Raw genomic sequence first — 288,358 nt, 5'->3', positions numbered from 1 at the left:
TCCTACCACGCTGCCAAGATTCAAACAAAGGGGCCATAGAAGCTACCTCTCCATGAAAGAATTGTCGAAGAATCTGCAGTCATGCTTTAAAACTGCCACCAGCTGACTGAAAACAAACTAACAAATACATAAAATACTACATGTAATATGTTTAGTGGTGATACACGTTATAAAGAAGAATAAAGTAATACTGGAAATAGAAAGGACTGTGACTTGGGGAACTAGGGTTGTGATTCTAAATAGGGTAGTCAGAGAAGGCTTTATTGACAAACTGGTGTTTGGGCAAAAGTTGAAGGAGGTGAATGGACTATGCTGATCCCTGGGCATGACCACACCAGTGAGAAGGAACAGCAGTGCAGTGGCTCTGGGGCAGCAGAGCCTGGCATGTTCACAAAATACCAAGAGGGCCAGTGGGGTAGGGGCAGAAGAAAGCAGCAGTTGAGGGATAGAAGGTGATAAAGCGGGAGACTCAGATCCTGTCGGGCCTTATAGGCCACTAAAAGGACTCTGGTCTTGACCTTGGGTGACATGGAAGCCACTGGAAGGTTCTGAGCAGAGGATTGAGTGTATGCCAGCTGTTAACAACATCACCAGATCAGATATAGCTGAAGGGTAAAGCGAGGAGACTTTAGAAGGCCAGTGTGATGTTCACAAGAGAGTTCATGGTGGCTAGGGGGATGTCGTAGAGGGAGTGAGGGAAAAAAGGCCAGATTCTGCATGTATTTTAAAAATAGAGCCTGTAGGATTATACTGCTGGAATGGATATAGGTTTAAGAGAAAAATACAACTCAAAGATAACTCCGAAGCTTTTGGTCCGAGCAACTGTTTGAAGTTATGTTAACTGAGCTGAGGAAAGTTTTAGGGAAAAGATTAGGAATGTAGTTTAGGATATACAGTCAGTTCTGCTATAATATGTGCTCCTAAATATTACCACAAAATTACACAATAAAAATCACCAGGCTGATGAAGCAAAAAAATGGTATTGAGGACATAATACTCAAAAATGTCCTCAGTGATGCATTTAAAAAAGAAAGAAACGTAATGCAAATAGAAATACAGTTTTACACATACTAAATGGTTAAGATATGCATAAATACTACAATCAGTGAGTGAGGTACATCACCTTATAAAGATCTGAAGTTTGTGTGTGGAAGTAGGCTGCAGGGATGTTATTGTGAAGTGGTGAAATAGGGTTATCTGAAAAATAATAGGAAGTTTTTTTCAGTAACACCACATGTGGATGGGTGTGGCCTCTTAGTCCTTTGTTCAAATTGGCATTGAACATCACAGTTAAGTGAGCTCTCTCAGGCTGGAATCCTGGTACAAGTTGTTCTTCCTTTGAGATGTAGGTCCTCAAATGTATGCATTTATAATAGTTACCTGTTTCATCAAAATTGCAAATTTGGTCCAACTTACAACTATCTACTTTAACTTCTGCATTGCTGGAAGTTTTTCTGCAAATTCCTCATATGCCTGATAGCTGGAGGCTTTGGAAACGGCAGCAATGTCTGAAATCTTGCAACCAGGCATCAATAGTGTGAAAAGACGTCACTTCTGCAGGATTTGAGGATTGGAGATTTCCTTTCGAGTCTTTTGTGTATAGACAGTGCCTTGTCATGAGAAAGATTTTTCCTGTACTTTTAACTATTTAGTCTTTATACATTCAATTATCTTTCCATTTATTTTGTATTTCTAGTCTTTGTTCTTACTGTCAAAGTTGTCCTAAGCATGGATTTTTTAAAATTTCATTTTTGTGGCATTGTCTGTCATTGTCTACATTGTGAATTCCCTTATGCCTATTGCTCAGGAGATATCACATAGAGCCAGTCCTGCATGACGCTGTTCTGCACGATGCTGTGTTAACAGAAACATGTATCAGAACTTTGTTCATACTGATTTGTCAGCTACAAAGGGAGCACATCATTCCTTCCAATCTGCATGGGTTTCAATGAACGTGGTGCTGTGCAAAACCAAGATTGCTTATATCCTCCCAATTTTTTTTTTAAACCCCACATTGCTATTTCAAGCATCTCCTTGATACTTAAGTATTTCTCCAGGCTGGGTGTGGTGGCTCACGCCTGTAATCTCAGCACTTTGGGAGGCTGAGGTGGGCGGATCACTCGAGGTCAGGAATTTGAGACCAGCCTGGCCAACATGGTGAAACCCTATGTCTACTAAAAATACAAAAATTCACCAGGCATGGTGGCGCATGCCTGTAATCCCGGCTACTCAGGAGGCTGAGGCAGGAGAATCACTTGAACCCGGGAGGTTGGGAGAAAGAGTCTGCAGTGAGCTGAGATCGTGCCATTGCATTCCAGCCTGGGTGACAGAGTAAGACACCACCTGAAAAAAAAAAAAAAAAAAAAAAAATTCTCCTTTTGTATGCACTGCTTGGTGTTTTTGAGCCAGGACACTTAGATCTATGTTTGGGATATAGAATGAGAGTTTTGTTTTTGTTTTTGTTTTTACATAGAAAAGTTCATGAAGACGAAAGAATAGCCAGACATAACTTAGTGGGATAACACAATTTGAGGTGAGGTGGCTGATGGGTGGTGCATGCTTGTGTGCATTTTGTGTATTCCTATGTGGCTCAGCTGGATGTAGTTTTCTGCATTCACCTAGCATTTCTGACAGACAAAATTGCACATAAGCAAAGGTGAAATTGGTGTTACGCTCAAATTATACCCTAGTGTATCAATCACGTTGGAAGAAATTAACAATTTTAAAATGTTAGAGCAGAACTAGCTGTGTTGAGCTTGAGATGCTTATTGTCATGCAAATGGAGATAATGAATAGACTTTTGTCTAGAATTCAAGGAAGGAATCAAAACTGGAGATATAAATGAAGGCACCATCAGTTTAAATATATATTTAAATCTATGAAATCATCCAGTGATTGAGTATGGATAGAGAAGTGATGCAGACTGAGGTCTTCTAACTTCTAAGGATTAGAGAGAGAAGGAGCAACTGGCAAAGGAACCTAAGAAAGAACAGATGGTGATGAAGGAGCAAAACTGAAGATGGTTCTAGACACAAAGAGATCAATGTGTTTTAAGGAGGAAGGAATGACTAGCATTGTTAAATGCCGCTGGTAAGTCAAACAAGACGAGGACAGAGAATTGACAGCTGGATTTAGTCATGCAAAGTTTATTGGCTACCTTGAAAATAAAGGTTATGGTGGAGTAATGGGAGAGAAAGCCCAGTTACAGAGGGTTTGAGAGAGAAAGGAAGGAAAGGAAAGAAACTGAAGGGTATGAATGACTCCATCAAGAAGAGCCAAGAATTGGGGAAAAAATTGGTATGGGATATGGGCTCCAAAAAATTTTTTTTTAGGGTTTTAAAAACATTTTGGTATAGTAAAATGTATAGCAGATGTGTATGCTGATGGAAATGGTAAGAAGAAAGGGGAAAAAATGATGATGCTCTGAGGAGAGGAAATAATTGTAGGAGGTCAGTCTTTCAGCATGTGGCAGGGAAGGATGGGATCCAGAACCCAAGTAGAGGAGCTGGCCACAGACAGGGGTGCAGGCAGTTGGTTCATGGAAGCAAGAGGGAACTCAGAGGACAGAGGTACAGGTACGGGTAGGTATGTACACCAGGTGACAGGAGCTCTTCTCATAGCTGTGTTTTCCTCAGTGAAACAGGAAGCAAGTTCATCAGCATAAGGACTTGGGGGGTAGGGAGATTGAGGAGAGGTATAAAGTTACGAAACAGTTTTCCAGGAAATAGGAATAAACTAGGAAAATGTAGTAAGGTGGCTGGGCGGCCGTAAGGGGCCCAGCGGAAACTAGTGTTCGTGAGAGGATAATGGAGGGGTAATCCTGTAAAGGACTTGGAACAGTGCCTGGCACATCATAATAGCTCGATCATTGATAGCCATATATTATTATCATTATACCACACTCTTCACTCTTAAGGAATTTTTTTTTTTTTTTTTTTTTAGACGGAGTCTAGCTGGAGTGCAGTGGTGCCATCTCGGCTCACTGCAAGCTCCGCCTCCCAGGTTCACACCATTCTCCTGCCTCAATCTCCCCAGTAGCTGGGACTGCAGGCGCTGGCCACCACGCCCGGCTAATTTTTTGTATTTTTTTAGTAGAGATGGGGTTTCACCGTGTTAGCCAGGATGGTCTTGATCTCTTGACCTTGTGATCCACCCGCCTTGGCCTCCCAAAGTGCTCGGATTACAGGCATAAGCCACCGCGCCTGGCCACTCTTAAGAAATTTTAAGCAATCTTGAAAGGGGGGAAGGAAATTTAATACTGAACGAATGTAGCATGTTACAAGAATTTTTCATTACCATTTCCCACTAAAAGCCCCTGCTTTTAACTAGATCAGAGCGTGTATACTGCTTGAAAGACATACTCTAGGGCTACTATGCAGACTGAACAAGCTGTGTTGTGTACAACTCTGGGGGTGCCATTCACAGTGTGGCCCACGTTGAGCTTCCATAGCACCCTGTGTCCCTGGTAAAAGGGGTCAATCTTATGATAGACATATGGGCCAATCAGATTATTTTGGTACATTGGTGTAAAGACCTGGGAGAGAGAGTTTTCTTTCTCTTTGGTTGCCGAAGCTGGGAGATGCTGTATACCATTGTCCCGCAGATGGTTTCAACTGAGTTTCGACACACGTCCAACTGATGCTCTCCATTCCTTCTTTAGAACATACTACATGATGCTAACAGTACCTGGAATATTTGCTCACTGCTTCTAGTTTACTCTCTTGTTTTGCTACGTCTGCTCTTAGTGGTTATGTCCTACGGAGAATTAGTTGCATTTATTCCCAAATCTGTTTATGATTCTGTTCTTTACTATAATTTTATAGTATAATGTATGCTGTATAAATCAATAAAAGTTACATGAATATGTAACTAACTTTTATTTTCCGGGTAGCCAATAACCTCTTCATGGCTAAATCCAATTATAATTGCTCTGTCCTCGTCTTGTTTGACTTATCCTCAGAGTTGTACCTGTGAAAATGAAGTCAAATGCTTTGGAAATACTTGATGAAGGCAAAGTATTGCACAAAATAAAGTTGTGATCAATTTAAGTGTGGACAAGAAAACTTTACAAGATTGAAAAAATCATAAAAATTTAGATTTAAAAGCATCTGTAAGTTCTCCCTCCACTGTAAAGAAACCAAAACTAAAAATTATAGACAATGCACTATGGAGTGGTTTATGCAAGAAAGATAACTCAGAACTATAATCAGAGAGAACTTGGTCTTTCATCAAACAATTGGTGAATAAATGTACATTAAAATGTTTTTAAGTAAAATAAAATGTTTAAGATATGTACATATTATTTTTATAATTTTGTGCTTTAATCAACTTTTTTTTTCTTCTTTGAGACAGAGTCTTGCTCTGTTGCCCAGGCTGGAGTGCAGTAGTGCAATCTTGGCTCACTGCAACCTCCACCTCCTGGATTCAAGCAATTCTCTTGCCTCACCCTTCTGCGTAGCTGGGATTACATGCATACACCACCATGCCCGGCTAACTCTTTGTATTTTTAGTAAAGGCAGAGTTTCACCATGTTGGTCAGGCTGGTCTTGAACTCCAGACCTCAGGTGATCTGCCCACCTTGTGGTGGGATTACAGTCATGAGCCACCATGCCCGACCTAACTTTATAATTTATCTACCAACTCCCAGTCCTGACCTCATAGGATAAGAATGATTTTACAGCAGCTCTTAATAGTTGTATGTTCCAAATTCACTAGGAGGCAAGATATGGACAGTAGAAGGTCCCATAAATGTCACACCAGGGCAGGCATTGAATGGGAAGGTGAGGCTTAAGTCAAGGTCTGACCAGGAGTGTAGTTTATATTGTTGATGGAGAGTGTTCCTTGATGCTTCTGTAGATCTAAAGTGGAAAGAAAAATATTGAGGACTTTTAACTAAAACAGGAGGGTTGGTGTTTCCAGGCACAGTATGTAGATATGGGAGGTAAGACAGGCAAATAATTCTAAAGTTAGAATTCACTAGTCACACAGACAAACAGCCACAGGTGACCACTGATCCTGGGGGAAAGACTTTCTGCTGTCTGCCTCATTTCATGCTGCTAATAAGGCCTGAGTAGCCTCAGGCTCTAAGCTGCTACCCAGAGGCAGAAGGATATAAAAAGGCCTCAAGGTGAATCTTGACCCAATTCCAGAAAGCACGAGAGATGCTGAGATTAGTTCACATTGTGAAAGATTATAACATTAATTTTTAGCGTGTAGCTTAGTCTTGTTGAACAAAATTATTTGCAAGTAGGAAAGCAAAATACTCTCTATTTTAGAAAAAATTATTTCAGGCCTGATTCATGACCTAGATTTTTCTGTATTCAAAACGAAGTCCATGTATACTCAACGCCAGCAGGCCTAGGAAAGGGTTTTCATTCCTATTCAAGCGCCACATGAAAAAAGCAAACCTTACACACCCGCCTTGCACTTAATCATTGTATGACCATAGTCTTTAAAGTCCTCATCAGTTTTACTAAATATCAGAGGCCTATTTTATGTATTTTGAGAATTACGCCATAAAGCTAGTTTGATCACTGATACAATAGAAGTCTAACTTGAATTCTTTGCTATATTCAGGATTAACTCTCCAGAGTTTTATGAGTTTTCTCAGGCAATTTGACTACTACTTAGGTATAATTATACTTGGCAATCAACTGTTACTTTTCTAAAGACATCCACTTGCTATGCAGCAGAATTAAATAGTAACCATGGAATCTGAATATCTTTTATTTCAACAAGAAATTTTGCAATCACATATGTTCCATTTGCTTGGACAGATACTAACCTGCTAGGCATCCCATGTTATTAACACCTATTTAGAGCAATGGCTAATATTTGTTTAAGGCTCTATGAAATCATTGCTCCATTTACAGAAGAAAGTGATTGTAATAAATATATAGAAGGAACTGGAGGTGTAACAGACTAAGTTCCTCCAAACATTTGGGGGATTTGCTCCTCAGTGGGAATCTGACTACACAGCTCCAAGGACAAGCAAGAAGTTCAATCAAGGAAGCTTCCTAATGATTTTAAAATTGCAAGTGAACATTTTCAGAACAGTTAAGTTACAACCTTTCATTTGTTTATTAGTTTTCTTTCTTCAACATCAAACATATTTGAAGGTTTTCTGAGGCAAGTGTAAAGATAAGATAGGACATGCTTATATGGAACTTAGAACAAGAGTTCAATTACACTTAAAAAGAAGCAGGCCGGCAGCCGGTGTGGTGGCTCACGCCTGTAATCCCAGCACTTTGGGAGGCTGAGGCGGGTGGATCACGAGGTCAAGAGATTGAGACCATCCTACCATCCTGGCCAACATGGTGAAACCCGGTCTCCAGTAAAAATACAAAAATTAGCTGGGTGTGGTGGCGCACACCTGTATTCCCAGCTACTCGGGAGGCTGAGACAGGAGAATCGCTTGAACCCAGGAGGTGGAGGTTGCAGTGAGCCAAGATCATGTCACTGCACTCCAGCCTGGTGACAGAGCAAGACTCTGTCTCAAAACAAAACAAAACAAAACAGCAGGCTGGGCCCAGTGGCTCATGCCTATAATCCCAGCACTTTGGGAGGCCGAGGCGAGAGGATCACAAGGTCAGGAGTTCAAGACCAGCCTGCCCAACATGGTGAAACCCCGTCTCTAGTAAAAATACAAAAATTAGCTGGGTGTGGTGGTACGCGCCTGTGTTCCCAGCTACTCGGGAGGATGAGACAGGAAAATCGCTCGAACCCATGAGGTGGAAGTTGTGGTGAACCAAGATTGTGCCACTGCACTGCAGCCTGGGTAACAGAGTGAGACTCTGTCTCGAAAAAAACTAACTAAATAAATAAATAAAATAAAAAAATTAAAAAGCAACAAGGCAGTCCAATTCTAATTGCTGGTTGAGAGGTGCCCGACAGTAAGTGTCATGAATTACAGGGAGCAATGAATCTTCCTAAGTTACTGTGCAGGACGGCATCCAGGAAAAGCTAGGACTTCAGGGGGGTCCTGAAGGGAACACTAGAATAACCTAGGTAAAATGCATAGGATGAATGAGGAAAAGGAGAGAACAAGACAAGGGGATGGAAATGACGATGCTTGTTTAGAGAGCATTGACTCATCCAGGCTGCCTGTGACAGAGGGCTTGAGAAAGGAAGTTAATGACTAAATTGGTTTGCATGTGGTTGGTACTTAATATGTTTTTGTTTAATTTAACTGAAGGCACACTGGAGGACAGTCTTGAATACTAGCCTACAGGTGATGGAAAGTCTTTGAAGTCTATTGAGCAGGGGCCTGGCAAAATGAAATGACATCAGGAATTCCTGCTGTAGTTCAGGAATAACATAACAAAGGCCTAGATTGGGCCAGTCAGTGCATTGGCCACAGAGATTGGTTCAGGAAAGTAGAAATATGTATCAAATGTACCTGTGCAGAGTGAATCCCTAGATTTTTGTGAGATGTTTAGGAGAAAAAAAATTGGCCTCCGTGTGACAAAATTCTGGGCAATGAGATATTAATTTGAAGTTTTAGAGTGGGACTTCCAGGAAAACTCCTTTAAAAAGTTAAGCTCCACAGGTATGCACCATTTTTGCTCTTTTTGCTTTTTCCCTCATTCCTGAAAAGTGGAAGTGCTGACTGGAGCCACGAAAGAAGGGCCAGGAGACTTACCAAGACCTTGGTCTTGATGCTGAGCCACCCAACCAATACTAGCAAATATCTTCCCACCTCTTACTTACTACATGAGAAAAACTAATGCCTATCTTATTAAAGCCACTGTTATTTGGATTTTCAGTTACAGATATAGCAAATCAGCTTCTGCTCACTTCTTGACCTTAATTTTCCAGTCTCTTCTCCCTCATTCCATTCCCTTATCCTTCATTTACACTTTCTGCTGTAGCAACAGCAAACTACTTTCAGTCCCACCAAGAGCCATGTCTTCTTGCTTACAGGCCTTTTATTAACTATATGCTATTCCCTGAGCTCCCCTCTCAATTCACACTCTTCTCCTGGCTAATTGCTATTCAACCTCTAGGTCTCACTCAAGATGGCACTTCTTCCTTAGAGATGTCACTTTCCTAACCCCTACCACCACCACCATCTCACCTATTTTCTGGATGTAAGGCCTTTCCTATGTATTCTAAAGCATGTGTTACTCTCCATGAGAAAAGTTATACATCAAAGGGTTCTTCTGAGAATGCCATGCCTTCAATATGCTCAACATATGGGAAAAGCACAGTGGGGTAGGAAGGTGTACACATCCAGGTTAGTGGTGTGGTTTCAGTCTTTCCCAGAGAGCCTTGCTGCCTGATGACCTGTCAGAGAACTGCTGGATTCCATTACTCCCAAGAGATGATCTTTTACCCAATAGAGTGGAGAACAAAAAATAGAGCAGCTTTGTTCTTATCCTTGACCATATTGTTCTGACAGTCCACTTAAACCATAGGCAGGCTCAGCCTATCCTTTCCCTCTGGAAATTTAATCTTTAGTTCACTTTAACATTCTGTGATGTAAAAGAGCCAACAGCATCTATTGTCAGTTTTATTCTTGTTTCAACCTTTATAGCAATATATTTTATATTTAAAAATGAGCATTGTGTGGTTGAATAATTTTCTCTACCTTGTATTCCTTCCTTTTGCTTCTCTCTTTTCAAAGTGTTGGTCAGTCCTACTCTCATGGTCTCCAAAAACATTTGTAGCAGGTCTGGAACAGTTGAGGAAGTTCTGGCTGTGCCCTGCAAAAGTCTGAGCCCTTAAGGAAATGCTTCTTTGCCCCTTTTTTTCTCTTTCTCTAGACCAGAAGAGGATTACCTGTCCCATTTGTGGGGAGAAAAAGCAGAATGTGAGACAGAGAGGTGGAAACAGAGTTGAGGTCTGAGAGGGTGAGAACCAGGAGCAGAGGGCACCAGTGCAGCCCTTTCCAGAAGGCCAAGGGAATATAGCTGCATAGTGCATCTGGGGAAGGGACTACATGCTTCTGAGCAAACATTTCACTGGCGCACATGAGGCATGGAAATAGCAGAGAGGCGGTCTTTACACAGACAAGCAAGATGGATGTCACCATGGTGATGTGTATGAACAAGCAGAAGTTGTTCTTCTGCTCTCCCACCACCCCGTCTTGAGGTCTGGGAACTTCTGGAACAGAGTTCAATGTCCAAGAACTCTGGCACCTACACTGGGAGGAAGCGGGAGAAGCCCAGGGAAGATCAGCATTGTCAGGGTGACTGACATCACCCTGTGTTGTGTTGGTTGTGTCCTACACAAAAGTGCCTGGCCAAGGGATGGGGGTAGAGGGTGGGTAAAATCCAGTGTACTCTGCAGCCCAAGCACTGCACCTCGAGGAAGAGGCTTTGTAATTTGCCCACCCAAGGTGTGTTTTGTGATTCTACTCTCTGGAAGAGGTGCTTTCTGGAAAGTATGTGCTTGTGGAGCCCTGAAAGTTAACTACTCCCACCCACCCAGAGTCAGAAATTAATGTAAGTTATAGAGAAGTTCCATTTTCCACTCCTGAATTGTGAGTTCCATATTTACCATATAATGTTTGCCAGGCCTACATGATGAATTGCTGAGAAAATCAAATGAGATAACATATGTGAAGAAATTGTTTTAAAACTGATGAAATGCACACAAATTTAAAGTATTATCATCAACAGCTTTGAGCTTTGGGGCCAGAACACTTCCTTTTGGTTCATGTTATCAATATAAAACATTAAATTTTTCTTTGTACTTTATTTGGAAGTGGGAAGGGCTCTGCCTACAAAATTGCACATGCACTTTATTTATGTCATTGCAATTTGCTATGGAATTGTCATTCTAGGCCCTTAGATCATTTATTTATTTAACAAGCACAACACATGTTCTATGTACTATTAAATGAACAATGATGACACCAAAATTAAAAAATATAAAGTGCCATGAAACTATTATATTTTTCTCAAAGGAATCAGAAAAGCAAACTGTCACAATGCCAAAATAATTTCCTCTGTTGGAACATCAGAACAAGTTTAAAAGGAAAATATTGTTTGTACATAAAACTAACTGGTTTTGCCCTACATTGCCACAATAAGTTGAATCATATCCATAGAGCTGTACACAGGAACTCTATTTTTGGAATGGAATCCAATAAAACTTCTATTTTGGCTTTATAAAGGTCTTTCTCTCTTTTCCATTCCTAGCTCATTTTATTTTTTAAGCTCTAACTAAAATTACTTAGTAAATTATTTTTCGAGATGTGAATTCATTTAAAAAGTTGGTCTGCTGTAAAATATCTTTTTGCCATCAAAGTCGAATGACCTTCCTCATATTCTTTTGTTTAAAGATGATGGAAACTGGTAGGAGAGAGAACTTGGTGGGGGGAATGTTCAGAGCCTTCAGTACAGCCTGTGACAGGAAGTCCCAATGGAGCAATCCAGAGTTACAGGAAGTGAGGAGCCTTTCTTCCCAGAGTCTTCTGCAGCTGTGTGGATCGAGGAGGCCACATTCTTGATTTGACCTCCACTTAATTACTCTGACTAACAAGGCCTCAAACTTTGTCCCAAAGTTGTAAGACTATTAAGTAATTAATTAATTGAATTTTTTTTTTTTTTTCCAGACAGTCTAGCTCTATCACCCAGGCTGGAGTGCAGTGGCACAATCTCAGTTCACTGCAACCTCCGCCTCATGGATTCAAGCAATTCCTCTGCTTTGGCCTCCCAAGATACTGGGATTACAGGCACATGCCACCACACCCAGCTAAGTTTTTTGTATTTTTGGTAGAGACAGGGTTTCACTGTGTTGGCCAGGCTGGTCTGGAACTTCTGACCTCAAGTGATCTGCCTGTGTGGGCCTTCCAAAGTGCTGGGATTCCAGGCCTATTTTTTGATTTAAAGAAAAGTTTTAACCTGGTCATGGTGGCTCATGCCTGTAATAAAATATCATATAATACATGTTAATATCATATATGTTATATATTATAATATCATATATGTTATATATTATATAACTTTTATTTATAATTTTATAAATGTAAAATTTTATGAATTTTATAAATAATTTAAATGTAATACATATTATAATTTAAAATTTTATAAAATCATATATATAGTTATATATTTTATATATATAATGACTTTTCTAATACCCAGGGTGGGATAAAATGTCCCAACAAGATACATTTACTTTTGACCTTCAGAGAAAAAAAAAAGGGATTTCAAGCCTTTTAAAATAGAGGTACCTTTAAACAAAAGGAAACATATTAAAGTTGAGAGAAAAATTTTCAGTGATAGAAATGAGATGTTCTGAAATGATTGCCTTTGTTTCCAACATCACAGTGCTCAACTGCCAAATAAATTAGGACCTTTGGGGAAACCATAAAAGCTCATCATTTAAATGTACATTAATTCTTTTAGATCCCTGGGTGTCATTAAGTAAATTACCATCCCAAGACACCTTAGGGTGTCTTTGGGGCCTGAAAATATATATGCTTATATGCTTTTCTCAAAGAAGGACCAGATCCCAGGATGGTTGGCCTGCCTGCCCTTCTCCCTGGGAATGTCAAAATCAATCTATTTTAAACTCACGTTTAATTCTAGGAGGCTGCTGTATATCAGTGCCAGGAACCAGCTTTTGCTGAATTGTAATTGTGTGCTTTATAAAGGTTTGATACGATTGACTCTTCACCTTGAAAGTTTCCTAACACTAGACCAGTGTTTCTCAACATTATAAAATTATTGTTCTGATAAGGAGTCCCTGTAGACATTTATTTTTCCAATTGCCACTGATAAGGACAGAAGGCAGGGAAATATGGGTAGAAGAGGGTGGTTCCCTGGGAAAGGTCCCACCCACAGCCCTAAATGAAAACTTCATATCCCTGTTTTCCTGCCTGAATGTTGCTTTTTTCAAAACCACCCTGGCCTGCCACACCCCCCATCCTATACTCATAAAAACCCTAAACTCCTCTGGCAGAGGAACAGAGTGGGATGGCAGAGAGAGACAGAAGAGAAGAAGTATCTGAATGTAGAAGAGGGAGCTGGATGGTCAGAGCAGAGTTTGACTGGGGACAGCCGAATTCCAGGGGAAGATTATCTTCCCATTCCATCCCCTTTTCAGCTCTGCATTCCACTGAGAGCCACCATCATCACTCAGTAAAACCTTCGCATTCACCATCCTTCAAGTCCGTGTGTCCTGATTCTTCCTGGATGCTGGACAAGGACCCAGGTACCAAAAGGGCAGGGTGTAAAATGCTGTCACCTTGACTCTCCACTGAGCTGTTAATACTTAGCTGTCCGTGGACAGCAATTGCTAAAATACCATTAATTGTAACACACCCCTAGACACTACCGTGGGGCTGGAGCCCCAAAGCACTCACCCTGGCCTCAGCACCCATTCACTTGTGTGCTCCCCCTCTCATAAGTTTGAGTGCTGCGGCCAAGTAGGTGAGCCACACACCTGTCACAAGTCCCATAAGGGGTCCAGGGAACTCTCCCATCTCACCACCCCATCTCCAGAAAATAAATACTGGAAAATAAGACTGTGTCAGGTAGGTGGAGCCATATTTAAGTTACTATCCCTGTTGAGAATATATGCATGAGAGCAGGATTTCTCAATCTTGTCACTTATCAACATCTGGGGCCAGACAATTCTTTGTTGTAGGGGCTGACCCACGTATAGTAAGATGTTCATAGTAGGATGCTTAGAGCATCCTTGGCCTTTGCCCACTAGATGCCAGTAGTACCCTCTCCCTACAAGTTGTGACAAACAAAAATATCTCCAGACATTGCCAAATGTCCCCTAAGAGACAAAACTACTCCCACACTGTATCAGATATGTAAAAAGAAGAAGGTACATAAAAGTGTAAGAAAAGTCAGAACTGCATTTTTTGGCAAAGTGCAGACAAAACTATTTTTTAAATGTGAACTAAGGAAAAGGCTAGGTAAGAGAAGGTGAAAGGCACAAGACAATACTATAGCAAGAAAAGTGAAGTGGGAAAGGCAAGGCTGTGTGGGGACAGGGGTGAGAGAATGGTTGGGAAACCAGATCGTTTATTATTTGTCCTGGAGGGCAGGCAGCTGACCTCACTCTGCTCACCTATCCTGCCCCCTCTGTCCTCAGGGCTCCCAACACATTAAGGGCCTGATGGCAGTTTGTTTGCTTATGTTTTATTTATAACTCTGTGGATTGGTTTCTTGACTTTTAATCATTAGCTCTGCCTTTTTTTACTGAAAGAGTCTTAGGGAAATACTGGCAGGGTTTGTCCTGACTGGGTTGAGTTGCCAGGCAACCAGGCCTCAGGTATAGCTGGAGTTATCCAAGTGAATGAGAACTTTGACTTCCTTGCCAATCCCTTTTCGTAATCAGTAGCACTCATCCCTTCCTAACTGATTCTCAACAAGTTAAGAGATGATCTAGACCAGTCTTTTGCAAAGAGCTCCACCTCCACAACACACAGAGTAAAATTTTGCTTTAATCTGTTTGGTGCATATCTGTAAGATTTTATTTGAAAAAAGAATTCCTCCATTTAAAATAAAAACATTGATCTTTTAGGGACTGTTAATGACATCCTAGGCCCTCACTTTGCATGCAGTGCTGATAAAAGGGCTAAAAGTATTACAGCAAACACACATAAAATAAGCTACACGTACCTTACTACATCTTATCGCAAGGAATCCTGTGAATCTGAGGGACCTCATTTGAAACCAGCAATCAAAATGGTTTCGTTAGGAAATCCCTATGCTGATGACAGGCCCACCCAAGAATGGACATCAGTAGCTTAGCATCATCAGTAACAGCCCTACTTAGATTGGTAGGAGCAGATTTAATCTCTACCTGTAAGAGTTGGATAATACTAAGGACATTTAGGAAAAGTATAGCAGAAATGTGTAAAAGGTAGGAACCAGAAGAAAAGGATTAAATAATGTTAGTTTGTTTTCTTAAAAGGGAAAGGCCAAGAGATAATTTAATACACAAAAGGGAGAAAGATGGTTATTAGTTTACATGTTTTTAGATGTCATGAATCTTACATTTAATCTTTACAGTAAACTAGAGTGGAAGGTTACCATTTGGCCCCTAATAGTCATTCTTCCCTTTCTTGCATGGTAATAAAATTTTCAGCTGCCCTGATGGCCATGCAAAACAAACACTAACTTTTCCAGCCACCATGTATGTGGTTGTTTATCTAAGTTCTGGTTGTTAGATGAATGTATTGTGATAGACGTTGAGACCCTTTATTCTCTGTTTCTTTCCTCCTGGCTGCTGGCTGGAGAGTAAGCATAGTAGCTCAACCAGAAGCAACCATATTGGACTTTGGGGGACTTTGGAATTGAGGGCCACTAAGGGCAGAATCACAAGATGAAAGGAGCCACAGTCCCTAAAGGCATGGAGTGCTATACTGACTCTGGACCAGCCTCCAGACATACAGATAAGTGTCTATCTTGTTTGAACCACTGTTATTTGGGATTTTTCTGTCACTCCTAACTTAACCTAATTTTTTTTTTTTTTTTTTTTTTTTTAAGACGGAGTCTGGCCCTGTTGCCCAGGCTGGAGTGCAGTGGCCGGATCTCAGCTCACTGCAAGCTCTGCCTCCCGGGTTTACGCCATTCTCCTGCCTCAGCCTCCCGAGTAGCTGGGACTACAGGCGCCTGCCACCTCGCCGGCTAGTTTTTTGTATTTTTTAGTAGAGACGGGGTTTCACCATGTTAGCCAGGATGGTCTCGATCTCCTGACCTAGTGATCCACCCGTGTCGGCCTCCCAAAGTGCTGGGATGACAGGCTTGAGCCACCGCACCCGGCCAACTTAACCTAATCTTAACTCATAAACCTGGATAATGGCCATTAACCTCCTCTCCAGATAAGGAAATAGAGGCTCAGAGTTGTTAAATAACTCAAAGCCATGCAGCTAATAAAGTTCAGAGTGCTCTGTACTACACTGTGTTTAAATTATTGTATAAATTTAGAGCTAGATGGTAGAATGAAGCTTATTATTGCTGTTCGCTATATCTGGGACAAACAGGACATAGGTTTATCTTACAGTAAGAATTTGGTAAACCTGTCTTATCACCCAGTCCCCAATTAGGAGAAATCAATCTCCATTAGTAAATTTGTGTCTATGGTTTAAATGTAGACCTGCCTAACAAAGAGGGGTGATCCAAATTTAGTAAATTTTCTTTGCACAAATGTTCAATGAGTATCTTCTAACTGCAAGGCACTGTTCTGGAACTGGAGATACAAAAATGAACAAAATAGAAATAACTCTTGCCCTTACACAGCTTTTTTTTTTCAGTAAAAGTAAACATATGATACATAAAATAATAGTCAACTGATAATATTTTAGGCAGTGATAAGTGTTGTGAAAAAAACTAAAGCATGGAAGGGAGATAAGGAATGTCACTTTTAGTAGTGATGGTAGTGGGGTGTGTTTGTGGAGGGATGGGGAAATGCATTTTGAAAAGAATATTCAGGGAAGGCCTCACTGAGGTGACATTTGAACCAAGACACAATTTTGGTAAAAGAGTGAACAAGGTGACTATCTGTAGAAAGAGCATTTTAGGCAGGTGAAACAGTCAGGACTAACACTCTGAGGTAGGAGCATGTGTTATGTGTTAGCATCGCAAGGAAGCAGAGTATGAAATATGAGATATGGTCAGAGAGATGATTGCAAAGAGCCTTGTGGGTCGTTGCAAATAATTTGACTTTTACTCTGAATGGGGTGAGAAATAAATAGAGGGATCTAATCAGAAGAGTTAATGATTGTGCTTAAATATTAAAAGGAGACTGCCATGTAGAAATTTGACTAAAGAGGCAAGAGAGGTAGCAGGAAGAACAACTGGAGGCTACAAGAGTACTCTAGGTGAGAAATGATGGCAGATTCTGGTTCCAGGAATGGCAGAATAACAAGTATCAGATTAAACCTCTCACAGATAACAAGTATAAACTCTGAAAAATTTTTTAATTTTAAGGCATATAAAGTGACTCGACCAGGCAAAAATGGCAGTGAAGTCAACCCTTAAAAGAAGGGAACCATGCTAAGTGAAATTGTGGATTTTCACTGGGCAGCAGGGTGTAATCTATATGACACCCAGCACTCACTCAGAAAGCATAGTCTTACTGACTTAGGGAGACAGAAGACAGAGTTTAGGGGTTGTAAAAGCAACTGAAACATGAGCAGATAAATGTCAGAAAAAAAAAGACAATACAGAGTAGAGGACCTAAAAATCTGCATATAAATTCCATGCAAGTCTTTGGATGATCTCTGAACTGCAGCAGGTGGACCCCATGGAAAACAATAGATTTAAAAACATAAAAACTGACTAGAGATTTTAACTAATTTGAAGTTTAAGTTCAGGTAAGTTAATTGCCTACTAGAATAACTGGATAACAGAATCCAAGAATCTCTGTAACATATCATCCACAATGTCTAGCACACAATCCAAATTACTAGACATGTAAAGAAACAGAAAAATGTGACTCACTTTAGAAAAAAGTAATCAATAGAAACTAATCCTAAGATGACCAGATATTAAAATTAACAGACAAGAACTTTAAAGCAGCTATTAGAAATATGCTCAGGGACTTAAAGGAAAATGTAGTCATAATTATTGTGAATCTCAGCAGTGAAATGGAAATGATAAAAAAGTGAAAGTTTTAGAATTGAAAAGTATCTCTCAAATGAAAAATTCACTAAGATGGGGTTAACAGTAAACTGGAGACAAAAGCAGAAAATTCAGTGACATTCAAGATAGATCAATAGAAATAATCTAATCCATGGAACAGATAGAAAAAAAAAACATGAAAAAAGTTTTGCTTTTTTTTAAATTACTAGAGTTTAAGTGACATATGGGAACAATATCAAACAGTGCAATATCTATGTAGTTAAAGCTACAGAAGAAGAGAGTACAGACCTGCACTACTGAAATAACAAGAGAAGACTTTCTTTCAAACTGAAGGGAAGTAACACCAGATAAAACCATAGACTTTCAGGAAAGAATGAAAAGCACTAAAATGGTAAACATGTGAGTAAAAGCATTTTTAAAATCTTTTTTATTTATTTTAAAATTTTCTCACTTTTTAAAGCAAATATTATTGTATTATTAAATTATGGAGTTTATAACATACATAAATAGAAAATACATGTGATGGATGACACAAAGATAGCAGAAGGTAAATGTTGGAAGGCTCTTACATTTTACCTAAAGTTGAATAATATATACATATTTCTAAATTAACCAATAAGTTAAGGATACATATTGTAATCACCAGAGTAACCTCTAAAAAACAATTGCAAAGACGTGTAACCAAAGAGCTAATAGGAGTATTAAATGGGAATACTAAAATATATCTGATTAACCACTCTCCTCCCTCCAAAAATGACAGGAATACTAGAAATGGGGGGTGGGGGTGAATAAGAGACATAGATTACAGAAAAAAACAACTAGCAAAAATGGTAGTCCTAAATTCAACTGTATCAATAAATACATTAAATGTAAAAAGGTATAAACACTCCAGTAAAAGGGCAGATATAATCAGACTGGAAAAAAAGTAAAGACTGCACTATATGTTGTCTACAAGAGATACATATTAACTATAAAGACACAGATAAGTTGAAAGTAGAAGGGTAGGCCGGGCACAGTGGCTCACGCTTGTAATCCCAGCACTTTGGGAGGCCGAGGCGGGTGAATCACGAGGTCAGGACATCGAGATCATCCTAGCTAACACAGTGAAACCCCGTCTCTACTAAAAATACAGAAAAATTAGCTGGGCGTGGTAGCAGGCGCCTGTAGTCCCAGCTGCTTGGGAGGCTGAGGCAGGAGAATGGCCTGAACCCGGGAGGTGGAGCTTGCAGTGAGCCGAGATGGCGCCACTGTACTCCAGCCTGAGAGACAGAGCAAGACTGCTTCTCAAAGAAAAAAGAAAAGAAAAGAAAAGAAAAGAAAAGAAAAGAAAAAAAAACCCCAGAAAGTAGAAGGGTAGAAAAAGGCATACTATGCAAGCTGCAAGGCTAAGAAAATCGGAGTGGCTGTATTAATATAACACATAGTGGTATTCTAGACAAGAACTATTACCAGAGATGAAGACTTTTCATAAAGACAAAACAGGCTGGGCGCGGTGGCTCATGCCTGTAATCCCAGCACTTTGGGAGGCCGAGACGGGCGGATCACGAGGTCAGGAGATCGAGACCATCCTGGCTAACACGGTGAAACCCCGTCTCTACTAAAAAATACAAAAAACTAGCCGGGCGAGGTGGCAGGCGCCTGTAGTCCCAGCTACTCGGGAGGCTGAGGCAGGAGAATGGCGTAAACCTGGGAGGCGGAGCTTGCAGTGAGCTGAGATCTGGCCACTGCACTCCAGCCTGGGGGACAGAGCGAGACTCCGTCTCAAAAAAAAAAAAAAAAAAAAAAAGACAAAACAAAGTCATCAGGACGACATAATCATAAATGAGGATGAGTATGCACTTAATAATGGAGCTCCAAAATGCATGAAGCAAAAACGTACAGAACTAAAGGAAGAAATAGAAAAATCTTCCGAGTTAGGAATTTTTAACACTCCCTTTCCAGTAATTGCAGAGCAGATAAACTAAAAGAAAATTAATAAGGGTACAGAAGACCTGAACAACCCTATCAACCACCTAAGCTCATTGATACTTATAGAACACTACATCTAACAATTCTAGAATACACATTTTTCTCAAATGTACATGGAACACTCACCAAGACAGACCTTATGCTGGGCCATAAGATAAATCTCAGTATACTTCACAGCACTTAGATCTTACAAAGTATATTTTCTGATCACATATAGCTAAATTAGAAATCAATAACAATAAGATACTTAGAAAAATTCCAAATATTTGGAATATTTAATATTACATATAATAATATTCAACATAAATTCCATATAATAAACATGAGTCTTACAAGATATTACAAGGGAAATTAGAACATTTCAAACTGAGTGATAAGAAAATACATCATATTTATGACATACAGCTAAGTCAGTTCTTAAAGGGAAATTTATCACTACAAATGCTTATATTTTAAAAAGATAAAAGATGGCCAGGGGCGGTGGCTGCCACCTGTAATTCCAGCACTTTGGGAGGCTGAGGCAGGTGGATAATGAGGTCAGGAGTTCGAGACCAGCCTGACCAACATGGTGAAACCCTATCTCTACTAAAAATACAAAAATTAGCCAGGTGTGGTGACGCGTGCCTATAATCCCAGCTACTCAGGAGGCTGAGGCAGGAGAATGGCTTAAACCTGAAGCGGAGGTTGCAGTGAGCTGAGATTGCGCCAGTGCACTCCAGCCTGGGTGACAGAGTGAGACTCCATCTCAAAAAAAAAAAAAAAAAAAGATAAAAGATTTAAAAATCAATGATCTAGGCCGGGCGCAGTGGCTCACGCCTGTAATCCCAGCACTTTGGGAGGCCGAGGCGGGCGGATCACTAGGTCAGGAGATCAAGACCACGGTGAAACCCCGTCTCTACTAAAAATACAAAAAATTAGCCGGGCGTGGTGGCAGGCGCCTGTAGCCCCAGCTACTCAGGAGGCTGAGGCAGGAGAATGGCGTGAACCCGGGAGGCGGAGCTTGCAGTGAGCCGAGATCACACCACTGCCTGGGCCACAGCGCAAGACTCCGTCTCAAAAAAAAAAAAAAAAAAAATCAATGATCTAAGTTCTACATTAAGAAGATGGGGGGGGTAGGGGGAGCAAATTAAACCCAAAGTAAGGTAAAGGAAATAATGAAGAGTAAAACTAACCTAATATAAGATAGATTAAGAATAAAGAAAATCCACAAAGCCAAAAGGTGATTCTTTGAAAGAATTGAGGAGGTTTTTGAAATGCTTTGCAAAAATTATTAAGAAAAGAAAGGGAGCAAACAGGAATTACCAGTATCCATACTGAAATATACCTTTCAGGCATTAAGGGATAAGGTCATGTTATGAACAACTCTATGCCAATAATCTCAACAATTTGAATGACGTGAAAGTGACACAAGTAAAATGGAACATAGCCTATATATGTTGAAGAAAATATGTTGATGCATTATCAAAAGAATTCCCACAACAGAGACTGCATGCCTAGGTGGTTTTACAAGCAAAGTCAACTAAACATTTAAGGAATAAATAATACCGGTCCAACACAAGCTCCTACAGAAACTAGAGGAAGAGAGAAGACTCATTTTATGAGGCCAGTATCACCCTGATAACAAAGCATCAAAAGAAGAGAAAATTGCTGGGCGCAGTGGCTCATTCCCGTAATCCCAGAACTCTGGGAGGCGAAGGCGGGTGGATCACAAGGTCAAGAGATTGAGACCATCCTGGCCAACATGGTGAAATCCCGTCTCTACTAAAAATACAAAAATTAGCTGGACGTGGTGGTGCATGCCTGTAATCCCAGCTACTTGGGAGGCTGAGGCAGGAGAATTGCTTGAACCTGGGAGGCAGAGGTTGCAGTGAGCTGAGATTACGCCCCTACACTCTGGCCTGGCAACAGAGCGAGACTTCGTCTTAAAAAAAAAAAAAAAAAAAAAAAAAAATTACAGAACAATATCCTTCATGAACACATTTTTACAAAATCGTAGAAAACCAAATCCAGTAACATGTAAAAAGAATAATATTTCATGACCAAGCAGGATCTATCTCAAGAATAAGAAGTTGGTTTAACATTCAAAAATCACGTGATACAATTACCAGGATTAATAATTAGAATTAAGGAGAAAAAATATATTATCTTAATCAATACAGAAAAAGCCTCAATAATTTCAAAACCAACTCATGATTTTAAACAAACTAGGAATATAAGGAATTTTCTCAATTTGATAAAGGGCATCTATGACAAACCTACAGGTATTAATACCATCATGCCTTAATGATGACATATTACACCTTTTGCCCTAAGGAGCAAGAACAAGGCAAAGATACTCACTCTTGCTTCTAGTTAACATTGACTAGAGGGGTTAGCCAGTGCAATCAGGGAAATAAATGACATAAATGTTGAAAATTCAGAAGTAAAACTCTATTCACAGACAATATGATTATTTATGTAGAAAATCCTAAGGAAACTGTGGCAGACACACCCTAAGGCAGGGGTCTCCAAGTCCCAGACCAGGAACCAGTACCAGTCAGCAGGAGGTGAATGGCTGGCGGGCAAACATGACTACTTGAACCTCCTATCAGATCATCAGCAGCATTAGATTCTCAGAGGAGCATGAACCCTATTGTGAATTGTGCATGTGAGAGGTCTAGGTGGCGTGCTTCTTACAGGTATCTAATGCCCGATGATCTGAGGTGGAACAGTTTCATCCTGAAATTATTCCCCACCTCCATCTGTGAAAAAATTGTCTTCCATGAAACCAGTCCCTGGTGCCAAAAACACTGGGGACAGTTGTGCTAAGGGACGCCAGTGAGTTATACCTTTATATAATCCCCTCTTCTTTAGTGTGCAGAACCTGTGACTTGCTTCTAGTCAATAGCATATGACTAAGGTGATGAATTGTTTCCATGATTATGTTACCTTAGGTAAGACTCTGTCTCAGCACACTGGAGGGACAGATTCTCCGGCTGGCCTTGAAATAAACCACTGTGTTGTGAGAGGTCTATAAGGTTCCACGGAAGTATTATTGGGCCAAGGTCATTCTGTCTGTGCACAGCAAGCCAATTGTTGTGATGACGGGTTTTGCACAAAAGTAAGAGTTTATTCACAAAGTAGCCAAGTGAGGAAGCAGGAGAACAAGTCACAAGTCAGCCTCCCTGAAGATGGAGTTTTAGGAATATTTATGGAATGGAGGAGCCAGGTGATCCAAGGTGTGGGAAAGGTGATTGGTGGACAGGAAATGTGAGATAATTGGGGTTTCTGCGCAAGTGTAATTAAGCTACATGACTCTTCATGTGATGCATGTTCATAAAATGGTGGTGTCAGCATGATCTGAGGGTGGGGTTTTGGCTCTCTGACGTCAAAAGGTCACTCTTCGGTCACCCATACAGACCTGGAGTGGAAGGGTGGGTGGTCTCAACCAGCTTGAGTCGGAAAGAGCTGCTGCCTAGTTTCTGAAAAACAGCTTTAAGCACCTGTTGCTATAGTGACCCGCCGTCAGAGATGTTATCAATGAGGAAGCTAGTGGGAGTTATGTATTGTTTGGCTTGCTAGTGGGAGTTTTAAGATCATCTAGAAGTAAGTGATTAAAAGCAAGCAAGGCCAGTATCCTTGACTGCATCCTGTAACCTTGCAAATTTTACATATTAATTATCATAGCTGCTGTGTGAATTTTCTACTGTTGCAAAACAACCACAAAATTAGTAGCTTATAATTGTAGTTTAGCTTACGGTTTCCATGGTTCAGCCTCTGGGCATGGCTTACCTGAGCCCTCGGCTCAGGGTCTCACAGGTTGCACTCCAGGTGTCAGTTGAGTTGCGTTTCTCTCTGGAGATCAGGGTCCTCTTCTGAACTTATGCTGGTGTTGAGAGAATTCAGTCCCTGTGGTTGTAGGGCTGGGGCCTCTTGTTTTCCTGCTCAGCTGACATTTTGAGTGCAACCTGAGAGACCATGCCCAGAGGGCTCAGGTAAGCCATGCCCAGAAGGCTGAACCGTGGAAACCATGAGCTAAAACACAGTTATAAGCTACTAATTTTGTGGTTATTTGTTTTACAACAGTAGAAAATTCATATAGTAACTATGATAATTAATATGTAAATTTTGCAAGGTTACAGGATACAGTAAATATACAAAAATTAATTGTATTTCTGTATACTAGTTGCAAATAACCGAAAAAAATAGAATTTTAAGAATTTCACTTAAAATATCTTCAAAAACTATACAATTATTAGGAAAAACATATATATATGTGTGTGTGTATATATATATATTTTTAGATGGAGTCTCACTCTGTCACCCAGGCTGCAGTGCAGTGGCATGATCTCAACCCACTGCAAACTCTGCCTCCCTGGCTCAAGCGATTCTCCTGCCTCAGCCTCCCGAGTAGCTGGAACTACAAGCACATGCCACCATGCCTGGCTAATTTTTGTATTTTTAGTAGAGACGAGGTTTCACCATGTTGGCCAGGCAGGTCTTGAACTCCTGACCTCCAGTGATTCGCCCACCTTGGCCTCCCAAAATGCTGGGATTACAGGCATGATCCACCATGCCCAGGCATAAGTAATTTTTTAAAAAAGAAACATGCAAGATTTCTACACCAAAAATTACAAAACATGGCAGGGAGAATCTGAAGACCTAAATAAATGGAGAAATATACCATGCTGACAGCTTGGAAAACTCAAAATTAAAATGGGATTTATCTTGCCCATCATTCTCTTGCAGTATAAAATGTGCTGCACATCCTGGATTCCCTCTTCAGAACTGAGGCATTTCCTCAGCTGCTTGGAGTGTTGGCCACTGATGGTCCTCAGCTGAATTCCTTTCTTAGAATTGCTCTTGGCTGAAGAGAGCCCTTTGGGACAGGCTTCTTTCAACGATTGGTTGAAAGAAAATAAAGTCATAGCCCCCTTCCTTTAAGGTGGAACAATTCTGAAGGGTCATCTCAGCTTCAGAGCTCTCTATAGAATGGATGGAGGCCCTTGTTGCAACTGTGTTGCAGTTCAACTTCCCCCTCTGCCTAATCCTTCTTTCCTCAGGCCTCACAGGTATTGTTCATAAAAGCACTAGGTAATAAACTGCCTGGTTGTAAATAACAGAGTCTTAGAGTCTGTTTCCTGGGAACCTCATATAATAAAATACCTAAATTGATCCATAGATTTAAATGCAATTCCAATCAAAATCCCTCTAGATTGTTTTCTAGAAATAGGTAAGTTGATTATTAAGTGTATAGGAAATGTGAAAGACCTAGAAAAGCCAAAATAATCTTTAAAAATAAAAGCAAAAATAGAGGACACACACAATCTAATTTCTAATCTAACTCTAAAACAAAAGAATCAAGCAAGTATGATATTGGCTTAAGATAAATATGGAATGGAACAGAATAGAGAATCCAGAAATAAACCCAATTTGGCAAATTGATTTTTAACATGGGACCAATATGCCAATTTAATGGAAAAAGGAAAGTCTTTTCAACACATAGTTCTGGTACAACTGAATAAATACATAGAAAAAAATTATTTTCAACTTCTACTTTATACCATACACAATAATTAATTTGGGATGAATTATGGACCTACATGTAAGGGTTAACACTGGAAAGTTTTTAGAGAAAAAAAATAGAATATCTTTGCAAACTTAGAGTAGGTAAAGATATCTTATAGAGGATATAAAATGCAATAAACATAAAAAGAAAAACTGATAAATTGAATTTCATTAAAGTTAAAAACTTCTCACCAAAAAAATAGCCTTAAGAAAAAAAAAAGGCAAGCCATCAAAGAGAAAATATTTGCAATACATACATCCAACGAAGGACTTGTATCCAGAATATACAGAAGCTTCTACAGATCAATAATAAAAACACACACAACTCAGTAAAAATAGTGGGCAAAATATCTGAACAGACCATTATAAAAATATACCAATGGCCAACAGGCACATGAAAAGATGATCAACAGCATTTGTCATCAGAGCCATACTCATTTAAACCACAACGAGACATGCATCCAACTAAAGTTAAAATACTCAAGTGGCTTAAGGGCCAGGCATGGTGACTTTGGGAGGCTGAGGTGGGCAGATTGCCTAAGGTCACGGGTTCAAGACCAGCCTGGCCAAAATGGCGAAACCCCCATCTCTACTATAAATACAAAAATATTAGCCAGGCAGGTGCCTATAATCCCAGCTACTCTGGAGGCTGAAGCAGGAGAATCGCTTGAACCTGGGAGGTGGAGGTTGCAGTGAGCCGAGATTGTGCCACTGTACACCAGCCTGGGCGAAAGAGTAAGACTCTGTCTCAAAAAAAAAAAAAAAAAAATGCTTAAGGTAAGTGCTGGTAAGGAAGAACAATTGGAATTCACATACATGACTACGGGAATGAAAAATGGTACAAAAACTTGGGGAAAACTGACGGCTTATTAAAAGTTAAACCTACCTCTACCCTATACTTTCCTAGTTATAGAGTAACTTTCTAAAATAAACTACTTATACATGCAACAACATGGATGCACCACAAAAACATGGTGCTGAACAACAACAAAACAGACACAGAAGAATACATACTTCATGATTCAATTTTTTTTATGTTCAAGAACAGGTAAACTAACTTATGATGATAGACATCAGCACAGTTGCTTATGGAAAAGGTGAGCATTGACTAAAAGTTATTAGTTATTAGTTCATTTTCATACTGCCATGAAGAAGTACCTGAGACTGGGTAATTAATAAAGAAAAGAGGTTTAATGGACTCACAGTTCCACATGGCTAGGGAGCCCTCACAATCATAATGGAAGGTGAAGGAGCAGCAAAGGCATATTTTACATGGCGGCAGGTAAGAGAGCATGTGTCGCGGAATTGCCCTTTATAAAACCATCAGATCTTGTGAGACTTATTCACTATCACGAGAACAGCACGGGAAAAAACCCACCCCCGTGATTCAATTACCTCCCACTGGGTCCCTCCCATGACATGTGGGGATTATGGGAGCTACAACTCAAGATGAGATTTGGGTGGGGACACAGCCAAATCATATCAGGGTCATTGGGAACCTTCTGGGGTGATAAAAATATGCTGTATCTTGAGTTGGTTGATAATATATACATTTATCAGAACTCATTAAATTATAGAATTAAGACCACTTAATCTCACTGTATATAAAGTGAGGTTACCTTTAAAAAATCCATAAAAAATGCAGAATCCAGGAAGCACATATGCTTTTTACAGCAAGTATGAGTTAGCAATTCTGAAATTATTTTATGTGTGAGCAAATGAACATTTTATGTGTAAGCAAATGAATGAAATGAGTGAGCAAATATGCGAGCAAATGAATTATTTTATGTGTGAGCAAATTAGCATATGAGTTAACAATTCTGAAATTATTTTATATGTGAGCAAATGAACATGAAAATATATATATATATATATTCACTTATGTATATAGAGGATGGTGGGAGCCAGGTTTCTCACTGCTGGAGAAGGCAGTTTCAAATCTGGACAATGGAAGGACTTGAATGGATCCTGCAGCATTGAATTAGAATTGGGAGTATCTGTATGAACTTACGTTTTTAAAGATAGGTAGATAAGTACATGATAAAGGTAGGTAGATAGATGATAGATTACATGATAGATAGATAGATAGATAGATAGATAGATAGATAGATACAAGATAGATGTTTTCTAATTTATGCCTACTGAGAAGGCCTAGAAGCAATAGCTCCTGTAGCAATGAGCATACAAAGAGTCCATAGCTTTGTTTCTAAATACTTTTCTCTACTTGAAGGAACCAGGGCTCTTTGCAGAAGTAGCTGATTCCAAGACTGGGGCAGGAAAAAGACAAAATGAGCCTGGAACATCATGCCAGAAAGTAAGGAAGAGCTTCAAGATAAATAGGAACATAGTAAAAGGACATAGGAGCCAGTTTAAAAAGGCTATCACTAGCCAAATCTGGCTCAAGAGAGAATCAAAATGTATTGGAAAATGTAAGGAATATAATGTGCTGAATAAGATGAGTCATTAAGTATACATGGATATAAATAAATATGTGATACATAAATAAATGGGAGAGAAAGGAAAGCTCTTCCGTACAGAATAATAGCAACGGATAAGTGTAGAAGAAATACTGGAATTTGAAAATCACCAATGGAAGCTAAAATTAGTGGTTGAGAATTTCATGAGGAACAGCATATTTATATAGTCTTTAAGAATCTTCTCACAAAGTATTTGTTAATTATAAAGGGATGGTGGCTCATGCCTATAATCCCAGCACTTTGGGAGGCTGAAGCGGGTGGATCACCTGAGGTCAGTAGTTTGAGACTAGCCTGGCTAACATGACGAAACCCCGTCTCTACTAAAAATACAAAAAAAATTAGCTGGGTGTGGTGGTGCACGCTTATAATCCCAGCTACTCAGGAGGCTGAGGGAGGAGAATCCCTTGAACCTGGGAGGCAGAGGTTGTAGTGAACCAAGATCATGCAACTGAACTCCAGCCTGAGCGACAGAACAAGACTATCTCCAAAAAAAACCAAAAAAACCAAAAAATTATAAGGGGAGAAAAAAATAACAACACTGAAGAACCAGGCAGATACCACTTTAATCAAGTAATCAAGGTTCAGAATTAAGTATATATATGTGTGTTTATGTGTATACCCATGTGTATGTGAAGGGATAAGTATATGAGAGAAGGAAGAAAAAAGAGGTGAGAGGGAATGATGAAGCAACTAAAGCAAAATATAAAACATTGGTACATCTAGGCAATGGGTATATGGAAATTCTTTGTACTATTTTGGCAACTTTTTAATACATTTACAATTATATTGAAATAAAAGAAAATGATGGCTGCTTGACCGCAGTGGTAGGGGTGCATGTCATAAGAAATAGTCAGATTTCTGAACATATTTCAAAAATAGAGCCCAAAGGATTTGCTGACAGCTTGGCTTTGTGGTGTGAAAAACAGAGGGCCATCAAAGAGGACTCCAAGGTTTGGAACTAAAGCAAATGGAAGGAAGAAGTAAACATTTATTTAGATGGGAAAACAGCGGGTGGAGAAAGTGTGCGGAGGTGGGAATCAGGATGATGTAGGACCTAGGATGTTTGAGCCCTCTATCAGCCATCCAAGTAGAGCTGTTCAGTAAGCCATTGAAATACGTATCTGGAGTTTGGGGGAGAAGTCTGAGCGCAAATATAAAGTTGGTAGTCATCAGTTTATTTAAGGCCATGAGATGATTTAGGAAATTAACATAGAATACTGGATTGAGACATTCTTGATAAAGACCTGCCTACTCTCAATCTATAAATAGTATGTAAACCCACAGTCTGTATTTAGCTATTTGCATCCTCATAGAGGAGTTCAATATCTTCCCCTAATTTATTCAGTTACATTTTCTAAAACAAGTATTTATTATTTTCAGTATGCAAGGCACCATCTCCATATGCTTATTATGCAAGCGCCAACATGTCTATAAGATTCCACCTAGGTGATATGAATTAGTAGGTAGCAAGAACAAACAATCTAGAGTCATATATCTTATTCTGCCTATGCTGCCTAACTGTCTCATAAAAATTTATTGCCCTGATAAACTCCAAATATGTTTTAGGTAATATTGTGCAATGCCTTTGCAAGAGAAAACACATAACTCTATTTTCTCACCACTTCTGGGAGAGCAAGGGACAAAGCTTATCACTATTTTGTTCACTTGTTTTTTAAAAATAAATCTACTGCTCATGAAAGGTTACAATAAATTGGAGAAAACTTAACCCAAAGTCCCCTAGAAGTGAGTTTTCTATGTCAAATCAACCCATGACCTCTGTGAGGCATTGCCTTCTCAAACTAAACAGTTATAGAAAAATTTATTCAACCCTTTGGTTGTTTTGGCTTCTTTTTTTTTTCCCTCACCTTTCCTTTTAAATTTTATTGTAAAATTAAACACTAATACAGAAAACCACACTTTTCAAATGTATAGCTAACTGAATTATTATGAGACAAACACCTCCAAGGTCATGAAACAGAACTTCACCACTTGGCTTGGAAACCCCTTCAGTGTGCCCAGCCCAATCACAGTCTCTCCCTTCCCCATAAATAACCACTATCCTGACTTGTTCCTCTGGTCTCTGTATTTCCTGCCAATAGGAAGCTGAATCCAGAGACAGGGTCCGACTCAGGTTCTATTCGCTTGACAAATTTATAGGCAGTGTTTTTGAAGACTATATTGTATCTGGTTGTCTCTGTGATTTTAGAAACTGTTGATACTTAAAGCCTATAGCCACTCATTAGAGGTTGCAAAATGGTGATATTCTAGTTCTATCATTTCTTTTTCATTTATTAGTTAGAATACTTTCATAAAGTGACACTTCCTTTTATCCACTATTTGTTTATAGAGTAAAACGTTTCATATAGGAAATGAAGGATGAATGTTTGGTTTTTTGGCTCTATTTACCAAGATAATGATTTCATTTCTTATCATCTTCCAAAACTAATAATTGCTTTTTTATATTATCATGAAATCATAGATTTAAACTTATCTGATGAATTTTAATCCATTGCAAATATCATTACTAACTCAAAATTTTCCATCTTTGGCAATGGTAGCCTCTTCAAGTTGACTCCTGAGTCCTTTAGACGTGACCCTTGTTGTCTTTGACAGCTCCCTCACCATCTGGTATGACAAGATGTTCCAGGGTCTTCTTGTTCATCTCCTGAATTACACCTGGAATCAGCAATGTCTCCAAAGAGACCTGGTCCCTTGCAGTGATGAATGGTATTGCAAAACCACAATATAGATGCTAGAGGTGTTCACTGCTGCTGTGTAGTTGTTGTCTCTAGGTCTTTTCCTTTTCTTTTTCTTTTTTTTTTTTTTTCTGAGACGGAGTTTCGGTCTTATTACCCAGGCTGGAGTGCAATGGTGCAATCTTGCCTCACAGCAACCTCCACCTCCCTAGTTCAAGCGATTCTCCTGCCTCAGCCTCCCGAGTAGCTGGGACTACAGGCATGCGACACTATGCCCGGCTAATTTTGCATTTTTAGTAGAGACGGGATTTTTCCATGTTGATCAGGTTGGTCTCGAACTCCCAACCTCAGGTGATCTGCCTGCCTCAGCCTCCCAAAGTGCTGGGATTACCTGCATGAGCCATCACGCCCAGCCTCTAGGTCTTTTCAGTGGACATATCTGGGAATAAAATAAGACAAAGAATCTCATAGGTTTATATTGATACCTTCACTGAGGTTTTATTTAATCTCTTCTCTACTTTAGTATCACTTTTCTTCCATATCAAGGAAGAATCTTGGTTCTCAAGACAAAGGAGATGATAGATTTAATATCTCAGAATTATTCATTTGTTTTATTCCATCTTATACACAGTCTCATAATGGCAATAGTAAGACTAATACCAATATAACCAATGAAATTATTTCCCCTCTCCATTTTGAACAGTTGATTAGCATTCTTTCTTAGCCCTCAGTTAGTCTTCATTCTAGGGACCCATGTCCTCAATGCTCACCAACAGTCCGTATAGTAGTCAATATTTGTCCAGTTATTTTATCTGAACCTCATTTTTGAAAAGATTTTTCAGGAAGGGCTCATGAGAATAATATTCCCAGAGTTCTGTTGGTGCCTATTATACTTAAAAGCCATGCTAGATATAGAATTCACACTTGTTTCCATGAGGATCTTAAATATCTTAATCCATATATTTTTGCATACAGCATTAGTGTTAAAAAGTATAATAATCTAATTTCTTTTCCTTATAAACCATGTGCTCATCTTTTCTTTTTTCTTTTTTTTTGAGACAGAGTCTCGCTCTGTCGCTCAGGCTGGAGTGCAGTGGTGCTATCTCAGCTCACTGCAACCTCCGCCTTCCGGGTTCAAGCGATTTTCCTGCCTCAGCCTCCCGAGCAGCTGGGACTACAGGCGGTTGCCACCACACCCGGCTAATTTTTTGTGTTTTTTGTGTTTAGACACGGGGTTTTACCGTGTTAGCCAGGACGGTCTCGATCTCCTGGCCTCGTGATCCACCTGTCTCGGCCTCCTAAAGTGCTGGGATTACAGGCGTGAGCCACCGCGCCTGGCCAGCAATGTGTTCATTTTTTCTAGATACTCAAAGGATATCTTCTTTTTTTTTTTTTTTTTTTTTTTTTCAGAATCTCACTCTGTAGCCCAGGCTGGAGTGCAGTGGTGCAATCTCGGCTCACTGCAACCTCCACCTGCCGGGTTCAAGAGATTCTCCTGCCTCAGCCTCCCGAGCAGCTGGGATTACAGGTTCACTTCACCACGCCCAGCTAATTTTTGTATTTTTAGTAGAGACAAGGTTTTGCCATGTTGGCCAGGCTGCTCTCGAACTCCTGACCTCAGGTGATCTGCATGCCTCGGCCTCCCAAAGTGCTAGGATTACAGGCATGAGCCACTGCACCCAGCTACTCGTTTTTTGCTTTTAATTTTTAAATATTTTGTATTTAAAATTTTTTTTTCTTTTGAAAGTAATTTCATATTGGCAGAGAAAGTTGTAAAATATAGGACAAAAATTTCTATCTACTGTTTACCTATTCCTCAAATGTTAATATCTTACATGCTTATAGTACAATTATCAAAATCAGGAAATTAACACTAATATAACTCTATTGTGTAATGTACAGACCTTACTCAAATTTTATCAATTGTTCCATGATGGTCCTTTTCTTCATCAGGATTCAGTCCAGCATCACACATGGCATTTAGTTACCTCTCACCTTATTTTCTTTTAACTTTGAACAGTTGCTCCATCTTTGCTTGTCTATATTTTTGAAAAGTGTGGGCCAGTCCTTTTGTAGACTGTCCCCAACTTTGGGTTTATCTGACATTTCCTCATGATTAAATATCAGTCGGGATTTTTCAGCTTTGGCGCTATTGATATTTTGGGCCAGATAATTCTCTGTTGTAGGAGGCTGTGCTCTGCATTGTGTTTATTGTATGTTTAACAGCATCCTTGGCCTTTACTCACTCAATACCAGTAGTATTTTTCCAGTCTTGACAATCAAAAAGTCTCCAAACATTTTCAGATGTCTCCTGAGTGTGAGAGGAAATGAATCCCAGCTGAGAACCACTAATTTAAGTTATGTATTTTTGGCAGTCAATATATTCGACTGATTGGATGAGGTCCACTCACATTATGGAGGGGAAAGTGCTTTATTCAAAGTTCACTGATGGAAATGTTAATCTCTTCCAAAAATGCCCCTACAGAAACATCCAGAATAATGTTTGACCAAATACCTGGGAACCATGGTCCAGCCACGTTGACATATAAACTTCACTATATTTCAGGTTTATGTGATTTACAGCCAAAATCATTCCTGATACATAGTGCTATTTGAAATTTATGAAATTACTTTGATATTCCAAACATTTCTTCTCCTAGTTCACCTTAGCCACAACCACACAAAGTACTTCCCTGATCTGTTTTTACTTATTCTTCATCACCTACATTCTCAACCAAGATCAATGATTCTGAAAATCTTACCTCTCTATTGTATATCAAAGGCACTAGGAAACACTTATAAATATTTACCTATCTCTAGACAGAGGATTTCTTTCCTCGCTTTTATTCAATAGTTTGCTGTGGTATAGACCTGTGATATCTGATATGATACCTACTAGCCACCAGTGGCAACTGAGCATTTTAAATGTGACTAGTTTGAATGGAGGTGTGCTGTAAATGTAAAATATACAATGAATTTTGAGCGATTAATGCAAGAAAAAATGTAAACCATCTCAATATGTTTTTACATTGATTTCATGTTGAAATGATAATATTTTGGATATATAGGATCAAATATTATAAAACATATTAAATATTAAAATTAATTTCACTTGATTCTTTTTACTTTTTTAATGTGGCTGTTAGAAAATTTAAAATTACAGGCTGGGTGCGGTGGTTCACGCCTGTAATCCCAGCACTTTTGGAGGCCAAGGCGGGCGGATCACGAGGTCAGGAGATCGAGACCATCCTGGCTAACATGGTGAAACCCCATCTCTACTAAAAATACAAAAAAAAAAAAAATTAGCCGGGCGTGGTGGCAGGCGCCACGCAGGAGGCTGAGGCAGGAGAATGGCGAGAACCCGGGAGGCGGAGCTTGCAGTGAGCCGAGATTGCGCCACTGCACTCCAGCCTGGGCGACAGAGCGAGACTCTGTCTCAAAAAAAAAAGAAAGAAAATTTGAAATTACATGTGTGGATTGTATTTGTGGCACACATATTTCTATTGGACAGTGTTAGTATATACATAGAAATAATTTTTTTGTAATTAATCTGTCAATATTTTATGTACATTTTATTGGCTTTTACGAATTCATTCAAACATTTAAGTTGATTTGTTTTATTTTTAGTCTTTTAAAAGGGCTATCTGGAGCATTGTTAGCAGTTCAGAAAAACAAAAATTACAATGAAAAATCAAATGGGTAAGGAAAGGGTTATACGAACAGGGACTCGACTCAGCACTACGTGTTCAAGAAGCTTAGCAATTTTCCCAGCTCACTGAATTGTGGGAACTCAGCTTTTCCAGGGAGTAAATACGCTATTTTTAACAATTTTATTATACAATTTGTCACAGGCTGTCTCATGAGAGTATCAACAATCAGTTTCAAATAGAATCCAACCACAAACACTTCTCCACATGGGACTCGGAACATCTGGCCTGCTGCAGTGCCCTCTGCCTCAGGCGGTGCCGGCGGCCTGACTTTGATTCTCACTCTCCTGGAAGGCTTTGTCATACTTCCCACACTGGAAATAAAAAGGGAGGAACCGGTCTTTCAGAGGCCAGTCTTCGGCAGGTCTGAGTGCTAGGCTTCTATTCCCCCCGACTTAGGACGGCAGGCCCTTCCAAAGGAGGCACGTGCTGCATTCCACAGATATCACTGACTGGACGATTTATGTGGCATTTTCCCTAATGGTCGAGATGACAGCTTTGGTCTAGGAAAAGACTCAGCCAGCTTCTCCAAGCTGAAGAGATTTTTATATCTGCCCTGAGCAGAACGCTTCATGTAGGAGGCTCAATTTGTAACAGGCATAGGGCTGCTGTGTTACCTACACCTTCACATGAGTCCGAAAAGGCTCATGACTGGAAAAACGAAGCAAGTAAATGTACTCATTCAGCCAGAGGCACCAAAGCAGTGAAAGACACTGAAAGAGGGAGATCTAGGGAAACATGGGAATTACGTGAAGAGACCCCAGGTGTCTTACCTCCCCTTCAGCAATATCACCCTGAAAAGTTAGAAACTGAACATTAAAAGCTCACTGATGATGTTGGCTACGTGGAAAAGCCCCACAGAACCAGGCTGGGTGTTTCAGGCCTCACGGAAGGGTGTGGTAATCTCAGTATTTTGGGAGGCTGAGGCAGGAGGAGGATTGCTTAGCCCGGAAAGTTGAGGCCGCAGTGAGCGAAGATGGCGCCACTGCACTTCAACCTGGGCAACAGAGACCCTGTCTCAAAAAAAAAAAAAAAAAAAAAAAAAGGGCCAGCATGGTGGCTCCTTGCCTGTAATCCCATGGCACAGGGGCCAAGGTGGGTGGATCACTTGAGGTCAGGAGTTCGAGACTAGCCTGGCCAACACAGTGAAACCCTGTCTCTACCAAAAAAAAAAAAAATTTTTCTGGGCATGATGGCACACACCTATAATCCCAGCTACTCCAGAGGCTGAGGCAGGAGAATCACCAGATTGGGAGGCCAAGGTTGCGGTGAGCTGAGATTGTGCTACTGCACTCCAGCCTGGGCAGAGCAAGACTGTCTCAAAGAAAAGAAAAAAAAAAAGAAAGAAAGAAAAAAAAAAAAAGTAAATGTGGCCATGATACGTTTCTTCCTAATGGGAAGAAATCTTTAAGGAACCAAAAACTGTCGGGAAATCATATTTTCCAAGTACAGGTCTCAATACAAGCGTGCCTTTAAATGAGACATGTAGAAGAGTCTGGCATGACGCTTTGGCTCACCTGTATTCAGTAGTTCGGCACGTTCTCACTATCCTGTGATTCACATGGGTATACACAGACTTAGGTGTTCTCAGCAACGATAACAAGACTCACAAGAAAGCATTTGCCTCAGCGGAAAACAGATTTCGTCTTTCATGGAAACAGTCATCATCAAAGTATTTGAAAATATTTAAGCAGAATTGATGTGAATAAAAATTTACTAGAAGATTACATATATTTGAATGAATATATGCCATTCCATCTTAAATATTAATGCACCTTTTGCTTTCTGCCACACTTATAATTATATAAAATAAGTGACAGAGAAGATAGTGAGAGTTTCAACTTGTTAGGTTCAATTTAGAGTCACTGCTACCATAACTAAAGTCTTTTAACTGCAATGACAATGTAACATGCAGCATATGTACATATTCCATACACAAGGCACAATTTTGCTTTCCAGGCTTTCAGGGGGGAGTATTATACACTTTTATGTTGTTATATAGTTTTCACAATATTCCATTCTATGAATATTTGATGGATAAATTAATGAATGAAAGGGAAGCAATAATACAGAAAGATAAAGAAAATAAATGCAATTTTGCAAAAGCAAAATAGCGGCCGGGCACAGTGGCTCACACCTGTAATCCCAGCACTCTGGGAAGCAGAGGCGGGTGGATCACCCGAGGTCAGGAGTTCGAGACCATCCAGCCTGATCAACATGGTGAAACCCCTTCTCTACTAAAAACACAAAAATTAGCTGGGCATATGGTGGTGCATGCCTGTAATTCCAGCTACTTGGGAGGCTGATGCAGGAGAATTGCTTGAACCTCGGAGGCAGAGGTTGCAGTGAGCTGAGATCAGAGATCATGCCATTGCACTCCAGCCTGGGCAACAAAAGCGAAACTCTGGCTTAAAAAAAAAAAAAAAAAAAAAAGCAAAATAGTATTTATATTGGAAGGAAGTTCTCACAATATGCCTTTTAACTTTAATACCTCACAAGAATTCATGTGATTTGCTGAAAAGTTTTGCCTACCTTTTCTAGTTGGCAAACAGTCTTCCCACATCAATAGAGGTGACAGCTATTTTGTTTGTTTGTTTTATTCCCTTTGAAATGGGAGAAGTGTGTGCGACAGGCCCTCAGCTGGGAAGGAGATAGCACTAACACATTGCAGGACCATGATTGAGTTCTCTCTCTTGATAATGATGTTGGGTGAAATGAGTAGATGAAGTATTTACATCTTTTATTTTTTAGAAGCCAAGTTATTAACACTCCGCAGTTCCTCTTTCAACAGTTCACGGTGTTTTGCCTGTGCTGAAATTCCCTCTCACCTTAGATAGACTATATTTCAAAAGTTAACTTAGTGCATTGTTAGAGACCATGAATATCTTTTGCGATAAAAGCTGTTCTAAAAGATGGTTGGGTTCCCTTGCTCATCTCAAATTTATCCATATACTATGGCTGAAACATCTTATGTTTGCAATGACATGTAGTTGAAAATAATAATATTAGTAATTGAAAGAGAAAAATAATGAAGTAAAATAAGAAATATTTCCAATTGAAAGCTTAGGGAGAGGCTTTTTTTTTTTTTTTTTTTGAGACGGAGTTTTGCTCTTGTTGCCCAGGCTAGAGTGTAATGGTGCAATCTCGGCTCACTGCAACCTCTGCCTCCCAGGTTCAAGTGATTCTCCTGCCTTGGCCTCTTGAGTTGCTGGGATTACAGGTGCGTGCCACCACGCCCAACTAATTCTGTATTTTTAGTAGAGATGGGGTTTCATCACATTGGTCAGGCTAGTCTTGAACTCCTGACCTCAGGTGACCTGTCCATCTTAGCCTCCCAAGGTGCTGGGATTACAGGTGTGAGCCACTGCGCCTGGCTGGGAGAAGCTTTAACTAGAAAAATTTGAGGAGATAGAATTTTATATGTATTTTCAAGTATTTTAGAGGTTGATCATACTGGTTTTATTATGTTTATTTTCAGTTAAAATGCTTTTTCTTTTATTTAGAGGAGGATAATTTGATCTATTCATCAATTAGAATGTAAGCTTCAGGAGCAGCCCAGGGACTTGTCAATTTTATTTGCCATATGTCCCCGGCATTCAGAACAGTATCTTACATAGAGAGGAGTTCAATAAATATTAGGTTGGTGCAAAAGTAATTGTGGTTTTTGCCATTACTTTTAATATTTATTGCATTCATTCATTAATTCAGCAAATACTTATTGAGCGTCTGCCATGTGCCTGCCACTATAAAGAAGCTGGGAAATAGCAAAAAAGAAGCTGAGCGAAACTGAAGATGTCTCCACCTTCATGGAGTTACCTTCTTGTAGGGGAGAGAGAAACTCATAGAAGAATCACATGAATGAATGTAAACTTGATTTAAAGTTAACTAAGTGCTCAAAAAGAGAGTTACTTCACCATGATTGGCGCATATTTTTGGTTCAAAGATTTTAATGAAATTGAGGAAGAAATATCATTCTTTCGAGGAAACCGACAGGCTAAGGAGCAAGAAGGAAAGAGATCATAAGAATGTGTGCATGCAGAAGAGAATGAACTCTCCAGACAGGCAGCGAGCCGAGCTAAAAGCAGAGATGGAGTGTGGAGCACAGCCACATACAACACCCCTAGGAGGGATGGGGAGAAAGGAAGTAGAGAGGACATGTCCTCCCCGGGCATGCAGCAATGCTGTCCAGAGGGGGTCAGTGGGAATGGAATGGGGGTGGGGTGTGGGGAGACAGCACACAACTTCATCCAAATATACAGGCTGTTTCATGATTTAGAAAGTTCCCATGCTGATTTTAAAAAAAAGCAAAACAAAACCTAAAATCATGTCCTTTGCAGCAACATGGACTGAGCTGGAGGCCACTATCCTAAGAGAACTAATGCAGAAACTGCAAACCAAATACCATATGTTCTCACTTTTAAGTAGGAGCTAAATATTGAGTACACATGGACCTAAAGATGGGAACAATAGACACTGGGGCGTATTTGAGGTGGGAAAGTGGGAGGAAGAGGAGGACTGAAAAACTACCTATCAGGTACTGAGGCAGGATAATAGGATTTGGAGACAAGGAACATAAGGTCTTCCTAGAACTAAATCAAATGGAAACACTTCAGCTATAACAGAAAGTATCCTCTCCATTTACATAGGGCGTACAACAGTAAATGACTTTGTAACTTTACTTCCTCCTCTTCATTTACATAGAGCATACACCGAGTAACCAGTGGAAACCTCTAGAGGGTATTTAAACCACAGAAAATTCTGTAACAGTGCGCTTGAGCCCCTGTGCTCCGGCCCACTCCTACCATGTGGAGCGTCCTCTCATTTTCAATAAATCTCTCTTTTTGTTGCTTCATTCTTTCCTTGGTTTGTGCGTTTTGTCCAATTCTTTGTTCAAGATACTAAGAACCTGGACACACTCCACTGGTAACAGTACTATGCTCATTACCTGGTTGACAAAAAAATCTGTACACCAAACCTCTGTGACACACAATACCCATGTAACAAACCTGCACATTTGCCATCAGAACCTAAAATAAAAGTTGGAAGGAAAAGAAAAGTTCCTATGTTGACTCTTTCCGAAAAGTTAATTGTATGATTTAGATAAGTAACTTTACATTTAATAATAAAATAATCATTTTTCATAATTGTTCTAGCAGACTAATGGGAAGGATAAATTTAAGGATGTAATCGAACACTTTATTAATTAGATAGTATGTTAAGGCATCCAATTTGAATAACACTTTTGTCATTGCAGAATATTTCCTCCCACTTATAATCTCCAGTCCTTTAAATCCCCATGTTGAAAAAGTGCCAGAATAGAAGGAGTAAGACTCTATATAGTAGGCAGCTGAACCCCAAGAGTTTAGTTCTGCCTTGCCTGCTGCTCTTTCACACAGCTTGGGCGTGTCCCTGTCTCCATGATATCATCATCAGTTCTGCTATCTCTCTCACCCTACTTCACCATGAATCTGTCATAATGGTCTACAGCCACAAGGCTAATGCTAGTCCATGCCGCAGAAGAGAAATGGAGAATTTTCCCCACGGCATGAAAGGAAGTTAAATTTTTCCAGTAGTGGGGAAGGAATTAACAATGACCTCTCGGGGCCTGACATCTGGGACTTTGGATGAGTAGGGTGGATACAGTCCAAATTGGCATCATGGAATTGTGTTTCGCTTTTTTCAAATTTTAACCCAAGTGTCATGGTATTTGAGGGACAGGACATATTTTTAAGGAAGGCAGAAAGACACAGCCTTATGTTGCAAAAGAGTTACAAAAATAACTTTAGTACTTCCTGATTAGACACATCACAGATGAGATCTGCCTGTTTGCAAGTGAAGTTAAAGTTCAAGGAAACCAGCACATAGCGAGATTTTCTGTTTTCCTTCTTTGTAAATATATACCCATGTGCATATGCACACAGGCATGCACACACACACACCATGTTTGGAGCTAAGGATTTTGGACACTTTTTGTTTTAAGTAACACGTTAGCCTCAAGAGACTATAATATAGTTTTACAGAATAAAATATATTTGATTGTTTTAAATATCCACCCGTCAGTCATAAGCACATGGAAATCTTAGAAACAGTACTGCTAAGTCAAGAAAGGTCCCCCCCACCCCCACCCGGATATAACATTTAAATGCAAATAAGGCTTCCCATGTTGAAAAAATGCCAGAATAGAAGGAGAAAGACTCTATATAGTAGGCAGCTGAACCCCAAGAGTTTAAAAGGGAACAGTAAATTGTTCTTACAAATCTTAAATGAAACACATGTAAAACTCTGCAGATGCAATTATTTCTCTTTATGGTCCAAAGCACCAGCTGTGTAGGTTCAAAGCCATCTGGGGCTCAGACAGCAGTTTGCCAGTCTACCTCACCTCTACCAGCTGTCATTTACCCCAAGTGCTGAAGGACAAGTTTAAGATGCTCACACCACTGCTCTCCTGGTTGAAACTCCAGTCGCTGAAAAAATATTTTCAACTTGTGGCCATTTTTGTTTGTAAAAAACATATCTGATCATATTATTCTAATTTTCCTCTGTAACATAATTTTATTAGAGAGTCTAGAAAATAAGAGGAAAGCAACAGAGAAAGTAATAGCCTGCTTAAAGAATGAACAAACCACGTGTTATACAGAATACATTTCTCAGCAACCAAATCTATCCCCAGTGGCATAATACAGACATGCCTTTCTTAGGCATGTTCTGAAAGTGTATCATTTTTGTAGATTTTATTGCTCATCATTTTACTTCCCTGCAATAGCTTGTGTTTTGGTTTTTCTTTAACTGGAAATGGCTTCAAACATGTCGGCTCTTTCAGAAGTGAGGAACTTCAGGATGTCACCCTGATGAGCATTGTTTTGTTCTGGAGGCTGCATTTTAGAAGGGACACCAGTTGCCTTGCATGCAGGCCAGCTGGGGCCGGGATTCATACCGTAAAAGAGCAGAGAATTGGAAGGTATGAAGCTGATGCTTCTTGTGGGAGGAAACGATGCTGCTGTCACGTGGAAGAAAGCAGAACTCCAGAGTTGCTTCGGAAGACAAGGTGGAAGGTATAGTTGTAGTTTTCATACAGTCATTTTTCAATCAAATTTTCATCTGTGATACATTTTGCTGTGTGTCATTTTAATTTTTATCAATTTAATTTTGAATTACTAATTTTTCATGAGAAAATTGTGAGCAACTCACCTCACATGTCTGACTGCTTCCGGGCCAAATACCAAGGCCAATCATTTGAGTTCCTGCTTTGCATCTGTCCTGAGAAGGTTTGGGGGTGGAGAGAGAAGAGAGATTGAAGAGGTTGAGACCACCGAGAAGAACGGGGCAAAGTGAGCATTAAGAATTGTTTTTTTTTTTTTTTTTTTTTTTTGAGACGGAGTCTCGCTCTGTCGCCCAGGCTGGAGTGCAGTGGCCGGATCTCAGCTCACTGCAAGCTCTGCCTCCCGGGTTTACGCCATTCTCCTGCCTCAGCCTCCCGAGTAGCTGGGATTACAGGCGCCTGCCACCTCGCCCGGCTAATTTTTTGTATTTTTTAGTAGAGACAGGGTTTCACCGTGTTAGCCAGGATGGTCTCGATCTCCTGACCTCGTGATCCGCCCGTCTCGGCCTCCCAAAGTGCTGGGATTACAGGCTTGAGCCACCGCGCCCGGCCCAAGAATTGTTATTGAAAAATAAGCTTCTACAGAAATGCATGCTACAAAAGCTCTGGGGTGTGTGTGTGTGTGTGTGTGTGTGTGTGTGTGTGTTTATAAACCAGGATTAAGATCTAATGAAGCCAACTCTAGACGGAACTACCAATCTACTCTAAAATGTTCTCCCCCCAAAATTAAAGATGTTAGGGCTCTCGAGTCTCAGCAGCATACATCTGTGCAAAATCCCACCATGATTTTGCCTATCAGAAGTAGCTAATATTGGCTCACTTTAGCCTCATGATCATCAATTTCGCTTAACCTTCCTATTAAGTAAATGATATGGGTTGCAAGCAGCCACAATTTTTCTATAAACAAATGTAAGGACCTCATTCTCATACAGACTTAAAATTTATTTCTTTATACATGAACACTATCAACTTAAAAATAACCATTAGGAAACTAAGAGCAGAAGTATCTAAATGCCCAGTGTCTCTTTAGGCAGCCAGAGGTCTCTGTTCTTTCCCCTTTCCTTTCGGAAAAATCAGGAGTATCACTTTGACTTGTCTGAAAGAGTGCTGACTCCAGGAAGGAGCCATCTGAAATGCAGTTTGCCTAACACACCTACTCTTCAGGTGTTTAAATAAGCGTAAGGCCATTAGCCTGAAGTTGTGTCCATACTTGGAGATCCTACCCAACAAACTGCAACCTCTCTTAGGAGTATAACAAACAGCTGTTTCAGCCAGTCACAGGCGGTCAGCTCATCAAACCATGCGCAGACAAGGCAGACGCCTAGCTGCAGTCAATCAGGTGATTCCTCTATTTTGCTTCTGTATCCAGCCTATAAAATCTCACTGCTCACACTCCTGGGTGTAGCTCTCCGAACCTCTTCTGGTTCTGAGTACTGCCCTATTCATCAATCATTCTTTGCTCAAATAAACTCTGTTAAATTTGTCTGAAGTTCTTCTTTTAACACATGCAACAGGTTTCATTTTTCCTTAGACATTTATGTTGGCTCTGCCACAAAAGTGAGTTCTGTGAGACTCAAGTAATAATTTCATGGAGGTGGGGAAGATGCAAATGTGTTTGTGAAATGGGTGTTCGTACTGCAGGTTAGTTTACACTTATGATATAGATAACAATTTTGTTTTGGAATACGTACCATCTTAATTAGCTTAGAGATAACTCCTATTATACAAGGGAAAAAAAAGACCAAGGAAAAATTTATGTAGTTGTTACTATCAATATTACTTTACTTAGGACAGACTGGTAAAGAGGACATCTACTTGTGCCCACTTCCTGCCAGACGGATGGTCCACAGGAACCGAAGATCAGCCCCTTAAACAGGTATTACAGAAAGCTATAGGGGTGGGGAGGGTAGAGGGGAGTGGGAATTGAACTACCATAAATAATTATCTTTGGGAAAAGCAGGCTTGAACATTCAATTGGACAACTTGAGTGAACAAGGACAACGAGAGCTTCATGTTTAAAAAAAACCAGAATGATTGGGATAGTAGAAGGTTAGATACGGGAAAGAAGTTATGCTTCTGTCTGCTCTATTTATTGAACAATATGTGCCAGGCACTGCCAGTTTTGGCTTCCACACTGTGGTCCCATTTTTCCTGTACTTAAAGAAAAGTCAGCATCTTCCATTGATATCCATCACCTATAATTTCCTAATTGAAACAAGTGTTTGGGCATCTTTTCCTAATCCTCCTTGGGGAGCCTGTAGGAGTGGAAACCTGGAAGACATGAATTGTAGTCTAGTTCTTCCAGTAACCACAAAACCTTGGACCAATCACTGCATCTCTCTGGACCCTGATTTTTATTTTGTTTATTTGTTTTATTTGAGACAGAGTTTTGCTCTTTCGCCCAGGCTAGAGTGCAGTGGCGTGATCTCCGCTCACTGCAAGCTCCGCCTTCCGGGTTCACGCCATTCTCCTGCCTCAGCCTCCCGAGAAGCTGGGACTATAGGCACCTGCCACCGTGCCCGGCTAATTTTTTGTATTTTTAGTAGAGACAGGGTTTCACCGTGTTAGCCAGGATGGTCTCGATCTCCTGACTTTGTGATCCACCACCTCCCAAAGTGCTGAGATTACAGGCGTGAGCCACTGCGCCTGGCCTGGACCCTGATTTTTCTTCTCTGCAAAGTGAAGGGATTGGTGGTTACAGTTCAGCAACTTCCAGCCTTTGGAGTTTTGGTAAAGGATCCATAAATTCACATGAACCAAGTATTGTTTGTTGACTATATTAAATAAGACCTGTAAACACATGTAATGACATTTTCCAAACATAATTAAGTGTGCTATAATTAAGAAAATGCAAATTTACTTGTCTCGAACTTACACAAATTATATATTTGGCCCAATCAAAAGATGCTAAAAGCATGACTACCATTATGCAGGTGTTTGTGAAGACATTAAAAAATGGTCTTCGTAGTAGAAAATGTTGGGAAACATCTAACTGGATGACATAATTTCTTAATATTTTGTTTTAAATATTTATTGACATTCTTGAAACCCAATGTATACAGGGAACATATTCTTTTTAGAACAAAGTGCTTTCCTTCACTATCACAATCCTCAGCATCCATATTCTAAATCAAGATGGCTACCTTCGAGACATTAATGTACTTTCATTTGAACAGCAGTGTAGGGTTTCTGCCAAGCCATCAACTGGCATTTCTGGCTAATGACACAGATTTGGCAAGACTGGTTGAGGTGAACTCTAAGAGCAAAACTGCTCATTTCAGAGATCTAATTTCAGTCTAAATGCATTTTATTAGATCCATGGAAAGAACAAATAGTGATGCAGTTATTGGAAAGTGACTGACTTGCTCAACCAAAGTTAAGACTTAATGGCATGATGTAAGAATGTAAATTTCTACACTCAATACAAAGCAGTTCCTATTACTAGAATGTACGTCTCAGCAGAAAATATAATAAAATCCCAGTGTTGCCCCAAAGATGGTACAAAGATGGGTTTGTTTTGGGAGGCAAGTGGCAACCATGTGACCAGTGCTGACTTACTGCAATCCAGGAGAGTAGAGAAGAACCATACCAATCTCCCTGATTAGCCACATGTGCTCTTCAGAGATGACAAGGATATGAATAGTGTGTCTGCATCTACACTATCAAATCACACTTCTGAAATAGACTTTTTCAAACAAAATTTGCCCATGTGCCTGGTGTGGTTTGAGGACAGTTCAAGACATAACACAGGGCATCTTCTTCTGTGGGGTTTTTTTTCTAGTGGAAAGAACAAATTGGTGGGTGAATTTCCTTCCCTTTTAGTAGTGTTTCCGTAACAGCTCCCAAGTACTTTCCATTTAATGCTACCAGTTCCCATTTGTTTTTGAGAGCCAAGTCTGATTTGTGCTAGGAAGTTAAGAGTTACCAAACAGTCTCCAAGATGAGCAGAGACTAGATTCCAACTACTGCCGTTTCCTGGATCTTCACACTCATTCATTCAGATTAATACTGAGACACAAACATTTCTGCCCCCTTTAAATTCAAAGCCACAGTAAAGTGAAGGTATTTTCCAACAAAAACACGTAGATATCTATAAATATCTTCCTATTTTTGTTTATAGTCATCTACATGCTACAAAATAATGCTGAAGGTGGGAGTAAGTTTTCTCCCCTTCTCTGTAAATGGTATGGCCATCTGAATAGAAACTTATTTGATTTCTCCCTATCAGAAAGTATTAGGTAGTTTATTTGACAGTGTTGAGTCCAATCTAGTAGGATACAATCCTAACCTCTAAGAGCAGCTGTCCCCAACCTTTTTGGCACTAAGGTCCAGTTTCGTGGAAGACAATTTTTCCATGGAAACTTGGAGGGGGGGCATTTCTTAGAGATGAAACTGTTTTACCTCAGATCATCAGGCAATAGATTCTCACAAGGAACGTGCAACCTACATCCCTAGCATGCACAGCTCACAATGGGATTCGCCCTTCTGTGAGACTCGAATGCTGCAGCTGATCTGAGAGGAGGCGGAGCTCAGGCAGTAATGCTTGTGCTCCTCACCTCTTGCTGTGTGGCTGGGTTCCTAACAGGTCATAGACCGGTACCGATTCAGGGCCTGGGGATTGAGGACCTTAAGAGCTTCTATTCTAAAAGCTGCTGTTTTCAAACTTCAGGAAATGCATTTCAGGTCATTTTGGAGATGATATCACGGATAATTAGTCTTGATGGCTGCTCTGCTTAAATACAGCATTATTCCATTCTAGAAGTTAGGATTTAAGAGACAACAGAATGGAAATATTACCATATCAGTCACATTGCTGAATAAAGAAAGAGGGTGAATTTGTAGTATACTGCAGCTAAAAGACTACTTTCAGGTTTCTGAAGGATGGAGGAAAATGTTTGTTTTCTGCTATGCAATGCCTCAACAACCTTCCACTTCCTTTCAGTATATGAATTTAGACAGATACAAAACTTATTCATTTCCTATTTGACTTTCTCAAGCAATTGATTCTTATTGGTACACATAAAACAACTAAGTTAAATATGTTTTCCTTTGACTATAATTTGCTTCTCATGAAAAAATAAATGATGCATATGTCTTTACTGCTACTAACAACAGTTACTCTGCCTTTTTGGTACTGCTTCTCTCTGTCAATTAAAATCCCAATTTCAGGAAAGCTGAGCTGGCAGAGATTATTTTTAAAAAGGCAATTCTGAATTTAACTAGCTCAGAATTGCACACAAGAGATGGATTACTGGGAAATGAGTTAGAAAAATCTCTTTAAAAAAAAGGGTGGGAGTATTAAAAAAGCCAAACAAAGATACGAACTCCACTTCTGGAACCATCTGGCCTCATCTATACACTATTATCATTGCACAAGATAACTGACTATAATATTTAAAGAATTAGAAAAACCCTCAGAGGTCTCTCGTTACCCAATACTGAAGGAAGAGGGAAACAGGCAGCCTCACCTAAAAACAAGAGAAAACATTCACAAGCATTTATATAAGACAGTAATTTTAGGAAGACTTTATGGAAAACTTTAAATGAAGATGACTAGTAATATGGCTAGAAACCACTGAGTCAATGGAAATCCAAAATATCGCATAAAATTAGAAACTGTTCATTTACTTCAAGGAAACATCTCATATTTTCCCCATACAATTCCATTAGGAACTCCCATGCTCAAATCCCTGTGGCAAAAGGAAAGGGCTTTATGTTCATATTTTTAAAACTCTGATGAACTATCATTACTTCCTATACCTGAAAAAGTAAATTTATTAGTTTTAATGCATTTTTCCCCTGCCTAGCACCCAGAGCTTAGGACCTGTCACTAAGAATTACGAATTTCACTTTTCAACGACTATGCCAACATATTTCAAAGCTGTAATAATGAACACAGTGTAATGTTGATACAAATAAACAATGTAATAGAAAAGAAAATTTAGAAACAATGCAGTGAAAAGGCAGGCCTTTTCAATAAAAGGTGTTGGGTCCACTAGATGTCTATATGGGGAAAAAATGAATCTTGACCCCCTACATCGTTAAAAAAAACTTTAAAAAAACCAATTAGGTTTAGGGCTAGAGTTGGCTCAAGGTGGTCAAGTTATAATTAAATCTTCCAGGTGTAAGCTGGATGCTTTCAGGTGGACTGAAAATCTAAATGCGATGGGTAAAACAATAGAGATTCTAGAAGAAAACATAGACAAATATCTTCATAATATTGGGTAAGCAAATATTTCATAAACAGAAAAGAAAAAGTACTCACTATAAAGGAAAGAATTGATAAACTTGACTACATACAATACAACAGAGTTTCTGTTAATCAAAAGACACTGGTAGAAGAAGAAAAAGGTAACCATACACCATGAGAAAATACATGTCACATACATAAAGAGCTCATATTCAAAATATATATACAATTGCAAATTAAAAAAAAAAAACTAGACAGAAAAATTGGCAAAATACTTGAACAGGCACTTTGCAAATGGTGATATCCAAATGGCCAATATTGAAAAGGTAATTGAGCTCATTAGTCATAAGGAAATGAAAATTAAGGCTAAGATCCATAAGAAGAATCTTTAAAAGACTGACAGTACCACCTACAGCAAGCATGTAGAGCAACTGCAACCCTCATGCACTGCTGGTGGGAGTGTAAACTGGTATAGCTCCTTTAGAAGTCAGTTTGACAATCTACTCAAGCTGTACATATGCTTACCCTATAATCCAGCAGTTCTACTCCTAGGTATATATTCAGCAGAAATGTGTACACATATTCACCAACAGACACGTACAAGAATGTCTGCAGCAGCACTATGTACAATAGCCAAATGGCCATCAACAGTAAAATGGACCACAAAATTGCAGTCTAACAACATGAATTATATAGCGAGGAACATGAACAAACTTAGCTACGTGCAAAAAATATGAATGAAATAAGCCAGGCAGAAGACTATATATTGTATGATTCAATTTATATAAAGCTTTAAAACGGGCACAATTAATGAATGTACTATAAAATGAGTTACTTTTGTGGAAGGATGATGACTAGAATGCAGAAGGGGGCCTCTGGGTGCTATCTTTGGGGTGCTTGTTTTGGGTGCTAGTCACATGGATGCGTTTCTGATGTATATATTATTAAAATGTATATTTTTAAAGGGAATATGACAATTCTGTTACTCGGTGAGCCCCCTCCCCCACCAGAAAAAGAAAAAACAAAGTTGGGGTGAATATAAAATAACTGAAATAAGATAGCTAGTGATCTTTCCCTTAGTACTGCCAGGCCTTTGGGTGAATATGGAATTAAATTCTTTTCCCTATTCCTCCTTGAAATACTGAGAAGCTGAGACTATTTTCCTTGGTTATAAAGTTAGAGATTTTTGTTGAATTTCATGGAACTGACCAGAGGTGATCTAGCAACCACGCCAGAAAAAAAGTTAATGAGGAAGAGATTGTGGCTTATGCTGTACTGTGATTAACTCCAGATTTTGAAAATGATCTTCAAACCAAAGAAAATGAGGCAAACATTCCATGATTTGGAGGAAACCAACTCAAAACAATTAATTTTCTCCTGTGTGGCAAATGAAATAAAAGCTGATGAGACCAGAAAGCATGTGCCACCTCATCAAGGTCACGGCTTCCTAGGGTTTAGCTAACAAAAACCTAAGAATCAAAGAGCACATAACAGAATTATTAAAGTAAGACTCAAAGAAAGTGCTCCTCCAATAATAACCCAACAGAAACTCTTCAAATGTATGATGAAAACTTACAGCTGTTTTTCTCAACAGGAGGAAAGAAAATCAAAACTACTGCCCTTCTTTCTCTTCCATTCTACTGTTTTAGTGAATTTGAGTACCACAATATTCATGGAAAAACAATGCCCAGCTTAAAAACAAAAGCTCTTAATATGATGCATTCTGGTTAAAAGTCATTGTGAGAACAGACACATTAACGAATTTACTAAATTCTTCCCCAGCAACTTACACCATTTTAGAGTACTTGCTATTTCAAGATTTCAATGAGTCTAAGAAATATCTTACCTATTATATATGAAAAATAACAGATAAGAAGTTTTGCCTTTTATATTTGGCCTAAGAGAATTTTGAAGCATGCTCTAATTATCATAATTATACTCAATTACATGAACTTGAGAGTTCTCAGCATATTGACATGGCATAATAATCAAACAGTTCATTCTCTTAGATTTCTGCCAAACCCATAATACTGAAGATATCCCTATGATTCTCAGAACTCTTGGCCTGCTTCTTTGCCATTACAGACATACCCCCATCACCCCGGGTATGAACAAAGGTTTTCAAACTTGAGCTGAAGGCCTTATATTTGAGTTCTGGGTCCAAGTTATAATTGCAAGAGTGTGCAATACAAAACCGTAATCAAGTTATTAGAGAATAACTATTCTCATACTCCCTTCTTGCCCTGTGGCAGATGGAAATCAAAGTCAAGAGTAGCTGCATCAACTACACTGCATACCTTGGCAACTACCATGGTCTATTTGGTACCCATTACTTATTTACTTTTTTGAAGCCCATCAGTTAGTCACCCCAGGGTCTGGGCACTCCTAGTCACAATTGGACTAGATCTAAGAGTCTAGGTCCTAGGTGACTTGGTCTAGTCACTCCACTCACTCCTAGAAGTCACCGCAGAGGCCAGGCAACCTTCTAAGTTATGGGCGGGCACAAGTTAGGGCTGTGAGGCCAGGCCAGAATACACAGGAATTCTGGAGTGTCACCAATGCTTTAACTTTCCATTGCAGGACAGTGACAGAAACCGAGATAAAGGAGTATCAGTTTCTTGCTCACTGTAATACAGCGATGCCACAGTTATTGGTAACCTCTAGTCAGGCACTAGGGTTGACAGATGTGGCAGGCACGGCTCACTGGGCCACATGCAGCCAGAGGGAAGCTTTAGACTAGTGGTTCTCATATTTGGGTGGCAATCAGGGTCACCAAAGGAGGACTTTTAAAGGCATAGACGGCTGTGTGTAGCTATAGAGAAGCTCTAGTATTTCCCTTGGTGGTTCTCAAACTTCAATGTGTGTGAGTCATCTGGAGATTTTTCTTTTTTGAGACAGGGTCTCACTCTGTCGCCTGGGCTGGAATGCATCCGGAGATTTTCTTTAAAATGTCTGTTTTCAAACTCTATTCCAGAGATCCTGATTCAGTTAGTATAGGGTATGGCCCAGGAACTGGCATGGGTTTTTGTTTTTTGTAATTTTTTTAAAAACAAGCTTTCTAGCCGGGTGCAGCGGCTCACGCCTGTAATCCCAGCACTTTGGGAGGCCGAGGCAGGTGGTTCACTTGAGGTCAGGAGTTTGAGACCAGCCTGGCCAACATAGTGAAACCCTGTCTTTTCTAAAAATACAAAAAGTAGCTGGGCATAGTGGTGTGTGCCTGTGGTCCCAGCTACTCAGGAGGCTGAGGTAGGGAAATCGCTTGAACCCAAGAAGTGGAAGTAGCAGTGAGTCAAGAACATGCCACTGCACTCCAGCCTGGGTGTCGCAGCGAGATTCTTGTCTCAAAAAAAAAAAAAAAACTCCTTGTGGTGTTGACCCAGATTGACGCGCAGTGCCATTTTGGGAAACACTGCTCTATGGTGGGTTACCTGGGCCGTAGTGGCACTCTCATTTGTAGTGTGGTCAAGTTATTATTGCTCTTCCCAATGGGGAATGTGAAGGGCTTTCGCCTTGGTACATAAGGAAGCTTTCTGGCTGCAGTTCAGCAAATCTTTCCCAACACGTCAAATCACAACCCATGCAGAATGGGTTCCATGACCAAAAATTATTGAATACTTCAGTGACAAGACTGATTGAATAATCTGCAAATAAGGTATTTGGAACAATCTAACAAGTAGACCCATGGGATATTTCTCCTTTCCATCCTAGTCTTCCATCCTCAAGTTCCATTTAGGAAGCAACCCCATGATAATGAGTAAGAAATCCACCACAGCACATCCATACAACAGAAGAATGAGCAGCTCTTCATGATATTTTGCTAGGTGAAAAAGGCAAGATAAAGAACAATGGCTACAATATAATATGCTAGCTTTTGTCTACTAACGCAGAAGAATGTAAGAATCTATTTTGATTTCCTCTTGCAAACATATGGACAAAGTAATACAAAAGCAACTAACAACAATGGTTAATGTTTCAGGGAGGGTGGGAACTAAGCAGATAGGTGGTTGACAGGATGGAGAATTTGTAATGTCTATCTTTTAACACTTACTTATATGCTGAGCAATGTGAACATATTGCATATTATTTAAAACAACACACCCTCTCATTTCCAAATTTCTACTCACCAGTATCAGGAACTACTAATCTACCACTTTAGGCACACAGCAAGAAGAATCTAAGTAATTACATCCTCTACCTGCACCAATAAACACAAAGACTTCTGAGAATTTCTTTATGTGAGCAATTTTTAAAAATACAAAAGTCGAGAGAAAATCCCCAGAAAATATTTTCAATTAATGTTTCTGGTTTATAAAAGATCAGTGAAATTCAGTTACACAGAGAACATATAATGTTTGGATTGTAAAGCCTTTCTGAGAGATGATACATTGACACACAACATATGAAAATAGCTTGAGATACAAAAATACAGTTGTGATTCAGCAAATGGCACCAAATTAGAACAATTTTATTATTTAACATAATACCAATGTATATACATTATCCTCCCAAATAAGAAACAATTTGATTCCAAAGTTTAAAATGTAGTTTCCAAAATGAACCTTTGTAAATTTGAAGGAATAGAAAGAAAGCCCTGCAAATTACATAAATTTAATTTTGATCCATGACTAAAATAGGCACCCTGTACCAATCACCTTTCTCATACAAAAATGTATATTATAAATAAAACTTTCAAAAAAGATCTTGGATGTTTTATTGCACATCATACAGAATGTTTACTGCTATCCGAATGGCTTTTAGCCCTTTACTTTGTTAGGTGTTTAAAATATCTACTCAAATTTGGGTGAAAACAATATTCTGGAGATATTATCATTTTGAGGATCATATATGACATTTACCAGAAACAGAAACATATAATCTTATGGGACTGCTTCTGTCACTTTTTCTAAAGTAAGAATGACTTCTATTTTCTACTGTTACAAGTAATTACCAGAGGTTTAAACAAATTAAAAGTCTGTTCAAATGTCAGTTTTCTTTTTTTCAAACAGAAACCACATGTAGAGGGATTTAACCCGGTTGTTCATCTCTGCCCTCTCTTAGGACCAGCCCTTCTTGAAGCCTAAATTGTTAAATATCATACTACAGGGTTCCTAATAATGCTGTCCATCATTAACAGTTATTGTTTTGGTCTCAACATTTCTAAACCTTCTTAGATGTCGTTAAACCAGCACAAACCAGCCAGAATGCAATGGTCTCAAAAACAAAAAGGTTCCTAATAAATTTTCATACCATCTAGCACAGGGCCTAGCATAGAGTAGGCATGGAATAAATATTTGATGAATGAATGCGGTATCTTTTAAGACCATTTCCTATACTTATATGAATTAATGATTTATGAGTAATATGCTGATTTAGGGTACACAGATTTAACATGATGACTAAACGAAGAACACATCAGACATGAAAATAGACACTGTTAGTTTCTACAATCCTGCTCCAGGACAGAACATGTATTTGAAAGGTTAAAACTATTCCGATAATAAAAATTGATTAGTCAAATATTTTTATTTTGCCAAAGAACTCTAAAAGCCTTTGGTGATTCCCAAACATACAATGAACCCCAAATAAAACAAAACCAAATTGCACTATTACAAAGAAACAAGTCCATGAAAGTAGAGAGGAGGCGCCAGTTAAGGGACAGCAACTTCAAGGAGACGATTGTTTTTTCGTTTACATGTTGGGACACTCCCATTTTTCTGGTTTCCCTGAATAAACTTCACACATACTTTGTCTTGTCTGAACTGTACCAGGAACCTAGGAGAAAAGAATAAAACAAATTAACGTATACACAAAATAGCTCATGATTATAGTAACACTTGCTTTTGTATTTTAATGGATACTGATCTTGGCGAGTACAGGCTGCGCATCCCTAACCTAATCCAAAAATCTGAAATGCTCCAAACTCTGAAATTTTTAAAACACTGACATGATGCTCAAAGGAAATGCTTGTTGGAACATTTCAGATTTTAGATTTTCAGATTAAGACTGAAACGTTAAGTATAATGCAAATACAGTCTATGTGCTACCTAACAATATTTCAGTGAACAATGAACCACATATATGATGGTGGTCCCGTAAGAGCAGAAAAATTCCTATGGCTTAGTGACGTCATAGCTCTCCTAATGTAGGGCAATACAATACTCACGTTTGTGGTGACTGATGTAAACATACCTAATTCACTGTCAGTCATATACGATGGGGGTCCCATAAGATTATGATGGAGCTGGCCTATACAGTCGTACCATTTTTTGTTTTTTATACTGTAGTTTTACTGTACTTTTTCTGTTTAGATAGACAACTATTTACCATTGTGTTATAATTGCCTACAGTATTCAGTACAGTAACATGCTATGAGCAGTTGGCTATACTATAATATATAGCCTAGGTGTATAGTAGGCTATACCATCTACGTTTGTGTAAGTACACACTCTGACGTTTGCACAAAATCACCTAGTGACGCACTTCTTAGTACATATCCCTATGTTAAACACATGACTGCATTCCAAAACCAGAAACTGGAAACACTTCTTGTCCCAAACATTTTGAATAAGGGAGAATCAACCTGTATCACTTCTTCCCATGAGCACTTCTTACACAGAATTGTATCAATGCAATTTACCTCCAGTACTCATTTAGCCCTAAGAAAACTAAAGTTCATTAACTTATCATATTCTCGTAAGGTAGAAAGGCTAAGAATTATTTCTGTGTTCAAATGGAAAGACTAACATGTTATATTTCCATTTTTCCACGGCAAAAATATGGGAGGGGGCTCCTATTATCAACAAATTGGCTGGGCGCGGTGGCTCACGCCTGTAATCCCAGCACTTTGGGAGGCCGAGGCGGGTGGATCATGAGGTCAGGAGACTGAAACCATCCTGGCTAACACGGTGAAACCCCATCTCTAATAAAAATACAAAAATTAGCTGGGCGTAGTGGCAGGTGCCCGTAGTCCCAGCTACTTGGGAGGCTGAGGCAGGAGAATGGCGTGAACCCGGGAGGCGGATCTTGTGTTGAGCCGAGATCGTGTCACTGCACTCCAGCCTGGGTGACAGAGCGAAACTCCATCTCAAAAAAAAAAAAAAAAAAAAAATCAACAAATTGAGAAAATGAGGTAAAGAATTTCACAAAAGGAAGAGGCCTGGCAACCCTCTAATCTATGGCTTCTAAACACTGGTTACTCACATATGTCCTACATAGTTTTTTTCATATCTTCATAGTATGCTAATAGCTATTGCTAGCTTAAATGCATTTCAAAATAATAGTGGCCTACAGAATATGGATAAAATCACGTGTTTGATCTACCACATATATCTTTAATACCCACTAAAATATTTATATACAAATTATAAACATTTAAAATATCTATTAGTGTTTAGAAATTAATTAATGGATTAAAAAATCCATGAGTGTATTTTTCCCTCAGTGTATCCTGTGGGCCACTGCTGGGATAAGAGACGACTTTAGTGTGTACAACTGAGCATCCACAGAGTGTTCTGCACACCGTCCCTGTGCTGGTGCTTTGAAGGACCCCCAACTGTATATGATGAGATCCTGAACTGGGGACAGCGTCACTGGGGGACATGAGAGCTGCATCACTGGGCCAGAAACCAGGTCTTCCAGTGGCAAAACCAGTCATCTCTTCTCTCCACCACCATCATTAGCATAGCATTATGACATTTTCCATATTCTCAGGGACGGTTTTCTCAGTCAATGGCACATTATTAAAGTGAGTCAACCTAACAACCACTGACCACTTACTGACATCGCCCAGCGATGTGAGGATCCACAGCTCTACTCTGTACACATTAGTTTCAGTGTCAAGGTCTAAAGAGGCCACATTTTGCAAACACTATCTACTAGAGTGAAACAAGGCAAATGTGCTTCTAATTCATCAGTTGTTTTATAAGAATAGTGCTTCTGATCTTTTAAATGGGTTCTTTCTTTTCAACTTGAAAGCAATGAGGGAAGGACAGCTATAGCTCCAGATTCAACTATCTGAGATATATCTCTGGCATATATACTTATATGTATGTGTCTCAAAAAAGAATCTTTCAGGTTTATTGAAAATTCATACATTTAAAAAAATCAAACACCTTTACATTTTTATTTTCAAAGACCACTTGTGGCCGAGCACAGTGGCTCATGCCTGTAATCCCAGCACTTTGGGAGGCCAAGGCAGGCAGGCAACTTGAGGCCAGGAGTTCGAGACCAGCCTGGCCAACTTGGCAAACCCACGTCTTTACTAAAAATACAAAAATTAGCCAGGCATGGTGGTGCATGCCTGTAATTCCAGCTACTTGGGAAGCTGAGGCAGGGGAATCGTTTGCAGCTGGGAGGCGGAGGAGGCTGCATTGAGCCGGAATCACACCACTGCACTCTGACCTGGGTGACAATGGGAGACTGTCTCAAAATAAATAAAAAAGACCACTTGTAAGTGTAATAAATGTATAGGAACTTATTTCCCCAATAATCTTGGCATACATTAACTGTTTCCATGTCTATAATTCATGATTAAGATTCACACTAGAGGCCAGGCACGGTGGCTCATGACAGTAATCCCAGCACTTTGGGAAGCTGAGGCGGTCGGATCACTTGAGGTCAGGAGTTTGAGACCAGCCTGGCCAATATGGTGAAACCCCATCTCTACTAAAAATACAAAAATTAGCAGGGCATGGTGGTGTACGCCTGTAACCTCAACTACTCGGGGGACTGAGGCAGGAGAATCCCTTGAACCCAGGAGGCAGAGGTTGCAATGAGTCGATATCTCACCACTGCACTCCAGCCTGGGTGACAGAGCGAGACTCTGTCTCAAAAAAAAAAAAAAAAAAAGATTCACACTAGAAATAACAATAGAAAAGAAAGATATACTGAGGATTTGCTACATACCACACTGTTCTTGGCCATTTACTATGTTATTAGATCAGGCTTTAGGACAATCCTAGGAGGTAAGCACCATTATTTATCTTCACCTCATAGAAAAGAGAAAATCATCCTCCAACAAACAATAGCATGGAATATATTATTTCATGGCATTCATACCAGTTAGAATTTCAAGGTAAAAGGAACACAGATTAGTTGTTTGGATTTCAAATATTCAGAAAACCAATTGTATAACTTAAATGATATATGTGTGTGTATCTATTGTATGCACGTGTATACATATATGTATATACACACACATATATTTAAAATGTTTAATGAAACAAATTCACTTTAGTTTTTACTCTATTTGGGAACTTAATTTTAGAAATATAGTCATGGATCATCTAATAAAAGGGATACGTTCTGAGAAATGCATCACGAGGTGATTTTGTCATTGTGCAAACATCATAGAGTGAGTGCACTTACCTAAACCTAGATGCTACAGTGTGTTATTGTACTGTAGGTAACTGTAGGTAACTGTAACACAATGGTATTTGTATATGTAAACTTAGTAAACATAGAAAAGGTACAGTAAGAATATAGTATAAAAGATAAAAAATAGTGTTCTTGTCTAGGGCCCTTACCATGAATGGGGCTTGCAGGCCTGGAAGTAGCTCTGGATGAGTCAGTGAGTGAGTTGTTAGTGAATGTGAAGGCCTAGGACATTACATTACTGTATACTTTATGAGTAATTTTTTCTTTCTTCAGTAATAAATTAACCTTTGCTTAATGTAACTTTCTGCCTTATAAACTTTACAATTTTAAAAACATTTTTGACTCTTTTGTTTTGTTTTTGAGACAGGGTCTTGATCTGACTCCCAGGCTGGAGTTCACTGGAGCAATCATGGCTCAGGGCAGCCTTGATCTTCCCAGGCTCAGATGATTCTCCCACCTCAGCCTCCTGAGAAGCTGGGACTACAGGTGCATGCCACCATGCACGACTGGCTGATTTTTAAATTTTCTGTTGAGAAGGGGTTTCGTCATGTCGCCCAGCCTGGTCTTGAACTCCTAAGCTCAAGCAATCCACTGCCCTTGGCCTCCCAAAGTGCCAAGATCACAGGCGTGAGCCACTGGGCCCGGCTGTTTTGGGCTCTTTTGTAGTAACACTTAGCTTAAAACACAACACTTTGGACAGCTGTACAAAAATATTTTCCTTCTTTATAACCTTATTCTATAAGCTTTTCTCTATTTTTAAAATTTTAATGTTTTTATTTTTACTTTTTAAACTTCTTGTTAAAAACTAAGATACAAACACATTAGCCTAGGCCTACACAGGGTCAGGAGCATCAATTTCACTGTCTTCTATCTCCCATATCTTGTCCCACTGGAAAGTCTTCAGGGGTAATAGTATGCATGCAGCTGTCATCTCCTAAGATAACAATGCCTTCTGAAATACCCTCTGAAGGACCTGCCCGAGGTTGTTTTACAATTAACTTTTTTTTTTTCTTTTTTTTGAGATGGAGTCTCACTCAGTAGCCCAGGCTGGAGTACAGTGGCGCCAGCTCGGCTCACCGCAAGCTCCGCCTCCCGGGTTCACACCATTCTCCTGCATCAGCCTCCTGAGTAGCTGGGACTACAGGTGCCCGCCACCTCGCCCGGCTAATTTTTTGTTTTTTCAGTAGAGATGGGGTTTCACCATGTTAGCCAGGATGGTCTTGATCTCCTGATCTCGTGATACACCCACCTCAGCCTCCCAAAGTGCTGGGATTACAGGTGTGAGTCACCGCGCCTGGCCTATAATTAACTTTTTAAATATGTAAGCATACACTCTAAAATAAAGATAAAAAGTATAGTATAGGCTGGGCACGGTGGCTCACACCTGTAATCCCAGCACTTTGGGAGGTCAAGGCAGGCGGATCATGAGGTCAGGAGATCGAGACCATCCTGGCTAACACGGTGAAACCCCATCTCTACTGAAAATATAAAAAAATTAGCAGGGCGTGGTGGCGGGCACCAGTAGTCCCAGCTACTCGGGAGGCTGAGGCAGGAGAGTGGTGTGAACCTGGGAGGTGGAGCGTGCAGTGAGCCAAGATCACACCACTGCACTCCAGCCTGAGCAACAGTGCAAGACTCCATCTCAAAAAAAAAAAAAGTATAGTATGGTAAATACATAAACCAGTAACAACATCATTTATTATCATTTTCAAGAGTTACATATTGTACATAATTATATGTGCTTTTACTCATATACAACTGGTGGTGAAGTAGGTTTGTTTACACCAGCAGCACCACAAAGATGTGAGTAGTACCTTGCACTATAACATTACAACAGCTGTGACATCAATAGAGAGAAGAATTTTTCAGCTCCATTACAATCTCGGGGACCACTGTCACCTGTGTGATCCACTGCTGACCAAAATGTCATTATGCGGTGCATGACTGTATTACACATCTTGCAGGTTATCCTAAAAATTCAATCTATTGACACAATGAACAGCTTGGAAGTTCAAGGACTAGAAATTATAAGGCAGTTGAATCTCTCAATGAATTAAATTCTCACTTCTATATGTGCACGTTTAAATTCCACTGGAGGCTGGGTGCGGTGGCTCATGCCTGTAATCCCAGCACTTTGGGAGGTCAAGGCGGGTGGATCACCTGAGGTCAGGAGTTCGAGACCAGCCCGACCAACAGGGAGAAACCCCGTCTCTACCAAAAATACAAAATTAGCCAGGCGTGGTGGTGCATGCCTGTAATCCCAGCTGCTCAAGAGGCTGAGGCAGGAGAATTGCTTGAACCGAGGAGGCGGAGGTTGCTGTGAGCGAAGATCACGCCATTGCACTCCAGCCTGGGCAACAAGCGTGAAACTCCGTCTCAAAAAAAAAAAAAAACAATAATAATAATCCACTAAAGAGTTAACAGGACTTTGATTCTCTTTCCATAAACTGACATCCACTTATCCATAACGATTACAGAATCTGGGTTTGTTAGAGTAACTACTTCTACTTTTGGGAAGGATAAAGGAAGGAAGGGCTTAGTCACTAAGCTGCATATGGTTTTCAACACTGGTTCTATAGAGCTGGTGAAGCCACTTAGGGCTATAAAGGAATAGGAGCCCCGCCTATGACTTTGAACATTTTTGTTTAAATTTAAAATGCTCCCTAAGGAGATTTACGATCCTTACCTACAAACTTCCTCTCCAGGCTTCCTGTGCCACCTGGGGAAGGGACCCATGGGTGCTACGTAGAGTCCTATGAACTGTTTTATTTATTTTTATGAGACCAATCAATAATGAGGCATTGGAGAAGGAAAGGCATTATAATGCTACCCAACGTTTGTTTTCTTCATGTGGCCACACTATAAATCTTGGCTCAGACAACTATGTTTACTGAAAGCTTATGGCATCCAGAACATCACACGCCCTCTGTGACAGGGCAGGACCCTTGCTGCCCAGAAGCGAACTGTCCCCCTTTCCCAGATGGCACACCTTCGCACACAAGCTGTGAGAGCTGCTGAAGGGGCTCTGTGGTTGGCTATGTTTAGGAATCACACCACACGCTATCCCCGCAAAGCTCCTCAGGAGAATTACAACAGGATTTCAGGGGCTCTGAGAAGTGATGTAGTGAAGAAAGATTTTAAATTTCCATCAGAGAACCATTTCTTCACAGTACATCATTATTAGTGTTCTGTATGAGCAATGTTCCTAGAATCCTGGTTTGGGAAATGCTTAAAAGTAGCAGTCCTTTGTGGTCTGGATGTTGGTGTGATTTCGCTTCTGTGTAAAGATGAGTTTATTCACGTCATGGGACAACTATGAGACTGCTTCGTCTGTACACTGAGGAGCTTCTGCTGTCTGGGATACATACGATCTTCCCATGATAAGTGGGAATTAGCAGCCCTACGAAGCCCATTCTCACAGATTATGAGAAACTTCAACTATTATAAAGGGATTTTAAAACTGTAATAGGCCCTAACATGTTAAATCCTTAACTGAAACACATCAACTATTATCTTTTTTCCTAATATTCTTTGTTTTATGAGAAAGGTCTCATTAACAAGAAAAGTTATTTAGTCCAAACAACAACTTCCAATATAGAGTATGAAGCCCAACCTCCCACCCAAATCTAAACACTTCAATGAGAACTTAAGAAAAGCCCACAGCATGCAAAATCCTAACATATCAAAGAGAGTCTGATGTAATACAAAGGGGCAGAAATGGGTGTAAATTTATTTTAGAAAGACTTTTAGGAAGAGTTGAAACAGAATAGACTAGAAATTCTTAATTATAAAAGAATAAAATTTCCTGAGCAATCTAGACATGCAAAGAAGTATATAAGCAGGTAAACAATCTATTGAAAGGTAATCAATTAAGTATAATCAACATAGTAACTCAGATTTGTCCAAAACACTTACAGATTACATAGACAGATTGAGTAAATGAGGGGGTGCCCCAACGTGTATGCAAATAACCAGCTTCTATAATCAGAACCGTAACGAGAAACTGAAGAAGTAAATTTCAAATTGATACCAGTCTCAGACGTCACCACATCAAAGAGACCTCCCTGACCTCCCTAACAAAAATACTCTCTGATGCTTTTTTTTTTTTGAGATGGAGTCTCACACTGTCACCTGTGCTAGAGTACAATGGCATGATCTTGGCTCATTGCAATCTCCGCCTCCCGGGTTCAAGAGATTCTCCTGCCTCAGCCTCCTGAGTAGCTGGGATTACAGGCACCCGCCACCATGCCCAGCTAATCCTTTGTATTTTAAGTACAGACAGGGTTTCACCATGTTGGCCAGGCTGGTCTCGAACTCCTGACCTCGTGATTCGCCTGCCTCGGCCTCCCAACGTGCTGGGATTACAGGTGTGAGCCACTGTGCCTGGCCTAGTCTCTGACTCTTACCCCCTTTTTTCCTCCATAAACATTTGTTGTTAGCTGAAATCTTATCAACTATTTCATCATTTTATTTGTACATAGTAGTCTCTTCCACTAGGATGTCAGGTACATGAGGTTGAAGAGACTTGGTCCAGTGTCATTTACTGCCCATTTATCATGTGGAACTACTACTAGACATATACCTGGTACTTAGTAAGTAGTTGTATTAATGAATGTGATCAGAGAGCAGAACTAAAACAAGAAAGCTGAAAGAGAAAAAGCGTTTTCAAACAATACATGAACGTACTCATCGGAAATCTCAATATTGAGCTTCTGTTTGGTTTGGCTGAGAGTCGTGCGATAGAGCTTGGTGGCCATTTCAATCAGGTGATCACTGCTGAAGAGAAAATCTCCTTTACTAGCTGCTTCTGAGCCCTGCAAGGACAAACCAAGAGTCGGTCATAATTAAAGATACCTTAGGAGGTCAATATTTACAGGCTTGACTAAAAACATATTTACAGTCTCTTTAAAACATCAGATCCTGGAATCCATTCTCCCAAGGTAAACAGTAATGACAAAAGCAGTGTTTCTTCCAACTTGCTCAGAGCACTTTAGTAAGGTTACCTAACCCCCTCCTACCCAAAGTTGGTGGATGCAGCAGAAGCACCATCTGCATCACTTGGAGCTTGCTAGAAAAGCAGAATCTCGGCCGGGCGCGATGGCTCAAGCCTGTAATCGCAGCACTTTGGGAGGCCGAGACGGGCGGATCACGAGGTCAGGAGATCGAGACCATCCTGGCTAACACAGTGAAACCCTGTCTCTACTAAAAAAATACAAAAAACTAGCCGGACGAGGTGGCGGGTGCCTGTAGTCCCAGCTACTCGGGAGGCTGAGGCAGGAGAATGGCGTAAACCCGGGAGGCGGAGCTTGCAGTGAGCTGAGATCCGGCCACTGCACTCCAGCCTGGGCCACTCAGTGAGACTCCGTCTCAAAAAAAAAAAAAAAAAAAGAAAAGCAGAATCTCAGGCCCTACCCAGCCCCAGTGAATATGAAACCACAACACAACCTCCAGGTATGGGTTTACACATTCAGGTTTGAGGAGCATGGACCTAACCTGCAACTCTTCTGAAGGACCTGATTAAAAAACTTTTCAGTGATTTGGTTAAAACCCTAACGACAACACTTCCAACAAATATCCCAGGGCAGTGGCTCTCAGCCTTAGCTGTGCAAGGGAATCATCTGGGTTTATTTAAAGAAAAAAAAAAAAAGAAAAAAGAAAAAAAGAAAAAAAAAAGATGCTTGTGCCCCCTTCTGAGAAATTCTAATTTGATTGTACGGGGGTATGGCCTGGGCATCAGCATTTTTAAAGTTCCCAAGCTGTTTAAATGTGTCACTGAGGTTGAGAATCACTGTCCTAGCATTTGATATGCTAGAAAGCTTTGGGGAGTTTTCTAAGCTTAAGGTCGGCCAGAGAGTAACATTATCAGCTACACACATGCTCCTACATATGATTAATATTTGGTAGCTTTTGTTTACTCAGTGACTATGTGTTATGTGACAGGCCCTGTTCCTCCAGGGTCTCAATTAATCCTTACAACAATGCTATATGAAGTAGGCACTCTTACTATCTCCATTTTAAAGATGACAAAAAGTAGGTAGGCACACACAAAGTTAAATGCCTTGGCCAAAATCATCATAAAGTGAGTGAGACCAACTCCAGAACCTACACGTAACCACTGCATCCAAGCCAGGAGTCCTGGTTAAGCTAAAGACACAGAACACTAAAAATTATTTAGGTTAAAATTAACTGGCAGCTATTTTATTTTAGTTGTATCCTTTAATATAAACCCCCAGATTAGAGATGAACATTAAGACATTTACTAAGTTCATACATAGAAGAAAAAACAGGAGAAAACAAAATTTAAAACATCTTGATATTCCTATGTATTAGTCTCAAAAAGTGAAGTAAACTGGTCAATAAAAGTGATTAACTTTATTCAGTTACTGAAAAACCGAGCCCGAGATTTTACATAGGGGCGAATATCCAAAATTTGCAAATTAGCAAGGCAGATATACAAACTGCCATAGGATTAGTAAGATATGGAAATTTTTAAAATCAATGGCTGAGAGATGAAGCGCAGAAATCTTTTGTTGAACCTTTACCTCTTTGAGGTGGACGGCGAAGAAGCCATCATTTTGTGAGCTCATTGATACCTTGGTCACATCCACCAAGGGAACCTCTGACTTGATTTGTCCAGACTTTTGGTCAGCAAGAAGGAGATTATTATTTGTTAAGAGGAAAATCCGAGATGTACTCTAAAACAAAATAGAAAATAGTATAAAACCAATGATCAAAAATACTCAAAAATGGTCTATGAGTTTAAGGCATTTGCAAAAATGCATGTTTTATTCCAATATTCTTCAACAAACATACTTATGTAAACCAAGAACACAGTAAGGAACATAAATAATATGTTTTATTTCATAAAAATGTCAGAGAACAAGCAAAATTCCATCTTAGCTTAAAGGTAAGGGGAAATAGCTCCCTTCACAGTTAACTCTACTGAGAACATGAAATGCAAATTTTTACATTCAGAAAACAGGGTGACTATCCCAAGTAATAGGTACTTCTTATCAGTCTTCAAGGTTAGCAATTTTACCTTCCCATTAGCACGGTTAATTTTGTTCACGACTTCAGCAATGATGATCTTTTCTTCAATGGCATCTTTGAGTTTCTTATACTTGGGGTTCTTGTTGATTTCCAGGTAAGCCCCTTGGAATGGTTGCCCAACACTAAAGGAAAAAAATTCGGGCACATTAGAAATAGTTTCAAATGAAAGTTCTACTAAAAAAAGGAAACAGATCACTTGATTCTAAGGAATAACTGATAACTTCATAAAAGTTGATTTCAATTTATTTTATATATTACACTTGCATCTGTCCTAAATATAAGTTGGAAATGAAACCTTAAACCTATTTCAAATATATTTTTGAGGTGATCATGGCATTTGGTAGGCAGGACTTTGATAATAATCTTATCACATGGAACAACCAAGATAGAAATCACTCATAAGAATAATAGCTAAGACTCAAGTACATGGTCTCATGTGAAGGAAAAGGCAATTTCTTCTAATCTGTTAATATAAAGTTAACAGCTGCTCACAAAGGATTTACTAACGCCTTCAAACAATATGTGGCAGTGAAAAAAGAGCTGAAATCATTACCGTCACCTGTTCTAGAAAAATTTCATTTCTTGCAGAGAATAAGAAAATCAATAGGCCTTCTGGGAAAGAATAGATCCAGGGCAATCACTTTAGAAGAAAACTATAGAACACTTAATATTAACATGTAACTGTGGTTCTAAGTAGGCAATACAGATGGTCCCTGACTTGGTTTGACTTAGGGTTTTTCAACTTTACAATGGTGCTCATACAACCATTCTGTTTTTCACTTTCAGTACAGTGGTCAATAAACCATATGAGATATGCAACACTTTATTATAAAACAGGCTTTGTGTTAGATGATTTTGTAGGCTGCAGATGATTTTGTAGCCAACTGTAGGCTAATGTAAGTGTGCTGAGCATGGTTAAGGTAGGTTAGGCTAAGTGATTGTGTTCAGTAGGTTAGGTGTATTAAATGTATTTTCAACTTATATTTTCAACTTCATATGACATATGACAACTTCATAAAAATTGGTTTCAATTTATTTTGTACATTACACTTGCATCTGTCCTAAATATAAGTTGGAAATGAAACCTTAAACCTATTTCAAATATATTTTTGAGGTGATCATGGCATTTGGTGGGCAGGAATTCGATGATAATCTTATCACATGGAACAATCAACATAGAAATCACTCATAACCCATATGAGGTGTGTAACTGCATCATAAGTTAAGCAGCATCTGTATATGAAAGGAGAATCAAGCCTCTTCTCCTAGAATATGCATTTAAATGGACAGACGTAACCAAAGCAAACATTCAGAATAAGGGCAATTTTTTTTTCCCAAATAAATTTTTGTAAGAGGTTAACAGTACACTTATCACTAAGATGTCAATTTCCCTAAAGACTTGCCGGGGGACTCTTTCAGGACAGCTTCATCAAAGGCACTAAGGAAAAACTGCTGCTTCAAGGGATCTACAAGCTTCACTTTGAGCTACAAAGTTCTGGCAATTTGCAAATACAACTTTAAATGCTTATGTTGTGGGTGGAGGATCAGGGAAGAAAAATCCACGTAGGTGGTCAGCGTTTCACAGCTCTCAGGATATAAAAGGCCAACTCCCATAAGAGCTGCCACTTTGCAGGGTGGTGGGAGGCTAAGTTATTTATTCCACCTCTCTCACTGCTGTGGGGTGAGTGTGCCACTATCCCTGAAAACTGATAAGACTACCCAAAAAGGACTTGGCTTGAAGTTAACTTTTTTTGGTTCCTATTCAAATGTGTTTTAAATTATAAAAATGCTAACAGGCTTTTAAACTGTTTCCTCAAAGATGTATTTTCCAGCCTGTAGTTTCTGAAGAGTCATCCACAGGAAATGCTCATTAAGAAGGTTACTCTCTAATTTAAAAATGTATAAATTAAAGCTGAATAAAATTAGTTGCTGAAGTAAGCATATAGACAAATTCTCCTGTTTGAAAATGCTTTATATAACAGGCACTTTGGACAACTTTGGATTCAGACACTATGTTTGACTTAAGGGAGTATATATCACCTCAAGTAGCCACATCAGCTAACCAAGGAAGTTGTACAATTTAAAATATTTAAACCCAGTGAGTCTGGCAATGTACGTTCATTTAATCCTTTAAAAGGAAGATATTTGAAATGTGTGTAACGTCACAGAGAATATAAACATAATTTATGTAATAAACGTGAATATACTCAGCATATAATACATTCTTTCGAGGCCATTCTTTGGGAGAAGCTTAACGTTGTTACAGATTTGGCTTGAAATCGTACAATCTACTTTTTTTATAAACACCAGATGAAAATGGGGTAAGAACGCTGGGAGGAAATGATGAATGCGGGAGATATAAGACTATTTGGATAAATAGTCTTTATCAAGGACTTCATTTGCTGAACTTGGGATTGGTGTTCCTTCTTTTTCTGAGTCCACAGTGTCTAAAATAAAGGAACTGAACGTGCTGTACAGGCCACAGAAGTCATATCCGTTGAGTTAGCAGACCAAAGGGCATTACGGACCAGTGCTCAAGCAACACTCAAAAAGTACTATCCTGGCTCGCTCTTTCATTTACCTTACAAATGAGTTTCTGACCTTGCTTGTTACGGCAGGAAGACTGGAATGGTGATTAAAGTATATTGCCAACAGAAATTTGGCTAGTCTTTGAAAACTATGGAAAAGGAGCAGGAATTTACAATGCAAACGTATCTTAACAGCCTATATAATTTTTATGTTAAATGACTTCTAATTATTTAGTAAAGTGTTTGAGCTAATGCTAATGGAGTGAAACCAACAATCGTAACCTCATTTCATTAAACTGCACTATAGAAGCCATGGCTCAAATAAATGTGTTTACATCAAGCTGATTATAAAATGATTCACAGAACTAAAAATTGCACATCTAAGACTGAAATCAAACACCACGCAAAATGGCGTACAAATATACTTGAGAAACTTTGAAAATCCTGAATTTTATGGGTAAAGCAAAGCCATAATACCTAGATGGGTATAAAGCCTTCTTGTCTTTGAAGAGTTCACTGGCTTCTAGTTTCTCTTCATAAATAAGTTTCTGCTGGTCTGTGAATTGGTCCCTGTATTTTTTACACTGTGAGATATGAGAAGAAACAAACAAAACATCATTTATATAAACAAATCATTATTCATTCTTAAATATGCTAAGACAATTTACCAGCAAGAAGAGTAAGGGAGAAAGTGTACAAAACATTCACTAAAAAGGCCAAAAACATTTTTCCCTTGTGGGTTTTAAAAAGTTTGTCTTGGAAAATGTCAGAGTATTATTTGTATTGCAGAACCTGGGATGCTTCTTCAAAACACACCAGGGTCTAGCGGGCATGGGCTTTGCAAGTACTATTTCCTCCCACTATGTCAGTCCTTGGAAATCCTCTTGTCCTGCGGCTGTCACTCTTCTAGAGAGACTCACAGTAAAAATATTGTGCATCACAATCCACTAAGCACATTTCCACACACATACACACACAAAATATTGACATAAAAGCATCACAAAACAATACTCAATCTTTTCTATATATTATACACTCTGGTATTTTCTATTCTATTGCATTTCATTGAAAAACGCTGGTAGTAATCTACTAAATTGATTTAATGACCCACAAATATGCTATGACCTACAGTTTGAAAACCACTGCTCCAAATCCCCCCACTACCATTTTACAACAGGGACGAGGGACCTGAGATATCCCCTTTCACTCTGTCCCTGAAGCTGCAATGAGAGGAGACAGTGGCCAGAGGAGCAGGGCCAGGTTTTTTAGATGAGCATTCCTAGAAATTCAGTTACAGGGGGGGTCAAGTGCTACTGAAATAACTGCATGAAGAAATGTTAGCACTGCTGCTGACCCTTTTCCATGGAAAGGCTCCCTTCAGGAATAAACAGCCCTCATCTCCCACCTCCAATCCAATGGAGGAATGGGTGAGATCGCGAAGCCAGGGGAGAGCAGAGGTGGTGCAGATCCCCAGCACTGGGAGCTCCCTGTCATTATTTCTGAAAACAGTTTCTAGGTTAGACTCAAAAAAGGAGACAAGCCATTAGGAGGTTCATGAATCTCACCAAATTGGCTGTTAGAGAACAGAAGTCAGAATCCAGTTCCTTATGTTGTACGGTACCACTTATCAAGCTAATCAGTGATAATGTCACTCTATACATATATGACTCTGATAAAAAAACAAGCCCACTCTGCTGGGCAGGAAAGTTTCCTGGAGGATGTATGCATTGAGCTTTCGTCTACTAAATACATGCCTTTCCATCTAATGATTTTATTACATCTGATAACTGCATATATTTAACATTTCACATATCAACTGACGAGGTTATCGAAATAAGGTCAACATCTATACAAGTGCCCCACGTGCTCCATGCTGGGAAACATCTAAATTACATGCCATATTCTCATATAAAATGAGAGCTAAAAAAAAAAAGGCAAAATAAAACAGATTTCCAGCTTCCCTGTAATTTAGATAGAGGATGTGTTACTATCTTTAGGGATAGGGAAAAGCCTTTTTTCCCACCCATCAAAGTGTGTGTGTTCACATGCATTATCTGATTATGTGTTCTGTACATCTGATAAACTCTTCAATCTGCAGGATTTAACTATGTTGCCTGAAGGTGTCCGAATTTTATGATTTCTCTGTCCTACCGTATTCCTTTAGACAAAGACAAAAACACATGAACAAAAAACTGAACTACTTGAGAGCAGCTGGAACCTGGAATGGAAAGATAAACGCAGCCCTGTGCTCTCCGTTCCAGCCAGGGCCGAGGCGCGACTGCACAGGGAACGCCTGGGCTGGTGCGGTGGCTCTCATAGAAACTCAATATGGTGCACGGGGGAAAATCACCAAAGTCCTCAAGTAAAATCCTCTTTGAGGCAAAGGAAGAATGTGTTACAGTTTTGATTTTACGTAAGTTTTCAAACACTCAAAATAAACAAGAAAGTCTCTGAAAAGATGTAACATGACATTTTTTACCCTCCACAAGTGGAAAATCCTTTTTAGCTCCTTGTGAGTAGAATCCAAGAATAAGTAAGGTCTTGAGGGCCAATTCTTGTCTATTGGAGATAAGGAAGGCATCTTATTTTTCATTTCCAAGAAGTATTTTTGCACCTGTGTTGGGTTTGACAGAGAATACTACGTGAGGAAAATATACCACAAAAGACATTGTTTTACATACATCATGATCAAATAAACCAGACGATCGTGGAATTTATTTAACTTTGGAATTTATAAAACGGTAACTCATCTGGGAAGTCTCTATTCCACTCTTTCATACTGGTTGGGGAAATATGAGTTCCACCAAATGGTTAAGAGAAAAGAGGAATACTAATGCTAACACTCATATTAACACTAATACTAATGCCAGCTGGCTCTATAGAGCTGTATTGTCTAACATGCAGCCACTAGTCACACAGGTTATTTATATTTACATTTTAAGTAATTAAAATTAAATTTAAAAATCCAGTTTCTCAGTCACACTAGTTACACTTCAAGTGCTTAATAACCACATGAGGCTAGTGGCCAGCTACTCTATTGTACCTCAAAGTTACAGGGCGTTTTCCTCACTGCAGAAAGCTCTACTGGACAGTGGTGTTCTAGAGTATATGATATGTGTCCAGCCCTGCACTCTATCATTACTTCATTTTAATCCTCACAACAACTCTACGAGGCTAGTGCCACTATTATCCCCATTTTACAGATGAGAAAATGAGGTTCACTGAAGTTAGAATTTGCTCAAGTCACAAATCTCTAAGCGGCAGTGGAGGCCGACTCCAGAGTTTGCAGTCTGTTCAGCACTACATATACCTCTCTGAAAGACGGAGAACTCCAGAGTCCCTGCGGGTGGGGCTGCACAGCCTGGCTCCCGGTCACCCTTCTCCCCACTAATTTGCTTGCCAGCCTTGCCCTGCCACAGCTCATGGCAGTTTCACAGGATAAGGCCCTGGCTTTCTTGGGTCTACTTTCCCCCAAAAGTTCTCTCTGTCAAATAAGACAAACATTGTATTAATAATATACGGGCCACTAACAACTCTTTCTGATACAATTCTACCTGAATTTGGGAGATGATTTCAAAAGATTACTCACTCTCAGTGTCACAGCTATGATTTAATTATTATTTAAAAAGTCACGTCTGTCATTTAAGAAAAGGCACATTTTATGGAGTTGGTGATATTAAGTGGGTAATTCCATAATGCTAATTAGCCACACACATAAAGTGTCAACTTACAATTCTCTGAAGCGTGAACTCATAGATTTTCTTTCCGGCATTGGCTCTGAAGAATTTCCTGTATTCTCTACGTACCTTTAAAAAGAAGACGCAGGTTGCAGTGGTTAATGTGTGGCTGGTACAGATGCATAATGATACACCTCTATTAAAAATGAAAAAGTGTCAAACAAGTCAACTTATAAGTGTCCTTTCTGGATTTAGTACAATAATGGAAGCACATTCACATAGTGGATCTTAAGTCAGAGAGAAAGAAATGGAGAGATGTAAAATGATGAAACCAGAATGAACTGATGTTTTAAATCCTCTCAGTAGTTTCTGAAGAATCTGATGATTTGACAAGAAACATTTTACAGGCACAGCTGCAAACTCATCCCAAATTAAAATACATTTAAAAACTATATAAAATAATGTTCTATTCAGATTGTTTTGTAAAAGGCAAAAAGAAAAAAAAAATGTCTGAAGAACTGTATCAGTTTCCAAAAGCCTTGCATAGAAGATAAGGCTTTAGTACTACACACTGAGAACTGAATATGGCTAAAAATAAGAATTTAAAAAGAAGCTTTGAAACTACCATTACCTTCCATTTCATTGCATTAATTTTTCTCTATCATCTCTATTCTCACCAAACTTTATACTTAATGCTATCAGAGCACTTAAAACATCATATTATAGTTTTAGTTCACACATTTTTTCCTTGCTACATTGTCATATTTACTTCATATACTGATGTCTAACAAATAAGAGTAACTAAGTGGAGTGTTTGCATAACAAAGGAATAAATTATATAGTTAAATTTTGAAACTGAGGGAAAAATATCTTTATTTATTACCATCCAGATATAAATGGGAGAGTTAGAATTTAACAAAATATTAGCCTATCTGAATAATTCAGACATTACATATCTTTTTTCTTTTCTCTCTAGTTTTCTAGGTTTAACTGCACATGTTCAAAATATTTCTACATTAGGGGATGTAAGCCAGTAATCTTCTAACCAAATTCAGTTTATAGATAAATGTTTTGTATGCATATTTATAAGTTAATAACAATATAATAATTCAGACTGCAGACTTCTCTTAAAGTTGTCTAAGATCTAGCAACACTGAGGCCTAGTCCTATAAAATAAGGGCCAGGGAGGCTAAAGTAGCTGCTGTTGCCTTTAGATGAGACATGCATGCTCCAAACTACACAAGTCCCCCTTGCTCCTGATCCACCTCCCATCTGCTGCTTTCTTCATCTGTGTGACCAACCCGGTCCCTCAGCATTTGCGCACCAGACCCATTCTCTACATCTAAAGATTTTTAAGGTTTAAAAACTGTAACATATACCATATGGGTAGTTTTTCCTTTTACAGGCATACCTCATTTTAATGCACTTTGCAGACATTGAGGTTTTACAAATTGAAGGTTTGTGGCAACCCTGCATCAAACAAGCCTACTGGCACCATTTTTCCAACAGCATGTGTTCATTCTGTGTCTCTGTGTCACAATTTGGTAATTCTCACAATATTTCAAACTTTTTCATTATTATTCTATCTGCAAGATGGTGAACTTAAGAGACAGTGTGTATATTCTGACTGCTCCACCCACTGGCCGTTCTCCTATCTCTCCCCCTCTCCTCAGGCCTCCCTTATTACCCAAGACACGGCAATATAGAAATTAATTAATATTGAATTAATAACCCTATAATGGCTTCTCAGTGTTCAAGTGAAAGGAAGGGTCACAAACTTCTCACTTTAAATTGAAAGCTAGAAACGGTTAAGCTTAGTGAGGAAGGCATGTCAACAGCTGAGGCAGTCCAAAAGCTAGGACCCTTGTGCCAAACAGCCAAGTTACAAATGCAAAGGAAACATTCTTGAAGGAAACTGAAAGTGTTATTCCAGTGAACACACAAATGATAAGAAGGTGAAACGGCCTCACTGCTGATAAGGCGAAAATTTTAGTGGTCTAGATATAAGATCAAACCAGCCACAACATTCCTCTAAGCCAAGACCTAATCCAGAGCAATATCCTAACTCTCTTTAATTCTAAGAAGGCTGAGAGAGGTGAGGAAGCTGCAGAAGAAAAGCTTATTAACTCTTCATGAGGGTTAAGGAAAGAAGCAGCAAGTGCTGATATAGAAGCTGCAGAAAGTTATCCAGGAGATCTAGCTAGATCACTGATGAAAGCGGCTACATTCAACAACAGATTTCCAATGTACACAAAACAGCCTTCTATTGGAAGAAGATGCCATCTAGACTTTGATAGCTAGAGAGGAGAAGCTAATGTCTGGCTTCAAAGGACAGGCTGATTATCTTGTTAGAGGATAATACAGCTACTAACTTTAAGCTGGAGCTAATGCTCATTTACCATTATAAAAATCCTACAGCTTAAGAATTATGCTAAATCTACTCTGCCTGTGTGCTCCATAAATGGAACAACAAAGCCTAGATGATAGCACATCTGCTTACAGCATGGTTTACTGACTATCTTAAGCCCCATATTGAGACCTACTGCTCAGAAAACAGATAACTTTCAAAATATTAATTCACACTGACAAGGCACCTGGTCACCCAAGAGCTCTGATGGATATATACAAGGAGATTAATGTTTTCATGCCTGCTAACACAACATCCATTCTGCAGCTCATGGATCAAGGAGTAATTCCCAGTCTTATGATTTAAGAAATACATTTGGTAAGTCTATACCTGCCACAGATAGTGATTCCTCTGGTGGATCTGGGCAAAGTATATTAAAAACTTTCCAGAAAAGAAGCATCATTCTGGGTGCCATTAAGAACATTCGAGATTCATGGGAGGAGGTAAAAACAGCCACATTAACAAAAGTTTGGAAGAAGTTGATTCCAACTCTCATGGATGACTTGGAGGGGGCTCAAAACTTCAGTGGAGGAAGTAACTGCAGATGTGGTGATATATCAAGAGAACTAGAATTGTGAAGCCTGAAAATGGGACTGAATTGCTGCAATCTCAAGATAAGATGTAAATGAACAAGGAGTTGCTTCTTACGGATGGCCAAAGAAAGTAGTTTCCCGAGATGGAATCTACTCCTGATGAAGATGCTGTGAACACTGTTGAAATGACAACAAAGGATCTGGAATATTCCATAAGCTTAGTTGACAAAGCCAGTGACAAGGTTTGAGAGGATTAATTCCAATTTTGAAAGAAGTTCTACACTGGGTAAAATGCTATTAAATGCCAACATATGCTATACAGAAATCTTTCAGGAAAGGAAATCAATCTATGTGGCAAACTTCATTGTTGTCTTGTTTTAAGAAACTGCCACAGCCACCACAACCTTCAGCAGCCACATCAGTCAGCAGCCATCGACATCAAGACAAGACAAGACTCTCCACCAGGAAAAATATTACAACTTGCTGAAGGCTCAGATGATGGTTAGCATTTTTTAGCAATAAAGTATTTGTAAAGTATGTACTTTGGCATTTTAGACATAATGCTATTAGACACTTAATAGACTATAGTAGAGACAGCGTAAACATAACTTTTATTTGCACTGGAAAACAAAACATTTGTGTGATTCACTTTATTGTGATATTTACTTTATTGCAGAGATCTAGAACTGAGCCTGCAATGTCTCTGAGGTATGCCTGTATTCATATTCTAGTTACTGATTGCCATTTGCTTTTTAGCCACGGAGTTGTCAGATCCACAAACATTTCTAATCTCAAACTAAGGTGAGAAGGGACAAGGAGAAGAAAAATGTTACCTAACAATTGGGTCATGAAATTATAATAGCATATGAAGGCAGACAAATGAAGTTACATAAGAATATATCCTTAAAAATATACCTGAAGTCCTACTATATTTAGTTGAGCTTCATTATAACTGAGCTCATTGCTACATGCATTTTGATATTCCACAGGGCAGGTTATTTCTCCCAAAATACAACTACAGACCTTTAAAGCCCAGTGACAACATGCTGGCATATATGATGGTGCCCCCTGGGGGAAATGGGAGTCTTAAAAAGGCTCACTGCACTTTGTAATTATTTCCACAAGAAAAGTCAATCATTTGAGAGGGCAAAACTATCATTCATATTACCATGATTCTCTTTTAGAAAAAAAAAAAATACAAAATTATTATATTCTTGGACTTCAAATAAGTTTGATCTTATTTCATACAACAATACTGGTAATATAGTAAAGTACTTCTGTTTTGTTGGAGACTGAGAGGAAAAAAGTTATGTCTAGAGTAAGCCCAGTTAGCTTCTGCTAAAATAATATTCCCCTACAAACTGAATGTGCTTTGTAAGTTGCTAGTGCACACCCCTAATGCAAAAATGTTCTGAAATCATATGCAGTTAAACCCAGAAAACTGAAGATAAATGTATTACTGATGGAAATCATTTTATAGAGTAAAAATCCTGATTCAATGTTAATTTTCCTTCCTGTTATGAAAATTAGAACACAAATTAGAAGATGTGAATTAAATGGGAAAATGTTTACTTTTGTTTGACTTTAAAGAAACCGGTTATAGAGCTTGTTTGGACTTCTTCGAACAGAACATCTGTTAAAATTCATATTTAAGTTACTTCTTCATTACTTCAAATATTACTTGGTGAATACTCAGTATAATCAAAAGGGATAATTTACTAAAATTTATAGGCTGAAGTTGCAGAAAAAAATGCAGATTATTCAAAGCAGGATTCAGGGATATTTCTAATGGTTGTTCAGATTTAGAGTCAATGATCTCTCAGATAATATTCAAATATTTAGAGTAAGATTAAATATCGTAGGATTAAAGTAAAAACAATGATAAGAAATACTGTCAAAAAGGGGCCTAATTATCCCAAAAAGGCAATATGGATGTCTTCCTATGGTGATTAATTATTGAATTTGGAAGACCAGATCCTTACATGGCATAAAGAATATTCTAAAGCCTTTTCAGAGCTTGGAGTTATTTACTTATGTGTAGTTCTGGACACATAAGTGTACCCTACTATAGTAAGCACACTTTGAAATAAACCCTGACATAATCACAAGGTATTTGAATTCGAGGTTCTCTTTAACATGAATGATCCACTGGTCTCTGAATCTCTGATCTCATTAATCAAAATCTGTAAGCTTAGTGATGCAAGACCCTTTGGTTCCTACACTGAACAATTAGAACAATGGTCGCTCTGAAGAAAGCTCTACTCCAGGCAGCCATTACTGGGGCAGAATTGGCATAAAAAGGGAAACAAAAGCCTGGCATCCCTAGGCTGCTCAATGTGGATGTAGGGCAGCTTTTAGCTCAACTCTTGCAACTGTGTCTCATAGATTTTTAAAAAACAACTTTACACTCATAAAGATAACAAACTAGAACTTTGATAACATAGTATCTTGAATAAAACATGCCATATTGCTATTACATTAAACCTATTATTTAAAGAAATAGAAATCACAAAATCAGAAAAAACATTAGTGTATAGGTTTCTTCTGAAAAAGGTAAAACATTAAGCAAGATGACATTCTACAAGACTGTGCAGACCATCAGCAAGCATAATCAATCGTTTTCTCAGGGTTAGTAGGTGCTAGGCTTTATGAAGTTCACCCTGGACAGAAACAAGTGGTTGAGGAAGTACCTTCAGTCCAAGCCAGTAAGCCCAAATGACAGCAACTGCATGCTTACGCCTAGCCTCCTCCTTCAAGCGTTTCAATTCCCTTCGAGCCTAGAATGTTTTAGATAGTAAATAAAAGAGACAGCCCAATGCAGACAGCATAAATGACCAGAAAAAGATACCCCACCAAACAGAAGAGTCAATTTATGAATAAGGATTTCAGAATGACAGAGAAACAGTGCATAATAATTTAAACCCAAAGAATTGGTGCCAGGCTGGTGCAGTGCTTGTATTTTCAGTGCACTGAGATTCTGTTCCAGAGGAGGGCAATCTGTGTGGTTCCCAAGGTAATCATTTCTCACCCCTTACTTCCATTCTTTTTCTTTTTTCTTCCTTGTTCTCTCTCCCTGTTTGCTGCCTTCTCTACACCCTTTCACTCCCATATGAAAGCCTTCAAACTCTGAGTAACAGCCCTAATGACGTCATTAGACTCCCCCTTGCTGACAGCATATTGGGCTGAAGAAGCTATGCACTCCTGTCTGAGTTCATCCCTTTGGATGGATAAAAAGATAACTCTTGTGAACAATCATTTAGAAAACTGGGAGGAAAAAAGGTTATTTCTCTGAAGTGCAAACAAAAACCAAAACTAACAAAACTCAAAAATTACTTCTAGTCAAAAAATGAAAAGTGGCATGTATAAAAATTCAATTTTAGCTAAGGTCCCCAAAGTGAAATATACTGAAGACTGAAGCAATTATAGGTTAAACTTATAGGTTTAAAAATTACTGTTAGGGAAAAAATAATCTTAGACAAGCTATTCTAAAGGATATAAATAGGCACTAATTGTTCAAGATATTATAGTACTGAGACTGGGAAATGAACTCACTGGATGGAGAAATCCTAGCAAGACCCATCTAAGAGTCCATTTGCTTCTGCTACAACATTTCCCTCAGTTGACTAGAGGAACAAGTTTGTTCTTCACAGATTTTTCACGAAAAGCACAAATGAACAACTCTGGTTAGTTTTTGGCAAATTAAGCTCTTTATGCAGGCAGATGTTGACTTTCCTCATTTTCTCACAAGATAGGCTTATAATGTTGACAAGGTGGACTTCAAAACACAGGACTCTGTTGATGTTTGTGTTTCTAACTGGAATACACATTTTTAGCAAAGATGACCTTTGATTTTCTAAGTAACAAAAACATCTAAAAATCTTGTCCCTTGGGGTATGTGAAATGTTCACAGAGCCCACGACTATGCCTGGGGATTAGTGAGAGTATTTCAGGAGGCCTTTGTTTCTGAAAACAAACAGCTGATGCTGAAATTCCTGGGATTCTTCAGTGGCAATTATAGCTAGCTGTGCATGAACATAGTTGTCTGTTAAATCACAGATGATAATTCTTTGCACATGTAATATTTTGCTTATAATAATCAATAGCTGCCACAGTGAGCCTAAAAAAAAATTTCATTCATAAATTAATTTTTTAAAGACATATGTTAGAGGCATTTCCATTGTCAACATGTTGCAGAGACCGATTGAAGCCCAAACTTGAACATTCCCAACATGCGCAACCCCTTCAGAAAACCTCTAAAAAACTGCTAGCATTCATCAGTGGGGAGGGGGGAACCTAAACATGCATGTTATTTAAGAGTTGTTTTGTTTTGTTTTAAAGAGCAATGGTACTAGTGCCTTTTTAGTAAGCAATTAGTTTTATTGGCCTACGCATGCCTAAGCTTCCTATGCATACTACTGAACTAATGTTTCCAGGTGTGTTAAATCTGGCGGCTAGGACATGCACCAGTGTGAGCCACTATTAATTGCAGTCATTCATCCCCTAATAGTCTAGAGATAAGGACTGATTATTGCAGAATTCCCGGATGGAGTGTTGGGATATGTGCATCAAGTACCTTAGATCCAAGCCAGTAAGCCCAAATAACTGCAATAGCATGTTTATTCCTAGCCTCCTCCTTCAGCCGTCTCAGTTCCCTTCGCGCCTGTGATGCATTTGAAAAGGAGTTACAGAAAAGTTTAAGGCAGGAAAGGTTACTGCTGGTTTTCAATGAAGAAAGAAAAAGAGAGACACTAGTCACCACCAAATGGTAAATGCAAAAGCATGTGCCACCACCCCACAACAAAATGTTGGAAAGAGCAAGAGGCAAACACGTGCTCAGTAGCTCAAGCCAGTGAAACATTTTCTGCCCCTGAAGCCGAGGGTTCATGGTTCCACATGACATTACTGCTGACCCACCACCTTCCTTGGGGTCTCTGGCCTACCTGGGTCCCATGCCAATATGCAGCAATGGTCGTGACTGCTTCCTTACAGCGCTTTTGATGCTTCAGTTCCCGCAGAATTTTTCGAGCCTAAAGGGCAGAATCACCCAAAAGAGAGAACGTTTAAAAAAATGGAATTGACAGTGACCTGAAAAAAAAAAACCTGAAGAGATGATTGTCCTAACACCCACGATATTGTGAAAAATCACAGGTTAAAGAAGGCGAAGGTGATTAGCCCCAAACTGACTACGAGAAGGCGGACAATGAAGACATCATCAAGCATGACAGTGTGGTTTCCACTTGATTGGAACAGCAGCCTCCCATACCCTGATACACAATAGGAGAAATCTGACTACAGCACCATAAGCTGGCACACATCTGTGGGATGAAATATTTCTCAGAAGGTGGCCGGAGGATTCCAATGATCCTCTGAAGGCCACTGTATCTCTTTCCTTATTATTGCCTGGAATGTAACTGTAGCTGTCCTTCTTATTCAAGAGATTTTTAAAACTGCAAAACCAAAATAATCTCATTGATCCCAAACCAGCGGTTTCTTTCCATTAGTTGCTGGAAACTGATTGTATGGGGGCCAGGAGGACACCTGGTTTGAAGGTGGACTTTGGGTCCTTCCTCTAAGGTCCCTAGCCTACAAACGGGGCCCCAGGATCCAGTCATGAGGGCAAGGAAGAAGCTGCAGGCAGCAATTTCACTTACTCTACATGTTCAGATTTGTGTTTTGCCATTTGCCGTGGGACAACTACTAAGCCCTTAAGTTGTCGAAGGCCTGGGCAAGGTCAGTCAGTGTTGCTGGACTCGGCACCAAGGGGCTACCCTCTGAACGGGCTCCAGGCCTGGGCACTACCCCTCTGGATTCAGACCATGCCACAAAATCTCCTCACAGGAAGAGGGTCAGAACATGCTCTGAAGTATCGTTGACCTAGATGAGGGATCCATAAACTTTTTCTGTAAAGTGCTTTTGGCTCTGAAGGTCACACAGTCTATTGCTATGACTTGACTCTACCACTGTAGTGCTAGAGCAGCCAGCCAATCTGTGAAATAAATGAATGTGGCTGTGTTCCAATAAAACTTTATTTATGTACACTGAAATCTGTATTCCATAGACTTTTCGTATGTCATGAAATCATTATCTTTTCCTTTTTTAAAAACAACAGTTTAAAAATATAAAAACCATTCTCAGCTTGCAGGTTGTATGACAGGCAGCAGGCTAGATTTGGCCTGTGGCCTGTAGGTCATTGACCCTTGGCCTGGGGCCCATAGTTCATTGACCCTTGAACCAAGCCTTGGCAGGAAGCACCTGGAACCAGGCTGTCCACTGTGACGGCTCCCCCATGTCCCCACCGCTAGTCCCAGCCAGATCTCAGGATCTTTCAGTCGTGATGGCAAGCCTGCAAGATGGTTACTGGACAGTTATGGAAGTCACTGGGGTAGGGGTTCTGAGTATGAAAGCAATGGCTGTGAGACAGCCTTCTGTACTACAGCTTTTCTCAAAAACATGGGGCAAAGGGATATTGAAATCATGTACGGGTATTACTTCAAGGACTTCCTGTTTAGAGAACAAAGCGCTTAAAAAGAAAGCTGGTTAGAAGGAAGTGGCCAAGACATGGTCACCAGGGTCCCTGTTTGGCCCATAATATTTATTCTTTCCATCTGACTGTTTATAGGCAAGGCAGGAGACAGAGGAGCCCTCCTCTGCAGGGTGAGCCTAAAGACATTATCCTTTGTGAAAAACCAGAAAACCCCAAATAAATAAAGCATACTTCTTTTAAACTCACCTTCCAACCCCGGATATAAGACTGAATTACTAAGGCGGAACTCTTTGTCTGCTGGTACCTCTTTTGTTGCTGTAGGATAAAAGGGGAAGATAGTGGCAGTTGTAGTTACATATCTGTAACGCACACAAGGACTGAGAAAGGGTATTTGCTCACTTCGTCTAACTGACTCTTAATTATCCATACTCCTTCTGGAAACCAATACATAAAGAAACCAAAATATTAAACAATCCAATATTATTACAGTTAATCCAAAGTATGCCTTAAGGATGCTGAATAAAATAATTCCTAAATGACTCAGGACACCGCATTATTATCATTACTTTCTTCGTCTCATGCTGTTATAATACAGGGTTCCACACATGGCAGATCCTCAGTAAATGCATATTGAATGAAAACTCACTGAGTTCTGCATCTGCTTTTGAGTGTTCTCTCTTCTTGGTATCATTTCTCACCATGCTACTTACTGGACTCACCTCTAAACCTCCCTAGTTTCTTTTAGGTTTGCTACTTTTACTTTGCCTCAAGCTGGAAAATCAGCTAAAAATTTAAGTAAACTGCTATCAATCAACTAAATATTTCTATATTGAGCCTCCACTATGCATAAAGCCTTTTAATAGAACCATGAGGATATAAATGTGCATCTGACTCCATCCCTGCCCTCAAGGACTTGAAGTGGACACAGGTCAACAGTATAAAGGATAAACAGTACCCTGGGAGAGACGCAGCACAGACAGCACAAGAGGCAGGCTCAGAGGCAGCAGAGCTTACTTCCAGGTGGGGAAGGTCAAAGAAGACCTAGTGAGGCTCCCAGATCTGGCTCAACAAGCTCAATGCCCAGAGGCCTTTCTTACTTCCAGGGCTGATGCCTTGGAGTGGAGGCTGCTGGAATACTTCCTAGAAAAGTGAGCTTTTACAGTATTCACTTTGGAATATACACTGAAACATGGGCATCCCTGATGAAAATTCACACCATTTCAAAGTACTAACGTCATATTATGAATCCTTCATGTTAGAAGTGCTAGATGGCTCAGCCCCCATTCTCTGAGGTGGGAGATGCCTTCCCAGGCTTCCACGCTTTGTCTTGGAAAATCAGAGGTAATGGGTGATGGTATCAATAGATGGGCAGAGGAACAAAAAAAGGATGCCAGGGAGAAAATCCAAGAGGATCCTGGGACCTCAGACAAGGCACTCACCTTCTCTGAGCCTCAGTTTCCCCAGCTGTTAAATGAGGAGATGGAAAATCTCTAGGATTCTTCCCAGAGTAATATTCCACAGATGTATGAACAACCTACAGCTATGGTATCTGACCATCACTCTGACATCCATTTGGTAACCTCTGTGGTTTTTTTTTTTTTTAATTCATAAATGTCGCGGCTGGGCGCGGTGGCTCAAGCCTGTAATCCCAGCACTTTGGGAGGCCGAGGCGGGTGGATCACGAGGTCAGGAGATTGAGACCATCCTGGCTAACATGGTGAAACCCCGTCTCTACTAAAAATACAAAAAAATAGCCGGGCGAGGTGGCGGACGCCTGTAGTCCCAGCTACTTGGAGGCTGAGGCGGGAGAATGGCGTGAACCCAGGAGGCGGAGCTTGCAGTGAGCCGAGATCGCGCCACTGTACTCCAGCCTGGGCGACACAGCGAGACTCCGTCTCAAAAAAAAAAAAAAAAAAAAAAAAAATTCATAAATGTCTTGAAAATAACTACATCTCACTTGAAAATTCATCTCTAGGAAACATGAAATATCACAAAATATGGAATAACTTAAAAGTAACCAGCAACTAAAAAGGAGCATTCAAGAAATCTTTTGAGTTATCTGGTTGACGGAAAATAATGAGTTTAATCACTGGCTTGAGTAACATGCAGTGAACTGGTTGAGGTATGTAGTTCAAATTTTGAAAGAGATGTAACACTAGAGCAAAGTTAATGCATTCTCTAAAACTGGGGCTATTCTTAGTTTTCATTCTACAAACTAAGATTGCTTATAACTCCTGACATCATGAACTAATGATACATACTGACATTTAAAAATCTGGTGATATTAAATATTTATATTGGGAGAAAAGGTACAAATAATACTTGATCTTCCTAGTTCTTGGTATTGCCTGTTCTTTCTCATCCTTCTGATCAAATGGCCCCTCCCAGAAGTTTCTCCTTGACCACTCTTAGGTCACATCCCCGCCTCCCCATTATTCTTTATCTCAGTTCTCTGTTTCCTTCCTAGCACTTACAACAGTCTATAATTGTTCTGATTATTTGTTTGCTTAAATGCATATTGTCTTTCACTAGATATAAGCTTTAGGAAGTCAGGAATTAGGTTGTTTTGTCCACTTTGCTAACATGTTTTAAAAATATTTGTAGAATTCAAGACAGATGAATCCAGCACACTTGTAAACTTTTCTTAATGACCTCAAAATAAGAAATTATAAAAAGGGCTCCTTGAGGACTGCTTACTTGTTGGTCCTCCCTTTCTCAGCCAAACAGAAAACAGAGCATTATGATCTGCAGCAGAGTTAAGGATGCTACTATGTGTACAGAGGAGACTCCACGGCCACCAGGCTGGGTGACAACAGTCCAAAGTGCCTTTGCAGAATGCATATGAATGACTCTATCATTCACATGGCTGGGCAGATTCATATTTTAAGACTTATACTGCTGGTTATAATCTTAACTAGCATGAGCCATTGTAAAGATACTCTCAAGCTGATTTTCTTTAGCTTAATCACTTAAGTACCTCATTAATTTGTAAAACTTGGAAATAATAAACCAAAATGTATTATGTGAGAACAGGTCAGCGTAAATTATGTCTCGATTACATACAGTCCTATAGCAAAGTCTCTTTATGGCTGAAAAAGAGGAAGAATATGAGAAAGGAGATGTGAGTGCAAATCTAATTCATTTTGTGAGAACACAGCCCAAGTTTCAATTAACCTTGAGGCCAACTTTCAGGCTTCTCTCAAACCTGAGGTATGCCTTCAACAAAACCTCTACAATCAAGTGAGGAAGGAAATGCCAAAAAGAAACTTCATATTAATTAGGTAAACATTATTTATTATTGAATCTTTCCCCTATAGTTAACAGAGCCAGATACCTAAGGACTAAAAAGAACGCAATCCTTTAACCAACACCAGAAATCTACAAAAACATGACATTAGCTTTCCGGAATTAAAGCCACTTTCAAAGCTGCTACAATAAAGAATAGCCAATTACTTTGAAAAACTAGCCCAACCAAATCAAAAGTTTAAAGGACATTGTCTCTTCCAATCTGATGACCAAATTAAAAATGTATTTCCAACCAAATACAGCTAGATCAGTGAAAGGCAGTGTGGTACACTGAACTTGAGCTCTAATACTATCTTGGATTAAAATCCCAGCTCTATCACTTACAGCTATGTGGCTGTGGGCAAATTACTTAACAGCTTAGTGTCTTAGTTTTCTCATGTTTAAAAAAAAGAACCATTAAGAACATCCATTATCTCATGAGGTTGTCGGGAGAATTAAGTGTGTAAAAATCACATACATAGTAAGTGCATAATAAATGTTGGCAAATGAGCATTGTTATTACTGATTTAAAATGACTGAGACTCTTACCGCATATCTCCTATACCAGGCGGCAATCACAATTTGGCTTTTTTTCATTAGCAGGAAGTGTGTGCGGCATTTCCACCCCCGGTAGATCTTCTGAATGAGAGTGGCCAAGTCCTCCAGGCGTTGCTTCCTCAGGTCTTCTAATTTGAATAACTAATAAGAAATGATAGATGGTCTTATTAAAAATCCTCTGAAACCTCACAGCACACACCGAAAGGAATTTTCAAGAGACAAAAATGCCATCATGTTGGAGTCAATTACATTGAAAAAAAGAATTGAATAACCATATTCATTATACGTGATATGGATAATGGTCCGTGAGAAAATTATTTTGATGAATTCATGAAAGACTTACAATTTTTATTCCAGTGATTCAGAATTTATGACAAATCAGAGAGGGGCTGAATTGAGCTTAAGTTTGCCTTCACACAGTCTATGAGGATGCAAATTACTAATGGAAGGCAGATGCTGGAAAATTCTCTCTTAAATGAATTAAACACTTTCCAAAATCTCAACGTTTCCAAATTACCAGTCACCTGCTATACTCATTATACTTCACACTCATCTATTCATTGACAAAAAGATTTCCTTGGGGTTCTATGAGGTAGAATGTGAAAAGTATTTTTTTACTTAAAACATTTTTTTCATTTTAGTGCTTTCCTGTGTCTCTAAATAATAGGGCTGTAGTTCTTAAAATTAACGTATAATTGAGGTATTACAAATGCAGACTGAATTTACCTGCAGTTGCTATGAACGTTGTACTGTTGTCCTAACAGTTTCTTTGTGATTTCTTAAGTGTTGTAAACTCTGTCAGAGCAAAGACTTTGATGGTTCATAAAAAATACACATTCTTCCACTACCCCTTATCTGTCCATGCCTCTTGGTTATTTGTAGATAAACACACAAGTGTTTTGTGACATTCATGGTAGCCTCTCATATAATGTTATAAAGTTAAACATATTTTAAGAACTTTCCTATATGATTCCAACTTAAGTTCAGAATGCAAAGGTTTTGGTTACATACTGTTCTTGGGTTTCGGATGAAAATCTTTGATCTACCAAAGGAGTATTCTTCCACGGGAATCTCTAATTCATTAAATAGGACCTCCACACCAGACCTAAAAAAATAAAAATAAAAACAATGAGTTTTCTGAGTTACAAAAAGTTTTATCTTCTACCACGGTTATCAGGTTCTCAGTGGTATAAAACATAGCTTCATTTCCAAGTGTGACTGCTCTTTCAGTAATCATCCTTCTATCAAAGAATTTTCCACAAATTAAACCAAGTCCAGTAAACACTGAAAAAGTAAATTTGGGTTCAGAACTATGTATTCTAAGAAAATGTGGTATTAAAGCCAATTTCTTGATTTCATTAGTAGAGGCAATACTTGTATCAAACATACCTATAACGATGTACCAACCTGGGCCAGGAGGGTGTGCAAGAAACTCAGATCTATTTTAAACTCACTCAGTTAATTCCTGAAAATATTTTAAACATTGTTTCTGCCCCTGAGAATACAAGCAGAGTCCAAGAGACAGTCCCAGACCAATGGGACACTAAGAAACGTGGGCTTTACCCCATGGGAGCAAGAACTGGACTTGGCCCTGACCTCTCCATCCTTGACCCTGGTTTCAACATCAGTCTTTAGAACTAAACCTCACTCCACCCACCTGAGGACTAGATGCCAGGCAGAGAGTGAATACATGTTCTGTATTATGGTACCTGTTTACCATAATACTCTGGAAATTAGCAATGGGAACTGAAACAGTACCCAGATCCTACATTAAATTAGGGTATTAAATTAGGCATCAGAGACCACACCATACATCTGTAGTTTCTAGATCTTCTTATAATACAAGGTAAGTGTCCTAAGAGTGCTGATGTTCCTGTGAAAGGCCAGGTGCACTGAGAATGTGTAGGCAATACCAATATCGTTAAATGAAAATCGCCCATATCCTGCCCATGCCCATGGAACAGGCATGTCAGCCGTCCAGCAGTATTCAGGGGCAAGCTTCTTCAGCCTGCAGAGGAGCAGCCTCTCTGATTAGTGAGAGCAGAAGGAAGGTCACTGAACAAGCAAGGCTCCATTTCTCTCCTGCAGCAGCTGCCCGTCAGTACACAGTTCTCTCTGCCCGGGGAGAGCTTGCAGGACATGGGGATGTACCACTGGGCCTGCGGTGTCCAGCACTCCGTCTGGGACTGGATGAGTAAATGCAATTCAGGTCAGACCAGCTGAAAGCTGTATGGCACCAGGTCCAAGCTAAATTCTCTAATCTAGCTTTCCCAGCAGTAACACTGACACTGTGAATCCTACCTGCTTGTATTGTCTATCGATTAACTGGTACAGATCTAGGCAAAGACAGGGACCTTCACCCACCCACTGACTCTCTCTGCAGCCAAATTTTTCATGGGAAAAGTGACAAGTGGTAATCCAACCTGTCTCTAATTCTACCCTTCTATGATTCTACACAAATATAAATGTATCAAATTACAAATCACCTCCTACGAACCTACCTTGGAAATATTCTAAAAATTAATGTTATTGCCACACAAGTCCCAAATGTGGATTTGATAAGTCTTGTTTTGACCTTAGCACAAAATGGTATCCTAATGGAAGAAGGTCCAAAACAGAGGTTACACCCAGTTTTTCATAAAATTCTGTTTTATGAATTTTATGTGGAAAAAACCCCCATATTATTTGACTACTTAAAACATTCATTATTAAACATGGTCACTGAGTTTCTTACCTGGCTGGTCCTTTCCAATGAGGCCATGTCTGTTTACAAAGCATTTTGTATCTTTCCAGGCAAGGTTCATAGGCCTGCCTGAAGGCGTAGCCTGCCCTCCGCACTCGGACGTTCTCCAAAAGCCCCAGGTACCTGATCTGATGACACACTAGAGCCTCGGTGAAGATGTGTGCTGCTTTTTTATCATTCGGTTTGATACACCTTAAAGATTACAAAGATTTTAGGTTACAAACTGCCTCTTATGGATACAATTGTCTATGTTTTAATAAAGTATTATATAAAACTGTTTCATAGCAAAACAATTATTTGTTGTTCTTAAGAAACCCAGTCATTACTTTTGAAACTATTTTAAATCATTTTACAACAACCTAAAAATAAATACTGCAGGCACAGTAATTTTAAAAAGAACACACTAATAAATGCAATAACGTGGATGAGTATCACTGACACTTCATTGAGTGAAAGTCCAACACCAAGAGTACATGCTGTAGTTATGATTCCATTTATATCAAGTTCAAGCAAAACTAACCCATGGTTAAAAATCAGTATTGCTGTTACCTCTGGGGAGAGGTAGCAGTGGGGGATCGACATGCAAGGGACACAAGGGAACCTTCTGAACTGATGGGAATGTTTTACCACTTGGTCTGGATGGGGTAACACAAGCACATACATCTGTAAAACTTCAAGAAGCTGTACAGTTAAGATCCATGCACTTTAATGTATATGTATTATACCTCAATAAAAAGATTAAAAACACTGTTTCCTCCCTATATCTGCTCTCCTTTCTTAACAGGGCACTTTGCTGTCCAGGGAAAAGCTTTATTTTCCAACCTCCTTTGCAAGTAGGTGTGGCCAGGTGAGCAACTTCTGGCCGCTAGGATCAGAGGGGAAGTAATATCTGCAGCCTCCAGTCAGTGTTCTTAAAAGAAGGCATGGGCTCTCCCCTTGGTCTCCTCCAGCTTACTGCTGGCTGCAAATGTTGACGTGGTGGACAGCCATCTTTGACCATGCAGACGAGGAACACATCCAGGAAACGGCAGAGCCACAAAACAGAAGGAACTGCCCTGTCAGCTCTGGAGTCCTCATACTTAGAAGTTACTTAAGAAATAAACATCAGTCTTGCTTAAATCATTGTTAGCGTTGGATCATACTGTAGCAATCCCTGTGTCCTAACTAATACTTAAACATTCATGATTATGGCTGCCTAACTACAACTGTGAAATTACACACTTACGTGGACAACTACATCTTAGGTTGTTGGGCATCAGTGTTACTATGCTTTCTCTTTTACCATTTATAAAAATAATGTCTACTCTCTGGCTTAAAGAAAGACGGACAAATAGATAAATGGAACAGCCTAGTAAGTTCAGACCCCTATATATACATTCAACTGATTATCAATAAAGGCCACAAAGCAAATCAATGGGAAAAGGAGACTGTTTTCTTTTCAACATGGTGTTAGTGCACCAGGATATCTACACTGGGGAAACATACCTAAATATGAAATCTGAAACTACAAAGCTTCTAGAAGGAAATATACAATAATATATTCACAACCTTGGGGTTTATTAATTAAGATTTCTTAGAAAAATTGTAAAAATTTAAAAAAGGAGGGGAATGAAGAAGCTTTCTGAGGTAATGGAAATGTTTTACGTCTTAACCTGGGTGGTGGTCACTAAAGTATACAGAATGGTTAAAAAAAAAAATTAAACTGTTCACTTCAGAACTGTGCATATCACTTCACATAAATGATACCTCAATAAAATATACTTAAGATGCAAAAAAAATTCATTCAATTGAGAATAACAAAAGCAATTCATCACAGAAAGTTTCTTGGATTTTTTTTGAAACTAGGATCCTCTCCAACATAAGTTCTAATCCGACGGCAATCAAACCAGAGGGTTTTGTCTACTTACATTTCTGTGAATATAAATATCAGGCACACAAACTAAACACAAAAATATTCTTCACTCTAGTTTCCTCATAACTGCATTTTCAAAGACAACTATAGAAGGTATTTGTGGGTATGGGTGTGCTCTGTGAAATCTGACCCACCAGACACATTCCTTCTATTATCTAGCTCACCAAATACACACATAGCAAACTCTAATCCTAGCTGGTCTTCACTAAATCTAGAGAGTTTTGTCTAAGATGCCCTAGAAGCAGAAAAAGAGAAGAGCCTAGAATTTTTTTTTTTTTTTGAGACGTAGTCTTGCTCTGTCGCCCAGGCTGGAGTGCAGTGGCGCAACCTCGGCTCACGGCAAACTCTGTCTCCTGGGTCCAAGCGATTCTTCTGCCTCAGCCTCCCAAGAAGCTGGGATTATAGGTTCCCGCCACCATGCCCGGCTAATTTTTTATATTTTTAGTAGAGACAGGGTTTTGCCATGCTGGCCAGGCTAGTCTCGAACTCCTGACCTAAGGTGATCCACCCGACTCCGCCTCCCAAAGTGTTGGGATTAGAGGTGTGAGCCACCACGCCCGGCCCCTTTTAAGAAGTTCTTTCTACTGCCTTGAAAAAAATTCAGATTGCTTTAGGAATCATTACTTTCTCTAGGCCTACACCTCTCACAGGGAAGAAAACAGTGCATGTCTCCTAAGAAGTGCCAGAGTTGTAACTAAAGCCTTGCTTCAATGCTGTGCTCTAAGCTAAAATAACAAGAATCCCAAATGAGGCCAACAAGTTTTCTGCAAAACACTGACCAGAAAAAACACTTACATTTTGTTAACTTGCCATTAAAAAAAAAAAAAAAAAAAAACATAAAGAAAGTTGAAAACACCTAGGTGTCAACCACTGAGCTTCATTAAGTATCTACTATCTTCTCCACCACACTTTAGTTTTTTACTTTCTTATTTTAGGGGAAAGGATAGTGGAGCATTTTTTAAGCCAATCCCAGATAAGGTATTATTTAATCTGTAAGTACTTTAGTTACTCTCTGCTTGGGCTACACTCAGATTGAAACAAAGGGAAAAATGATATTCCTTCGGGGTGCTCTCACATTTGAACTGTGAAAGTTTTATGTGCCAGAAATACCTAATATAGTTTGGGTTCTTGGTCTGTAGGTTCTTCATCAGAGTGGCCACAGATGCCTTGAACTGTGAGCCTGCTGTAGGAGGCCTTTTCAGGTTGATCTTGGCGGGATTCCCTTCGGGGAACAAAGACTTGATGAGGGCATGGCTGGCCTTCCACATGGCTTGGGACAGGTCTCGATAGAGAAGGTCGTTGTTTTTGTCAACAAATCCTTCCACCTGGTACAGCACCTATAAGCAGCACATGGAACTCAATGACAGGCACAGTGCATGCTATAATGTCAAACAACTATTAAAAATACTCCAAGACTATCTACACTGCAGCCTCTTCCTTCACCATCAAAAAATCCCTGACACGTTAGTCACACTCTCATACTGAGTTCGCCTCCAAGTTTAAATTCCATCTGTCTAAATCACAGACAAGATCAAAATAAATTCTATTACCATTCAGGATTTGCAAGAATAAACTCCAAAAATGTTATCATAACATTTTCAAAGGATTTTGCATTTTTTTAGGAGTCTGAAAATATTCTGGGGTTTTACTTTTATTTTTTAGTTCTCATATGCCAATTCTAGTCTGTTTAAAAGTAGATGGGGCAAAACAGAAACAATACTAACATTTTCATAAATATCCTGAAGCAGAAGAAAAACTGATCAGAAATTATCTTTTAATAATATAGGTTAATAAAAACATAAGGTACCAAGTTCTAACATTCTGAAATTAAAGATAATTCAGGTACTATAAACTGAATTTTTACAAATGTATAATCAAGCATTTTTTCCCCTTTGAAGTTTGCAATTTTATGAAAAAGGAAGTATTAGCTCTAATCAATAATCTTTCAGGATTCTAAAGATTAATCAGTTAAGATTGTTTTTAGGGTTGTCTTTATATATTAGATGGCATAAAATTAATTCCCCCAAATATTAACCAAATAAATAAGTACTTTTAAAAAAAAGTAAATATCTTCCCTAATGTCATTTCAAAATCTCAAAGAATTCATTATTTTTGTTAAATGGCTTGTGTTTTTAAAGCCTTAAGTCTTTACTGACTCCTAATTTGTACTGGCAAGTCTCCTTCAATAGTGTTAATAGATATGTTATATAGGATAGCTTAAGAGTTTGATTCAAAAAATATATTTAGACTCTTCATTAAGTCCATTAGCTTTGCTTTCGGTTTTCTATATCAATAAGATTTTAGTCATCATGGTCCAGGTTCTATTTCTATTGAATATTTATTGATTCAACCACTTTAGCGCAGCTCAATTTGTCCTCACACGTTAATGGGGTTTCGAATGCCCGTCTCTGAGGCACAGCCTCCTTGCAGGGGTAACTTGGCAGGCCTGACTGGGTGCTCACAGCTCCCCCATACCTTTCCAGCATAATGCTGGATCCTGAAGCAGCTGTGAGGCAGAGATGTGTCGTTGAGGAACCGAGAGCACTTGCTCATCCTGCTCTCAAAGTGCTGGTGGGTGGCACATACTTGGTTCAGCTTTTCTAAGAAGGTCTCATCAGTGACTGTGCCAGGTCTGAGGCACTCCTCATCCAGCATGGCCAGGATTCCATTTGTGTTCTGGGAAAAAGGAAATAAAAAAGTTTCCTTCCTTCCTCACTGTATTGTTTTAATAATTATTCCTAATGACACCATCAAACACAATCAACTTAGTCACAAGAAAAGTCTGTTCAGTTATAACAAAAAGCAGAGAATCAAAACAGTAACAAAAGCCTCAGGAATCAGCTCTTTCCTGAAGGATCCCAGGTGTGTTTATGGTGGTGTGGTTGGGAAGAGTGTGTCTTCTTGGTCTCTCTCTCCCCGCACAACAGTACCTGGGAGTTGCCTCAGACACCTTAGCCTGATGATGACTGAAATTTATACTCTTAGAAAAAGACAAGTTGGATCTCAAAGATTCAAAAACAAACCTAAAAGCAGAAATGAATGTGACAATACAGCCTCTATAACATGTCTCAAATCACAAAGCACAGTCTTCTAAGGCCATTATTTGATTCACTCCTAAGAAGGAAACTCGTTTTCTGTGTTTCCAAATTGTTCATGTGTTCAAAATAAAGTTAATTTTCTAGAAAAAAAATGCTGTGATTTGAGATGCTGCTTTTAACAATCACTGCAATCAAGCTGATTTCAAGAATATCTGTTTCATATAGATTTAGATTTTAGAAATTCACGTGGAATTTCTAAATGGATGTTAAACATAGGTGAAAATTTGTTTGTTGCATATCTAGACCCTGTGGTCATTTTTATTCCAAGAGTAGTCAGCCCTAAACTGAACCAGAAGTCAGGAAGCTTCTACTTTGCTAAATAAAGACTGCTGCTCCATGGACTGCCCCTATGGGGTCATAAGTCTTAATTCCAAAAACAATCCACTCCACTGACCATCAACCCCACCTACTTCCACCCAGGCAAAGTCCTCTGGTTCCTCTCCCCTTCTGCTCACAAGGCCACGACATCCTCTGACCAGCATTTATTCATTCCACACAAAACCCTGGGGAAGTGTGGACTCTCAGGAATCAAGTGTGTTCATAACATCCCCCCAGAACAAACATTATTGTTTAATGATGCTGGAAGGAAACATTTCCTTTATATACCCAGGTTCCTATGTGAACATGAACTTCTTCAATCATATTGCAAGGGAATTTTTGGCTGAGATAATCTACTTAAATTAAGTGTATTACCACTGTTCTTTTTCTCCCCTTCTTAAAAGAGAATAATTAAATGCAAGGTTATATTTATCAAGGAAAACATACTAACCAGAAATCTGAAACTTAAGATTCCCATAGCAAATTACCTCCTTCACAAAATGTACCAGGAAAATTTTTAGGAAATTCACTTTTCAGAGCCAAAATCAGAGATCTGAACTGCTTACATGGAATATTAGTGTTCCCATTCAACATTGTTCAGATTTTCTGAAACACAGTTTATTTCTTATTGAAAAATAGTGACGCCTTAGAATATTGTTTTTATGTTCAATTTAATCAGAGAAACAACTTTTAGGAATGTGCTGAATACTGAGGAAAAAAATACTGGCTAATTACATATTTCCCAAAAAGCTTTGTAAAAGATGAGTAGAAAATGATTTGATATTCATTCAGAGCACGTGATCGTATTCCTTAAACACAGCACTCACCTCACTAAACTGGTCTTGCTTACTGCAGGACAATAAAGCTTATACACTGTTTCAAATTACTTATTCAAAATCAGGTATTAGTAATCCCAAGCATAAATTAGTTTCCTGTTTTCCACACACCAAATCAGTCTTCCTACATTTAATTCATTTATAATAAACTACAGAATATGATCTAAAAACAAAAATCTTGGACGCAGAAAGCTTACTCGAAATTATCCAATAATTTTTCACACTTTAAGCCTCTTCGCATACGCACATACTTGGGTCACCTGAAAAATTCCAGGTCCCTGGCCACCTGCAGTCACACATGCAATGCCCTCTGCATGTATGATCTGAATCAATGCTACAGCTGTACTAGAGCCACTTCTGGGGTCCCACTTAACGCAGCTCCAGGGGTCATCCCTTTATGTCTCTTAAACTTAATATAATACCTGCTGAATAGTATGTTAAGAGGTCATCAGAGCTTTGGGAATGAAATGAATATTATGATTTGGCAAAAAACTGGATGGCTGCTCAGAGCCTACTCTGATCAGTACTCACACGCCCAGGAGCCATGGAATAGACCTGGAATCCAACCATACAAGAAAGGCTGGTACCTTTAAGGCCTAGTGTCTGAAGGTCATAAAAGGGTGTTGTGATATGGCCACAGGGGATCCTGGCTAAGTATCAAAACATCCAGCTGTCTATGTATGTGTTCAAGAACTGTGTATGATCTCTTAGGGCTACAATAAAATCTCTAGAACTCTGCAGTTCCTTAACATATATGTGTGTGTGTGTGTGTGTGCGTGTGTATGTGTGTGTGTATAACAGTGAAAATACTAATGCTTAACACTGAGGCACTGAGAACATTTGTAAGGGTGAATTATAGTACTAAAATATTCTTTAGAAAACTGTACCTAAGTACTCACATTTTCTATTAGGTCACAAATGATAGCATTATTGAAGTAGTCAATGTGAGTCCATTCTATATCCTAAAAGACAAAACAGAACAAAATCCAATGACACAAGATGAAGCCACGACACTACCATCCATAAAGCAGACTTTGCCCATCTTATCGTATTTCCCTTCCTCTCTGAATTTATTTTCTTTACAGAATGGGTACTGCAAATGTCACAGGCAGTTCCCAAAACTTTCTCAATGCAGCTGCCTACCACTGACATAATCTGATTGAAGCAAACACCCTTGACCTGTTCTGAGACTGCCTTCCATTCCACTCTCCCATCTGCAGCAATTTCCCATGCACTTCACTGGCCCTGGGCCAAATATTTACTCAACAGGCCCTTGGGTCAATATTACTTTGTGTATGTTTACAATGTTTATAAGGAAATAAGTTAGAACTTGATCCCAAGAATTTAAGGCCTAGATTCTTCTGTTCTGAATCTGTAATCATAAGGAAAAAAATTAATTTTAGAGTCAGTCTTGTGTTTTAGGGAAGTTAACTCTTTCAAGTGCTAAAAAAAGGCCAGCTCTACCACAAAGTGTTTTCAACATAAGGAAAGACATGAAAACCTATCCACTGGTTCTAACACTGGCTACAAAGCCAAATCCGTAAAGCCAAATGTAATCTTTCTGTGTCTACTTACATTCTGTCTATAAATGTAAACATTTATTTGTCTTCTATTCATAAAGCAAGCTAGGAATCTTTCTATATATTCTTAGAAGTGTTTTAAACGATCTGTACAAACTGTTTTAAGTTACCCATCAAAGTTTGGGCATTCTCTTCATGATGAGAAGACAGGAAAAGAATGAATCGTGCTTTTAGAATATTTATGTTACCAAAAGGTGCCAGACAAGTATAAAACATTTCTGAAGCATAATGAGTATTCTAAAAAATAAAGATGAAATATTTATGATTTAGCTTTCGAGTAAATGGGTTGTTTTACTAAGTCACTGGGGATAACAATCACATTAGAAAAATCTATATGGAAAGAAAGATAAAAGAGAATTCAGTGTCCTTAATGGCTTTAAATGATACTAAGAAAATAAAGGAAAACAGGTAATATCATTACTAAAATATTAAGGCAAATAAACAAAAAAGGAAATAAAAATATAAACATAACAATTCCTCCCTTTTATTTTTTTAAATAACTAATTTTATACCTGGAAAAAGACTGGCTATTTTTAAAAATAATAGGATGAAAAGCAAATATATATTTTTAAATTAATGATGAAAAGACTCTGCAAACACTACTTCTGGTTATTTTAAGATTACATTAAATGAGACAATCCATACATGGCACTTAATACCTGCTATGTAGTGAGCGCTCAATAACTATTACCTATTTTTACTATAAATTTGAATACTCAATACTTTTTGATATTGAAAAAAGTCTCAAAATATTTTCAAATCTACTTACAGTGATACTGACTTTTTTTGGTATACAGTTCTCTAAGTTTTGGCAAATGTGTAATGTCAAGTAACCACCACCATAATCCGTCCCCAAAATTCCCTCGTGCTGTCTCTTTGCAGCCACAACCCTCTCACGACTCCTATCTCCTGGCAACCCCTGACTCTATAGCGTTTTATAGGCAATTAGTCTCTATAGCTTTGCCTCTTCTAGATTGACAGATGGAATCATACAGTTTGTAGCCTTTTGAATATGGCTTCTTGTTTAGGCTATCTTCTGAATTAGAATTTATATTATGAGTAAAAAAGGACCAACACTTTAAAAAAGCATTTCAACATTACCTCCCGTATATACTCCTCCTGCTCTTCTTTAAGTGTAAGTTCAATGAAGATTTGTTGCAGCTTTTCATTACAATAATTAATAATGAACTGCTCAAAGCTGTTGTCCTGTATGGAGAAAATGAAAAAAAGCCTTATAAACCATGCCACTAGCTCTTCCAAAACAATGACACTCAGACATCTCAATCCATGAGAAATGCCACACATGATCTCTCAGATTTAACTGCAGCCCAGCACACGGCTCCTAGGACAGACGCTTGCCCATTGCAGGTACTTGAGGAGTGGGTCATGAGTAAGTGATGAATGAAGTATACACAAATGATGCAATATTTGAAGGATGAAGATTTTTAGTTGACAGAGAAGCACCCCAAACAGAGAAGCTAGAAACAATCTCACTTCCTTTGCTGAAAGTTCAGCAAAGACACAGTGAGCTCCACAATCTCTGTCACCAAGTTCTGAATCTTCCATTCTCAGGTGAAACTTCAGAGCTTAAGGAAGTCCTCCTGAACTGACCTCTTACTGTCCCCATCCAGAGACAGATCCCTCACTCTGACTCTTACATCCTAACCCTTTTTATAGATTATGTTATATGAACATGTGTGTATGTGTAACTGTACACATGTACAGATAACTTCACATACATCTGCCTCACTAGCCTGTACACTCTTACGGGCGAGGGCTGACCATGCTCTCTTGTTCACTGTATTCCTACTCCTTACATAGCACCTCACACCTAGCAAGTTCTCAATATGTACTGGCTGAGTGAATGAACAAATGAAGTTCCTTCCAAATGGAGACCCAAAGATTAAAACATCTCCCTGACAAGAAACAATCCCTCTCTGTAGAAGGCCCACACCCCTGATCACTCTTACAAGTCTCAGCAGCCTCTCCTTCATATTAATCTCTTATGATTTCACTGACAGAAGCTTTATGTCTAAATCATTTCTGAACAATCTGCAGGGCTTAATGTATTGCTGTACATCCTGAGGGCACCAAATGAATAAATTTATCAAGAACCACATCATCCAGGAAGAAGTAGATCTGACACTAAAACTTGTTGTTTTCACCTCTATTTTTCTTTACTGCCCAAAGATGGTGGCAGTGGGAGCAAGCGATAGTATGTCTCCACCATTGGTAAAATGGACTCTTCTCCCACAGTGGTGGCCAGTCCTGGTCTAATGAGCAAGGAGAGCCCACATGTAATGGTGTGGCCAAAGCTCACTGCTCCTTGTGAACAGGCACAGCCACCGGCCTTCAAATCCCTCCACATATGATAGAAGTGAAAAAGTCAGAGTCTTCTGAAAGTTGATCTTTAAAAATCAATTTTGGTCCTACTTAGGAAAACTTAAAAATGATACTTATGCTACAGCATCTAACTACATTCTTTCCTGGAAGTCAGCTAGGAATTTCTAATCACCAGTGATGCAGTGATCAGAGGAAATTTTAAACTCGAAGTCATAAATAACACATGTGAATATACTATCAGTGACTTATCTTGTTAATGCTAAACTTAGTCAAGGATGAAAGTTTGTTTGTTTTATGTCTTGAAGGGTCTTACTAAAGGGCAAACATTTAAAAGGGTCTTACTAAAGGGCAAACATTTATTTTCAACACTTTTGACAAATATAGTCAGATACAAAGGGTACTTCTCAGTCCTCATTTTCACACAAATTTTTAAAAACCCTGTGCTCAAATTCACAGAGTTAACAATTTCAATTAGAAACTGAAGTTGGTCTAGTGTAGATGCCTTATTATTATTTACTCAGCATAAAGGCATTCCATATATCATAAAGTCTCAATTGCTTTGCTAACGTATGTCCTTATATGATGCAACTATAAATAAAACCTATAAGTAAAAGTAAAATATTAATAACATAATAAGTAAAAAATTAATAAGAGCAGATCTTTGATTTTTTTTTAGACAACAGTCTCACGGAACAAATCTGTTATTTGGCAAGTCTGTGCCCATGGAGCTATTTCAACCCAATTATGCTAAATCATCAAACAGCAAATAATGAAAAGGAAAGGAAAGCACTAGTGTCCTCAGACACATTGTGTGGCTATGAACAGCTCAAAGTACACTTCTAAAACAGGACTATGAAACACACATAAGCAGATTAGAAACCAGAGGCAAAGCTTCACAATTACAAAACAATTTAAGGATTAAATTACAACTAAATTAAATTTGCCCATAACCTTTAAAAACTCCTGTATGGATTCTGTATTTTATATCCACACGGTTATTCAACAACCACTTACTGCAAAACTCACACAGCTAGAGAAGCTATTAACACAGGAGCATGCAACAGACCAGCACTGCAAACAGGTCATACTTACTGCATTCTGGTGCAAAAAGGGACAAATTACACAAAATGCAGTCAGTTCTCAATTAGCAATAAACTTCTAAAAGTGAGCACGTATTGACAGTTATTCATGGTTACAAATGATGGCTTTTACCATTCAGGCTGTATTTTTGATGGGTGTAAAACTTTGGCTCATGACCCATATCCAGTCAATTCAAAAGACAGGACCACAATACCTTCCTGTGGTGTCTGAACTGTGGTTTGCTAGGGGAGAGTTCTTCAGGATAAAAATGGTTTGACCGAAATAATGATAAATCATGTAACTTGCCTGAAGCTTTAAGCCTTCAAAATCCAATGCTTCTAATTATAAATTATCAGGAAAAAGAAAACATGTATGACATGTATCCAAGGTCCACATCCACCCAAAGAGTCAGGGGCAGCGGTGGTTGGTGGATCGCCGAACAGGGAAGAGACCCATCAAGATCCAAAAGTAACTCCCCTTTCCCACCCCAGTGACACATCCCTGTGTAGTACTGTGCTGAGGCTCCTTTTCAAAAACCAACAAGGAGAGAGTATTCTCCTGGAGATGCCCTAATAACAAAAACTTGCCTGTCTGACCTTACCCTAAAGCTAAAAAAACACCCCCCACTCCCGCGAAAAAAAACCCCGAACAAAAATAGAATAGCACAATCACCGATGTAGAAATTAACTTACTTCCCCACAGAAATCAGCATCTATTGCAAACACACATCCAAGTCTCCAAAATACATCATGGGTCACCCAGATGACCATTACTGCTCAAAGTGAAGGCTAAAGACACACACCTCTCCTGTGATCTAAGCTGAAGTTGATGGCACTGTTCAAATGTGGAGGAAAATGGGACTTCACATATGATTAAAAACTTGCAAAAATTTAAGGAATAATCAATAATCTGCAGAAAATTAACGAATAGCCTGGTAGCAGTTCATAGAACTCCAACTTGTATATGTCTAACATATTTCTCCATTAATACGAGTATTAAATTAATACCTGGTTTTCAACCTGGGCCCTCTCTCCTTCATAAAATAGCGAAACTGACACTAGAAACCACCAGATGAATATGAAGGCCCCAAAGCAACTTTATATTCACAGACTTTTTTGGTTTGTCAAGAACTGTGTGAATAGCCAGCAATCCCTGAGCCAGGCCCTCTCCCATGTGTCAGGCTCATGAATCAAAGCCTCCAGAAGAGGAAGTGGGCAGGAACTTGCCCCAGGAATGACTCATCTCCTCTCTCCAGTTTTCCACCCATGCTCCAAGCATGCAATTTTTCTCTACTGTCTTACCCACATTTATCTCTGAAGACTAAGGAATAAAACTAAAACTTAGAAACATCTTCAAACAAGTACCTTCTGGGCTTTCCATTACATAACCTCCCTAAATGAAGCTGAGGCTGCTTCAGAGAACAAAGGCAAAACAGCAAGGTGTCTGTTCTCTGCTATTTCACGCTATAGTTACCAACTATAGATTGGGATAGTGAGCACTTACTTTGTTTAGAAGTATATAATATAACCAAATTTTAAACGCTGGGGCTTCTTTTAAGAATTCTAGACTTTCAGTTCATCCTTTCAACATCAAAACAAACAAACAACAACAACAAAAAACAAAACCCAGGAAATCATATTCCCAGTCGGTTCATAACTAGTTTATACTCACAAGTATCAATCATAAACTCTCCAATATACATTATTTAAGATGTATCAAAAATACTAGCCACTTTGTATATTCTCCTTAGCAACACAGGAGGCTGATGATATTTTATACTCTTTAAGGAAGACAGATATTTTTAAAACTCTTAGGCTCTTTAAAAACAATAAATATTGAAAGGAAGACAGTAAATAGAAGGGGCAGCTCTGTCCCTCTGTATTTGGGACACAGAAATGGGAAGGAGTCTGCGGGTGAATATAATGTATTAGAAACAGTGAGTAGTCCAAACACAAAGACCATGATTTATCTGAGCAAAAAAAATACTGTTAATTACATATTAGTGTTTCTTATAGTTCAGCACTTTCATTTGAGGTCAGATTTTGAATATAACATGCTGGCTTGGGGGTTTCTATATTTTTACATCCGGTAAGTCTCCTGCATAATAAATGAGTCAATACCTTTAATAAAAGTTATAGGATTTTGAGTGTATATCACTATTTTAGGGAAGTTGAGCTATATTATTGCTACAAAATATGCTGCTGGTCCTTGCAAAGATTTATTTGGTGTTAAAGCCTTTGACAGCTTCTGATTATAATGCTGTTCCTACAGGAAAATATAATGCACTTAACCACAGTCCATTTTTAAATATCTCAGTGTCAAGAAATAGGTTCCAAAACAAGAACTGCTTTTCTTAGAATGTATTAAAAAATCCTCAAAATATAGGAGAAAACCATTTAATATGAAATAGTCTCCTTTTTAGACATTTACAAAATTGAATGACTAGCTAAAGGTTTAGAAAATTTCCCTTAACATTTTTTCTTCCAGGTATATACTAAAAAACAGCAAATTTTAAGAAAAACGACGTTACAGTGCTCTTTTTTTTTTTCTGAGACGGAGTCTCGCTCTGTCGCCCAGGCTGGAGTGCAGTGGCCAGATCTCAGCTCACTGCAAGCTCCACCTCCCGGGTTTACGCCATCCTCCTGCCTCAGCCTCCCGAGTAGCGGGGACTACAGGCGCCCGCCACCTCGCCCGGCTAGTTTTTTGTATTTTTTAGTAGAGACGGGGTTTCACCGTGTTAGCCAGGATGGTCTCGATCTCCTGATCTCGTGATCCGCCCGTCTCGGCCTCCCAAAGTGCTGGGATTACAGGCTTGAGCCACCGCACCCGGCCAGTTTGGGCATTCTTATAACTGAAAAGATGGTCTGTGATTTCTGAGAAATATTTACAGCATATCTATAAAAGATACACTATAAGACTTTGATTCACGAGACTGACACATGGGGATGGGTGCCCAGCTCTGGAATTCAGGGATTGCTGGCTATTCACACAGTTTGATCTATCGATCATCATGTATCATCATCATCCATCCATCATCCATCATCATAAAAATATCCATCCATTATCCATCATCTTTAACAACATGTGGTTGTCATCACTTTCCTTTCTAAATCTACTTTAAATTGTTTCCTTCCTCTTCAATTATAAGCTTTCTAGCATAAGAAGGACCAAATGAAGGCAAGAAACTAGAGTAGAAGGTGCTGACCACAGTCAGAATTTCTTTCAAAAACAATTTAGAAAACAAATCTTATAATCATGAGGTGAACCTACTAGGCAACAATGACTGCTGCCCATGTATTAGATTTTTTTATTTGAAATAATCATTGCATCTAGCCTATCATACTCTTACCATATATGGGTCCCTTTCAGTGAGGTTTATGAGGGCAAGATAAATAAGGAGTCCATAATTGAAAGTAATTAGCACTTTGCCTGTGTTAAACTAGCTCCACTGAATGAAAGGTGAAATAATCAGCTACTACTGCCTGCTTTGGTCTACAGAACACTAATGACCAATCAGATTTTCCTAGTAAAATATCTGCCAGTTTTGGCCGGGCGCGGTGGCTCAAGCCTGTAATCCCAGCACTTTGGGAGGCCGAGACGGGCGGATCACGAGGTCAGGAGATCGAGACCATCCTGGCTAACACGGTGAAACCCCGTCTCTACTAAAAAATACAAAAAACTAGCCGGGTGAGGCGGCGGGCGCCTGTAGTCCCAGCTACTCGGGAGGCTGAGGCAGGAGAATGGCGTAAACCCAGGAGGCGGAGCTTGCAGTGAGCTGAGATCCGGCCACTGCACTCCAGCCTGGGCGATAGAGTGAGACTCCGTCTCAAAAAAAAAAAAAAAAAAAAAAAAAATTTCTGCCAGTTTTAATACCTGTCAGATAAGTATGTAGAAAACGAGCTGAAATCAATGTAGATTGCTCAACTTACTTTTTAACTTAGCATCCTTTAAAAAAAAAAAAAAGAATAGCAGTTCTTTTATGGATATGCTATAAATATTGCTCAGAAATCACAGACGGTCTTTTCAGTTATAAGAATGTCCAAACATAAATGTGTGGAATTGGAGTATTTGCATTATAATTTTCTTCCTTTGGGAAGTTGGTCTTCTGTTCTACCAGGGTGTACAGCTAGATTTTTTTTCCTCTATGAATTTTAATTCACTTCACCTTATTTTTGGTATCATTGTTCCACTGATCTGTTTTCCAGATTGACATTGGATCACATGTGGCCAGCCAGGCAGCACTTCCAGCTGGTACTGGAATGTTTTGCAGTCAAATCCATGTGTCATCAACCCATGGTTTAATGCATCAGTTTCCCTCTTCCGTTTTAGAGACAGACCACAGAGAATGAAAGGTTTCCACCAGCTCAGCTAAAAAAGGCATTTTCATGGGAACTGTGGGGCCATGGGACAATTAGATGCATTTTTTAAAAAAAAGTCTCTCTCTTTACTGTCCAGTTTTTAAAGAGATGCCCAGGGTATTCTAAAAGGCAGAACTCTTAATTCCTACAGTCAACTGAAGAACAACAAAACAAAGAAAAAAATAAATGTTATTTATACTCCAGCAGTTTCTTTTCACTTGGGTGGAAAATATCACAGAAATTTTCATTTTTGCCTTGATGTGGATCTGAGTCTTCTTCCATACTCTGTCTGACCCCTTGTACTTCAACTTGTGGTACTTTTAAGTTCTTAATTTTCTTGATTTCCTAATACTCTGAGCTTCCTGATGTCTCCATGTGTTCTAACATCACTAAGAATCCAGAAACATATAGGCTGTCATCTGGGAATGTATGTGAGTAACTTATTAAACGAAGAAAAAAAACTTCTGTAACTCTGTATTAAAAAGCAGGTGAAAGTACCTAAAAATCACCAACCAAATCTCTAATCTAACCTCCCCACAAGTAAATTTATTTTAAAAAAGTTATTAAAAATCAAAACTGAAGATTAATCTGAGAGGGCTTAGAAAGGAAAATGGAGGGAACAATTAAATATAATGAAAAACGAATCTTGATTCTCTCAAGGAACTGGGGGGAAAAAAAGAAAAAGTATTTACTGCATGGAGAAGGAAAGTTAACTTTTTATAATTTGATGGCTATTATAAGATTTGCTATAGACATATAACTGATTGGATTTGGCCTTGGCTGAAAGTTCTATTTAAATGGAGTGAAAACCGCCTCCCAGGTTCAAGCGATTTTCCTGCCTCAGCCTCCCAAGTAGCTGGGACTACACGCACAAGCCACCATGCCCAGCTAATTTTGTATTTTTAGTAGAGACAGGGTTTCACCGCGCTGGCGTCCCAAAATGCTGGGATTACAGGCATGAGCCACCGCGCCCAGATGAACAGTAGGTGAGGCCCATTGTTTTACAAGGGTGTTCCATACAGTGGCCAAGCAGCACGAACACCACATGCTTGGAATTTGCAGTTTACTCCAGAGATTTCTGTCTAATAGAGCATTTGATCTCAACCTTGAGTGCACACTGGAATCACCTCAGAGCTTTAAAAATACTGCTGCTGGGGCCCCATCTCCAGAGATTGATATAATTGCTCTGGGTACAGCCTAGACATCTGAATTTGCAAAAGCTCCCCAGGTGATGCCAATGCACAGCTCTCTGAGAACCACTGAAATAGAGTAATCCTCTGAAGAAAGGAAGAATATTTAGAAATATAATGCAGGCAGCCAGGCGGGTGCGGTGGCTCATGCCTGTGATCCCTGCACTTTGGGAGGCTGAGGTGGGTGGATCACAAGGTCAAAAGACAGAGACCAGCCTGGCCAACATGGTGAAACCCTGTCTCTACTGAAAATACAAAAATTAGCTGGGCGTGGTGTTGCAGGAAAATCACTTGAACCCGGGAGGCAGAGGTTGTAGTGAGCCGAGACTGCGCCACTGCACTCCAGCCTGGTGACAGAGCAAGACTCCATCACCATAAAATAAAAAAAAAAAAAAAAAAAAAAGGAAATATAACGTAGGCATTTTCATAAACTGAAGTTAAGTCTAGTTGAAACGGTGTTGAGAAAAATGATGGTATAACTTGCAGAAGGAGGACACATTCAGCAAGACAGGTATGGAGAGAAACTTGAATTAACCAGAAGTGAAAAATATTCTTGGACTGCTGAAGGGTATAGGGTATTTCACCCAGCACCAAGTTAAAGGATGTTTACACAGGAACATCTGACTTCTGTTCTGATTAGGTCTGCAGCAAACAAACTTTTAAAACATAATATAGTTTCCTGATTAGACTTTTCTACCTGACAGGATGTGTCCTCTGGCAACAAGAGACTCTCAATCTTAGGGCCAAGACTCTTAAAATCCATGCAGACAAGGAATATCTTAGTTACGTTTACTACTGGTATCTGGTAACTCAATAAATGCTTGAGAAATGACTCAAATTGTTTATGAGTTATAACTCAGTTTCCTTTGAGTGTTATAAGCATTTCTTTTCCCAGGGCTAATTAGATCTTAGGACCTACTGGAAGACAAAGTTAACTAGATATCCCATCATAATCTCATTAACCTATTTTTTTAAAGTTTCCATGTGTTGTGACATGATACTAAGCCCTTGCCCGTTAGCTTAAGATCAATAATCTTTTTCTAGCAAAATTAAAACAAAATCAGTTTCTTTGACTTTAGAAATGTCATTGAATGTATCTTCTTAATCTAACTTTCCAGAGAAATCTCTGCTTACCATCTCCCCTGCTCGTGAAACTATTTAAATCTACATCAGCACAGCAATGTGTTAGGTAGTAAGTCCTTTTCCCTGCCAACTGTAAAGAATGACTTTGGCACTCTGCCCATTTAGTGACAGTAACCTGAGGTCTCACTAGAAAGAAATTAATTTTGGCAGTCATTTCTGAGTGTACTCAAGCATTTCTCTTAACTCAGAAACCTCAAATTCTTCCCTTTCTACCAAGGAATTGGTAGCTTTCCTTTGCAGATTCTGCTAAATGGGCAACAATACAAGCAGATGCTGTGTTGAAGAACTCTGTTCTGGGGACCCCATGGGGACAGCCACCAGCACACACACTTCCATCTAGGAAGGCACCCAATGCTGGCCAGGAGCTTGGAGTGATGATGAGGGTGGAGAAATAGGGGAGTCACGAGACTTACCATATTTATTTCTTTCTTACTTCCAGATACTGGGGAACCTGTTACTTTGGGAAGAAAGGTGAGGAAGTGCCCCTGGTCTCAATCTTAGTAAGAAAGAAAAGCAATAAATGAAAATATTGAAAGGGCCTGGAGTTTAGGTGCTGAGTTTGCCACTAAGTAGCTGTATACCCCTGGGGAGTTACTTGACCTGGGGAGCTTTACTGTCTCATCTGTAAAATGGGATTCGTAATAATAACAGCTATATCATGAGGCTGTTTTGAAAAGTAAATCAGACAATACACACACCACTTGCCACAATGCTTACAAAGAGTGGGCCCTCAATTAGTACTTACGATTAACAATTAAATATAGAATACGATTGAGGGAGAACATACTAAGAAAAAGGCATTCGCTAGCAAGGTCTGGTTTAGGTGAAAGGAATGATCTGATGTTTTTTTTCTGTGATTCTGTGACCCTAATTTTCTAGAACATGTAAATTCTTTGGGAACATTCTGGGCAGAGCCTGGTTCCTTAAAGAAATTCACAAATCTTACTTGTGGGGGAGAATTAAGAAATGAGGAGCCTGATCTACTTCTTATTTCCCTGAACCAAACTAAAATGCCACTCCTAAAAGTGAGAATAAATGTTTTAATAGATCCTTAAAACTCTTTCTAAATGTCAAAGTTAGCAAGGGGGCAAAAAGGAAATTCTAACACAAGTACATAATGATTATTTTATTCTCCAAACCACTTTTTTCAGGGGCCATGCTCATCTTCTCTATATCATTCTAATTGTAGGTATATGTGTTGCTCAACCAAGCACAAATGGTTTAAATACTTAATCTGTAACAAGCATAGAATCATTTAAAAAATTCACTATGAGCTTCAGCAACCTCTGCAGCAGAGTTCATTATCATAAGATCACAGTGATGAGACTCAACAAGTCACCTAATCCAAACCCTCTTTCCCTGAGTCTCACAGATGAAATGACCAGCCCTGGCCAGGCCAGAACCTGTGTCCAGCCCTCCTGTGGCTTTCTTTATGGCACCAACCTGCCACACTTTCTAAACAACACACAAACGGCCACAGCCATACTCATGTAGCTTGCTGGAAGCCTCACAGTTAGAAATCTAAATACGCAATTTCAAGTCAGGTACTAATACAAGTTCTTTTTAAGCAGCCCTGTCTCAAAAATGCTGGCTCTCAGCATACACACAACACAAACACACACACACACACACACACACACACACTCTCTCTCTCTCTCTCTCTCTCTCTCTCTCTGGCACACATGCAGGAATACACGACCAAATGTTGTTACATCTACACAAAGATTACTTGGTAGATTCAAAGTGATAGTGTGTTGCATCTACACAAAGATGATTCGTAGATTCAAAGTTACAGTTACTTATAATGTCTATATAACACAAGATTTAATTTCTAACCATTCCACTTTACTAAAGACATTACAAAAAAATTTTTAAATCTTACCTCAAAAATCTCAAAGCCATAAATGTCCAAAACACCCATGACCTTCTTTCTCACTTTTGTTTGTGCCTTAAAAAAGTTTCAAATTAAAGGGTTAATTAAGGCATGAAATATAACACTACAAGCATCCAAGGAACACAGATACATATTACAAGTTAATCATGTTTCTTAAGTAAGAAAATAACTGTAATTTAGCTGTTTTTTAAAAAAACTTATGAGATGGGGCATTGCTATAGAACTTTTAGAAATTTTAATAATAGGTGATATATTTAAAGAAGGCATTAGTGGTGCCTTTTGAAATCACCTAGTCCAACACCTTCATTTTAATAATGAATAGATTAAGATCTAGTGAAGTAAAATGACCTTTTCAGTGAAGTGTGTACAACTAGCTAGCAGGTGAGCCAGGCCGGAACCTGTGGCGCCGACCTCCAGAGTAACTCCACAAAGACCATCCGACTATTCACCAGTCAGAAGCAACACACACGGCAAAACAAAATAAACGAAATCCCTGACCAATTTCAATCTTATACATGGTAAACGCTTTTTAAGGAATAATCTTTGTAAGTAGTAATCAATTATTTGATTATAAATTTAAACTTTATTCAACTTAATGTTTATACGGTGAATACCATTTATTACAATAGATTTTGCTCATAGAAATTCTGTACCTTAATGCTTTCATTGATTCGATTTACCAACCACGAAAACAACCTGCTGTAGAGGTTTTTAGCCAGAGCATCACGGGCATAATAAGCCTATTAAAAAACAAATAAACAAAACTTAACACTCACAATTCCACAATGCTTACTTCCAATAAAATCATAAAGATATTTTTTAAAAAATATTCAAAGCGCTTTTATTTCACATTTCTTTGCAGAACCAGTTTTATTGTGCCATAAACAATCAAGTTGTTAAGAGAATGAGGCAAATTGTTTATACACAGTTACACTTTTTCACAAACCAGGAAACTAATTTTAAATACTGCAAAAAACTTTCACCACAAAGATATTTATTTCAGTGTCATGGAACAGAGAAAAATCAGACGCAATTTAGAAGTCCAACAATAGGGGGTAGTAAGAGAAACATGCACTGAGAGTATGTTACATAGTCATCAGAGAGCGATGGTTGTGAAAATCAGGTAATGAAATGGAAATGCTCATGTAATGTGAAAATTAAACAACTGTATACTTAATATGGTAACATTTTTTAAAACCCTTATACACAGAAATGGAAATTCAAAGGAGATATATTAAAATGTCTTTGACTGATGGAATCTGTAAATTTTTTTTCTTCACTCAATCTTTTTTTTATTTTTAAATGTTTTTGGAGACAGAATCTCACTCTGTTGCCCAGGCTGGAGTGCAGTAGCACAATCTCAGCTCACTGCAACCTCCGCCTCCTGGGTTCAAGGGATTTTCATGCCTCAGCCTCCTGAATAGCTGGGACTACAGGCATGTGCCACCACGCCCGGTTAATTTTTGTATTTTTAGTACAGGGTTTCGCCTTGTTAGCCAGACTGGTCTTGAACTCCTGGCCTCAGGTGATCCACCCACCTCAGCCTCCCAAAGTACTGGGATTAGAGAGGCATGAGCCACCACGCTTGGCCACACTAATCGTTTGAGTATTAAAAAAAAACTTCCACAATGCGTTCTTTTAAGTTATAGAATGAACATAACCCCCTTCTTATGTGCTTATCTACTTTTAAAGCTATTCAGAACTACTTGACAAAGAGGCAGAAGACATATGCATCTCTATGACTCTTGGAATCCAAAGGCTGGAGAAAGTCAGGTTTGGACAGCAGAATCTAAACACGCTTAAATGTACCAAGTGCCCAGAGCGTACAGTAGGTAAGTACTAATGAGATGTTTAATACCAGCATCCTGGGGAGGCCTGGAGGTTGGGTGTCAGCAGCCTAACAAGGAACTGGCCTTGGGAGAGAAAAAGCTTGAGGTTTTGTTTCTATTTTCAACGGGCTGGCCATATGTGTGTATTTTGCTGCTTGTAAGTAAAAAGTTGGGTATTACTATTAAAATTAATCAGTACATTTTTATTTTACAAAAAGCACAACTTTTGTTAGATTATGTGGCAATACTTTCTCTACATTTCTTCCTAAATAAAATGTAACAACTTTAATTAACACATTCACTTCCCTGGCAACATAACACAGCTGAAGATAACACATTTTCCCTGCATCTGACATTTCCATGCAAATTCCAAACCTCCCTCCCTACTCCCATCAGGGTTAGAGAATATACCTAGGAGTTGGCAACAAACAAACAAACAAACAAGGGAGGGAATGCTTCCATAGTAGAAAATGCATGTCAAATGCTCAAACAGAGAAATCAGAATATAATTTAGGTGCATCTTTCCCCAGTACCCTTTCTTCTAGTTTTTACTTTCTTAAAATAGGTCATTTAAGTGCTTAGAATAATGCCTAGTACACAGTTAGTCTACAGATGTACTTACATTGCTTTCTGAAGTATCCTTTTCATCTACTACTACCTCATGAGCCGAGATAATTTCCAAATCCTTTCCTTTTTCTTATGAATTGAAGTTATCTCAAAACACCATGTATTTGTTGATGAGCCCTTTTTTATCTTAATGTCATCCAGCTTTTTTAGTTATACGCTGCCTACTTTCAACAAGCCACCATTTCAATAAGCAACTGAACTAACAGTGACAATTTCTTCTGGTAAACTGCTTTATATTTTTTAAAGTGTATTAACAGCCAATATTAATCTTCTTTGGTTCCTTCAACAGTATTTATTCCAGGGGTCTCAAACTCAAATGCTTCCAGGGACTGTGTGATAGAAATGAACAGGAAATGATGGCTCTCTCTGTCGGGGTTAGAGGATGCATTCCAGGCTAAAGGCACTCAAATTCAACATTTAAAGAGCAAACAAAACCAAAGAAAATACTACCCTTTAGTCAAATAAAAATATTGAGCTTTACCTGGCCCTAGGGGCTGCCAATTTGCCACCTAGCTGCCAATGTGCCGCCCCTGACTTCCTGAGCCTGATTCATGCCACCGAATCTCCACAACAATATCCTATAAAGCAGTAAGGGAAGGAATGTCTATTCCCACTTAAGGACTACTAATATGGTGTGTAGAAATGAGGGAAGCCTCAAAGTGCACTAATTCACCATCTCAGTTTCAAAGCACACTATGAAAAGACCATGCACTTCTGCAGGTGCATGGAACTCACAGAGGAAAAGTCCAGGTGGAATGTGCTGCAGACATGGACAGTAACAACAGGCATGGTCCAGGACGGCAAGTGACAAGCAAGGTGGAGACTCAGAGATGCACAGACATGGGGCCCACCCTCCAGGAGTTTAGAGGTGAGCTAAGGAGATCAAACTAACACAGAGGAAACAAGCAGAGGGCAGGTGCCAAACTGCAAAGAAAAGGGGGTTCTCAGGAGGCCTATTTGATCAAAGAAGTCTCCTTGGATGGGGCACAATCAGGTAGAGCATTTAGATGGGCAGAAGGAATGAGCACGGCATGGGGGGCGACGGGCAGGCAGGAGCAGAGGCACCAGGTAACAGAGAACTAGCAAGGAATAAACTGAGGTAAGCTGTGTGGGATCAGATTTCAGAGGACATCAGAAGCCAAGGAAAGAGTGTTTAGGAGAAGCTGAAAAACTCTTGTCTTGAGTTTCTATTATTGCAGTATTAGTCCTCCTATCTAGAGAAAGGTCTAAACGCCTTGGGAAAAGGAGGCATGGGGCAATAAAGGTGATGCTGGGGCCCAGGAATTGAAACTATGAGGAAAGGCTAGTAAAACGAATCACTTTTCAGAGGAATCAAAACCTCCCAGGCAATAGATCAGTGGAACCAGATACTCTGAATACTACATAAAAAACAAAACAAAACAAAACAAAACAAAACAAAAAACCCAGTTGACTAACAAGCCGAATAGCTGAGGATCTCTAGCCAAATTCTTTTATGCCAAAGGTTAAGAAAATGTGGAAAGTCTTCTTCAGTGATGTAAGGTGCCTAAAATAAGCTTAGAAAGTCAGAGGTACCTGGGCCTGGTTCCCAAAAAGGATGATTAAAAAAGCAAGAGTAAAACACACAATTTTAAAAAGACCCAAAATATACATATTCCTAAAGGGTCTTCTTAAACAATACAGGCTTTTTCATGGCTTCCTTACAGACTTAACAATTCCCACTCTGGCTATTGAAAATGTCCAAACTCGGTGGCTCTCAAAATGTGATCCTGGACCAGCAGCAGCAGCAGAAGCAGCAGCAGAAGTAGCAGCAGCAGCAGCAACAGCAGTGTCACCTCTGAATTTATAAGAAATGCAAATTCCTCAGTCCTACCCCAGACCCACTGAATCAAACACTGGGGGTGAGGTCTGCAAAACCACCAGGTGATTTTGATGCACGTTCAAGTTTAAGAATTACTGTTGCAGATTTGCCACTCTGACTGCAGACTTCACCTTTCCAGCCACATTGCTCTGACTCCCTTCACATAGCTACAGCTGTAGCCAAGCCTGATCAATCCAGGTTCTCAAACCTGGCTTTTCTCAATGTTTTCTTTTTGATATGCCCTTTCAGCCATACTTCACACATCTAAATCCTTTGATTGTCTCCATGAGGTCTTCCCTAATCCCTTACTTCCCTACTCATGGCCTATGTGTGAGCTTGTGCTGTACAGGCTCTCAGCAGCATTTTCTTAATTAAGTAAGCTACTCCGTATCTGACTGTGAATTAGTGAGGATGACTTAGACAGATACGACAGCAAAAGCAGTAATTTAGGAGGAAGGACAGGCAATGGCTATAGCTAGCAAAGGATTGCTACAAACCAAATTTCCATATATATAAAGTTATGATATTTGCCACAGCCAAAATAACTCACCTAAAATAAGATATCAATGTTGAAAGCTAAGGACACAAAGGCATTCTTGCATTATAGTAGGAAAGGCTGGTTCAGCAACAGAGAGCAAGCCTGGCTCCACCCTACTATTTATATAAGGAGGCTTTATGGATAGTTATGAGGAGGATGAGACAACAAGGAATACAGTTGGACAAAGTGGGCCTGAGTGGAAGTCCTAAGTTAGTAATTTAATTCCAGTCTGAGTCATTGACTGGTGGGAAAATGTGTAAGCCATAGCACAAAGGGTTTTAGTGAAAGGGCTGCAGAAGCTGCCTGGGTATACACGTATGTACACAGGCATGCAACCACCCAAACATCCACCCACTTAACCTGAAGCAAACGGAGAGAAGGCAGCAGCTCAGATTTGTGTCTTAGAAAGACTAACGACTTCACTGGCCCCAATATCAAGGGTAGAGGGGGTTCAAGAAGTAAGGCAGGGAGGCCAATTCGGCCACTTGATCACAAAACTGTCTTCTCCCGCTGTCTCCTCCAAATCAGTAAATGACAACTCCATGTTTCCAGTTGCTTGGGCCAAAACATTAAATCACCCTTGATTGTTCTTTCTCTTAAACCAGCTAGCACCAGCAAGTCCTGTTGCCTCTACCCTCAAATAACATCCACAGTGTGACCACGTCTCACTGACTCCACTGCAACTACCTGGTTCAAGCCACCATCTTCTCTGGGTTAGTGCACATCTCCTTGAAGGTCCCTCGCTTTCACTCCTTTTTCCCCGACCCTCTGCTCTCCACATCACAGCCAGAGTGACCCTTTGAAATACAAGGCAGTCATGCCACTGTTCTGCTCAAAACCCTCCAGTCATCTCCCACCTCACTTCGAGTCTCCTTCCCTGGCCCAGGGAGCTCACTGATCTTACCATGGGCTAGTTTGCTACAGCACTTATTTCTTATGTCTACTGATTATTATCTAATTCCCTCTACCAGAATTTTAAGCTCCATGAGGGGAGGGATCCTTATCTGTTTAGTTTACTGCTCTGTTGCCAATGCCTGGAACATAGTACAACGATTGAGATAATAGCCTGTAAACTAAAATCTTTGTTTATACTTATATGAAAATAGCACAGACTTTTAAGAAACTTTCTTCTGTACATTATGTTTCACCCACCTGAGCCACATTCAGTGTAGTTGAAACTTTCTCCTGTTTGGCTTCAACTGTTCGGAAACTGAATGCTCGTTCTAGAACTGATTGATCAATGCCGGTCAATTCACAAATTTCTTTTAACTCTGTGGGAAGGTGGGGGATGGACACAAAAAGTGACTGTACATGTGCTGCTAATAATAATTTTGAAGGCTTAGGATGTTCCTTCTAAATCATAATCAAACAGATCAGTATAAAATGTATACATCAAAAAACAAAGCTTAGCCATAGTTCTATTTCTGCTCAGTTTCATTAGAAAGCTTTCTCACACCAATGCAAAGCAGAAGTTTTACTTTCTACATTAAAAACTGGGCAGAAGTTCAAAGCAAGTTTCCTAAACAAAGTTGATTCTCCGCGGATGTACCATTTTTATCTTTGATTTTGCTTTCATCTAGACCATTCACTCGAGATTCAGGCTTGAACTCAATGTTCCCCAGTTTCAACACCGCTGCCACCACCGCCAAGACAGACTCAGCTTCATGATCCATAAAGCCCACAATCTGCATGGCATTCTGGGGAGAGAAAAAAAAAGCAAGTATTTTTTTCCCATAGTTCTTTTCTTTTCTGTTCTTTTCTTTTTTTTTAAATGAATCATATTACAGATTTATTTCTGGGGGAAAAACCTCATAAAAGACAAAGCTATATCGAGTTCAGTGGTTTCCAACTGTGATTCGAGGAACCCTGGGGGACCTCTGGTGCTGTGGTGGGGGTTGGGAGGGCATGTAAAGAGGAAGACAGAAGAAACAGGAGGCTGAGAGCAGAGCCTTGGGTGTCCACCTCCACTTCAACCACAGCAGCTCAGTTTGTATATATGTTGTTTTTTTTACACTGAGGTTTTGCTACTAGCAACAAAACCAACTTGCACAACTCCATACAAAGAAAAGCTCCTCATTCATTTTACATATCAGAAAAACTGTGGGTTGCAAAGGTGAAGTGCCCAGCCCAAGATACTGGGTAACAGGAGGCATCTGTTCATTCATAAATTTTTACGGAGTGCTAATTACGTGCCAAGTAAAGTGGTTCTAAAACCGGTCTTGGACTCAAGGTTTAAACAAAATCATGTCCAGGGATCAACAGACTATTGCTTCCATATGAAGATGTTTATATAGTTTTCTAAAATGACATACTCTAAGAGATACTTTCTTTTTGAGAACAGCTGGCTTTTTAAAAATGGCTAGGCTACATAGCAATGGGAGTAATGCAAGGTTTTGTTATTGTTGTCAAACATACACAAAAGTAGAGAGAGCAGGGAAAGAACCCACATGTCCTTTCACTCACCCTCAACAATTAACAGATGCCAATTTTGTTTTATCTATAATTCATCCTACTCTCCCCTTTCCCCATCACCACAGCTGTCTCATTTGCAAGTAAATCCCAGTTACCACATCATGTCTAGTGTATCACACATTAAGACAGAAAACAGAGTATAGTGTTATTTAAAATCATCTTTTCTAATGAATGTGGAATGCTAATCGCTCTGGTTTATATATGAGTTTCTAAAAGTGTATAAAAATGAGATTTTTTTCTGTCTCAAAAATAGTTTTGATTTAACATGATCCAAAGGCAGTTGGAAATTAACTTTTGCCATAAAAAACATTTGGAATTTAAAAATAACCTTAAAGGAGTCAAACCCTAGGATAACATAATAAGAAAGCTCCTTATGATAAATGGTAAAATCACACGCTCTAATAAAAGCATGGCCTTCACAATCTTGTGTGATTTTTGAGCTAGTAAAAAAATCAAAGTAACAAAAATAGAATTCTTGTATAATTCTAAAACCTTAGGGAGAATGAGCTACACTTTAAAGAAAACTCAGAATTGTTACCAGTTCCCGCTGAGCAATGCAGTGGCATGCAGTTTAAAGCTTGATGAAAGTACTACATCTTACCCGCACGGTTCTAAAATTTGCTGCATCATCCACTCCATTCACTTTGGCCGAATCCAGACTCAGGTAGTTATATTTGCTGAAATCCCTCTCAAGCTTAAGTTTATCTATTGAATCAAAGACACAAGTTGTTAAGTTGCTTCAATAAATCCAATCTTTAATATCTCATTCCCTTTGATATCTTGTTCACATCGGTAAAATGGCTTTGGGATTAAGTACTGAATCAAAAGAACAAAAATTATACCCAAATATCAGTAACAGCATATTCTTAAAATGACTTTTATCACTGTGATAGCACACTTTGTTTTACACTTATCTAGATAAGTCTCTTTCAAGTTTTTATAATAAAAAATATCTTCAATGTATTATTTCATTATAACATATGATGTCTGCCTGGTGATTCCTTCACCATTGGATATTTGGGTTCTCTCTAGTTTATAATAATAAATATAGGCCAGTGATAAATGTCTTCATACCAATTGCTTTTTGGATTCATTTGAATTATTTTGTTCGAATATAGTCCAAAAAGTGGTGTGACTGGATGGCAGCCTCTAATTGTAAGAGGTCCTCGCTTTGAAGTAACACCCACAAGCTCCAAGCAGATCAGTGACAACTCTGCTAGCTTGATCCTTATAATACATGCACAGTAGATACTTCAGGGCTGTTTTAATTTGCATTTGTTGATTATTAGTGAAGATGACTTTTCCTAAGTGGTATTGACTTTTCATAGCTCTTCTTGTTTGAACTATTTGTTCACTACTTTTCATCATTTAGCTATTGGCTATTAGATAGTATCTTTGTGGAATTATGCTAATTCTCTAAAATTCCAAAGGCCAGATTTTTATCTCTTGTATCAACTGCAAAATGTCTTCTCCACTATTTTTAAATATTCGCCTAACAATTTGTTTTTATATAATTGTACTCAAGTAATTAGAACGCTGATAATTTTCTCTCCCCAAAGAGAAAAAACATATTCTTCCATTTTATGTTTTAAATGTATGATCAGTCCCTGCCCTACTAATTGGCTTTGGCCAAGTCCAGACTGAGGTAGTTCTAGCTGCTGAAATCCCACTTGTGTCGACTGAATCATCTGCACAGTCCTCAACACAACGGAGATGTATGGCACAGTATCTGGTGAGGTACAGGAACATTACACATACCCTGGGGTGTGGTAGAAGCAAACACACCATGTTCTTCACTTCAACTAGAATCATGGAAAATTCTTGAGAAGGAAGGGGCAAAGCATAGGGAGTATGTTTTAAAGAGAATGCGTCAGAAAGTGCTGTGACACTGAAAATTAAAACACAGAAACAATTCAGGCACGAGGCCTGTAATCCTAGCACTCCGGGAGGCCAAGGCAGGAGGATCACTTGAGCTCAGGAATTAGAGATCTGCCTGGGCAACATAGTGAGACTCCCAGCTCCAACAACAACAACAACAACACACAGAAACAGAGACTTACTGAGGAGCTCTTCAGAGGCACCAGAGAGCAGTTGATAGAACACATGGAAGTTTCTTTCACCTCTTGGCTGTTTAACAACCCGAGATTTCTCTAAAAGATCTAAAGAGAAGAGTTAAATCATAGTATTGCATTTGTTTCACCTTCAAATCCATCATGCTTTTTTTCCTTCTCACTTTCTTTTTCACTTTCTATTATGCATTAATAAAATGAAATAATAAAGGAAGCTATATTTTCAGTTCTACCTTCAGGAAGAAGCACAACTCTAATGAAAATCACATTGAGTTTCATTTTCACCTAATGAAAATCCTACACAGGTCACATTCTTTTTAAATAATGAATATATAAATAAGTTACATTCAACACACTGATTAAGATAATATCATTTTTATTTTAATAATGCTCTTGATTTTTTATGATGACATTAAATTCCTGAAAATGTAACATTACAAATGTAAGCAATGAAATACAGCCATTCAATTATGAGTCTACCTAGTAATTATAATAAAAAATTAGTTAACACTTTGAGATCTTTATCATGTGCTAACTGCTTTACAGATAGTATCCCACTGAATCCTCCCAACCATTTTATAAGGTATCATTCTACAGCTGAAAACACTGATCGTTCAGGAGTTTACATAACTCAGCTGGCAACCTGTGGAACTAGGATTTGAAATCAGGACTCTTGCACTCACATGGCCCACTACCTGGGAGATGCAAAGTACAGTTTGTGGATATCTTGAAGTCTTAGAGAAAGATGGTTCTCATTGATTTGGTGTCATTTGATATTATATTTTCACTGACTCCAGATAATTTTCAACCCATAAATCTGAGGTTTTACCAAATTTTCAAATGGGGAAGGAGGAAGGAAGGGAGGGACGAGAAAGGAATCACTATGGCAGTATACAGCACGAAGCAAAGTACAATGGAAGAGGATATTCTTGCCTGGAGCCCTGCTTATCACTGACTAGTGATACAAAAGGCTGTGGGCAAAGGCAAACTTCAACTACAAAATTCCAAATTAGTAACGTCATCACTGAGCACTAATTCTAGAGAACACACAAATTTGACGTCCCCCCAATCAGGCTGCAATCTAAAACATCACGAAAAATGCTTGGTAAGGGAGAGAATGATGTGCCATTTAATCTAGTAATGATCATTCAACTTTTTAATTCATATTTCTGGAACCTACACCAGCATTTATGGAGGAGTTTAGGTAGAGTGAAAGGGTATATATTTGATGAATGAGAAGTCCTAGGGCGCTCCAAATACGTAAGATTGTAAGAATAAAGAGATGCAGCGTAAGAAAGCATAAAAATTAAGCCAACTGAAAAAGAACAAAAATATGTAAGTACAAAAATTATTAGGCGCAGGATGCTGCAGATTTTTCATGTTCTCCGGCTCTCATATGACTTGGAAGACTGCCAGTGTCCTTAAATCATAGATGGAAAATAATGAAGCCTTCATATTTAGAAAACATGAAAACAACACAAAAAAACCCCAAAGGTTGAAAAGTACAAGTGGGATATAACTTAGGGAAAAAAAGGATTGTGTAATAATTACCATCTCTAGAAAATGGAATGTTTCAATTAATACGTAAAAACTGACGTGCAAAGCAGAAGATAGACTAAATACACAATGTTAAAGATGTAGTACGATTTTACTTATCGTGTGACTGAGCTTCTGTGGGATCCTGTAACAGTTTCAGAAGAAAAAACCCACAGGGCATGGGCACATTCTTCATTGAAAAGCTAATTTTTATAGGAAATTCCTCCAGTTTAGAAGAAAGTGGCTTGATTACATAAAAAATATAAACGCTACATTTGACTTCATCCATTCATGCACAAATTCCTTCAAACAGGTCATCTACTGCTAACGCACCATGTGCCAGCGATTTGGGAAGAAGCCTGGCACCAGCTGGACACATGCTGACCTTCCACTTGGCCTACAAAAGTCACACATGTTCCTGGCTGCTCTTGCCACCCAAACCAACAGCAGCAGCTCTCTTCACAGTGAGATGCCAAGGCCTTTGTGAGTGAGGACAAGGTGAGCTGCTGTCTCTCACCTTACAGTGGCACCTTGTAATGATGACAAGCTATTGTTTAGCAGCACTTCCACAATCACATTACGGGGGGCTGGGCGCGGTGCCTCACGCCTGTAATCCCAGCACTTTGGGAGGCCGAGGTAGGCGGATCACAAGGTTAGGAGATCGAGACCATCCTGGCTAACACAGTGATACCCCGTCTCTACTAAAAATACAAAAAATTAGCCAGGTGCAGTGGCAGGCACCTGTAGTCCCAGCTACTTGGGAGGCTGAGGCAGGAGAATGGCGTGTACTCAGAAGGCAGAGCTTTCAGTGAGCCGAGATTGCCCCACTGCACTCCAGCCTGGGCGACACAGCGAGACTCTGTCTCAAACAAACAAATAAACGAACAAACAAACAAAAAACCATAATCACATTACAAAAGCAAACTGTAGTAGGTCAAGACATGAAATAACACCTTCAAAAAGCCCATGATAACACTACACTGTGCAACAGCAACACACTGGCCAGTCTAGTGTTTGACACCTTTTGAATAAATGCTCATAGACATTGCAGAGTGCAGAAATGGCAATGGCTATAAGATTCAGCAGATAACAACTACCAAGTTAAAGAATAATATTCACTTGTGTGCGATGTGAAAAGGAATGCTGGCCAAATGTACTTTGTGAACTGCGCACACTGAAATCATCAGTGATTACTCTCATATTCAAATGTGAAACATGATACTATCATATTCAACCCTGAACACCTTCCCTGAGGTTGGTTTTTATAACCCCTATTTTACAGATAAGAAAATGAGGCTCGCATCCCACTCTTGGTAAAAGCAATAGAGCCAGAATTCAAAGCTCTGGGTGACTAGGGATCATGCTTACAGTCTTTACAATTTTCCAGCCAAAAAAGAAAAAGCTATGTCCTTAAACACTTGGAAATGCTGTACTTTGTATAAATACATGAATTCACCTAAGCAACTCAATCACAAGATGAGGAATCTTTTATTACAAAGCAGCTGAAGGTTTTACCACTTAAAATGCTTACTCTATTACCCTAGAGCCTCCAATTTCAGTTTCTTTATGACTTTTCTCGTAAGTCACAAGCTTCCAGGTAGAAAAGTAATCAGGGAAAATGTTTGCCCCCGAATAATTTACTCGTGCTTAAGACCATTCCTTATTGGTTTTCTTCCCCTAAATGTGCATGCACCAACATAATCTAACAGCTTGAAGCCATACCAAATAATTACTCAAAGTAGAGAACATAAATTCACTATAGGGATTCACCACCTGACTATTTTAATTTACTTAAATGTGCCCCTGAATTAAGTCAAAGCAGAACTTTTGCACAGCCTTCTCTTCTGCCTTAGGTGTACTTCTACCACCACCAGTTGAGCCTCTGCTAGCAAGATTTAGTAAAGAAGAGTTATTATTAGACACTGGATATTCAGTACAGAAGAGATATTCTACATATTCTAATGCAGCTACATCCTCCTCACAAGATACGAGTTTAAGTTTATATTAAATTTAGCATAAATTTCCATTTTAAGGAAAGAGATAAACATATTAAGCCACTCTAATGGGGAAGTTAAGGGGGCAGGGACAAAGAAATAACAAATCAGAACCTGACCCCCTGCCCTACTGCACTGCCGCTGCCTATCAACACGGAGCCTGGCCGTCATGTAGGGGCTTTCCTAGTTCGACTCATTACCAGCTGGTCCACAACACGTATAGTGCCTGTGCGTGTCAGAGACAGCCTCCCCAAGGCACAAGGTGTAAAAGAAATAGTCTAAGACTGTACCTGCTGGAGAATGAAGTTTTTTTTAACAGACAAATAAATAAAAAGACATGTATTGGTTGAGAAGGAAAAAAAAATCACATCACATACTTTGGGATGTAACAGAGAAAGGGTTAGATAGTATGATAAAAGCTTCATTATTTTATGTATACTGTCCTCTCCTGGAAAAAGAAGTGGTCCAAATTCTTGATTAAGGCTAATTATGAAAAAAATCAGCTTTGTCTTGTGAAGTGAGAAAGAGAATGAAAGCCTGATTGAAAGACTATCACTCAAACTGATGACTACAGAGACCCTGTGCCTCCTCTCCAGTTGCTCCAAGACGAATATTATGAAAAAAGCATCTCAGCGGCATTTAGGTTCTTGCAGTGAATTTATGCCTCCTCAGTAAAGCAAAAGGATACATTAAACAACAAGCATGTGCCCGTGATCTAAGCAACTATAATTTATCTACCTTTTTCCTCTTGTCTTAATCACTCCCGAAGAAAAAGTACCAAACAACCAGTGAAGGAATGGGCATAACGGATGGTAGTTTCAGCGGAAAATTCTGATTATGAACTTATGTTTACTTACTTATTGGGATATATATTCTAAAATCTATTCTATACTTTTTCTGAAAACAGACAACATAACCCTCAAGATTGACAACTAGGAAGGTTCACTCACGACAAATCTTAAAGATTAAAAAAATGGGGCAAATGTCTTCTTCCAAATCATTCATTCACTTTGTATGTATACTATAGTAAATGAAAAAAGATATGAACATCGACCTCAGGGCTCCGACAGCCGTGGTCTCACATGATTCTCTATCTATTTGCAGGTTTGCTTTGAGGGATCTAAAGCATCTAGCATGCCATGACATTACAATTCTTCCCCCACTTCCACCGCACTTTGCAGCATTTTAAGAAATCAACTTCAAAGTTTTCACTCAAAAGTCAGTATCCTGAAGTTATAAAATCAGCATTAAAGATAGCTAGACATATTGCATTAAAGTTCTGAAAGGGTTTCCAGTGTTTGTACAGGAAAAATTAACTTGGGCTCTAAAGCACTAAGAAAAACGTAGCTTATTATATACCTAATTACTGTTTTTTATTAGGATTTTGTTATATACATATAGAATATATGTATTTTGACAACAGATTGTTTTCTGATGCAAATTTAATGTTCATCTAATAATTGAAAATTTGTTCATGAATGTATCTGAATCTAAAATTCTAGACCCAATCCTGAAATAAAAGTAATGAAATATCTGGTCCTTACTATCTTGATTTACTACCCTAATAAACACAGATTAATGAATTAATTAATTAATCTGAGGTTAATTTAGATATATTTCAACATCTGGCTTCTTCAATATTTGTATATAGTCTCATTTCATGATAAATAGTCTTTCTTCATGACAAACGTATTTTGTAAAAAGAACAACAAAGTAAAACTGAGATAAAGGGAAAGCATCTACTTTCATATAAAGGAACCCATTACGAAGTCACAGCACTGCTCTTTTGAAATTTTAGTATTTCAGTTGTATTGCTACAGATACTTCACAAACAATGATTGACTATTTCTGTCTTCTTCAGGAGCTTTAAAACTCAAAACTAAAAAAAAAAAAAAAAAAAAAAAAAAAAAACAAAAGGCTCAGCCTTGTATGTATTAGAAATTAGGCAATGTATTGACTTAGTTTTTGATTTGTGACCTTAAAAAGGCAGATTAAAAACAGATACTTTATTAAGGAATATCCACTCACTACTGAGAACTGACCCATAGACAGGGAGTCTTCTATTTCACCTCAGTACATATATTCCCAGAAAACTGATCAGAGTTTCCTTTAGGAAGCGTTCTAACAGGCAGTTTCATGCCTTTTATTGATGACTTTCCATCAATAAAATCAAATATATGATATAAAAGGAAGAACAAAGCTGTAAATCTCAAACAATTTAAAAGAGTAAAACCACGTTCCATACAAAACGGCATGAATGCAGCACACACACAGATTAAACAATGTGCCACGAGACAGACGGACATAAAGGTATAAGCCAATTGTGTCATAAATTCAAAAGAAATGTGAAAAAACAAAGCAATCCAGAGTAATCTGTTCCATCCTCCATCTCCATTGTGAGGAGGGTGGCCGTTTCCTTTTGCTTTATGTTTCCATGTGGAAGGATCTCCTTAGAGTAACTCCCGCAGCCTGCTGGCCCCTTACTCACTCCTCCTCAGGACAAGAAAAAAGACTTTGCTGAGCAGTGAGGTTTGCAGAAGAAAGGGCCATGCACAGAGGGCTTAGCTCTCTGGGTTCCCTACACTGTGCACACATCTGGCTCTACTCCTCAGTGCTAAAAGACAGATGGGGCAATGCACACAAGGAGAGGCCAGCAGTTGCTTAATATTGTCAATCACTGCCTCACTACCAAAGTGCCAAAGGACTACTAACACACCTACTTGGGTGATAAACCAAAAGACACTTTCCTCAACCTTGCCTTTAACAGTAATAAAGCCACTTCTTCTCCAGCTTGATTCTTGTGCCTATTTGACAAGTGCTTCCAAACTGGGTGAGGGAAAGGATATATTATCAATCACACCCCTGTATCGATTAGTTTTTGCTGCATAACAAATCACCCAAAACTCAGCAGCTTAAAACAATACCATTTATTAGCTCATGATCATGAGTGTCAGCTGGATATTTCCGGCCTGAGCCAACTTGGCTCATCTCTGCTGGGCTTGCTCACGGGTTGGTTGTCTGCTGGCAGACTGGCTGGCAGCCATCTGGGCTAAGACGTCCTCACTCCTATGTCTAGCAGTTCATTCCATGTGTCTCTCCTCGTCCAGCAGACTAACCCAGGCTCATTTGCATGATGGTGATAGTAAATTCCCAAGATCAGCAAGAGAGGACAAACTCCAATACATCAACAATCCTCAAGTATCTGGTTGTGCTGTATTTGCTAACTGTTCCATTGATCAAAATACATCTCCCAGCCAAGCCTTGAGTAAATGAGAGAGGGGACTCATCAAGGATGTGGACACAGGGTGAGAAATTACTGTGCTATTTCTGAAAACGATCTATCAGACAGTGGCTGTCTAAAATAAAATGATTACAAATTGTTTGACACTCTTTCTGTTGAGAGGTATGATCTGTGTCTCTGCCCCTGAAACTGTGCAAGCTACTGCCCACTGTGACTACACAGAGTACAGCAGAAGTGGCATGCCATATGCTTTCCCAGACTACTTCAGGCTTCCTCCTCACCCTCTTAGAACACAGGTTGCCAGGATGTTACTTTCCTCTCCAAACCTAGTTATAATACTGTGAAACACCCAAACTTGTTGTACTCTTAAGTTTGAGGTTGTAGGGGGCAGGGGTTGTCAGGCAGTACAGCAAGAATAACCGGAACATAGACCAATCACAGCGTTTGCCTCCCTTCATAATTAGCCGAATTTTTTTTTTGTCAAGCTGAACAAAGTCAGTACCAGGAGAAGTCTGACTACCAATAATTTTGTTTGCCTTTCTGGGATTTAGGAAAAGTATTTATTTAGAAGTATTTTTAAATGATTAGCACAGAATATTCAGACAAAATTTTTTTTTTTTTTTTTTTGAGACGGAGTCTGGCTCTGTCGCCTGGGCTGAAGTGCAGTGGCCGGATCTCAGCTCACTGCAAGCTCCGCCTCCCGGGTTTATGCCATTCTCCTGACTCAGCCTCCCAAGTAGCTGAGACTACAGGCGCCCGCCACCTCGCCCGGCTAGTTTTTTTTTTTTTTTTTGTATTTTTTAGTAGAGATGGGGTTTCACAGTGTTAGCCAGGATGGTCTCGATCTCCTGACCTCGTGATCCGCCCGTCTCGGCCTCCCAAAGTGCTGGGATTACAGGCTTGAGCCACCGCGCCCAGCTCAGACAAAATTTTCTAATAAAGCAGAAGCTTTATTTCTCAAAAAAACTCTCAACTGTACATAATTACTTCTGTGATCATTAATTCATCCAACAAATATATATAAGGTGTTCAACACTATTTTTTTTTTTTTTTGAGACGGAGTCTTGCTCTGTCACCCAGGCTGGAGTGCAGTGGTGCAATTTCGGCTCACTGCAACCTCCACCTCCCAAGTTCAAGTGATTCTCCTGCCTCAGCCTCTTGAGTGGCTGGAATTACAGGCACGTGCCGCCATGTACAGCTAATTTTTGTATTTTTAGTAGAGTCGGGTTTCACCATGTTGGTCAGGCTGGTCTCGAACTCCTGGCCTCGTGATCTGCCCGCCTTGGCCTCCCAAAGTGCTGGGATTACAGGCGTTGAGCCATGGTACCCAGCCTATGTTCGACGCTATTTTAGTTGCTGGTCATTTAGTAATGAACCAGGCTAAGGCTCTGTCCCTACAGAGCATGTATTTGATGAAAGGCTAGAGACAACAAACAAATAACTATACTGAAAAAAGCAAATATTTATTGAGTGTTCACTATGTACCAGGCACTACTACAAGTGCTTTAGATACTAATACCTAAGCTACACCTCAAGACAACCTATGCAATTGGTCCTATAGTTATTCTCATTTCAAAATGAAGAAATGGAGGCACAGAGAATGAAGTAATTTGCTGTCTTTTGTTTAGACACTGGAAACCACATGATAAACCAACAAGAGTTGCAAAAGTAGGCTCATGGGCATGCCCCAAATAATGGACAAGGAAAAAAGAGCCTGCCTTTATATGCACTTACACACCTACTGTGTCAGGTATTACACTAGGCTCTTGACATGGTAATGTGAACAAGACAACCTCTCTCGTCCATAGTTCGCTCAGGTATATGCACATCTGAAATAACAGTTTCTTCATAGCGTATATTTCTCTGTGCTATTCTTCTTTTAGAAGATAGAATCCCTGCAACTTGTACCATATGTTCTCCACTGTCTAAACTGCCACCAAATGCCCGTGATATTAATTTTAAAAATTGGTTTCCAAAAGCTTCCAGTTCACAACACCAGATGTAAAATCCCCAAATACAAAAACATAAATATTATCAGACCAACAAACCTTAACAAAGTAGGAGAAGTATCATTTTACATTACCTAAACATTTGTATGTGTTTCTATATTTTATCTTCTCTATTGAAGCAAATGTTTTACCATCTTCTGTTTTAATACCTCTCTTAAAGACACTAACCTTAGGGATACGTAGTTTTCAAGTGAGTTCCAGACTTAATTTGTCTCTTTTACAAAAAGAGAGAGAAGTTACTGGGCTTTCTTTTCCTTTCCACTTCCTGGGTACACAATTGGCTCAAGGGATACTGTGCCTTTTTCAAGGTAAGAGTTTTTGCCAATGACAATCTATGCTTTCACTAGGCAGCTGCTAGAAAAGGAGGCAAAATATACTTCCTACAAAATGGCAAATTTTGTCTTCTTTTCTACGCTACAAGAAGCCACCTTTTAGCTTCTTTAGTTTGGAGAGAACACAAGATGGTATATCCATTGCTTTAAACTCCCTTCTGCCAGAAGGCAGCAGCTCCCAATGACCACCTATGAGTCAGTTCTCTACACAAGATGAAATTTCCTGCTCTTACCACTAATGTACTCCTTTTCTCTCCAAAGCAAAGGATACTCTTAAATACCAGGGTGTTCCCACTACCACAAATTCCAATATAATTTCACTGTGGGAAAAAATGGTAACAAACACCATATGAAATCCATTCATGAAGATATATTATTCTTAATTGGAAAAGAACTGAGTGTTTAATATTTATTCTCCACGGATACTGCAAGAATCAGGGGACAAGACATTTGTGCTTAGAACTTAAACTTCAAAATTTAAAACCAAAGTTGTTTTCTTATCCTTATAATAAAGTTATCCTGAATTATTTTCCTAAAATCCTCAAGAGTAATATTGATTAAATCATTCCAAAATGTTCAGCTGTAAGTTCTGTAATGAAAACAATATTAAACCTACTCTCATTTTTTAAAAGTGTTTTATTAATTTTATAGCTAGAGTTAATTTGTCTTGTAAAAAGAAAGCACTAAAGACTCATGAGTTATCATTCAGACTAAATACTAATCATTCCTTAAAATGGTGATCTTAAAACTGAGGCACACCACTAGCTGGATAGCTCTGATCAGCTGCCATATACTGTAAAAGGAGTTTTCCTAACAACTTTGGCAGGGGTTATAATCATTTACCTTTGGTTATATCATACATAGTTTGCATGAGTACTTTTATTCCCATATTTTGTGTATGAAATCATTTAACTTAAGTAGCACTATCCCATTCAACTTCAATTCATATTAAAACTTTCTCTTCAAGGCATTTCTCTAATAATTAAACATTCTTATAAAAACGGACAATCCCAACACATGGCATACAAAAGTGTGTAGTTGGGCAAACTAAAATGGAAACTTTATTTATTTATTTTTCAGATGGGATCTCACTCTGTCACCTGAGGCTGGAGCACAGTGGCTCAACCTCGGCTCACCGTAACCTCCGGCTCCCAGGCTCAAGTGATTTTCCTACCTCAACCTCCTGTGCTGGGACCACAGGCATGCGCCATCACATCTGGCTAATTTTTCGTATTTTTGGTAGAGACGGGGTTTCACATGTTGACCAGGCTGGTCTCAAACTGATGAGCTCAGGTGATCCCCCCCGCCTCAGCCTCCCAAAGTGCTGGGATTACAGGCGTGAGCCACTGCGCCCAGCCAGAAATTAAATTATTTAAGAACTACAGAATGCTGGAAATGGGAAGAACCATGGAATTCATCCAATTCAACCCTATCATTTTAAAGGTGAGAAACCTCGAGCCCTAGATGGTTACTCTCTGAATCATGATTTTAATTTTTTTTTTTACATCAGCTGCATAGTTTGACCAAATTAACTAAATAATAATTTTCAAAGGGCATTCTTCTGCTAGGGCTAGTCAGGAAGATCTCAGTGGCATCGGAGAGTGCCAGGATTCTGGGCTACCCATCTCCTCTTCAACCAGATCAGGTCTCATTTCACCGGTACCATCTTTGGGGTTCAGCATAACATTTCCTTTGAAGACGAAATGCCACTGTTATAAGAAAAATAAATGTGCACACTTTGGATACTTCAGTCAACTCTTTTTTTTTTTCTTTCTTTTTTTAGGTCTAAACATAATTTTTTTCATTCTAACAATCCCAATAGCACCATGGGATGGTGAGGCAGGCAGGGGTAGGAAGAGGTTCAGATCTATGGTCCTCAAAAAACCTAGAGGACTCAAGAGGATAACTAGACTGTGGCTGGGGTGCACAAAGCCCTGAGTCATCATCTTACATTTTCCAAACTAATCAACCATGAGTCAAGAGGAGCAGGGACATCAGGGTTGTGCCGTGGGCGCCACAGCTCCCAAGCACTGACAGCACTGTCATTTTTATCAGAGACACTGAAAACGCCGTGTGGCGCTCATATACCCACTTTAGAAAACTCTGCACCTAGGCTAGTATGAGCAGACCTCATCTGACTGTTTTTCTTGTTGTTGTTGTTTAGTTTCTTTTACCTTTCACATAGAATATTTCACTTCCACAGTCAAAAATCATGTCTAAAGAAAGTTAAAAAAAACCTGTTTTACCTAACAAGTGTATCACATTCCAATCACTTAAATACACCGGAAGAGAAGCAACATTTCTCAAAGTAAGACTGAAGTACAGGTCTACTCCTTTTATTGAATAAATATTACTCCAAAAGTTATTAATTTAAAACCAATTATTTATATTTTGCTTTTTTATCATAAACATTTTGTTAAAGAAAATAACCCTTAGAGGATCTTTTTTCATACAGGATTCCCTTAAAGACCTACAGGATTTTAAAAAGACCTATAGATTATAGTAAGGCAAATATTTATTTAGCAAACTCCTAAAAAGTTTTTCCAAGGTAAAGATGTTAAGTGATCTTTAAAAATATTTATAAATTACATTATATTATAAAACAATCTGAAATGCAAAGCTTAAAGTTTAAAAATAAAGCAAGGAAACATATTCTTATGCCTCAAAGACACAAGTATCTAAACTATTCTACTATAAATACATGTTTTAGTATTCTGAACTTCTTTACAAGGACTCAAGAAAAATACTCACAGTTACTTATTACTCCTCCTAGCGGATCGCCTTTAAAGTCAAATTCAATATCCATATATTTGCCCTGCCAAAGAAAGATTTTGTGAATTTTCTAGTTCATCTCAAAATACTCACTCAGTGTACTTCTTAGAGAATAGCAGACTAAGCCTTTATTTTTCTACATTTGTTTAAATGTAACTAAGAAAGACACAGTTTATATAACCAAGATGCAAAACAACATGCCTCCATAAATAATTCATACTAAATACCCCGTTAGTAAAAAAGCTAATATAACCCACTGCTAATTTAGGAACAAATCTTCTCAGCCACCATGTGACTTTTCCATTTCAGATTATCTTTCAAACTACTGGAGGATATGTACTCAATTCAAAAATGAAAACAGAAGAAAAAGAAGTCGTCTGTGTATATAGACTGGTTGGGAAGATAGTCTTTTTTTATTTGCAGAATATGTTTTAAGCCATTGCTAGGAACTTGAAACATATCAGTAAATGAAACGTTCAGAGATCTGTTTTTATAACGACTCAAATCAAATACAAGATTATGTGTTATGAACAGGTCAGAAGCACACTGATCATTATTCCTTTTTTTGGCTTTTCACCCAGATTATAATAGCAATATATAACACAGGGTTCATTTTACACTTTATAGACAGTATCTTAAACACACAGACACACACACGGAGTTTAATATTCTGATTGTTAAAGAACTGGTCTATAATTGCCTAAAGAGTAACAAGTATAACAGAGTAACTGTGACAGATGTTTCTTGTTTGGAAAAGTGTGTGTGGTTCTAATAAGTAAAGTCTTTAGTTTTGTTTCATATCCTAAGAATTACTTTAACTCATTAATTTTCAAATGAGGGTAAGGGAGAAGAAATACAATCACATGGAACTCAGTCAACAATGCAATTTGTGCCTTTGTATCAGCTTACGCATGCTCCTGCACTTTCTCTTTTTTCATCATCATGGGTCATCTACCCTTTTAGGTCTGCACTTATTCATAAGGATATGTCTGTCAACCACTTCTTTAAAGCTGAAGTAGGCACAAGCGAAAGCACGGCATGGCTCCTGCCTTCAAGGAGCTTACTGTCTAGTGGGGGAATTGAGACAAGTCAACCGGACACTCCAGTCTAGGAGGATATGTCCTACAGTGGGTCCTGGTGCTATGCCAAAGAAGCAGGAACAAAGGGAGAGTAGGAAATCTGCCCCACCTTAACTGCAAAGTATCAGCAGAAGTGAGGTGGGCAAGGAGGTGGGAGACCAGGAAGGAGTAGGCATTAAGAATTGGCAACCATGAGGATGAGTGGGAAACAAGGCTGGAGAGGGAAGTTGGAGCACATGATTACTTTGAGATATTCTCATCACAAAAAAGCCCTGTCCTTAAAGGCTCCTAAACAAGGATGTCATGATCAAACCTGCCTATTTACAAGATTTCCCTGGCTAGTATGGAATGAACAGGAAAGAAGCAAGAGTACATGTAGCTGACAGGAGGTGGCTACAGTGATTAGTGGAGAAATGTTTGTGGCTTTAAGTAGAAGAAGTCAAAGAGAAAAAGTAAACAGAATTGAGAGCTACCCGGAGAGTCACAGTAACAGGCCCAGGTTGGATGCAGGAGATGAGAGAGGATAACAAAAAAAATTCAGTCCTGTGGCCCAGGCCACTGAGTGGACAGGGAGGACCTCCAAGAAGGTGGGAGACCAAGGAGGCAAAGCAGCTACAAAGGAGGGGAAGAATGGTTACTCTGTCAAAGGAGTCAGAGGTTGACCACGTAAGAGGGGATCCTTTTGATAGAAGGTGGTCCCTGGCCACATGAGGCGACAGAATCTAGAGCCTAGGTAAAAGGAGCGTACATAGACATACGTATAGGCCAGGCACCAGGAAGCAGGATTAACTCAGTTTGAAGACCTGTATGATGACGATGGTGATTTCTGTGAAGTAGGCGTAACATCAAGAGCTGAGAGTAAAAAAATAGGAGGTTTGAGGAGAGTAGAATAAACACTGGAGAGAATGGAAAAGGATGCCAACCAGGGATAAACCAACTAGTGGCCAGCCCTGAGAATTCGGTTGATAGTGGAATGACATTCTTCCCACTAAGCCACTTCCTGATTACTAGCCAAAAGCTGGGTTCTGATCACGTTACTAGTCCACTCAGAAATAACTCATAGCTCAATTTGTCAAACTACAGCTGCTGTGGTGGGGGGGGGACCCTGTGAGGCATCTCCATGGGAACACTGGTTCAAAATGTGAGCTATGATGAGCAAGCATTAACTAGAACACGGCAGGGTCTATCAGACTACTCTGTGAAGAGGTCAAGGATTTCATTCCAGGTTAACTAGACCAACAAAGACTGGTTTGCAAGTCAAAGAAATTGCAATTTCCCCGGAGCACAAGTACATAAACCACTGTTATGTACAGTAGTAACTTTAAATACAGCAGAGTCCTGCTATAAAATTAAAACATAGGTATATTACTAGTCAAGTCACAGACCACAAAGCAAAGAAACTGCTAAAAACTGGGCATGAAATGATTTAGCCTATAATCAGGTATTAATCTCATATCCTAATACCCATGTTATAATAGGATTTCTCTGAAGTTACTTAATAAACCAAATCACCTGCCAAGCCTTTCACTAGATTTCAAATATCACTAAGAAGTAACAGCCTTTTAAGTAATATGGGTTTCTACATTTTTATGGTCTATAGACTAAATATATTTGCAAACATTAAATACTGTGTGTGCATATAATTTGCAAACAGCAAAAATAAAATCTGTATCACATAAAGGAGCGTGATCATTAGAATTACTTCTATCGCCCACACTTCACTTCTAATTCTATTTATGTAATGAGATTAGCCATGTTACCACAACAGGAAAAGGCATGGATCAAATCAGTTATAACAACTTAAGGGGCTAATCTGACGGAAAAAATTCACAGCCTTGGAATTAGGAACCTTATTTAGCCTGCCGTTTTCTAAACAATCAAAACTATCTCCACCTGAGGTCACTGTCCTGCCTTAAGCACAAAATAACCTTAAGGAGGAAAGAGCTAAATGGGATCTAAAAGAAGAAGGTGGAGAAAGGTCAGGAAGGGTCTCAAGTAAGAAGGCATAAAAGATCATCAAAATTGTCCCTGATGGCAATCAGTAATGTATGTGAGAAGACGGTTCATAAAACAAACGATCTTTTATTATAAAAATGTATACATCAATTTCAAAACACCACCATCAGACTCAACATTTCCTGCAGCTGCATTCAGGCAGCTGTGTCTCTGTAAAGGGCAGAGGCACCAAAGAGCATGGCCTGGCTGGAGGAGCCCACTGTGTCAACATGCAAGGCACAGGCCAGGGAGTAGTGGGGGATGAAGCTGGGAAGATGGACCCTGTCTAGCATTTTCCAACTCAATCAAGCTCAAAACACCAAACAGATTTGGTTTTTATTATTCAGTTCTACTCTACAGCCCCACACTCACCCCACACGCTTGCATTTGTTGCCAAGCCTATAGACTTCACCTCTATTTAATTTTAAAATACATCCCATCCTTTCTGGACCCACTAAATAAGGGACAAGGGCTACGGTGCACCCTAACCCTAAACTTGAGACCCAGTTTACCTTTCTCTTAATTTCTGATTCTTGATTTCTAAATACCAAACTCAGATAAGTAAAGTGTTACTCTAAATAGCCTCATTTAAATTGCTTATGGGATTTTATGATAGAAGACGTCAAGAAAACATGATAAAAATAGCTTGTTACTCCAAAAAGAATTCAAAAGGAAAATTCCAGAAACCAAGAGTCCTTATAGAACCTTGAGTCTTAATAGAGATGATGTTCCTCTTATTTTAAAAATGTGTGTATTAAGAAATATTAAACATCTACTGGTTGTTTAAACATACATGAGCTAAATATTAGTGTTAACACTTATGCTTATACAAATACTTACAAATCTAGAGGAGTTGTCATTCCTTACAGTTTTGGCATTTCCAAAAGCTAGTAGGAAAGAAACAGACGTATGGTTAAAAAAATAATAATAATCTCAAGCAGAAAGATAAAGCAAATACAGCATTTGAAATCTATGATTTCTGGAAAATACAACTTGTGGCAATGATATTTCTGTCCAAAACTTCCACAGAAATATACTTAACAGAAGTCTTAGTAAGTTGCTAAAGCTTCCATGTCTTACAAGTTCATAGAAAAAAATAAAATCATTCCTATGATTCATGGAATTCAAGTATTACTGTAAACTTAACCTTATCTAATTCAACACCTTTTAACACTTTTACAGACAGAGTAGTCAATTGAGTGACCAGGAAGCAAGGCTTCATGCTCTTCTAGGATTATCATCACTGAATAAGGTTATTTCAGGCCGGGCGCGGTGGCTCAAGCCTGTAATCCCAGCACTTTGGGAGGCCGAGACGGGCGGATCACGAGGTCAGGAGATCGAGACCATCCTGGCTAACACAGTGAAACCCCGTCTCTACTAAAAAATACAAAAAAAATAGCCGGGCGAGGTGGCGGGCGCCTGTAGTCCCAGCTATAGGGAGGCTGAGGCAGGAGAATGGCGTAAACCTGGGAGGCGGAGCTTGCAGTGAGCTGAGATCCGGCCACTGCACTCCAGCCTGGGCGACAGTGCGAGACTCCCTCTCAAAAAAAAAAAAAAAAAAAAAAAAAAGGTTATTTCAGAGATTACTTATCATTATCAAAGGCTTTATGGAACTTGAAGTTTCCAGATCATGGGGAAAGGCATGTGAACCTTTAAATTGTTTAATTAATTTTAAAATAAAGCTATTTAAATATTATTAATTATATAGCTCTGGAATATAGGAAGAGTAAGATATTTGGAAACAAGTCATTTCTAATAGGCTAAAAGTGCTTTCATCAGTTTATGTATATCAGACCTAGGTGAAACTTTCCAAACAACGAAGAGAAACAATTTGGCCCATAATGCAAAATAACAAATGTTCCAATCTTAGCTGCTTCCTGGAGACAAATCCCTCACAAGACTCCCTTTTAAATGAGGGCATTTAAGAACCCCAAGCTGACGCTGCCCCAGGCACAGTGCTCCTGTTTAACACAGGGAACAGCACGGAGTCATAGAGTAAAAGGATTGTTTCACCAAGCCTGTGCACAAGATAGGAGCAAATTAACCTGGGCCATGGTAGTAGAAGATTAAGCAGCCTAAACGTAAGTCGTATAAGTAGAGGAGATCCCTGTTTGATGCTCTGGAAGCCCCGCCCTGCCCATCTTTACCATTTCAAACTTTAATGTGCAAACTAATGACATGAGGCTAAAGTGCAGACTCAGGTTCAATGGGTCTGGGAAGGGGCATGAGATCCTCCATTTCTACCAAGTCTCCCACCTGCCCGGTCTATTACTGGGATCCAGGGCCCACACGGCAGCTAGCATGATAATGTGGTGAACAGAAATAAACTTTTGGGGTCAGAGGCTACGCATCAAATCTCTGGAGGTCTCCATAACTTCTTCAAATTAAACAGGGAGCAGATTAGACTACTGAGTGTTCAAATGAGACCTGTGGGCTAAAATCTGGACTGACTTTTGAAAGCAGTCACCTGATCAAGGAGAGAGGGTGTATGTTTACATATGTTAACTCTGGTAATTTAGCAGCCACACCTGATGCACTGTATTTTATATGGGGTTGCTTTTTTGTGTTTTTGATTCTTAAAAAAATAGTTGCTCAAGCTCGGTTAAGACAACATTTACAAAGTCAACACAGGCAAAGTTCTTTGCCTTAGAGATGCTGCTTGGGCTGAGTATGGTTTGGTAGGTCCCCGGCAGCAAATTCTGTCTTCAACAGAAGATGAGCTGAGATGCTATACAGAGTGAAGAAATCTGCACACTAAAAATATTCAAAAAAGGATGCTTGCTGGAGAGGTTCCCGTGCTCATCCCATGTCCACCACCAGTTAAAAGGCTTTCATGAATGCAACCTTGATAATGGTGTGTATTGACCTAGTTATCATGAAGACTATGACATTTCTTGTGTTTTCACAGGCTAGTCTTTTGTGGTGGGTGTGAACATGCAGGGCTGCCAAGTTAGCTAACTTGCACAGCCCCAAGTCCAACTAGAGATGTTGATGCATAAAGGACAGTTTATTGTGGCTTGAAGGTCAGGGGCAAGTGAAGGAATTGCTTCAAAGAAACTTTATTCAGGGTGCTATTTGCAAGCCATAAACCATCTTTTCATCAAACAAATCTGAGTTGCACATTACTAAACACAACCCTAAACACTAAAGTCTTTTATTGTGAGCCACAGAATAAAAAGCAAGTGTTCCATTATAGAACACTTGAGACACATTCCTCAATTGGCTTTTTTTAAGTTCATTGTTCTAAATGTTCATTTACAGTAGCAGCTCCAGCTAAAAAGTAAAGCATTCCCATAAAAGATAATGCATGCCCAGTGTAGACATTTCTTCCATTTCCTGCACTGGAGCCTAGTTCCAAATACCACTGAATAAAGAGCCAGATTCTGGTCACAGATGCAGGCTACAGCAATCTTCAGCATTTCTCCTTTACATCACAGCAGTCTTAAAATAAGCATATACAGAAATACAGCAAATGTATAGCACCCTAACTTAAAAGCAAAAGGCAATAAACAAAAAGCCAAATATTGGAAAAATAAAGTTGAGAGATACCGCTTTCCATAATAGCTTTGTTATTAAGATACTGAAATGGAGGAAAGATCAAAAACAGCATAATAGATGATTTGCCTTATTTCTCTCTTATGCTACTAACTGGGGATACAGATGCATGGTGTGTCCTTGTAATGGTGAAACTGAAGCATGGGAAGTGTGTCTTGGGGTCACAGTGAATACTCACTGTTCGGGAGCCTCTCTGAAAGGGCAGGAGAGGCTGAGCCTGAGTACAAACGACAACAGGGCAGGGTTTTAACCCTTCATACTGGGAAAAAGCAGTTCTGCTTTAATCCATGTTGAATCTCATCCTTCCATGACTTGGACCAAAAGATTCCACCAAACTACTTATCTAGGCTAGAGATTCTAATCGGGGTGGTTCTGACTCCCCAGGGGACATCTGACAATGTCTGGAGATACTTTCAACTGTAACAACTAGGGGCAGGAGTGCAACTGGCAGCTAACAGAGGTCAGAGGTGCACAGGACAGGCCATCCTACAATGCACAGGACATCCTCCCACAGCAACATGTAAGCAGTCCAACAGTGCTGAGGCTGAGACACCTTACTCCACCACAACAAATACGTGAAGTGACAGTAAAGACATGCTTACAAGATAAAGCATTTTTTTTTGAGACAGTCTCCCTTTGTCGCTTACAATATAAAACAAGTTTGCTTGTTTTTTTTCTTTCTTTCTTTGAGACACAGTCTTCCTCTGTTGCCCAGGCTGGAATGCAGTGGCGTGATCTCAGCTCACTGCAACCTCCGCCTCCCAGGCTCAAGCGATTCTCACATTTCAACCTCCCAAAGAGGTGGGATTACAGGCGTGTGCCACCACGCCCGGCTAAGTTTTATATTTTTAGTAGAGAAGGGGTTTCATCATGTTGGCAAGGCTAGTCTCGAACTCCTGGCCTCAAGTGATCCACCCACCTTGGCTTCCCAAAGAGCTGGGATTACAGGTACGAGCCACTGTGTCCAGCCATAAAGCAAGTTTAATGGCTTGCCATCAATAGGAAAGACTTTGATGTACTGTTTCTAATGCCAAGGTAGTTCACACTGATGTTGTATGCCATTCTCCCTGGCATTAAGGAAACTCGTTTCTGGTTTTGTTTTCTGATGATGTTATGGGCTGAATGCTTATCTCCCAGCAAAATTCATATGCTGAAGCCCTAACCCTCAAAAAGCTAGCACTGGGACGGGGGGCTTGTGGGAAGGAATCAAGGTGAGCTGTGGTCCTGACGGGTGAGGCCCTCAGGATGGAACTGGTGGTCTTACGAGAAGAGATTCGAGAGAGCTTGCTCTCGTCTCTCCCGACTCAAGCACAATGAAAAGGTCACGTGAGCATACAGCAAGATGGCAGCCACATATAAGCCAAGAAAAGAGGCCTCAGAATAAAACCTTCCTGGACAGCAACTTGATCTTGAACTTCTAGCTTCTAGAGGTTTGAGAAAATAAGTTTCTGTTGTTTAAGCCACCCCATCTGTGCACTTTGTTATGGCAGCCCAAGCTGACTAAGACAGAGAACTAAATAGAGAATTTGTGCACTCTCCAGTCAGGTTTAGACTTTCTATGGCCCTGGAAAAAATGGGTCCTTAAGTGTTTCTCTGGGTGAGCCCTCATTTCTCTAACAACAAAAACAATCAGCCAAAGGTGTTATCCTGAATAATAAAAGAGCACTGCACCATCACATGCAAATAACTGGTTGATTATTTTTAATCAAAATCTAAGTAATTCAAATAAAAATTGAGTGGGGAAGTGATTGTTAAGTGAGGAAGCTCATTTTACATTAGTAAACTATTCTGCTAAACACTTAGGCCAAGAGGTTCTAGAACACGGCTTATTTGCTCCTCAGGTCTTGGCCTGAATCTCTTCTTCCTTCCTCTTCCCTCCCAGAACACCTCCCAGCAGACCAGGTACTCAAAGCACCCATATAACTGAATCTACTGTTCAAGTCACACCGACTGCATGTACATAACACAACCTACCTTCCAGGACAGGGTTGGACTGTAAAAGCTGTTCTTTAACTTGATTAACTTCTGCTCCTTTTCCACAAACAGCTGCCACATAGGACATGACAAGCTTGCTGGCCTCTGTGGATGAAAATAAGCCATATTAATCAATAACACAGAAATTTAAAAAATCTTTTTGGGGAGGAGGAACTGTGGGGGAGAAGACCCAATAATGGCATTTTCAAATGTCTTTATTCCTAGAGAAGTAAATAATGTTTTGGAAACCTTTTAAACATTTGTGCTTTCTATTTAGTGACATGTCATTAATTCAGACATAATAAACACTGTGTTTAAAGTTTATCACTGGGCTGTTAAAAAACTGCTTAGTAACATGACCAACAAAATATCAGAATTATCTTCTTAAAGCAGTCATTTATATGCAATTACTATATTATATACTGATAAGCCAAAAATAACTTGGTAACCTGGGTATCTTTACCAAACGTATTTTTAAAGTTTAGAAGACTGCTCTTCTTCAAAGATATGTTCCAATTCATATGTTCCAAGTCATTTGCTCGGCCAGGTGCAGTGGCTCCCACCTGTAATCCCAGCAACTTTGGGAGGCTGAGGCGGGTGGATCATGAGGTCAGGAGTTTGAGACCAGTCTGACCAATATGTTAAAACCCCATCTCTTCTAAAATACAAAAATAAGCCGGGCATGGTGGTGCGCGCCTGTAGTCCCAGCTATTTGGGAGGCTGAGGCAGAAAGAGAGCTTGAACCCGAGAGGCGGAGGTTTCAGTGAGCCGAGATCGTGCCACTGCACTCCAGCCTTGGTGACAGAGACTCTGTCTCAAAAAAAAAAAAAACACCAAAAACCAAAAAACTGGTTTGCTCATAATTAGACCAAATTCATAATTCTTCAACTTAATTCAAAAACTAAGCAGCCAATGTAAGGATTTAATAAGAAAAAAACACAGCCTTTTACAGGCATGGTAGTCTTAATAGGCTTCACTAGCAACCCTATTACAAAAGCTGCTAAAGAATAGGCCACAGGAGGCAAAGGATAAAACCACCTAAAATTTTTTTAGCTCAAACTGGGGAGGTGGACAAAACACGTCTTTGGTGGTTTTATCCTTTCCCTACCAGTCCGTGTCCCTCTCTCAGCATCTGCCTACTAGCTTCTGATTCTTTTAACACTGAATTCTAAGGAATGTTAATAGATATTTAAGGAAAATGAGGTCCACAGTGGATGTGGAGCCACAGCGAGTCAGATGCAGTGAAACCACTTTCTTTATCAAAAGGCTTCTCAGAGCTTTTAATATGATCGTGTACACTGGTGAACTCTAAAAAGGGATCTAGAATGCTCTGTTTCCCTAATTTATTTGCTATGGAATCTGTTTTCCATAGGGCTGTCCTAATTAATTGTTCCATAACCAGGACCCAGAAAATGCTTGACTATTTTATGTTGGCAGAAGAAAACATATTCTCTGGTCTGGGTAGTTGAGGGTAAGGAAACCAGTCTCTCCAAATCCTGCTTTGTCTCAAGTCTTTGCTTTACTGCCACTGTCAGTGGGCAGGTGAGCCTCCTCCAAGTTGGAGGAAGGGTCTCTCTGCCTACAGGTATAATGAGGCAATCTTAACTGTCTCACAGGAGACTTGCAGATGGATTCTGGTCCCATCTCTCACCATTGGGAAAATAATACATGAACAACTGGAACGCCACTTTAAGCATGTTGCCCGACGTGTTCCTTAGGGCTTTTGCGCAACCTAAAACCATCAACCAATAGGAGCCACTGAAGACCAAGAATCTATGCAGGTCACATAAAGCTCTCAAGTCCTAAGGTGTCTGTTTCTGGCGTACTGGCAAATACATTTCCGTTTTTCAAGGGGGAAGGAAACAATCTCATGGAGCACAGAACTATGGTGGGACATTAGGTACGTCTTCAATGGTTGGAGGTAACTCTCTCCAATTTGCTTCCTGGGTAATGAAAAGGAATCCAAATAGGTTATCTGGTCATCTGTGTGGTTGATTTCTGCTGTCTCCCTTTAAAGACTGTAACTGAGAAACAACCATCTTTCCATCTCTGCAGTACCCTTCTTTCACAGGGCACTCACTGTCCACATAACACAACCTCCAACGCTTAAAGTTCCTCAACTACATTTTCCATTATTCTCATGGTTTAACTAGAAAAAAGTGGGTGCATTACACATAGATAATCCTATTAAACCATTCAGACTGTCCTGAGCCATCACTTACAGACAAAAGACTTTATATACTACCATATTTCATTTCACTCCTGGGGGCCACATTGCCCTCTACCCTCCAGTCCGAAGTATAGCTCTTCTCTGCTCACTTCAGGATACTTTCTAGGCTCTCTTTCAATTCAGGTGAGGCTGTCCTCCTAGCAGATTCCTAACATCCGTTGCTATCTAGTCTCCAGCCCTGGGGCAGCTCTCTTCAATCACCCACGCATCCAACTCTGCAGTCTGGCCCTGGAAGCAATCCCCTCCAGGCCTGCTTTCTCATCTTTCTGCTTTCTCAGCTGCATTCTCTGTTCCCCATCCCCACCTGAACTCTCACATATATTATGTATATGCTTCTTTCTTGACATAAATTTCTGGCCTGTCTATCCATTGTAATACCAGGAGACTGAAAACATTTATCAGCAAAGTAACTGCCTTAGACAGTGGCAAATATACAAACATACTAACGTGCACACACACAAATACACAATCACACATTTTAAATGAAAAGTTTTCTTTTAGGTAAACTGACAAAAAATACATAAAGTTTAGGTCAGGCTCTTTTGTTTATTCTAGTAATTATAGACCTTACTGTGGCCAAACCTCAAAACCTCAAAATTCACATTCATGGCTACAACGAGTCCTCTGAAAACCTGTTCTGGTCCAGGATGAACTTAGAAGACAACTGCTTTAGCAGGGTGGTGGTGGTGGGGTAGGGGGTGGCGATCAGCCAACCAAGAATGAGGATCTTTTGGTGGCTACTAGAATTGATTTGACCTCTCAGAGACCTTTTTAATGGCCAGAACAAGATGGGATCAAGTTCTCTCAGGGTCAAATGTGTTTGAAAATGGCACCAGGAGCAGATCTCCTGGAATTTGGGTCAGGCTTACGTCATTTGGCTGTTAAAGTATATATAAACCCATAATATCTCCTGGCATATAAAGATGGATTAATTTAAACTGAAATTAAGAATCACTTTATGAACTTTAAAACCTATTTAAGCAATTCAAATAAAATTTTTAAATATAGTTTGAGGATAAAGTTCAAGTTGTTAAATAATTTATTTCCAAGTTGTTAAAAATATCTTCAGATTCTTAACTATTTTCAGGAATTGTACGACTGGGCTCATCTTAATAAGTCATTTTTGGAAGCTGGTATTAACAGTATTTTCTCCAGAAAAATCACACTATTTAAAAGAGACAACTCTTATAATTTTTTTTTCCTGACATAATACTTGACCTTTAACTCAAGTAGTTCATTACACAGGTACTACTTTAGAGAAATTAATAAACCAGTAAGAATGAATTACAAGGTCCAACATACTTTAAGGAACTGTTTTCATAATATTTTACCACGCTGGAAACCGGAAATAACAGTTATCTCATGAGACTTTGTACTTCATTTCCTTTTGACTCTTTGGTGCTAAAGTTCAAATGAATTTGAATCTGTATTCAAATATTATATACTTACACAAATCAAATCTTTACATGATAAGCTCTATAACGAAAAACTATTTCTGAGAAGAATAAAAAATTGAGTATCATCCACCATATTTCAAAGTCTGGTTTTTGAATTATGTTGACTGTTAAATATAAGAATATTGTCATTTAAAATAGACAAAATGTAACAGTATTGTTTAGAATCAATTCTTGGTTCATCATTTTCTCTAACTCATAGATACTTTACATATGTAAACTTACGTACATATATATATTTTATATATATATGTTTGAATGTAACTTGAATCTTAAAATTCATCAACGACTGGACTAACAAAATATATGAAGTCTTTGGGGTCAAAATCTCTTCTCATCAGAAAATGGCAGAACATTTAGGGTTTAACACATATTCCTCACTAATGGACAAAGTGCCTGTTACAAAATACTTCTGGATCAGAGTATCTAGATCAGAATTAATTTCTACAAACAATGGAAAGGAAGTATAGATGACAGTTTAAATCTGTGAGGATTTTAAAGTCCTGTAAGGGTAAGAATAACTAATTGAATTCTGTATTCTCTGACACTTTGCACTGTACTGTGAATAATATGTATTATCATGTAATTATCACATAACATAGAATCAGATACATTCATACATAATAATCTTTTTAATGAAAAAAAGCACTGTGAAGTAGTGGAAGGTGAATGAGAAAGGGAAAAGAATTCAAGGAAAGACAATTGTGATGATGATAAAAGGATGGGAATCTCACGCCTAAGATGCCTAAACCTATGTATGTTAACGGAGCAGGCTCCACACGGATTCAATCACTGTGTCAGGGGAAAAAAGGCATGATAACAGGCAAGGCTTATTCTGCACTTTTTTCACAGAGCTTCTAATAAATTCATCCAGGAGTAACAGGTCTCTATGGATAAATTCATAGATACAGGCAATATCACATATGTCGCATATTGATCTACAGGTCATATGGCATATAGAGAGGGCCATACATTTATTCATACACATGTATTTATCTACTTCTTCACCCCTCCATTCCTCTAGTTAAGACACCAAAGTTTTTCTAGGAATTGAGCTTTTGTAGGTCTGGTGGTTCGGAGCCCTAAACCAGAGTTTAGGGCTAAAGAGTAAATGCCTAAATCAATGAGGCCACGTTTGTGTGCAACAAAACAAGCACTCTGCAGCTTGGAGAAGCCACCTTTTAGCAGTCCGGAGTCTGCTGTGCTGCAAAATAACCCAGCTCCTGCACATCCAAATGGATCTAACAGCAGTGAACTGTTCCAGAGTACTAAACGCATGGGCCCTGCAATGAGAGATGCAGTCTTTGCTATAAGGGAAGTCACAACTGGTGATGTTTTTACTGAAACAAGCCTGTATGTCATCCTCTTCTGAAAGAGGGCCACAAAATCTCTGATAATTTATATAAAACACACAGATAGAAAGGGGTCTTTCTCACACAGGGGAGAAACAAAACAAAAGCTCACTACATTTTGGCCTTGACGTCACGTATCTATTCTGCTTCAATGTGGGCATTTTCAACACTGTGAAATGCTCACCAATGTTTAGGCTACAGTAAGTCAGTGGCATCTCTGTCACTGTCTAGTTGGAGAACCACTGCAGATATGTAAGGTCATTTGGGGTTTAGAACCAAAGGTCTTAATGAGCAAGGCAGGCTTCATAACTCTTCTAGCAGATGGCTGAAGAGTTCCTAGAAACTGAAGTAACTGTAAAATTAGCAACCAAATAATTATGTTTCCTAATGTTGGGATCATCTTCTCAGGCTCAGAGATTTACTCTGACGTCCCTGGAAAAATGTAGTTTTGATAGTTCCCTCATATTCTGCCTCCCTGCCCCCATCAGTGCTTGAAAGGTTCTCCACAAACCATTTGTATCCATGGGAGTGAACTGTGAGTTCAATGCCTAAAAATACTTGGGCACTTTTATGAGGTCTGATGAATTTTTTATTTAGCATAGCAGTAATGAATTAAATAGCACCCCAAAGCACTCAAAAGAGTTCATGCCTCTCCCTAAGTGGCCATGTTATATAACTCTGCAGCTTAAGAGTGTCTCCAATGTTTAAGACCAATAACATCATCATCTGCCAAGAAGGGTTTACGACCCAGTTAAGTTAATTACTTCTTATAAAATAAGCCCTCTAATACTACATGGTGGTTCTATACAAACTATTAAGTAAATACTTTTATTGAAAGGAGATATTATATCTCAAGCACACAGCACATTCCAGGCCTTCAATAAATGTTAATTGTCGTCTTTATTTACTAAAACAAAATTTTCAATAAACACATGTACACAAAAACAATTTTAGTGCATAAGATGATATGACATTTCAAAATGGCCTGACATCCCTCTTCTGCTCAAAACTGAGATGAAACCCCCACTCCAAATTCCTTGTACAACTGTATACTGAAATTTATATATTATCTTCTATCATTTTATTTTCCTGTAAGTAATCTCCACAAAACAGAGACTTTAAACACACACATTCTTGGCTTTACTCAATTGATAGACTAAAGACAATTAAAACCATCAGAAAATATTAAGCAGTTTTTGTATCACTGCTTTAAAAAAGAAAGAAAATAGAGTAAGTCAGCAAACCACTGTTATGTCTACGGTGGACTGAGAGGTAAAGAAGCTGTTGGGCTCTATAAGTGAAAAGGACTCAAGGGCTAGGTGCTACCAAGCATGTAGCTAAGTGGGTATTCAAAAGGAACCACTGCCAGGAGCAGTATCCACCTCCTGGCACCAGGCGTCTTAGTGATAACAGACAGCTGAAGCACCCAAGACGGGTTCATAACGGGGTCCAAGAAGCACAGAGGCTCAAAAACAACACGAATGCTTTGAGTGACTTCTAGGCAGTGTTACTCAAAGTATGGTCCAAGGACCAGCACGATTCAATGTTGGTCAATCCACAGACTATTACTGATCTACACATGCAAGTAGGCTTTTAAAAGTTTCTGTAGTAATTTAGTTGGTTGTTTTGCCTGTTGAAACTAAAAGAAAAAATTAAGGTTTAAATGCTCTATTTTGTCTATTATTTCATTTTTCTAGTAATGATGAACATGAGATTTGGAACTGGTGCTTCACCGCAGATTTGGGAAGCAATGCTCTAGGGTCTCTGTTGTACCCTCCTCCAGCCTCCTCCCTGAAGCAGCACCTAATTCCATGTGCTGGAAACACAATGGCCCTACCAGAGGAAAGGATGACAAGCCCTGGGAAGCACTGTCCATTTTCCAGCTTATGACAAAGGGCAACGGGATCCCCAGAAGGACTAAGTCCAGGGAAGATGACAAGGAGAAGAGGATTTCATGTGGTGATTTGGGCACTGAAACCAATAGGACAAATTGTCAAGCAGAAAAATATCAAGAGACGATTACAAAAAAGAAGAATGAACTCCATTCTACTACTAGAGTTCTACCAGAGAAATAGGGTAGTGTTTATTTTTTTCCTAAGAAAAATGGATGCCAATCCTCTGAAACAGCACTAGCAACCTCCACTCAGTTTTTCAGTAAGCAAGATACATGAGCCCACCAGGAGATGGAATCTGGCTCCAGGAGGAAGTAGTAGTGTTAACAACTCTCTGAGAAGGCGGATGTCACATACTGACATAGCTAATTAGCGGATGTGCTGTCTTCTCAGAACACATGTTCCAGAGGAGACGAAGAATTGGCCAAGACCCATCAAACCAATGACCGCAACCCACTTCTGATGACTCATTTAGGAACGAACTGATACAATTAGAATATCCTAAAAAAATCATTAGTCACAAAGAAGGCTCACTAAAAAGCTAAAGAATATAAGGATGAAAGAGGCTTAGGAATATTTTCTTTTCTTCTTCCAAGTGAAAATAAAAATGAAGCAATATGAAGTGAATATGTGTGCTTGTAAATAGAGTCAAACAGGACGGGGGGAGGGTTGAGCATGAGATACAGCATCAGTACAAATGCCTTCAGCAAGGAACAGAGTTTCTAACTTGCCTTGCCACCATTTTCATTGGTCAACCTGGAGACAAACCAAAAGCTGTACTGCTTCTAAGAATTAAACTGTTTCACCTGAAAGAACTGGTTAGTGACATGGAAGGGGTAAAAGCATTTTCTCAAGATGCCCATGTCCTGTAAAGTTTCCCACAGGTTCAGAGACAGAGAGAGAGAGAAAGAGAGAGAGAGAGAGAGAGAGAGATCTGAACAAGCAAAGACTGGGGTCTGTAAAATGGAATTGGAGTAATCAAGAGAGAAAGGAGAGAAACCCATTAGACATTGCTACGAATAATCCTCACGAGAGAGAACGGTAGGTGGCTTGTGAGTGTCCATGTGGACAAAAAGAAAAGGAAGAGAGAGCCTGGTATGAGATATATTCCAGAGCCAGAACTGACAAAATTGAGAAATGGATTTGATGTGGGAAATACAGGAAATGAAGAAATCATGGATAACAAACATTTCTACTGTGATAACTAGGTTGACTAGTGGTCTCATTTACTGAGATCAGAAAGGTTGGTTATAGGAGGGTAAAGACAGAAATCAAGAGTTCCATTCTGTACATGCTTAGTCTGAGATGCATGTGAGACCCCAAGTGGAGATGTGAGACAGGCAGTAAATACATTAGATGGGAGATCAGCCAAGAGGTATTTTAATTAGAAGTATAAATGTAGAACACATTAACATTATTGAATAGTTGAGAATGCCTAAGGAAATAAGTAGAGAAAGATAAAGATACCCAGAACTAAGCAAATCAACTAATTTTTAGTAAGATAGACTTATATTTTAAATGAGACCTGGCAATTTTCATACACATCAGTCTTTGGCCCGGTCTGTTTAGTGTTTTTGTCAATTACTTAAATAAAGACAGGAGGCTGGCTCCTTGGATTAGTGCATGGTGTTCATTCAATTATTCAAATATGTACTGATTGCCTACTGTATGGCAGGCATTAAATTAGCTAGTAGAAATACAATACAAAATCCATCCCTTAAGAAGTCATGGGAAGCTAGCTGAAGGAGACTTACCAAAACGGGCAAAGTGTATGGCACTCAGAAAGAACCATGTTCAAGAACTACTCTGTACCATGTTCAAGGTACAGAGATGCAGCTTAGTACAGTGGATAAAAGCAGGGACTCTAGGACTACACTACCTGCATTCAAAATCCCAGCTTTGCCACTTATTCACTGTATAAGTTTTGGCAAATTGCTTAACGTTTCTGTGTTCCTATTTTCCCATCATAAAAATTGAAATAACAAAAATACTTATCTCATACATGTAAATAAGCACACTGCCCAGCACGTGGTAAGTGCTGAATGTGGGTTAGCTAGTATCATTATTACTCAGCAAAATGACAGCAATCCTAAGAGAAGGGAAAGAATCAGCATTTGTCAGCTTCTCAAGAGGTTATAACAATGGACCAAAACTAATAAAAATAAATACAATATTCTACATGTAAGTTTAAAATAATTTTGTTCATCAATACTAGATTGAGCAGATCTGACCTAATGGAAGTTACTGTGGAAAAAAAAAAAATCCTGTAATATCTTACTTGGTTTAAAGACCTGTATGAGTCAATACATGCTTTATATTAATAGAAGCCCAGGGTCCACATTAAGAGGGATAACAGGCCAGGCACGGTAGCTCATGCCTGTAATCCCAGCACTTTGGGAGGCCAAGGTGGGCGGATCATCTGAGGTCAGGAGCTCGAGACCAGCCTGGCCAACATGGTGAAACCCCGTCTCTACTAAAAATACAAAAATTAGCTGGGTGTGTGGTGGGCACCTGTAATCCCAGCTGCTTGGGAGGCTGAGGTAGGAGAATCACTTGAACCCAGGAAGTGGAGGCCACAGTGAGCCAAGATTGTGCCATTGCACTCCAGCCAGGGCTACAAGAGCGAGACTCTGTCTCAAAAAGAAAAAGAAGGATAAGAGTTCCACCACAACCAGGACCAAATCTCAAGTATTCTGTTTACTTTTTGGTATGCAATTCCATGAAGCATATTGACAAATTAGGATGTTTCCAGAACAGGACCAAGACAATGAGATATGTGTAAGATCCAATTCTTCTTGTAATGTGCTCTCATAAGCACCATGTGATTTTCCTTTACTCCACTTATGTTTTGCATGTAATTTGTATGTATAGGTGCATACATATATGTCTATGCAAAGAGCTATTGTTTATCTCCCCTACTAAACTAAATGTGATAAGGGCAAGGTCAGTGTCTATGTCCCTAGTACAGTACCTTTCACCAAGTTGGTACTCAGTAATTTTTTTCTGGATGAATGAATAAGTCAATGTGTAGAAAATGAGAAAATTTGAAGAAAAGGGATTTTTAGCCCTAGGAAGATAAAATGGTTGATTTCAAATAACTGAGTGATTGTCCTGTAGAGGATAAGGCAGACTAATATGGTAAAGTTCCAGATAGCAGACTGAAGACCAATGGGTAGAGGCAGAATTGAACTCTAGGTAAGGAAGAATTTTTGTTAGCTGAACCTGTACGACAACTCCAGGGGGGCGCCATTCAAAGCGGTGAGACTTCATCACTACAAAAGGAGTCTGGCTATCCCATGTGGAGGAGCCTAAACCAGATGGTTTACAACTAAAATCCCTTCAACAATATGACACCATGTTTTCTGTTACCTAAGGCTCTTACATGCCAATCCTTTTCCCTTCATTTCTGACCACCTAGAGCCTAGAACCTGCCTAGCCCTGCAAAACAATGGTGCTCAGTGTCTCCAAAGGGCTCAAGAAAGGAGGCTGGACACACTCATCTAACCACTCTTTCTTCAGCTGCATGGGGTAGAGGGAGGAGTTACTCCTAAGGAAAGTGGAGGAAAGAGTAGGTGTAGAAGGAAAACCATTTCCATGCAGATAGTGAGCCTTTCAAGGCACAAATCTTTCTAAGAGCTTGTGAATAAAATGGATTCAGTCAGCTGACTCAACACCTATGGCAGATTTTCTTCTCTTGATCACTGGGAACTCAAAATGTGTAAATGTGACAACTAAATAGCCACGCAGAATAGAAACGTTTAAAATCCCACCTTTGAATACTAAAAGAATTGACCAATTATCAGATCTTATCTATAAAACAAAAGCATTTTACAGATGAAACCTTATGAAAATACCATCTCCCTCACCATCCTCCTCCTCCACAGACTCATCAGTTCCATCAAAAAAAAAAAAAAAAACCACGGACAACAGCAGCTTTAACCTTTCTAAGGTTGGATTCTGAGAATGTGGCTCTTCTGAATCTTTTCCAGGTAGCTGGGCACCATCTGTAAAGTCATTTTTCTCACTTAAGACCACCAATCATATGAATTGCATTTATTAAAAGCGCAAGGGGTAAAAAGCATAACCCTCCCATTTGGAGGGTTGTTTTATGCAAAGCTTGCCAGGTCTAAAAAATACATATAAAAATCTCAATTCTTCAGGCTTCAGAGGAAAACTCTTGAGTAAAATGTTAGCATTTTCCTGGTACCTTCCCTCACTTTTTAGCAAAGGTAGAGTGTGTTTGTACTCTCTTAAAACCTAAATAAATTGGCATTCTTGGGGAAGCAGTTTGAATCTGCAAGAGCACATAGGTTTAATGTCTTGGGAGAAAAGTAAAAAGATCTTGCACCATCCAGCATTAGACTTCATATTGGTTGGAATCCCCTTGGATAGGCACCTTGTTTCTCTGGGGAGTCCAGAGAACATTCTGTGATCCTAACCAGTATCCTCCTGCAGAAGCACCCTCACAGTGGCCTTGTGACAGATCTTGCTAAGGAGGCCCCACTTCTCCTCTTTGCTGTTGTCATTCTTTGTTTGCTGTTGTCATTCTGTCATTTACCTTCTGCAGAGTTGCTTGGTAGGAGCCTTACCTGTTTTTCCTGCTCCGCTTTCCCCAGTAATGAGAATACATTGGTCCTTATCTTGATCTCGTAGGGATCTGTATGCTTCATCCGAAAGGGCAAAGCTGCAGGGGATAATGGGAAAAAAGTCCTTAGAATTCAGATCATTATTATGTGTTTATCAGATGGAACTACAAGCTTCTTAAAGGGCTACTGTGATATGCTTATGGAAAGCAAGCTATCACCTTTTATTTCCCTTTAATTCTTAAAATCCATAAACAAATAAACCCATCCTTTGTGGCCCATGTTACCTTCCTCCATGTATTCTCTATTAACCAAAATAGTACTGTTTTATTGTACTCCAATGATATGATTTATTAAATAAATAAATAAATTATTTATTTATTTATAAACCCAGTAAGCTACATTTATGGGTTGTTAAACTAAAATCCAGGTAACTCAGACAAACAAGGAGAAAACATTACACCACATGTCTAAAATGGGATGATATTGAGATTTTTCAGGACAATACACTGAAGTTTCAATATAGTGGAGGGAAAAAATCTTTTCAAACATTAGAAAAATACTATCAAATACCAAATAGCTGTGTTTAACTACAATAAGTTAAATACAGAACTACTGCCTTTACAAACAAATGACTGAAACTCTAAGATCCATCAGAGGCAAAATTGGGTTTGCCAGGGTTTTTGTCCGGCCCAAGCCTCCCAAACTTCGAACCCTGCCTTAGGATGGCAAAGGGCCTCTATCAATTAAGGCCAGGGCAGTGCTCCTGTTGATCTTCCCCACTTCAAAATTTACTAAAGTAAATTTTGCCCCTTCTAGCTAATTGAAAAAATGATTCTGACGATAAGTTAATTTAAAATAGGTAAAGTCCTCACTTCATTTATTAACAAGTATTTGTTGAGAGTCTACTATGTGTCAAGAACAAGCTGGGAATGTAGACAAGTAATGCTCGACCCCTTCTTTCAGGAGTTCTCCGTCAAAAGCAGGAAAGAAAGAGACAGAGAAAATGGAGCCAATACATTAAGCCCAATGATAAAGGTATGTGCAAAGCATTGCAGAGCAAGACAGAAACCTCAAAGGGGTGGAAATTGGACTCAGAGAAACTCAAGAGGTAGAAAACTCAGTCCTAAAGAATGAATGAGCAAGACAAATGCCTTTTAGGTAAAAATAAAGGCCAAAACATCAGGTGGGGTGAAGGATAATGGGCAGTTCCATGTAGCTGGAAGGCAAAGCAAAGCATAATGAAGAGAGGATAAGAGATGAGCTGGGGAGAGAGATAGGCAGGTTCCAAATGAAAAACAAAAGAGCTGATAGGAACCTTCAGCACAGGATGATAAACAGCCAGTAGCAAAGTCAGACGGTAATTAGAATTAATAATATCCACATTTACCATGTACCAGAACTGCCTCCAAGCTCTTTACATTTAGTCATTTTAAATCTCGCAATAAGACCAGCACAAAGCAAAGGCATAACTTGCTGAGGTCCACTGCCAGTGTGACACAGCAGGGCCAGAGTTAATGCCTGAGACTGACCACTGGGATATAGCACCTCTGCATTTTGCACAGACCACAGGGTGATAAGGGTGCATGTGAGAGCAACCAGTTTGCAGGAGACTGCTGAAGGACTGGGATACAGGAATAGTGTACATTTGGCCAACCAGATCACAGAGAGCTGTTCATACCAGTCAAGGACTTTGGCTTTTCTTCCAAAGGCATATGGAACCATAAATAACGACAATTTACTGAACACCTTCGATGTGCCAGGAGCCCAGTAAAGTGTCCTAGGATTCACAATTGGACTTACTCTTCAACACAGATCTGCAAAATTAAATGCTAGCCTCTTTAAAGAAACATGGTCTTAAGAGATGACATGAGAAGCCCGTGATCCCATTCTCAGAAGAGTCATAACTTAAACCCAGAAATACTGTGAATCACGTTCTTCCCTCTCTCATCATGTTCTCTTACAGTTATTTGCCAGCGTATCTTACCTTCCAACTGACCTACTGTGAGAATCTCAAGGATAGCCACCCCTAGTCTTACTTTGTAACCCTCATATCAGTGAGTCTGCTGCTCTGCATATAATAAGTACTGTATACTCTAAGTACATTTGTTGCATGATGTATGAATAAAAAAACGACAGACAGAAAAAAAGTAATAAAAAGATCTTGACACCAGGGTCTTTTTTGAGTAACAGGTTGTTCTAGCTTGTTCCTTTGAACAATGTACACTGATCTCTTTCTGTCTCTCAAAGCCCTTTCAACCATTCTCTACACAACCAAAGCCTTGCTCAAGCTCCACAGCAGCTTGCGGCCCTAACCTTCTCTCATATTCTCTTATTCCCCAGTCTGTGCACCACTGCATAATGGGGATCGTGGAAAATAATGAACACAGAGGCAGAAAACATCTCAGATGCAATTCCCTGGGTCCTATAGATGTATCTCAACACCTACTTGACTTCAAGCAAGTCATCACCATGGCTGAACTTCAGTGTCTTCATCTCCAACATGGAGAATGTAGTCATATACTTTAGAAGACCAAATAAAAGTGCATACAAGCACTTTGAAAGTTATAAAGCTCTGAATAAATGTCAGAAAATCTTTCAGTGTTATAATTAGTTATGTACACACCTTCTTATTCCCTACCAGAATATAAACTCCTCTAGGGCAGAGCCATTCTAATTAATCTTTATGCCATGTTTATGCCACAGAGGCATAAACATGAAATGTAACCGACACCAAGTCATAAATGAAGGGATGGATGAATGAGTGGATTCTCTCGAAGCAGTGGCAAAGTCTCTACTGGAGTGAGCTCCACGAAGAAGGATAAACATTGGGAAATTCATTTCTTCTACGACCTTCATGCAGGGAAGGAAAGCATTGCTTAGATTTTTTGATGAGCCTTCCTCCCCTGCTGCTCCTCCAATGACCAGACAATATTTCGAGATGCCACTTTCATTATCATCATTGGCAAGAAATGTAGGAAAACACATTACAGCAAACACAAAAGATGTTTTCCAATATATAATACGTATTCACTGAATTCTTTATGTATTGTTGAATACAGACCTTTTTCCCATGCTCCCAGGACTACAACTTTGCATTATATTTACCACTGGTTCCAAAATAATGCAAAATTACTTAAAAAATGAGTAACATATATGGCACATACATACACACACACACACACACACACACACACACACACAAACACGAGGCTTTGGAAGATCACCAAATGACCCTGTAGTGAGTTGATTTTAAGTCAAAGAACCTAAGTTGAATACTTATTTATTTATTTATTTTTTTGAGACGGAGTTTTGTTCTGTCACCCAGGCTGGAGTGCAGTGGCCGGATCTCAGCTCACTGCAAGCTCCGCCTCCTGGGTTTATGCCATTCTCCTGCCTCAGCCTCCCGAGTAGCTGGGACTACAGGCACCTGCCACCACGCCCAGCTAGTTTTTTGTATTTTTTTAGTAGAGACGGGGTTTCACCGTGTTAGCCAGGATGGTCTTGATCTCCTGACCTCGTGATCCACCCGTCTCGGCCTCCCAAAGTGCTGGGATGACAGGCTTGAGTCACCGCGCCCGGCCTAGAGAGTAAAATTTTAATAGCAGACAAAAGCTAAAAGGGATTTATTTTTTCAGGATTCTAGAGAGCCACTGAGTTCAAAGTGACATGAAAATTTACCAATTAAAGTACTGGAAAAATTGGCTTGTAACTACTGGCATACCCATCTCAAGGACAGTATAAATGTCATCACACTTATTTCTTATAAACACAGATCTTCACTTTCTTTAAAAAAAAAAAAAAAAAAAAAGGCAAGAGGGAGGCTCCCAAAGAACACGAATCCCCCTCCCAATCTTGTTCCTCTCCCTTTCTGGCAATATGAGCACGTACCCATCATCAGCTCCAACATTTATAACTATAAACTGAAACCACATGCCAGTCTTCCAAGCCACTCTGTAATTAAGGAACCTAAATAAATCTTTAGAGAAGTCTTTAGTTAAAAACAGTTGTGACCCATATGCTTCACATTATTTTGTGACCGTGTCAGCATTGTTATTTACCACACAGAGAAATGAATGGTTAATTATAATATAATGACGATAGCATAAGGGGGTAAACATGGTTTTAGTCCTACCACATTAAGGGCATGGTTTTATCCTCCTCTTCTGTCTTCTAGTTGAGCTCTAAGAATAGGGTCAGCCTGATGTTTACAGGCCATCTCCCCTTCATTTCCAGATCAGCTACACGGCTGTTCTTTGAGAGCCAAACTTTTCCCAGTGCTAAGTATGTTTCCCAACAGCTGTATCTATCACTTTTAGGTTTTAGAAGTTTGGTTTGGGGCTCATCTGCTATTTTCTGTCAGGGTGGAATGCTGGGTTGCATGTTCTCAATTGTCTAGCTGGTATTTATCTTCCTCTCCCATTTTATTTCTGTTCAGAGTGTTCATCAGAGTGGTTCTGCTTTCATGGCCATCAGACGCAATGGCAGGGCTTCTATTCCCAAAACTCCATGTTCTCCACCCTGCCATTTCCTTCCTAGGTTTGTTTCAAGTGCAAAGCAGAAAAGATGTCTGTGACACCAAATAGATCCAAAGCTTATGCTCTTTCAAACATGGCCCCATGTTTCAGCCTCTCTGGCTCTTCCCTATAGAGTTGCTTCAGAAATCATTTCTCCAAAGCTAATCTAATCCATTCTGAGGACTGGTAGTTGGACCTCTCCATTAGCCAAAGTGTTTAACAGAACTAAATTTGTCTCAGGAAACTTACCTGAACTTAGATAACTGTTTCCACCTTCTTATTTCAAGTCATTTTCTTCAAAAGCTCTCAAAATGGTACTCCTTTTCATTAGAGTACTTTCAAATAACACCAGGAAATTCTCCTTTTGAATTCAACCCTCTCAAAATAGCTCAGTCTCAGAATTCCCACCTACAATTGAGATATACAAGTCTCAACTATTTCTTTTCCTTTCTAGCTCTGGTTTAGTCCTAAAACTGGGTGTTTCTAAACTAACCCCCAAAAAAGTGTTTTTTAAAAATGCCCAGCCTCCATGTGCTTCCCCAATTCTAACTTCACGTTAAGCCCAATCAGGATTGAGGTGGTCCACAAGAACATGGAAGAGAAGGAAAAGGAGAAAGGGAATTATGTGTGGTGTGTTTTGCATAGAAACCTTGAGTTTTCTTAAGAAGAGGCATTATGTTGGCCCTCCTTATATCTTTACATCTGTAATTGTCTCATATTCTTAATTCAGAAATATTTGCCCGCTTGGAAAATATCCCCAAGTTGATATTTTGATGTCATTGTCAAGTTAGTGTTACGCCCTTCCACCAGACATTCATCTTATCACATTTTAAGGTCAAACTTTAGGGAAAATAAGTCTTTATAGTTATTTGTACCTTTATCCTGGAAAGCTTCGCTGCAGTCTTGTCCTATGCCAGTATAAGCATGGTAAATTAATTTATGTACACATTACAGTTACCCCTGCTAGCCACAACACTGGTAAATATTCCTAAATAGTCCAAGCTTCAGGGCAAGAAAAGGTAGAGAAGCCTTTCTTCAAAATAAATGACAACGGGCAAAGTGTGCACTATGCAGTAAAAAGAAAACAATGTGAAAACAAACATAACAGATGCGACTGGGGGGAGATGGATGGTAAATATACCTAAATGGTTGGAAGGTTTCTACATTTCACATAAAGCAGGACAATGTTAACTCTATATGGATTCTAAAAAGTTAAGGTGTATTATAATCCCTAGAACAACCCATGAAGAACTACAGCCAAAATAACTAAAAAGTAAATGGAATTACAAGAATAAAAAATGCAAATAATCCAAAAGAAGCCAAGAATAGGGGAACAAAAAACAAACAAACAAAAAAAAAACAAAAAACAAAAAAAAAAAAAAGAGGGAAGAAACAGAAACAAATAATTGAATGACAAATTAAATCTAACCATGTCAATAATTACACTAAATGTCAGTGGACAAAATACTCCAGTTAAAAGGCAGAGAATGTAAGAATGAATATAAAAACAAGACTCAACTATATGTGCCTACAGGAATGACATTTAAAATATAAAATCACCGATAGGTTGAAAGGAAATAAAATAGAAAAAGACATACCATGCAACAACAACTTATTTTTTTTAAAGGCATTGCACTTTGATTTTTATACATCTAATCTCAAAGAAGTCCCTCGTTGCCATCCCAATATAACAAACATATATGCCATAGCATGACAGATGGCAGAATGCAGGTGAAAATTATCTTGGAAAATGAGCTACAGTCATTTTTTCTAAGAATTTTAATAAACATGTAATTTTCTAATTTCACTTACATTCTTATAGGTGGCCATGTTGCTTTCCTTTGGCTACATAACTGGAAAAGGATTGTTTTTACTGGCTACAAAACTAAAATAATATCATCAAGATAAATCACTTTAAGATGACATCTGTTTTAGAATGACAACAGTAAAGCATCGAATAAAGCTCGAAAGTAAGGCTTTAAAATAGGATATGATGAATATGCATTTTAGTTTCTTCTTCCTTTAGAATCACACTTGTTTTCAAAACACAGATCTCACAATATTTTTCTGAAATTTCATAGATTACCTAGGTCAGCCTCAACATGTACCATATTTCACATATTTTTAAACGGGTCACTCAAAAATATACTTTAATCTTGGCAGTCAAATGTAACCACTAAGAAGGAAAATCATAGTATCTGAATGTTACGTGTATATAAAATGGTTCACATGTGTTACGATGTTTTAAAAACTAGAAATCCCTGTGTAAGACACCTTCAAAACAGACCAATTCCACCTTGAATAGGGACTGGGTAAAACAAAGCTGAGATCTACTGGGTTGCATTCCCAAGAGGTTAGGCATTCTTAGTCACAGGATGAGGTAAGAGGTTAGCACAAGATACAAGTCATAAAGACCCTGTTGATAAAATAGTATGTGGCAAAAAAAAAAAAAAAAAGCCGGCCAAAACTCACCAAAACCAAGATGGCAACGAAAGAGACCTCTGGTCCTCCTCACTGCTCATTACACACTAATTATAATGCATTAGCATGCTAAAAGATACTCCCACCAGCACCATGACAATCTACAAATGCTATGGCAACATCTGGAATTTACCTAACATGGTCTAAAATGGGGAGGAACTCTCAATTCCAGGACTTGCCCACCCCTTTCCCAGAAAACTCATGAATAATCCACCCCTTGTTTAGCATATGATCAAGAAATAACCACAAAAGAAAAAAGAGCCAACCAGCAGCCCTTGGGGCTTCTCTGTCTATAGAGTAGCCATTCTTTTGTTTCTCTGATTCTCTAATAAACTTGTTTGTCACTTTACTCTGTGGTCTTACCCCAAATTCTTTCTTGCACAAGATCCAAGAACCCTCTCTCTTGGGGTCTGGATTGGGACCCCTTTCCCATAACACCTGCATAATTAGACAAGAAACGCTTCTACTTCAGCATTAGAACTAATAAGCAAAGCTTGTTATTTCAGGAGTTCACATCCTAGTTACAAAAAATAATCTAAAACACAAGGGGTAGTTTTCTTTCAAGATTTTAGAACTTGTATTTGTAATCCTCGTGACAAAGAAGTTTAGGGACACCCCAAAAGTTTTTCTAGCCTGGAGGCCTGACCATTATCAAATCATAATGGAGACCCTCAAGTCTGCCCCAGCCAGCTTGCTAAGAGTTACTCAACAAAATAAGCACCTTTCCTTTTACTGGACTTGTAAGAATGTGAACTGGGCCAAAGAGTGACTCTTTTGCAAAGGTGGATTGCAAAAGCCAGGTATTGGAGACACACATTAGGAAGTAGATAAGGGATTTAGAGAGACTAAATTACCCCAGGAAGGAAAAGGACTGAACTTAAGGTATAAAAGCAGAGAGAAGGAAACATCTGTCTTGAGGGCCTGGAAGCCACTCTTTGGAATTTAGCAGCAATTCCTTGTGCTGCTGAGGACTTCCTTCTGAAACTTGCTTCAAAGAAAACAGTACCTAGAAATGCCCTAGGCACAAAACCACCACAGGGGGTAAAGTTCCCCACAGCGGAGCATCCTGTTGGGGTTTGGCAAGAGGTCAAAAGCAAAAAGGCTAATTCCACTTCTTTATCTGCCCTTGCTACTGCAGGCCGTTATCTCACAAATTAATGAAGCATGAATGGCTTCCACTGCCTTGATTTAATCCCTTAATAACTAAAATGGAAGAGTGTGTGGAAGCAGGGGTGAGGTCATCCAGAAGAGCAGGGCTCCCAAAGGAGTTCATGGATACTCATGAGGTAAGAGGCGCTGTACTCACTGTGAGGGCTCTAAGGATGATGATGAAGAGAATCTGTCGTCTAGAAGCTTAAAACCCAACAAGAAAGACATCTAAGTTCCCCCACAAAAAGGGGGTAGAAGGTAATAAACATACCTGCAAACTCCTAAAGGTATTCAGAAAAGGAAAGATGACTTTTACTGAAAGCAGCATGTCATGGAAAGCTGCAAAATCTGAACCCCAACGCATATGCAAGGAAAGAGGCTGGGAGGAAGCAGACAGCCGGGAGGAAATTATGCTATATCCCCAATCCAGAAATTAATAAAACACATCGACTTGGGGAAAAGAACAAATATGCAGTTGGGGCTCTTAATTCAAATTCAATAAGCTCTTAAAGCATTTTTACTATCTCTTTTAACAAAAGAATTCTAACTATCACCTTTTAATACCCAACTCTTTTTAAAAGAATTGCACACTTATGGTCTACAAGAATAGCCTTTCTGGTTCAAGGTAAGTACACTTTAAACAAATTCCCAACACAAATGTTTCCAAACTTTTTGGCAAAAATGGCTTATTTCAATTAATTTCATGATCAATTTTTATGACTGTTACAGGCAACTAAATCATGGAAACACTTATCCCAAGAGAAGTCACTCTACAGACCTTGCTAATCACCTTTAGAACTTAATGCTAAATTTAATGTTGCACTTATTAAAAAGAATGGTTTCTGCTTATTTTTTACAGACAGATGCTCCCTACTGATTTAAAGCCTTAAAATGCACCACCTCATATGCCACTTTTTCTTTGTCTAACTTAGAAACACATTCTGATCTAAAGTACGTCATATCCACATCCCAAAGAGTTAGACTGCTTAGCTAAGTGAAGCTTTCATGTTTACAAGAGTCAAATGTAAAACACTCTCCTCTAACTCTGACAGCCCCCAGTGCCCCATCTGCCCTAGAAAGCACTGTGCTGGGGACCTGAACAGCACCATATACTGTGGAAGTGCAGAGAGATCTGGCTGAGGTTATCACAGAAGGCAATGGGTAGAGATGCCATTTGAACTGGAACTCCAAGTACATACTGTCCAATTTTTTTTTAATGCATAAAGGAGAGAAAATGGGCAGTAGTAAAAGGTTATCAACTTATTCAAGCTTTGGTTCATGCTTGAAGCCTCACAGGGCTGTGCAGATGATGTCTGTAAAGTGCTCTGGGTCTGAAATGCAGCAGGTACTACTCAACAAAAGACTAAAAGGTATGCGGGGGCTGAATCTGTGGGTGTGCCTTACAGAATCAAGGTCGCCAATCCATTCATGTTTAGGAAAATCAAATCTGTGGCCATTTCATGGAGTGGCTGCAAAATTCAATTAAATCTACCAATATTAATGAGATGCCTGAATATAGATATTTGCACATACATACACACAGACCACTGTGTATGTACCATGAAATGTCTGAGCTTGCATATACTATTGTACAGAAAGAAAAGTGAATTGGCAAAATAATAAAAATAAGAATAATAAGAGTCTTCCTTGTTAATAGCTAAATTCATATCATGATACTGTAAAGAAGGAAGTATTCTGGGAATAATTTTAAGATAATTCAGTACTCATTAATTCCATAAACATTTTATGTGTCAGGAGAGTGTCAGGCAGAGGCATACAAAGGATACTGTCCCTACCCTCAGGAGCTCAGTTTAGAGAAATCATGTACTATCTAACTAGAAAATAATTTAGTTATGTGAGGACAAGTCATTTGGTCCATGTTGCCTGTTGAAAACAACAACAAAACCTTTCCCAGGAGAGGAATACTAGAGAAGAATACTAGAACCAGAAAAAAGTTTTTTTGAGTTAAAATTTTGCTTTTCTTCTTTCATCCAGCCACCCAATACCTTCCAAAGCCACCCTTTCTTTACCATCACCAGCTTGCCACTGTCTTAGAGGAGTTTCTCATTTTTGGCCTTCAGGAACCTCTTAATGGGGATTTCTATATCTAAGCAAGACATTTTCACAAGCCATCTTGATACGATGCTGTCAAAATACGTTGCTTTTTTCATTACCATGACTCCTCCTCCATTCCTAATCTTGTCCCCCTTGTAGCCAGATTTAACTTCATACTTCTAAACATTTCTGTAAGAAATTTGTTAGAACTCAAAGCAAAATTGTATCAGTTCTGTCCCCCAAAACGATGGTTCAAAGGTGTACTCTGATTATAAGCATAATGCATTTATTTTGCTTAGGCACCAGAGAGAGATGTCTTAGCAGCAGGTCCAAGGATTTTGGGGGCAGTCTTGACTGAGATGATCCTAATGTGGTCCGGAGGCTCAATATCCCATCATACCCAGGGTTTATGATGTATCTGTTCAAACAAGGTTTGCAAATCTGGAACAGAGACAAAATGTAGAAACCCTTCCTCTAGTCTTTCAAATAGAAAACAAGTAAGTTCCATCAAGACTTAACCAAATCCATGTCTTAATTTTAAAAAGAATATCAGTGACTCAAAGGACATCAGAGGATGATGATTCAGACCATGGAGAGAGAAGCCCCCTCAGAGACTGAGCAGGCTCCAGGCCTAGAGTGACTGACAGCTTTCTCTGAGAGGACGGTGTATGGTCAACATAGTAGGGCTTATATGAGTGTATCTTCCAGAGGGTTTCCACTTCCATTCCCTCCCTTACCCCAGTCCTGGTTGCCATTCTAAAGAAAGGGTTTCAACAATAAGGAAGCTGAAGATGCCAAGTCTGTTCTACATATTATTTGTGATTGCTTATGTTTATGGTATTTTCAATGCTAAAATGTCTGCATAACAAAATGACTCCAAAGTGGTCACATAAGAATGGGTAAAGCAAAAATAACACATACCACTCTGCCTGCAGGCTCTCTTCCCTGCAGCCCCCCTCCTCCCTACTGGAGTTGGCCTAAAATGCAAAGAGGCCACTCCCTCCCTCATCGGTTTACAAGCTTCCTATGCTCTCCACCAATCTAGGCAGAGCCTGGCCCTGGACTTTAGGCAGGGAGTGACTAAACAGCCATGCTTTAAACTATGTGACTGCTAGAGGGAGATTTAACATCGCTACACAGAAAGTGCCCTGATACAAAGGGCTTCAAACAACTCTTACACACTTCCATCACAGAGACAGCGCTGCTTCAGAACACATCCAAATGCACAGCACTCAAATATCTGCTTGAAAGTGTTTCAGGTCATGTCAATATGTCTCAAAAGTGGCTACAAGAAAATGACTGTTGAAATATCACACACAGATTACATATATATTTTTTGAGAGAAGCAAACACTTGAATCTGCAAGCAGAAGTTGGTATTTATTACTACATATCTGCAGGGGCTTAAAGTTATCTGATAAAAGACTAGAGACAATCCTCCCAAAATAGCTGGGTAGAAGTGAGAGACCTTGGATCAGAACAGAGACTGCTTCAGGGTAATCTGGAGACAGGCATCAGGTCCTTGGGAGCTCTACATAATACATATATTTTTATTATAAAATATAAGCTTGATACAAGCTTGTATCTTCAATATGAAAGCTCCATTTCTATATACCCAGACTGATTTCTGGTTACCCAGAAAGGTCAAAACCAGGCAAGATACACTCATACAGAACCAAATCCTAAAAGCTTGATTTCTCACTGATGTGCTACATATTACAAAGCAAGCAAGGCCCTTCTCTAGAGCTGGCCCTGCTACTTTTCCTGGCTCATTTCCTTGGAACTCCCTGCCTCTCAGTTCGCTCTAGGAGTCCCTTACCTGTACACCTATAAAATCCTATTTCTACATCTATTACAGCCTTGTAATATGGTGTGTAATATGTTGTGTTTTAAGTTTGGGAGACCTTTTTGTTTACAGTTTCTCTCTCTTGAGAGAATTAAGACGGTGAGTCTTAGTGCAACACATGGCATATGCTCAGAAAAAAACTGGTGTAATTAATCCTAACATCACCTTTTCTCCTATTCATGCAAAAAAAGAGATAAAATTAATGTATGGCATTTTCAAAGTCTATGTTTGCTTGCCAGCTATTTGCAAATAACAAAGAGGAAATGAAATAAAGTGTTATTTCAGTAGGCATATATAAGTGCACATTCATATGCTTACAAAGAAAGAGCTCTGTGGATTTAAAATACTCAAAGAATTAAGTTACAGAGGAGTGAGGCTCTATTTTATACTCTAGTTAAAATTCTTCATTTGGGTTATTTGGACTCAGCAATGCGCTCTAATGCTAGTCTGTATAAATTCAATGCGAAGATATAGGCACCTAACTCTCCTTTTAAAAGTCAAAGTGTGATTACATTTGCACTAGTAACATTGTAGGCCCTTGCTAGTTCTCCAACTAAGGAGCAAAGGCAATTAGAGTCATCTTCAGAGCTGGCTAATGAGAATATGCTGCTCCTATCCTTCCTACCTTGCTTCCAGTTCCCAGCTGATATGCCCACTCATCTCTAAAAACTGTGTGGTCAGTTCTCTAGGTCCCCCTTGAACAAGTATCACTTTTATCCTCATTTCCCTCTTGAGTTCTATAGCCGATGTATCCAGCGCCTACAATCTGCCAACAACTGTGCCCAGCATCGGACAGGATGCAAAAATAAAAACGAGGCTGCCCCTGCTCTCCAGATCCTCAAGTCCAAGGCTCTCCCTCCATCATGGCTTGCTAAAGCTACCAAGAGCTACCTATCACAGTCCCCTTCTGCCTCCGCACATCAAAATACGTCCTCCAAAGAAGGATTACTTTCGGTGTTCCAAATTTATGTTGTGAACAGGTTTTCTGCACCAATAAAATCACTGAACCCTGCAGAGGTGCGGCGCTCAAAATTTTCTTGGATGAATGAACCAATATATCTTCAAAGACTCCACACGTTAAATCTTTCTAACTTAAATTGCTAGGAGACTGCCTAGAAAAGCTACAGTGACAAACCTCTGCTCCTCACCTGCATGCCATTCTTCCCCCTGAAATGTGACATGCCGTTACATCCAATCAACTCAGTGACAAGTCCTAGGATGATGCCAGAGGACCCTCACTGGAGCTTTCTATATGCCAATGGCAGGCTTGCTACAGAGAAGAAAATCTACAGAGATTTGGAATGAAGCCACATGTCTCCAGAGATTTTAGAACTGAACACCTGCTAAAGGAAGACATCCCTGACATTTTTATAAACTGTCAAATAGGAAATGCCAATTTCTAAAACCATTCCAGACTAGTAGTTCTAGCCTTATTGTTTAAAGGTTAAAACACACATACACACACACACACTCACACTCACACTCACATATGACGGTTCTCTTCAAATATGTGTACTTCAAATACCTACTGATTGAGAAAACAGCAATCTCTACAATAACTCCAGAGGCCCAAAGACTGGGAATCATCATCGTAAATCAGTTCCAGTCTGGAGAGCTTTCTATTTGTCATATGACTTATGGTCCCTAATCTCTGTAGAAATCTCTGTAGAGATGAGGGGCCATCTATTCAAATGAGTCTAGGTTTGCTTCCTAAATTTTCGTAAAATGAAGGCAGACCAATCTATTAATGAATTTTAAAATTAAGGATCTTTTATTGGCAGTGGAAATTGTGTACTCTAGGCCTTTACCAGAGAATAAAACCTCCAATTATCTGAAGACCACCTTTAATTCAAAGCCCATTTACGAGAAAACAGAAAAGAAATAAATAACACAAAAAACTGTCACAGAACTACCAGGCACCTGAAGGAAACATTGCAATCTATCTGTTCCTTGCACTCTTTAATTGACTCAAACCATCAATAAGCTCAGCACTTGTACCCATGGTTCCCATCCCTGGATGTATACTATGCACCTAGGTAGCCGAAACCTTGTTCCCCCTCCACAACCCTATACATTCTAAGGGAATTCTGCACTGGTTCTAACAAACAGCCAAGGATGACAGCCACTTACTTAAACCTCTTATAGATTTGCTTCTCCTAAACTGTGCTTTGGTGTTATGTCCGCTGCTTCCACTTAGTGACATGAGAAGCAGCTATCTAAAATGCATTACTAATGATGACACCCTTCACATAGTCAGTCTCATAGGAGACATCTCTTTGAAATCTAACTGGCAAGGAAAACTTTGCTTCTTTTGAGCAAATGCACTTTGATCTTATATGCAAAAATAATGTGACTGATCACATTTCCCTTTTTTGCTTTGACTACCAGGAAATGAAAATTTCAAGTTCAGTAAGCTTAGAAGATGTCATGGTATTAACTTTCACTGGGGTCTCATCTATTTTCTATGTTTCCTTTGCTCTGAGTTTTAGAAAGTTATTTATTTTATTACATTGACTATAAAATACTAAAGTGCCTTTGGTCAGCTTACTATGTAGCCTACTATTTTGAATAGTAGGAAAGATAATTTTGAAAGTGGGGAATATAATAATTAGTTCACACTGATCTTTTTCATATGTATCTGAACTATAAAATCTAAAAAAGGCAATTGGTATGACTAAAATATATGCACACAAGAAAAGCTTTGCTTTGAGGGAGCAGGGGAAGATGGATGGATGGATGGATGGATGGATGGACGGATGGATGGACGGACGGACGGACAGTGGGAGGATAAGGGGTGGGGGCATGGATGAATATGCCTCACAATATACAAACCTCCCTTATAAGAAGAGCTATACATTTTTCCAGATAATTTTTGTTTATTCACTTACATCTGTAACATTTGCAACTCTCACCAAATCTAGAAAAATCTTCAGTATGCAAACAGACACACACGGGTTTAGCAGAATAAAAAATCTACAGTTTAAAAACATAGCACCACTGAGACAAGAGAAATTTTGAAAGCCTATTGCCCTGACTCATATTATGGAAATAGAACTCTTAAAGCATTATCCAATAACCTGAAACTTCCCCATCTCACCTGCGAAAACCCATTATTCTCCTTTCTTAACAAAAATATTCTTCTGCAATCTTTTCTAAAATTTTCATATTTCTTCACCTTCTTTGACTATAGTCATATGTGGAAAAAGAACTTAATTAAAGTTGTCCTTAAACACAACTTTAAGTTCTTGAATATAAGGGAAACTGACTTTTATTTATTCATCACCCATCTGGGAAGAGTTGAATCCAAAAACATTAACATTGCATTGGCTTAAGTTTCAAAGCTGGTTAGAACCATTTTACCAAAATTCCCAATGGATGAATATGCGAATGAATATAGAAAAGACCAACATCTAATTTTCTAATAATTCCAATAGACATATTGGTTCCAAGAAAATCAGTAATATGAGAATTGGAACAAAGATGGATCTACTCCAATAAATTACCACAGCACTAAAACATCTTCAAATAATCACCAATAATCACATAGTATCAACTATTTCTGTAAGCAATAGCAACCAAATGTAACACTACTAAAAAAGTCTTTGTTCATAATAAACCAAAAAGCTACTAAAGTCTGCTAAACAATAGTGTGAAAGAAAAAAAGTAACAACAGAAACATGAAAAATGGATGAACAGTTTTACTTCTGTAGAAATGCATTCAAATAAAATTAAACTGGAAATGTGGAAATTCACCATGATTACAATTATTATTTTTTAAAAAACTGAAAATATTTTAAGAGGGCTTTCATTCTAAATTATACTACTGAACTCAACTTTAAATTCACACAGAAGCTTGCTTTACATGATATCCACAAGTTAAATTATCAAACAGCAACAACCTTACTGAAATAATCCTAGCAGACAGGAGACCATGTGATATATTAACTAAATCCCATTACACTTTCCCTTCCTGGGCACAAGGGGAGAATGTATCTCCCAGTTTCCTTTGCAGTTAGGCTGGGCCCATGTGACTATGCACTGGTCACTGAAGAAGACCTTATCATGCTCTCTCTTCACCTTCCACAGCAATCTTAAAAGCCGTGTGGGCCGGGCGCAGTAGATCACACCTGTAATCTCAGCACTTTGGGAGGCTGAGGTGGGTGGATCACCTGAAGTCAGGAGTTCAAGACCAGCCCGACCAAAATGGTGAAACCCCGTCTCTACTAAAAATACAAAAAATTGCCAGGTGCAGTGGCTCACGCCTGTAATCCCAGCACTTTGGGAGGCCGAGGCGGATGGACCACAAGGTCAGGAGATCAAGACCATCCTGACTAACACGGTAAAACCCTGTCTCTACTAAACATACAAAAAATTAGCTGGGCGTGGTGGCAGGTACCTGTGGTCCCACCTACTCGGGAGGCTGAGGCAGGAGAATGGTGTGAACCCGGGAGGTGGGGCTTGCAGTGAGCCGAGATCGCACCACTGCACTCCAGCCTGGGCAACAGTGTGAGACTCCATCTCAAAAACAAACAAACAAACAAATACAAAAAATTAGCTGGGCATGGTGGCAGGCACCTGTAATCCCAGCTACTTGGGAGGCTGAGGCAGAATTCCTGGAACCTGGGAGGCAGACATTGCAGTGAGCGGAGGTCGTGCCACTGCACTCCAGCCTGGGCAACAAGAGTGAAACTCTGTCTCAAAAAAAGAAAAAAGAAAAAAAAAAAAAGCCATGTGTTCCAGATATTGTAACTACAATATAGAAGCAGCTTGGATATCTGAGCAACCATTTTTAGTAGAGCCTCTGAGAAAACCCAACTGACCTCCATCAAACTGTGTTTCATGAGAAACAAACCTTTGTTGTGTTATGCCTTGAGCTAGGAAGGCCTGTCGCCCAAAAATAACCTACCTTATTGTGACTAATCATTCCTTATACCCCCTTACAAGGTCTCAAACGTGCTTAGACTGTAAACTCAAGTTTCATTTCCAACAGGTGGGAATTATGTTAGTAAGCAGTACAGAATAGCTGAAGGCTAAAAATAACTATTTCCTGAATACCTACTACGTACCTAATGCCAGGCTTCTGAAGTGAGGTGTGGGCATCCCAGCATGCCCAAGATGAGCCACTAGAGTACAAATATAAACATCAGAACTTCTGTTTATATTTCTGTATTCATCACTTTTTAAAAATTCCCAGTCTTGTGTACGTTTTATAATACACACAATACATTAAGATGGTGCTGCCTGACAAGTTAACTGTAGATAACCAAACACAGGCAGATTTTAAGGCCAACGATCTTGAAGCAACAAAGTATAATGTGTAGTCCCTCTTCCAAAAATGCCCACTATTGTAGAAGTCCAATACTCAAATAGGAGACAATGAGATATATAAGATAAATAAAAGTCATATGATTAATAAAAATCATATATAAAAGGTCATGGTTGTGACAGAATGCATAATATGGACTACATGTTTTAGGACCACCGAGTGGCCTTTAGAGAAGAGGCTTCAAAAAGGAGGTGGTTTCCCATATACCACAAAAGATGAGTAGGATTTCAATATGTGGAGTGAGTAAAACAGAATATAGACCAGAGTGCCTGTGAAAGAGGAGAAATGAAGCAAACAATGGGATTTCACAAACGGTAGGCCACCAGAGGCCAAGTGAAAAAAAAATGTACAATTGATCACTAGCTACAAATCTACCAAACTCAATTTCTCTCTTTTCACAGCCAGAATTTTTAATTAGCTCTGGTTTTAAAAGAGTCCTATTCAAGATCAATGCAATATATAGGTAAACATCAAAGAAAGTTAAAGTCTCTAACTATTGAGAATGACAAAGATTTTCAAAATTTAAAATGTGTCTTTGCTACCTAAACTATGCCTATAAGACAAAGTATGACATTAACAATCATAGATATAATATTCTTATAATAAAAGTTAAGTTATAGAAAGGACGCAAATGTTCAAAGTGTTATATATCGTTTTCTATTTGTTTTAGGAACAATGCCCAACACCCATGCACCCGTTTCCACACTTCCTCCTTCCCTGTACCCACATTCCAGGTAATGAGTAACCAGATAGCCATGACTCACTCTATCATGTAATCTTAAATAGCTACATGTGTTCATTTTATAATTTATGCCTTTAACACCTTTATACTTCGGTAACACTTTTCTTTAATACATTTCCCGGACCTTAGATGAGATCCTGCCATTTTGAATGTCCCTTTTTTTAATCCATAATGCTATTCACTTGAGAAAAATATGCATAAGCCTCTGCTATTAATAACGGCCAAACTAATTATAAATACAGATAAAAGCAGGAGCAACAACGCATGGCCAAATGTGAGGTAGGGTGTATGAGTGTGAAAATATGCCTTTTGAAAGCAAAGCAATGGCTTAAAAACCAGCAATTTCTAAAAAAAATCCAAGGCCCTTAGCGACCCTTCATGAAAATATAGAGGATAAAAGTAGAAATGAAACCCTCCGGTCTTAAGCCAGTAACCCAAGATCTTCCGCAGATAACCTATGATTATGCCTGCATGTGTTTTCCCAAGGTAGAGGTCTGTGGTGCAAACCACCCAAATCATCTCTCCCTCCAGGTGCTAAAACAGCCTAAGTTTTGGCTGTTGATGTGGACTGATGGAAAAACATTAGTAGAAAATGTATATACTCTAACTTATTCCTCTGTTATTAAATTTATGTGAAAGTAGGCTAAGTCATCTATAAGGCTTAGGAAGTTCCTAAGGTAACTGAGGATACAACGATATTCTTTTTGGATCTCAAGCTGACCACCTATGCATCCAATGAACACTAGTATCCTAAGGGGATGGCTTTACAGGGCTTTGTAAGAGTTAATTAAGGTTAAACTCAGTGTTCTTCATATCAAATGCTGCCCCTTCCTAAATAACATTATGACCCAACACCAATAGCAACTAGAAATTCTGTTGCAAAACAAATGAATTAACATCTGTTTACACTTATATCATTTCAACATTAAATCATTCACTACTCATTCATTAAAACATCGCATTTACACTCGTATACATTTAGGCATATTTAACAAGTCTGAAAATTTTTTCCAGTTGATGACTGAAATGTAAGATGGCAATTTTTCCAGACACATAGCTTGTAATTTTAAGTAATTTCCTTATCCCAAACTCTCCTCCTATTACTTTGGAATAACCTTCATAATCCTTCAAACTTCCCAATGATTCAAGCAGATTGGTATTTGAATGTTGTATTAAAATTAAAAAATAGCTCTACATTCTCAACTCTAATACCATTTCCCTTTCCTAACATCCAGGGTCATTATGCCATACCCAAAACTGTTTTTTTGCCTTATCTTCTATGAACTACAAAAGCCACCTACTTCAAGAATTCCTTCTTCAGGTCAGGCACAGTGGCTCATGCCTGTAATCCCAGCAATTTGGGAGGCTGAGGCAGGCAGATCACTTGTGTCAAGAGTTCAAGACCAGCCTGGTCAACATAGTGAAACCTCACCTCTACTAAAAATACAAAAATTAGCCAGACATGGTGGCACACGCCTGTAATCCCAGCTACTCAGGTGGCTGAGGCACGAGAATCACTTGAACCCAGGAGGTGGAGGCTACAGCAAGCCAAGATTGCACCACTGCACTCCAGCCTTGGCGAGAGAGCAAGATTCTGTCTTTAAAAAAAAAAAAAAAATTCTTCTTCAAGACTCAACACAAGTGGCACCTTCACAATTTCTGAACCCACCAATTTTTCTGCACTTCTAACTTGTTCCTTATAAGTATACCGCTACATTAAAATGTGGCTTATGTAGCTACCCCCAACCCACAACTAGAATGGATGATCCTTAAAGACAAAACCACATCTTCTACAGTTTCTAACAAACAGCAGCCCTCCCACCCCCCACCAATCTATTCATTCATTCACTCACTCCACCAATATTTATGGAGTGGCTGCTCTGCACCAGGTATTGTTCTAATTACTATGGATACAGGGATGGTAAAATAAACAAAGCACAAGTGCTCATGGAGATGACATTCTAATGCAGAAGACAATAAATAACAAAAAATGAGTCCATGGTGAGATGTCAGGTAAGTACAAATGCTCTGAAGAAAAATAAAGTAGTCTAAGAGAATAATAGGTGATGGGGGAAGGAACTGCTATTTCAGGGATTGCTATTCCTGACTGCAGTGAGAGAATAAGTCAGCCCCTCTATGGTACAAGAATGATGCTGAGAGTGGCATGTTCAAGAAGCAGCAAGGAGGACAGTGTGGCTGGGGAGGGAGGGTGAGAAGTAACAAATGCAGTCAGGGAGGTGGCCACAGCCCAGATCAAGTGGAGCCATGCAGGCCACGAGGGAGATGCTGTAGGTTTTTTGAGCAGCAAAGAAAAACAATCTGATGGAGATCTTCAAAAAAGATCATTCTAGGCAGTGGCCATAACATTCATAGAGATAAGACAGTTGGCGGTTGAGGGGATGGAGGCAGAGGCAACAGGAAAGTTAAAGCAGGGACGCAGTGAGGAGGTCACCACCATAATCCAAGCAAAGGAGGGTGGTAGCCTGGGGCACACACAAGTGGTCATGGAGGTGGTTAGGATGATCAGGCTGGGATGCATAAGACCTGATGACGGACTGAGTGTGCAGTAGGAGAAAGGAAAAAAACAGTTTTGCATGGAGTAACCAAAGGATGATGCTGCCACTGACCAAGTTGAGAAAGAGAAGAGGGAGTGGGGCAATCCTAAGTCTGGTTTGAAGCATGCTAAGGTTTGAGATGCCCCTTATCCAAAGAGATGCTGCAGAGCTGAACATAGCTGGATTGCCTGCAGGTCAGGCGAGAAATCCAGCTGGAGATCTAAATCCAGGAGGCACTGTCAGCACATAGAGGGTATTTGAAGCCCACGTGGGCTCATCTAAATAATGACTACAGAGGAGAAAAGCAAAAATCCCAGAGTGGAGCCCCTGGACTTGCCACAGGAATGCGGAGGCTGGATATGGAGCAGCCCAAGGCGGGGGGAAAGACAGGAAAATGTGGAGGCCAGTAAGCCACATTTTAAAAGGGTTCCAGGAAGGAGTCGGTCATGTTGTCAAATGTTGCTGATGTAGGAAGAGGAAGATTCAAAATTGACCATTGGATTTGATAATATGGAGGTCAAAAATCTTGAAAAGAAGTTTTAGTGGAGTGGGAGATGAAAGCCCAATTAGAGTGATTTACAAAAGAAAAAGAGATGAACTAGAGACAATAAGCATACCCAACTTTTCAAACAGTTTGGTAATAAAGGAAACAAATGGTATGGTAGCTAGGAGATGTGGAATCAAGAGAAATATTGCAGCATGTTATGTTGGTGGGAATGGAAGAAGAAAGAAAAAAAATAAGGCAGTAGAGAGGGGAAATGACTTGGAGGGATCGGATGCGATCCTGCGCACACAACACTCAAATGTTTATTGAGTTGAACTGTTATTACCCTTAGACATGTCTTGGAAAAAGATGGCCCACTAATTCAGGTTTCTAAAATTCTATACAGAAACTCCAACGATAACCTGGCTTCCGGAAGCCAGCATTCGAGTATTTCAGGACAAGCTTTCTGTGACTTCTTAAGAACAATGTATACTCATGTCCACATCTGTGGTATAAAAAGAAATGTATCCGGTCAGGCTCCTGGCACAGGGCTCCTAAAGCCTTTGGAATTTCCTGGGTGATAGGAGTATCTTGTATTATTCACAACAAGTCCCTTTCGCCCATACCTGAGGCTATGCAAACGAGGGGACTCAGGTGGGGCCCCTCAGTAGCATCAGCATAGGGATGTTTACCAGAAAGACCAAGTCTGTGATTAGAGGGGAGGATCTTTCAACCCCACCTCCCCACCTCCAGGGACGGGAGGGGAGCTGGAGACTGGGTCATAAAAACTTGAACACAATTCTTTTTTTTCTGGGGGAGTGGGGGGATCTAGGCTGGTGAACAGACTGACATGCTGGGAAGGTGGTATTCCCAGAGTGCACAGAGGCTCTGCATACACACCCCCACCGTGCCCTCCGCAGCTCTTCCATTGGACTGTTCCTGTGTTGTATCCTTTATAATAAACCAGAAAACGTTAAAAAAGTATCTTCCTGAGTTCTGTGAGTTGTTCTAGCAAATTCTTGAACCTGAGGATCATGAAAATCCACAAATGTATGGGGTTGGCTGAGCAGAAGTGTGAGTAGCCAGGGTACCCCACTCGTGGCTGGTGTCTGAAGTGGGGCACTCTTGTAGGACTAAGCCTTTGACCTGTGTGGTCTGTGCTAACTGTGTAGTGTCAGAACTGAATATGTCGGAGGTGTTCAAACCACAGCAACTCCATCTTGAATAAGGGCTCAATAAAATAAGGCTGAGATCTACCAGGCTGCATTCCTAGAAGGTTAGGCATTCTTATTCACAGGGTGAGACAGAAGGTCAGCACAAGATACAGGTTATAAAGACCTTGCTGATAAAACAGGTGGCGGTAAAGAATCCGGCAAAAACCCACTAAAACCAAGATGGCGAGGAAACTGCCCTCTGGTCGTCCTCACTGCTCATTATACACTAACTATAATGCGTTAGCATGCTAGAAGACACTACCAGCAGTGCCAGGACAGTTTACAAATGCCATGGCAATGTTGGGAAGTTACCCTATGTGGTCTAAAAAAAAAAAACAAAAAATGGGAGGAACCCTCAGTTCCAGGAATTGCCCACCCCTTTCCCGAAAACGCATGAATAATCCACACCTTGTTAGCATACAGTCAAGAAATAACCATAAAAATGGGCAACCAGCAGCCCGCAGGGCTGTTCATGGGATGAAATAGCCATTCTTTATTCCTTTACTTTCTTAATAAACTTGCTTTCACTTTACTCTGTGGATTCACCTCAAATTATTTCTTGCACAAGATCCAAGAACCCTCTCTTGAGGGACCCCCTTCCAGTAAACAAACTGAATTGTTGGACACCCAGTCAGTGTCAGATAACTGGTTGGTGTTGGGGGGAAAATGTCACACACCTGGTATCAGAAATGATATTAGAAACATACAATTATCTGCTGTCGATTACCTGGAGCCATGCTCTTCTAGGTACCAACTGCTGCTTCACAAGACTATCTCGAGGCCATTGAAATTCCAGGGGTTGCTTGGGACTCTGAACGTCTCCGTCCCAGCCAGGAATTGTGACTGGGCTCTCATCCCCCTTTCTCCCTCTCCGCTTTTTCTGGTCAGCTACTGCATCCTATGGATTTGCCTCTAAAGTGTCCCTCCCATCCCCAGATGAGCCTTCTGTCCTTGTCCCTTACTGCAAAAGCCTACCAGGTCCCTAAACCTAAACCTCTCATTGAGTTTCTCTTTCCCTGTACACCCACAGCAGTTCAAATCCCAATGCTCATATTCTCTCTCCTCCTACCTGCTTAAAAATCCTTAGCACAAACATTCTTTGTGACCTGGGTCTACTCTTCCTCTTCCACCTCATCTGCCCATCCTCAGCTTGCACCCTAGGTTCCAACCTTAGGAAACCACACGAACTTAGATCACTGACTTGCCACGCTGTTCTAGCTCTGTCTGTCTCCCTTTCAGACCTTTGTATCTGCTGTTGCCTCTGCCTAGAACATTCTTCTCCCAACACATCACATGTCACTACCTCTTACCCCTAGAGGATGATACTGAAATACAACATCTCAATAAAGCACTCCCTGGCTACCCTATCTAAAACAGTAAACCACCCACGACTCCCCCACAGCCCTAATGCCCCTTCCCTGTGTTAAGTTTCTCCACAGCACTTGTCACCATCTAAAATGCCATTTGTTTTATTAACTTCTCTTGTGTTTCGCCTCTCTCTGTGCTAGAATGTAAGCACAAAAAAGCTGAGATTTTTGTCCACTGTGTCCCCAGTATGTGCACTAGTACATGGTTCACAGTAGGCACTCAAATAACGTACGACGAATGACTGAGTCAACACTGTTTCCTCTGACTAGAAAATTCTCTCCTGAGCCTAGAGTCCTATTCTTCATCCATGTGGCAAACTTATCACCCAAGGGTCCTCCATCCCATCTCCCAGCTCCTCAGGCAGGGCTGTACCCCATTTCCCAGGGGACCACACCACTTACTGCTCATTCTCAGACTCTTCTGTTAATTCCAAGAGCACTATTAATAACTACGCTGCTACAACAGGAATCACCGGGGCTGTCTAGGGCAAACCAGGACATGCCCCACCTTTTTTTATGGCCGCTTTCTCCCTTTGGTATTTATTTATCAGTCTGTCTCCCACACCAGACTATGAATCCTTAAAGGTAAATTCATCTTTGTATTCCCAGCACCTCAACATGTTGTGGATGCTTAATCATGTTTATCAGATGAATGAACAATCACTTGCACTTGGGAATCTGGGATCCCTGGGACAGGCTGAAACGGGAACGCGGGGCTGGTACGCCTGGGCCTGTTCCCCTCTATGTGAGTTTCTGCCCCTGTGGTGGCCCCATCCCCACCCTCAGTTCTGCAGTCTCACGAGTGGGGCCTCATATTTGCTCTGCTGAACTCTTTCATTATCCCTGGCTTTGCTAACTCCCTGGGCTGGCTGGATGGGGACCAGCTTTTGTCAGCCCCTGTTCAGACGAACCCCCACACGGCTCCTTTGGTCCTACCTACCTTGCCACACCAGTCCCAGCAACAGACTGTGGGAAAGATTCCAATTTCAAGAACAAAGGGTGGGGCCAGCACCCCTCCCACCTCCCTAGACAGGGGTTCCCAGGTGGGTTCCAACTGTAGCTGTCTCTGTCAGGGATGAAGTAATTATACTAACCCTTCTCAGGGCTGAGGCCTCGGTGCTGCTTCTCCAGATGAAATGGATCTTTTCCAGGACATTGCAGAACTTCGCAGAGTCTGTCAAAGGCCAGCCACATTTTGGCAGGAAGCAGCTGTTTTGCTGAGAACCAAACTTTTCCCTTTAAGATTATATCATTGAAATGATCATGTATGCCGGTGTGAACACAAGCTTGGCTTCACAAACAGCATTTTTACAATAAACTCTTTCGAGTCTGAGGTGTGCATTTGGTGAGAAGGGATATAAACTCTAATTGGGGGTCTAGAAATTAGGATTCTGAAACTGCCCAGATGTACCAGAAACACTTTTCAATTAATAAACGTATTCTTACATCATAACAGTTTTCATGATAAAAACATTAGGCTGGCATCAAACCAACCTTCCTACTTGAGTTTTAAAAGCTTCATGATCTGGAAGAAAAATTAGCTGAGGTCTCTTTCTGCTAAGAGTATATATCCTGAAAGAAACTTGTTTTTTTTTTTTTTGAGATGGAGTTTTGCTTTTGTCGCCCAGGCTGGAGTGCAAGGGCGCAATCTCGGATCACTGCAACCTCTGCCTCCCAGGTTCAAGCAATTCTCCTGCCTCAGCCTCCCAAGTAGCTGGGATTACAGACATGCGCCACCACGACCAGATAATTTTGTATTTTTATTAGACAGGGTTTCTCCATATTGGTCAGACTGGTCTCGAACTCCCAACCTCAGGTGATCTACCCACCTCGGCCTCCCTAAGTGCTGGGATTACAGGTGTGAGCCACCACACCCAGCTGAAAGAAATTATTTTGAAAATAGCCCCAAAAAACAGTATACTGGGAAGAAAACTTTGAGAGTCAAAGGCAGCAAGTTCATGGAGCATTTACAGAAGCTGATTAGGTGCAAGGTCCAGAGATGTTTCCCACTGCAGACCCAGCCTCAGGAAGCCTCAAGTCAACAGCGGAGCTTGACCACCACATGGACTGCTGATATGAAACTCGCCTAAATCAAGAAGTTTTCTAATCTTTGTTGTCCGGAATCAAACAAATATCCCCCAAGACTGACGGCAAACACAGTGTCTGCCTTCTGCTTATTTTGACCCATGACAGTCATGCATAAAAGGAAAAGGGTAATTTTAGCTGTTTTCAAAATGGTGTCATTACACACAAGATGTTTACTTAAGACATCTAAACTGGAGAGCAAACAAAGCTCTGATCCCCTTCTGTACAAGCTACTTGCATAGATCTGAGGCCTGGAGAGATACAAAGCCTTGCAGACCACAACCCGTCATCTACTGACTTAAACTGCCTTAGATATGGCTCAAAGGGGGTTTTATAAGAATATCCTTTAAGATTCAATTTTCTTTTTCATGAAAGCTTCCCTTCCTCTGCTCTTCCCTTTCTCCCTTCTAACCAATGCTGTGAACAATCTTGACTTCTAAATACTTAAGCTGGAGTTTAGCCTCTCTCATGAAGACAGGAATTTTATCTGTTTTGTTCACTGCTGTATCCCAGTGCCTGAAAGACTGCCTGGCACATGGTAAGTTCTCAATAAATATTTGCTCAGTAAATGAGTATCTCCTCTACAGCAATAAATAAAAAGAATGCTAGACGGGAAAGCATAAAACCCTTTTCTGCAACTTATTTTTGGAGATGTACTGGATCAATTTAAAGGCTCAACTATTCCAAAAGTAAAATGAAAGAAATAACACAACAGCCTCAGCAACATCACATCAACACACACATGCACACCCTTGAGAAAGCGTTTTCACATCCAGTTGCACAAGCAATCTCTACAGGAGAATTCAGAATCTACTTGCAATAAAAGCTCTCAAAATAAACACAGCTTTAATTCACAGAATTTTAACTCTGTTGCAGAGAAAAATATACATAAAAGCAATAATGTGTGAGCCTTCTGCCCTGGAATCTTAACCTAAGCTCTGTATACTCAACCACAGCATTGGTACATTTTGAGATATAGTCAGAAATGTTCTTTATAACATTATTCTGGTTCACCTTGAATAGAGTAAAATGGCAACAGGATCCACAAGGACTCAAAACACACAAGCATTATAGCAACATCATTCATGGGCAATGGCATGTGGTCCGGAAAAATTAGTCTGGCCCAAAAGTAGGAGTCAAAGAGTCCACAGACAGACGGCTCAGGTCTGGACGACTAACATTAGCACCATACCAGGTGCTCCCACTAATTACTTACCCATTTTTAAGGGAGGGTAACCAGAAATTATTCAAAGCTGTAAGCCACTTTTCTAAGTTTTAACATTTGTTGCTGAGTCTTTCATTTAATAACATGGAAGGACCGCTTCACATTATGATTACAATGCCTAAGGTAATATGGCCACCACATTATATCCTAACTTAAGAAGGACACATTTCAGCTCACTCCTGGGCTATGACCACCAGAGGGCTTGTTGCCAGGTGCCACAATACACTCTTCTTCTGGTGGCAAGTTCCTTCCAATAGACAGACAACATGAACAAATCGAAGCTGAAAAAATACTTAAGAGTTGAAGAGCATCACAAAAATATTTTTGCTTCTTTTTTAAGAAATGAAAAAAAAATTGTCATTATGCTGCATGAAATTTTGAATAAACTCTACAAGTATCTTATCAAGTACATTTTGATTTCATTGAACTCTCAGCCATAACACTGGTAAAATGTAACAAAAAATCACTAAAAACCCCTTTTGTTTTATAGTTGTTGAGCTCTTACGAGAAAAGCACTGGAGACCGCCACAGAGATGTGCAGGATAAAGTTTCTAACCTACAGAAGCTTCTATTTCATTCAGGAGGGTGACACCAAAACCTAATCAACCATAGTAAGAAGAGGTGCTGTGTAAGAGCACATGAGTGGTCTGATAACTCAGGGCCAGTGCAAGTCCCGGTGGATTATGCTGGGGTTGACCAAGTCTTTCAGACAGACCATAGGAGACTGGCAGGATTTTAACTGCGGAGACAAGGTACAGGGTAGGAGACATAGAAAGGAAAAGACATGAATGGCTCTGACTCAAGAGGAGATTCCACAAAGGAGAGTAGTGGGGTTTGGAGGAGAGCAGGGAGGAGAGCTAAAGCTGGACTATAAAGGGCCTTGAACACTGCATCAAAGGAAATGGGAGTAAGAGGGAGCCCATGAAGGTTTCTAGGAAGGTAAGTAACATGATCTGATTTTAGAAGATCCATCTGTTGGTGATAAACTGAATCAACTGCTGCAAGGTTAAAAGGCAATCACCCAATAAAAAAGGCCAGTGGATTTGGTAACTAAAACATCTGAAGATGCACTGTCACAGTGCTATTCCAACTAAGTGGAAGGAGATTTAAGTATTGACTGAGTATCCCTTAACCAAGATGTTTGGGTCTAGAAGTGTTTTAGATTTCAAATTGTTTCAGATTTTGGAATATTTGCAGATACAAAATTATCTTGGGTATAGGATCCACGTCTAAACAGGAAATTCATTTATATTTAATATGCACCTTATACACATAGCCTGGAGGAAATTTTATCTTTCTCTTAGGGACACGGAATCAATTCTATGTTGCGTGACTGCATTTTTACTGCATTTGGAGGTCAGGAGTGGTGTTTTCCACTTGTGATGTCATGTCATGATCAAAAAGTTTGTGATTTTGGATCAGTTGAGATTTCAGATTTTCAGATGAGGGATGCTCAACCTGTGGTTTGATTATTTCCCTCGTCTCTCCCTTCTCAGTCTTTCCTTATCAATGCTGTTTGGGAATCTGAGGCAGTTTTCAATGAATCCAGTTACTGAGTTTTCTGAAATGTACTAAGTCCTCCCTGGAATACATTTTTTACATTCCTTATTTTCAAAGAAGTTAAAAATCATACTGGAGAGACATCACTTACCTAACTAGAAAAGCAAATGGTGGTACAGACTCTGCCACGCAGCATGGCCACATTTCCTTGGGGATGCCACCCAACAATAACCTGCTCAAAGATGTGGCTTACCACCTAATGGGGACAGGAGTTCAGAGAAGGAAAGGAGCTGCAGAGGAGGAGTTCAGCTGAGAAGTTACATGTCTGGGGGACTAACAGACCCACAAATGATAACAGAAAGCTATTTTTGAAAGGAAAATAGGTAAGAAACCAGTCTATACATTTCCATGATCTGAAAGTCATAGATTTACACAAAATGGAATTATTTTTTAATTATCTAAAATTTAAAGAAAGATAAATTGTAGACACCTTCAAAAATATGAATTACAAAATTATCTGGGTGCTTTTGCAGACTAACAGTGAACACAGCTCAAATTAAATTCCAAATGTAAGCCAGGTACAGTGGCCTGTGCCTATGGTCCCACCTACTCAGGAGGCAGGAGGATCTCTTGAGCGCATAAGTTGAAACCAGCCTGGACAACATAGAAAGACCTCATCTCTTTTAAAAAAAAAAAAAAAAAAAAAAATACAAGGTGGCAGGCGGGTGTAGTCCCAGCTACTCGGGAGGCTGAGGCAGGAGAATGATGTGAACCCAGGAGGCGGAGCTTGCAGTGAGCTGATATCGTGCTACTGCACTCCAGCCTGGGTAACAGAGTGAGACTCTGTCTCAAAAAAAAAAAAAAAAAAAAAAGGCTGAGCACAGTGGCTCACGCCTGTAATCCCAGCACATTAGGAGACCGAGGTGGTCAGATCACAAGGTCAGGAGTTTGAGACCAGCCTGGCCAAGAGACCAGCCTGGCCAATATGGCAAAACCCTGAAACCCTGTCTCTACTAAAAACATAAATTAGGGAACCAAGTTAGCATTCACCCTGTTTTAAAATACTGTCAAAGATGAACATTTGCAAAGAAAAATGCAGGAAAATACATTAAAGGAAGTGGAAAATGTCCCACCATGCAGAAAGTGGTGAGACAGAGCACGTGAGAATGTTGGAAATGTGTCCCACATACATTATTATTACAACAATTGCTATAATTCTCATTGTTAATAGAAGCAGCTCTGCTTTCCCACAGAATTATGCAGATTCCATGCTAAGCACTTTATACATACTAGATCATTATATTATCTAAATATCAACTACATATTTGGCCCTCACAAAAATCCCAGGAGTTAATTAATAATTATTTTCCCACTGAATAAACTAATTACTTAATTTCTCTGAGTTGAAGTTTTTTCAAGTAATTTGCTCATGATTATACAGCTTGTAAATGGAAGACCTGGGACTTGAACCCAAGTCCTGTTCAATATGTTTTTACTGAACCCTTATTAAATTCTTATACAAATCATCCCTTAAGCAAACATGAAATAGTAAATGTGGCAGAAGCAACAGATCTAGCCTCAGCAGGGAGCAAGTGAGGAAGGTTCCTCCCTGAAGAGGTCTTCTGCAATTTGACGTTTGAAGGAAGAACACGAGTTGCTTTGGAGAAGGAGGGAAAAGCATTCCAGGAAGAGGCACAGAATTCTATGCAAGGATGCTCTCATAGGAGGGAATGTGGTGAGGACTGAGAGAACAAGCAAGATGGGAGGGAATGAGAGGGATCTGGCAACTTCAGATGCTTTAGTAAAACTGCACCTTGCTCACCACATAGTGCTTTATAGGCCATGGTAAAAAGTCTTTTTCTTTATCCTAAGCACATTAAGAATGTATTTTATTTTAGTGCTGGTGGTGGTTCTTTTCCTTGGGATTGAGGGGTGTGAATTAGAGTAGCAGTGCCATGCTGCCTCCTATAGGAATCTTCCAGGTGCTGGGATAAAAATGTATATTCTGGACCATGAACTTCTATGATCTAGAACAGACTTCTAAACATTCTCTATCTACCCAAACATTATATCTAAACATTCCTAGAGTGGAGATTTAAGCTGAAAATGCAAAAAGAGCATGTGGACAATTGCTGGAGGTAAACTGAGGCACAGTCAAGATTGTCCTGGAGGGTTTGTGGTGCAGGAACACGGGCGAACCAAGGGTAGCAGGGTGGAAGTGCACAGGAAGAGGCCCTGTTAAGAAAATGGCAAGCCCATTTCCAGCTAAGAGGGGCAACTGATGTTAATACCCCAGCTCCACTCCCACCAGCTGTGTGGCTTTGGAGAAGTTACCTGATCTTTCTGTGACAATTTCCCCCTTTGTAATAGTGCCTACCTCACAAGATTATTTTGAGAATGAAATGAGTTATAAAACATATAAAGTATTTAGAGCAGTACCTGCACATAGTAAGTACTTAATAAATATTAGCCATAAATATTTTTATTAGTATTATTGTTAAAGATCATAAATTGCAGGAAAGAAAAGAAAAACATCTCAAATATAGATCTAAAGCAACACGTTCGCAGACTTACATGCGCCTAAGAATCACCCAGAAAGCTTATGAAAAATGTAGATTCCTGGCTTATGAGAAGTAAGACCTAGGAATCCAAATTTTTTCAAAAGCCCCTGTGGAGATTCCGATACAATTGGTCCAAGCACCATACTTTGAGAAGTGGGGCTTCAAGGACTAGAATTTAAAATATTCAGGTATCAAATAAAGTATTTCATCACAGGGGTTTAACTATCAGGATAACTTTATAAAACAAATTTCAGATATTATTTGTCTTAAGGCAAAATGAAACAAGATCACTTGCAATATCTACTTCTAGAAGAAAACAAAATGATCAGAATTTGCTTGACTGATAAAATATACCAGCAGATTTATTCATTAATAACCATTTTCATGCATTTAAATAATAAATAATCTTTAGTTCCAAACAGTCCAAATATATCACTGCATGCTGCATTATCAAGAGAAACTAAAATAAGCAACTGGACACTGGTATATATATATTCCTTAATTATTAGATTTTATGTTCTATCAAAATTAATAAAGCCAATCTTTAATCATACTGAGAAAATCCTTTCTGCTAGGACATAATGAAGACTTTCTGCAGGTTCTTTCACTTCAATTCAGCGTTTCTCAACCTTGGCACTGTGGATGCAGTTAACAGATAATGCTTTACTGTGAAGGGCTGCATATGCTTTGACAGATGCTTAGCAGCATCCCTGACCCACTAGCAGCAAGCACCCTCCCACCCCTAGTTTCACAACTGAAAATGTCTCCAGACATTGTCAACTGTCCCCTGGGGGATAAAACTGCCCCATTTTGAGTACTACTGCTTTCGGTAAAAAGACTGAAAATGTCTCAACTCTAGAAGCGACCCAAGTTGGCAGCTTAACCATTTTCAAATGCCCCGCTACCAACATGCCAATGACCAATTAATCTTTTCCAAGGCCAAGACATTTTCTGAACATTTCCTCATCAATATCTACATGCACATGTATTGATGTGCATTTCATGACAATTTGGGGTTGTTTTCAGCGTATCAACTATTTTGAGAGAAAGAGAACGACACTACTGTGAAAAAGTAATAGCAATGGTGGTAATAATAAACGACATAGCTTTGTAGAATGCTTGACACCCTCTAAGGCACTTCTGCATACATTAGTCCCAGCCCACGTTCAGCAGCAGTTCATGAATATTCTAAATCTGCATTCAACAGTTTATTGCATAAAAGGTGTTATGCTGCATCAACCAACTCCCATCTGCAAGACACCATGGGCCACTTGTAGCAACTGACAATCATAAGCACATGAATTCTGGTAAAATGCTTGCATGCCCACAAGAGAGGAGGCAGGAAATGTTTCTGCCTAAGCAACAAGCAGAGAAGTCTGAGGTTCTCAACTCATTACACGATTTGGCCCAACTCAGCATATTTCTCTTTCCTCTTCTTTAAACTCAGTAGTGGGCATGACAATGTAAATAGTGAACGTATCCGTCTTGAATCAGTAAATGTAACATAACTTGAGAAATAAAAAGTTTAAGGTATTGTTTGCGATAACTTCTGGGCATTCTCCCTCCAACTTTCTTTTTCAGATATTTTTATTCAGAGGAATAAAAGTTCGTTCTAGGGTTGAATAACCCGGTTCTACCACTGATCTACCAAATCTAGGAAAACTTTTCCAGTGTTATGTTTCAGTCATTCAGACCAGAAAACAAAATTCTAGTGGTAAGAAGTGGCCGAATCATTTCGGCATCTCTTAAGCACGCCAATGAAGAACTCTGAAGGAGCAGACAAACAGAATCTACAGGTACTGTGAAGGAATTATTTACACTAACAAGTGACCTTCTTCAGAAAAATCAAACAAGTGACTTTCCAGAGTAAGTGAAATCACTGGTCTATCCCACGCATCTGGTGAACAATGTCCGCAAAAATTATAAACTGAAGGTATTGTTTGGTCCTTTTACCCAAACACCATCACACAACCCAACACTTGGGATTTTTCTTGGCCCAACAAGACTATGAAAACGTTGCTTAGGCTCTTTATAATAATAAACAATGCACATTCCTGTTTTATTGGCAAAAATAATTAGCAGCAGCTGCTACTTGCACAGAATTTTGAACAGAAAATATTTTACATCCTGAATCCAAATATTTCAGAAGTGTCTGACGTCAAATGAAGTATTCTGCCTTTTTAAAATTTAAAACAAAGAATAACAATTAAAGTCTTCATACTTTTATCGAACTTTAAAAAAAAAAAACTGACAAAAACATTTTCTGAAACTCAAAAGAGACAGCTGCACACACCTGTCAACTACACATCTCTGGAGTAAAAGAGACACTTAACGCTTTAGTACAGTACTTACATGTGAGGGCTCAGTTCATAAAAATTTCTGTTCCTGTATTCTTCCACTTTCTCTGGTGAATAAATGGGCAAAGACCGGTATGGGTTAACAGATATAACCACACTTCCAATGTATGTCTGCAAAAGAAAGAACAAAACATGCCCATTAGTTAGTACACAAAATGTATTTTAACGTCTTAAGCTTTAGTGTCGTATGGTTTTGACCTTTTAAAATCAACACTAGTTCTGCTTCACCATTCATTGTATACATTTTAAGAACACTTTGCACCTCTGAAGACAGATGGTCAATAATGTCTATTCATTTTGCTGATAAATGGAAAGCATACATTTATATATTTTAAATCCTTTCAAACTATATCTCTGAACTAATTTATGGTTCTAGGTAAGAGTTCTCCAAAGCCCTGTCATATTTTCCACAGATTTTGTTACCAACTACTGCTAACTGTAAGCAAGAGCCATGCTCTCCCTGATTCTGGATAGAGTGATAGTTCCCTTCTTCTCTCATCTTTTTCCACCTTTTCAGTCAACAGTAACCCAGGGTTCCCTTCCTCCCTACCCACACCTCATAGGGCCTTCCCTTTGGCACTGGCCCTCTGCAAGTCTGTCAATCTTTCCACAATGGGCTCAGATCACATTCAATTCAGTATCAGAGCTACAAGTATCTCTGGGACATTCAAACCACATAATCTCATTATATCTAATATAATATAATATCAGAATTTTAGTGTCAAATTTAAATGTACTTTCCAGAAAATACATTTAACATCAACATTTAAATTTAATGTCAAATTTACATTTAATGTAAAATTTAAATGTACTTTCTAAGGGATCAATGCTATATTTTAGCATGCACTAACTTTCTCTCACTGAACTTTAAACCAGAACACAATTTCTCTTCCTTTCTACTTCGACCCTAAATTCCTGGCAGCATCAGTGGTGCTGGTTTAGTTCCTTTTGTGCAATGCCAAGGACAATGCCACAAGCAAAAGTCACTTAACTGTAAATTATCTTGGCAGCTCCATTTTTCCCTTCAGTTTCAACATCATAAAGACAGAAGGGGGAGAAAAAGATGCCAATAAAAGTGGTAAAGTGATAGACTAAGTGATAAAGTGATGAGCGATAAAACTTTTAAAAAGAAAAAGGTTCATAAAGGAAAGAAAGAAACAAGGGGAAAAAAGACCTCCAACTTCCCACCTTTCCAATGTCATCCCACAAAAGGTTGCATTTTTAGAGCAATAAGTTTTTCCAGCATTACCACCACTGGGATTCAAACAGACTGTCAGATTTTTCTAGAAAATTAAACAGAATAGAAAATGAAGGAATGTAGAAAAAAGTCAGAAATGCTGACTTTTTTTTTTTTTTTTTTTTTTTAACAGGGGTCACAATGATATTAATTATGAAGGACTTTCTCCTATCTAGGAAAGCTGAACAGGTTATATATATATAAAAACACACTTTCATCCTGTAAGAATATAATCTTGTCAAGGGTGGACAAAATTGCTGTTGTAAAAGGAGACTCTCAGTTCCCATGTAATTTTTCACATTTATTTCTAACATTCTATCACCAGGACCCAATTAATCTGGCCTGACAAACAATGACAAGACTTTCTCAAGGTTTTCTGGTTGTCCTCACACTGCAACCCACTTGGGAGATGGGAGATGTCTCCCAAGGACAATGTCACAAGCAAACATCAGAAGGGAGGTGCCTGACACTCTTACTTGTCTGAATAGCTTCTAGCTAATACATTAGAATTAGTAGCCTTGGTAAATATGAAAATATAGCCACTGGTTATTTCTTGAACATCTGTTGGTTAAAAAATCAGCCTTCTTTAAGTAGAAAAGTACTGTTTGAATCCTTCTCCCTTTTTAGGTAATTTCTTGAATATAATAGTTTCTAAAATACATTGATTTGCTATTAGCAGAGAAACCACTTACTGAGTTGCTCTTTAAAACCAAACTTCACAGTGGCTAAATTCTTGATGAAAATCTTCCTCTGTGGCATTCTTGCATAGAGAACAAACTCTCTTGCCTCAAATTCAAAATCAAAAACCATAGTAGTAAGTTGTAAGTTTCTCTTTGTTCCATGTGACTGTTATACATACTGAATTACGTGTGTTTGTTTTCCCCCAGCTGCATCTCCATCACCTAGAACAGTGTCTGGTCCACCAGGATGTAAAATAAATATTTGTTAACTAAATGACCAAATCACATGGGGTATGTTCATCACTAATTGGAGGGTACAAGCCACTGAAACACATATAATTACTCCTGCATTGAAATATAACACCAAATATACTCAGTGCTTAGTATTTTAATTAGCCTGTATGCCATGTGTTACTGTCAGAGGTGTTTGAACCAGAGCAACCCCATCTTGAATAGGGGCTGGGTAAAATAAGGCTGGGACCTACTGAGCTGCATTCCCAGATGACTATGCATTCTAAGTCACAGGGTGAGGGAGGAGGTCAGCATGAGATACAGGTCATAAAGACGACGCTGATAAAACAGGCTGCAGTCAAGAAATCAGCTCAAACCCACCAAAACCAAGATGGTGATGAGAACTACCTCTGGTCGTCCTCAGTGCTACACTCCCACCAGTGCCATGACAGTTTGCAAATGCCATGGCAACGTCAGGAAGGTACCCTATATGATCTGAAAAGGGGAGGCATGAATAATCCACCCCTTGTTGCGCATATAATCAAGAAATAACCATAGAAATGGGTCTGCATATGGAGTAGCCATTCTTTATTCCTTTACTTTTTAAATAAACTTGCTTTCACTTTACTGTATGAACTCACCCCAAATTCTTTCCTGCATGAGATCCAAGAACCCTCTCTTGTGGTCTGGATTGGGACTCCTTTCCGGTAACATTACCATTGAACAAATCCCTAAATGTCGTTTGACTCTGGTAGACTGTAAAAACAGCCAGAACAATGCTTTCCATCCCTGCATGCACTTCCCATTTGAAATGTGACTTTGTTACTTTAAAGATAGTTTATTTCTCCACTCCTTGAATTTGAATTTGTCCCCGTGACTTGATTTAACCAAAGGGACGTTAGCAAATGAGACACAAGTAGAGGCCTGAGAAACATTTGTGTATTAGGATGTGTCTCCTTTTTTATGATTGTGGCTGGAAGCCATGATGTGAATGAGCTTCAGCTAGCCTGTCAGAGAGGTCCCGTGGAGAGCTAAGGTATCCTGACCTACAGACTGCTAACTATTAGACATGAGTGAGGCCATCTTAAACCATCCAGCCCCAGTAAGGACACCAGATGCCTAAAGCCACATGAGTGATTCCAGGTGAGATTAGAAGAAAATATACAAAGATAAATTCAGGCTAACTTGCTATCCCAGAGAATCATGAGCCAATAAATGGCTATTGGTGTAAGCCTTAAATTTCCGAGAGGTAGTTTATTACATGGCAACAGTAACTGATACACCTATGTAAACCAAAAATAAAATTCTAAGGCCCCCCAACCATCAGAATGGACTTCCTCCTAAGCCAGGGTATTCTAAAATTTAACCTGAAAGATTGGTTCAGGCCATGATGGGAAGTGGGGGTCGAACATGCCTCATTATACCTCTCCAGCATTAACATCCACACAGACCTTAAGTCTGATAAGAAACGTTTACAATCCATTGTCTCTGAAGTCGGGTACCTGGAGGTTTCATCTGTGTGATAAAACTTTGGCCTTCACCACCTCTTATAGTAACCCACACATTCCTTTCTATTGATAACTCTTTTAAGCAACTGCCAATTAGAAAAAATTTAAATCTACCTATAACCTGGAAGCTTCCCTGCTTCGAGCTGTTCCACCTTCCTAGGCTGAAGTCTCATGTCTGCCTAAAATGTCCCAATCATCTTGGGCGTATGTTCTCAGGATCTCCCAAGGAAGGAGGGCTGTGTTATGGGCCACGCTCACTCAAATTTGGCATAGAATAAATCTCTTTAAATATTTTAGAGTTTGACTCTTTTCATCAATACCTACATGACTCAACAAACTAAAACTGGTGTCAAGCAGGACAAATTTTATCCACCTAAATAAGCAAACACTAAAAGAAACTATGCTTTCTCTCTCCATTCCACTTTATACAGTTCTGATATCCTCTTTATCCTCTAACCTTGAACTCCTAACAGGTTCGTCCTATATATGACCTTTCTGTTTATGGATTTCTTCCTTGAAGTTCTATGTGCATTAGCCAAAAGTTCAAATATTCCTACACGGCCCAGTAGAATAACTCAAATGTTCACAGTCACAACTCTCCTTCCTCTGAGACGCAGAAAGACATTCCTGATAGCAGCTGATTGCTGGGTGGGGTTTAAAATTCTACTCTAGTTTTAGGTAGCTACCAATTCTACATTCAGGTGACTACAGCACCAGATTAAATCTCTTTTTCACGGATCAGAACGATAGTGACCAGACAGTTCATTTTTACATCAATTAACATTTGGACTTGTGAATCAGATGCTTGTTTTTTAACAAACAACTGCATACTATTTACAGTTGGTATTTTCTTATTGCATCGCGCTCTAAAGAGGATGGTAAACCAACCCATTATGAAGTAACCAGCCCAGCCATTTCTGGGCTCACCCCTCCACGTTTCTGAATCTCAGCTCCCCTAAGCCCTCAGGTCCATGCCACCACCAACATGACAATGGAAAGCTCCCTCCATGCCACTGCTCAGGGGGCCAGCCTCTGACACCCAGGAAGGGAAAAGAAAGGAAAGAGACATGGGAGGGAAGAGAAGCAAACAAGAATGAAAGACAAGAAAAAGGGAAAAGGGAGAAGAAAAAAGCTCTACCTTTCTATAATTGGCACATACAGATAGCAAGGCTATACTGCATTTCTCAAGGGCAGACACTGAATCAAGAATGCACAAACATTCTTAAGTCAAAACCATCTCGACCTTCCTATTTCAAGTATCTCTAGCATTCCAAAACAGATGTCTTATAAATAATCAAATAATACTTGAGTGTTCCTAGCATAATCACCATGAAAACAGAGGTCTTTTCTGGAGGACATTCGATCTAGCCACCTCCACTCTCCAGACCACAGTTCAGAAGCCAAAAGAAAAGCCTTTGAGTAGTCAAAATATAACCTAAAGGCCACGTGTTTTATTCTATAAGAAAGTTCTTTCAGAACTCCAATCCTCAGAGATTCTACTTCAATGATGTAGGGAAGGGCCAGGGGTCAGTACTTTTTTAAAAGAGACCCAACATAAACTAATGTGGAACCAGGGTTGAAAACGAATGTCTGTAGCCCTTCCCTTCCAGACTCACAGGACCAGGTTTTACTCTCAATTGCAATAACCTGCTAGTGCTGCTGCTGGCTCATCTTCTACCTCACCTTCCCCTTTAAATACTCCTATGGAATTAATTCTGAAACAAAAGAAAATTCCTTCTAGTCTCACTCTCATTTTAGCCACGTTTCTAATAAACTTGGCATAGTCTCAATAGATTACAGAAAAACTGCAGCAACATCAGAAAATTGGAAGAGGCAAAAAGGGCCGTACTATAGCTGTGTATATTTGAAATGTTTGATTACAACTCGTTATAAGAAATAAAATTTTTGTCACAACCAGGTATGTGTATGTATGTCTATGTGCACACACATAAACAAGATAAAAACCTCACAAAACCAAAAGTACCCTTTACTGTATGTGATACATTCATATTTTTTGTTCGATTCTAATATTTCTTACAAAATTTAAAAAAAACCGGTGGCTCAAGCCTGTAATCCCAGCACTTTGGGAGGCCGAGACGGGTGGATCACGAGGTCAGGAGATCGAGACCATCCTGGCTAACATGGTGAAACCCCGTCTCTACTAAAAATACACACAAAAAAATTAGCCAGGTGTGGTGTTGCATGCCTGTAGTCCCAGCTACTGGGGAGGCTGACATGGGAGGATCCCTTGAGCTCAGGAGTTCAAGCTGCAGTGAGCTATGATTGCACTGCTGCATTCTAGCCTGGGTGACACAGTGAGAGCAGGCTCCCCGAAAAAAAAGAAATTGATTTTTAAAATAAATAAATAGGCTGGGCACGGTGGCTTACGCCTGTAATCCCAGCACTTTGGGAGGCTGAGGTGGGCGGATCACGAGGTCAGGAGATCGAGACCATCCTGGCTAACATGGTGAAACCCCGTCTCTACTAAAAAATACAAAAAACTAGCCGGGCGCGGTGGCGAGCGCCTGTAGTCCCAGCTACTCGGGAGGCTGAGGCAGGAGAATGGTGTAAACCCGGGAGGTGGAGCTTGCAATGAGCTGAGATCCGGCCACTGCACTCCAGCCTGGGCGACAGAGCGAGACTCCGCCTCAAAAATAAAATAAAAATAAAATAAAAAATAAAACAACTGTTGGCCCTAACCCACTAAATGATTTTCATGAGCAATTAATGATATGAAACTTAGAGTTTAAAAACCTGTGCTACACAGCACTCCTTAACCTTTCTTTAGTAGTTGATCCCCTTTGAGATACCAACAGAAGCAATGACTCTTCTCTTTGGAAAAACACACATGCACATCAAAGTCTGCATACATGTGATATACCAGGTTAAGACTCCCTCTGCAAGCAGAGAAACAATGGCCACTAATAGAAAAGGTAGAGTAGTGAGGGACAAAGAAAGAAGAAAATAAGTGAAGTGATGAAGATAATTCAAAAGTATAAAAATATTTGGAGTAAGACCCAACAGCCCCACGGCTTAGCTGGCCCTGACTGCTTTATTATGGCACTAATTGGGAATGCAGGGTAATAATCAATAGCCAAAATGAGTGTACTCTGTTTTTGATGACAAGGATACACGCAATATACTTTAGAACGATATCTAACCCAAAAGTTAAATATTTTAGCACAGCTTTAATATTCTGTGAGTCTCAATAATGTGTAACATTTCTTCGCAAAGGCAGATAAATGAAACATTAGCACACATACACAGAACAGTCAGAATATTTCCAAGTCTGTATATAAAACTTTTTTAAAAGTCAGAATAGTTTTCATATTTCTTCTATCATAATTCTTCCCAGAGTAAGATAGAGATCTTTAGAAGCCCTAAATCCTGAAAGTTTACGTTTCTGTTTCTCATATATTAAAATTTATAATTAACCATAAATTACATGTAAGAAAATCCCATAATGACCTATTTTTGCCATTGTGTATTTTGATGCTTTTTTTGAAATATGAAATTCTCCCAAAACCTATTTTTAAACCTTCTGTTCGCTGGGCTCTAACTAGGCACCCAATCTGTCTACCTACCTGCTTCCTTATTTTCTTCAAGATGAATTTCAGTTATTTGTTTACATGTCTCTGGAGTTCCTGAAAAACTCATCCTCAACCTATTGAACAGCTGGCACAGAATATACACTTACACACCTTTCTACTAAACTACTCCCAAATCCCCAAGAGATAGATACAAATTCTCTATCTTAATGTCCATAACAAAGGAGCACAAAGAAGTTAAGTGATACCACCACATTAGCTAGCAGAAGTGAAATCAAGACAAGGAGACAACAATCTGTTCTCTTTCCATCAGAGCATACAATCCATGCCGTCTGTTAGGCCTGGGAAGCTTTGGTAAAAAGCACACAAGAATGGAGGAAACTTGCATTGCACAATGCCATACAAAGCATCATCAACCTTTGTGTAATAAAGCACTCCTCTGTTAGGCAAAAGCCTCCCATTTTACCACCTAAGAAATCCTTCTACCACCAGAAATAAACAAAACAGGAATGGAAAAGATCTTCTAGTTACAGGGAAAATGTTTGATCTCACCAGAAAAGATTCAATCATAATCATTCTTTAGCTTCAGAGAAATAAATCAGGAACGTGGCGATGTAAAGGCAACATTTATTTAAATATCTTAATATGAATTAGTCTAAAATAACATCAAAGAAATATTAAAGAAGGTATAGGAATCTTCTGCATCTCCAAGAGTCTCCAAGTCATGTTACTTTTGCCTCTAAAGCATTGGGCTAGCGCAAAAGTAATTGCAGTTTTTGCCAAGACTTTCAACGCAAAAATCACAATTGCTTTTGCACCAACCTATAGTTCAAATCCAGGATGGGCCAGGATTCAGGTAAGAATAACCCATCACAAGGCTGCACAATCGCACTGACTGATAGAGAGAGTTTAGGCTACAAACCATTTTACACGCAAGCAACACACTTATTAAGGGCTAACTTTATGCAAAACATCATGTTGGGCATGGCAGGAAAGATATTGAAGTTCCCACTGTTTGTGTGCCTGGGGAGTTTATAATATAGCTTAGGAAGTGAGTCTTTTAGATAGAAAAACATAAAATTTAAGAGTTAACTATTCTAGACATTAAAAGAGATGAAACAGAATGTGATTCCTGGCTAAATGAGCCATCAGTCTGATTATCTTACTGTCTAACGAGCGCTCCAGGGTTAGATAAAGAAAGGTCACTACGAACTGCAGAGGTCCAAGAGAGCTCCAGAGAAGACAGAGAGCTTGAGCGGTCTAAAAGGATGGGCATGATTTGGGCAAAGTAAAGTTCCCCCAAAGAGTGACGTAAGATGTTAGGTTTCAGGTGATAACTGAATGCCACCCAGCCACCACCTTTCTTTCTTCTTCTTCTTTTTTAAGCTAAGTTATCTTCTTCAAAATATATTTTTTTTAAAGTATAATTTGCCAGGGACTCAAACAGGTATCTGCACACCCATGTCTGTAGCAGCATTATTCACCATACCCAAGAGGGGGAAGTAACCCAAGTGTCCAGCAACAGATGAATAGATAAAGAAAATGTAGATACATACAATGGAACATTGTTCAGCCTTAAAAAGGAAGGGAAGTCTGACGCGTGCTACAATACAGATTAAAACACGGGAGAGGCACAAAGGCCTACCCAAACACATACCAAAGACAGAGAATGCAACAGCTTCCCTAAAACAAAGACATCCCCTGAGTAATTACGACTGAAATAAAAAATTCTTACTAAAGACAAGCCAGGAAAAAAAAAGACTGTAGAGGGCTTTGAACTTCACATTAGGATTCTGAGTCCAAAAGCAGTTCTGAAGTGAAAAGTCAGTGGGGGTGAGGGGCTTAGATGACGAAACTGATGGGATTTTGAACGCAGATTATTCTGACCTAAGTATGATGTTTAAGCTCTTTACTCAGATTCCACCTTGGTCGTATCATAATAATAATTCTTCAATGTATTTGAAATACTGTGTAAGCCTTGGCTCCAAATTAGCTGGCAAAATTCTTCAGTTTTGCGTGAACATGGGCACATTATTTAACTTTTCCACGTCCCCAGTTTCCTCATCTCTTTTTTTTTTTTTGAGACAGAGTTTCACTCTTATTGCCAAGGCTTGAGTGCAATGGTGCGATCTCGGCTCACTGCAACCTCTGCCTCCCTGGTTCAAGCAATTCTCCTACCTCAGCCACCCAAGTAGCTGGGATTACAGGTGCCCGCCACCACGCCCAGCTAATTTTTTTGTATTTTCAGTAGAGAGGGGGTTTCACCATGTTGGCCAGGCTAGTCTTGAACTCCTGACCTCAGGTGATCATCCTGCCGCGGCCTCTCAGATTGCTGGGATTGCAGGCGTGAGCCACCGCACCTGGCCTGAGTTTCCTCATCTTTACAAGAAGAAGCATTCTAGCTCCTCCCTCATCTAATTCTGAGGATTAAATGAGGTTGTGTGTCAAAACACCAAACACAGAACCTGACACACAGCAAGCATTCCATAAATATTACCTATTATAATTATATAAATTTAGCTGGGCTCTGCTGGAATCTATTGGCTACTGTAAAGAGCCAAATCAGGACTTGAAAGTCTATATAAAATATGTTAATATCATGGCTAAATTCATTAATGAGTCCTACCATACCAGCATCTTGAAAACTTTTATAAAATGGTCTGTTTTGTTTTGTTTTGTGTTTTGAGACAGGACCTAGCTCTGTCACCCAGGTTGGAGTGCAGTGATGTGATCCTGGCTCACTGCAGCCCCGATTCCCAGGCTCAAGCCATCCTCCCACCTCAGCCTCCTGAATACCTGGGAACACAGGTACACGCCACCATTCCTGGCTAAGTTTTGTATTTTTGATAGAGACGAGGTTTCATCATGTTGCCCAGGCTGGTCTCAAACTCCTCGACTAAAGCAACTGGCCCGCTTCAGACTCACAAAGTGCTGGGATTACAGGCGTTAGTCACAGCGCCCAACCCAAAATGGTCTTTGTATACAGGAAATTGATGAGTTTTCAGATAAGCACATAAGGCATGTCTTAATAAAACTAATATTAAAAGTCTAAGATACTAAGAAAATGACTATACAAGACAAACCAGTGGGAATCCTCAAAAATGACAACATGCTATTCACTCCAATATGAGGAATCTACTTCCTCCTTGGGTCTCAGATCCTGGGAATTTGATCACAAGACATTAAAATGTCATATGCCATGGTGTTTTTAATTAGACATCTGTAAGATTTCCCAAGTTTACTTGCAGATGGCTTCGGTCTTTTTTTTTTTTTTTTAAAGACACAGTATGGTCTACAAAATGCTTTGGTTGTTTTTTAGACATAGTTCAAAACTGTGCAAAATGCCTAAGTAAAAATTACAAGTATAAGGTGAAAAACAGACTTAGGTGTCTATCTGGGCCTTATATTTTTAAAAAAATGTAATTCAGTATATGCATCTCATGTCTCCAGCCTCAGAAACATATTTGTGATGCATATGTAATAGATATACAAAATTGATGCTAATAGCCTAATTTTACAGGGGGAAAGAACTGGAAACATTAGAAGGTTTTAAATAACTTGGCCAAGGTTTCTAAATCAGTGGCAGAAGCAGAGTTTCATCCCAAAGCTCTGCATCAAAGACTATGACAACAGGACAGGGAACAGTGACTTGGTCAGGCTCTTTCAGCTGCTTGGCATCTAGGTCCATTTCCTGTGTTAATGAACTCACGTAGGAACCACTGACAACTATTCCAAGCTATAACAAACCTGGGACCTGAGGGTGATTATGGGTCCAGGACAGCTCTATGAACCAACACAACCCAAGTTTGTGAAGATTTCCTCTCCAGTTCTGGCATCAACGAGCCTCGCCCCTGCCCATGTCTCTGCTTCCCTCCTTGTTTCTTTCATGCCTGCTGCGAGCTGCTTCCCTCACTTTCTACTCCATCAGCTGTCCACTTCAAAGCCTCTTATTAATACGTTCTGTTTTGCCTGTGGCCTATCACGTCCTCCTCTCGACTTCGTCACCCCCAGCATCTGGATCCCATTGGTTTTTTTCTTTTCAGTATTTCTCAATTCAAAGTTTGAGGAAAGAATCTAGCCTTGCTCATCTTTTTATCTAAGTTGTGCCTTAAATCACTGGCCTTGGGTCAGGAACTCATTCAGAGGCCAGGACGTCCCATAAACCGTGGCTGCTGACGGTGGCCGCAAGTTTGTCAGGCACAGTCTCTGCTGCCTAGTCCAAGACGTGCCTACACTACCATCATATTATACTCTTGTTCCTGGGCTGCAGCCAGTCATTTCAGACTATGAATTAAAGAACTATATATGAGTTCAATGCCACGCTGAAATACTGGCTAAAAATATCACCTCAGGCAGTCTTTATTTTAGAGCAGGATAATACAATACTGCCATATCTTCGTTGAGACAAACTGTATCACGAGACAAGTATTTTCCAAATATATACCATTCTCCAGACTTTATAAAACTCTCTTAACTAAGATACAGCATGGTCCTGTGTTAAAGGGATAATACTTGCAATACATCTTTAAAATAATATTTCTATGGTTAATTGAAAGTAGTAATGTAACAAAAATGAAATCTGCTATGAAACACAGGAACTGCTATGAAAGGAATACAGAAAGAGGCAAACAAGTAGGCAGGGAAGGGGAGAAGAGAAAGAATCTAACTAATGAAAATATCAGGGTCTTGGCTAGGCTTGGTGGCTCACGCCTACAATCCCAGCACTTTGGGAGGCCGAGGCTGGCGGATCACTTGAGGCCAGGAGTTCAAGACCAGGCTGGCCAAAATGGTGAAACACTGTTTGTACTAGAAGTACAAAAAAATCAACCAGGTGTGGTGGCATGTGCCTGTAATCTCAGCTACTCAGGAGGCTGAGGCAGAAGAATTGATTGAACCCAGGAGGCGGAGGTTGTAATGAGCCAAGCGGAGATTGTAATGAGCCGAGATGGTGCCACTGCACTCCAGCCTGGGGGACAGAGCAAGACTCTGTCTCAAAAAAAAAAGAATATATCAATGTCTGAAACCCTGAAGAAAAGTGATTCTGATTTCCAAGTTTTTCAGACAGTCGGGGCACCTATCATGCACTCCACTTCCATCACATGATAGGCACTGGACTAAGATGTCCCTTAATCCCTACCACAACTCAACAAGATAAGTACCATGATGACCATTGATGGGTGAGAGAACCTCTATTCCTTACAGTGGTCACAGTGACTGTAAGTCACCAAGGTTCAAACAGGTCTGTCAGCCAAAAGCTCACACCTTTCCCAGTATGCCATGTCATTTCACCCTCCACTCCTTCCAAAGCAGAATTTGAACAACAAAATAGCCTCTCTTTAGAAATTAGGATTATTAAAATTTTTCTGCACTATGGATATACAACAGACACAGATGCATGTGTAGAGGGGACAGTTGAACTGGCCACAGAATTAACTGACCATGTGTCCTCTCTGCTGAACTGCTTTCTCTTCCTCCTCTCTCTTGTGCTCATAAAGGCTAAGGACCATGTGCAGCTGTCAGTTACTTGCCATCCTGTGACCATGATGAAATATAATCTCCTCCCAGTATCTTCTCCCAACCTCCACAGTGGGGAAAAATCATTGTCACGGCTGCTATCACCTTTCCTTTGACTTGAGAGCACCATGTAATGATCACCTTTGACTTTAGAAATGAATGTCCTTGCTCCATGTCACGCTGGTTCATGTCACTGCACTGTTGAGCAGCTCAACACATGGCAGGAATACTGATTATCATTTCAATTATTTGTCCAGGTCATTTTCAGATTGCCTTGTTCCAAACCTACACATTCTTCAATATCATACCCAATTATTTTGAAAATTGAAAGGGCTTCTGTATCAGTAGTATCCTTTGATGCTCACAGCAACCATGGAAAGTTAGCAGGACTATCATTAAGAGCATGGACTCTGCAGCTGGACTTCCTGGGTGTGAATTTCAGCTCCATCACCTACTCACTATGTGACCTTGGACAGTTACTTAGCCTTTATGAGCCTCAGTTTCCTCATATGTAAAATGAAGATAATTTAAAAACCTACAGTACATAGGACTCTAGTGAAAATTAAATAATACATGTAAAGTGCTTAGAACAGCAGCTGGTATCAATAAGGAAATAAAAAATGTCCTTTGTTATCATTTATCATTTTACCCACCAATAAGAAAACAGTCTCCAAGGAGTTAACTTGTCCCAGGTCTCACTAAGTGGCAGGGCCAGGACTAGACATTAAGTTTTTGCTTCTTAGTGCCACCATACTGCTTCCAAAAGATCTGACGTCAGGTTTTAATTTCTTACAAATCAAACCTTAGGTTTAGCTTCAACCAGAATATTTAAGTTAATGCACTGTAAGTATTATACAAATATTTCAAGTCCTATACAGTGCCTCCATGATGAAAAAACTCTCTAAGTTTGGTAAACAACAAATATGTGTCAACTTTGAAAATTCTAAGAGGACCGTTTGACCCAGCCATCCCATTACTGGGTATATACCCAAAGGATTATAAATCATGCTGCTATAAAGACACATGCACACGTATGTTTATTGAGGCACTATTCACAACAGCAAAGACTTGGAATCAACTCAAATGTCCATCAATGATAGACCGAATTAAGAAAATGTGGCACATATACACCACGGAATACTATGCAGCCATAAAAAAGGATGAGTTCATGTCCTTTGTAGGGACATGGATGAAGCTGGAAACCATCATTCTCAGCAAACTATCGCAAGAACAGAAAACCAAACACCACATGTTCTCACTCATAGGTGGAAATTGAACAATGAGATCACTTGGACACAGGAAGGGGAACATCACACACCAAGGCCTGTTGTGGTGGAGGGGAGGGACAGCATTAGGAGATATACCTAATGTAAATGATGAGTTAATGGGTGCAGCATGCCAACATGGCACATGTACAAACCTGCAGGTGGTACACATGTACCCTAGAACATAAAGTATAATAATAAAAAAAAAAAAAAGAAAATTCTAAGAGGAAGAAATTTTCCAATCACCAAAGGTTGTAGGAAAGTTTGCGTGAGTTAAAGCTGGCAAGTTATTAGCAAAAATGACTGTCCAAGAGATAGACTGTGCTCAGAAATTAGACACATTTCCCTTCACCCTCATGATTTGCTGTTTTTCAACAGCTTTATCTAGGCTTCTAAAGCTGTGCCTCCATTTCCAACACCAAAGCTACACTCTGGAAGGCACACACAATTTGTTCTCAATGTTTACCTTAATGGTCTACCCTGGCAGCGATAAGAGTAAGCTGAGCACTACTGATGGTAAACCACTCACATACAACCAAGTCTAGGCATTCCATGTTAACAGGGCTGGGATCCCTCCTCCTTCCTTCCCTACCTCATCCAGGTGGGATTAAAGGTGGCATTAAAGATTGCTCTTGTTCCACGTAAACTCTGTTGGGTCTGGATTACCTGGGTAAAGGTCTGCCCGTCTAGATAAAAGAGAACCTCCTCCTACTTCCAACTCTAGAACAAGAAAATTAGTTTTTAATCACCCAACATAATCTTGAAGATTACACATCATTCTATTAATTACTGTTCACTCTGGGAATGGGCCTGTGGTACTGAAGGAAGAAAACTACATTTTTATGACATGCCTGGCTGTACTATTTGACACTTTTTTTTCCAAAAGCATTTGTTATTTTGTAATTTAAAAAACCTTTAAAGGAAAATTTTATAAGGAATAAAACTTGGAGAACAGGGCTGAGCAGCAGGAATAACACTCAGGTGGTTGTCTGAACTCCAGTCCTGCTCTCCGCCAACACCACCATGAGCCTGCAAAAGGTTCAAGCCTCAGATAAGATTGCAGCCCTGCTGAAACCTTGACTACAGCTGGGAAAATCCTGAATAGAGGACTCAGCTAAGCCAGACCCCAACTCCTGACCCCGGGCATAGCAAGATAATGTACGTATGTTATTCTAAGTTGGTAAGTCTGCACACTTTGTTTTGTAGCAAGAGAAAACGGCTACTCCATCTATGCCAGATTCCCAGAGATAGAGATTATACCCATAGGGTGGAATTTTCATGTGTATAAATGAAAAGTGGGTTTGAAATTTCAAATAAATGTGTTAATCTGTATTGTTTTCATTAACTTTACAATATTTTAAATCAAATATATGGCACTTATATCTTGAGTATCTTTCATAAAAGTATCTAATCTCATCCTTCTGGGAATCCTAATTCTATTATTAACTTCTAAAACTTAAGACAACTTTTCCTATACTTTTAAAGTAGTCACTCTCAAACTACAATTAGTTTCACACAAGATCCAAAACTTAGACTAACTCAGGTCCCTATATCTAATGATTCCCCAATCTTGCAATTCAGATAGAAAACAAACTAAATTTACAGGTCAGCACCAAATATACTTCTCGTCAGAGAACAGACACCTTGGGTTCTCTGGTTTCCAAATTTGTACTGGGCCTTGTTCTTGCCTAAATTGTAGCTTTCCTGTTCCTGAATAGAACCACAGTCCTGACCAGTCACCCTAAAAACAGAACATGTCTGGCCGGATCTCAGCTCTGCCATCTCCTACATCACAATAAAAGTCCACATGAAATCCTGCTACCATCCATCTGGCCTGCGGGCAGGGGAGGGGAGGCCGGAAGAAGGTCTGACAAAGGACAGAAAGCAAACAGAAAAGCAGTGCTCAGGAATGTCACGACCAGCATTTCCCAGCCATTGACCCCACAGAGCCTGCCAGACCAAATGGCACGTCCTGCTGCTGGGCCCAGCTTGAACCACACTCCGCCAAGATGGAGGAATAAAAAGCAACTAGAGTCTCTGACCCTGTGTGCTGCACCATCACTTCAGCGTCTCACCTGATCCTCCTCCATCTCCAACTGAATAGCCCAAAGCCCTAACTGCGAAGACCGCGTCACTATCTGCCACTGTCCCAGATTTAGAGACTCAACCAGGCCACAAATGGCTATGAACCAATCCAGTGCTATTTAAGCAAGTGTGTCAACCCACCTCAAAGTGAAGAACAGATATTTCTGGAGCATGCAACTTACTCAAAGAAGGGTTACAAGGGGTATATTAGTTTAAAACAACCCATCTGCACTAGAGAACAGAATAAAGCTTTGAATTACATTTGAAAGTAAAGATTTCAGCAAAATTTCCCTAAAGCAGACAGACTTCAACCATGCTCCAGAGTCCCTGGGGGAAGCTGTTTACTCTTCTCTGCCATTAGAAGTTTACCAGTAGAAAAGTCTGAGAAGCAAGCCATTGGGTGCACTTGAAACCTAGAACTCAAGTGACCAACGCTTCCCATGGACACATCCTTTAACATGACAGCAACATCAAAAAAGCCACTTCATTACAGAATTCCCTACCAAACCGGTGAGGAGTTCACAGTGAGTGGGCTCCTCGGCATCCATTGCCCCTTTTCTCTTCTTAGTGTGTGTATAGATACATTTGGATGGGAACCCACTCCCTCACATACAGCCTATCTACTTTGGAAAAACCTGGTTCAACTCCAATCTTAAACACCATTTTCTTAAGTCGCTCAGGTCATGCCATTGCCAGGCCACAGTCAATGGTTTGAGGAGGGAGTGTGACTCCGGCAGCTTAACCAGGGTAAATCTCAGGACTCTGACTTGGAATGCCAGAAGAGAAGCACTGCCTCTTCTAGCCAGCACGGTGCGGGAATGCAAAGCCTGGAACGCTGCAGCTGGTTGCTACTATGAAGCCTCAGAACGAAGAAACAGCCAAGGAAGGCAAAGCAGACAGTAAGTCACAAAGTCCTTAGTGATACCAATGAGTCACTAAATCAAACCAATTCTGAAAGCAAAATGACTTCTGGACTTTCAGGTGAATAGATATGGGTGTGATGGCCACTTGCAAAAAGCACATTCTAACACAACCTGACATTTCCGACTAACTCCAGAATGCCTCGTTCTACCCAGAGCTTCAGGTTTATTACGACAGGATGACAATAGTCTACTTCCAGGGTCAGCTGCTGCAGATCCAGAGGATCACTAGGGGTTGTGGATGTTTTAGAGAGTCGATAACTCATTCCCAGGGGCAAAGCAATCCCTCATGAGAGCTCTGGGAAGGTACAGACTATTTTTCATTTCTAGATATGTTGGAGGAGGGAGGGGAAGAGGAGATGGATGGCAGGATGTTAGAACTGAACCCCCCGATTTAGAGCTGGTTCACATAGGAGATTGCTGAGGCTATGGGTGTACCCAGAGTTCAAAAGTCTGGGGCAAGGGTCTTTCTGTTCACTGGCCCCCTTATTAGATATAGCTCTGAACATACAACACTGTTCAATATGCTCACATGATGGATTATCCCTAGACAGTCACCCACTTTTACAACATAAAATGAAGCTATAAGACCATAAAAGATTTTTTTTTTATTAACTGCATCTTCTTTTTCTTGGAAAGAACTGAAAAACAGAGAGAAGTACAAGAGAGTAAAATGTTACATGTCATATTAACTTAGCCTTGGGCACCAAGCTAGACAATTTTGCAGCAACCCATGAACAAAAGCAAAGCAGGAGTATTATCAGAATAAGAGCCAGAAAGAGATTTCCCCAGGGAAGGATACATGGCATGTGGGGCTGGACAGCGCGGTACTCAAATTTATCATGCAGCTTTTTTTTTAATTACAAAAGCAATATATGCTTGACTTAAGTCCTACAATACAGAGGTCTAAAAGAATAACCTTCCCTGTCCCCATGCCCTATCCCAACCCACCCCACTATGGTACCCAAAGGTAACACGCCTGTCTCTCTGTACATACAAATACATACAAACATATGTATATATTCATAAACCCCCACACACACCTTTTACAAAAGGATCATACTATACACATTACAAAGGCACACATCTCATAAAAAACATTAATTGATATGACTATCCGGAAGCGGAAATCAATTTTCTGCTTTTGTTTTATAACCAGAAAGGGCGTTTAGAAAATAAAATTACATAGAGCTGAAATCCAGACATTTCGTCTGCTAAAGACTCATGAATGTTAACACTTGGCATTCTGTTAAAAAGGTGATTGTTTTATTTTTAGTGGCCACAACAAATCAGGTATTTGAATGCACGTAATGTTCTACTCTCCATTTAAAAGTGAATTGTGCTTCTCAGAGCCAAAAAGAAAAATGATCCGTAACATTAGTTACAATATAATTGATTCTGCCTATCTCCATCTCAAAGACCAATGTTTAAAGTCTGTCTTTTATCTGATATCAGACCACACTTTCAATTAAAGCTGCAGAACCCCCAGCTTTCCCACCTGAACGCAGAACTGCTACACTTGGAGGGAAGGTGACACCAGGCGGCACTGCCAAGCCAAACAATGCCATCCCCTGCTCTGCAGCAGCGTTTTATACCTTTTCCATTTGGATCAGCACTTTAAATAATCACATCTCTGAACTGTAAACACACTTCAGTTTAGTATCCAGGTATCAAATTAAGACTCCAAAAGCAGTATTCACATGCCTCATATTACCATCAACCTTCCCCCATCTCCACCAATACAAATTGAGAAGAACGAAAAGGTCAATTCCTAGATGACGACTACTCTCTCATAAATAACTTACTCAAAATCATCCTTGAAACATGGTTGGTGCTGTGGTCTCAATGTTTCCATCTCCCTAAAGTTTATATACTGAAAGCTAGTCACCAATGTCATGTTCTAGGAGGTGGGGCTTTGAGAGGTGACTAGGTCATAAGGAAGAGCTCTCGTGAATGGGATTAGTGCCCTCATGAAGGAGTATTCCTCTTCCGACACGTGAGGACACAGTGTGAAAGCACCATCGATGAACCGGAAAGCAGACCCTCACCAGACATTGAATGTGCCAGCCCCTCCATCGTGGACTTCCCAGACTCTAGAACTGTTGAGAAACACATTTCTGTTGTTTATAAGCCACCTAGCTTATGGTATTTTGGTATCACAGCTCCAACAGATGAAGAGAGTTGGCTATCTAGAAAAGAGAGCTATCTATGATACAAAATAATATAGCTGATAATTTGCATATAATTTTACAAAACATATTAGTTCCACAAAAGTTATAACTGATCCTACTTGTATCACTGTATATTATCTCTTTTATTTATTTATACTTCCTCCCTAGAATGATAGACAGAAAAATATTAAGCATGCCCAATAATCCAGTTCTTCTCCATGCACAGATGCACATTTTAAAAAGGAGGAAAGGAACTCAGGAAGTGAGGCAGAGTCCACTAAAACTCCTCCCATCCAATACATTCTGTTTCCTTCTCAGCTGCAGGTACAGGGAATCAATGCCTCATTTCTTTGGTTAATTAACAGCACACCTTTACTTCTACAGATGCTTTATGCAAACTCCAGAAAAGCTGCAAATAAATGTATTTTTTATTCATGTTTTAAAAATATTTAGAGAACCTGACCCTGTGAAATCCTTTATAAAGACTTTTTACAACAGGAAATTTTCTCCTATTATTGCATATACATATTTATGCTTCTGTTTTTCTATATGGCAATAGACTTTTGTATAGCAGGACATGACTATGGCCAAATCTTCAGGGACCAAGCACATATTATTATCTGATAATCTGCTCCTGTCCCTACTAACTACAGATGTCGAGAAAGTTTATGTCTTTTTTGACAGTTTACTGTCTTGCATTTCAATGAGTAGCTTCTCCCTGATTAGACTTTGTTAATCTTATGAAGGTATCCAAGAAGATGCCTATGGATTTCAAAATTCCTTCTAAATTCCTCAGAGGGCAATATCCTACTTGCTTTAGAATGCCCCCAACATCCACTACAATAGTTGCACACAGTTGATCATAGAAAGCAGACTGACTTGTCTAATCCACATTACTCATGCGCCAAATCAGAAAAAACTCAACTCTTTATGAGGGTATAAGCAAATATCGCTGGACTCAAACAGAGAGAAAAAAGAAAGAAGAGTCTGAGGAAGAAAAGACAGCTCTCTGGCACAAAATACAAAGTCTAAACACTACAGATGACCTTCATGTGTACTTACGTATATTTCACTGTGGTCAAAGCGCTTCTTGAGGTTGTTGATGAAGGTCTCCTCATTGAGAGGTTCTAAAAGAACCATATCCCCAACTCCAATCATATTGTCCAGAAGTGATGTTTTCACCTCCATTTTGGCCATGGTCTCCAGCTGTAGGAGAGAGAGAAAGGGGTCAATTTAAATGAGCAAAATAATTTCAAATAGGTTCTTGGCACTACTGCAGAAATCCAACACTGGTAGTTCCAAATGACTCTCACCAGCCTTAAAAAATGTCATAACCTCTCCTACCTATGAACTACTTCAGGAGCCTCTGACTTGGCTGCAGCTGCTGCCCCATTTGCCAACCTGCTGCCACAAATGAACCTCCTTCCCAGTCCATCCTCCCTAGTAAAGTCCACCTACAGAAAAAGCCACTAGAAAGCCATGGTCTTCTCCCCAGCAGAGAGTCGCAAAACTCCAGGGGGGAAAAAAAAACCAACCCAACTCCACTTTCCCTCAGCCCTTGTGTACCAATGTCAGTCTATATGAACCTGCTTCCTCGAAGATGATAAAAAATGATGTTGCTAACATTTGTTATCTATTTGCCACATATCAGACACTATACCAAGAACTTTACATTAATTTAACCCTCACAATAACTCTATGAGGTAGGTAGTGTTATTCCCACTTTAACATAAGAAAATTGAAGCTCAGAGATTATGAAACTTGCTATGGTTACTTAAAAATGTTTTGCATTTGATGTGAAAGAACTCAATCACCACGTCTAACAAGGCATCTACGGGAGGAAATTTCATTCCAGACATTCAATACTGACATATAAAGAAAAGAACACAACCCACTTGTAAATCACAGGCTGCCAGTATAACATAACCTGCTAAAAGTGGCCTCCACGTTCTTAATTCTCGTTCCAACAGACATGCTACTATAACAGCAGGATCAAATTAACATGCAGGAAACAGACAAGAAATACTACAGTTTCCCTTTGGCTCAATGTGAAAATCTACCAAGCGGAAACAGAGGCACCCTACAGAGGCAGCATTCCACCCTGCTACTAATGTGCATGGTGCCACCCAACAGCAGAATGCTAATCCCCATGGCTTCCAATCTGATCACTATTACGAGTACTAAAAATCTTTCAAATTTCTGAGCATAGGAGTGTGTGGGATATGTGTGTGTGCACACATGTGTCTGTATTACTTTTCCTAATATTACCAGAACTAAATGGTAAAACTAAATTCATCTGGGCCTAAGTGTTTCCAAGGTAGAAGTCAGTTTTATATAACTTCAGTGTGCTGATACTCAATCACACTTCAGAATACTAATAAATGCTTACATATATGCCTGCCCCTGATAATGAGTGGAAAGGACATTTGATTCTTCCTATTAAGGAGTCACTCCAGCACATTATGTCTTATAAAGGTTGGTGTCCTTACTGAAATCTCAGCAACTTAAACAAATGTCCTCCAATTCTAGTCTAGAACATCCAGTAGGTCTTGCAGAGGCAACAGAAACTACATGTAGTCGGTCTGGTTTAAAGAGAACTGGGGGGAGGAAAAAAAAAGAGAACTGGGAAGGGCTAGTAATTAAGAAATTCATTATTACTAATTACTAGCAATTTATATGAACCCACAAACATATCCTTTTTTACTGATCCTATTAAAACAAGTTTTTGGCTACGAAAAGCCAAAAAAAGAGAGACTAAGATGAATTTATGAGAGGTTCTCCCATAAATAACAAAATAAGGAAGTATTTAACATTAAAAAGAAAAACAATAGAGTAACTTTTTTGTTACTGTATGTTTTTTATAATTTTATGCCAAATACACCTGGAACGAAAAATCCCAGATAGGCCAGGTGTGGTGGCTCACGCCTGTAATCCCAGCACTTTGGGAGGCTGAGGCAGGTGGATCATGAGATCAGGAGTTCAAGACCAGCCTGGCCAAGTTGGTGAAACCCCATCTCTACTAAAAATGCAAAAATTAGTTGGGCATGATGACAGTGCCTGTAATCCCAGCTACTAGGGAGGCTGAGGCAGAGAACTGCTTGAACCCGGAAGGCGGAGCCTGCAGTGAGCCGAGATTGCTCCACTGCAATCCAGCCTGGGCAACAGAGTGAGACTCTGTCTCAAAAAAAAAAAAAAGAAGAAAAAAGAAAGAGAAAGAAAGAGAAAAGAAGGAAGGAAGGAAGGAAGGAGGGAAAGGGAAGGGGAAGGGGAAGGGGAGGCAGAAGCGGAAGTGGAAGGAGAAGGGGAAGGGTAGAAAGGAAAGAAAGAAAGGAAAGAAAGTTAAGAAAGAAAGGAAGGAAGAAAGGAAGAAAGAAAGAAAAGTCCCAGATATCACTAAAACCCAACAACGTCGGCCCAAAGAATTGCTCTGTATATTTTGAAGTTGGCCGGGCTCTGCTCAGAACAAAACTGGTGGGGGTGGGAGGCACGTGGCATGCTATGGAAATGCAGCAGGAGCCACAGAGACGGTGGAGCCAGAGCCAGAGTCCACAGAAGGACTTACACAGGGAGAGGACCATTTGTCACAATAAATTTGTCCACAATAAATTAACATTTGAATCAAAGTTCAAGTTCTCAGGCTCATGTAATGCCAAAAGCACTCTAGCTGCCATGCATTACATATAATTTGGCAGATGAGGGAAGAAGGCATAGGGATTAAGGGGGAAATCAACCTGAGAAGGGTTTCAAAAATAACTACCTCAAACCAGCAATTTAAATTAAGCAAAGAGGAACTCTGCCCTGGGGTGGATTCCTGTATATAGTCTATTTATAGGAACAGCTGCAGAAAGACAACACAGGTTCCCTGCAGGTAACAATAATTAAGCAGCCAATCTTTCTCTGTAATTACCCGCTTCACCATCTTTCCAATGGAAAGATGGTGAAGCGGGTAATTACAAATTTATATCTTTACACCTCATCCCAACTTTCTAATCCAAAGAGGAATAGAGGGCAAAATAAATGCTGAGTTATGGGTACCTGGTAAAAAGTGAAGACCTCTGAAAATTGTATTTTGCAAACCAAAGCCACACTGAAAAGGTGACACCAAGAGTCATTGAGTCATGCAAACAGTTTTGCTTTGTTTTGCTTATATTTTTAGCATTTAGGGACGTTGGGAGAAGATCCAGTGACAGCCTACCTCATTCTCAAGGTAAAAATAGGACACTAAGGAAACGGTATGGGGTCCTTCCATATCTTCCTACAGTGGTTTCTGGTATTGTGACCACCATCTCTAGCCTTGGTTTGGCTCACTTTGACATCTCAATGAAATTAGTTGGTATATTTGCTCCACCAAAAGGATTCATTTGTTTTTTCTCTGAAGGAGCTATGTGCTTACCACAGGCACAAGTTTTAGAATCTCTTGCTAACTCCACATTTCCATAAACCATCAGAAGAATTCACATGGGGCTCTAGGGAGAATTAATGGGAATGTATGTAGAGCACTGGGGATACTTTTTGTTGGACACATACTGTTATAGATCTACCTCCTCCCTTCCAAGAGCCCCCACAGGAATCCATGCGGTTCTGGGGAAACCAATTCTACCCAAGTACCAAAAATGAGCATGTGATCTAAGCTAAGTCAATGAACATATTCTCATCTTCTAGCCACTGTAACTGATTCAAGCCTGGACATGTGAATGAGCTTGAGACCGTGGCTTGTAATAGTAGGACAAAGGTTCTCTGTCTCTGGATGGCGTGACTTGCAAACATGACACTTGGAATTACGGCAGCCATCTCTACTTTCATGAGGAGAGTTGGTAGGAAGAGGAAGATGACACATGGAGGAGGACAGGGCAAGAAAATTAGCTAGAATTGGCCAGGCGCGGTGGCTCACGCCTGTAATCCCAACACTTTGGGAGGCTGAGGCGAGTGGATCGTTTGAGGTCAGGAGTTTGAGATCAGCCTGGCCAACATGGTGAAACCCTGTCTCTACTAAAAATACAAAAATTAGCCGGGCGGTAGTGGCGCACCCCTGTAATCCCAGCTACTCAGGAGGAGGCTGAGGCGGGAGACTTGCTTGAACCCGGGAGGGGGAGGTCGCAGTGAGGTGAGATCGCACCACTGCACTCCAGTCTGGGCAACAGAGTGAGACCCTGTCTCAAAAGAAAAAAAGAGAAAGAGAAAATTACCTAGAATTATTAGTGCTGGAGCCCTGATGACATCCCAAACTTCTGGATCAAACTGCACTTGAAGCTTGCCCCCATCTCTCAAGTTTTCAGTGATGTAAGCCAATTAGTTCTTTTTATTGTCTAAGCTGTTTGAGTTGGATTTTCTATTATTTGCAACAAAAAAGCATTTTACCTAGTAAAAGACTGGTACCAGTAAGTGAAGTGTTCTAAATAACACACCAAAAAGCAAAAACTGGCTGATCTAAGGCACAGGCTGGAGGGCATGAGGACCTGCTGTCTTGGACTGACAAGATAATCATCTTTGCTATTTAATAGTGAAAGAGTGGACTAAACCATGGTCCATTGTATCTTGAGACTTGGACCTTTGTGCCTGTGGCATTAGAGAATTTGAGAAAAATTCAAGATGCCAGAGTATGGGTTGGCTATTTCTTAAGGATTTATAAGAAAAAGACAAGCTTGTTGTGAAACTGGACTGTCTGAAAGGCCAGAGAGGAAAACATATGGCACTGCTTAGAGGGCTCGCTCTGCCTGGAGGTGGCAGACATAGAGATGTAACCTATCCCAAGCACTACCTCTGCCTCTGTGGCCTGAGAAAGAAATAAGCACTCCCGCCATGCAGATGTAGCCCAGGAGCAGTGTCACCTCACTCTACTGCTTCTTAATGCTTCCTACTAGCCCCAGGTGGATTCTACTACTAAGAACTATGGCAAACTGCAAAGCACCAAGGCCAGGAAACAAATTATCAGACCACGTTCTAGTTTCAAAACTTTGGGACTTGGCAGTATATTCCGTTTGGGTTACTAGCCCAGAAAAGCAGTCTCTCTATCTAAGGGTACCAATTTAGGCCAGCCACAAGCCCACCAACTGGTGCCAGGCAACTCCACAGGCTGTGCCAGTTCTTTCCAGTTGTTTGTTCATCCAAGAACAAAATATATTATTGCAATTGTTCCTTCTCCTATCTACTCTCATCTCAAGAACTTCCAAAACAACTACCTATATTTCAACATGCACTAATTCATTTACTGGTATCTTTTGTAAAGTTAAAACGCCATTTAAAATACTGACAGCAGCATTTCAAAAGTTCCTCAAAATCCAAGAGAATGCAGCATAAACATCCTATAGCATCTGAAAATGGCCATCTGTGACCTACCACATAAACTTAATGAGTCTACCCAATCACTAACCTTAAATTGCAAGCCACTTACCATATGTCAACATCATCTGCACTTGGGAATGTCAAGACCAACACAGCCCCCCAAACACACAGAGATGGCTACACTAAACAGCACATCCATGTGAGGTGCATGGTAATTCCACTATTCAATATAAAAATGATACTACACAGGAGTTATTCCAAATTGATAATTAAATAATAACTAAGAGGAGATGGAGGATAAGCTAAAATAAAATGCATCTTATCTCATGGTCCTCCATTGAATTTGAAGTTCTCAGAGTACCACAGATAAGAACAATGTATATGTTGAAACACTTTTATTGTAGAATTTGAAAGAATACTCACAAATCAGAGCTGTGGTTGCAATGATTAATAAGAATATTAAATCACTAACATGGTTTTAAATTTGAAGGAACTTCTTTTTTTTTTTTTAGATTTAAATAGAAAGAGGATCTTACTGTGTTACCCAGGCTGGTCTTGAACTCCAGGTTTCAAATGATCCTTCTGCCTTGAACTCCCAAAGTGCTGGGATTGCAGGCATGAGCCACTGCACCCAGCCTAAAGGAACTTTTAAAACAAAGCCAAAAGAGCCATTTACAGGAAAACTTAGTGAAAGCAGTTATCTATTGCTTTTGTATATGTAAATGAGGACATTTGAAACACATATATTATAACATCATTAGCAGTATAACATCATTAGCAATATACACCAGAGGCAGCACCTACAGGGATTCTTCTTCGCATAGTAACATGTGTGTTTTATCTGACTCCAGTTCCACTCATTAACCTCCCTGTATAGTGGTCATGTATGCATGACAGCACCTTTTCTAGAAAATCAGCTCTTTGGTGTCAAGAATCACGCCTTATTCAACTTTATTTCCCGAAAGCACAATGCACAGCCTCTTCCACATGGTAGCCATTCAGTGATACACAAAGGGAAAACAAGTATGCAAATTTCCGATTGACAACTGAGTCATACAGCAATGCACGTCCTCACAGCTGCCATCCTTTGGTTTGGTCACAGCAGACCAGAAGGCAAAACAATGACAGTGACTTCAAGCCACTTTGATCCATTCCTCCAAAAACATATTATCAACAAAGCGCAGGAAACAGAATTGAGCCACTTCGCTCCCAACAAGATCCTAATGCTTTTAAGAATAACATGAGAAACATATTTAGGTAAGAAAATGGAGCCAATGTGGCAAGATTTCATGAACACAGTAACTCTCAGCAAATTCTGATGGCAAAACAAAGGCAAAAGAGGGGCCAAGTCTGTAGGATGTGGTTCAGCACCTAATATAATGAGCTAAGGGAGTGAGAAAAACTGGAATTTCCTTCCTAGATCTTTTAAAATAGCACCAAATCTCATCTCTCTGAGACGGGTTAGATTAAATTTCTATTCAATTCAGTTCAACCAGCTTTTACAGTATTGAGGCCTGTTGTGTTGCTGGCATGGTGTGAAGTGTTAAGAACACAGTGAACATCGTGGTACCTCCCCCTCCCTGCATCACCCTCTAGGAACTCACAGTCCAATAGAAAAGACAAGAAAATAGGCTACTTATGAAATTTTCAAGAAACTTTTTAATAATTAAAAGTAATACATGTTCACTATACAAAAAAAAAAAAACTAGAAAACATAGATAAGCAAAAAGACTGTAAACCATATTCGACATCCTTATGCTTTGATCTAAATCCTTTTGAATTTATTAGAATCCTTTTGAAAACTGATTTTTACAACCAATGAACTGGCCACCTTCCCTTATTTTGTAAATTTTGATATGTTGTCTCAAGGTAGGAATGTGACATCTTTTCACAGGAGCTGAAATTGTAGTGCTGCATCAATCATGCCCCCACCACTTTTAAATTCAGCCAAATTGCATGGCCATCTGCTCCTTTATTCTTACCTTCTCCTTTACCCCAAACTAGCAACCCATATTATCGACAGCCTGCCTACGAATCATCTCAACCACTTGGCTGTGTCTAACATCTCAACACACTTCCAAAATTTGTAATAATCATCCCACAACAAAATATAAAAAACAAACAAGAAAAACCTTATTCCCTCTAAATTCCACAAAATAACAACTGACCCATGCAGGTTCTCATCCTTGGCTTCTCCCTCTCTCTTACTTCCTCCCCCATATCCAATCTGTCTCACTGATTGCATCACTTTGATTACTCTCACTTCCATATCCCTTCCCCTCAAGAGCCCTCTAAGGGGTCTCTCTGCCTTGTCTCGCCACCACAGCCCTGCCAGCCCTTTCCTTTCCCCCATCCCATACCACCCAAGTTACTTTTTCAAATCACAATCTGATTAGGCACATCCTGCTTCAAACCCTTCAATAACTCTCTAGTGCCTTTCCGCCAGCATTATTATTCTTTAGCAGAGCCTCCAACAAATTAAACATAGAGTCCCTATGTGACTGAGAAATTCCAATTCTGGGTATATACCTAAAAGAAGTGAAAGACGGATCTCAAACAGATATTGGTATACCCATGTTCAAGGCAGCATCATTCACAACAGCCAAAGGGTGTAAGTAACCCAACTGTCCATCAATGGATGAACGGATAAGCAAAATATGATACATACACAAAATGGAACATTACTCAGCCTTAAAAAGGAAGGAAATCCTGATACATGCTACAACATCAATGAACCGCGAAGGCACCATGTTATGGGAAATAAGCCAGCCCCAAGAGTCCAAATATATGATCCCACTTATATAAGGTACACAGAAAAGTCAAATTCATACAGACAAAGAAGAATGGTAGTTACCAGGAGCTGGGAGGAGAGGGTAATGAGGAGATGCTATTTAACAGGTAGAATTTTAGTTTGGGATAATGAAAAATCTCTAGAGATAGTGGTGATGGCGGCACAATAGTGTGAATGTACTTAATGTGACTAAACTGTACACTTAAAAAAGGTTAAAATGGCAAATTTTATGTTATGTATATTTTACCAAATTTTTTTAAAAAGTCCTTAGCAGAGAACCCATGATTCCACAGTCTTTCTCCTTAGTCTAATCTCTCCCCTGCAAAGTCCCCTCTTACACACACACAAAGATGCCAAGGCCTGCCGCAGCACCTTCAACCAGCCCACAGCTGAGTGATGGGTATACACCAGCCCAAACAAAGCTTCCAAAGATCTGCCATCAGGACACAGACACCACAGTCAGTTGGCTGTGGGCAGCAGAATAGGGAGCTCACAGAGATCCAGGGAACAGGATATCATGCAGAGGAACCTTCCCAGACTCCTCCAGAGGAAGCCTGTCTGAAGAGAAGAATGAAGCATGGTGACAGACCATGAGGGGCAGACAGAACAGCTGCGTTTGCTGCCCAGAGTGGTTCTAGCTGTAGACCCTCAAGAGGTTCCACTGAGCCTCCTGTCAGACATAAATACCCTTCGACTTAAACCAGTGTCAATAACCATTCCTCACAGGAGACATGCTGTGAGCATGCCACGTCTTACGGACTGAATGCTTGTGTCCTCCCAAAATCCATTATGTCGAAGCCCTAGCCCCCAGTATGATGAGAGTTGGAGGTTGGTCCTTTGGAAAGTAATTTGGTTTAGATGCAGTCAGGAGGGTGAGGCCTCCATGAAGAGATTGGTGTCCTTATAAGAAGAAAAGAAACCAGGGCTCACTCTTTCCTGCAGTTTGAAGACACATCAAAAACGCAGCCATCTGCAAGCCAGGAAGAGGACCCTCACCAGAAATCGAATCTACCAGCAACTTGATCTCCCACTCCCCAGCCTCCAGAACTGTGAGAAATAAAGGACTGTTCTTTAAGCCACCCAGTCCACGGTATCTTGTTACAGCAGCTTGATCAGACCAATATGCCAAAATACTTCCCTTCCCTCACAATTGTGAGTTTGTCTGTCTGCTCTTCTCCTGGAGAAGGGAGACTTAAGTTCTCAATGTGCAGAGGCCCCATGCCTGGCAGCGTGGCTGACACACAGGGCTCTGGTGTATAGAGAAAACGAATAAATAAATGCACATTAGAGAGGCACGGCCCATTCTTCTGTCCAGGTCGGTTTCCATCATCACTACCCTTCTGCTCCAGGTCACAACTGGCAAAGGACCATCAGAGAGCCTCGATGGTACACCATGAATGTTCTCACAAAGGATTAAAGTTAGAAACCAAAGGACAAGACACTTCCTTAGTATTCACTAACCAAAAAGGCAAACTGGGTGAAAACTGGATTCTATAGGACAATTTACTCAAGCAGCATTATTCTCAAAGGTAATAGGGCTGGTGGGCCACACAGAACCACATGGGGTGCCCTGCAGGGCTCCCTAAAGCATTGGAGAAAGTGGGTACCCTGACATGCATTTGTGAAAAGAGTTAGGTGATGGCTGATTTTCATTCCCACCTACACGCTTGCTTAGAGATATTTATATAAGGTGTGTCTATTCATGGCATTTACCTCACCAGTTACAGTTCTCTCATTTTCCAATCCTTAATTTCACTGTGAAAGCCAACTATATATTGAGAAACCCCTCACCCCATTTTCTCTAAAGTTTTCTGCTGAAAATGTCTAATGGAATGCTAGTAGGAGGGCTTTTGTTAGAATCTTGGATTATGGAAGAAATAGGCACAACTACTGGGCAATTTCCATATAGTATGTTGTTGCCTTGTGTTCAAATTCTGGCTAATACAAAGGACATGAAATTACCAGGCAATGAGGAAATCCAATAGATTTAAACACGAAGAGAAAACAAACAAATGGATAACAGCAAATGGAAGCCTATATGCCATACCTGATTCCAACCTTAAAAAGCTGTGAGTGGGAGGGGCCATTAATTCAACATTCTGGTTATCTAAGGGTTAACACCCTAGGTTGTGTCTCTGCATAGACAGAGAGGGGTCAGTACCACCAAGATCAAGGTCTGTTTCTGTCTGAGTGTAGAAAAGCTGGCCTTATCAACAAAAGCCACCAACAAGGAGATACTCTCAATCCACCACCCTCAATCCCAGGCACAGGCCAGTTATTAAGAACTGAAAGACAGCATCTAGAACTTTACAATTCGCAAAGTGACAAGGGGGGAAAAAGTGTTTTTCCCGACTGTGTAAAGTGAGAATGACAAACTACACCATCTAGACTAATTAGAAGAAATTCTGAGTCAAAAATAACGGCGGCTGCTATAACAACATGGAAGGTTTTGGATTACCAGTTACCAACTCTCACTTGTGACGTAAGGGCAAAATTTCTAAGTGCCTTTGTTTATAATTAAAGAGCAAGGAGAGAGACCTTAGAATCCCAGGCAAAACCTTCTTTTAAAAAAGAAAGCAGTGGAGCCAGATGGTTCCTAGAAGAGCCAGGGCGAGGATGAAGCTTTTCTGACGGGTCTGAAAATGGTCTTTCACACCTATTCTATTACATACATCCTTCAGTCTAATTCCTAAACACCAAGCTCTTCACAACAGTGCACAGTTTTTCAAAGACAGTTTTTGCTTCCATATTACAGAAGGCTTGCAGCAATAGTTTACCACAAAGGATCCTTTCGATCCACCCCAATGTGGTATGGCACAGGCTGTGGAGCCACAGACCCAGGCTCGAATCCAAAAGAATTCATCTCTGGAATTCAAATTTCTAATCTAAAAAATCAGGGATGACAACATCTATTCCACAGGGCTGTTATGTAGCCTGACCGAGAGAGCAGACTCAGTAGATGAATTTCTCCCTCTCCAATGCCCCTTTCTTCTTCTCACCCTGAAGAGCTGACCTACTCTTCTGTCCTGTCTCCTAGCAGGTATGTCCAGGTAACTAACCTAGTGAGTGGCCTCATTTGCAGTTGATCTTGCATGAGGTTTAACACCCCGAGGAGGAAATGCAGCCAACATGACTGTCCCTACAGTCATTTCCCGGAGGAAGCTCTGCAGAGTCATGGCAGGAATGGCTGCCAAAGGGCAGGTCAACTTCAGAGAGCACACCCCCCACTCCAAGGCTGGGTCTGAAAGTCGTGCCCTGCCTCCCTCTCCACCCCCTCCACATGGACCCCTCACCTGCCACAACCCTAGAAGGTCCAGGATGGGCAGCATGCAGCCCGGCTGTAGGGGAACCTGTCGTCATACTACACGGCTCACAATGACTGGAGAATTAATGAGCTAATGTCTGAAAAAAGGCTACAAGTTCCCGAGGGACAAGGTAGCCAAAAACTATAAACCGCTGTTATATCCAGAAACACAAACTCAGCTGTACAGAGGAACGTGCTAATTATAATGCACGGACTTTTCAATGTGTTCCTTCGAGGCAGATTTTTAAAATTCCAAGAAGTCAATGTGTTTAGATTGGCAAATCTGAGACCCTGGAACCCCCAGGTGAATGTAAAACTGTTCAAACGTAACTGGCACACCCGACTCTGATTTGTTCCTGGTGGGTGCACAGACGCCAAGAAAGACTGGTGATTACTGAATTGAATACAGCCACCAGGAGAAAACCAACTTCCCTTCCAAATGAATCAGCTTATTAATCAGAGGGTCCCAATCTGGTTCCATATGCTAAGATCCTCACCAAAGTCTTACACCACTTGTAGATTCATTTCTCTGTTCTCTTTATGCTTGATCAGATCATGCAATCACTCAAGGGTGCTCCCTCATTGTAATTAAAAGTACAGTGATTTGCACCTGGTAGGCACTCACATAGGGTTTCCTCTACCCATTAGTTTTGGAGGCCACTCCATATTGGTTCTGAACAAAGACACTCACATAAAACAGCCTGGGATACACTACGGCAGAACGACCTTCTCTTAAAAAAAAAAAAAAAAAAAAAAAAAACCAGGGGCCTTCCCATCGTTCAGGCTCTTTTCAGTGATAATAGAGAGAAATGTACTGGATTTAGTGCACTATTCTTGTTTGTAGGCTAAGGAAGCAAATTATCCCTCCAGAAAACAACAGCTTTGGCATTCTGCAAAAGATCATAGGTTACAATGACTACTGCAGTGGTTCTGGAAAAAACATCCACAAAATCCAAGTTGCAGACCCAGCTTTGCAGCTAGCTCACAGTGAGACACTGGGCACAGTGCTACCTTCGAGCCTCAGTTTCCTCAAAAAGCATATAACACATCGTCTCCTAAGATCTTGTCCTGGCTTCCAATGCTGTTGATTCAACAAAAAAAAAAGGTTCAACTCTGGAAAGACTGAGTTCACTCATTTTGGGGTTAGCATGCATCCTGAATCTGGTTATAGAGAATGTTAAAAACCAAAAAGCCAGCAAATGCCAGACCACAAGAATCTCTCTCAATGACATTACTCAGAAGCAAAGGAAAGCAGCTCTGTTTATTCTGACCTCATAATCAAAATAAAATTAAGAGTGTAACCATACACAGCACAGAAAGACGCACAGAATAACCAGATAAGTTAGGCCATCAAGGCACATTTGAACATGGTTCCTGTGTGTTTACAATACATGGTTAGCTACAAAATGGAACTGGTTACTTTAAAAAATTCATCTAGTTAGGAAAGCAAAAAAAAAAAGTCTAACGATTACAAATTAAGAAATCTACATGTAAAGGAGGGAAAAAATATGCATCACTCAACAGTGAAGCTTTGGTAATGCCTTCATAATCAAGGTTTAAAAATGTTTTTTAGAATAATAAAAATTCAGAAGCTTCCTCAAGCAGTTACCCACTAAAATAAAGTCTAATAAACCATGTAAACAAAGGGAGAGATATTTACACATTTACATTAGGATTTCATGAATGTTTACTAGTTGAGAATTGATCAAACAAAAACAGCTAAGATGTTCCAAAAAAGACACTGATAATGTAAATTGAGAAATATTTTTTAAAGAAAATAGCTAAACTGCTGCAATGGGTTACTTCACCTACACTGATTAAAATCAACAATCATATTAGAATTTGGAAACATTTTCTAGGTAAATTTCTAGTTTTTCTAATGTTGGGGGCATTAAAAATCAAAGGCACCATAATTCCTTACATATCCTTAAATACATTCTGAAGTTACGAAGAACAAAAGACAATCCAAACAAATCAACCTATAAGACATGCCATAACTAATCATTTTTAAGTCACAAATAAAATGCTTACTGAATTCACATTTGTAAATGTTAACTAAATTTGAATAACAGTTCTGCTAATTTCCAAATATTCCACAGGATACAGCAGTTATTTCATATATTTATATAAGGAGACATACCTGCAAATAACACCCCCCCACACAGTTTTTTCTCCTTGAATACAGCACACGTTACTAACCTGTAAAGCTATAGGATAATTCATTTTTAAAGTTAATTACCTTGACCATGTGTGGAGCAATACAACAAATTTTCCCAAGGAAAGTTTTGGTAAGAAATAAAATATACAATAGTGAACCACTTTGTAAAAACCTGATTAAGAAAAGGTAACTTCCTTCTACAAGTAGTTTATCAAAAAAGGGGCTTTCGAAATACATTATTATATTACAAATCATCAAAACTTAAAATTTAAAGTTCTACCCTTACATTTGTCTCTCAATAGGTGGGTAGAAAAGCTAGGGTTCTTTTTAAACGACAAAATTATAAGGCCCCTCTAGTTTAGAAATTAAAACTGCTTACCAACTTTTCTTCTCCATTGTTTTTTCCACTGATTTAACTAGCACTTTAGCCTTCAGTTCATATGAAAGAGAGAGACAAACATTCGTTGTGACAGGGAGAACACACTAAGTACAACAAATATTTTGCAAACAGATAAGAAGACGAAAGTAGGTCAATATCCTGTGGCTAGGAAGAGGCGGCCCCAGCTTCAATCCAGGGCTGTTTTATATGAGTTAATCATATAAAATTGATCGAGAGTCCATCATGGTTACATGCTGGACTCTCTTCTATTGACAACCTCTCACTCGGACCCATGCTCCTGGTATTCAGAAAGCACTAGGCAGGCAACGAAAGAAGAAAGAAGGAGAGACACAACTACTGCTTCTCATGCATGTGCAATCTAATTGAGGAAAGAATACTTAAGAGTAAGCTAACTAATATAATAATATGCTCACATAGGGCAGGCGATTCACCTCAAAAGGAGGAATATAGAGATGAACATTTCTGTTTAGAGGTGGAGCTACTATCATGGAGCAGGAGAATCACAGAAGGATAGATGAAGAGGTGAAATTTGACCTTGAAAGGTGAGTTGGATGTGATTAAGCAGAAAAGAAGTTTAAAGCAAGAAATAAAAAACATATTCCGAAGACGGTGACCTGGCAAAATGGTAGCAGAGGACGACCAGTATAGGATCCCGACGAACAGTGAAGCTGGGATGAAAGGTAAGCCAAGGCTAGACTGGGAGTCAGACCTAACAAGCCCACAGTTGCTAGAGTGGTGGGAATGGGAGGGCGGGGAGAGAGAAGCATTACACAGCCCAACCAGCTTACTTATGGCACACATCAAGATGGCAACAACTGAGGCTCAGAGTCACTGGTGATGGTCCCATGGAAGATAAAACTGAGGACAGCCACTACATACAGAGGACAGGGAGCCACCAAAATGATTTTGAGCACAACAGAGACAACAAATTTAATGGAAGCTTAAGCAGAGGATGGGTGGTCTGAATTTGTTGGGAAAGTGACTAAATGCAGGGAGGACTGCTCCGTGCAGTTGTTCAGTTTGTGTACCGCATAAAAGTGGGCCAGCCAGGGTGGGAAATTAGGTGACTAAAATAAAGCTGAGCTCCTGTGGGACTGTGTCTGCCCCAAAGAGTGCCTTTTTCTCACTGCATACAGGCCCTATACAAGATAGTATACCAAGGAGTTCATTTGAGGTACCAATCTAGTAGTTGAGGAACGAGAATTAGGATAATGCTAATGCAAATGAAACAGGAGATGTGCCAAGGGAAATCACAGATGAGTCTATCATAAAAGGTGGCAAACTAATTTGATAGAGGGTGTGAAAGAAACAGGAGGGTTTAAGACTAAAGTAGAGGTTCTCTTACCTAAATGCTTTAGGATTGACAATTTGGTTGATTTTTTTTTTTTAAGTCAGTTAAATTTGGAAGTCATAAAAAATGATACATACCTAAACATGTCATTTTAAATGAAGCTCTATAAATACACATTTATTGTCAATCTTTTGTTATCGAGCTGGAGCCTTTTCTTTGAGTACATGTCCACCATTGCGATCAACGGTCTTTCTTTTATAAACCATCCTCAAGGCATCATCCTCCAAGTCCAATTTCTTTAAAGAATGGTAATGGTAAGGCTCTAAAGAGCCCTGGAAAGTGATGTGTGGTAGACCTCGTTACCCTTTACAAATGCCCCGTACCCCTCTCTACATCCCGCCTTGCTGAATTCAGGCACACAGCCAGTGAGAGCTTCACAGCAGGCGTCCCCTCTGCCACAGGGACCGGCAATGTTCCAGAAGGTACTGCCCCATCAGACTGTGCTCTGGAGTAAGGTTAAGGACAAATGGAGCAGAGTCCCCATCTGATCCACAATGGACACACAGTGTGAACATGGGTTACTGCTTTGAGCCAGTATGATTGTCAAGTTTTACATAATCACGACTTAATCCACCACTCATGAATAACTGATAATATCAGTGAGAATACTTTTATTTTATGGTCCCCCCAATCTTTACTTATCTCAGCCGCTCCGAAATTAGCTGCAGTCATTTATGGTAATTCATTCTTACCAGGTGATTTCCAAAGCATTCAAATGAATTTTCATAGAAACAACAATTCTTTTGGCACACACGTTTAAAATCATTATATTAAACTATAATAAGTACGCCTGGCACACACAGGTCTGGGAATTAACACAGTCAGGTCTGGAGAATCATTCATCTCAACTGGTGGGAAAAGAAACTCAAGAGCACACTACAGGGTAGTCCTCTAGCTTGGAGTATTAGTGTATACCTGGCATCGGCTGATCCATTTTACAGAGGAAAAGAGAACACCAACTAATCCAGCAAGTATGGGAGTCAATAAAAGATCATGCTGTTTTCTAAAGCCGTGAGTCTGGACAATTACAAGAATAAATAGTACTATCATATCACCAGGTTAAAAATCTGGTTGGCTTTTCAAAAGTATATCCAACTACCATATTTATTCTGACCCAAATACATGGTCATAAGTGCTTAAGTTATTTAGGAAAGCACAAAAATAACACTTCAAATCCACAACCAGACATAGAGTCAAGAGTACAAGTCACATGTCATTCTATAACTTGGCTTTTAAAGATAGAATAAACACAGAAATTACTATTAAAAACTAAATTTGAGTTTCATACTTTAAAATCACATACTTCTTTAAAATTGTCAACACAGACCAATGTTTCTCTGAAAAGGAAATACATTCTCTTGAAAAAAGCAAAGGCTCCCAGAAAAATCTGGGTGCTTCTATTATAAGTAGCTAAATGGTATATCCATTCATGATTGACATACTTTTAGAAATCTGACATTCACTCTCTTCAATAAAAATATGTTCTTTTATGTAAAAATGATATTGATGTATTTCAATAAGACTACTAAAACACTGTGTGAAGACATATACACCAGAAACCCCAAAACAACCAATATTATGTAAACATATACACACCAGAAGCCCAAAACAGCCAAACAGTTTAACACATACATACAAGTCAATCCTGACCCTAGCACCAGGCATGTAAGGCTCCCCACTCAGCACCAAATAGAATAACCTTAACTTCTACATAGCTTTAATTTAAAAAAAAAAAAAAAAAAAAAAAAGCCTATCTGGAAAAAAAGTAATATTATACCCTCCAAAATAAATCTGCCCCCACGCTCTACAGGGATAGCTACCCACTCAGTCTTATTTTAACCAAAGTAAGCTCTTGAAAAGAAAGGAAACCCTAGCTGTCCACATCCCACCCCCGGACACTCCTTATTTTCCTTAGTGCTTCTCCATCCTCTACTTGTCACAGAAAGATGTTCCCAGAGTTCTATCCTCCGCCTTCCTCTCTTCTCACTCCACCCTCTAAGCAATCCTAACACTATCCACACCTTCAACCACACGTAGCTGCCCATGATCCCCTCATCTGAACCCCAGGTCCTGGCTTTTCCCTAAACTCCAGACCTTGTATTTCAACAGTCCCTGAAGCTCCCTCACTGCTGGATGCTCCACATCCCAAAATGAACCCCTCACCTGCAGCCCTGTCTATGCAAACCATTCCCAACATCACACAAACCAGAAACTAGGGAGTTAAACCAGATTCCAACTCAGCCTGCCCCACCAACCAAGTCACTCCATCCATTGCCTGATTACATCAAAGAGTTCACAGCAATCTTTGACCCAATCATCTCATTCTCAATATCTACCGTTAGAAAATCACTCAAAATATAGAAAAGGTTATAGGTACAAAAAGGCTCATCACAGTATTACTCACAACAGCAAAGTGGCAGAAGGAACCCAAATGCCCAAAAATAAAGGGATGTTGCAGAAAATGATGGTACTCAATGGAATAATACACAACTAGAAAATTTATTTCAAATACTATGCTGCAATATAGAAAATGTATGTACTCTATGATTACGATCACATTTTAAAACATTCACATAAAAAGCCTGGAAAAGAATATTCAGAAATGACCACAGTTGATACTTTTAGAGTGGTAGGCTCATAAATGACTTTTTAAACTCTATTTTCCTGCATCCCTTCAGCTGCTGTTCCACCTCCCGCTACATCTGTTGCAATACCAACTCAAACTCCCATAAAATAAAGTTCCCCCTAAATCCTATTATGCTCGTAGCCCTCAGCATGAGATCCTCAAAATTGATTAATTCTTTCAAGAAATCCAACTGGACATATCAACAGCTGCACAACTGGGCTCCCAACATCTGTGGGGGTTATTAACTGTTCTAGTCAGAAAACTTCACCATGCACAAGCTGCTGCCAAGACAGCAACTGTAAAGCTGGAAGCTAAATCACAGAGTAGGTGAAGTCAACTATGTATCAAATGTCCAACCTGGCTCACTGCCTGCCAGGTAACGAAGGGGCATTTTCTCCATGCGAGTTGCAGAGGATAGTCAGGTATTACAGCCCAGAGTCCATGAGACACAAAACAGGTCACTTTGAAGGACGTAAATTAGTACAAGTTTCCTTTAACATTTTACCTATACCTCTGTGCTGTTTTTTAAACTGGCAACAAGTACCAAGTATTAACTGGCAGTTCTAGCATTATGTCTTCCATGCCCATGCCATACCCTTGCCATGCCTAAGCTAAACCCAACAACTTGATTCTCCTCCACAGTATTAGTGTGTATGAAATGAAGATACAAGGTCCTGCCAACATCATGTAGCTCTGTGACAAAAGCAAACAAGCAGCTATAACTGCTGCCCTATTCAAAAAGGGTATATAGTCATGCACCACGTCCATTTCCGTCAACAACAGATCACACATATAATGGTGGTCCCATAAGATCAAAATGCCGTTGAAAAATTCCTATCGCCTAGTGACATCACGATGCAGTTACTTTGTGGTTTTATAAATTTAGGGTAGCCTAAGTGTACAGTGTTTATAAAGTCTATACTGGTGTACAGTAATGTCCTAGACCCTCACATTCACCCATCACTCACTGACTCTCCCAGAGCAACTTCTAGTCTTGCAAGCTCTATTCATAAGTGCCCTAGAGAGGTACATTTTTTATCTTTTATATCACATCTTTACTATTCCTTCTCTTTGTTTAGATACACAAATACTACTGCTTTATAATTGCCTATAATATTCAGTACGGTAACACACCATACAGGTTTGTAGACTAGGAGCAATTGGCTATACTTGTGTTGGCTGTACCTGTATACGTATGTTGGCTATACCTGCATACGGCTATCTGTCCCATCTAAGTTCGTGTAAGTCCACTTTGTGGTGTTTGCACAATGACAAAATCACCTGACGACACACTTCACAGAATGTATACCCATCATTAAGCGATACATATATTGTTTCCAATTTTAAAATTTCCTATGATGTCTTTTTTTGAAAAACCAATGCTAAAGTCTAGCTACACACATTCTATAAAACTAGATTTTACTGTAATTGTCCCAGACTTCCTTAAAGCAGAAAAAGAACTATCATAAATATTTATCATATATTCAAATTAGGCATTTGTCACTGGAGATAAAAAACCTAAATTGTGGAATAAGGTACAGAAAGGCATCACCTTACTTCCATTTATTTAAATGCCCTCAACTAGATTTTATACTCAACTATGCAGCATCATTAAATTAGCAATATTCCTCGTGTAAACAGCTCTGCAGCTGATACCAGGTAACATTACTGTAACCCACTACCTTCTTTCAAATCTATGTCAGCATTATTTTTAAGATACTTATAAAACACCACTGCTAAGAACAAATTCCTGTAGATAAACACACTTTGCAGGAAAGTCCATTTCTCCACCCACAATTACATCAAAAGAGCAGCACGAAAGAAAAGCTGGAAAGTTCGCTGAACTTTTCAGTGATTAAAATCAATGGGGTTTTGAAGAAATTTGTCAGATTTGGCATGGTTTCTTTGTAAAAATGTATTTTGGTAATTTTCCAGAATTCTGTTGGAAAACTTCAAAAATTCTGACACATACCAAAATGGCAGCAACACAGATAACCCTAGGCAAAATAGGCAAAGAGGAAAAATTTAACTTCAACATCCCCTCAATCTTCCCTTCCTTGCAGCCACCCAATCTTCCAAGATTCCTAGTGCTTTTAGGAGGCCACAGACCCCCAGAGTTCATTAATTTGTCAGCAAATAAATTAACTATCAATTAATTCTAGGTGTAAGTAAGTAAAGGGCAACTTCATTTAGATTTCTGAGAGTGAAAAGTTATATTTACCTATTTTGACAATAAAAATAAAACTGATGCTTTATTTTGAATTGAATAAACGGGTGCATCCAAGAACAGAAAACCAAACACCGCATGTTCTCACTCATAGGCGGGAACTGAACAATGAGATCACTTGGACTCGGGAAGGGGAACATCACACACCGGGGCCTATCATGGGGAGGGGGCAGGGGGGAGGGATTGCACTGGGAGTTATACCTGATATAAATGACGAGTTGATGGGTGCTGACGAGTTGATGGGTGCAGCACAGCAACATGGCACAAGTATACATATGTAACAAACCTGCACATTATGCACATGTAGCCTAGAACTTAAAGTATAATAATAATAAAAAATAAAAATAAATAAAAATAAATAAATGGGTGCATCATTTCTGCACGACGGCAAGTAAAGAAGATGGATTAAAAGGAGAGACTTTCAAGGGGACGGGGGAGGAAGAGGGGACCGGATGAAAGAGAGACAGATGGCAAGAGGCCCACTAAGGGAGCACAGAAGAAACAAAAAGGGAAAATAATGACAGACAAAAAAAAAAAATTCACAGAAAAGGGGGATTCACAAGGAATAGCCCCATCTTCTAACTTTTGGGGATACTTCTGCTAAAGACTTTTCAATACCGTTACTTAGTTTCTGCAACTATAAGCACAAATGGGAAGGTCCTTCACCTGTGAATGCCACTAGAGCAGGCCCACCCCTGGCTTCTCACTCTCTCCTGTCCCTTTTTAGCAAACCACTTGAAGACTGCCAGCCTGACTTTTCTTTCTTCAAATAATTTTATTATATTATTGGTACAGAGGTAACGTAACCAGATTACAGAAGATTTAGAAAATAGAGAGTTAAAAGTAAAAGTCACCCCAATCTACTATCCTAACACAATCACTGTTAACGTTTTGGTTTCTTTTTTTTGCCATGTTTCTCCCTATATTTTCCAAAGGAGTCCCCTGTACGAAATCCTAAATGATGTGCACTGCTAGGATTCAAACAGGTTTAAATATCTGGTGTGGGAGAAGAGGAAGCCCAGGAATGCATTGCAGGAAAGGCTGAACAGTAGTAACTAACATCTACACCAAGTGCTTGCTCTGTGCCTGACACTGTTCTAGGGACTGCACATGTGCTGATTCATTTAATCCTTACTATAACCCAAAGAAGGCAGCTCTGCAAAATTACCCACATTGTGCAGACGAGAAAAAGGAGGCAGTTTAAGCTACAAGGCCAAGGTCCGGAGGCTACCAGGCAGAAGAGTCAAGTTTCAAAAACCAGTACTGTCTCCAGAGACCAGCCCTTCACCACCGCACCACATAGCTTTTCACTATAGAGAGGACTCATCTCAATGTAAGCTCAGTCGTGCTTGCCCCAGAGCAAAGCCTCAATGACCAAACAGAGCACGGATTCTAGGTAGAATAAGGTGTGTGTAACTCAGCTTGGATCCCATCCCATTGTCATGTCTGAGCCCTCAGTGTGTGTTTAAGAGACGGTGAAGGAGGGAGAGTGAAGGCTGAGACGCTGGACAAAACACAGAAGGCCCTGTTCACCACCCCTCCCAGGAAGGGCAGAGCAGTCTTCTTCCGACCTGACCTGACCTAAAAGGACCCAGCCTATCAGTGGAGAGCTCGGCAGGAAACTGCTAAGCAGGACACTTGTGTCCAGCAGACGCCAGGACCCAAAGGCTGCAGCAGTGGCAATACTCAAAATGCAGAGGGGGTTGGGGCATGGGCAGTGGCCCCATTCAAGCCTCATCATGGAAGTAGCTCTCTGAATCTAGGCAGCTTCATTTGGCAGGACGAGGAAATACTGACCAAAAATAAATATCTTCACTTTGTCATAATAGTGTATAAAACACTGTTAAATACCACTATTATGATAATTTACTAAGAATTAATAACTTGATTTAAGTCATCAGTCACTAAAATTCCCATCCTTGTATCATTCAGAGTAGAGTCCCACCTTGGGGCTTCTGAGCCTCTTTTTATTGCCTAGAAAGTTCTTCCATCCTCCTCATTCTCTAACACCAAATCATCCTTCAGGCAGCTGTGTGAATGTTTATTTCCTAAGCCAGGCTTGTACTGCAATCTAATTTTCCCTCTCTCCGCCTTTCTCACAGCCCCCTGTCCTTTTCCTTCACAGTATCGATGCCAATTCATGAATATATATTTATCTGTGTCCATTTCCACAATGTCTCTTTCCCTTCACATTCATGAGAGCAGAAACCACATTGTTTTGTTCAACATTAAAGACTCAGTACAGGACAGGTGTGGTGGCCCATACCTGTAATCCTAACACTTCAAGAGGCTGAGGAGGGAGGATCACTTGAGGCCAGATCAAGACCAGCCTGGGTAACAAAGCAAGACCCCGTCTCCACAAAAAAATGTAAAAATTAGTGGGGCGTGGAGATGCTGCCTGTAGTCCTAGCTGCTTGGGAGGTGGAGACAGGAGGATCACTTGTGCCCAGGAGTTTGGTCCTGCAGTGAGCTATGATCACACCACTATACTCCGGCCTGAGCAACAGAGAGACCCTGTCTCTAAAACAGAAACAAAAACGCAGTACATAGTACAGTGCCTGAAATATACTAGGCACCTAAACATTTGATGAGTTAATAAATGAATACATTAAATAACTAAAAGTCACCCTTCCCTACTTCTAAAAGTATTACATATGATTTTTAAATTAGGCCACACCTGTAATCCCAGAACTTGGGAGACCAAGGCAAGAGAACTGATTGAGGCCAGGAGCCTGTGACCAATGAGACATTATCTCTACAAAAAATTTTAAAATTAGTTGGGCATGGAGGCGCATACCAATAGTCCTAGATACTTGGGAGGCTGAGGTGGGAGGCTCACTTGAATCCAGGAGTTTGAGGACACACTGAGCTATGATCACACCACTGCATTCCAGCCTGTGCAACAGAGCCAGACCCTGTCTCCAAAATAAATAAATAAATAAATAAATAAAGTGAATTATGACATTTTCAATAAAGGCTAAGTTATTTTGTGCTCTATTAGAAAAGCCCCCCAACTGCAGGCTCCCATAGCAAACACAGGTTTAGACGTGAACTTGATCAATCAAGAACTATTTATAAACAAATACAAAACCAATCCCTTTCTTGTACACTAGCAACACTAATGAGAAATGTACTAAATAATTCATTCACAATGACCACAGAAACCTTCATGGTGCTTCATGCACCTTGGCAGGAATCTAACAAAAGGTATGAAAGAGTTTTACACATAAAACGATAAAATTTCATTGAAGGACATAAAAGACCTATTAAAGAGGCTTATGAGGTTTGTGGATGGGAAACCATGAAACCATAAAGATGTCAATTCTTCCTGAATTTCTATTCAAATGCAACACAATTTGAATAACACAAAATTAAAGAAAAAAGCCCCACAAGTGACAAGCTTGTTGAACATATGTGCAAGCTAACCTGTGGGGGAAACAGAGGAGAATGTGATGTGCATGTGATGCGCCAACTGACGCAAATATGGAAAATGGAATTTTGTGGGAATTCCAACAATTTAACTGTATGAATGTGTAAGTTACTTTCAACATTTCATTGTGCTTCAAGTATTTTCTTCTTTTTTTTTTTTTTTTAGTTGTGAAACAGTAAGTGTTGTAAGTTCAGAAGAACAACAAGGGCATCCTGAGTCTAGGAAAACTGACAGAGAAGATGGGCACAAAGTTGGGCACAGAAAGATGTGTCAATGTGATAGGGGAGAGGAGCTTCTCGGGGGAAGGAATGACCCAGAACAACAAGGTAAAAGCACAAGACACAGTTGAGAGTGAACCAAGTACGGCTCACATGGAATGTACTTTCCCACAGTAGGCCAGGCAGTGACAGAACCTAAAAAGGTACAGTGAAGTGACCACGGCAGTGTTATCTACAAAATGATCCCCCCAAAACATGGTACAATGGTGACATAAGTTGGGACATGTGAATATTATATCTTTCTCTTGGGAATTCATAGTACACAGTCACGAATGAAGGCCATGAGAAGTCTTTCTACAAAGAAACTTAACCAACTATTCTAACGTGTACCTGGCCAAGGATCCCCTTTTACAGGAACATCTATCAACTTTATGGGTGGATTTTTTTTTTTTTTCCAACTTACTAATTTTTTACGGAACAACTCACTTTGGGTAACACTATACCCTAGTAACTCAGCCTTTTAAAGGTCTGAACGAGAATGAGGGCTTGAGGATTTGCAAAGGGCCAAGATAGCAGGGAACAATAAATCAGACATAGTGACTGACAGGAGGAATGTAAGGGTCACAGAAAATGGGGAAGTAGGTGATGTTCTAGAATCCAAAGTCAAGATGGTGATGAAAAGGCTATTAGCACAAACAGTGAAGTCCACAGGGGACCAAGTATTATGTAAGAGGTAATAAATTTGGATTTCGACAGGTTTGGAGAGACAGATATCTCCCTAGAAAGAAAACTAAGCAAGAGGTTAAGACTTGGAGTCAGTTTCTCAGATCTGTCCCCTGTGAACTTTCAGAGGTGAGCAAGTCTCAAGTACAGTGAAGGAGTTACAGTGGTGACCTTTAAGACACTTTTCAATAGCAACTTTCTGCCATTCCAAAAATTGAAAATTTGAAATAAAAATACCAACATAATCAAGTTCTATCTTTAAAGTGTGAAATGTGTGAACGTAGGATAAAAATAAACAATTCAAGATGAATTTCAGTAAATGGATGAGAGGTTTTTAAGAGATCATGCAATTACAGCCACTCAAGAGACATCTATGAACCTTTATAAAGCTGACATCAGGCGTCTAACTCTATTTTCCTCCCTGAATGTCACAGAATACCTGCAGAATACTACAGCAAATAAGCCCTGAACCTGACCAATGTGGCAGTTCATATATTTTTATGAATAGCTCTCAACACTTTGAAAATTTCAGGCAAGTGAGAACTTTTTCATAAATAGCTCACTATATCAGGGGTAGCTCAAAACTGTGATCTACCTATTATGACTATTAGCAGATTATATGAGGACCACAAAAATAACAAGCCACGCAAATTGGCATAGGCCCAATGTCTATGAAAATTAAGCCTTTCCTTAAAGCATTTAGACTATGGGTCTAAAATGAATAAAACAGTGACCAATCACTCTGAAGTACTTTGAAGGGAAAAAATGATCAGTTAGGAAGCTAGTATATTTGCAATCCGAACATCACAAATAGCACTCAGGATCTAACATAAAATTTAAAGCAAAGCAGCAACGATGGAGGAGAGAGAAGGTGTACACTGGAAAATGTAAGTGGCACCAGCAGGAATCTTGCAATTAAGGTTCTTTGTGTATTTTGGGGGAGCTTTGTTGTTGTAGTTGCAGTGTGAAAATGCTTTCATGTAACCAGTGAAAATTAAGTAGGCAAATGACGTGTATATGTACTATAACGTCAATAACTAATAATCTGTTCCACTGTCCTTTCAATTCAATTTTCTAAAAAATCTTTAAAGACACTGCATTCTTTTTTTAAACAAATTTAAAAACCTGTAATGTACAATTCTGAACTACATTACTACATTTTCATTTTAACACAAGAAAATTAAGCCATCTGTGCAATCTTAAAGCATCTTGAGTCCAGGAAGAATTGGACTGAAAGTCCCCGGAAGGCAGAGATTTGGTTTTCTCTTAAGCCTCTCTTAAGTTATCAAGGAAAGACAGGCCCCTCGCGTTTTCAGAAACTTATCAGGTGCTTAACTGATAAGCAAAAGAAGAATGTCCATTTTTACTTTTCTGCTATTTCTAAAACTGCCTATCTTGGGAGAATACAAATTCCACACCAACTCTCCTCCCGAAACCCAGCTCTGCAACGGCATCCACACCGCTTCATTCTCACACATCAAAGATCTGAGCTCCAAGACTGGATGCCCTGTGGCATGCTGCTCGCAGGCAGACTGGAGACCAGAGATCAGTCAAACTCCCTGAAACTCCCAGATGACAATCTATTCCTGAAGATAAAGGCATGGCCAGCGAGGGGGTAAGAAAAGGGACCGGCTATTCAGTCTCTCACTAGCAGGCTGAATCTTGTCTCCCTCAGTTGAGGAAGGAGAATGACACAGGACTGAGAAGCCAAAGCCCTCAGAAAAGGACAAACTGAGAAGCAGTTCAATCAATTCTCCTAGCTTTGGACCAGCCAAGGACACCTGCAGGAACCCTGACTCCAAGTGACAAAGGAAAGTAGCCAGGAAGGAGAGGGACAATAGGTGGGCTCTCCCTCTAACTCCTTAAAACGAACTCCTTACAAGTGACCAAAGCATCAACGTACTCACCCATAGAACCAAAGTATTTGCCCAAAGCTTCACAGTACTCATTCAAAGCTTCACAGTACTCATTCAAAGCTTCACAGTACTCATTCAAAGCTTCACAGTACACCCTACCTGGTGGCACTTCGTTGTTCTGGGAAGCAAGTGGTCTCTGAGGCTTGATCTCTGGGCTAGTGACTCAATTCCCTCATCTACAAATACCTCCTACTAAAGGACAGTGATGAGAAGGAAATCAACCTACAGAAAGTACCCAGCATGAGGCCTAGCACAAAGCAAGCACCCAATACTTAAAAAACAGTAGCATGAGTTATATCATATAACTCATTATGAATGATTCATTCTTTGGAGACTTGGCATGTCTGGTCCACAAGAGCCTTTTAAAATGCAAATATGACTGAAGTCTATTAACAGCCTTAGTTGACAGCCACGTTGAACACAGGATGAGGAAGGGATGCTGGCAGGTGTGCAGAGAAGAGGGTTGGCAGAGGTACCAAGGACCTGCCATGCACCAGGGAAGACACTGTTATTCAAACCTTCTCCCATTGAATGGTAGTTTATATATCACTTTTTTGGACCTCAGTCAGGGTTCTGAACCTGAACCCTTTCACATCATTGGAGGCTGGAGGAAATAAAACCTAAGTCAGAGAAGAAGCTGGCACCTGTGTTCAGTTTTCTTCCACTCTCTTGCTTCTGTTTGTTCCCAGCTTTTGTCTCAAAAGCAAGTGTTCCCCTGGCCTTGGTCACTACAGCTGTCATAGCCATTTTCATTTCACCAACATCCACTCTTGGAATGCATCCCCCTGCCCTGCTAAAACGTCCCTGAAGGCACAATGGATTTCCTTTCTTCCTTTTAAAATGTGTCTAATGCATTGCCTTGCATGACCTGTGTGCTTAATAAAATATGAACTGATGAAGAAGAGGCTGAGAACTGCAAAGACCTACCAAAGGCTGTAAGAGTGTAATGCTGGGAAACATCCTTTTTCCTCCTCTATGCTGCTTACGGGAAGTTGGAAGGTGGTTACCTGCTAGAGTTTAGCAAACCATGTGTCTGCCTCTCCTCCAGAGGCAAACGTCTAAAACAGCCAGTGGAGGAGAATTTCATTGCCCGAGGAGACTAAAGTTACTGTCACCTATACCACAAAACCTGAGAAGACCCCAAATGGTGTCCTAGCTTGAAATAAACAAGGCAGAACTTCCAGTCTTCAAATTCTTATCTTAGAAACAAAACAAAACAAAACAAAAAACCCAATATTGACTTTTCCATTTGCCCAGGAGCATTCTGAGGAATCCACAAACAATCCATGATGCCAAGTGTTAAACTCCATTCTGCTCCTGTACTTGGTGTCAAGGTCTGGTACCTCCTGCCCAGTGCCACTGTCAGTGCCACCCTAAGGACAGACACCACTGCTATTCCCTTTTCATGCAGATGCCTAAACTAGTTTACTTCCCCTGTGGGGAAGGGATGAGCACAAAAATCATGCAGAATATGTGTTCCCACAGAGCTCAGAACGTTGATGATCTCAGAGGATATTGTACAGAAAGACCCTTGACACTTCCCTAAGGAAGAATGTCTTCTGTAAAAGGCTACTGCCAGGACAAAAAGCATGTGCTGAGAAAAATCTACGGCCTGCTGCTGCGAGTGTTTCCAATTCTGATGTCCCACTTCCTCTTTATAAGCACATTCCTTCCCTCCTTATTTCTCTTCTTAAAAAGACACTCTGGCATTGGGTCTCAGTTAAGAAGCAAAGTGCAATGTTCTATTAAAGGCTGTAAGATAAAAAGGGCTTAAAATGGATTTCAATAAACATAAAAGCCTTGAATGCAATATAAGATCTACTGTGTGCTACCACGTTTAATGTTTGGAAAAAAGAACTTATTTTTAAATGTTGGCAGCCTAACTTTTTAAAAATAAAGTTTCATTCACTTACAGCTTATTCACACAGGCCATAACATACAGCTCTTTAGCAATACTGTTCTAAGAGTTGTAACGTCCTAACCTGGCCTTCCAAACCTATCTCACAGTGGTTTTTGGAAGAATCAATAATAGATGTGAAAGTAATTTGAAATCTGCCAAGGGCTAATCAACTAGATAATCAAACTTGTTATTCCTATTATTAACACATATCATAGCATACAGTATATACCTAAAGAGTATGGACTTTGGAATTCCAAATTGCACTTCCACCACTTTCTAGTTAGCTACACAAGCACAGATGGTCTTCAATTTAAAATGGTTCAACTTAGGATTTTTTGACTCTACACCGGTGCAAAAATGATAGGCATTCAGTGGAAATCGTACTTAGAATTTTGAATTGCGATGTTTTCTGGGGCTAGCCATATGCAGTATGATACACTATCGCAATGCTGGGCAGTGGCAGTGAGCCGCAGCTCCCAGTCAGCCACACAGCCACAAGGATGAACAACCAATACTTTACAGTGGACCGTGTTACCAGATGACTTTGCCCACCTGTAGGCTAATGTAACTGTTCCGGACACATTAAAGGTTCGGTACATTAGGTGTATTAAATGAATTTTCAACTTACAATATTTTCAACTTATGATGGGTTTATCAGGATATAACCCCATTGTAAATCTAGGAGCTTCTGTACGGTGTAAGGGGCAAGTTACTTAACTCCTCCAGGCCTCAGTTTCCACTGGAAAATGGAGATAACACCCACTTTATCAAGTTGTTGTGATGATGAATATAGTAAATGTATGTAAAATTCTTGGCACATAATGAACACATATTAAATGATAGCTCTAATTATTGTTAGGCTAATTAAAATTCAAATGTTCGGCCAGGCGCAGTGGCTCACGCCTGTAATCCCAGCACTTTGGGAGGCCGAGGAGGGCAGATCACAAGGTCAGGAGATCAAGACCATCCTGGCTAACACAGTGAAACCCCGTCTCTACTAAAAATACAAAAAATTAGCCGGGCGTGGTGGCGGGCGCCTGTAGTCCCAGTTACTTGGAAGGCTGAGGCAGGAGAATGGCATGAACCCGGGAGGCGGAGCTTGCAGTGGGCTGAGATTGCGCCACTGCACTCCAGCCTGGGCGACAGAGCGCGACTCCGTCTCAAAACAAAACAAAACAAGAAATCCAAATGTTCACCTATTGAAAACAGTAGAAGGGAGATAGATGAGACGACAATCTTACCCAAAGGAGGACAAATGCTAAAAACATGGATGCTACATGCTGGGGATCTCTTCTTAGCCAAACACCACCCACCCACCTCACTCCCTCTTCTTCCCCATGATGTCAGACGTTCCTCCTTGCTTTGCATAACTGTGCAGCGATCAGGGAAAGTTAGTCTTTAACTCCAGGCTTGACAAAGTGATGATTCATCCTGGGAAGGGGGTACAGCCTGTTGCCAGCCTTATCACACAATCAGGCATCCACCAGAATGGCCAGAGGCCAGAGACCAGAGACCAGCCACTTAGGATTCTGCTGTCTGTCCGCATCTCCAGTAGTGGCAGTGTTCAGATGCTTTACATTTTGTTAATGTATAGAACAATGAGTACTTGAGAGGAATTCAATTGTGTTGTATTTTATGAAACAATTCACAGCATAAGTGAAAAGTCCAAAATGGTAAGACAACAACAAAACAAGTCTCCCTCTGTTAGCTGCCCCAGCACAACGTTTTGCCAGGCAGTGTGTTAGTTCTAATGACAAACAGCTTGACGGTTGGACACCATCCCACTTCAACTTCACATCATAATGGCTCCTGAGGACAAGTCCCAGTGCTTTTCAGCCTGGCCTGAAAATTTGACCACATCCCCCACGAAAAAGACAAACCCTCAGCAGTAGCTTACACAGCTCTTTCCCATTACCATTTAGTGGGCAGGAGACATTTTTTCCCCCCACAGCAAGCTCCTAATTCGCCTTCTTAGGTTAAGAGGCTTTCAAACTCGGTTCATCTCAAAATAAATGGCCAAAGGGGTGATTTAATGGCGGACCCTCAGCTTGTCAAAGAGGCAGCTCTGGGCCACTTCCCAATCCTGTCTGCAGCCAGACTACTACAACAGAATGTCTCCTAAATTATCACCACAGTAATTCTAACCTTCAGTCCGACTTTGGGAATCCTTCCACCAGTGTCCCATAGGTACAAACCATGAATGCCTGGAAATGTCAGCCTCCTCCCAAAACAGTTTTGCTTGGAATATCCCATTCAAAAAACACACATCATTCAATCCCCCATAGCTTCCTCCCCACGTCAGCCAATCCTTTGGGGATTCTCGATTCCAATCCAGGAAAGGGTCGCTTAACAAATGTCTGACATATTACGTTTAATTCTACCACCTCTAAATGATCCTCACACAGAGAGTGAAAGCACAGAACACTTGAATGCCAGGGCTCCTCAGTTCAAACCCCAAACGCTGGTGCGTGTGGTGTGTTTTCTGGGACAGACTGTAAAAGTGTTTTTCAATTGTGTTACATAGTCTGATTCATTTATAGCAATGTCTAATTTTCTGGTGGTTTCTGCCCTCAAATAGTCCTAGAAAACTGTTGTACTATATTATACTATTAAAAAAATTATATCAAAATTGATTCTATAAAATTTGTGTCCTACCCATTCCAGCCAATATCCACTAGCTACACACACAGACCCAGAGGCACACACATACACACCATAATAGTTCATAGCAAAATTTTTTCAATTCTCAAAAAAAGGGGGGGGGGGGGCTTCTTTCACTGTAATTAACAAGAGTTGCTTTGAGCAATCTAACATTGGGAGCGCCTAGAAACTCAAGAAGCACACAACTTGTTGCAGCAACAAACGTTGGGCCGAAGCCTGAACAAAGCGCTACAAATAAGCTCCAGAAACTCACAGGGCCCTTGAACAAAATGTTGTGTGTTTGCAATTACCTCTCCAGCGCGCTCTCATCACCCTCTCCCAACCCTCTCCCCAAGTCTCTTCCCGGTCCCAGCACCCTTCATGGCTCCCGTCTCTAATCTGCTTTCCATTCCAGCCCCGCCCCCTTCTCCTTCCCTCTCTGGGACCGTGAATCAATCCCATCCCGGGCAGGAAACGAGACCCAGGGCAACCCCCTCCGCTGCGGCGGAACAAAGGAGGCGAGCGCAGCTGCACGCGCAGGGAGGCCCACAGCGTCCCGGGCCCCTCCTCCCCCGCCGCCGCCGGGGCACACCGCACCTGAACCCCACTCCCCAGGACGCCCCATTGTTCTCCCTCCGCTTTCCTGCCCGGAGGAAGCCACACCGTGTCTTTCCAGGAAGCCAGGAAACAGCTGTGGGCCACAGGGATGGAGGGGCTGTGGGTGAACACGAGGATAGCCGAGATTCGACTCTCCCCACAGGTACGAGAGGCATGTGGCAAAGAGCGAGCAACTTAGTTTACAAGCCCTTCTTCCCTCCCGCCACCCCCGAAGCCACTGCAGAGCCACGACCACCCTCTGCGACCTACAGCGTGCGCGGTTCCCGCCGCAGCGCCGCCTCCCCCGAGACAGCGGCAGAACCCGCTGACCCCCGCCCGCAGGGGGGGACCGGGCCAGGGACCGCGGGCACAAAGGCGCGGGGCGTGCGCCTCGGGGGCCGCGGCCGGACGCAGAGAGAAGGGCAGGGGAGAGAGAAAGCGCTCGCGCTACCTTGCTTGGCGCTACCTCACCGGGCGCCACTCCGCCTCCACGTCGTCCTCGCTCTCCGGTGGCGCTCCGGGACGCGGGCCCTGCCCTGGGCTGCGGGGCTCCCGACGCGGCTGTTCGGCCAAGGCTGTCCCGCGGCTGCTGGCCGACTGCGCGCCCCGCGCTCAGGCACTGCCTCCACGCGCCGCGGTTGAGACTCCCGTGCGCACCCGGCTGCGGAGTGCTCAGCGGCCGCGGGAGGAGCCCGGCCACTCCCCTCTAGCCCGCTGGCGGAGGGGCCGGCCGAGGGGCGGGGGCGACGACCTCGCTGCCTGGGATTCGCCCCTCGGCGCGCGGGCAGGAACAGGAGCCACCGCCTCCGAGCCGACTCACCTCCGGCCGCCCGGTGCCGGCTTCACAGCGCCCCCCGGTGAGCGTCGTGGCGGCCTCCGCGCCTTGCGGGTTTGCGGCCCGACCCTCTGCACAGGGGGTGAGCCTGGATGGGACGAGGCTTGAGGGAAGGAAGGGCGACCGTCGCGCCCCCCACGGAAGGCAGTCTTTCTACCTTTTTTCTTCCAGACTTATTGACATAAAATGAGAAATACAACGTTTGACAACTCGAAGCCAGCCTGGGGGCACATTCCGGCAAAGAGTGGAAGTAAGTCTCAATTTTTCCTCCTCCCCAAGATGAAAATGTTTGGATGCCAAGAATATCAGAAAATATTAATTTCACAGAAAAAGAAAAAAGAATACTGAGTGGTGTGGTGTTTCTTCATTTACAAGGCTTTTAGTATCTTTTAAATTACTTGATCTCACTTTGTGGGTAATAGCTACTGGCCAATTCTTTGTTATAGATAAATGAGAGATAGTTTAAAAGAAATTTGAAATATCCATACATATTTGAATAGAGTGTATTAACTGGCCCTGAGTAATGATCAGTGATGGGGTATATTATACAGGCATGTAGGGGCCACAGAATCGGGACACCCCACACACACACCCCTCACTCAAGCCCTATTGCCTCATTGGAGAATTTAGAACAATCCTCTTGACCCAGGTCCTGGTTTCTTCATCTCCGCACAGGGAAGGGTGCGCATTCAAACTTACTCACTGGGTGAGGTGAGGATTACTTGAGTGAGGTGTTAAAAGCACTGTAGACACAGTAATTATTACTCATGGTTCTAACTACTTTATCCTGTAATGAAATAAATTGCCATAAATGGGACAGTTTTAAATGGACTGACCTGTATCTGGAAACTGTCACTAAAGTGAGGTGAACTAAAGAATTCAGACCATATATAGTAACTGTTCCCACTGGCATGAGAACCACAGGCGCTGGGATTTGTTAAATGCCACTGGTAGAGTTTGGAAAGGTGGGACCTTCACAGACTGTATCTGCTGGGAACTGCCCCGTCATTAGATGTCACCATCAGCATCACTTCAGATGTACAGGTGGTGCGATAATGTCCTAAACTAACACATACTGGGTACCAGGGACTGTTCTTTGTTTAATCCTCACAAAAACTTTGTGAGGTAAGTTTCTCTCATTATCCTTGTTTTACAGACCAGCAAAGCCAAGGACAGAGAGGTCTTCAGGGAATACATGGCTATGGTGGTTTGAAGACTCCCATTAGAGAGTGGATATTAATTGCCCTCCTTTTGAATATGGTCTGGACTTAGTGATTTGATTGTAACAAATAGAATACAGCAGATGTGATGCTATGTGACTTCCAAACCTAGGTCATAAAAGGAGACAAAGTTTTCACCTGGCTCTCCCTTGGGACACTCACCTTTGGAACCCAGCTGCCATATTGTGAGGAAGCTCAAGCCACAGGGAAGCCCATGTGTAGGTGTTTGGGCTGATGGTGCCAGCCGAGGACCCAGTCTACTGCCAGTACAACTTATACCAGGCATGTGAGTTGGCGAGCTTTTGAAAGAACTCTGACTGACCACGGTGCCTGAGAGACCTAGAGAGAAAACCTAGCTGAGCCAAGTCAGGCCCTGGGAACGTAAGTGATAATAATAAAAGATTGTCATCTAGGTGGTGGTTGCATAGCGATAGACACCTAGAACAGTGACAGAGCTGGAATTTGAACCTAGAAAATCTGACTCTATAGTCTTCACCACAAACTATCAAGCACACTACCTCAGACCTTGATAACCTAGCATGATGAAAACCCTGGAGATCCCAGCCTTCACAACAGACAACATATGAACCTGCTACCTGGTGATGTGTGTTAGACTCACTTCTCCATTTTGCTTGTCTGAGTTTAGGTTCTGAAGTGACTGCTTATAGCAGTTTGACAGTTCATGGAACTTCTGACCTCTACTGTCCAGTTCAGCTTTTCAAAAATAGCGGAAATGCAGATGGCAGGTTCATGAATATAAAATGTAAACAAATTGAAGAGTGGGGAAATTCTATAAACTTTTGATCTTGGGATGTGGCCAGATTTTAGAAAAAGTAGGTTTGAGACAACTATGTGCTGAGTAGGTCTATTGAAAGAGCTAGCTGCCAGAACGAAAGTTTTGAAACTCCTGACTCAAGAAAGGGATAGGACAGAATTATGTCAGAACAGTTCTGACTCTAGAGGGACCTAGCATAGTGGGGACAATTAAGACTTTCTCTCTGTTTTTAGCAAGTTCTAAAAAGAAAATAATAGAAACTGTAGAACACATCCTAATAAACACTAAGAAAATGAACCAAGTTGTTAGCTAAAAATATTTCTAGAGAAAAACCATGCCTCTCTTTTAAAAATACTGTTTACCTAGTTTTCATAAATCTCAAAACCCAAGCTTCTGAAGAAGCTAATTTGTGTATGTTTAGTAGAGATGGGGTTTCACCATATTAGCCAGGCTGGTCTCGAACTCCTGACCTTGTGATCCACCTGCCACGGCCTCCCAAAATGCTGGGATTACAGGTGTGAGCCACTGAGCCCAGCCTGTTACCTATTCTTGACAATTGTGAGAATAACTTTAATCTGCTTTTTTAAGGCATTTTTTACTTTCTCCTCAATCTATTTGGAGGAAACAGAAAGAAAGAAAAAGTAGAAAACTGTTATTGAGATTTAGGGTGAAAAACATAAATTATCAAATTATATGAATGCAGTAAAAGAATACAAGAAGTGTGCTTTGCCTCAATGGAAACATGCAACAATTTAAATTCATTCAATTGAAATCTTGCCATCCTTGTGGAAAATGTAGAATTAAAAGCATATCTCAGTGTGTCCCAGGAAGAGAATTACCACTAGGCATGTAAGACTTATTTTTTCTTAGTTGCTTTTACTTGAGCCCTTTCAAGAAAATTAAAAGGAGTTCAACATTGAGAAGAAGACTGACAAAAGAACCATATGACCTGCCTCTGCCTCATTTTGATGTAGCAAACATAAAAGTGGACTGGAAGTCATACTTTTAGATTTTCTCACTGGCTCTGTCTTTGTTCTACTAAGTTTACAGTTTTGGCCAGAGATTCATACTGTCTGTCCTTAGTTATTTTACATCATGTGTTAAAGACTCTCTGTCTTTAAAATTCTCAGTCTTTGTTTTTGCCGTATTTTCTCTCTCACATACCCACCCAAACAGTTTTCACCTGCTTTACATATATTTTTTTAAAAAAATAAAATAAAATAAAGACAGGATCTCGTTCTGTCACCCAGGCTGGAGTGCAGTGGCACAATCATAGCTCACTGTAACCTTGAACTCAAACAATCCTCTCCACAATCCTCCTGCCTCAGCCTTCCCAGCAGCCAGGACTACAGGTGCATGTTACCATACCCGACTAATTTATTTGTATTTTTTTGTAGAGATGGGAGTCCCACTATTGTTGCCCAGGCTGGCCTTGAGCCCCTGGCCTCAAGTGATCCTCCTGCCTCGCCCTCCCAAAGCACTAGGATCACAGGTGTGGGTCACTATTCCCAGCCATTACTTATCCTTTCAAACTAAATTCAGTTTTCGCCTATTCCTAACCATCATCTTGAATTAGATTCTTCTTTCTTTACTATGGTAGCATCTGAATGCCACATCCTCTCAGTACCTATTAATTTGCCCCAGGTCATGAAATCTCTTTATGTATCCTCTTCTGGATGTTTGACTTCTCCAACTAGATAGTAGGCCTCTAGATAAAACTAGTCAATCAGTTTGAAAACACCAGGACTGAGGTAAGATCAGTCTTAGAGAGCTGACTGTCCTAGGAAATATTCTAAATGCTCTACATATGTGTTAACTCTTTGAAGCCGCACAGCAGCCCAACGAGGTAGGTTATATCATAATCCCATTTTAGAGATGATGAAGCTGAGGCAGGCAACTTACACTGAGTGTGGCTTCCTCTCCTGCCTCCTTTCCACCTCTTCCAGCTCTTCCTCTTCTGCCACCCCTGAGACAACAAGACCCACTCCTCCTTTTCCTCCTCCTCAGCCTGCTCAACGTGAAGAGGATGAGGATGAAGACTTTCCACTTAATGAATAGCAAATCTATTTTCTCTTTCTTATGATTTTCTTAATAACATTTCCTTTTTCTCTAACTTACTTTTTTTTGTAAGAATACAATATATGATACAATATAAAATATGTGTTAATAGACCATTTACGTTATCAATAAGGCTAATATGTCAACAGTAGGCTATTAGTAGTTAAGTTTAAGTTATACGTGAATTTTTGACTGCATGGAGGGTCAGCATCCCTAATTCCCAAGTTGTTCAAGGGTCAAGTGTACTGTATTATTTCTTTAGTATATGTCTCTTAGTTTAGGATAGTCCTCTAAATGCAGTAAGCACTGAGTTAGCTATTTCTTAAATAGCTTCATACAAAAGAAAATCTTTTAAAATATATTTAAAGAGTGCTTTAAAAATAAGAGCTTCATGTTTAAAGTATTATTTGAAATTAAGATTAACTATTACCAAAAAAAAAAGTTTCTATAGCATTGTCAGCCTCCAAGACTCAGCGGTAAAATCACAACTCTTATTCTAAGTATTTAACAAACTATAGATAAATGACATCAAGAATATTTGAAGGTAAAAAGACCGATGGAACTTATCCCAGGCAGGGAGAAAATTTATTAAAGCTATTTGAGGATAAAAGGAGGAATTTGAAAAGCTCACAAATAGGCTCCCTTGTAGGTACTGTACTAGACTATTTGAAAATCAAGAACAATTCTTTATTTTTTAAAAAAAAAAAATGTAATTTGAGCACTAAAATCAGGCAGTGAAAAAGTATAATTTTTTTCTCCACAAAATGCATTTCTCCACAGCTCAGAGTACTCTGAGCCTCAAATAAATTATAGACCCATTGCCAGGAAATTTAAATTGCCTAAATTTTTTCCCCTGACATTTTATGATTTAGCATTCTGTCATTTCAACTAGTAAAATAATTGTCTCTTTTATTTCTTCTCATGCTACAGCCAGTTAGGACTATGATGGCAAAACCTAGCTGTGAAACAATAAATCAATCTGAAAAATGGCTATACTTTTCCCCAATCTTTTTAAAAAATCATTTTCATTTTTCTAATGATAACTTGGGAGCTGTCATCTCGTTGCTGGGGAGACCCTAGGAGTACTGCAAGGAAAAGCAAATATTATGGCAAAGGAAAAAAAATACTGGCCGCCTATACCAAATGAAAAGTAATTTGGCAAATATATGATGTAATAGTCTGTTTCTGCTTCAGTCCCTAAAACTAAATCCATATATTTGATCTGGCACATACGTTCATCACAGGTGGTAGCATATGAAAATGCTGATAGAGAAAGGTAATTGTGTATAACTCAAAAATATCCTATTGTATTAACAACCAAAATGGCATAACTCTAGGTTTAGGGGCCATTGACGGAGTAAACCAAAATTTAAATTAGAAATATGAGCAAAAGGTTAATTGCCCATTATTTCAGCTGCATTGACATCTGTACAATATGAGAAGCTCCATGAAGGTGGAGTTTGGTTCACTATTGTGTCCTCAGAGCCTCGGAACATAGAAAGTGCTCAATAGTGTTAGACTGATGAACTAATTTCATGAGTTATTATGTTAGGTAAATCCAGTTAGCCTATAATCTCAGCCAAGAATTTCAGATTCTCGTTAAAGACTTTCCAGAGCGCAAGGTAGGACAAAAGCAGTTCTTGCTGATGGATTTGTAGGAATGCTTTCTTAAGCTTTGAATAAAACTGGAAAAACTTTATAGAGAGTAGCACCAAAAGCACAGCCCATCTCATGCAGAGGAAGAATCAGACCGTGGAGGTCAGGGTGTTGACAAGCAACCCACCTCCCCAGGACAAGCATGGCCTTTACTAAATAAAGATACCTGCATAATCCTTCCCATTAGACACATGCTACACTATGGGTATTTTCCCTGAAACCCATTCGTGCCAATATGAGTAAGAGCAGGGAGCAGAAGCTTGTCTTACACTCTTAGGGGCCCTCTTGCCAGGCCCCAACCTCATCTGCCCCCAAAACCCCTCTCAGTGACTGGGAATGCTACAAAGTTCCCATAGATCTTGAGTCTGGACCTGAGATAATCTTGACACAGCTCATGGGCCCCAAACATTTTCCCCTCAGGGGCATTGGGTCTATAAATTGCTTCAAAAAGTCCTTCGTTCCTAGTCTCCTCAGAACTCTTGTCTACTCTCTGAGGGGTTCCTTCAGAGACCTGCATGTTTCTTCAAGTCCACAGTTGCATTAAATTGAAAATCATGTTTTATAATTTTATAGTTTGCTTTATAAATCTTTATCAGTCAAAAGCAGCTATCACCCTGAAGGTTTACCCTGGGCAGGGGAAGAAGAAGCTCTTTATTTTTGGTACATAAGCTCCTTGGTACTTTTAGTCCCACTGGGTAACTTTGATGGGTGTTATAATCGTTCTAGATTATCAGACATATAACAGTCTCATCCCTGAGGACTCCTTCCATTCTAGTGACTTGTGATCAGGCACCACTACCCCAGGGCCACAGAATGAAGTAGATGAAATTTGTCCTACATCAAGAAGTATTTACTGAGTATCTATTTAATCCTGTGCTAGCCCTGTCACTACAACAGGATGGTAAACATGATGGTGAGGGTCTTTGACCTCCTAGAAGATAGGGTCTAGCTTCAGGTCTTTGTCTCCTCGGATATACTGCCTCTTCCTTTGTAACGTCCCTCCAGTCCCAAGGCAGCAAGGGCCCTGATGCTGTTTCCAGGCTCCCCCAGGCCTCACCAGCCCCCTTGACCCCTTCTGTGTTGTTCCAAGTGTTTTTAAATCAGTAATGTGCAACCTGGGGCTCAAGGGCTACAGCACAATCCAGGATTTCAATTCTGAGTAAAAGATTAGAAAACAGCTTTTATGTTCCTCTTTTCCAGACATTTAAATATCGAATTTCAAATATTCAAAAATTTAGTGGCTAAAAGTCACTCCTCAACATTTTTCTAGCCAGTCAAGTAAAATATTAAAGAAACTACTTGAATTGCCTTTTAAACTGTGGCCCACTATGGACTTTCAGATTTCAAGCTATATTTACTTCTTTTCATACAAATAACTTTCAAGTTTTGTAATAATAAATATGTATTATTTTTATAATCAGGAAAAAATAATAAAGCTATTTTCATCTTGGACAAAATATGTGGCCTGCAAATTTTTGTTGTTTTTCTGAATTGGCCCAACTGAAAACATAAATAGATAAATGTTGCTTGAGTGGTTTTTCCAATACTCTTCCATCAGAACATTTCAGTACTTGGTGATCTTTCTCATTAGGTCATGTTAGAGACTGGCAAATCTGATAAGCAAATCATGCTGAATGAGGGTTTATACTAATCACCCATGGAGAACATTTACTTTGAGTACAGGGTCCTTGGGTTTCTTTATTGCACTCTTTTCCAGAAGAGATTCTTCTTTCCATATCGTAATGTCATGTGTCCAAGGTAGTAGACAGGGTGGGAGGCATGGGTAGGAGTGCTGGGGGAAATCTCCCCATTGCAGGCTTGGTGGTTGGCAATGAGGGCCACTTTAAAGAAGAATTTCAAAGAAGAAACACAATCTGCCAAGGGTGATGCATCCAAGATCCTTGGGCCAGTTTGATGAGCTTACCTTAATGCAAAAGAAAGAATAAAGTCAAGATTTTAGGTAGAGCTGATAGAGATGGGGGAGGGGGTGGTACATGTATCTGCTAGAGCCTTCAAAAATGGCTGGCCCAATACATATATGTGATGACTTATATATGGTATTATGGACTGCATGTTTATGTCCTCTCAAAATTCATATGTTGAAACACTAACCCCCAATGGGATGGTATTAGAAGGTAGGATTTTGGGAGGCGATTAGGTAGAACCCCCAATATGGGAGTAGTTTCCTTATAAGAAGAGAAAGACCAGTGTTCACTCTCTCAGCCATGTGAGGATACAGCAAGAAGGTGGCTGCCTACCAACCAGGAGGCAAGCCCTCACTGGTCACCAGATCTGTCAATGACTTAATCTTGGACTTCCCAGTCTCCAAAACCATGAGAAATAAACATTGTCTAAGTCATCCCACCTATGGTATTTTCATTATAGCAGCTCAAACTAATACATATGAAATCTTCAAACTCCAAACTAGCTGTTTCCTAACCTAGTTGCTATTGCAACCAACATAGTTCTACCTGGTTTCTGTTCAATAGTTTATCCATAACTTTTTGCTTTTGAAATAAATTCTGGAACTTAAAGATTATACCCCCTCCTACCCCTATCACTGAGATGTCCAGGTGAACTCTATCTTCATTAGTAACCTTAGTGTGTGGAGGGCATATCAAAGTCTCAAGTATTGGATGATGTTTTATAATATACTATATGATAAGTATATTTTTGAAAAAAAGATTGCTTTTATAATATAAATAAGCAGAGTTTTAAGAAATCAGTTTGGTAGGTGGAAGTATCCAGAAATTTAAGCTGTGATCTTCTGAGAGAAGGGGGCTCTATCTGATCAGAATTTCGAGGTGACAAAGTGAAATTTGTATGTTTATTGAAAAAGAAGCCTGGATCTTAACAGCTCTCTACCCACCAGTCAAGTTTTTTAAAGTTTAGTATAGGGTTTCTGTCTACTTTCTCACTTCCCTTTCACACTCCAGTCCTTTGCTCTTATGAGTACATTAAAACTGATCTTGCCAAGGTCTGCAGTGCCCTGTCAATTGCCACATCTTTTTCTTTTTTCTTTTTTTCTTGATGAGGTCTCACTCTGTCACCAAGGATGGAGGGCAGTGGTGCAACCCCAGAATCAAGTTATCCTCCTGCCTCAGCTTCCCAAGTAGCTGGGACCACAGGCGCATGCCACCATACCTGGTGGCTAATTTTATTTTTTTAGGGAGGGGGTCTCCCTATGCCCAGCCTGGTCTCAAACTCCTGGGCTCAAGTGATCCTCCCACCTCAGCCTCCCAAACTGCTGGGATTACAGGTGTGAGCCACCGTGCCCCACCAGTTGCCACATCTTAAAGGGAGTTTTGGGTCCTCGTAGCATTTGACTCCTCTGACACGTGGCATCCTACTGCCTTCTTTTTCTTTTTCTTTTTCTTTTGAGACGGAGTCTCGCTCTGTCACCCAGGCTGGAATGCAGTGGCATGATCTCGGCTCACTGCAACCTCTGCCTCTGGGGTTCATGCGATTCTCCTGTCTCAGCCTCCTGAGTAACCGGGATTACAGGAGTGTACCGCCATGCCCAGCTAATTTGTGTGTGTGTGTGTGTATTTTTAGTTGAGACGGAAAACGCTACCTCCTCTGAAAAGGTCTCCTGATCCCCCAAACAAGAAAAGAGCACTTATTCAGTGCTCCAATAAAATTCTGTTGCCTCTATCATGGAGTATATAACACCATGATCAAACTGCCTATTCAATTATCAGTCTCTTTCACTACACTGAGACAAACTTAAGGGCAGAATCATGTCTATTTATTTTCCAATGCTGTGTTTAACATAAGTCCTGGGATATAGTGGGAACTCAATAATGCTTGTATGCATGCCTGTATGCATGCGTGCACGAATGAGTGAATACCGAGTGTTTCCAGTATCTTCTTTCATGGCTCCTTCATAGCTGTTATCACGCACTTTGAAAGATTACCCCATCTTCTTATAGCAAACCCCAATAATTTTTGTGTAATAGTTGCAAAAAGCAAAAATATAGCAAGTCGCTATGATGTTTAAATAAAGCAGATATTTTATTTCTAGACAGTGATTGAATTGATATCTCCTGTACTTCTGCTATACACTCTCATACTTTGATGCTAAAGAATTCCCACTTCTGCAGAAACAGATGCACTAGGCTGACCCCACTCAACTTATCACTAATGTTTCATAATAACTTCTATCTCTATTTCAGAGCCAATACATATGTTTTTCCTAATCTTCCTTCACAAGTCAATCTATAAGTATTCTACATTTCTAAATGCTTAAGCTCAAAGAGAAGATTTATTGGGACACTTTAAATACTTATTTCTTGCTTACATAGGATTGAATGATCACAATGACTCAGGATCAATTGCTTTTCATCTTTTCAGTACTTATTTCACAGCTGAGCACTTCTCAGAGTTATGAACATGAGTCTAGTTTTTGACAAGCCACAGCAAAGGCCAAAAGAATGAGCAAAATTATCCACCCTGGAACCCACATGGGACAGCAGGAAGTAAATCGACAGCATCTGCCGTGACTTATTACAGCGTACGTGTTACACTAGGCCCCAAATCAATCCCAAAATGGAAGTCTTGGGTTACGGGTCTTTCACCACAGGAAAGCAACATACACATATATTCAACAATAACACTTCATAAATCTCTGCCCCAGTCACCGAACTTTATCTCATGTGGTGCCAATAAGAAAGAGGAATATCTTTAAACAGCAGGAGGAAATTACAGTTTCACATACAGAATCCTTTAAAGTCACTATAGAGACATCTTTTTACACAAGTAAAACATGGAACTATCTTCCTTAGGGTGAGTCCAAAGTATCTGACACAAAAATAGTGTCTGACAGACTCCATGTTTTGAAGTTTAATTCATCACTTAAAAGGAGGTAAACTGGAAGAAATTAAGTTATTTATAAAACTATAGTTACATAATAGGCACTACCTAGGGCATCCTGAATGTGGATAGAAGAAGAATATATGGCCAAGGACCATACATGGTAGGGGTAGGGTTCTGAATCTGGGATTGACAAGCTTTATGGGAAAGTGTGTGTCGTTGCGTGTGTATGCACCTCATGAACACACATAGATGTACACAGGCTCACTCACAATCATGGTATGTGTGCATTTTTCTCTGCGGAAAGGATTTTGACCATCCCTTAGATTCTCCCAAAAGGCCTTTGACTCACAAAGTGCTACAAATCACTCCTCCATAGCAAATATTTCCCACACTTATAAGCCAGGGGATGCTGCTATCAGGTGAGATTCAAAATTATTGGACATGTGATGATGAAAAACACATTACTGGAGTACAGAGGCAGTAGTGCGAAGCAGACAGGATGTGCCCACTCAGATGGGAATGAAAGGGAAAGTGACTTGCAAATCTCATGAAACATCTTGCTGTAAAGCCCATATCAGCAAGGCAAAGTTAGAAAATCCTCTGTTCCATGTCTGGGAGAGTGAAAACCACAGATGCCCCAGGTGCACAGAGGAAACGATGCTCCATCTGCTTCCTTAGTCTTTCTCACCTTACCTCACCCCAAACTTACCTTGGGCATTGAATTTTAATAGCTGTTTGTTTTTGTGGCTTATCATGTGTATAAGAACTCCAAGGAACATAGAATAAAGTAATGCTGTCCAACATTCTGCTCTAGAGAACTGTTATCTGAGATGTTGTAATCTTGAACCCCCTATTTTGGTCAGGGCCCAATTAAAACAGAAACCACTCTAGGTGTCTCAAACACGAGGAATTTAATACAGGAACTTGTTTTTTGGCGTTTTTGGTTTGTTTGGTTTGGTTTGGTTTTGAAACAGGGTCTCACTGTGTTGCCTAGGCTGGAGTGCAATGGCACAATCACAGCCCACTGCAGCCTCAACCTCCTTGGCCCAAGCAATCCTTCCATCTCAGCCTCCCAAGTAGCTGGGACTACAGATGTGTGCCACTGCACCTGGATAATCTTTTATATTTTTTTAGAGATAGGTCTCGCTTTGTTGAGTAGGTTGGTCTCAAACTCTTGGGCTTGAGCAATCCTCCCGCCTTGGCTTCCCAGTTTGCTGGGGTTACAGGCATGAATCACCATGCCTGGCCAGGAAATTGTCATACCTGTGATGGAAGAAGCAGAACCCAGGAATTAAGCAGTGGGGTAACCGAAAGAATAACAGCAGTCAGAAGCCACTAACTCCCCTGGGGCTGGAGAAACTCAGGGAGAAGATGGTGTTACCAAAGCCTGGAAGATAGGAGAAGTCAGAAGCACAGTGGGGAGCATTCCTGACAGATACTGAGACTGAAGGGAGGGGCTGTTGGCTAGCAGCTAAAATCATAGAGAAGCAGCCACTGCCAGAGACAGCATCAAAACAGACAGAGAGGAGGTGAAATTCCCTGGCTTCCTCCGTCTTCCCACCCTCCACTCTTCTGTTTATGCCTTCCTTCGGTTCAGCCTATGTGGAAGCCAGAGGGCAAGGGAACTGGAAAATGCAGTCCCCTGTGATAGACAGCAGAGCAGGGGAAAGGCCAGAGCAACCAGGGACATCACCAGCACATTCCCTTTTTTGAAGATAATGTTGGGATGGGTTTGAAGAGGAAAGCCAAATCGCTATGGAATTCTTCATTGATACGGAGTGGGAAATGGAGATGAAACAAAGGTACGGAGGAAAAAGGGGGTTGGCAAAGATTGGAAACGAAGAAAATGAAGAGAGAAGTAGTGGAGGAAGAGGTGCGAGGGAATCTCTCTCCAAGGTTGCTGGGACAGCTGCTCTGATTAGAGGCTCCATTCACCTTCCCAGAACAGCAGTAGGCTACAGTAGGCCAATAAAAGAATTAGAGAGCTGCGAGCAACCTTTTTAACCAGTAGAGAACTAAAATCCATACTTTGATGTTACTGAAGTTTGTTTAGATTGAATTCATTATTGATGAAAATTAATGTGAATTTAATTCTCTCCTGTCAAAATGGAATTTAAATATCTTTCAAGAAACTTATGAAGGAATTTCAGAAAGCCAAATCACTGCAGGCCCTTCTGTTCAGCACAAAGGGAAAAAGAACTGAGAACAAACAAAGCAGCAGAAAACATGTGTGGGGGGATAGGGTGTGGGAGAAAAGAGCCCAAGGGATTTCTTTAGTAATGTTTGTTTATGGCTGTTTCAAATTAAGGAACTAATTTTGGATTGGGGAATAAATAAAGTTCTTTGAGAAAAAGACTATTGCTAAGAACACAACGCCGCCTAGAGTTAAGAAAAAAAACCTCTAATCACACTTATAGTTGGCTCGTTTATTTTTTTGATGTTAATGCATTTGTGAAAAGAACCCACCTCTTGCTATATTTCTTAATGTTTCCTGTTTGTCTGCTCATCCAGATAAATAACCCGCACCTCTGCCTACTTTCCTTACTCAAGTCTTTGATGATATCATCTTTTCAGAAGAGGCAGGTGCGGCACCTCTGGAACCTACATTAACTCTCCCAGCAGGTCAGTAGTAATTCAAAGCCCAGTGCTACACTTCCTGGATTCCATGGACTCTACTTCATGGGCTGGTGCGTGGGATTTTTTCAGATGAGTAAAGACGTCTTGGCCCAGCAATATGCTTTGGTTAAGAGCTTAGTAAAAGAAAGTCCTTATGAAAACAGTCAACTTTTAAAAGGCCAGTTATCTGGTTTGAAATAGAATCTTCAAAGTGGGATTGCTAGAGCGCCTGCCCTGGCACACCTGAGCTGTGGCTGAGGAGTTTGTATAAACGCCAGAGGATTGTTGCTGGCTTTTACTGAGTCATGCTCAGCTGCGTAAGAAAGGAAGCAGAGGCCTGTCTGAAGCTATAAAGTGTTTCATGAAGTCATTTTGCCAGTATGAAGGCCTCATCCAGGAATAGTTTTTGTTTTTGTTGTTTGAGCCAACCAAAGAGAATGCTGCTATGAGAAATTTCCCATTTAATATTCAGTCTCAACCGAGTTATTAATAGAAAGTAGTTCATGGCAACCATTTCTAATGTGCTGATAAATGCGTAGTATTACAACAACCAATGAAATACTGATCTTCTTATGTAGATTTTCTTAAAATCCGTATTTGGTCCTACCTTTTAGAATGCTGAAAACGTGCCATTTCTGAAATACATCTTCTTAGCCATTCTTGTTGTAGCTTACAGGCCATGTTTTTCAAACTCCTGAATGCAGGAATCCATGCTAAGTCAAAGAGATGTTAGTACTGCAGAAAGCGTAAGGTGCTATTCCCACTTTAAGGAGTTTATGATAATCCACTAAATCACCAATCCTAGTTATCAGTTCAGTCCTTTTTTCTTCTCTACCACTAAAGCTCCTTAAAGGTAATCATTATAATATCGACAAGTTATCAAATGCCTACAATAATAAGCCAGGCCAATACTGACTTGCTTTAATGCTCACAAGAATCCGAAGTGATAGGTAAATTAATCATACCCCTTTTAGAGAAATGGAAGTTGAATTTCAGCTGGATTAATTTCCCCAAGAGTTACATAATCTGTATGCAGTGGGACTCAAATTTGTATGCTGAGACTCAAACTCGTAATTTCAAATCTCATGCGCTTAACCACTATAGCTAGAGCTGGCTTCATGGGGTGGGACCTGGGCCATAGCACAGGGCCCAGTGCCTCAGAGGACCCACACTTGGATTAATGCTCTGTTATCACTGTCTGGAAACTCTTAAAGAGGGGTCCTGCGTTTTCATTTTGCTCTGGGTATCATAATTCTTGTACCCAGTCTTGACTACACCACATTTCCTGACGTTCTAGATGAATACTATATGTGGAGATTTTAAAATGTGTCCACAAATTCTTCAACAGTTCTTCCTCCGAAAGATAGAACCTAATTCCCACCCACCACTTAAGTGTGGGCTAGCCTAATGATTCACTTCTAAACTATGACAGAAGTGGTGGTGTGTGTGTGTGTCTTCATGATTAGTGATAAAACACATAGTGGCTTCTGGCTCTTTGGATCACTTGTTCTGGGAAAAACCAGATGTCATGCTGTGAGGACACTAGGGCAACCCTTGGAGACGTTCATGTGGTACGAATTGAGGCCTCCTGCCAGCAGCTGTTTTAAGTGAGCCATCTCAGAAGCATTCAGACAGATGTTCAAATGACTGCATCCCCAGTTCAGGGCTCAAATGCAGGCTCATGAGTGACCCTGAGACAGAACCATCCAGACAAGCATTAGATAACTACTATATCACAGAACCCTGGAATTAAAAAAAAAAATGAGAGGAATATGCAGTTAAAAGGTGAATATGGCCAGGCATGGTGTAATCCCCGCACTTTGGGAGGCTGAGGTGGGCAGATCGCTTGAGCTCAGGAGCTCAAGACCAGCCTGGGGAATATGATGAAACCCCATCTCTACAAAATATGCAAACATTAGCCAGGCATGATGGTGAGCATCTTTGGTCTTAGCTACTTGCGGGGCTGAGGTGGAACGATAACTTGAGCCGGGGTAGCAGAGGTTGCAGTGAGCTGAGATCGTGCCACTGCACTCCAGCCTGGGCAAACAAGTGAGATCCTGTCTCAAAAAAAATTTTTAAAAAGGTGAATACGTCCTATGTCCTCCAATATTTGGTGCAATGTTAAAATTAATTTTAGATCTCTTCAGAGCGTATAGACATTTTATTCTTTTGTTTTGTTGTGTTTTGTTTTGTTTTGAGATAGAGTCTCACTCTCTCACCTGAGTCTGGAGTGCAGTGATGCCATCTCGGCTCACTGCAACCTCTGCTTCCCAGGTTCAAGCGATTCTCCTGCCTTAGCCTCCCGAGTAGATAGCATTTCAGGCGCCTGCCACCATGCCTGGCTAATTTTTTTGTACTTTTAGTAGAGATGGGGTTTCACCGTATTGGCCAGGCTGGTCTCGAAATCCTGACCTCAGGTGATCCACCTGCCTCGGCCTCCCAAAGTGCCGGGATTACAGGCGTGAGCCACTGTGCTGGCAGAGGTATTTTATTCTAGGGGCCATGTTAACAATGCGTTTTAGTGAGTATCAAAGGTCTTCTTTCTACATTGTGTGAAGGCCTTTCTTTAATTTGAGACACAGCTTTTGATTATAACACCTGACATTCTGTCCTGATTATTAATTTACAGACAAACAGACACATTTCTTTCACAAGAGCCACCTCCCTTCTAATGGAGAAGTCTGTTGCTCTTGGTGTTCCCTAGCCTGCCACGCCTTATGCTGTGTGGCCTGGAGTTGTACCCCAGTGTGCTCCAATAGCATTTCTTCCACCTGCCTGGCATGGAACTGGACCACCTGGCATTGCTCTCCTACAGCTACCTGGCTTTTCTGCTATCATCGACTGCATGATCCTGCCCAGGAGAGTAACAAGGAGTAATCCATCCGCAAGTGCTGGCAAATTGGCTCCATCCCATACCCATGTTCTTCAGAATCTGGTCACACTGGTTAATAGGAGCAGTAACAATGGTTCACACATGCAACAATGGATCCACTTGCAAAATAGGTTCAACACAGGCTGTGCAATAACATCCAAACATCTGAATCCTAAGTGTGAATTCCAGTTCAACAGCACAGACATTTAAAATCTAATGCCTAAAGTCAGATTTTAGGCATCTGATTTTAATCATCTTGGGGTAGCGGAGGTTGCAGTGAGCTGAGATGGTGCCATTGCACTCCAGCCTGGATGAAAGAGTGAGATCCTCTTTCAAAAAAAAAAAAAAAAAAAAGGTATGTCCTATGTCCTCCAATATGTGGTACAATGTTAAAATTACTTGTAAATCTCTTCAGAGTGTTTCAAGCAATCCCTTGGTCAGGGACTTCCCTCAACATAGATATATAACACCCGAAGGGCATGCCTTACCAAGACCACAGGGAATAGATGAAGCCAAACTTAAGTTTCCTCCTTCTGCATGGTAGAGAAACCTTATATATCAAAAGCAAATTATTACACTTTAACATAGAAGATTAGAGGAACACGGCACCCTTTTAACAGAACCACAAATGAAGTAGAATTTCTGAGAATAAGATTGGCTAAGCTTATTGAAAATGTAGACTCCAGACTTTGTTTTTTCACTAAACTATATAAGGCAAAACAAAGGAGGAGAGTGGTGATAAAGGGTGGGGAGAAGGGGAGAGGAAAGTCAGGAGAACTGTATGATCATCACTGTTCTACAGAACCAATCATAAATCCGTTGTTCTCAAGGAAACCAATTCACTTAAGTTGCCTGATTATTCTGATAGCAGGTATAGCCAAGTATAACTAAAGCCTAATACACCTAAATGAGTGTTTTTCAACAGAAGCATAAAAAATGTGTTTATTATTCTGACAGTTTTTTTCCCCCGCCCCCCAGTGCAGTGGTCCTATTCTAAATCTCATTTTTTAATTGAGTGCTTCAGATGTTGAAGGTTGGTCCAGTCAGTCCCATAAGACAGGGAACGGGGTGGGCGGAGCTCCCAAGAGAAGCCTTCTTTGTTGCTTCTCACATTGTGCATGTCCTAATCCCAGTGCAGACAGGACCAGAGCCAGGAAGATTTGTACTACCTGTACTACCTGTGGTTATTGACTAGCTTATGATTGTGCTTCTTGTTTTGTTTTGTTTTGTTTCTCTCTATCTTTCTTTTTCTTTTTTTTTTTTGAGACGGAGCCTCATTCTGTTGTCCGGGGTGGAGTGCAGTGGCACCACCTCGGCTTACTGCAGCCTCTGTCCCTTGGGTTCAAGCAATTCTCCTGCCTCAGCTTTCTGAGTATCTGGGATTACAGGCACCCACCACCATGCCCAGCTAATTTTTTATACTTTTGGTGGAGACAGGGTTTCACCACATAGGCCAGGCTGGTCTCAAACTCCTGATCTCAAGTGATCCACCCGCCTCGGCCTCCCAAACTGCTGGGATTACAGGCATGAGCCACCACGCCTGACCTGTTTCTCTCTACCTTTTAACCTGTCAGCTCCATAAAATCCAGTGTCCGTGATGTTCATGGTGTATTCTCAGGTCCTAGGGATGGACCCTGGCACATGGTAAGCATCAATAAATACTTATGGAATGAATGAAGGAAAGAAGTGATAAACTCACACCTAAGGGAATTAAATGATTCTTATTACTTCTGGAGTATCCCTAATGGCTCTAAACAATTCATCAGACATCTAATGACTGCCTATTATTTGCGTGTAATGAAGGCATTACCTGCCATTGTTAGTGCACTCCACTTCTCATTTCATCCATTCAGATATCATCTCCCTCCAAAAGTAGTAGCCGAAGCAATCCCGTTCTCAATTCCAGAACAAAGTTCCATGATGTTAGTATTTTTCAAAGTATTTTTTCAGGGAAGGGTTGCCTGTTTTACTACAGAAAGCACTCCTGAGCAAGCACCAACTACCTTTATGATTAATTGGCTTAAAAATTCATCATATAGTTCACATATGAATTCTTACTAGTACATCAAGATACTTTCACTCGATGGAAGTAGTTTTTCTACTTAATGTGTTTTAAGTTATTGTTGTTATGGGAATGTTAGTGAAAATCAGGCAGAATTCATATTTCAAGGACCTAGCCTTTCACCCCTTTCTTTTAATTAATTTACTTCCCCAGAGAAGAGTAGCAATTGATCTCAAGTCAGTGTAGTGGCCTCTGCTGTTTCTGTGTCTAATTCTGGAAGTAAACGTTAAGAAAACATTTTAAAGAAGAAATAGGCTAGGTACCAGGCAGTTGTTCTCTTAAAGGGGACTTTTTTTGGCATCTTTTATGATGTATGAAGAAGAAAAATGATATGATGCTCTTTAGAACCACATTTTATCTATCATATGGCAACTGTCACTCTGAAAGAAGACAGTATGCATAGAATGTTTGAAAAAATTATTCTGAGACATTATCTTCTTGAATGGCCTCTCTCAACACATGGGTTAGCTGTCTCTTTCAGGCAAATGGGGGGACTCCTTTGGGATTCAGAAAACGTTTCCCATCCTAATACAGGTCTTTGTAGGACATCTAGAACGGCGGAGGGAAATAAAAATATTTTCCCAAGGCAGAAGACTTCTGGTCAATAGGAACAAATGTGGGATCTGGAAGGATTCCAATCAGCTTACTTGAAGTAAAGTCATTCCGAGACTTTTCTTATTTTTAAAACGTGTATTTCACTCACGTAGGCAACATGGACACTAACTGATAAATGTCATGAACATAGAGGACGGATCATATGGGATAAAACTATTCTCTTTGAGAGCAAGTTCGTTTTTAAATTCTTAATGTCCTCTACTCTCAATTTTACTTAGCTTATTGATAATGTTATGGTTTCACAGGTGATTTCATTGTTTTCATGCACACAGACAAGATTTGAATTATGTATTTTCAAAGTTGTATTAAAAGTCTATTTCAAAACCCTCTCAATAAAAATAGTCACTGCTTGGGATGGTTCTGACTCTCAGTGGAGTTCAGTAATCTTCATTTGCATCCTTGAACAGGGCTCTGCATGAGAGAAATCCTTCCAGGGACCTCATTTGGAACTCTCAGCAGGGGTAAAATTATGAATGAGGCAGTAATTTCTTTTGTTTGCTTTTCCAGAGAAGAAAAGAGAGTTGCTCTGCAAAATAAAATGTTTTGCTAAAGAAAAAAAAAATATATGGTCACTTTTCTACCTCACCTCCTGTCTCGGTGGTTAAAGGAAAGGACAAAGAGCCAGGACTCTACTCTCTGGGGACCTTAACAAAATCTCAGGAATCACAGAGTTCACAGCACCCTCCCTGGGCCTCAGTTTCCCAATCTGTTAAAGAAGATACAATATCCACTTCATAAAGTAGTTTAAATAAAATGTAAAGACCTGGAACAAAACTTGGCACATATTAAGTGCTCAGTAAATATTAGTTTGCGTTAAAAGTAGAAATGACCTTCTATAATGTTGATTGTAAGAGTTAATATTTTGCTGTTAGAATTTGTTCTAGATAGCTCAGTCATTATACAAGACTCTGGGGGTAGGGGAAGCATTTGGTCTGGCACTTTCCACAGCTATTGTATCTTCCAGCAAACACCTGTGATTGCTTACTGTTTATGAGCTACTCTGCTAGGAAAGATGGAGGCCAGGATCCAGGGCCTGCTGTCTAGGTGTTCACAGTCCAAGGAGGGAGTCATTCCTAAACCAGTCATTGAAATGCAATATGGCAAGTTCTGTAATAATCATAATTACACTTATTATTTATTGACTTTGTGTCTTGGGGTGGGTCAGCACTTTACAAATACTGTCCTACTTTGCTCTCACAGCAACTCTATAAAGTAGGTGTTGTTATTACTGTTTCACAGATGAGGAAATGGGTTCAGAAAGGCTAAATAAATTGTCCAAGGTCACATAGCTAGCTGGTAGGGCTGGAATTAGACTTCAGCTGTTTAAATCCAAAATCTATGTTCTTAATCATAACACTACTCTTCTCCCCTTAAATATTACATAGAAATAATAGTATATATTATTTTATTAAAATAATGAATATATTATTGTAGATAGATAGTATAAATATTTGGGAGCACTGAAGGACTAGCTGGCTAATTCTGCCTGAGGGACTATAGGAGATCGTCAGTGAGAATGTGACATTTGAGTTAATCAACAGAACTATTTTCATGGCTATGTCATGGATCAGATTCAAGTATATATTTTATTTGGTTTCCCTCCCTACCCAGCTGTCAGAAACCTGAATTTCAACCTTTTCTAATTGCAATACATTTTCTAGTTTATTTCATCTGTGTACCATATTTGGTCATGGAATACATTTGGTCAGTGAAACTCTAATAACATCTTCCCATTTTCAGAAGAAAACAAAAATCACACACACATACACACGCACTCACACTCATTTACTGTAGTATATCAGGGATTTATTTAAATAACAAATTCCAATAGATCATGATACACTTTTACAAGGCATATATAATGATATACACCAAAATGTTAACATTGATTACCTCTAATTTTACAGGTTCTGAGTTTATGGGTACAATTTGTTTACTTCTATACTTTGCAAGTGTTCTCAACTAAACATTCATCACTTTTGCACTCAGATTATCCACATATTTAAAAACAGGCAACAAAACCTCCTAGGTGTTGTCCTAAACTCAATGCACGTTCAATGCAATCAGCTATAACTTGTCTATATCTCCAATAAGAAGTTCCTGAGGACAAGGACTACATCCCCCAGGAGAGGTAGAAGTAAGGCCTTGCCTGTGGTTGTGCTTGACAAATTTTTATTTCTTAGTGTGAAAAATGAATACTTGGGGAAAACTGTACAACTATAAATGAAAGCAGAGCTGAGAAACCCTTGAACTGATACTCTAGTTAATCACGTGTAAACAAAACAACTATTCACATCCTATTCCATAGGGTTTCTCTCAAAATGTGTCTTGTTATGTACAAAGTGCTTAGTAGAAGGAAAAGAGGGTAGGAATGGGCTACTCTGGAGCCTTGAATATCTTGCAGTCTACTCTGGAGACCAGACATGAATGCAGGAAGAAATAACTAGCAATATGTGTGTAGAATGTGAATCTCTCTCCACAAACTCAAGTGGGCAAGAAATATGAGTCCATTTCTAGTTTTAAAAAGGTGCATTTCTTTAATATAGAAAATAGTGAATGTCTACAATTCATATCAGATTTAGATTCATCTGAGTGGCAGAAATGTAATTCTAGGCAATTTAAAGACCTCCCTCTCTCTTTTTCCGTGGTGTCAGGCCTAAGTTTGAGGGATCAAGATGCTAGGAAAAATAGACAGGCATCCAAGTTGGCATCTACTGAGATCTGTTGTCCCACTGGCCTGCAGGGATTGAACTACTCAGACTGCTGCTTGGATGGGCCTTGCACCCATCCAAAGAGCTCCTTCTGGTCCAGTGACTGTCCCTGCTGACAAAGTTCTTCCTGAGGCCCCTGCATGTTACTGGACCTGGGGTGGGGTTTGAGGGGCTATCCAAGGGCCTTCAGCAATTCTGTGTTCTTCGTGAGCATATAGGAATCATTCATTAGATGCACATCAAGTTGGGCTAGGGGCACTCTGTGAGGCAGCCTCAGGCCCATGCATCTAGACAAACTCCATAGCCATACCCCATAGCCATTTCTATTCTGACATCTTGAAGCCTCTTCAATCTCTCTGTGCCACTAGAGGCAGCAATCTCTACTTCCCTGAGATTGCTGTTGTCTCCCAGCCAAAACAAACCAGCAGCTCATGTTTTTTATTTCCCCTCTGATAGTCAGGGACACTTGCTACTCTTGACCCATCAAATGATCCTTTGCAGTGGGAAATCTTGTTCCTGCGTCACTGCGTATCCTCTCAAATCTACTAATTTCTCCTGAGAATGCCTTGTTCCCTGTAGGCTTTATATATTTGAATTCAAGTCAGAGAAACACTTCTTTTTTCTCTGAGCCAGTGGATGGCCCATCGTCTAGCTGCAAAATGGAAGAAAGGCCATAGGGTTACAAGAAAATACACACACACAAAATCCTCAGGTAATAGGTTAAGCCATCTTGACACCAATGAATGTTCAAGGTACTCACAGAAGAGATGGGCAAGTCTAGACTTGAGATAGGCTCAGGCCTGCTGAGCAACTGACCTTCTCTTCACTTAGTCTGGCAGCCAATACTCAGAAAGTGCAGGGGTTGCTCTGCACCCACTGCTTGTGAACAGGCGTGCATGTAGTTAGAGTTTCCACAATGGTCAGGCAGAAGGAGAGACTGGAATAGGATAAGACCTCTTGTAATTGTGGAAGAGGCCATCTGGCTCTGGCACAACACTCATTCCGTGGGAGAAACCCCAGGGGAGACTTCAGGGCATAGCAAACCTCCAAACCTCCAAGATATGTTCCCTCCTGTTTTCTATCACCATCTCTTTAAATTTTTGTCTTCTTCACTACCTGTTGTATCTGTTCGTATCCTTCACCCATTATGACATACACGAAAAATGTCACAGAAGCATAAAGCTTAATGAATATATTTTATAAATATTAATATAAATGTTAACATTGTTATTTTTGGTAGGTTCAATTGATGACTTTGGGCAAATTGCTTAACCCCTTTATTTGTCTATTCATTTAACAATTATTTATTAAGCACCTACTATGTGCTAGGCACAGTGCTAGTTGTTGGAATATAATAAGTAGCAAAACCTACATAGTTGCTACTCTTCTGGGGCTTACACATTTGTGAGAGAAACACAAAAATATTTTTTTAAAAATCACACAAATACAAATAACATAATGATTGCTATGAAGGAAAAGTTCATGGAGCCACTCTGAGGGAAAAGGAGGCTCTTTGAGGCAGTGACATTTAGCTGATACCTAAAGACAGAAGGTTGAGTAGGGATTAACTTGATAAAGCTTTTGTACTAGATGAGGGCATTAGTATTTCAGGCCAAGAAAACAGCACTTGAAAAGACCAGAGTGACTGGGAAGAAGCATCATGAGGTGAGACCAGAAGGAATGAGCAGGCCTTATAGACCATGTTAAGGATTTTAAAAATCTTTGTACTCAGAGCAACTGGAAAGTTTTATATATAAGCATGACACATCCAAATTTGCATTTTAAAAGGTAACTGGTTGTCGTGACATCATCTCTCCTTCATTTCAGCCACCCATTCTTAGAGCCATATCAACATTTCACATCAGGAACTCAGAAATCTTAATCTCTGCTCACAAGCTCCTATTCCATGGTTGTAGCAATTACTCCAGGAATTCCAGTTCTTTCATTTCATCGACACCTCCAGTAGCTTCCTCACTCTATTGTCGTCCCTGATCTCTTCACTTTTCTCTCTATCTAGGTAAGATCCTGTGGCCATCATTTAAACCACTCTCATTAATATCCTAAATTATCTTGTCCTAATCTTGTTTGTATGACATCCACCCAGAAGAACTCTGTATTATCCTTTTTCACACTGCTAAAAATATACTACCCAAGACTGGGTAATTTATAAAGAAAACAAGTTTAATTGACTCACAGTTCCACCTGGTTGGGGAAGCCTCAGGAAACTTACGGTGATGGCAGAAGGGGAAGCAGGCACCTTCTTCACAAGACGGCAGGAGAGAGTGGAGTGAAAAGTCCAGGGGAAATTACCATTTATAAAACCATCAGGTCTCATGAGAACTCCCTCACTATCATGAGAACAGCATGGGAGAAACCACCCACGCAATGCAATCACCTCCCTCCAGGTCCTGGGGATTGCAATTTAAGATGAGATTTGGGTGGGGGCACAAAGCCTAACCATATCAAACCCAGCATGTAGCAGAGCATCTGGCACAGAGCAGACACACAATAAAAATGTGTAAGTGAATGAATCTAACTATATTCAGCATTTATCATCATCATTTTCTCACGTTACATTTAGCCTTTCAACTCATTGCAATCTGGCTTCTGCCTTTAGTGTTCCATAGAAACTGATCTTGCTAAGGTCACCAAGACCAAGAATATGTTTTAGTTTTCATCATCTTTGACTTTTCAGGAGCTTTCAATACCATTGACCGCTTCCTCTTTCTTTATTATTTTTGGGGGAAGGCACTTGAGCCTTCTGATTTTGCTCTTGCACCTCTGACTGTTCTTTCCATTTTCATTACTGAGTATTGATCCCTCATCTCTACTAATGTAGAAAATGGTGAGCTTCCCTAGGGTTGTGACCCAGGACATCTTCTTTTCTCACTCTTCACTTTCTCCCTAGACGGTCTTATCATGCTTCAATTTATAGCTATGGTGACAATTCCTAAATCTACTTAAACAACCCCCATCTCCCTTCGAGCTCCATACACAAAAGTACTTTCTTAACAGTTTCTCTTGAATGTATCTTTGGCTTCAACTCATCCTATCCTGAAATGAACATACTAACTTAAATTTCCAGAACTGCTACTTCTCCAATGTTCTCTGAATCTTGGGAAATGGTAATACCATCAACACTCTTGTTTAAGTCAGAAACCTAGACTCCTCCCTTCCACACATCTAATCAACAAATCTTGTCAAGTCCACATGCCTTAAGTATCTCTCAAAGCCATTTACTTTCTGCCACACTGGTTCAGGCTACCATCATAATCAGGCTGAAATAATACAAAGGGTTTTGCCTTGGACACTCTCAATACAGTCTTACCCCATCAAACTAGCCTCTTTATCTCCTCATTTCAGTCATAATGATCTTTCATTTTAATTTAGTTTTTTTAGAGACAGGGTCTCACTCTGTCACCCAGGCTGAAATGCAGTGGCATGATGATAACTTACTGTAGCCTAAAACTTCTGGACCCAAACAATCCTCTCACTTGAGCCCCCTACCCCGAGTAGCTGGGACTACAGGCATGTGGCACCACACCCAGCTAATTAAAAAAAAAATTGTGGAGATAGGTTCTCACCATGTTGCCCAGGCTGGTCTTGAACTCCTGGTGTCAAGCTATACTCCCACCTCAGCCTCCCAGGCTGCATAATGACCTCTTAAAAAGTGCAGTTCTTAGAGTAACAGCATCTGATGTCACTTTTCCGTTTAAAGCCCTTTAGTACTTCTTCCTGCCCAGTAAGTAACCTCTCCATCTGCCAGCCTCTCTGTCCCACTTTTTCTCCCCTTCAGCTACACTGGACTTCTCTCAGGTGTTTTAGTTTAGCAGGCTTTTTTTCCACTTTAAGGCCTGTGCAAATGCCAGTTCTTTTGTCTGGAATGCTTACCCACTTTCTTTTTGCTTCATTACCTGATTCTCTACAACCGCTTCCTCTTGGAAGCATTCCCTGACCCCCCATACTAGGTTAGGTCCATCTGTTTTACATTCCTTTGTACATTTGTAATTGTTTACTTTTATGTCATTATTTATCTTCCCTGCTACATTATATGCTTCATGGGAGTGGGGATAGGACCTGTCTTGCTCATCTTTGCAGCAATAGCACCTAGGGAAGTGACTGACTAGCTCACTGGAGATGCTCAGTCCATATTTCTTGCTCTAATGACTAATTTACACCTAGTAAATAGTCATAGCTTTACTTTGCCATTTAAAACTGAAACTTGGTAGGGTGTAGTGGTTCATGCCTATGATCCCAGCAATTTGGGAGGCTGAGGTGGGACGATCATTTGAGGCCAGGAGTTCAAGACCAGCCTGGGCAACATGGCAAGACCCCATCTCTACAAAAAACAAAATAAACATTAGCCAGGTGTGGTGGTGCATGCTTATGGTTCCGGCTACTTGGGAGGCTGAGGTGGGAGGATCACTTGATCCCAGGAGTTCAAGGCTGCAGTGAGCTATGATTGTGCCACTGCACTCTAGCCCAGGAAACAGAGTGAGAGACTCTATCTCTAGAAAATAAACAAACAATAACAACAAAAAAGCCTGAAACTCAAGTTCATCTCTTTGATGGTATATTCTGAGCCAAGTAAAATTTTAATTGCATTTTAATTCCCAACTACTAAAGGGTCACATAATGAATTCCATTTCATAGAACATTTATCTGGGCCCTCTGTGAGCAGAGGACTATTAAAACAGGCAATTGAAAATAAGGTAAGTATAATGATTGTCCCCATTTCACACATGAGGATCTTGGAGCATAGAACGGTTTAGTAAGTTACCCAAGTCATACAACTAGTGACTGGTAGGCCTAGGATTTGAAGAAACCTGTAATTGAATTTGCCTTTGAAACAGAATCCTACATCCATCAACTACACCATACTGCTATGCCTCTGAGAACTTCCTCTCCTTTATAGCAAAAAATAGGCAGGGTGCACTTGTGGGTGTCTGACAGTTCAATTCACCCTGGATAGAAAGCTGTAGGCCCAGGAAACTAAAGGTCAGCACTTGAATCTTTGCCAAGGGTGTGACAACACAATCAGAAGTGTTTCCGCCTCAACCTATGCCCTTCATCTAGAGAGATGAGTGCCACCTGGTGGACATAGTTTTGCGCTATCTTAACTCCTCCACAATACGTATTTAACCATGAATGTAGCTCCACATCCACGTAGGAATGAATTAAATAGACTGTTATGCATTGATAAACTTAGGCACTGTGATGGGCTTCTGAGGGATGAATTCCTCTTTTTTTCTCTTTCTGTTTACATTTAATTTTTGTTGAGTCTACAATGAAGTTTAATTAAAAACAGATAGAAGGAACTTTTTTTGTCATTGCCATTCAGCACCTTTGTCTTTTTTAATAGTAAGAGAGGAAATTTATAAGGAAGTAGACTTAAATTCTCTGACATGTTTTCTTTATTTGTCAAATGGGCTGGTAGTGCAAATTAAATCAATTAATCTGTATAAATGATGGGACAGTGCCCAGGACACAATAAACATTCAGTAAGTGTTGTCTATTATTTTTATTATCCTACAGAAAAATTGGATTGCTTTCTAGAGGTTAAGACAAAGATAAACATTTCAATTTCTGGGATGCTCCAGCATTATTCCTTTTGTAAACAAAGATAGCATAAGACAGAAGCTTAAATATTACAACTAGGCATCAAATTATGGATTAAAGTTTTCATTTATTCTATATGTATTTCCTGATTCTCTACTGTATGCTAAGATGGGCTGGAAAGCAATGGTGAGGGACAAGGGTTCATCCCCCCAACTAACTGAGAGTCTAGAGATTTTATTTGCCACCAGAGGTGCCTAAGCAGTTTTATGGGGAAGGTTAGTGAGAGATGAGGTCACAGTTGTAATTGGAGAGGTGGAGCTTGTTCCTAGTAGTCCTGGTTAATGCTCCCCCTCCTCCAGAGGTAGGGTAGTAACTTCCTTTACCACCCTAAAATTCCTCTCCTTTTCAACAACTGCCAACTAATCCATGCCAAGATGTTAACTATTACCTCTAAAACTATTACTTAGTTACATAATCCTTCAAAGGAGTGTCTGGATTTTAAGAGAGGACTCTAGAAAAGTTTCTCACAGTCTGAGCTCCCAACCAAAAGACCACCAAATGTCCTTTTTGACCTTAAAATTTTTAGTTAAAAAGTTAGTTCAACAAATACACAAACAAAACCCTCAGTTAATAGGTGAAGCATCTATAACCTGGTCTACAGGATGGTAGCCAAATGTTCATTAGAAAAATGAAATTAACAATGAATTTTAGTAACTGACACAATTTCATGTACCAGTAGATGTGAAAGGGCTTTAAAAAGGAAAAAAAAAAAACCACTATGCAAATACATGATATTATTTTCCCCACTGCATGCATACTCATGCTTGCAATGCCATGGATATTGAGAGGTTCAATTTGGGACCTTAGGTCCAGACAGCATGGTTATGATAAAATTCAAAACCAAACTAAGCTAAACAATCATATAAATGAGCAGTCATATAAATCATAGCAGTCATATAAATGAGTTCCATTAAAAAAAACAAAAAAACAAGGTTGCTTTTATAAGATAAATACTGCCTGAATTTCTGAAAATATCTCTCTGGATAAAGCATTGGGTGAAAGATTTAATTATGCCTCTGTTACTCTTCAGTACCGAACAATAGATCACAACTCATAAACAGCTTTCTGTTCTGATTTAAACATTAAAATGGTTTTTTGTCATTTTTTGTCAGCTTATCTGTCTGCTTCCTGTCTTGTCCTTCCCCTCCTCCCCATCAATCATCACGAGGTTAAAAAATTTTTAAATACAAATAAAATATTCAGAGGAGAAAATGCCAGAGTACAAGTATATATTAAAATAAAATTAATGGCTGGGTGAATAGGGATGCAGAAGAAATGTGTGCCAACCCATAAAAGTGGCCACTAAATCCCGAATGCATTATGTCTTGTTAGGATTAGGTCATAGATCCAGGATCAAATAATAGATGCTAAGATCTTATTTTTTAAGAACCTTCAAACCACCAAATCCCTTTTTTCACTAGGTTCCCCACCCCACGTTTTCAAAATTTCCATGGGGTAGAATGGGACAACGGAGTCACAACCATCAAGTTCTCTGATCATGGTGACCCACACCCTCCCTCCTTTTTCCAATCAGTTCAGCTTTGGGGGAGACAAATAGATAGAGGACCCTGTTATAAACTGTTTGACATTTCCCCAAATTGCCCAGTCCCTTAGGAAAGCATTATGGCATTATCAGGGTGCCAAGTACAGAACTTTTACATAATAGGCACTAAATAAATGTTAGTTTAATGGAATTAAACAGTCTAAGAGGCCCACAGCCAAGTGATGACATGCAGAACCACTGGGGCCTTTTTGAATTCCACTACTGCCGAATGATGCTAATTTATCCTAGACATTTTATCTCCTAGTGACTGGGTTCCCTAGTCTGTGAGACAGTTTGTTCAACAACCAGTCTGGTTTGAACTAAAGAAATTGGTCAATTAATAATTTCGGGAAGTGAGAAGAGTATTGACTCTCCAAAGATGGCTTAAATTAACCTGACATTTATTGTATTCCACCTGCGTTTTCACCAGTGATCATTTTGTATTTTTTAAACTCCTACTGTCTAGCTGTTTTTTGACCCAGCAAGTTGAACCAGTTTCCGAGTCTAATTGGCATAGCTTGAGTGTCCTCCTGGCTAGAGAATGCTTCTTCCAAACCATTCTGTTGTGCTCAAATTGCCCAATCAAGGTCAGCTTGAGGACTTGGGGAGTACCCAGACACCCACTTCCAGTGAGTGACCTTTTTGAGCCAACCATAAATTACAAGTTAATTCCTCTAGTCTCAATAAAACTGGCTAATTCAATCTCTTGTTTTAAAATTGAAAATCTCCCTTAATGTAGCTAGCATTAAATTAACTGCATTTTGCAAATATTGCCCAAAGTGTTGGGGCTTTCCAAAGTTACTCTGAAAACAATAGCAATATTGTACAGATTAATGACAGAAATATGGTGAGATTTTTGTTTAAAACTAAATATTGGGAAAGGCTGGGTGTGGTGAACTTAAAAAACAAATTCAAGACATGGCCTAGGGAGAAAGACTTGTTTTATAGTTAAAAAACCAAGATATGCGTATTGGTTCAGCTGCCTAGTTGGATTATAAAGAACCACACCTTGAATACTCTTCATGGCTTTTACTTACTAATCTTTAAAAGTCAACGTGCAGACCTTCTAGGATGAAGGCCTATGAGCTTGCTTTTCTCCGTTCCCTGGAAACCACAGGGAACCACCAGCACAACAAAGATCAAAATACAAAATACTTATGTCAATAAACTAAACAAACACTTTCATATTTCTGCCATAAGAAACATTATAAAGAGCAGTTTCTAAAGAAGCTCTTACTAAATAAAATGTTACTTTAAAATAATTCCTTGATTTCAGCAATTCTGCCTTTGGAATAGATCACATCCATTCTTCATTTTCCCTACTTAATCGCTCTCCCCTCCTTAATCCAAGTTCTTCAAAACATAGTCTTTTCTGGATTTCTAATTCTGACAATCATCTGCAAGATGTCCCTTCCTCCAGGGTTGCTCCTGCACCCACCTTTTTTCCACAAGGCTGCCACAAATCAAAATCTAAAATCAAAGCCAAACTAAGCTAAACAGTATGCTGTTAGTGGAGTTATATATATATATATATATACACACACACACACACACACACATACACATACACACACACACACACACACACACATATATATATGAAATAAGACAATTCTTCAAAAAGCAAGGGAACAATGAATACAAAGTGTAGGATTGTACTAACCTTTTAGGGGAGACAAGGAGATGACACAGGGAAGAATCATACAAGTAAAGCAATGGCATTGGAAATGTTTTCATTCTTAAGTTGGATAATAAAGTTCTACTTCTTATACTGGAAAATGAGTTTGCAAGTATTTGTTCTACTATTCTGATTCATATATGTGATATCCATCCTTTTAAAAATAATCCAATATTGCCTGAGAAAATATTTTAAGTGAAGTGAGTTAAAGTTGATTTTTAAAGTTGATTTTTTAAAGTTTTAAGTAAACACTGGTACAGATATTATACAAATATGTGAAAGTGGAAAGTATATGATCAAAAATCAGGAAAGTTTGGCTTGTGGGAACAAACGCGTATTTCTTAGACCATAAAAAGTGCAAAGTCTGGTTCAGGTTCACTTTCCCGACAATTTCCTCTCACTGCCGTCCTCTCGGACATACCACACAAGTCATAATCTTTCATGCCTCTGTGTCCTTGCGTGTTCTGTATCTTCTTACTGAACTATCTATACTTCTCTGTTGAATAGACTCCTACTCATACTAGAAGACTCAGCCTAGACGTAACCTTCTCCAAGATACTGACACACCATACTTACTTCCCTCAGGCAGAGTTATTCCCACTTTGCATTTCCAGGGCATCCTCTTTGTTACCCACCCTTTGTTATTGTACTCTGGCACTGTATGTTCACTTTCTGTTTGCTTATCAATATCTCCATTTAAACAATAAATTCCTTAAAACCGATGCTTACTCAACTTGGCATATCCAATATGTAGGACAGAACATGGTATTGGGAAGGTGTTTCACCATAAAGAGCTGAGGAACTGATTTCAATTAATACCCTAAAATGCATTAATAAGCCTTCCTCTGCTTGAGTTGCACTTGTGACCCTCAGCTCACTTAGCCTTCCAAAGAATATAATAATTTGAAGACTAATTCTGCAATCAGAGTGTGGTCAAAGACAAGTAAACAAGCACATTCAAGAGAAGAAAGATTAAAGAAACAAAAAGCCACTGAGCCCAGCATGCTCAATGCGAGAAGCTGCACCAAAGAGGGACGGAAAAAATATCATTGAAACGCACACACTCCTACTCTCCATGGGTAGGTATGTATACAGAAACTACTGGAAACTGTCATCTATAACCTTAACTTTTAGAAACTTTCAGACCCTTAGTGATTGGGGGATACTAGAAATGGGGTAGGGGACTAGCAGAGGAATACAACAGAAGAAAGGGAGAAAAAAATATATGAAGCCTTACCACCAGTGCAGTGAACATTCACTCTCCACGACAACGCAGAGTAAGAGAAGTTGGCATGAGCTTCAGCCACATCAGGAGTATTGACCTTTGAAGCACACATTCAGAGAACAGTGATGCCTGCATTACTAGACTCAATGGTTTATGAAAAAGCATTGGATTAAGCGAAGATTGTCTTGTAGGCCCTTTTATTTTCCTCCATCATTTATTCAATAATGACTTACTGAGCACTGTTGACAGGCACAGTACAAAGTGCTGGGACAGCCTAAAAATTAAGATTTAGTCGTTACCTTTCATAAACTCACAACCTACTAGGGAGAAAATTTGACATGTACATAAATAATTACAAAACAAATTAGAATGTGATAAATATCCCATGTGAAGTACAAACAAAGAGATTTGGAAACAGAGGAGAAAAAGTTAAGTCTTGATTTAAATATATTGACAAGAAAAGGATAAAGGATGTGACATATTATCTGAATATTGAAGAAGGGATGGAACTTTAACAGACATAGAATGAGATGAGATGGGCAAGGGAGAAGGAATAGCATGAGCATGGAGTAAATTCTGAAAACTTAGTTCATAGTACACCCTTATCCTGCTAGAAGAGTTAGTCCAGAAATCTTTGAGTCTGTCCCAAATAAAAAATATTCTTATTCTATATCATACCTCTTCATAATACTTAGGGGAATTAGGCCACAACAGAGAAAAATAAAGGTCATATACCAGCTCCACAATTGTGCGTTGTAGCAAAAATTATATATTGCTAAAGATGTGGGCTTTCAGCATTGTGTGCAATACTAGAGAACACAAATGTGAAATTGCTTTTTAAAAAACTTACTTTGAAAAGGACTTCGGGGGTGTGGGATTGGATTAATCACAATTCATGCTTCATGACAAACTCTTCTTTGGGTAGTGTATGGAAACCCTTATTTATTATTTGCTTTTTAGTTGGATAGTTATTTTTAATAATGTAATGAAATTTCTTCTTCTGGCAAAAGTGACATAGTAACTGGTACTGAACTTGCACTATGACTGTAAGCAACTAGAAAACTGAACATAATGTAGGAAAACAATACCTTCAGATATTGGAAAATGAGCAGTGCATGTAAGTGATCCCTGAGGAAAAGAAATCAAATAAAGTGGTCCTATGATCATTCTGGCTTTCTATATGGAGACACACTCTGGACCATGCCACAGGACGGGGAATCCAAGCAGAGTACAAAGATCTCACAAAGTTGAGGAGACAGAAATTGGAAAGAAAACAAAATCCAGACATACGAGAATGTAGAACAAAAATGTCCAGCATCCAATAAAAAATACTAGACGTGAGAAGCAGCAGGAAAATTTGACCTATGCCCAGGGATAAAAGTCACTGGAAACAGAATAATAGTTAATTTCTTGTCAAAACTATGAGCCAGAAGATAACATCTCTAACATGCTGAAAATCAAAACATAATTTAATATGCTGAAAGCAAAGAAATATATATATATATATTGTCAACCTAGAGTTCTATACCCAACATATTTCCCAAATGAAGGCCATGGCTATAATGAAGTAACAGGGACTGGGTTGCCCTCCTGCATTAAATCACTAGAAAAACAGGTAAACATATATACTTTGATGGTTTTTAGATGCTGAACAATAGTGACGGTAACCTCTGCGATTATTCCAGAGAGAGATTCCAGGCCATAGTGCAGGGAGAAAAAGCCCAAACTGAGCCTGGTGGTATGAGACTCCAAATGCAGTCCCCAATGTGAACATTAAAATGATAAGAAGATAAATACAACATATTTTAGAAATCAAAATTAAACTTCTAGGAGTGAAAACTATAATACATGAAATGCAAATTACTGGATGGGATTTCTAAGAGACAAGATACTTCAGAAGAAAAGGTTAGTTAATTTGAAGACAGAACTATCCAAAATGAACTACATGGAGAACAAAAAGATTGAAGAAAAAAATAACAGAGTACCAATGATCTGTGGGACAATATCAAGTTTTCTAAAATATATGCAATTGAAATTCCAGAAGGAGAGGAGAGACATGGAGAGACAAAAAAAATTTAAAGAAACAATGACTAAAAAATATAAAATACAGTGAAAAGTATAACCAACCATATTTAAAAATTGCATCAAACACAAGCAGAGTAAACAACAACAACAACAACAAAAAAACTACACAAAGGCACATTATAAAGTTCTGAAAATCACTGACAGAAAAATCTTAAAAGTAAGCATAGTGGGGAAAGAAGACACAGAAGCACAAAGATAGAAGACAGCTGACTTATTGTCAGAAACTACATAAGACTGAGAAAATGATTTGACATCTTTGAAGTATTGAAAGAAAAAGAAAATTGTCAGTGTAAAATTTTATATCCAGAAAATCAGACAAACAAAACCTGAGAGAATTCATCACTAGCAGATAGATGTTCTCTACAAGAACTGTTAAAGAAAGTTTTTTAGGCAGAAGAAAAAAAGAATCCAAGAACAGGTGGGATAAATAGAATACAAAGACAAATAAATGTAAAATTATTTTTAAATATTAGTAAACTATATTCAATCATATTTTAATCATATTTTTAAAAGATAATACATCATGAAAAAGTGGAATTTATCCCAGGAATGTAAGTATACTGTAACATTCAAAAATCAATAAATGCAATTCACCATATAAGTGTATTAAAAAACAAACCATACGGTTGTCCCAATAGATACAGAAAAGGCATTTGAAAAAGTTCACCACCGGGCCATGATAAATATACTCAGCAAACCAGGAATAGAAGGGAACTTCCTCAAATTGATGAGGGCCATCTACAAAAAAACCTATAGATAACATCATTCATAATGGTGAAAAACTGAATACTTTCCCATTACGACTGGAAACAAGGTAAAGATGTCCATTGTTACCATTTCTAATTAATATCATAATGGAGGTCCTAGCCAATGTAATAAGGGAAGAAAAGATAATCAGAGGGCTACAGAATTACAAAGGAAGATGGTAAAACACACATGTACAACGATTGTCTGCATAGAAAACCCGAAGGTGCCTAAAAATGATATAAGGATTATATTATAAGGCTACAGTTACTAAGATAAGTTTGTATTTGTGAAAAGACAGATAAATTAACCAGTGGAATAAAGAGCTTAGAAATGTCCCTCCACATGAATCAAAATTTGATGATGGCAGAAGTAGTATGTCAGGTCAGTAGGAAAATAAAAATATGCAAAAAAGTGATATTAGATTCTTACTCTTACCACATACAAAAATCAACTCAAGATGGATTAAGGACTTAAATTTGAAAAATAAAACCTTAAAATTTGTATTAGAAAATATAAGTAAATATGATTTAGTCCTTCAGATAGGGAAAGATATGCAAGATTTTTCAAAAGTGTCTGCTACAAACATTGATCAATTGTATTAAAATTAATATATTTTATCAAAAGATATATTAAAATGAGAAAAATGTCAAATTGAGAAAAGATACTTGCAATACACACATTATTAGTATCAAGAATATATAGATTCTACCAATTGACAAAAAATACACAAAATAAGAAAAAGAAATTATAATAAAATACATTTCTCAGAAAAGGAAACAAATACAATCAAACATACAAACATATGTTCAGTATCATTAGTGATGAGAGAAATACCAATCAAGAATGCAATGTGATACCATTTTATGCCTATTTGATTGGCAAAAATACAAAAAAAATGGTATATTTTCAAGCAATAAGAGTCTAATGTATTCCAGTTTGGCTGAAGGGTAGTATGTGTTTTACATAACAATCTTATAAGAGCGGTTTGAGGCTAACCCATAGAGAATATTAAATGCTACTAAGTTGTGTAACTCCAAGTACCTGAGGTTGTAAGGTAACTCTGGCTACTCAGATTCTCTCGTTGAAATGGAAAGTACCTTTCCCCAAAGTGGTGATCTGTGACTTAGCTCTTCAAGGCATCTTCTCTATTCTCTTTACAAACCACTGGTCACATGTTTTATATTACACAATGTAAAGCATGAAAGAAATGCTCCATTTTTTAATATAACTTTTTATTTTGGCATGCAACTTTCAGTACTTCAACTTAAAGGAATGAGGAAGATGGGGATTTCAGACATTTTGGTAAGTGGAAGAAATTTTTATTTTTTTATTTCAATAAAACAGACACCTTTATTGACTGAATGAAACTCTTGACATCTCTCAAATGCCTGGAAAGCCACATAGAAAATAATGGATTAGATTTCATTATTTAGATTTTAAAAATGTGTTTAAGGGCTTAAATTATAGAAAAGGTAGCTGTGATTAAACAATATCTGTGTGAATAAAAATGACATCTGATATTACAAAATATATACATTTTTTCAAAGCCCCTTCATATACTTTTTTGTATTGAAAAAAATTCCATGAGGCAGGGTAAGTATTATTATTTCCATTTGCTGAGTGAGATATTGAGGGATAAAGACTAAATGACTTAGCCTGAACTGGACGGTCTCTTAATGGTAAAGCTGGGATTAAAACTCAATTATCCTGATTCAGAGTCCCATCTTCTTATTCTTTCTCTCCTGTCTTTTCACCTCTCTCTGTTCTTTCTTCCTTCTTCCCACCTTTCTTTTCTATTCTTAATATTAATTTTAACAGCTTTTAAAAATACGTATTTATTGTTGAGAATTTAGAAAAGCATGAAGAAGAAATTAAAATTATAATCCTACCATTCAGATAACTACTATTAAAATATTAGTGCACAGTTTCTAGTCTTTTTCTTTCATTCTTTCTTTTTCACAGATAGGGTCTTGCTCTGTTACCCAGGCTGGAGTGCAGTGACACAATCATGGCTCACTGAAGCCTTGACCTCCCAGGCTCAAGCTATCCTCCCACCTCAGCCTCCCTAGTAGTTGGGATTACAGGCATGCACTACAATGCCTGGCTGATTTTGATGTTGTTCTTGTTGTTGAGATATGGTCTTGCTTTGTTGCCCAGTCTGGTCTCGAACTCCTAGGTTCAAGTGATCTTCTCACCTCAGCCTCCCAAAGTACTCAGATTACAGGTGTCAGCCACTGTTCCTTAGTTTAGTCTTCTTTGTTCATGTACATTTTAAAAATAGGAACCACACTTGGATATAGCTTTTGTTACATGCTTTTTCACTTAATGACATAATGTAAATATTTTCCCAAATGATTAAATATTTTTCAGAAACACCAAATGTTGGCTGCTTAGTATTGCAATATATAGATATACTAGAATTCATTTAACCAGTTCACTCTACTGTTGTAGATTGCTTTTGACGCTTCACCATTAAGAACAAGACAGGCCTGCACATATATATAAATACATCTTGATTATTTTGTAATGATAAATTCTTAGAAGTGGCATTCTGGCATACTTTTTTTTGTACCCTAAAACATATTGTCAAGTTGCAATTCAAAAAAACTCTACCATCCGCTATGAGTGAGGGAGGTGCTCATTTCCATGAGTCTTTGCCAATATTGTTATTACCATAAAAAGTGATGGTTAGATCAATCAAAGTAATATTTATTCTTTTAGCAGATATTTAAAGAGCAATTATTATGTGCCAGGCACTGTGTTGGGTGCTAAAAGTCATCTCCCTCCTCAAAGAATTAGTCTAGTGGGAGTTATATTCAAGTAATTTTTTTTCCTTGAGACAGGATCTTGCTCTGTCACCCAGGCTGGAGTGCAGTGGCACAATCATAGCTCACTGCAGCCTCCAACTTTTGGCTCAAAGAATCCTCCCACCCCAGCCTCCAGCACTTATAGTGGCTGGAACTATAGGTGCACACCACTGTGCTAGGCTATTTTGTTTTTCTTTTTACTTTGTATAGAAATGCGTGGGGTTGGGGGGGGGGAGCGTCTCGCTTTGTTGCCCAGGCTAGTCTCGAACTCCAGGTCTCAAGTAGTTCTCCCCCACCCTGGCCTCTCAAAGTGCTGGAATTACCCACATGAGCCACCACACTGGCCCAAGTAAGTTATTATACTTCCATTCTCACACAGTACTATAGGAGCACAAAGGAAAGATGCCTTCTCTTGAGGGACCATAGAAGGCCCCCCTAGTAGAAGTATGCCTGAGTTGAGGCTTCACAGATGAGTAGGAAAGAGGAGATAAAAGATCATAAAAAGGTTCCAGGCAGAAGAAACAACACATAAAAATAGAGAGGTGAATATGGTGTATAGGTTCAAATGCCTTCAAGCAAATAAAGCCTCACTCTAGCTGGTTAAGCCATGAGCCAGTTTAGTATCTTACATAACAAGAGGTCCTCTGCAGTGTGGCCTCAGGCAGAGTCCACATGGCTGAGCTCCTCTGCTGTGTGTTCTCCGGGCTCTTGCCTCCTCCCTGTGTTCTGCTCCATCCTCAGCATAAGAAGATATATTGTCTTTCCCACATGACCCTTTAGGAATAATTTTTTTAAAAATCTCTTTTGATCCCAAGCAGACAACTTCTCATGTCTTATTGGCCAGGCTTGGGTCACATACTTCTTCCGGATCGAATTGCTACCTAGGGGAGTGAAATCACTATGTTTGGTTTAGACTAATCACCCGGAGAGTTGAGGAGTCAACACCCCATCCATCACATGAGGAAGTGCCAAGAGCTGAATAAGGCTGCAGCACAGACAGGAGGTGGTGAGTGGCAAGAGATGAGGTGCCAGAAGCTAAAAGAACAAAAGGGCCGTTTCATGAAGGAGGATGGAAAAGTGTCCAATGCTGCAGCGAGGTCAAGTGGCAAGAGGTTGACAGTAATTACTGTCAGCTTACTGGGTGCATACGAGAACAATTTTAATTGTGATGGTTGAAGTCAGATTTTAGACGTTTGGAGACTAAATGTGAGATGGGGTGGAATAATCGCGGCGTAGATTCTCTCACAGGAAGTGAGGCCGTGAACAGGGGGAGAGACGAGAGAGTGACAGGAAGAGGTAGAGCAGAGTCAACAGAGAGGCTTTTTAGATGAGAGAGGTTAGAAGAGGCTTAAATGACAAGGGAAAGGAGAAAGGAGAGAGGAAGAGTGGAGGAGAGAGGAAGAAAAATGGAATTCTCATTTCCCTGAGGAAGGTGAAAGGATGGCCGTCCGTTGGTGGGGAGGGAGTTCCGAGGAGAATGGAAAGCTTTGAAAACTCCTCCGGGAAGGGAGCATTGATCCCTAGGAGCACTGCGGAGGGTACAGGTGAGGTTGGGGCATATGAATTTGGAGCAGCCCAGGTGGCGTGATTTCTCTCTAGGAGCACTTGGTAGCTAGCATGTTGGCTCGGAAGTGGCAATGGTTGGCCTGATCCAGGATGAAGTGACAGATCACAGAGCTAGGTGTAAAGGGAAGAGAAAGGGAATGCAGCAACCAACTACTAGGGGAAGGCGTGAGGGTGTAATGGGAGTAGTTGGATAAAGTTATGAACAGTTTGGGGCTGTTGAGTGTGTGGGCATGGAGGTGGATGAATAAACCGAAAAGTAAAGTTTTCATGAAATAGGATGATAGCACTCTATACATTGATTGTGAGGGTATAATGTGGGCTTTATGAAGGGCAATCTGGCAAGCTTTAAAAACTAAAAACATGTACATCCTTGAATCTAATAATTCTAACTGTATTTATTCCATATATTTACTTCCACATGTGTGAAATGATGCACAGTGACAGTTATTCACTGAAGCATTATTAATAAAAGACTAAAACCTAAATCCATCAAGGATTTGGTTAAAAAGAAGGCAGTTCCACATGTATTGATGTGGAAGGTTATTCCAATTACAGTCAACTTAAAAACAAGCAAAGAGACCGGGTACGGTGGCTCACGCCTGTAATCCCGGTACTTTGGGAGGCTGAAGCAGGCAGATCATCTGAGGTCAGGAGTTTGAGACCAGCCTGGTCAAGATGGTGAAACCCAGTCTCTACTAAAAAATACAAAAATTAGCTGGGCATGATGGTGGGCACCTGTAACCCCAGCTACTGAGGCAGTAGAATTGCTTGAACCTGGGAGGCGGATGCTGCAGTGAGCTGAGATCACACCATTGCACTCCAGCCTGGGTGACGAGAGCAAAACTCTGTCTCAAACAAAAAAAAAAAAAAAGCAAAGAATAAAAGAAATTATAAAATCTTACTGTTTATGTTCCAAAACACACACACAAACACATACATACACCCCATAAAATACCTATCCATTTTCATAGGCTGATTATAAGAGTCGCCTTTACTGAGTGTGGTGGCTCATGCCTGTAATTCCAGAACTTTAGGAGGACAAGGTTGTGGGAATCACTTTAGCCCAGGAGTTTGAGACCAGCCTGGGCAACATAGTGAGACCTCGTCTCTACAAAAAATTAAAACATTAGCCAGGCATGGTGGTGAGCACCTGTAGTCCCAGCTACTCGGCAGGCCGAGGTGGGAAGATCCTTGAGCCCCTGAGTTTGAGGTTACAATGTGCTATGATCGTGCTACTGCACTGTAGCCTGGGTGACAGAGCAAGACTCTGTCTGTACAAATAATAAAGAAAAGTAAAAGGGGATTGTGTTTAGAGAGTTCCTGCAGAGGTTGGTGGCTGGATGTGAGTAGAGGGGAATTCCTAAGGTTCATAATCCCTTTATTTGCTTTCAGTTTTGTTTTTGTTTTTTAACCACGTGTGAGAAGTGGTTTTTTGTAGGAAAGAGGGGAGGGTGGACTCTCAGATCACATTACATACCCAGGTGTCCACTGATACCCACCTGCAGAGTTTTGGGAAGACAAGATCCAGGAGGGAGAAATAGTGAATCAAGCGTGCGGATTGAAGCTCCAATTCTGCTGCTCCTAGGGGCATGACATGAAAATGGGAAGAAAAATATTCTTACCTCTCAGGGTTGTTCTAAGGAAGCAGAGAAATTATAACGTGTTTCATAATGGTAAAACAATATTAAAAAGCAAGGTATTTGTTAGCAAACATTTATTGAACATTTACTATACTCCAGGCACTGAATTAAAATGGTAATTATTTCAATACTTTATTAATAATTCTTTTTTCCTCAGTTAAATGAGTGTTTACAGTTGTTCATTATTATGGTTGTTTCTTGCTAAACATCAGTTGCCCTTCTATCTGTGTTCCTAATCTGTCCCCAGGCTCCCACCCACACCTGACTGGCCTTTGTTTATACTACATTAACTAGAACATAATTTCTTAAGAGACCCAGGGACCCCATTCAGCCTCCAGACATGTTTTATTTGCCCACAGATTGTTTATTTTTGAGATGGTAGACGACATTGGGAAAAAAAAAATAGGCAGATACTTTTAAAGTCCAGATTTTGAACTTTTCTAGAAAAATCAGAAGACCTGGCAACAACGTGCCTCAGGGCAGCAGACCACTGTAGCCTAGCAGGGCCGGCCTGTTTGGCCAGGCTGTGAACATTCTTTCTTCTGACATGATGCTCACCCATGCTGTGTATGCTCCTGCCTGTCCCCATTGACAGTAGAGTTTCCCATACCTGGAATAATGCCAGGGATGACTGTTCCCTACTTTCTTGACTTACAAGTGAGTGTGGAAACAGGGGGGCTTTCCTATTCCTGTCAGCACAATCAGATCCTTGTTCAGGGACCAGGTCCAGGTCTAAGAGGAAGCAGGGGACTTGGCCAGGGCACACAAAAGACACAATGATTAAAGGGCTGGAAAACAGAACCTATGAGGTAAGTTTTAAGGAACTGGATTTTTTCCTGGAAAAAAAGAGGATAAAGGATGACTCAATTGTCTTCTTTAAGTATATGGGGTAATTATGAAGAGAGTGATACCAGCTGCTCTCCACCCCCAAACCCACTAGAGGAAAAGTGTGTGTCCTGTGGCAGGAGGCTTGCAGCTGAGCCATAAGGGACTTCACTAAGAATTTAGGTTGAGCGATGAGGCGCCTCCATCTGCCTCATCTGACCCTTATGAGGGTCAGGCTAGACTCTTCTATCTGAAACTCAAAAAATAAACTGGATAACTCCTTGAATTCTTTCCCAATTTTAATTCTTAATGCCTTCCTCTACCATATTCTCTTTTATTTCTGTAGGCTTATCAGAAGAAAGTTAGAAAAAGCTTTCCTGAATAAGAAAACAGGGCATGAATCACTTAAAATTCTCTTTAGCAGCATCTATCCTTGATGTTACCACACTAAAAAATGTATGTACACTCTTTCTGAACATGCAATTAGAACACAGCTGGGAAAGTACTTAAGATTCTTCTCCCAAGTTAACTTTTTACCAGCCAAATTGCTATGGGTATAGTTTGCTCAACTGATGCTAGGAGAATAGTTCAGAGGACTTAATCGAGTGCAGTGCTTATGTAGACAAAAACATTGCTACATTATCCAGTCTTAGTTGTTTTTACTTAGTTTAAAAGATTGTGGTGAGTTTTCATGTCTGTTCCTGTTGTGAATTCCATGAGTCAATGCAGAGGAGCTGGAGGAGTTTTCCAGGATGTCACAACTACTGGACAATATCCGGTACAGTAAATTAGAACACAGACTCTGGTTGGTAAATGGTGATGGGACATTTAACACTTCAAAATAACAATCAGCCTTTGTTGTGAGCCAACCGGGTGCTGAGTGCTTTTCATGTTAATATTCATAATGACTCTGTAAGGTAGGTATCAATAGTCTCATTTGACAGATCAGAACAGAGTCAAAGAGAGGAGTAACTTTCCAAGGCCACATGGACCGCAAGTGCTGACATCCAGATTCATGTCTAAATCCAAATTCAAATTGCTTGACTCCAAAGTCTGTGTTGTTATTTATTTATTATTATTATTTTTTATTTTTAAGACGGAGTCTCACTCTGTCACCCAGGCTGGAGTGCGGTGGCATGATCTTGGTTCACTGCAGCCTCTGCCTCCCAGGTTCAAGCGATTCTCCTGCCTCCGCCTCCCAAGTAGCTGGAATCACAGGTGCCCACCACTACACCTGACTAATTTATGTATCATTTAGTAGAGACGGGGTTTCACCATGTTGGCCAGGCTGGTCTCGAACTCGTGACCTCAGGTGATCCACCCACCTTGGCCTCCCAAACTGTTGGGATTACAGGCATAAGCCGCCATGCCTGACCCATCTGTGTGTTTTCATGTGACTACTCTGTGTGGATTCACTTTGTTAGGGTGTGCCAGCCAAGGTGTCCAGAACAGAACCATACAATGGAAGGGGTAATTTGGGTCAGTCTGTCTCACAAAGAGAGCTCATGAGCTCCCAAGACACATAAAGGTACTGGTTGTCGAGTATATCACAATTAAATAGCCTCATTACCTTTCTGCACCTGCAGTTCCATTTCCTACCTTGTTCATGCAGTCATCTGTCGAAGTCTTTTGACATACAACCGTAAGTCCTCAGAGCTACAGTTCCTTACTTCCCACCAGTAAGCACAGTCCTTCCTCAAGACTATTTAAGTGGTCTGGCTCTAAGTATACTGTGTTCCTTGTGGAGTGGCCCATGGGTCTTGTGCTGCAACATTACCTGGACTATTGGCTAAAAACATGATTCCTGAGCCTCACCATTGATCTACTGAATCAGAATCCCCAGGAGCACATCTGACCCTTAACAAGTATCTCAAGTCTTTTTCACACACACTTAACTTTTAGAATTATTGCTCATAAAGCAGTGGTTGTTAACCTTGGACGTACATTGCAATCACCTGGAGAAATTACATTCTGGAGATTCTAGAATCTCCACCCCCAGAGATTCTGATTTGCCTGAGGTATGGCCTGGGCATCATATTAAGAACTTTCCAAGCGATCTTAACATACAGCCAAGACTAGCATCACTGTCTTAGATCCAGAGCACTGCTTCTCAAACTTGTCGTGCACATCAGAATCATCTGGAGGTCTTGTTAAAGCACAGGTTGCTGGGCCCACTCCCAGAGTTTCTGATTCAGCAGGTCTTAGGTAGGACCTGAGACTCTGCATTTCTAACAAAGTTCCCAGGTGATGCTGATGATACAATTTTAGGAAACTGCACTTTAAGAACCGTTGGTTTAGAGACTCAATAATAGTATGCACCACTGCTAAATTTTAAATGATTAAGGACAAATCTTGTTGCTTTTAGGAACCACACTTTAAGAACCACTGGTTTAGAGACTCAATAATAGAATGCCCCACTGCTAAATTTTAAATAATTAAGGACAATCTTGTTGCTTTGAAGGCATCAGGGATATTTTTTAGATTCCAGCCCTGATTTAAATAATTTTGCACATTTTGAGCCCACTGTAGACTAGATCAAGTCATCCTTGTTAATAGAAGAATTATTAACCTCTTTTTCCTAGAGGGGATTTAGATTTAGATTCAAGGGAGTGAAATTAGCATTTAATTGGAATCAATAATTGTGCTTCTTGGACAAATTGCCCCTGGCAAAGCTGGAAGGAATCTGAAAAGTGGAGATCCATGAAAGTCACTTCCAATATGATGTGTACTAGAACAATAAAATGGTATGCAAAATAATATATCTTTGTGTAAGCGCCTGAATAAATCTTGGCCTTGTCATTATTAGCCCTGTTTCCATTCCTGCTATTGCCAGAGATGGTGAGTACAGTGATTGATTCCTCTGGGACTAGGAATCACTGGAAGAGGCAGGGTCACTGTGAATGGTCACGCAGCCTGCACACTGCACAATGCCAGGGACATCATTCACATAGACTTCAGTGGGAATTGCACCCTCCGGAGCTGTGCTACATGGCTTACCTGGGAGAAGGCTATATTTCTTCTGGAGTTATAGAAATCTTAACCTCTCTCTAGGAACCAGGACCTAGAAAGCATTATAACACATGTCCAGAGATCAAAGTTCAGTCCACTGTTGGTTCAGTCCACCATACCTGCTTCCCCCATTTCGACATGCTGGCTCTGGATGACCCACTGGGGAGGTGTATTAGTTGGTTTTCATGCTGCTGATAAACACATACCTGAGACTGGGTAATTTATAAAGAAAAAGAGGTTTAATAAACCGACAGTTCCATGTGGTTGGGGAGGCCTCACAATCATGGCAGAAGGCTTACATGGCAGCATACAAGAGAGAATGAGAGCCAAGTGAAAGGGGAAACCCTTTATAAAATCATCAGATCTTGTGAGACTTGTTTACTACCACAAGAACAGTACGGGGGAAATCACCCTCATGATTCAATTATCTTCCACTGGGTTCCTCCCACAACACGTGGGAATTATGGGCGCTACAATTCAAGATGAGATTTGGATGGGGACACAGCTGAACCACATCAGGAGGAATGGGGGAGAACAAGAAGTTCCCACAGTGTTTGTTCACGTGCACAAAGAGACATGAAAAATCTTGTTGGGTGAACCCTGATCGCACCTTTGAGGGCTAGGGGAGGGACAGACAGGAGGCCTTTGTGGAGGGTGTAGGTCTTGCTCTTCAGCTGGATCTTGCTCTTCAGCCAGATTCCTTTATTCCTTACATCTTTACCTTTACACAGCCTTCTTTTTTTTTTTTTTTTTTTTTAATGTCCCCTGTACCACTCTAAAGCAACCACATAAGACTTTTTTTTTTTGATAACTTCCTATTTTAAATATTCTTATCTGAGTCCTGAGGTCTGTCTGGTTTCAGCTCTGGACATGGGGTCATTCTTGAGTGCAGTCTGGAGTTCAATCAGGGCATCTTTATCTCAGCTCCCCCCTCAGGCAGTCACTCCTTCAAGAACGGGCATGAACATCCTCCATCTCCTCGTGTGGAAGTAGGTCTGAGGCTGAGGTTCTAAGCTAGGAGGTGGGGGAGCCATGCCAGTCTGAATAATTGAAGTGAATAAACCATTGGTTTTTATGTAAATCTTTCAGACAACAAGAATGAAATTTCGGAGGTGGATTGATCCATCGGGGCGTTTCATCTCAAACCTGTTATTATGGACTAAATTTTTGTGTCCCTCCCCAAATGTATATGTTGATGCCCTAATCACCAGTGTGGCTGTATTTTGAGATGGAGCCTCTAAAGAAGTAATTAAGGTTAAATGAGGTCTTAAGGATGGGTCCCTAACCCAACAGGATGAGTGTCCTTGTAAAAAGAGATACCAGACAGGTCTCTCTTGCTTCACCATGTGAGGACATGGTAAGAAAGAAGCCAGCTGAATGCCAGGAAGAGAGCTCTCACCAGGAACTGAATCAGTCAAAACCTTGATCTAGGACTTCTAGCCTCCAGAACTGCAAGTAAATGAATTTCTGTTGTTTAGGCCACCCAGTCTGTGGCATTTTGCTATGCCATCCCAAGCAAACTAATATACCCATCCTTTCCCTTCTTGCCCCATGTCAACCCAAGCTCCTCCACAACCAGAGCTGGATCAGGTCAAGATAAGTCCCTCATCGTACTCACCATGGCTTCTCCCCACCTCCACCACTAACTTATAACACCTGAAGCAGGGACTGGGTCTCAGCCACTCTCATCATGCCCTAGTGCTGAGCAGGCTCTTCCCCTGCAGTCATGAGTGAGTGCATAGTGATGGTGCATGATTGTAGAGGGTGCAGCAGGGGAGCCCCTGTGCTATTCTTGTTACTTCAACTTTTACTTGTTTAAAATATTTGTGCAAATTTGTGGAGTGCATAACATTTTTTTTTACATGTATATAATTTGTAGTGATCAAGTCAGGGTGTTTAGGGTGTCCATCCCCTTTTACTTTTAATGCTACATTAAGAAAGCATCTACTCTCAGTGCTAAAACATCACGTGAATTCATTGAGGCAAGGAATGGCTAAGACACCAGAGCAAAACAAAGTGAACACAGATTATTATGTCAAATGTAGAAGACAAAGAACTTTGCATCATCTGCCCCAGCTCAGGCACCTGTCTCCTCGCACTTGGCTGGGATTGGCAGACACTTACTATGGTGGACAGCTTGAGATGCAGGACGTGGTTGTGGAGTGGGAGGGCCAGGGAGCCAATTTCTTCTCAGAAGGCTGGAAATCCTACATCAGGAGCCTCTGACATTTAACTAGAATGATCTACCCAATCCTTAGCAGGAAGATACTCAAAATATCTGACACCTGGTAAGGTAGTTGTACACAACCCATGCAGCTATATTAGTGCATAACTATGCAGTGAGTTCAACATTATTTCCAATTTTCCCATTTGCTTCAGATACAAAAGCCACATTCATGGGCACAGCTAGATCAGGGCAGTTCAAATCCAGCCTGTGCAATTCATCAAAGGACTATGAGTGCCACCATGCGAGTTACCCAGAGAACTAATTCACTCAAGAAGATGGGGGCACAAGACCCAGCTCTAAATCGGATACGTTTAACTAATGCAAATGTTGCTTCTGATTTTAAACCAAATATTGGGGAACCAAAGAAATAATGTCCATAGCAATCCTTGCCAAACACAAATATATCAAACACACAAATTGACATCTTATTTTCATGAATACCTCTTCACTCCAAGCCTTCAAACATTGCAAGGAATCAATTTAGAGAGATATGGGGAATACTCCAAATAGAAGGTTTTGTTTATACTCTAGGAGTTATGTAATGTAATGTGAAAAAATTATTTCTAGTAAGTCCTGGCATAAATTGTGTAAGCTGAGAAACAGTGATAAAGGAAGTGGATGTAACTGAATATAAGGATCCAATCCAAATTGTTCAGGCCATATGTAATTCTTGCACATACTGGAGCACATATTTTGAGAGGAAACTTTGGAATTCATCTACACAATATGGCAAAGTAGAATTGCTTGAATTCTGCTACAGGATTTTATATAAAAGTATTCATTTCAGTCACAGTAGTACCTCAGTTATTCAAATGCCATTTATGTAGCAAATGTATTCAGAACCGAGAGAATCTGAAAAAAAAAAAAATTGAAGGCCTTGTCATGATTAAAATATGTAAGTCCATGTACTAAATGCCATTCATTTTACTTCCTAGAAGAAATCCACATTACTCAAGATCCATACATAATTTTCTAATAGGTTTGGATATTTGATATTGGAATATGGCAGAGGCTGCTAGTGGTTGACCCGAACAGCCCTTCTTCTATTTTTACTTGGTATCAGAAACTCAATTTTATTCAAGGAACTCATGTACTCAGATAGAAACTACATTACTCAGTGTTCTTAAAACTATAAGTGTGACAAACTTTTGAGCAATGGGATACAAACAGAAATGTTGTTGTAAAGGAAGTCTAGGTTGTACCCCACCAAGGTGGGACCCAGCCCTCTGCATTCCTGCCTTCCTGCCTTCCAGTCTGCTGCCCGGAATTCTGGTCTGTTGTCTCTAGGAACCATCTTGACCACATGAGTTACACCCTATAGATATTGCCACAGAGAGCTAAAGGAGCCTGAATGCCTATGAAATTCAAGATGTGCCATACTGGTCTTGTGCTGCATATCTCTGGAATTTGCACAGCGCATAAATAAGTTTCTTTCTTGTTTTAGTCACTGTTAGTTTATTCTAAATGTTTACCTGTGCATATAAATTTATCCTAATAAATGTGCTCAACGTAAATAAAAACTAGTAAATTGTTAGCTTTCTGGTTACTAGAAACAGATAATATGTGGGAGGAAGGATGTCTGACATCCTTAATAATGAAAGAGACATTAAAAAAAACAAAACCCCCAAACAGCCAAACCTATAAATGAGTTTTCATGGAAATACTTTTAAAGGGTAGCATTCTGTTATTCCTATTAAGGCAAATTGTCCTATAAGTCTCTCATAGGCACTGAAGGCATCAATACGTAACAGAAAATTAGAATCACCTGAATTAATAATCATGGCTTGGAGTCATCAAGAAAACAGCAAGTTATATTTGGTTTAAGAGAGTTCATAGAAATAGTTTAAGTCAAAATATCTTAGTTTTTTAAAAAAAATTCCCCTAATGAGCAAACAAAAGGAGCACACTTTCTGGAAATTCTATAATATGAAATAACACTTTTAAAGTTTTTTAAATAATTGTGTTTTCACTGTGCATATATGGTTTTGTTTGTTTGGACATTGTGCTGATTTTACGTAAACATTATTTTCTTAAAATATTTTTCCATTTTAATAATTTTATTTTGGTCTGCATTCCAATTAGACATACTTTTTTCCCACAAAAAAATTAAAATGAAATTAAACCAAAATGATAAGAGTACATAAAAATCTCAAATAATAGGCTTGAGCTTTGGAGGCAGCAAAACAGTTATGCCTTTCTTACTCCTTTTAGTTACTGGAGAGTTTTAGTTCTTTTATTCAAATCGTGTGAAAGTCTCACCTGAGTAAAAGGTTTGCACAGATGAGTGGAGAAAGGGTCAGCTCTTTCTGGCAAGGATCAGAAGTCAGCCTAAAGGCAATCTGATCTTTAAGCCAAACCCAGATACGTGAGAAACCTATGACAAGTGGGAAATCTACTGAGAACTTGCTGGCTGTTTGCCATTCTCCAAACAAGACTAAAGATGGCAGGAGCATAAACAATGGAAGCAAAAGATTAAAGAACAAAAACTTGTGAATAAAATCCCTTCATACTATCTTCATTCATGCAAAACAACAGGAACCCTTCCCTCTAATGCTTTAAGATCTTCCATAAGGTAGATGCCATCACCACCTACTCCCTTGCAATCCTCCAATTTCCAGTATTCTTCAGGTGTCTTATCAATTATCATAATTTTTGCCCACTAAAGTTATTAGCTCCATAAAGCAAAGGACTGTGTCTCTGTCAGTCAGTTATATATACCCATGACTTGCCTAGCACAGGGCCTGGCAAACAGTATTACACTCATTTGGACATTGGATGGTTAGATAAATGGAAGAAGGAAGGAAGGGAGGGAAGGAGGGAAGGAGGGAGGGAGGGAGGGAGAAAGAAAGGAAGAAAGGAATTTTGAGAAGGGTATGATTAGGCACATAATAGGCAAAGGAAATTTAACCAAAAAGTTATCTTTATCTCTTACTGTCTTCAACCTAACTTTTATTCTCTGAAAACACTGGGGTTCATTGGGAAGAAAAGGAGAGAAAATGTAAAGAGGAAACAGCAAAAAACTGTAATGAGGTGTAAATGAAGCTATGGAGAAGGTTGACCAAATGAGGTTCTCTAATCTTCATCCCTACACACACACACACACACGCACACACTTCTAATATATATATAGCTGTCCAACACAGGCCAGACATTGCCCCCTAAGAAGTGTTACTCTGATTAGACTGTGTGAATTAGCTAATAGTCAATAATATGCAAACTTCAGACAAGTCTGACAATAAGCCCACTGAAGAGACTTTCCTTTGTGGTAGGGCAAGGCCCAGAGACCACACTTGAAGTGAATGAATTTGCATTATGCTTCACTTTCCCTCCAACTCTTTAGTGCTCTGCTTGAAAAGTAGTAACAAGTCTACAACCTGGACACGAAAAGCAGAAAAAGGAGGTAAAGAAGCCCAGCTTATCCAGAAACTGAGCAATACTCCTACAAGAACACTGAGTAAACCACAACTTTGCAACTCATTTCCTTAACTAGGAACATAAAGCTCAACAAAAAGCCACAGAAAGATGAACAGAAGAATGATGCAACATGTGATATACATTATGGCTGCTTACCGGTATTTCTTGTTCTCTTCTTCTAGGCTCAATGAGGACTGCTTCCTCCCCCATCTACTGAAGTTAGGTGTGGTCATATGATTTTCCATGTCAATAAAATGTGAGTGGAAGTGACAGGGGTCACTTCCAGGTGAAACATTTAAAAACAAGTGATAGTTTCTCCATGATCCTTTTCCCTTCTGCCACCATGATCGACAGTATTCCAAATCATGGCGCCTTCACCACTCTGGGTCCTGGAGTGAGGATGATATACAGTGGGAGTTAGCTAGCTATAGCCTGTGTTCACCTGTTTTTGTAAATAAAGCTTCGTTGGAACATAGCTATACCCATTTGTCTATGCATAATTTGAAATGACAATGGCAAAACTGAGTTGTTACAACAGGGACCATATAGCCTAAAAGCCTAAAGTGTTCATTAAGTGGCCTTTTAAGAAAACATTTGCAGACTCCTCATATAGACCCTGATCCTCCTATGCCCACTTAATTCAAGGGGATATGCAGGTTGAAGGGGAAGACAAACCTTTGTTACTCTATACCAACAAAAATTGGGGGCTTTTTGGTTACTCGTATATAACTTAGGTTATTCTGACTGATACAAAACTATTTAAAAATCACTTAATTTGTATGCATGCTATTAATAGAAATATTCTTCAAGAACTAGTAAAAACAACTAGGATAGTACTAAACACAGAGCAAGTACTTGGGTAGTAAGTTTTCCTTTTCTTGGTTCAATATCATCATAGATGAGGAGTGCAGAGCACAGATGCGATCAGGAATGGGCTATGTGGCAGCTCCCTCAGAATGCATTGCCACTGCTACTATAGCAGTAGCTTTTCAACAATTTTAAAAGAAAAGATATTGACATGACAGTTATTAAGATGGTTCACGCCTGTAATCCCAGCACTTTGGGAGGCCGAGGTGGGTGGATCATGAGGTCAGGAGATCAAGACCATCCTGGCTAACATGGTGAAACCCCACCTCTACTAAAAATACAAAAAATTAGTCAGGCATGGTGGTGGGTGCCTGTCGTCCCAGCTATTCGGGAGGCTGAGGCAGGAGAATGACTTGAACCTGGGAGGCGGAGCTTGCAGTGAGCCGAGATCTCTCCACTGCACTCCAGCCTGGGCGACAGAGTGAGACTCCCTCTCAAAAAAAAAAAAGATGGTTAAAAGACATTAGAAGAGGCTGAGTGAAAGCAAACATGGGTCTGTTCCACACAGCGTGGAAATATCAATTGTCAGAACATGAGGGGTGCAGACAAAGGAGGCAAAGAGTGATTCTTTTATTATGATTGCTTCTGTGATGCTGAAGCCCAGCTATGCATTTGAAGCAGAGGTGGAAAAAACTGGACTTAACTGGCTTCAGTAATAAAAATGATTTTTGAATCATCATGTGATGATTCAGTAATGAAAATGAAGTTTCGAATGATGTAAATAATTTTTTTTAAAAATTCTGGAAGAAAGCTAAAAAAAAATGCTAAGTGTTTAATAATAATACCAACACTTTAATGCTGTTATAATGTTCCAAGCACTCTTCTGAGCACATGACATATTTTAACCCCTACTATAATCCTAACCCTATGAGTTAGGTATTATCATTTTCCCCAGTTTACTGATAAAGGGGTGAAGCACAGAGAAACTAAGTAGCTGGCCCAAAGTTAGCAATTAAAAGAGGTAGAGTGGGGTTCAAATGCAGGCATTCTGAGTCTAGTGCAATGTCTCTTAACCACCTTTCTCTATTGAATGTTCACAGGTATTACTACTGGACTTGGGACACAGTATGAAGGCAAAGACTCATGGCTAGGCTGCTGTGTTGTCTATGGTGCTTTTGGCTCTAAGTGTCAGAAAACCCAATTCAAACTGGCTTAAACAATGAGAAAATGTATTATTTCATGGAACAGAAGCCCAGAGGAAGGACAGCTACAAAATTGGTTGAATCAGTGATTTATTGATGTCATAAGGAACCCAGGTTCTTTTTTGCCTTTTGATTCTGTTGTCCACAGCATTGACTTCACCTAAGGCTGGTTGCCCTATGGTCAATAATAGCAAACTGAAGCAAGGGGCACATATGTTCTTCTTTGTTGCTACCCAGCCAGAAAGAGAAATGCTCCTATCCTCTTCCATTCTTTCTGAGCCAAATGAGGTCACATGTTCATGCCTGGAGGGTGGAGGGGAAGGTAACCAGGGCAATGTCACATGTTGCTTGTCTTAGAAAACAACAAGATTCCTAGAGTTGGAGGAGGTAAATTTCTCCTGAGTCAATCCTACGGCTAACTAAGGAATTTAATAGCTGAATAAAGTCAGCCTTTGGTTAGCAAGGAGGATGAAGTTTGATAAGAAAACAACCGACAGTGTCTACTATACAGCAGGTATTCAGCTGAAGCACAATCACATCTGCCAACTTGATTATTTCTGCTACACTTTTCCTGGGGATCCTTCCACAAAGACAATATATTGAGATGGTAAAATTCATACTCTCCGTTGCATCATGAGTTTCAATCTTAATTCTGAAATCTGTTCATGAGCAAGTTGTTTCAAATCTTGAGAGACTAGATATACAAATGGACAATGGCCAGACCATACATAGAAAATAAAATTCTGACCCACAACCCAAGGAAACCAGTCCAGAAAGTCAGTCTACTATCTACAGTAACCAGTTCAGGAAGTCAGACTACTATGTCTAGCAGGCAGTCCTTGAAATAAACAATAACTCCCATTGGCCCAAAATGGCCAGGGCTTGATTAGTAACTGACAACTTCTACATTTTTGCCCCTCACCCACCTTGGCTTCCAACTTAGGACCAACTAGAGAAAGCCGACTACGTACATCTGAACAATCACATAGGATGCCCCACTTCTAGTTATCTCACCTGCAGCTTCCCCATGCCAACAGCCTCCAGTTGGGGTGCACCTGAAGCCTTCCCTTTTTTCTGCTATAAAACTTCCCCACTCCTCTGCCTGCTAGAATCTCTGCCCAGTGCAAGTGATGGTGGCCAACTTCCTCACTGTAGCAAGTTCTCAATAAACAGTCTTTGCTTGTTACCATTTGGGTGATCTTCATTTATCTCCACATTTTCTGAGCTTCAGTTTCCTCATCTGTAAAAGTAGGGATAATAATAATACCAGCTTCTGAGGGATGCTGTAAAGATTAAATGAAATGAGATTATGTATTAAAGCCCCTAGCATGCTAATTGTTATGGACTGAAAATTATCTCTTGAGAAATAATTACTCATTTGACTGGTGGACATATTTATGGGGGGCAAAGAAACTCTGCAGGTATCACCATACGGCATGATTCAGAAAGCGAAGTAAATACTATGTGGTCTAAGCAGAAAGGCCTAGGGTCACACAGCTGTTTTCCTGTGTGAGCAAGGAGCTCTTTTGTACACTTTGCCTGAACTGCCCCATAATGAGTGGGTCCTTCACTGGCCTCTCTGTGTGTTGCTTAGGGCAATGAACCTGGCCTGGATTGTGGTAAGTCAAAAATGCAAAGAAACTGTTGACAGCTTCCAGTGCCAGCACTATATCTTCTACATAGTAGGTAGATAGTATGCATTTATTAGGTGACTGACAGAATAAACATATGCTATTTAGCACTGCTAAAAACCTGAGAATATGCCAAGTGTGGTGGCTCACGCCTATAGTGCCAGCTACTTGGAAAGCCAGGGTGGGAGGAATGATTGAGCCCAGAAGTTTGAGGCCAGCCTGGGCAACATAGCAAGACTTTGTCTCTAAAAAATGTTTTTTTTAGTTTCAATTAAAAAAAATATTTGAGAATAGATTTGCTATTGCATGTGGAAACTATTTTCCTGTAGTCTAAGAAGCTAAAATTTCAAGGATCTGTGATGGAAACGGGTGCTTTGGTCTTCACAAATATTTCAAACTACAAAAATTAGAATTGATTACTACAACTGAAAAAAGAACAAGAAGAAATATGATTAAAATATAATGAGGAAGAGGAAGATATGAAGTGGGAGAGAGAGAGAAACAGAATGAGAATGAAATTTTTTTTCCCGTGGGAAGCAAGAGGCTGCTGTGGGAGACATCAGAGGACAGAATGGGATAAATGTCTTAGGGAGCAGGAGGAGAAACAGGTGATTCATTCTCTCAAGGTTAATTAAGAACATTTTAAGTGTGTATCTATTTATTTATTTATTGAGATGGAGTCTTGCTCTGTCGCCCAGGCTGGAGTGCAGTGGCACAATCTTGGCTCACTGCAACCTCCACCTCTCAGGTTCAAGTGATTCTCCTTGCCTCAGCCTCCCAAGTAGCTGGGTTTACAGGTGCCCACTACCACGCCTGGCTAATTTTTTTGTATTTTTAGTAGAGACGAGGTTTCACTATGTTGGCTAGGCTGGTCTCAAACTCCTGACCTCGTGATCTGCCTGCCTCAGCCTCCCAAAGTGCTGGGATTAGAGGCATGAGCCACCGCACCAGGCCATTTTAAGTGTTTATTGTGTATACCCATCTATGTTGTAGATTATTCTGATTAAAAAGAGTTTAGTATCTAAGAGAAAGGTAAAGGTGGAAAGAGCAAAGGTGAAAGTAACTGTGGTTGGGAGAATTCCAGATTAGAGTCAGTTCATCCTCCAAACACTGCTCCTAATGATCAAAGAATATGAGAAGTCATCTGATCATACTGATTCAGAGAAAATACAGTGAAGTACCTGCCTGATGTAAGGTGAGTCAGGGCTTCTTCTCACGAAAATGATTTATGGGATTCCTCTGGTTCATAATGACCTCTCAGCATGAAAAACCTAAGAGGCATCCCACTCAGCCACCAGTCTGAGCACATGCAAACACGTAAGCACCCAGGAGTTGGGGTGGGGGAAACAGTACTTTGAAGGTGATAATTGTAGTCTCGGGTGCAATGGTCTGAATGTCATGTCCCTCCAAAATTCATATGTTGACATCCTAACCCCCAATGTGATGGTATTAAGAGGTGAAGCCTGTGGGAGGCGATTAGTTTACAAGAATATAGCCCTCCTGAATGGGATTAGTGCTGTTATCCAAGAGACTCAAGTGCTGTTATCCAAGAGAATGCTGGTTCATTTACCCCTTCTGCCCTGTGAGGTTACAGCAAAAAGCAGCTGTCTGTGAGCCAGGAAGAGGCCCCTCAGCAGACACTGAGTCTGCTGGTGCCTTGATCTTGGCCTTCTTAGCCTTCAGAGCTTTGAGGAATAAATTTCTGTTGTTTACAAGCCACCCGGTTTATGGTATTTTGTTATAGCAGCCAGAACAGACTAAGACATCTGGCAAACACTGAAAGCTCAAAGACTAAAAATTAGTCTTTGATTATCTGTGGCAGAAGATAGTATGGAATCAAAAGAGCCCTGTTTCATTTAAGTGATAAAACAGTGAGAGACTATTGGGAGGCAGAGACTTCACTACAATC

The 288,358-nt window shown here is 39.8% G+C and overlaps 1 protein-coding gene, 2 long non-coding RNA genes and 1 other non-coding gene across 17 annotated transcripts; 1 reads left to right on the top strand and 3 right to left on the bottom strand.

Annotated features, from left to right (window-relative positions):
- Nucleotides 1-51,524: 51,524 nt before the first annotated feature.
- On the bottom strand, nucleotides 51,525-232,872 carry MYO1B (myosin IB). 11 transcript variants are annotated; one of them, XM_009182647.3, is made up of 32 exons: nucleotides 232,641-232,740; nucleotides 200,689-200,832; nucleotides 180,463-180,578; nucleotides 147,011-147,105; nucleotides 135,494-135,598; nucleotides 130,805-130,851; nucleotides 126,870-126,933; nucleotides 114,998-115,096; nucleotides 113,539-113,642; nucleotides 112,015-112,162; nucleotides 111,618-111,736; nucleotides 106,285-106,371; nucleotides 105,620-105,685; nucleotides 97,059-97,064; nucleotides 94,725-94,829; nucleotides 92,943-93,005; nucleotides 90,267-90,467; nucleotides 88,902-89,128; nucleotides 85,871-86,071; nucleotides 84,148-84,241; nucleotides 83,128-83,277; nucleotides 79,540-79,608; nucleotides 77,750-77,836; nucleotides 77,383-77,469; nucleotides 75,500-75,586; nucleotides 69,924-69,998; nucleotides 68,672-68,806; nucleotides 66,670-66,776; nucleotides 63,654-63,786; nucleotides 63,157-63,309; nucleotides 61,301-61,428; nucleotides 51,525-53,011 (listed from the first exon to the last, which is right to left on the bottom strand). In XM_009182647.3, exons 2-32 carry the CDS (start codon nucleotides 200,821-200,823, stop codon nucleotides 52,888-52,890), a joined length of 3,417 nt encoding a protein of 1,138 aa, XP_009180911.1. In that variant the 5' UTR covers nucleotides 200,824-200,832; nucleotides 232,641-232,740; the 3' UTR covers nucleotides 51,525-52,887. The 11 variants fall into 11 exon arrangements, with proteins under 11 accessions (XP_009180911.1, XP_009180912.1, XP_009180910.1 ...); XM_009182648.4 differs by having other exon boundaries at nucleotides 232,661-232,738; XM_009182646.2 differs by lacking the exon at nucleotides 232,641-232,740 and adding an exon at nucleotides 214,541-214,927.
- Nucleotides 104,844-104,951, bottom strand: LOC116269272. Its single transcript, XR_004176752.1, has one exon. It is a non-coding gene; the product is annotated as a U6 spliceosomal RNA (small nuclear RNA).
- A 125-nt stretch (nucleotides 232,873-232,997) lies between the features above and the next one.
- On the top strand, nucleotides 232,998-284,801 carry LOC103876393. Of its 4 annotated transcripts, XR_002516426.1 has the most exons (6): nucleotides 232,998-233,106; nucleotides 233,196-233,274; nucleotides 246,060-246,170; nucleotides 268,577-268,623; nucleotides 282,992-283,065; nucleotides 284,717-284,801. It is a non-coding gene; the product is annotated as an uncharacterized LOC103876393 (long non-coding RNA). The 4 variants fall into 4 exon arrangements; XR_001893484.3 differs by having other exon boundaries at nucleotides 233,004-233,274; XR_002516427.1 differs by lacking the exons at nucleotides 232,998-233,106; nucleotides 233,196-233,274 and adding an exon at nucleotides 244,726-245,350.
- On the bottom strand, nucleotides 240,418-249,612 carry LOC103876392. Its single transcript, XR_635612.4, has 3 exons — nucleotides 249,525-249,612; nucleotides 246,772-246,877; nucleotides 240,418-240,657 (listed from the first exon to the last, which is right to left on the bottom strand). It is a non-coding gene; the product is annotated as an uncharacterized LOC103876392 (long non-coding RNA).
- Nucleotides 284,802-288,358: the final 3,557 nt, after the last annotated feature.

This window comes from Papio anubis, chromosome 10 (assembly GCF_008728515.1).
Source record: "Papio anubis isolate 15944 chromosome 10, Panubis1.0, whole genome shotgun sequence".
Lineage (NCBI taxonomy): Eukaryota > Metazoa > Chordata > Mammalia > Primates > Cercopithecidae > Papio > Papio anubis.
The sequence above is the reverse complement of the archived record's forward strand: the minus strand, read 5'-3'. Positions and strand labels throughout refer to the sequence as shown.

Excerpts from the sequence above, each read along its gene's own strand:
- MYO1B (XM_009182647.3), bottom strand. The coding sequence starts at position 200,823 with ATGGCCAAAATGGAGGTGAAAACATCACTTCTGGACAATATGATTGGA. Across the intron at positions 135,599-147,010 it reads AAGCGGAGCAGGAAAAACAG|AGGCCAGCAAGCTTGTCATG; the intron begins GTAAGGCTCCTA and ends TTTCATCCACAG. Across the intron at positions 89,129-90,266 it reads TCCAGCATTATGCTGGAAAG|GTGCTGTACCAGGTGGAAGG; the intron begins GTATGGGGGAGC and ends TGCTGCTTATAG.